At 44.0% G+C, this 288,358-nt stretch overlaps 3 protein-coding genes across 3 annotated transcripts; 1 reads left to right on the top strand and 2 right to left on the bottom strand.

Annotated features, from left to right (window-relative positions):
• Nucleotides 1-22,368: 22,368 nt before the first annotated feature.
• Nucleotides 22,369-126,676, top strand: IL16 (interleukin 16). Its single transcript, XM_059912333.1, has 19 exons — nucleotides 22,369-22,405; nucleotides 55,817-56,229; nucleotides 79,999-80,107; nucleotides 85,432-85,574; nucleotides 87,898-88,008; nucleotides 91,518-91,632; nucleotides 97,008-97,081; nucleotides 98,688-98,904; nucleotides 101,856-101,973; nucleotides 104,136-104,268; nucleotides 108,236-108,323; nucleotides 109,042-109,520; nucleotides 113,085-113,235; nucleotides 115,831-116,929; nucleotides 118,689-118,857; nucleotides 121,040-121,141; nucleotides 123,435-123,693; nucleotides 123,926-124,051; nucleotides 126,205-126,676. Exons 2-19 carry the CDS (start codon nucleotides 55,918-55,920, stop codon nucleotides 126,396-126,398), a joined length of 3,999 nt encoding a protein of 1,332 aa, XP_059768316.1. The 5' UTR covers nucleotides 22,369-22,405; nucleotides 55,817-55,917; the 3' UTR covers nucleotides 126,399-126,676.
• A 2,233-nt stretch (nucleotides 126,677-128,909) lies between these two features.
• On the bottom strand, nucleotides 128,910-141,323 carry STARD5 (StAR related lipid transfer domain containing 5). The gene is made up of 6 exons (XM_059912334.1): nucleotides 141,135-141,323; nucleotides 140,454-140,503; nucleotides 139,972-140,104; nucleotides 136,755-136,872; nucleotides 135,811-135,904; nucleotides 128,910-131,196 (listed from the first exon to the last, which is right to left on the bottom strand). Exons 1-6 carry the CDS (start codon nucleotides 141,231-141,233, stop codon nucleotides 131,049-131,051), a joined length of 642 nt encoding a protein of 213 aa, XP_059768317.1. The 5' UTR covers nucleotides 141,234-141,323; the 3' UTR covers nucleotides 128,910-131,048.
• Nucleotides 141,324-149,685: 8,362 nt separating this feature from the next.
• Nucleotides 149,686-195,235, bottom strand: TMC3 (transmembrane channel like 3). The gene is made up of 22 exons (XM_059915352.1): nucleotides 195,147-195,235; nucleotides 193,753-193,899; nucleotides 189,824-189,899; nucleotides 183,257-183,338; nucleotides 180,451-180,557; nucleotides 179,563-179,661; nucleotides 179,324-179,466; nucleotides 176,614-176,761; nucleotides 175,864-175,907; nucleotides 171,899-172,046; nucleotides 170,416-170,525; nucleotides 167,593-167,671; nucleotides 164,970-165,215; nucleotides 163,998-164,126; nucleotides 163,632-163,699; nucleotides 161,702-161,830; nucleotides 159,630-159,740; nucleotides 158,756-158,881; nucleotides 158,051-158,129; nucleotides 155,884-155,926; nucleotides 153,961-154,210; nucleotides 149,686-150,505 (listed from the first exon to the last, which is right to left on the bottom strand). The coding sequence occupies exons 1-22, from the start codon at nucleotides 195,233-195,235 to the stop codon at nucleotides 149,686-149,688; spliced, it is 3,273 nt and encodes a 1,090-aa protein (XP_059771335.1).
• Between the last annotated feature and the right edge of the window lie 93,123 nt (nucleotides 195,236-288,358).

The following is a 288,358-nucleotide window of genomic DNA, read 5'->3' on the forward strand; positions in this document are numbered from 1 at the left end:
GGCAGGAGGTTTCCCTGGGTAGGTCTTCTCCCCCATCTTACCCACTGCACTTTCTGACCCTTTTGGGGTTGGAGCTTGGGGGAAGAAAAAGAGATCAGGACATCAGGAAAGTTCTTTGCTGACAGGCAGCGCTGGGAGACCCAGCTTCTGCCTTCTCCCAACTTGGCTGATGGCCATGGTGAGTGTCTGTCTTTTTTTTTTCTTTTTTTGACCGCACTGCACAACATGTGGGATCTTAGTTCCCCGACCAGGGATCGAACCCGCGTCCTCTGTGGTGGAAGCGTGGAGTCTTAAGCACTGGACCGCCAGGGAAGTCCCAGTGAGTGTCTATCTTGAGGGTGCTGCTGAGTCCTCTGGGCGTATCTCCCACTCCTGGGATCTTATCTAGAGTTTCCTGTGGAAGACAAATGCTCTTCTTCCTTGTTGCTTGCTCTCAGCCCCTGGGCATCCCCCATGTTTCTGGGTTCTTCCTCCTGAGGTCTGTTTACTCTTCCAGGACACCTTCTGGACAGAACCTAAGATGCCCACATTCAGTCTCTCTTATGTGATTCACATCTAGCTTACAGGAACAGTCATGGATTCTTGGAGTCCCAGCAAATTCTAGGTGTGCAGATCCATCCCAGGGCAACCACCTGTTTAGTCACTGGAATAGCATCCCTTGATCTCCCGGGCAGAGGTGGTCCCTTTGCCCTCCCCCCTCCACAACAGACCAGCTCCCTGGGAAGCCTCACTCTCCCTGTCTGTGGCCCCTGCAGGGATCTGGTGAGGACGCACCGCCGGACTGCTCACCTCCGTGCCCCTAACCGGCAGTGCAGAGCCTGGCATTCAGCTAGTGTGGAGTCGGTGTTAAGTGGTTGAGCGAGTCCTTTGGCTTTGGGCCGGGCGGGGGGCTTTGGGTGTGCTGGCTGGGCAGGCCCCTGGCACAAGCGCCTTAGAGGAGTCTCTTATTGAGGCTGGTGTTCAAGGTCAGATCCAGCTCCCATCTGCTCTGTGACATTAGATGCTGTCTTTAGCAGAGAGGGGGAGCGTTAAGGGCTGGACCAGGAGACCCGAGTCTGGAACAACGGGAATGCCCGTGACAGCTTTGCCTCCTTTAGGTTTGCTTTGTACCCAATGAGCCATTGAGAGAGCTGGAAGAGCTGAAGGAGAGAATGAAGGCTCAGTCTTTTGCTTTGGTGATTTGTACGGCACACTCAGGAGCTCGGACGGCTGGCTTCTCTCGGTACTGCTGTTCATCTTTCACTTGACACAGGGTTGGTATGACACCCTTGTGCAAATTCTGCTTCTCAGAAAGCTGAGGTTTCCTCCTGTCATGGCCTCCTTGCCCCCTCACTGTTGCCAAGTCTTCCTCAGTCCCCTGAGCCTTCTCGCACCTGTTTCTATAGTTTTCCAAGAAAGTTGATTTTCAAGGAAAAACCTTTGGCTAGAGGGTTGTTGGTTCAATAGAGTCCATCACTGTGACTTCTATTGCTTCCCCCTTTGCAGCGAGCAGGGTGGTCCAAGAGAAGATTCTTAAAATGAAGTATGGTATGAACCTGACTGATACCAATATGTTTAAAAAACATCGGGGCAATTTCCACAAAGGGAGATTATATACTGGGTTGAACCTATTTTTTATAGGCAACCATGGCTCAAAATTGGTAATTTTATATAGCTCAATCTAATATTTTGGTGCAAAGTATGAGCTGGGCATCATGGACTCTTGTCATACTTCAGTGACTCTTGTCATACTTCAGTGACGAAGGTGTTGTTAAACTTGATCGAGCCATGTAACTTTTCTGGCTCTCAGTTTCTTTGTCTCTTTGATGTTGATACTGAAATAAACTATTGATTCCAAAAAAAAAAAAAAAAAAGATAGGGGCAAAACAGCTGTTTCAATCAAATTCTTCATTATGAGGTGTGTTCATTTTACTCATTCATTCATTCATCAAGCCCCTGGTTGTGGCCCAGGTGTTGGGGTTAGATATTCCTTGGCTGACACAGTCCTAAAAAAAGATTTCATATAGTCATCACCACGGGCCTGCACGCCATGCATGAAAAGAGAGCTCTTGGCCCCGCATCATCTCTGGCGGACTCCTTCATTCCACGCCCCTGCTCGCACCTTGCTTCACACCCTCAGGCCATTGCCTGCGTCGCTGGCCCTGCTGCTCTTCTTGTCTCTTCTCCATGCCTGCCTTTACTCTTGGTTCCTATCCACAAAGAACCTTCTCAACCTTCCTGTCTTCTTGCCCCTCCCCGGGGTCTCCCAGGACTCATCACTTCTGGTACTTGAGGCTGAAGAGTTCACAGTTTTGCGAAACAAAGAAGTAAATGTGACAGGGTTGGGACATCTACTCACAGTGCAATTTGAATGTGCAAAACAAAGGACTCTTTATTTTTTAACAAATAAAATTTTCCTTTAAAAATATTTCATTACTTAATAAAATGCAGCAGAGGTAGTAGTGGTATATGAGTAACAATATAACCTACAAAGTGCAAAAAAGATTTTTGGTGCCGTACTTTTATATAATACAATAGATAATCATGCTTTCTCAATGTGATATCTTGATTAAGCATGATTTTGTGTCTTTCTTTTATGCAAATTCATTTAAAAAGTCATTAAAATGTATACCTTTAGCAATTTTGTTTTATTTTATTTTATTTAACTTTGTATTTTATATTGGAGTATAGTTGATTAACAATGTTGTGATGGAACAAAGGACGCTTATACTCTGCAGCTACCATGATTTTCTTCACAAAGCCCTGCCTTTGGGTAAGGAGATGATGGGGAGGGGGCTCATTAGATCTAATGCAACCCTGGGATCTTATTCCAGTGCGATAACTCAAACAGACCCTTTAGGTAAAATTTTTGACCTCTTAAGGTCGTCGTCATTGTCTTTCTCTACCCCTACGTGGCATGTGGGGTATGCAGAGGGCTTACCAGGTGTACATGGCAGCAAGAGAGAAGGCAGGGCCTCCAGTCCAAGGTCTGTCCTGTCGGATCCTTGCTGAGCTCTGCCCTGGGACACCTGGCCTGGTAACTGCTGAGGGGTGACCAGCTCCCTCCCCTGGTATTTGTGGACCCTGATGATAGGAGTCTGTGGTTGGAACGATTAGTGATCGGGCCTCTCCTTTGGCCTGGTCAGGACTTCTTGGTCTTTCCTGGTTGGCCTAGCATCACCTCAGTTCTCAGTGCACTGTGGCTGTCTTTTTTTTTTTTTTTTTAAACACTTTTTATTTTATATTGGGAGTATAGCCGATTAACAATGTTGCGATAGTTTCAGGTGCACAGCAAAGCGACTCAGCCATACATATACATGTGTCCGTTCTCCCCCAGGCTCCCCTCCCATCCAGGCTGCCACATCACATTGAGCAGAGTTCTCTGTGCTATATAGGAGGCCCTTGTTGGTCATCTATGTTAAATATAGCAGTGTGTACATGTCAATCCCAAACTCCCTGACTATCTCTTTTCCCACCCTTCCCCTCCGGTAACCATAAGTTCATTCTCTAAGCATCACCTCGGCATCACCTGAGTTCTCAGTGTGCTGTGGCTGTCTTGATGCCTTCAGGTATGGGCTGCTTTGTCCCTGCAGCAGGGACCTGTCTGGTAAGCTCTCCAGCAAAACCCTCAGCTAACTTCTATGTATCCTTTTTGACAAATTGGAACTTCTCGGTCATGTGTACAGCACAAGGGAATGGGAAGCACCTCGTTAGTGCTAAACTTAAGGGTCTCCCTCCCTAGTCCCACCGTATCTCAAGTTCACTTTGATGTGATTTCCCTCCGGGTCGTTTGGGTTGTAATTACCTGAGAGGTGAGTCCAGCTTGAATTGGGCAAAAGTATATTCCTCAGCTTCCCTAAGACATCAGGATCAAGGTATCAAGAGGGGATGTATCCCCTGTCCCTTCTTTTGCCAATCTCTCCTCCTGTCCGTTATCCTTCGGGGTCAGAGGTGAGGCTCCAGTTTCTCTACTTCTTCTGCATCGTACCTGCTCCCTCTTGGTCAGCATCTTAGGCCACAGTCTCCCTCGTAGGCCAGAGGAATTTTCTCTCTATTATGGAAAAAACTAAGAAATTTGGTAACCAGACCTGCTTCCTGATAATCCGGGGGGAATGGGGATGAAAAACTTATTGGGGAATCCTTTTCTTGCAACAAATCTAGCTTATAGAACCACTGTGTAACTGGAGATCCAAAAATCCCATGTGATGCATCAGAACCTGAATCAGTAGCTTTGCCTTCCTGCTTTACTGGTCCCTATCTGTTTGCCTTTCCTTCCATCTCCAAGCACGGGTGTGTGCCTTAGGCTGTCTAGGAAAAGCACGGAAACAAATATGAGAGAGAAAAGCACATTAGTACATTTAAAATATTACTACCATATCTACATCTTACCATTAAATACATTAAATACATGGGAGAACAGAAGAGGGAAGGACTCTAGGATGCTTTATGGGATTAGAAAGACTTCTCAAAGGAAAGGCTAACTCAGGAGAAGGAAGGGCCTGTACACTAGTGCATCATCTTGAAAGAGATTCTTGAAAGACCTATACAGAGAATGCAGATTTCAAATGATCAAGTCAGGTGAACTGTTAAGAACTGTTATCTCCCAAGCAACTGAATTGCCTATTGATTTAAGTATTTGTAGTTTTCTTCTGATTACAAAGTAATAGGTACTCATTGTGGAAAACTGAGGAAAATAAAATAAGTATCCCTAATTTTTAGGGTGTTCCCTTAACATACATTTTGTATGCCATAGATATGCTGCCAGACTCATCTCAGTCTTTATGTGAGCAAGCAAGTGATGTGTTAAACCACTGAATTTGGGGGTTAATTTATGACCATAAAATACCCTAGCTTATTCTGACTTATTTAGAAATTGATAGTACAAGTAAGGTGCTGCAGTAAAAAAAACGCTACAATACCTGGCATCGATATATTGGTTAGGTAACCAACAGTGAGGAAACAGGAGTGGAGGAAACCACCAGCCCCTCTCATGCAGTGGTGAAATATTTGACTAGTCTCCTGTTATTCCTTGGAAGGCACATTTGGTTCCTACTGAACTTGTAGCTCCAGGAAAAGTGATTGGAACATAGAATGTTGGTAGTCGTGTTGGTTGTTACTGGCTCTGTTTAACAAGGTATTACAAGGCAGAGATGCACACAGAAAAGAATCGACTCATTTCCAAGAGTAATAAGAGGGAAAGGAGCAAGGCCAGAAAAGAAGGTTGGAAAAGTTAACTGCCTCTAGATGATACAGTCAGAAATGGGATTGAGAAAGACTTCTGAGTGGCCAAAGGCAAATTTAGATTAAGGGTGTGGTACCCAGTGTGGTGTCCAGTTGGAATCAGGGCAGAAATCAAATTAAAGGTGTGGGTCTGACACCTATTATTAAAATTTCGCTCTGGTTGTTATGTCTCAGAGTAAATAGAAGAAGGATGTAAACTTCACACTTGCTGCTGTAGGTTGCCTTAAGGCAGCCACTGTTGTATTGAGTGAAAGAGGCTTGGGGATGTGAAATAAAGAAATAAAGCAGATCTAGGAACCAAGTCTTGAAAAAACAACGGGTGTGGTTCCTGGAAGATGAAACTGGAAACTGACTACTGAGTCTGAGAGTCATACTGCCAAAAAGAGAACCTTGGCCTTAAAAATCCTGTGATTGTTTGAGACCTTTAACCCTGAAGCTCCAGCCATCTACAGGCAGCAAACAGGCTGAGAAAGCTATGCAGCCCCCAAGGAGGACATACTTTCCAAAGTCTACTTCAGATGTGGCCAAGGAGGCAATGGAAAATGAAGAACTTTCCAAAAGGGGTCCTTCAAGAGCAGTAAATAATTGCAGTGCCCTCCTGAGCGCAGAATAGAGGGCTAGTCAGGAAACACCCCCCATCCTCAGGCTGGAAGTCTTCACAATGGCTGTCCAGTAGGATTTCAGAATTTCTATGGACCAATGAGTACTGGGTTCCTCCCATTTTTCTCCTCTTTGAATGGGAATGTTATGGCTATTGAATACTAGGTGTGTAGAGGGCAGCTAAATTGACTTTTTAAACCAGCATTTGGCAAACGCCACTGGTCAGATCCAACCTGCTGCTTGATTTTGTAAATAAAATCTGATTGGAACACAGCCATGTCCATTCATTTACAGATTGTCAGTGACTGCTTTTGGGCTACAACGGCAGAGTTGAATACTTGCAACAGAGACCTTATGGCCCACAAGCCTAACATATTTACTCTCTGGCCCTTAAGAAAAAGTTTGCTGACCCTGCTCTAGAAGGGTGCTTCTCTGGGCCGAGGGCAGCCACATCTGGCTCGATACAAGGACCACTGTGCATCTGCTGGAGATTCTGATCTTTTGAGCTGGGGGCTGTGACTCTATGGGACTGTGGGTCATCGTCCATGGATTGGGAGTGTTTTCTTGTTGGGGAAGGAGGGAGAAAAAGGATATTGGTGACCAGACTGTAGCTGAGACATTGAATGCTCACTGAATATCCTTGTGTTCTTTCTAGCTGCCCGCCAGTTGGGCATGGTCAGAGGGTAAGTTCTAGGCAATAGATCATGAATGAAAATGACATGTGTCACGTCTGGCCTGAGGCATTGAAAAGCCCATGTGAAACAGGAGGGAAGGGGACAGGGCACAACCTTTAAAAAAATGACATAGCCATAGTACATGACGAAACTAGTGAGAACCAACTAGGTCCGAGAAGGTGGAAGATTTGACTTCCAGTGGACCTTGAGCCTCATTATACCCTCATTGTAATATATTAGCATAAGCTAAGTGACACACCCACCAGTGCCATGACAGCTCTGAGGCCAACCATAAAAGGCCAAAAAGTGGGTGGTGGCCCAATTCCTGGGAATCCCTGCCCCTTCCCCCAAATAATTGGAATAATCCTCCCACTCATTAGCCTACGAAATTACCCAGCCCATAAAAATTAACCACGCTGTATTTTGAAGCCTCTTGCCTTTTGCCTCTTGCCTTCCAAAATGGCCCACCCTCTGTCTGTGGAGTGTTTCTCTCTAAATAAATCTGATTCTCATCTATCACTTCGTCTCTGAATTCCTTCGCAATGAGGAAAGAACCTTGAATTCACTGGGAACCCATGTATAAATCTCTATGCCCTCTTTTTTTTTTTTAATTTTTTTTAACATCTTTATTGGAGTATAATTGCTTTACAATGTTGTGTTATTTTCTGCTGTATAACAAGGTGAATCAGCTATATGTATACATATATCCCCATATCCCTTCCCTCTTGCGTCTCCCTCCCACCCTCCCTATCCCACCCCCTAGGTGGTCACAAAGCACCAAGCTGATCTCCCTGTGCTATGCGGCTGCTTCCCACTATCTGTTGTACATTTGGTAGTGTATATGTGTCAATGCTACTCTCTCACTTCGTCCCAGCTTCCCCTTATCCCCCACTGCCCTTAGATTCATCAGAACCATTTTTTTTTAGATTCCATATATATGTGTCAGCATACGGTATTTGTTTTTCTCTTTCTGACTTACTTCATTCTGTATATAACTCAGCAGTCCCACTCCTGGGCATATACCTTGAGAAAACCATAATTCAAAAAGAGTCGTGTACCACAATGTTCATTGCAGCTCTATTTACAATAGCCAGGACATGGAAGCAACCTGAGCGTCCATTGACGGATGAATGGATAAAGATGTGGCACACCTGTGCCCTCTGGTCCTCTGTTCTGGAACTCTGCACACATCATGTTGAGATGGTGGAGACGAAGCAGACAGCCAGGGTCCCCCCCGGAGTCACCACTTGGAAAGTACTGCCTGGAGAGGGGCCTGAGTTGCATCAGATTTTGTGTTGATGAGAAATAAACTTCCACTGCGGTTAAGATACTGAGAGTTGAGGATTGATTTTGCTATTGCAGCTGAAACTGCTATTCTTTTAAAAAATTTCTTTTTATTAAGGTACCGTTGATGTACAACATTAGTTTCAGGTGCACAACATAAGGATTAAATATTTGCATATATTGTGAAATGATCACCACAAGTGAAATGATCACCACAATAAGTCTAGTTAACATCCAACATCAGACATAGTGACAGAATTGTTTTTCTTGTGTTGAGAACTTTTGAAATCTAGTCTTCGTAACTTTCAAATGTGCAATGCAGTGTTATTAACCTTAACCACCACGCCGTACATTACATCCCCATGACTTATTTATAACTAGAATTTATACCTTTTGACTCCCTTCACTCATTTTGCTCCTCCTCCCTGTGCCGCCCTGGCTGCCCACCTCTAGCAACCACTAATCTGTTCTCTGTAACTACGAGCTTGGGGGTTCTTTTGCGTTGTTGCTGTTTTTTCAGGCTCCACATATAAGTGAAATCATACACTATTTGTCTTTCTCTGTCTGACTTATTTCACTTAGCATAATGCCCTCAAGGACCATCCATGTTGTCACAGATGGCAAGATTTCATTCTTTTTCATGGCTGAATAATATTCCATTGTGTGTATATATCTATCTATATATATATCTATATATATCTCTCAATGAAATGAAATACATATGTGTGTAATATAATATATATAAAAACATAGCATTTTCTTTTCTTTATCCATTCATCCATTGATGGGCACTTAGGTTGTTTCCATATCTTGGCTATTGTGAATAATGCTGCAATGAACATAAGGGTGCACATATCTATTCAAATTAGTGTTTCTGTTTTCTTTGGGTAAATACCCAGGAGTGGAATTGCTGGATCATATGGTAGTTCTACTTTTGATTTTTTGAGGAATCTCCATACTGTTTTCCACAGTGGCTGTACCAATTTACATTCTCACACACAGTGCACAAGTGTTCCCTTTTCTCCATATTCTCACCAACACTTGTCACTTCTTGCCGTTTTGATACTAGCCGTGCTAACAGGTGTGAGGTGATATCCTGTTGTGGTTTTGATTTGCATTTCCCTGATGATTAGTGATGTTGAGCACCTTTTCATATACTGAAACTGCTATTCTGTCTGATATAATATACATCACACCTACGTAATATTGATAATTTAAATAAAATTGAGTTTATGCTTGTATTTAATTATCATTCAATTATACAATTTTATATTTATATAATTAATAGCTTTCCATACTATGTAAAATAATCTTTGAAACATGGCTTTTAATAACTTCCTAATATTTCATTGTATTATTTCATTGCTAATGCACAACGCTTAGGAAAGTATGGTGAGAAAGACAAGTTTCTGCATTGCGTGTAAAGGGGTAACTTCGTGCAATCTTTCTGAAATGCAATTTAACAACATGTTTATCTCCTGTGATCCATTAATTCTGTATCTGGAAACTTATCATCAGGAAATAATAAGAGAGGTGGACAAAAACGGATAAACAAAGATTTTTGTTTTAGCTTTATAATATCAAATTTGGAAATAATCTAAACATTCAACAGTAACCAAAGAGTTACATAAATGACAGTGCCTCTCCAGGCGTTGCCTGTTTGTTGATGTGGCTTGTTTAGCATCAGATGCTTCCAGCTTGAGGCACAGAACATAGATCTGATCTAATAACTGGCAGGTTGGATGCTGCTGCCTTTCACATTGTACCTATTCATTCTCTGCTGACTGCCTTGGATCAGGCATGGGGCTGGCCAAGGCTTGTCTCCTTTTCATTTCTTTGGCAACTGATGACTTCTGGCTGCAAAGATTCTTCAGATGGTCTCTTGGACATCAAACAACGACAGCCCAACATTTGGTTACATAAAGTGCAAATGAATCATGAACACGTGGATTATATTTCCGTTCAAATACACAGGGATTTCAATTTATGGGAAATGGGCTGTGGGCTGCACAGATTAGCACTAGGTTTGGGAAATTGGTCAAATCCCTGACCAGATCCTCAGTTTAGTTATGTCCATCTGTTCCTCCCACCAACTCCCCTCCTTAGCACCCTAGAAAGGACAGCTGTTTGGTTCCAGGGGATGCTAAAAGCTAGTCTTTCCTCCAAGAAAGATGAGAGGCCAATTTAATTTGCCAAAGGTTCCTGAAGTTTATTTCTTTTGTCCCAAAGCCAGCGAAGACTAAACAAAATACAATATGGACCCTCCTTTCCCCTTGGCTTCTGTGTTGGAACTTTCTTAATTTTTATTTCTCTCTTTAGTTTCTTCTCGGCCTTGATGTTGCATATCTCTTCCATTGCTGATCCCTTAAATGTTGGAATTTCCCAAGGCTTCCTCCTGAGCCCATTGTTCTTATTGTATTTTCTAGGTTATTTTAAACCTGAATCCTTGGCTTTGACTACTTTCTCTACACCTATGATGCTCGGATTTCTATCCCCAGCCCAGATCTCACTCCTGACCCTTGATTCCTGCATCCGTAATGCCCACCAGGCATCTCTACTCTCTGTAGCCAACAGATGTCCAAATTGCACTCATCCTTTTCCCCCTCATTCCAGCCATTCTCTCTGTCTTCACTCTTTTAGTAACCGGAAGTGCCATTCAATCACCAATGCCGTGATTTGATTAGTGCAGAAAACTTTTGAGTCCTCACTGTTTGTCAGCCACTGAGTTAGATAAGGGGACGCAAAGATGATTAAGACCTAGTTCTTGCCCTCAACCTACTCATAACCTCGTGGGGTAGATGGACATATAAACAAATAATTATAGGACACTGGAAAGCACAGCATTAGAAATATGCAGAGGCTCTTCCACAGCATGGGAAAGAGGCACCATCACATTGATGCCTGAGCTGAGAATCAAAGGGTGAGCTAGGTGAAGTCGGAGAAGGGGAGAAACAGCAGGGTGGGAGCAGACAACGAGCGCAGTTTCAGTACCGTTGGAGTTTGGAGTCTGATGCAGGTAAGGGCTTGGCTGAGGCTGCAGAGGTGCACAGGGGCCAGATAATGGAGGTCTTACATCTCTTGTTCATAGGTTTGGATTTTATCAGCTAGTTTATGTGGAATCTCAGAGGAGTGTTTTTTTTTTTTAATTTTTTTTTACATTGGAGTATAGTTGATTAACAATCTTTCAGGTGTACAACAAAGTGATTCAGTTATATATATACATGTATCTATTCTTTTCCAAATTCTTTTCCCAATTAGGTTGTTAACAGAATATTGAGCAGAGTTCCCTGTGCTATACAGTAGGTCCTTGTTGGTTATCTATTTTATATATAGCAGTGTGTGCATGTCAATTCCAAACTCCCTATCTGTCCCACCCCCGCACCCTTGCCCCCTGGTAACCATAAGTTCGTTCTCAGAGGAGCATTAAGTAGAGAGTATAACAGTTTGATTTCTGCGGCTGTAGGAGAGTATGACAGAGGAAGGTGGAGAAGTTGAGATGCCAGAAGTATCCTGGCTACATGTATGAGAGTCCAATCCAGGGAGCATTTGAGAGATGTTTGGAATGTACACTGGCAGGACTTGAATTGAGAGTAGAGATAAGGAAAAGGAGTCAGGGACGGCTTGTAGATCTGGCTTGGGTGATGGGGAATCTGCTAATGGTGCCAGGAGAGAAAACACAGACGGTTTCACAAACATTCTCCATATGCTGGATCATAATGCCTGAACCTCTCCTGTTTCATGTCTCCGTACCACGGTGCGTGCCGGTTCCGCTGGTGCAGACGGGCTCAGCGTCCTGACTCACCTGAACTCACCTGATGAGAGTGAGCTCATCGGTCCAGAGCCTCTCCAACCTGGCTCTGCGTGGTCTGTGCCCTAATCTGTGCCCCCACGTCTCCCAGGACTAGGCTTTATCCCCGAACCCACCCCACGGCAGTGTACCTGTCTCGGTCCCCGCCATCACTCTCCATCAGACAGCCCCTGGGGACGGCAGCTCGGCACCCATCCAGTGGCTGCTTGCCGGATGCTGACTGCATCTTGGGAAGATATGAAAGCTGCTCTTTCTGGTTATCAGATTAAAACTCAACGCATCGGCAAGATGAAAACAGCATGGAGGGCATCTGAGCTTTGATTTTATGACTGTTGTTCTGGCGTGGGCTCAGGGAGGTTTGCAGCATGGTGGTGACCATCTGATGGTGTGACCTGGGGCTGTAGCGACTTCTTTGGGCCCTATCTGCCTATTCGGTGAATAGGAAGTTTCATCTGTGCAAGTGGTTGGCCGACCCTTTGGAGGCAGAGTCCATTGACCATGGGGTGTGGGCTCAGGCCGTTCAGAGACCCACGTGGGAGGAGAAGGGCTGGTGGAAACGAGGAGCAGCTGTATGGACAGCACGATGGCAACAAGAGGCCACAGAGAGGGGAGCCCAGATACGGGCCCTTCCCTTGGTTCCTTAGCTGCACATGGAATCCTCGCAGAGGACGAGGACAGCAAATGATTATGGTGTTGAGGACACAGGGTGGGGTGGTCAGGCTAGAGCAGTGGAAGGAAGAGGACAGGGGACAAGTGGCCCTAGCGGAGCAGTGTGCTGTGCCCACCGCAGACAGCGCAGGCCTGGAGACAGCCACCAAGAGGCAGGGGGACCGATGGCCTCCCTGGTAGTTCTCCTGACTGTGTGGCCCGTGTAGGGGGAAGGCGGTGTGAAGTGGCCTGAGAGGAGTTGGGAGGGCACCTTGGAGGGACTGAGACTGCCTTTGAGGTGACGCTTAATGCCACCTCCTCCATGAAGTCTAGTCTAGTATGTTGCTATCACTGGGGCTCCTGTCCCCCCTTGAGCTCACTGCAGACCCTTAAGCCAGTCCAGTCTGCCCCCGCACTGTGTCCTCAGCTCCCGATGTCCTCCCACTCTGCCTTTTGGACATTGGCCTGGGGTCTGGTCTTGGCAACTTGGCTCTTGGGCTTCGCTTGAAAATAAGCTCTGGCCTTTGGTGCCAACTCTCTGTACTTCAGACTGCCTTGGAGGGGACACCTGGCATTGGGTAGAGGCTGGGGCTCTTTTGGGTTGGCGTCCATCCAAGCACATCCAGTTCCCCCTGGAGAGGTGGGATTCGGACAGTGGTCCTTTGTCTCCCTGGCTTAGCGCTCTGTCAGCCTCCGTCTCAGTATCCCCACTGAGCCACGGCCTCCCCCAGGTCTCCCCAGCTGGACCACTGAGTAATTTCTCCACTGCAAGTCTAAACTCTCTCGACCTTCCAAACAGTGGGCTTATTACCTATCCACCCCCTCAAGGGAGAGCAAAGACATGACACCCCTGGGCTTACCATGGGGCTTTCATGTTGGTTCTGGTTCCCAAGTCATTCCCATGTCCCCCTCCTCCCCACTCACTGGGTCCCCTGTTGCTTCCTGCATCCCTGCCTGGGCTGGTACTGGAGTGACTGTCCTTCTTGCTCCCTGTGCTACAGCAGACCGCCTGGCTGAAGCTCACTGGTCAGTCAGCCAGCCAGAGAGTGGCCGCTAGTATCTGCGGATAACTTGTTAGTTTCTTCCCTACCTTCTCGTCTAGGTTGGAGGAGATAATCAAGCTTTGATGAAGCATTCTGCAATGTGATGCTGACCAGGCCTGCCTGAAGGACCTACTGTACAGCACAGGGAACTCTGCTCAATACTCTGTAACAACCTCAATGGGAAAAGAATTTGAAAAAGAATAGATACATGTATACGAATAACTGAATCCCTTTGTTGTACACCTGAAACGATCACAACATTGTTAATCAACTATACTCCAATATAAAATAAAAAGTTAAAAAGAGAAAAAGAGCTTTAACAAACAGAAAAGGGAAAAAAAGACAGGTCACAAATGTAACTTGACCAGTACAGTGCCTGACACAGAGTGAAGACTCAGGAAGTGGTCACTGTCATCGTCACCACCATCACCATCCTCACCATCATCATCTCTGTCATCACCACCATCCTCCTCCTCCTCCTCGTTGTTCATTACAATTACTTGCATATAATCTCTCCATTTCCCACTGTCCAGGCCCAGTCTAGGTGATCATACCATCATATGGAACTCAATCAGGGCAGCTGGCAGCCAGTGTCTTGAAGTGAAGGGTCTGCTCCCAGAGCAGAGTAAGCATGCTTTATACCCAGAGAGAGAGAGAAGACAATCTGTAGACCAGGGAGTGAAGCCAGGGGCCCTGAAGCTTGGGGGTCACTGAGTTCAGTCCATCCATGGTCAGTCTTGAGTTGGGGAGGGATTACAAAGAAAGAGCAGGACGGGAGCCACAGGGGGCAGAGCTTGTGGGGAGGGAGACAGGAGCAGGAGCAGGCGGAGGGTGGCCTCGTGAATGCTGGTGCCCCCTGAGATGATGATCATGTCCCACCAAGAGGTGGCTTGGGTCAGACCGGTGAGGACGGAAGAGGATGTTGCTGGAGAGCAGGCATATGAGTCACCTGTGCTGGTGCCCCCGCAGCCTGGTGTCTGGATCAGCACAGGTGCCTTGGAAATCCTGGCTGCCTTGAACTGACTACCTGATGCCAGGTATCATTGTGAGCTTCTTCCCTGTGGCCTGTGCTTATTTCTCAGTTGCTCTTGGGGACTCATATAGAGTCAACTTAATATTTGTGGAATTTTGTGTATCGGCTGTGGGTAAACATTGATACATATGTATGCGTGCGTGTGTATACATAACACACACACACACACACACACACACACACACACACACTGCAAGACCTTTGCAATAAGATAGGAAAAGTCTTCCAGAATAAAGCCTTTATACCTCTGGGTCTGCAGAAAATATTTTATGATAAATTAAAAATATAAGACGAGATAAGATATTTACAGATGTGCTTTCACAAGGACCAAGTGTGTGAAAGATTGCCAAAGCAAGTTCTATCCATCTCTGTGATTGCTGGGATGTCTCCCTGCTTGGGGAGCTCCCGTGGACAAAGGAAACTGACCAGGGCATCAATGGGCTTCTCTAGATCATCTTAGTGTGCAGTAGACTGGTCACTAGGGGGTGGTTGAATGGGATTCTGGGGGCAGAGGAGTGGTGGGCATGGGTGGCCTGAGGACTCTCAAATTTCTGTGATCCTCTGTCCTTGAGCCAGTCCTTTCTGCTCTAGGTCTCAGTATCTCCACGTGTGTGATGAGGGGGTTTCTTTAGGACTGCTGTTTTCCAGATGTGATCATCAGAGCTCTAGCAGGCTGCTGAAGAGCAGTAAAGGGGGAGGCTGGGGGCCAGGATCACCCTGCTTTCAACCAGAACAACTGGTGTTGCTCTGGTCTGAAAACAAATATCGTTTTATCTACTGATGTTCCATGTAAGATGTTTGAAAAAAAGGATCTGGTCCTCCTAAAATGTGGATTAGCTCATCCCCAAGCCCTTCCACCTCCGACTTTCATGGTTCCATGACTATCCCACCCAAGGCTTGGAGTGGGTACTAAAGATCACTGCCTTCCCATCTGGGGACATGAGGGATTGGTCCTATTTGCTGATGCAGTTATCTATTTAGTTCTTGATTGAGAAACTGTAATAGGTGTATTTCTTTTTAAAAATATTTTATTGAAGTATAGGTGATTTGCAATGTTGTGTTAATTTCTGCTGTACAGCAAAGCAATTCAGTTATACATATATATGTGTGTGTATATATATATTCTTTTCCATTATGGTTTATCACAGGATATTGAATATAGTTCCCTGTGCTATACAGTAGGACCTTGTTTTTTATCCATCCTATATATACTAGTTTGCATCTGCTAATCTCAAACTCCCAATCCTCCCCTCTCCCACCTCTTCTCCCCCTTGGTAACCACAGGTCTGTTCTCTATGTCTGTGAGTCTGTTTGTTTCTCGTAGATATGTTCATTTGTGTCATGTTTTAGATTCCACATATAAGTGATATCATATGGTATTTGTCTTTCTCTTTCTGACTTACTTCACTTAGTACGATAAACTCTAGGTCCATCCATGTTGCTGCAAATGGCATGATTTCATTCTTCTTTATGGCTGAGTAATACTCCATTGTATATGTATATACCACATCTTCTTTATCCATGTAGTAGGCACATTTCTGGCCTTTACATGAGAATACCAGACACCTCACCTCCATTGTTTCTTAGTTTTGTGACCCCAGACAAGCCTCTCAACTTCTCTGAGCATCCATTTCCACCTCTGTAAAAGGTGGGGGAACAATGAGGATTAAAGGAACGATAGGGTAGTTCTTTCCAATCTGAGAATGAGTGTGGACTGTCATTGTTAGGGGCTTAATAGTTAAGCAGGCTCTGTGGTTTCCAGCTCTGTCACAGGTGACCTGACGGAATTTCAGCACTTTTTTCCTGAAATTTTTGATCACCCAATCTCCCAGTTTAGTCTGTATGTTTGCTCTTCTTTGAATGTTGTAGGAGGTTCAGTTTACCCTTAAAATGAATGTTTAAAAATTATAAAGCATTGTAAATATCAGAAATTGTCACAATAAGCCATCTCTATAATTTTCTGAGTGCAAAAGTAAAATTTAAAGGCAGTAAGCGTTTTAAAGTGAATGGGTTGGTTGAACAAGAAAATTGATTTTTAGGTGCATTTACCATCCACAGGGATAAAGGCATTTGGGTTAATGATTACACATGAGATTGAAAAATAGTTTACTGGCTTTCACTGAGCCACCCCAAGCTCCCTTGGGGTCACTGTCATGCAGGCTGTCACACGTCCCTCCATGCAGTGTGGCAGTCCCATCTGTGGGCACGTGTGGAGACAGTGCTGACCTCATCTGAGGATAGAACAGGCCACTTGCTGCTCTGGCCCTGGTGGAGAATGAAGAGGCAAAGCCTCAGAGGTTTGTGACCTTGGGGTGATGCCGGCAGACAATGGCTCAGCTCGTCCTTCGGTGTTAAATGTGACTTGACAATATCAGCAGGGAGCCCAGATGCCCAGGCAAAGGGGAACGGGAGGATGAGGGCTGTGGAAGTTGGTCCCTGGGCTGCTGCAGGCCACCAATCCATTATGTAATAGGGCTTGGGGGAGCTGGACTTGGTTTGGGCTGTTCCCCTTTGGGAAGGGGCCCATGCTGGAACCTGGTGGCGGCAGTAGCGTGTGGCTTGGAAGAATGGAGCAGGGACAGGCCACAGGCCAGTCTTCAAGCTAGAGGCCCCTAAATTTGATGGAACATACAGTCAAGGGTAGGCTCCAGGTCCAGCAGGGAGTGGACAGGCCAGCCAACAGAAGCAAGAGGAAGGCTTGACAGACCCGGCCAATACATGGGGTCTGGGAAGACCCAGGGCTCATCCAGGCATAGCAGATCCTGCGTCCACAGCAGTGCGCGTCCTCGTGGGCTCGCCTGCCCAGCTCTCTGAGCCTCCGACAGCCTGGCTGCTTGGTCAGAATTGGCTCAGGACGGGGTAGGGCTCACTCTGTAACTGGAGGTGTCTTTGTCTATAACCCTGAGGGGCTGGGGGACACAGGGGCCAGCCAGGGAAGGCGACCCTATCCTCTGAAGTAAGCGTGATCCAGAGGGCTTATTAAAAGTGTGTGTGTGTTGGGCTTCCCTGGTGGCGCAGTGGTTGAGAATCTGCCTGCCATTGCAGGGGACACGGGTCCGAGCCCTGGTCTGGGAAGATCCCACATGCCGCGGAGCAACTAGGCCCGTGAGCCACAATTGCTGAGCCTGCGCGTCTGGAGCCCGTGCTCCGCAACAAGAGAGGCCGCGATGGTGAGAGGCCCGCGCACGGCGATGAAGAGTGGCCCCCGCTTGCTGCAACTAGAGAAAGCCCTCGCACAGAAACGAAGACCCAATGCAGCCAAAAATAAATAAATAAATTAATAAATAAAATTTAAAAAAAAAAAGTGTGTGTGTGTGTGTGTGTGTGTGTGTGGCGGAGGTGGAGGGCAAAGGGCAAAGGGCAAAGGCCTAGGGTCCTAGTACGGGGTCACTGCAAGTAGAGGCAGAGGCAGAGACCAAGAGGAGGACAGAGAGCTGGAACGTGGGGGTGCGGTGCCATCTCTCCCCAGATGATTTGACCAGTAGGAGATAGGACCACCCCATTCTTTGTTGCAGACCCTGGGCAACAAAAAGATATCCTCTCAGTCACCTTATGCAGGGGAAGGATACCAAGAACAAGGCTTTATTTATGGGAAGAGGCCCCCACGAATGTGAGACCCCTCCATTATATTCCCTTATACTTTGCAGTTATATCTGCGATTGTGCCATTCGACCCCCTCTTCATTCACTTGGGCTGGGGGTATCTTCTGAGAGTAAGGAGCTGTAAATATATATATGTGTGTGTATATATATATATATGTTCACAAACCTGTTCCTTTTGGAAAAATAAATTAGAAAAGAAATGAAAAGCACTCATAATTGTTCTCACTAGTCAGAGATAACCTCTATTTACATCTTGGCATCTACTAATAGACTATTTTCAGACAAAAGTCATGTATAAACATGCAGTCTTCCTTATTTCTCTGTTGTTGAACTTAACTCTTAACCCCCCATGTCTGTGGATGATAGAAGATTGATTTTGCCAATCCAAAGTAAATTTAGTCATTCCTGGTTTACTCCTGATTTTACTCAGGTCTCCTCTGGGTACCTACTCAGCCAGTTGAGGGTCTCCCTGACTGATTTCTACGTGATATGGTGGCGCTGGGGAAGGTGCACACGGTCCTTGGTCCCCTCGCTGAGACATTCACGGTAGAGGGAACTGGCCAGCCTCTCCTTTGTGCGATAGGTTCCATCCCCACCATGTTGGCTGCCGAGGTATCTGGTTCTCTCATCACAAAGGTCACTCTGCTTCCTCCACGCCCAACTGTCCAGAGCTCCTGGGTCAGCTGGGGCATTCAGCCATTCTGGGTACCTCTTCAAGGCACAGGGAACTTTCAGCTACACTCTCTCCTACCCAACCCTCCACCCTCCCATGGGAGACTCAGGGGACTGTCCCAGGATTTTGGTCTAACTCTCCCAGGTGGACATTTCCACTCCGAGTTGGCTCAGGACAGTCGAAGGAGGCTCTTTCCTCCCAGTATTTCAGGTAGAAAGTGGGACACAGGTCTCTGTGCTAGGTCTTGGCCCCAGTTTGTACTACCTGTGTGTCTCAGTGCCAGCCAGGAAGGGGCAGAAATGAGGGGCTCCTTCTCAGGCCCCAACCTGCAGTCTTTGAAACTCATCCTCTCTTCAGTTGGGCAGACTTTCATCATCTTTTAAATAAGAAAATAGCTTCTCTTATGTCTTCATACGTTTTCCCCAAATCTGTGGGTTTATGGTATAAACTGTGTGCTTTGTACCCTCCAGGCTTTGCTCTTTGTAACCAAAGCCAAGCTTCTGGCATTGAAGAAACAAACAAAATAAAAACAAATCCAAATGTGTTAGGTCCTATTGCTGCTGTAACCAATCACCACAAAATTAGGAACTTAAAACAATACAAAGTATCTTATGTAGTTCTGGAGGTCAAAAGTCCAAAATGGGTCTCCCTGAGCTAAAATCAAAAGTGTTGGCAGAGGGCTTCCCTGGTGGCGCAGTGGTTAAGAGTCTGCCTGCCAGTGCAGGGAACCGGGGTTCGAGCCCTGGTCTGGGAGGATCCCACATGCTGCGGAGCAACTAGGCCCGTGAGCCACAACTACTGAGAACGTGTGCTGCAACTACTGAAGCCTGCATGCCTGTGCTCCGCAACAAGAGAAGCCACAGTAATGAGAAGCCCGCGCACTGCAACGAAGAGTAGCCCCTGCTCTCCACAGCTAGAGAAAGCCTGCGCGCAGCAACGAAGACCCAACCCAGCCAAAAATAAATAAATTAAAAAAAAAAAAGTGTTGGCAGAGTTAACATTCCTTTCTGGAGACTGGAGGGAAGAATCCTTTCCCTTGCCTTTTCTAGCTTCTGGAGGCCTCCTACATCCTTGGCTTGTAGCCCCCTTCTCCATCATCAAAGACAGCAGTGTAGCTTCTTCAAGACTGTCTCTAACTCTGACCTCCTCCTCTGCCTCCCTCTCCCACTTTTAAGGACCCTTGTGATTTTATTGGGCCCACCTGGACAATCCGGGATAATCCCTTTATTTTAAACTCATCTGATTAGTAACCTTAATTCCATCGGCAACCTTAATTCCCCCTTGCATGTAACATAACAAGTTCACAGGTCCGTGAGAACAGCATGTGGACACCTTTGGAGGGACAATTATTCTGCTTACCAGTCAAATAATAACTCCTTTGTCAAAGGCTTAATTCATATGATCAAAAGCTATGACTTTCAAAAGTATAGTTTTTGTTATTGATTTAACAAAGTTTACTTAGGAGTTCCAAAGCCAATGACTTGACTTAAAGAAACAATTTTTTTTAAATTTAAAAATGTTTCTGTCGGGCTTCCCTGGTGGCGCAGTGGTTGAGAGTCTGCCTGCCAATGCAGGGGACACGGGTTCGAGCCCTGGTCTGGGAGGATCCCACATGCCGCGGAGCGACTGGGCCCGTGAGCCACAACTGCTGAGCCTGCACATCTGGAGCCTGTGCTCCGCAACGGGAGGGGCCGCGATGGTGAGGGGCCCGCGCACCGCGATGAGGAGCAGCCCCCGCTTGCCGCAGCTGGAGAAGGCCCTCGCACAGAGACGAAGACCCAGCACAGCCAAAAATAAATAAATAAATTAATTTAAAAGAAAATCATCATTAAAAAAAAAAATGTTTCTATCATCCTATAGGTGATACAGATTGGAAGCTATTACAGTTCATTGACCTGTGGGGATAACATAATGGATATTGGAAAGCTCGACGGATGTTGGGAAGGTCATGAAGAAAAAAGAAATCCCTCAATTTTAGGTCTCCAAATTTAATCTTGTTTCATATATATGGATCATACTACACTATCTGTGTTTGTAACCTGATTTAATTCACTTGAAAATGTAAAGCAGATATCTTTCTATGTCAATAAATCTTACTTTATTACATCATTTTAATTTCTGCAAAGTATTCCCCTATTTATCTAGCCGGCTTCCCATTGTTGCTGCTACTGGGTACCACTAGAATGCAAGGCCCGTTTCTGGCCCTCATAGTTCTGCATGCATAGTATAGCTGCAGCATCCTGCAGGTTCATGACCTGGGCAGTTAGGTGGTTATTCAAAGCAAAGTAGAGCAGGCAGCAGAGAAGTGCCAGCTCTGGATCCCAACCCTCATCCTGGGGTAAGGATGACTCTCAGGGAGCTGTTCTGACTCCAGGTGCTGACAGCAGAGGTTTTTCTGGCACCTGCAGCACTGCCCTGAGAAATGATTATTTAAGGGATGTGAGGGTTGAGGAGGTGGGGGAGGGGTAGAGTGGTCACAGTGACCTGGAGGTGCTTTGATCAAGTGATGGTGATTCGAGACTATGAATGGTGAGAGTGACATTGGTCAGGGGGCCAGAGGCAGCCATGGCAGGGGCCCATCCCTGGAAGACCTGGGCCACTTGGCAGGGGACAGGTAGCCCAGGCACTGGACCAGGCTCTGTCACGCTTGCTTCCCTGGTGACTTTTTCCCTCTCTATCAAACAGAGCAGCCTTTCCCCTCAGTCTGCTCTCACATTGCTGCGTCCCGAAAACCATCACATTCTTCTGCAGCTTTCAGCTCTGAGTCTTTGCCCACTTATTGTATATTCTTTTGGTCTTTTTGGTGGGGGAATCCAAGGATTTATTTAACCCAGCAATCAAACTGGTCATTTAAAATAATAGTACATCTTGTCCAAGTCTAAAAATAAATCCCCCTGCTATGGGAAGGCTAGCAAGGGGAAGTTGGGTAGAGCAGGCTGCAAACGTTTTATAGCCCAGTTACCCAGGGCTTGAGCCCACTTTTCTTTCATCCCTCCTTGTCCTGACGTGGGCAGGAGTCAGAGCACCTTCTGTTTGTCTTGATTATAGACTCAGCCTCCACCTTCCCCCAAGCCCAACTGCCCTTCTCAGGACACAGGCTGCATTCACCATGCCTCGCCCTGCCCCAGCGCTTTGCAGATTTTATGAAAGGCGTTTTCACTTGGATTAAACAGGCACTGTGTTTGTGTGCGGCGTGTGTAAAGGAGAAAATGAATCACTTCGACTTCGGGCAAAAGGACTGGAGGTGTTGTGTTTGTCCTTCGCAATTACATAAACACACCAGAACCCATTAAAAAGAAAAAGAGATGTAGGGTGGGGAGGGGGAAAGCCGCACTGAGGGCTTGGGATGATCTAACAAGTTTAGCACATTTCCCATACATTCGATCTCAGAAAGCGTTGTGTTCTGTCCGCTCACGACAGACTCCGAGGCCAAGGGAAAGTTTGAGGTTTTACATTTCTGTTTGTGGTACCGGAAAAGGCTTATGATCTGAGGGCTTGATTCAGTGAAATAACATCGCCTTCTACACATTTGCTTCGCAAGGAGGGCAGGAGTTGGAAGCGACCGTTTGGAGATGTTAGAGATTTGCTGGCAGAGGGAAAGGGATTTTTTTCCCTCCCTCCCTGCCGAGGAAAAACAGTTCTAACGAGGAGTTACTTTGTAATTTTAACTCCCATTCAAATACTCCCAGCCCTAGAAGCTGCCGTTGATCCCCGGCGACTTCTTGATCCAGACTCAGGAGGGACCGGTCACGGCTCTCCCTCATCCCTGGAGCCCCCGTCATGAGTTTGCAGAAGAGATTCTTCCCTCGAAGGGAGAATGGTGAGTGAGGCTGCTTCTCAGGGGCTTCACGGGGAGGTGGGGATGGAGGGTTTGACTTTTTTTTTTGACACCCTCTCCAAGGGGTGGAAACCTAGGGAAGCATAATTTTGGTTATGCCGTGTGGTGTTGTGTGTGTGTGTGTGTGTCTGTGTGTGTGCACGTGTGTGGTGCAGCGGGACACAGTCCCTCCCAGTCTGTCTATGTTGTCCTCACAGAGGCTGGCTGAACGCTCACTAGGCTGCTTGGTGGAGGGGTGAGAGGTGGGTGTATCACAGGACCCCCCAAGGGGGATGAGGGTGAGCCCTGGCCAGGGCAGCTGCTTTCTACCTGCCCATTCTTCCTCTGTGAGTGGTCCTGGCAACGCCCAGGGGTGGGGAATATCAATATCTAAATGCCCAAAGCTGTCAGGGTCCCCATGGCAGGGCTCCGCTTCTAGCAGGATGCAGAACAGAAGGGAGAGCTGCTGAGCACCTGGGGGAGACCGGGAAGCAGGTCTCTGGAGCAGGGGGCCCCCTGAGCCTCATGGATCTGAGCCCTGGGAGGGGCGCCACGTACCCTGGCCAGACTCCCTGCCTTGCTGCAGGTACAGCCCCGTGGATCAGATCGTTTCTTATGACAACCTCCTTCTTTTGCTCCATAAACAAACAGGCATCAGGGAAAAGGATTTTAACCCCTCAGCCCAGCTTTTAAAGTCAACACTTGGCAAAACTTCAGCTCTGTCGTAACTTTGGCATAAGAGAATAAACACGTGGTTTTCTTTAAAAAGGAGAGTAAGGCAAGTCAAAGGCACATTCTGACTTTTTCTGCTCCAGGAAGAGATGGCAGAGATGGCTAGAACCCTGGGATCCATTTGGTTAGGTTCTGTTAAAGAATTCTCTGAATTCTGAAGAAAGGCAGTGGAGCACAGGGGCCAAGAACCTGGGCTGTGGGGTCTGGCTACCGGGGACGGAATCTTGGCTCTGAGATGAACAGGCTAGTTGGTGTGGGGAAAGGTATTTAACCTCGCTATGGCTCAGTTTCCTGCTCTGCAAAACAGGGGTCATGAATTCCTACCACACAGGACTATAGAAGCAGTAAATGAGATGAAGCTGGTGAAATGGCCCGAGCAGCATCTGTGCGATACAGAGAACGTTTCAACCCTGAAAGCAGCTGCTCCCCTGTTCCCCTGTCGTGACACAGGAACCCTCACAGAGCACCCAGCCCTTGGGGATGAAAGAAGGAGTTCTCGAGGGTCCCAAGTGGCCATGGCCTCCCTCTCTTGCAGAAGGTAGGCCAAGCTTCAGAGATAAAGTACAGGATGCATTTTCTTACACTGGGGAATCTTTGAGGACTGGACTTGACCTGGTATTTAGTAGGTGCTTGATGTTTGCCGAAACCATTTTATTCATTTTTATTTCCGTGGGGTCCTGCCACTTCCTTTCCCTGGCTGCATCACCATCTTTGGTTGGGTTTCCCTGGTATGTGTAGGAAGTTCACTGGAGAGTGTCCCTGGGCACCTGGGAGGGGTGAGGGAAGCAGAACCGGACCGAGGGAGGAGCTGGGCTGTGACGCTGCTCCAACACAAGCCTCAGCCAATGCAGCCGATCCCATGGGGCTTTGTACCCTTGCAGTGACCCATCACTGCATGTGGGCTGCCCTGGGGAGAGGCCGCTGCCTTCAGCTGAGGGTAAGTCCTGGAGAGAGGCTCCACTCTGAGCTGTCCCAGGCAGCCTGTGTGCCAGCTGTGGGAATGAGTACTCAGTCCTGGGGCAACAACCCACAGCATCACTCCTCGACGGTGATCAAGTCCCTTCTTTCCTCTGAGTTCAGCAGCTGGAAGGTTGGGGGTTCAATGCACGGACACCTGTTCAGTTACATTCTTACACACCATTGCGACCTTGGATAAGCCCCTTCCCGTATCCAGGACTCACTGTCGCTGTCTGTAAGGTGGATGGAAGGTGTTAAGGAGAGACGGTCTCTAAGAAACCTTCCAGCACTGCCTTTCCCCATGTGCAGATTCTGAGCATGTGACAAGGTGGTTGGTTGTACCCTCAGCAATAGTTGGGTCACGTGGTCTCCTCCACAGGTGCCTCCGTTCCTTCTGGCAGAAAATGGAATCAAGATACCTGGGGGCCCTTGTACTCTCAAGGGAGTCAGCAGGGAGGGGCTGGGCCTGTGAGATGCAGAGGGAGGGTCTGTGTAGGGCTGGAGGGCAGGGGGTGGGGTTTGAGGAGAATTCTGCTGTATGCTTCTCCCGCCTCACCCCTGCTCTTCTCCCCCAAACAAAGTAAAACCACATTGGACGCTGCCATCCATCTTTAATGGTAAAGAGCTATATAATGTTGCCTGGGACAGGCATGGATGTAGCTGGCTTTATTTTATTGCCTTTCCCACCCCACCACCAATTTTCTATTTATTTTTCAATCTACAAAGAGTGAAGTCACTATCTCAAACACTTGGAATTCATTCTCAACAGATTATTTATTTAGAGCAGCAGTCTGTGCTTCAGGCATCGTGCTGGGCTCTGATGATCTGATGGGAGACTTGAGATAAACAATCATACAGGCATCAATATAATGACAAGAGGGTTAGTTTTTTTTTTTGGAGTATGGTTGCTTTACAATGTTGTGTTAGTTTCTGCTGTACAGCAAAATGAATCAGCCACACATATACATATATTCCCTCTTTTGTGGATTTCCTTCCCATTTAGGTCACGACAGAGCACTGAGTAGAGTTCCCTGTGCTATACAGTCGGTTCTCATTAGTTATCTATTTTATACATAGCAGTGTATATATGTCTGTCCCAATCTCCCAATCCATCCCACCCCCACTTTCCCCCCTTGGTGTCCATACGTTTGTTCTCTACATCTGTGTCTCTATTTCTGCTTTGCAAATAAGTTCATCTGTACCATTTTTCTAGATTCCACACACATATGCGTTAATTTACAATATTTGTTTTTCTCTTTCTGACTGACTTCACTCTGTATGACAGACCAAAGAGAGTTAGTTGCTATGAGAGGCTCTAAGCAGGGAACCGGCCTAGTCTAGTGGTCAGGGCGGGCCTCTCTGAGGAGGTGCCCTTTGAGCTGTGTGCAGGTGTGTGGGAGTGAGGTCAGGTGCAGAGGTAGGGAGGCAAGCTCTAGGTAAAGAAGGCAGCATGCAGAAGAATAAGGATGAGAAAAGAGAACTGTCTCAAGTCTTACGAGCTTAACTTTGTCACTGTGAGCTTTGTAAGCCTCCTTCCGTCCAGTCTGTTTTCCCTGCAGAATCTTTTAAAAAATCATCCTGGTGACTTGTTAGCTCAGGGGAAAAGAGATTTTGCTGGTGAGGCCAGGTCTCAACAGCCCTCTCTCCGTGTGTCAGCCGGTTCTCTCTGTTCCCCACATCTGGTGGCCAACCCCCGAGGGTGCCTCCTGGAAATCTCTCTGCAAATACTAGCACCTCCCTCCACCTGGGCGCTTCCAGCGCCAGGCGCTGATTTAGGACCCTGATGGGCACTGACTCACTGCATCTTCCCCCCACAACCCTATGAGGCCAATGCCTTGTCTTTATCGTACAGGTGAGCAGAAATGAGGCCTGGGGAGCTTATGCAAATGGTGAGTGGCAGGACTGAGATTTGAACCCAGGGCAGGTCTGTTTCATTCTAAAGCTTGAGTTCTTAGCATGTGGCTGAAAAATAACAATAGTGATCCTGAGGTACATACAGACTGATTCCCGTGCTGTCGTCTCCACTTGGGGTTAGGGTTCTCAGTTCCTGCAAAGTTTTCAGAACCATCACCATTATGGCCCCCACATTATCAACTCTTTGGCTTGCTTTCAGTTGTATTTTTTCCAAAATCTTATTAAAAACGTTCAAACATACAGGAAGGTGGAAAGAACTGTAGTCAACCAGCACATACCCACTATCTAGCTTCTACAAGTAACACTTCATTTGCCTTCTCACATGACCATCCACCCCTCTCTCCATCCACCCATCCATCCATCTTATTTTTTGAATCCATTTCCAAATAAGTTTCAGGCACCACTGCACTTCACTTCTAAACAGTTCAGCAAGTATATAATTAAATCAAGTTCAGGATTTGACTACTCTTCTTCTTTTATTTTTATTTTTTATTTATTTATTTATTTATTTATTTATTTATTTTTGGCTGTGTTGGGTCTTCGTTTCTGTGCGAGGGCTTTCTCTAGTTGCGGCAAGCGGGGGCCACTCCTCATCGCGGTGCGCGGGCCTCTCACCATCGCGGCCTCTCTTGTTGCGGAGCGCAGGCTCAGCAATTGTGGCTCATGGGCCCAGTCGCTCCACGGCATGTGGGCTCCTCCCAGACCAGGGCTCGAACCCGCGTCCCCTGCATTGGCAGGCAGACTCTCAACCACTGCGCCACCAGGGAAGCCCCTACTCTTCTTCTTTTAGGTAAAATTTACACACAGTGAAATGTACATATCTTATGTGTACCATTCGATTAATTGTGACAAACAGATACACCTGCGTAAGACCAACTCTTAGCATGGTGGGAACATTATTCTCACCCCAGAAAGCCCTTCCATGCCCCTTCTCAGTTGCTTTCAGTTTTTCCTGGTAATATATAACATGTCACTAGATTTAAGGGCCTGGTTTAATAAAGTACAGAAGCTGCTTTGTCCTGCCTTGGCCGTGCGGGCAGAACCCTTGGTGGCAAAGACCCCCAACTCTGCTGGGGAGGCCTCACAATGGGTTCAAGTGCAGATTTTGGCTGGGGTTTTGGGAGAAGGGACCAGCACCAAGCAGGTTTTGGGGGGCTGAGGGGAAGCAGATATAGTTAGTGGTGCAGACTGGGCATGGGCTGAGGTTGGGGCTCCGGGGTCTGTCAGTGGGTTTAGGCACAGGCCAGGATGGAGGGGATGGAGGAGATGGAGCAGGTGCCCTTTCATGGGAACTGGACCCTTGGGTGGCGGGGAGAAACATGCCAAGGCTCTGTATATACTCGTGTGTCCTAGGGCCTCACGGGGGGTCCCCATGGGGTCAGGGTGATAGGGACCAAGCTGTTTTCACTGGGGCTGCCGTATATTTCCTGATGCAGCCCAAATGGGTCCAGGAATTGGAGCCAGTACGTGCATCTGTCACTGGGAAAATGGACACAGAAGCAACCAAAATGGGTACCGTGCAGTGTAGGGCGGATACGTTTCGAGTGTCTGAACAGCTGTGATGGAATGAGATGGAAATGGAGAGGGTCCAGGCGCAGGGACTTCTGGCTCCTGCACCCTGCATTCTGTCCTTCCCACTGTGGATGGCGTCTGGGGCATCGCGGGCGGAGTGCTGCTGAAGGAAGGCAGCGCTGATACTTGTGGAAACACCACCGCACCTCAGGCAGTGACAGCATTCTTATTTAAGTCTTATAATCACACATGTTACAAAGGAGACATCTGCAGCTCAGAAGGGGGCGTGGCTTACCCCAGGTCACACAGCCAGTCAGCGGCAGCCTCGTGGTAAGAGCTCAGGCCTCTGGACTCCTGGACCAGTGCTCTTCCCGCACATACCCTGCGGTGGTGCGCATATGCATACCTGGACATGCAGTCAGTTATATCTGTCTGTCTCTACGTCTATACTATATCTGCGGCTATGCATCTGACCACAAAGATCCCTCTCTCCCTCCTTCCTCCTGCCTTTTTGCCCTGTTTCTTTTCTTCTTCTCATCTCTTCTTCTAACAGGTATTTAACATCCACTTTGTGCCAGGGACTGTGTAGGGCGAGAGAGAGAGAGAGAGAGAGAGAGAGAGAGAGAGAGAGAGAGAGGAGACACAGTCCCTGGCATCAAGGATCTCACAGTTACCGGGTAAGACCCAGATGAGAGAGCTTTGAGTGTACAGAAGGGCAGCTCCTTTTTCCATTCATCTGTTGATGGACATTTAGGTTGCTTCCATGTCCTGGCTATATTTGGTACATATATACAATGGAACATTACTCAGCCATAAAAAGGAACGAAATTGGGTCATTTGTAGAGATGTAAATGGACCTAGAGAGTGTCATACAGAGTGAAGTAAGTCAGAAAGAGAAAAACAAATATCGTATATTAATGCATATATGTGGAATCTAGAAAAATGGTACAGATGATCTTATTTGCAAAGCAGAAATAGAGACGTAGAGAACAAACACATGGATACCAAGGGGGAACGTCGGGTGTGGGAGGAATTGGGAGATTGGGATCGACACATATACACTCTTGATACCATGTATAAAATAGATAACTAATGAAGACCTACTGCATAGCACCGGGAACTCTACTCGATGCACCGTGGTGACCTAAATGGGAAGGAAATCAAAAAAGAGGGGATATATGTATACATATAGCTGATTCACTTTGCTGTACAGCAGAAACTAACACAACATTGTAAAGCAACTCTACCCCAATAAAAATTAATTAAAAAAAAAAAGAAATTGCATTCTCCTCTCCACTGCCCCCGCCCCCCAAAAAAGAAGGGCAGCTCCTGATTCCATCAGTGAGTTGGGAGGGAGGTGTCAGGGAAGACTTCCTGGAGGAGATGACTCTGAGCCAAACCTTGAAAAACACAGGAGAGCTGGCCGGGAAGCAGGGGCTCTGGGGGTTAGAAAGCACAGTGTGTGCCGAGGCGCGGAGGTGGGAGAAGGCACGAAGAGTCTGGAGGAACTTCAAGCCCAGGGAGACAGACGAGTCTGCGACCTCGGGCAGGGACTGAACATTTTTACTTATTGAGTCAGTCATGTCACGACAATAACAAATGAAGAAAAGAAAGCAGGGATTTCTTCAAATTTAGAAATGTTGCTTTCTGATGCAAGGCAGGAAGTGGCGTTCCTCAGATAACTGTGTGGGCAGAAGGAGTGCAGGAGGGGTACTGGCAGCGCCCCGGCTGGCCAGGCTTGTTCCACCTCGGCTCGCCCCTTGTCCTGTGTGAACACGCTCTGGAGGGGGCCGGGCCCCCCGGCTGGGGGAGCTCCCGCATCCTGTAAGAGCCAGAAAAGACGGGGCGCTTGACTGTCTCTACACCCTTGGACCGAACACACGGTTCCTGCCAAAATCTTACTGAGTGGAAACATCCCCAGCGCCCTCTCCTCCCCCTGGGTGTGTCATTCATTAATACCTGGCCTTTTCTTGTGGCCTGGTGGAGGGGAAGCATTCTGTGCAAACCATCCTGATCCTGGCCTTGAAAAAGCACCGCCCAGACACCAATCCTTCCCTCCTGGTTTGGTGTTTAACCCTTTCTCAACCTCCCACCCATGTGGCTCCACTGCCAGGGATGGGTAGGGATTTCCAGATTGCCCAACTTGGCATGGTTTATTCATTCAACGTTTATTCCAAGGGCCAGGATTGCCTGGACTTTGTTGTCAGATAACCTTGGGTTCAAAGGCTGGCTCCGTGCCTTGGGAAAGCCGTTTTACGGGCCCGTGCTTCCTCTTTCTCCCTTCCTCGTCCGGAAAATAGGGATAAGGAATGGCACCAACCCTACGATTAGAGCCGGGAGATAGATGCTGTGTTGTCAGTACTTAGTGCAGAGTCTGGCTCACAGCAAGTGCTGCACAAATGACAGTTGGTACTATTATTATTATTATTATTATTACTCTTTTTGTCCGCACCACACAGCATGAGGGATTTTAGTTCCCCAACCAGAGATCGAACCTGTGTCCCCTGCAGTGGAAGTTCAGAGTCTCACCAGTGGACTGCCAGGGAAGTCCCAGTTGTTACTATTATTCATCAGTCAAGGTTCTGTATCTCCAAGTGTTTTTCTTCATCCCACAGCTATGAATTAAACCACGTGACTCCGCTTGTCCAATCCAAAGGGTTATTGGTGCTCTCAGAAATAAACTCTTTTCCCTTGCAGAGAACATTCTCACTCTGTCCCCATCAGTGATGTTGAGGAACTAGGAGAGAGGGTGTGAATATGTTTTTTAAGTTCCATCTAAATCTGAGCCTAATCACATAAATTAGATGAAGAAAATGTCTGCCAGAGCTCTCTGTAAATGCTAAAATACAAACGAGTGTAGAAGCTCATTACATGGCATTAGTCATTTATTTATTCATTCGGTTTGGGGTTGATTCATTCAGTAAGTGTTTACTGAGCCCTTCTGGAACATGCATGTCCTAGAGCTGGAGACCCTGCAGTGAGCAAAGCTGGTGAATTCCTGTTTGGCGTGCTTGACTGTAGATGGGGCACAGAGGTACAGACTAGAGACCGAAGAGACTACAAGACACCTTCAGATGGTGACGAGTTCTATGAAGAAAAGGAAACGTGATGGGGAGTAGCTGAGGCCTAGTGTAGACTGGGAGGAGAGGAAAGGGCACATTTAGGATATCGAGGCAGGAAGGAGACAGCCATAGGAAGATCTGGAAGTGGGAAATTCCTGGAAGAGGAAACAGCTTGGACAAAAGCCTTAGAGGGACATGGGCTTGGCTTGTTCAGGAAAGGGAAGACTAAGAGGGGCAAAATCATGTAAGTCTTTCCAGACACGGTAAAGAATTTGGACTTTATTTTGAAAAAGCAATGCAAAGCCTTGGGGAGGAGTAGTGGGCGGGGTCCAGGGCTTTTAAGGGCAGTGACACACTGCTCTGCATGCCACCATAATGGTAGATACATGATGTGATGCATTTGTCAAAGCCCATAGAATATGCAACCCAGAGAGCGAACCCTGATGTAACCTGTGGAATTTAATCACAATGTCGCAGTATTGATTTATCAATTGTAAGAATGTGCCACATTAATGCAGGATGTTAATAATAGGATAGACCGTGAGTGGAGCCTACAGGAACACTCTGTACTTTCTGGGCAATTTTTCTGTAAACTTAACACTGCTCTAAAAAAAATAAATCCTTTTTTTTAAAATAAAAAAAAAATTGTTTCATAAAGCAGTGCAAAGTCCTAGGAGGGTTTTATGTAGGTGAGGGCCATGATCCATTTTATATTTTCAAAAAACCTACCTGGTTATTGTGTGGAAGTGGATTATGGAGGCCCAGTGAGAAAGGTGAGTGTGGTAACCGGGCAACAGGGAATGGTGGTCATGTTAGGACGGTGGCAGTGAAGATGGAGAGAAGAGGATGGATTTGGGATATCTTCTGGTAGGGCCAATGGGAATTGCTGATAAATCGGATGTGATGTGAGAAGAGAGAAGGAGGAGAGAGAAGGGGCAAATCGCGAGAGAATCAGAGAGAAGGAGGAATCCAGATCGGAGGGCTTATCCTGGCAGGCACTTTCCTGAAAGCTTTACAGTTGTTACCACACTTAATCTTAACAGCAACCCTGTGAGGTAGGTCCTAGCGCAATAACCATCCAATGGATGGGTAAGCCAGTCCACAGAGAGGCGCCCCTTCTTGCCCATAATTATGCACCTGGCCAGGGACAGACGTGAGACATGAATCCAGGAATTCTGGCTTCAGAGCCCATGTTCCTAACTCCTTGATACGGTTTTGTTTTGTTCTGTTTGTTTGTTTGTTTTTTTCGCTTGTGCAAATGAGTGGGTGATGATGGCGACTACCAAAGTATTTTAGATTTTATTGGGGGAAATCAAGAGTACTGTTTGATGGCATAAATTCTGAAATACCTGTTAAACTGTCAGAGGACATGTTAAGCAGATGGTAGGGAAAAAAAAGAGTTTAGAACCCAGAGGAAAGTCCAGGGCTGGGATGGGAATTTGGGAGTTGTTGGCACATGGGCTGCTCATACAGGCCCATGGGACTGGTTGCCGTGGCTTGTTAGAATCGTATAGTGTATTAGTGATGAAATATTACTTTGAAAGGATACAAGCCCAGAATGGACACAGTGAGAGACAGGAAGCCCAGAGGAAGAGCAACATGGCCTGTAAGGAAGTCAGCTAGACTTGTCATATAAAGCAGAACCTTTGGTTTGAATCTGCATGTCATGTAGGGTGGCGGGAAGAAAGGAAGGGCTCTGGAGGAGCAGTCAGGAGACCAGCAATTCCTGACTGCCTGACCTTGGCCGTGGCCATGCAACTTCCCTGGGCCTCAGTGTCTGCATCCATAAACGAGGGTGGATGATGAAACGGTAAAGTCCTGCCCTCAGCCTCGTGTGATGTAAGTTGAAAGTGCTAAATAGGTCGAGGATATATTATCATTACAGTATGGTGTTCCATTTCTAGTTGGAACTGTTCAATTATATTCTGCATCATGACAGTACAGTTCTCCTGACCTAAAGTTCACAGCATAAGGAATCCCTGAGGATTTTCAAAGAATACTAGATGCCCCTGCTCAGAACTCTGAGCAGGCCGGTCAGTTTGTTGGATTCTTGTTCCCATTTTACGCAGGAAGAAAATGAGGCTCAGGAAGGTAACGGGACCTGCCTCAGCTGGCAGAGCTGGCTTGTGCAGAAGCTGGGGTCTCAACCCTGCTCTGACTCCAATCCCTGCCCTCTTTACCTTGCTGCTAGTTGATCAGAATAGATGACCCCCTTGTGGTGTTTTAAAAAGAAAGCACTTTTCCTTTTGCCTTCTGACTATTCTGACTTGCTACAGCAAACGTGTATTACTTTTGTACTTGGAAAAAAAAAAGGGGGGAAAAAGTATCAGAAGAAAATATGAACATACTTAAAAAAAAATGAAAACATCACCGTATAAATAGAACTCTTGTTATAATCCCAGAATATGTTGGCTCTCCAGGGGAACACGATGCAGGAAAGGTCTCCTGATCACATGGCACTAATCCAATCCTGATGGGACATGCAGAAGTGTCTTGGCACTTTATGCCATGATTTCCAACACGCTCTATGTATTCTAGTTTAGGTCATTGGCTATGAAACTTTAGCAAGCCTCAGAATCCCTTGTTAAAAAGATTTCTGGACTCCATGAGCTGGAAGGACCAACACAGTGAGTGGCCTTTCCCCTGGAATGTCCACTTCCTCCCAGACCTCGCAGGCAGCTTGGCCTGTGGCTACGTCCAGGGGCTGTGAGGCTGCTCTCCCACCAGCTGCTGTGCGCCCCAGAAAGGCAAGCCGCTTGCCCTAGTCGCTCCACCTCTAAAATGGGTATAAAAATAGCACCTACTTCATGGAGTTGGTGAGAGGATAAAACCAAATAAAGCACTCATCAGAGTGTCTAGTACACAAAAAGTTATCTGCATATGATAGCCCTTCTTTATATAATTGAGAATGGAGACGCGTGCGCGTGTGTGTGTGCACGCATGTGTGCAGGTACGTGGGGAGATCACATGGAGGTGAAGTTTGATTGATTTTCATGCAAAGGCAAAACAGATAATGCTGCAAAGAACACATGGCTATTTCTTTTTTATGTTTTTACTGTTTGATAATTTATGAAACATTTTTAGATACTTTATTACATTTTTGCAATATGTTGCTATGTTACTACATTTTTACAATATCTGTGTTGAAAACAACATTAATGAAGAAATCCATGGATAATCGAAATTATTTTGATAGAAACTTGAACCATTTCCCTAAAGAAGTAGATATAAGAATAATTATCAGGGAGTGATGTTTTAATTCATTTAAAGCACACATTGAGCTGTGACAGATGCATGAAGGTGCCAAGGTGAGGGAGACATCTGCCCAAACCCTCAGTCTCCTTGGTGTCTCGTATTCCAAAAAAACAAAACAAAAACATGTGGTTACTTCTAGCAGCAAGAATTTGCAGAGCTGTTCCCAGGGGCTCCCTCTCCTGTTGTCTCCTTCCCTCTAACACTCTGCGGTGGGAGTTTTTTTATTTTTTTTTATTTTTTACTTTTTATTTTTTTGGCTGCATTGGGTCTTCGTTGCTGCGCGTGGGCTTCCTCTAGTTGTGGTTAGTTGGGACTACTCTTTGTTGCAGTGCACGGGCTTCTCATTGCGGTGTTTTCTCTTGTTGTGGAGCACGGGCTCTAGGTGCTTGGGCTCAGTAGCTGCGGCATGCGGGCTCTAGAGTGCAGGCTCAGTAGTTGTGTCTCACAGGCTTAGTTGCTCCGTGGCATGTGGGATCTTCCCGGACCAGGGATCGAACCCATGTCCCCTGCATTGGCAGGAGGATCCTTAACCACTATGCCACCAGGAAAGTCCTGTGGTGGGAGTTTTTAATTCCATTTGGCAGATGAGTAAACCAAAGCTGAGACGTGACAAGATCCCATAGGAAGACCTTGGCCGAGCTTGGCATGTAGCTTGGGCGGGCCCCATTTCTCATCCAGGTGGGGCTCTCCCAGCTGCATCTTCCCCCCTTTCTTCAGGCACGAAATGAGCTCGCTTATGGAGACTGTCAGGGCGCAGAGGGAAGACTCCTTTTTCTGGAAGAGGTCCGGAGGGCACTGATATGATACAGTCTCCACCACGAGGGAAACCACCCTGCGTCCGTAAAGGTCTGGGCAGGAATGAATTCACCTTCTGAGAGTGAGCAAGCATGTATCATCTGAAAATGGAGAGGCAGGGGGCTTCCCTGGTGGTCCAGTGGTTAAGACTTTGCCTTCCAATGCAGGGGGTGTGGGTTCGATCCCTAGTCAGGGAACTGGGATCCCACATGCCTCAGGGACAAAAAAACAAAACATAAAACAGAAGCAATATTGTAACAAATTCAATAAAGACTTTAAAAAAATGGAGAGTAATATTCCATTGTATATGTGGCACATATATACACTGGAATATTACTCAGCCATAAAAAGAAACAAAATTGAGTTATTTGTAGTGAGGTGGATGGACCTAGAGTCTGTCATACAGAGTGAAGTAAGACAGAAAGAGAAAAACAAATACCGTATGCTAACACGTATATATGGAATCTAAAAAACAAAAAAAAAGTCATGAAGAACCTAGGGGCAAGACGAGAATAAAGACTCAGACCTACTAGAGAATGGACTTGAGGACACAGGGAGGGGGAAGGGTAAGCTGGGACAAAGTGAGAGAGTGGCATGGACATATATACACTACCAAATGTAAAATAAATAGCTAGTGGGAAGCAGCCGCATAGCACAGGGAGATCAGCTCGGTGCTTTGTGACCACCTAGAGGGGTGGGATAGGGAGGGTGGGAGGGAGACACAAGAGGGAGGAGATGTGGGGACATATGTATAGGTATAACTGATTCACTTTGTTATAAAGCAGAAACTAACACACCACTGTAAAACAATTATACTCCAATAAAGATGTTAAAAAAAAATGGAGATGCAGGAACTGGATTCAGGTATAGGTGACAAGGTATAGAAGGGAGGCTGTGGGATCTGGGAAGGGCAAGGCTGGCCTCCTCACACCTGGGCTACCAGATCGCCCCTCAGCCTTTCTGTCAGTGAAACAGCCTGGGCAGTTGATCCCCAGGCCCCAGCCTTGACTACACTGCGGGTGTGAGCAGAGCAGGCAACACTGACATAGGCCCAGGCTTCCTGCACTTTAGAAGTTACTCCACTGCGCCCCAGAACCAGCCCTGCCGTGTGGAACTGCCCCCCACACCCACTGACAAAGGCAGCTTTATCCCCAAAGTGCCTCCCTTGTGACCGTGGGCCTTGTTCCCACAGAGTGGCTGGATCTCCAAAGCCTTGCATGGAATTCCCGGGGCTTCCTACGAGTTGCACCTACACCCTCATTAAAGCCCCCAGTCAGCCCTGAAACATTTGGTGGTGAGCAGAGGAAAGCATTCCATTTGTTAGAAGAGAGGGCCACACAGAAGTCCCAGCCCGGCACGTACAAACAGCTCACAGAGACCGTGCTTAGGAGAGATGTGTGGGATGGTCATTAAGGGGCAGATGGGTTAAATGTCACCCTTAGATCAGGCTCTCCAAGGGGACATGCGGGGGAAAAGCACTCTGGTCATGCAATGAGAATCCGGATAGGACACACAGAGTGCCTTGTCCCTTTGTGCTGTGGTTCTCCACACGCTCTACGTAAGTGAAGTCCTCGGTTCTCAAACTTGAGCAGGCACCAGATGATTCTGGAGGGCTTGCAAAAGCAGAGTGCCAGGCCCCACCCCCAGAGTTTCTGATTCCGCAGGACTAGGTGCCGCCTGAGAATTTGCGTTTCTAGCAGAAGTTTCTATGGGCTCAAACTTGTTACATAACTTATTTTTTCCAGTGTTTTCCTGGAGGCGTCCCTTTTGATGCCCACGACTGGCTTGGGGACCAGACAGGCTCCTGAGAGCCAGTTTCTTATTTTAAGGACAGCCTGGCATAGAGAGGCAGCGTGATGCCATGAAAAGAGCCTGGGCTTTGGAGTTGGGTGGATCTTGATTAGACTCCCGACGTGATACCTTGCTAGCTAGGTGACCTCTGGGAAGGCGCTGCATTTTGCTGAACCAGTAGTAGGCTATGACCCAGGGTCACTAGGTCTGGCACATAGTAGGTGCTCAGTGAATCTCTGTGCAGTGACCTTTTCACCTGTAAAATGAGTATGGTAATATTTACAAGATCGACGGCGAGATAGTGTGAGCTGACGTCATGCCAGGCCCTTTGGAGGCGCTGAGTAGTGTTTGTTACCTTCCTGCCCTCCCAGCCACTTCCAGGTTATCCAAGGACGGCAGGGGTCAGCTGGGACCCCAACGAGGAGCCTCGCTGGGCTCTGGGGCTCTGGGCAGCGCTGGCCTCCTGGGTGTCCTCTGCCAGCCCAGCAGATGGTGGACTTTGTTCTGAGCCGAGCTTCCCAGCGCTGGCAGCCCGGCCTTTTTGCACCAAGCGTCTTCACACAGAGAAGTCAGATGGCTCAGGTCGGGAGTCTCCAAGTGAGCCGGTGCCAGGTTGGACACATTTGCCCTGAGTCACCTGTCCAGAGCAGGTTGTGAGCGCGTTGTCCGACTCACAGCATCCCAGCCGTCAGCGCCTGAGATCTGATTTGAGACCAGCCTCTGAGTGAGAAAGGAGCATCCATTTCTCATTCTTTGCCGGCTCTGACCCAGGCCCGGGCCCTGGCTTTCCCGGGATAAATGGTTCCGTGGTCCCGGCTGGGCAGTTGGAGAGCAAAGCCAAGGAGGGGGCAGCCCCAGGGACTGTGAGCAGAGAGGTAGGTGGGCCTGGGTGAGAGAAGGTCCCTCAGGCAGCGGTTCTGACCAGGTGGCAGTTAACGGACGCAGGAGGCTGGCTTCTCTGACCTGCATGGGGACCGGGCTCCGTTGCTGGAACTTGGGTTCCTGTCTGGAGGCTGGGCTGGGCTGGGCAAGAGGGGAAGCGGTCACTGGGGTGGGAATCGGGTGCCACCTTTGGTTGCAGAAGGAGGGGGGGAAGGAAGCCGTTCGGGAGGTTGGCGTGGGGAGAGGGCTGTCACTTGTCCTCGCTTTGTAGCCCTGGGAGCTTCTGGTTCTAGGATTTCCGCCTGAACAGCCAAGGCCTCGTCCTTGGGACTGGGGATATGGAAGGCGGCGGAAGGAAGGATGGAGAGGAGGGGGCGGAGGCGCCAGAGGAGGCCTCCCCCGCTGCTCGCCAGGCTTCCCCTCTCCCAGGCGGGCACGGAGCGTGGGCAGCTCTGCCACTGGCCTTGGGAAGACTGTCAGTCACTCCACTTGCTTTAGGTGAGGGTCCACTTGCTTTAGGTGAGGGTCCACGTGCTTTAGGTGAGGGTCTACTTGCTTTAGGTGAGGGTCCACTTGCTTTAGGCGAGGGTCCACTTGCTTTAGATGAGGGTTCACGTGCTTTAGATGAGGGTCCACTTGCTTTAGGTGAGGGTCCACTTGCTTTAGATGAGGGTCCACGTGCTTTAGGGGGTCCACTTGCTTTAGGTGAGGGTCCACTTGCTTTAGATGAGGGTCCGCGTGCTTTAGATGAGGGTCCACGTGCTTTAGGTGAGGGTCCATGTGCTTTAGGTGAGGGTCCACTTGCTTTAGGTGAGGGTCCACGTGCTTTAGATGAGGGTCCATGTGCTTTAGGTGAGGGTCCACGTGCTTTAGGTGAGGGTCCAGTTGCTTTAGATGAGGGTCCACGTGCTTTAGGTGAGGGTCCACGTGCTTTAGGTGAGGGTCCACGTGCTTTAGGTGAGGGTCCACGTGCTTTAGATGAGGGTCCATGTGCTTTAGGTGAGGGTCCACGTGCTTTAGGTGAGGGTCCACTTGCTTTAGGTGAGGGTCCACTTGCTTTAGGTGAGGGTCCACGTGCTTTAGGTGAGGGTCCACGTGCTTTAGATGAGGGTCCATGTGCTTTAGGTGAGGGTCCACGTGCTTTAGGTGAGGGTCCAGTTGCTTTAGATGAGGGTCCACGTGCTTTAGGTGAGGGTCCACGTGCTTTGGGTGAGGGTCCACGTGCTTTAGGCTAATTCCACGTGGTTTCAGTCGCACGGCTGGCGCTCTTTTGGCTGATAAACCGCTTGCTTCCTGTTGTCGGAGGACCCAGCAGATTCCTTGCTCCGTGAGGACACAGGGCAGCATCCACTTCCTTCTCTTTTTTAAAATTTGAATTAATTAATTAGGCCACGCAGCTCGGCATGCGGGATCTTCCCTGACCAGGGATGGAACCCGCTCCCCCTGCAGTGGAAGTGCGGAGTCTTAACCGCTGGACCACCAAGGAAGTCCCATCCACTTCCTTCTCTTGCCAAGTGAAATCCTCCCGTCTGTGGCAGGACCCGTCAAAGGAGCCGAGCGCCAAGCCTTCCTTACTTCCCCAAGCAGCCCGGGGTGCTGCCCTGTGGCTTCTTTCCCTTTCTCCAGGCTGCTGGGAAGGACAGCTATGGCTCCATTCCTTTCCTTTCCTCTGTTCTCTTTTTCGTCCTGCAGTTAAGTGGCGGTCAACATTTATGACCACAGTTGAGGGTACCTCCTGTATTCCACGCATGACGAGGGCATGAGCTATCAGGGTGCGCCAGCCCCCTCCCCTCATTTATTCACCTCCACTGATGCTTATTAATCATACTTAATACCCAATCATTTCCTGTGCACTCTTCCTGCCCCAGGCTCTGTGCTAAAATCTTTTCCTGCGTCATCTCATTTAAGCCTTACAGCAACCCTGAGTGAGGTAGTGTATCCCCGCAAACTGCGAGACGAGGTGACTCGCCCAGGGTCACTCAGCTAGAAAGTGGCACCGAACCCCAGCCTGTCTGACTCCAAAATCTACAATCTTAACTGCTCTGCTAGATGCCTCAACAAATATTTCTATTTCCTAAACACAAAGATGGTCATATATCCACAGGGTAAAAACCAAAATCTGAGTTGGATTATAATTACCTACAGCAGATGTTTTCTAGTTCTTTTTATCCATGGAAACCTTTTTAGAATTGAAATCTTTCATAAAAATTCATGTGTAAACAGTTTGGAGCAGAATTATTCAGACTGAAGGCAGGCTAGGAGTTTGAGACCTGTCCTCTTGCCAAACTCCCCACTCCCCTTTCTGGGCCCCAGCTGTGGTACCCTCGGGGTTTGGAGGTGAAGTGGGGAGGGTGCACTTTGAAATGAAAGCCACTCACTAGCAGGATAGTGTCTTCATTCCTTAAGCACGACTGCTCAGCTACCTGAATTGGTGATTTGACCCTTTCCCCCGTGCTCACACCCAGACTCCAGTGTTGCCAAGAGATCTGCTCTGATCTGAATACAGGGGGGTCTTTTAGAGCTTTGTGCCTTTGCTTGTTGTTCTGTCTGCTGGAAATGCTCACTCTTCTGTCTTTCCTTCCCACGTGGAAAACCCTCATTCAGCTTTCAAGCCTTAGCTCAGGGGCCGATTCCTTGGTGACACCATCCATAAAGTCACTTCAGATGGTGGCACTTGATTCAGACCATTATTATGAAACTTCCCACACTAGGAATACTATCCATGTACACATCTGTCTTCTCTCACTGGCCATAAAGGACCATGTCTTCATCCTTTACATCATCATTGCCTGGCACACGACGAATCTCAGAATATAGTTGTTGCAAAAATGAATGAACAATATCAACATAACAACAACGCTAACTCTGACAATAGCACCTTATATTTGCGTTGTCCATTTGGGCTGGCAGCCCATTTTAATATATAAGATGTTTTTGATACTAAGACACAAATCAGCGTGAATAGCAACATACTGTTACATGCAGGGAGAAAAATACCCCCCAAGGCAAAATAAACAAACTAAGAGCTTGGACTTTGGCTAGGAAGGCATCCTGAAATTAGGAATTTACTTCAAGTTCTTCTCTTGGATCCCAGTTTATATAAGGACAAATCTATGTTGGTCCTGTAAGCTAGGCAAGTTATGGCAGAAGGATTAAGGGGGTCTGCATGAAAGAAGGCAGAGCAGGGTGCTGAGGAAGGCTTGTGGAGGAGCAGGAGGCCTGGGTGGAAGGGCAGAGCCCATTGAGAGCTGCTATGCTTGCACACTTGGAGAAGCTGGAAGAGAGTGTGTGCCTTGCGTGGGAGCAGCTCATAAGTCTGGCAGTGACTCTGTGCAGTGCCCCAGATGCTGGGGACCACCCAGAGTGGGGATCTCCACTGGTCTTGCTTCTGGCTGAGACTTGGCATGCACATCTGGGCCAGAAATGTTTCTCAGGCAGACAGCTCCAGCAGCTAGGACAGGGCTGCCCTACCTGGTCGACGGGAGGTGCCCCCCACCACCTCCCGCAAATGTGCTCTCCAAATGATCCAGAAGCTCTCCTCACTCCTGGGATGGCTGGCACTAGGGCTTCCTCCCTGCTGCTCACCGCAGCTCTCATCTGGCAAGGGAAAGCTCCAGTCAACCTGAGCCCTTCCTCAGTCTTCCATCTGCATATGAAAGATTTGAGCAGAAAATTTCAGGGTCGATCCCACCTCTCAAATCTGGAAAAGCACAGGTCTCTGTAAGGACGAGCAAATGCACCCAAATCAACGTACACGTGAAAAGATTCAGAGGCTCAGAAGGGACCTAAATGAGGAACCAAAGCAAATACCCTCAAATGAAAGTACTGTGGGAAATCAGAGAAAACTTGAGAGTAGTGGTTTTCAAACATGACCCATTAGTGGACTGAAAATCAGTTTAGTGGGTTGAGACCAGCTTTTTTTTTTTTTTTTTTAAACAGAGAAAGAAGAATAGAGTTTATCAAAATGCATCAGGTTCTTAGCAAAATCATTTTAAAATAATTTTTATTGAAGATTAGTTGATTTACAATGTTGTGTTAATTTCTGCTGTACAGCAGTGTGACTCAGTTATTATTCTTTTTCATATTCTTTTCCATTATGGTTTATCACAGGATGTAGTTCCCTGTGCTATATAGTAGGACCTTGTTGTTTACCCATCCTATATATAATAGTTTACATCTGCTAATCCCAAACTCCCAATCCATCCCTCCCCCACTCCCTCCTCCTTGGCAACCACAAGTCTGTTCTCTATGTCTGTGAGTCTGTTTCTGTTTCATAGATATGTTCATTTGTGTTGTATTTTAGATTCCACATATAAGTGATATCATATTTGTCTTTTTCCTTCTGACCTACTTTGCTTAGTATGATAATCTTCAGCCCATTCATGTCACTGCAAATGGCACTATTTCATTCTTTTTTATGGCTGAGTAATATACCATTGTATATATGTACCACCTCTTCTTTATCCATTCATCTGTCGATGGACATTTAGGTTGTTTCCATGTCTTGGCTATAGTAAATAGTGCTGCAATGAACATTGGGGTGCATGTATCTTTTCGAATTATACTTTTGTCTGGGTATATGTCCAGGAGTGGGATTGCTGGACCATATGCCAACTCTATTTTTAGTTTTTTGAGGAACCTCCATACTGTTCTCCATAATGGCTGCACCAATTTAAGAAAAATCATTTTTATATTATCTTTGCCATGTTTTCACCTTATTATACCATAGTAAGTGTGTTGTTTCATAAACCCTTTGTTTTGACTATTTGTATTTATTTATATATTTATAACTATTTATATACATAGACATCTTATGTGTTTATGTGGTACATACTATGATGTAAAATGTAAATTCTTACTGTAAGTCAAGATTTACAAAGTTTCAAGAACAGTACTGTAGAAAGAACATTGGGTGGGATTTGGAACGGCAGAGATGTGTTAGGAGAGCATTTTCAGCCCCAAGTATTCCTGATCTTCTCTTTCAACAAGATGGTCTTGTCCCCGTCATCCAAGGCAGGGATTCCAGACCTAAGTCAGCAATGAGGTGATCTTTCCCTTTTCCTATCCTCACCTGTCCTTAAATTGATTAGAGGGGTTTAAGCAAGGGAAAGAATTGGAAAAAGTAGGAGGCACTCTGGGCTCATGTGCCTTCCCTCTTCTCCTTGCTTCTTCTCATCCTCCAAGGGTGTTCAGAGTCAATTCCAGCCACACTGCAGTGGTCCGAGCACCTGGGCCAGCTGCTGACAGAGGGAGGAGACCCATGGCCTTGACTAAGCAATGTCTGGGCACACACTTCCCCTGCACTGAGCTCTTTGTCAAAAGCAAACAGTAAAAGTGTGTGTGTGTGCGTGTGTGTGTGTTGTGTGTTGAGAGAAATAGAAAATAATATTGAAAGAGATGATATATAATCTCTTACCAAAACCCAAACCCCAAACAGTCATACACACACACTCACATACACACACACACACACACACATAATGGCAGCAGTTGGACCACAAAGTCCAACAGTTCTTTTAGGCCAAAGACTCTATGATGATTTGTAGCTGTTATTTTGTTTTTCTTTGAATCTCCTCTCAGTTCGAGTTAAAGATCATTGGGTATCAGTTTAATGCCCCTGCAATTCCTTCCCCAGGAAGGGATCTTTGTTGTTTATCCAGGGGTATGTCTTGAGCATCTTTCTCAATCCAGGTCTTTTAGCAAGTAGGTCATATTTTCAGTTTGTTTGTTTTAAATTTGCTTTTTTTGTTTTGATCTTTTTTCTTTTCTAGATTGTAATTAAGTGATATATACAAATTTATCACCAATTTATGATATTGCCACTTTGCACACAGAAGAGCACCTGGGACAGCCCTAGGTCTGGATAAGGGTGTGGTTTTAATTCAAAGAAGTGTTATCTAAAAATGGGATCTGAAGAGTGATGAAAATTTAGTGTCACCTAGGGTTATAGAGAGCGGGTGAGGCATTGGGAAGTGCCTGCGCCTTGGCCGGCGGGTTAGAGAAAGCCAGGGCTGCTCAGGAGGCGAAAGAGCTTAGTTGTGCAGTGGACGGAGTTCAGGAGAGGAGCAGAGCGAGAGCTGAAGAGGGTGGGTGGGGCGGACCCTGCTGACGGAAGAGCAGACATTTGGGCCATAAAAGGAGGCTATAAGTTAAATCTCAATCGTTGGCGGTTCTCAACAGGATTTTGAAGTAAATGATAAAAATAATTTTGAAAGAGATAATATATAATGTCCCGCAAACAACCATTTGCTCTGAAGTGAGAGGTTGGAATCAGGAGGAAGTGAGAGAATTCTCAGCACCTGCAGGGAGAAGCATCAAGTACAGTGTCTTTCTTGGAATGGATGAAGAGGAAACATCTACGCTCAAACATCACTTTCAAAAATTCTTTATGGAGCCATCCATAATATGAAAATAGAACGTGAAACCTCTAATTCATTAAGGACAAGAAGGAGTGAATGGCTTGCCTGGAGAGCAAGAAAAGGAGGCAGTAAGAAGCTACATAAAGAGAACAAAACAAAGCATATCAGAAGGAAGACGTCTCAATTAAGATATGATATAAGGTTGTATATTAAATGTGTATAAGATATACAAAATATAGTATAAGATATAAGGTTATATATTAAAATAAGAAGTCTCCCAGATTCAGTTTAAGAAAGGGAAATTAAAAAACCCAAAGAAGCAAACTCTCCCTCCCACTCCTATTATATCCCACTTGTAAGAGACACGTTTAAAACTAAATCACGTGAAGTTAAAAATAAAGTGATGGGCAAAAACCATGCAAATGCAGATTAAAAGAAAGTGGGGTAGCAATGTTAATTCTGTCAGACAAAATAAAAACGGAGGCAACTGTTAAATAGATCAAGAAGTACTTTTTACAAAATGATAAAAACACACAATGGAGATATGAAAATCAGAGAACTTTATGCACCTAAGAAAGGCATTGAAATATGTAAAATAAAGTTTTTTTGAAATATATTACAAATATGGTACCAGATTTCAATGCACACGACTCTAAGCTTTTTCAGATTAATTAGACAAAAATATAAATAGTTGATGACTTATAAGATTGAATATATACACATATTTTAATATCACATTTGAGTATATACATATTTGAAACTCCAAACAGAGGAGAATCATTCTTTTCAAATGTGCACTGAACATTTAAAACATTTAGTTACATCACATACTGGCTTACAAAATAAACGTCAATAAATTCCAACAAATAAAAAGTGTCCAGGGCACATCCTGTGGCCATGATGCAATTAAATTGGAATTTTCTAGTAAAAAAATTACAAGAAAAACAAGGCTAAATCTTGGAAATTTAACCACAAGAAATTAACAATAGCAACAGCAGTCTTCTAAAAAACTGAGTTTAAATTGGAAATCAAAGCTGCAATTACAGGCCATTTCTAAAATAACAACAATTAGAGCATCATGTTTCAAAATGCATGGGTTGTGGCCAAAGGGATATTCAGAGGAAAATTTCTAGCTTTTTATAATAATGGTGATTATGACAATGGTGGCTATAATAACTAGCCAACAAACTGTGCTAAGGGATTTACATCCAGTATTTCAATTTATTATCTATCGCAAAGTTGCTGTGAGGCGGCTCCTACAATCATCCCCATTTTGCGGACAACAAAACTTGAGTCACAGAAAAGTTAAGTAGATTTTCAAGGTCAGACCCTTATTGGACTGGGATTTAAACTAAGACCTAGTTGGGCTCTCTGCCAGACCAGGTAATCACTGCGTGATATGCTGTTATTTCTAAAATAGAAAGAATGGATTTGGGGGAACTAAATATTAAACTCTAGAAGATGGAGAAAAGAATAAAACAAATATCAGAAAAACAGGAAGGAAAAAGGAATAAAACTTAAGCCGAAATAAATACGTTGGAAAGCAAACTGAAAAGAGTAGATGTTTTTACTAACTCTAAGAATGAGTCCTTTGAGAGGACCAATAGAATAGCTCTCTTCAATCAGGTAAATCAAAGCAGAGAGGACGGAGGACCAGAGGACCAACTGAAATGTACAACACTGGCCATGAGAGACAGAGCATATGTATATAATAGTTTCAGAGAAAAAAATTTAAATTGTGAATATGTAATGGACAACTCTATACTAATAAATTTGAAAATCTTGATGAAAGGGTCATTTTATGAACAAGGTAAGTGATCAAAATTGACAAAGGAAAAGATTTTTGAAAAATTGAATAGACCAATAACCAAGGAAACAATGGAAAGTTTCAAAAGTGATGCCAGGACCAAAAGATTTTATGGAAAACTATTTCAAACTTTTACTGGATATATTTTAAATTAGTAAACTATTTCAGACCCGGGCCCTCGGCAGTGAAAATGCAGAGTCCTAACCACTGGACCTCCAGGGAATTCCCCCAATTCCTTTTATAATAACCTAAGACAGCCGAAAGTGGGATGATAGACCATTTATTTTTGTGAGCGTAGATACAAAGATCCTAAACAAAATGTTAGCAAACTAAATTCTGTTCTCTATGTAAAGAATTGCACACTGAGATCCAATAGGATCAAAATATTGGGGGCTAAGTCTTAAGAATGCCAGTAATATGTTTCTTCACACTGAGAACTCAAAAGAACGATACACAACATGGCCAAGGAGCTGAAAAAGCATTTAATAAGCAACACCATTCTTGGAGAAAATACTTCCCAAATTAAAACTAGTAGAATATTTCCTTAATATAATAAAAAATAATTTTATCTCAATATAGCCATCAATATGCTACTTAACTAGAGAATTTCCATTAATATCTAGAAAAAGACATGGAACTCCTCTACTGTAGCCATTATTTACTAAAATTCTGAAAACTTTAGTCAGTAGACTTAGAAAATAAAATGAAATAAGTGGTATAAATATTTTAAAATGAAGCGAGCTTATTAATATTCAGAGATCACATGATTGGAAATGCAAGAGAAACTATTGAATAGTTTCTAGATAAGAGAGATCTGTAAGGTTGCTGGTTATGAAATAAATGTGCGAAAGCCATAACTTACATATAAGCAATAACCAATTAGAAAAAATACTTTACAAATGGCCCATTCAAGATAAAAACAAAAGTGCTGACGAATAAATGTTATTAGAGATATTTAAAGCGTATATGAAGAAGAATATAAAAGTGGATTGAAGGTCTGAAAAGAAAAGCTGAACAAATATAAAAACAAAACAAGAGTTAAAAAAATGGTCCTGGATGGGAAGACTTTCTCCCCAAATTCATCTGTAAATATGAGGCAGTCCCAATAAAAATTTCAACCAGATATTTTCAAATCTGAGAAAATTATTATAAAGTTAATCAGAACTACTAGTTAACAAAAATTAGCCATAAATTTCAATTTTATTCTTCAGAACAGAAACCTTTATTTTTCTGGTTATAATTGTGATACATGATTGTTGTCCAAAGAAATCAGGAATAGGAAATTATTAAGTAGAAAGGAAAAGCTCCTTGTAAATTCCATCTCCCAACATCTTACTTCACCTTCTAGAAAAAATTATTAACAGTTGGGTTTTTATTCATACAAGTACACTTTTATAACCCAAACTAGTCGATACGTCTACTTTATGGTGTTTCTTACAATATACTGTGGACCTCTTTCCATAGCCATATATTTTATTCTTGATATTGGTCACATAATGTTCCACTGTGTGAATGTTCCATAATATATTTAATAAAATCTCTCATTGATGTACATTTAGATTGTTCCTACTATTTTACTTTTTTCTTTCTCTTTTTTAGTCCATCTATGTGTCAGGCACTCAGCTGAGTCCTTTTCAGAACTATCTGCTTTCGTTCCCACAGTGGGTAGCGTTGTCACTGCCAATTTATGGGTGATCAGCAAGACATAAGAGAGTTCAACACTTGGCTTGAAGTTGCACAGGTAAGGGGCAGACCTGGCATACAAACTAAGGCCACCTCCAGAGTCTAAGCCCTTGGCCAGGACATTTGTGTACCTGCTTGTCACTCCTCCCAATTACAAGCATCCTTGGGGTAGCTCTGGGCAGCTGACTGCTTATTTCATGGCAACAACATTTTTTTAACCTTTTTTTGCAAACATTTTATTTATAGGTAGATAACATATGGTGGTTTTTTTCATTGAAGTATAGTTGATTTCCAATGCTGTGCCAATCTCTGCTGTACAGCAAAGTGACTCAGTTATACACATACAGACACTCTTTTTTTATATTCTTTTCCATTATGGTCTATCACAGGATATTGAATATAGTTCCCTGTGCTATACATTAGGACCTTGTTGTTTATTCATTCTAAATGTAATAGTTTACATCTACCAACCCCAAACTCCCAGTACATCCCTTTCCCTCCCCATCCCGTGCTTGACAACCACAAGTCTGTTCTCTATGTCTGTGAGTCTGTTTCTGTTTTGTAGATAGGTTAATTTGTGCCATATTTTAGATTCCACATATAAGTGATATCATATGATATTTGTCTTTCTCTTTCTGACTTACTTCACTTAGTATGATAATCTCTAGTTGCATCCATGTTGCTGCAAATGGCATTATTTCATTCTTTTTTATGGCTGAGTAGTATTCCATTGTATATATGTACCACATCTTCTTTATCCATTCATCTGTTGATGGACATTTAGGTTGTTTCCATGTTTTGGCTATTGTGAACAGTGCTGCTATGAACATAGTGGTGCATGTATCTTTTTGAATTATAGTTTTGTCCTGGTATATTCCCAGGAGTGGGATTGCTGGATCATACGGTAATTCTATTTTTAGTTTTCTAACGTACCTCCGTAGTGTTTTCCATAGTGGCTGCACCAACTCACATTCCCACCAACAGTGTAGGAGGGTTCCCTTTTCTCTACACCCTCTTCAGCATTTGTTATTTGTAGACTTTTTAATGATGGCCATTCTCACCAGTGTGAGGTGGTACCTCATTGTAGTTTTGATTTGCATTTCTCTAATAATTAGTGATGTTGAGCATCTTTTCATGTGCCTGTTGGCCATCCGTAGGCAACAACATTTATTGAGTGTCTCCTATATGTGAAGCCCTCTTCCGAGCACTGGGATTTAATGAAGGATCTGCCTTAGCCAGTCCCTCCAGAACAGTGGTGGGTGGATGTGCCTTTCTTGAATTTGTCTAGGTGCTTTTTGAGGTTAATTATATTTTCGGCCTTTTCCATCTTGGAGGGAATGCATACTGAGGGGGAATAGTCCTGTCCGTCTTCATCCTTTGTCTCAGAGGCCTGGGTTTTTGGGGGGCATCCTGGTGATCTCACTTGTGCCTGCACGTTGATGGATTTGATCACCTTCCAGGATGCTGAATGTGCAGAGGCCCCTGTGAGGGCCTCCTCTTAGGATCTTCCACACGCCTTTAGGATTTTCCCGAGGAGCAGATTCCAGAATGTCTTTCCAATGGCTCTGACTTGTCATCTGCTCTCAGGTGCAACCCACTACGACTCCTTATCACTCTGATGTCAGTCGGTTACCTGGAATCCTTCCTTCTGTGATACTAGAGGGGATGTTTTCCCTGGTGTTTAGTCACAGTTCTGCAGAGAAGCAGACCAATAGGAGGTAGATAGATACATGGATGGATAGGTAGATAACAGATAGATATAAGGAAGGAGATTCATTATGAGGGATTGGCTTATGTGCATATGCAGGCTGAGAAGTCCAAAGATCTGCTGTCTGCAAGTTGGGGGCCCAGGAAAGTGGGTGGTGTAGTCCAGTCCAAACCCAAAGGCCTGAGAACAAGGGGAGCCAGTGGTGTAAGTCCTGGTCCGAGTCCAAAGGCCCAAGAACTTGGACCACAGATATCCAAGAGCAGGAGAAGACGGCTGTCCCAGTTCCAGCAGAGAGAGTGGCTTTGCTCTTCCTGCACCTTCTTCTTCTAGTCAGACCCTCAAAGGATTGGATGATGCCCACCCACTTCGGTGTGGGCAGATCTTCTTCACTCAGTCTACCGGTTCAAATGCTAATCTCTCCTGGAAAACCCTGACAGACACAGCCAGAAATACTGAAAACCCTTAGCCCAGTGGAGTTGACACATAAAATTAACCATCACACCTGGGATCATATCATCTTACATTGGTGTGGGAAAGGTCAACTGAAGGCAAAGGAACTTTTTTTTTTTAATTTATTTTATTTATTTATTTTTGGCTGCATTGGGTCTTCGTTGCTGTGAGCGGGCTTTCTCTAGTTGCGGTGAGCAGGGGCTACTCTTCATTGTGGCGCGCGGGCTTCTCATTGCGGTGGCTTCTCTTGTTGCGTGTAGAGCACGGGCTCTAGGCACGCAGGCTTCAGTAGTTGTGGCACACGGGCTCAGTAGTTGTTGCTCGCGGGCTCTAGAGTGCAGGCTCAGTAGTTGTGGCACATGGGCTTAGTTGCTCCGTGGCATGTGGGATCTTCCTGGACCAGGGCTCGAACCCGTGTCCCCTGCATTGGCAGGCGGACTCTTAACCACTGCACCACCAGGGAAGGCCCGGCAAAGGAACTTTTGAGATGTTCATCCACCATTCCTTCCTTCCTTCCTTCCTTCCTTCCTTCCTTCCTTCCTTCCTTCACTGGACATGCAAATGCCCCTACTCTGTGCTAAGCCCTGTCAAAGGTCTGCAGGCATAAAGATAGTGAGATATGGTCAGAGCAGAGGAAGAAAGACCAAGGTATAAAACTAACATCAACACCACCTGCTCACTTTACCAGTTGGGAAAGAGGCTATGAGGTGCTGTGCCGTTTGTCTTGTCCTGTGACCAATGTATACAGACATACACATCACCAGTCCCAGCCGCATGTCCCATGGAATCCTATTAAAGATACTCTTTTAGAAAGAAAAGGAGCCATAAATTTCCTCCCTTCATTTCTTATCTCTGAGTCACTCTTTAGCTGAAGACAAAAAATACCCCCTGGGCAAGACTGACCAAACTTTAAAAATTGCCTTTGATATAGAACACTGTTGGAGAATTCAGAAATTTGAAACACATTTTGTCAACTAGTTCCCCTTTCTCCATATGGTTATTTACCGTCTCAGAGTTCTCCGGTGAAGTGAGTGTATTCTAACCAGATGGAGGTACCTTTCCTCCAGTGGGTTAGCTTTGCCCAACAGATAACAGGCACAGAACAGTTTTGCTCAACGAGTGCTTTCCGAGTGAACAAATGAAAAGGAAGGAAGGAAAGAAGCAAAGAAAGAGGGAGAGAAGGAAGGACTTAACTGATCCTGCCCCTCCCCTGCCTCCAGTCTGGAAGTTTTTCAAGCCCCTTGAAAGGAAGAACCATCCATTTCTTTGCACTTCAGCTTTATGCTTCTGGCTCTGCATTTTCTATACAGATGACAGCTAAGCCAAGGTGGGTGTAAACATACATTGGGAAGTGTGATGGTGAGTTGGTTCGTATCCCTTCTGGCCACACAATCTCCTCATACGTGTGATGGGGAGACCCCTTCTGGCCCGAGCATCTGTGGAAGATCTAACTAAAGAGAATGCTATCATGGTTTTGCGGGGAAAGGCCCCTCCCAAGGAGCTGGTTCCTGGGGTGAAGTGGATCCTTTGGATTTTTCTGCTGGGAAGGGGAAGCAGCTGGTCCTTTTAGCTTAGCCATGTTGCAAACCTCAGCTGTGTGTCCCTGGGAAGCCTCTGGAAGAGACCCACAAGACAGTCTCATGGAGGACCCACGGGGGGCAGAGCACATCTGACAAGAGTTTGGCAAATGCTCCTGAGGCCCAGGGTAAAATCAGAGAAAGCTCATTAGTTCCGACCTTTTGAAGATGGCTGGAATCAGGGAACGGCACGGGCTTGCCCCCCAGCTCTCCTGACATTTGGTTCCATTAGGGGGCAAGAGCTGGTTCCAATGTCCTGAGAGCAATTACCAAAGCTAAGCTGAACACGGTGCTGTGTTTTCAATTATTGTCTCTCTCTCCCTCTCCTCTCTCTTTCTCTCTCTCTATGCCAGGCCTAGAGGAAACACAGTCTCCCACAGAAGTCCAATCCTGGCTTCTCCTCTACAATCCTTTTGCAATCGTTCCCTTTCTTTTTTACATTTTCCATAATAACAAGGCTCATTTTGAAAACCCTCTTTGCTCTGGACCGAAGGGTTAACCCCTCGTCCCCTGTGCATTGCCCATCCCGCGGCTTCTGCCATCCCACACGACAGCCAAGGCCGCAGAAGTTGCGGTTCTCTCTGGAAAAGCTTATTTTAAAAAACTGACAGTCCTCATCAGACACTCCTGCAATGGTCCCCTGGGATTAGCCCAGTTTCCACCAAGGAATATTATCCCTCTGCTCTCCTAAATCCTACATGCAGCCAACTTTTCCACCACTGAGTGAAGCGCACAGCCTTGTACCTGGTCCCGAAGGCCCCCAAGTGTTTGTGCCCTGGAAAATGCCCAGTGAGTGAGCTCGCCTTTGCTGGGACAGCTATTGTGGGTTAGGAGAGGACATGGTGGAGAAAGGGAATTGGGCTTGCAGTCTAAGAATCCATGCAGACGGTAGCAATGCTTGGTGAAAAAAGAAGGCAACAGGCCTTTATACCAGAGCCAGGAACTGAAGGGGAGAAGAATTTGGGCCTTGACTGGGGGTGACTGGCTTCTCTCCTAGGCTTGGGATGGGATAAAAGACAGTTTCAAAAAGCCCCTTGGCCCTTGAATGTCACTGTTTTCCGTAACTTATGCCAGTGGCATCAGAGAGAAGAACAACTGTGCCAGCAGGATTTTTTTAAGCAAAAAAGAAGTTTTATTCGTTTGTCTAAGTGAACAGATAGTGTGGCTTCAGGCATGGCTGAATCTAGGTGTTCATATTGCATTACCTAGGCTCGTCCTTCTCACTCTTTCTCTCTGTCCTCCTTCCTTTCTCTCTTTTTCTTCCCCTGTGGGTTCTGTACCTTCTGTGTTGGCTTCGCTCTCGGGCAGCCCCATCCATGTGGTGGCATCGGCAACTCTGGATTTATATCCCCTCCGTATAGCACCAGCAAAAGTCCAGAAGGATTTTAAATTTTGATTGTCTTTCAATATTTCAAATACCTAATGGACCAGTGCTGGCTGTGACCAACACACACACACACACACACACACACACACACACACACACTTCCTTCTCCCTGAGTCCCAAGTGAACTATGGGGAATCCTCATGAAGCTGAACAAAATGCAAAGAAGTTTGGATATATTAATCCCTACAGAGGTGCTGGTGTTGAGAGCTACAAGTTCTGGGATGTTGAATTGGCAGAATGCAAAGGCACGCCGGTGCTGGGGAATGGTGGCAGGAAGGAGAACATTTACAATTTGGATTTGAAAGATGACATCTGGAAGTAAAGGCTAGTGATGAGAAGAAGGAAAAAAATTTAAAAAAGAACTACTCTAAAGGCTTGAATTCTCTGTATTCTTCAGCCAATAGATCTGAGCATTGATATTCAGGTTAACGAATCCTCTAGAAATGAAGCAGGTTTCGAGCAAGCAGACCATGCCCTCTGGACTTGGGTTCATGAATTTGGTAAAATGCAGAACTGATTAAAAAAAAAAAGAGTTTCAGTGGTTTTCGGGGAAGGAAGCAGACTCTGTGAGCTGTGGCTCAAAGAGGAGGTGAGCCTGAGAACAGAAAGTACAGAGTGTAAAACGTTTGTTCAAGAAGATAGGAAGGACAGAAGAATGGTCCATTGTCAACACTGTGTCTGTTGATAACAGCATTGGGCTGTACACTTAACAATCTGTTAAGATGGTAGATCTCATGTTAAGTGTTCTTATCATAATAAAAAGGAAAAAAAAAGATATGAAGGGGATAAAAGAGAGGCAGGTAACAGGAGGATGGGGATTCAACATATAGTTTTTAAAAGACAGACAATTTGAGTATGTTTACACGCTGATGATAAAACCCAGAACAGAGGGAGAGAATGAGGTGAAAGAAAGATGCTAATCAATGGCGGTGTGGAGCCGTGGTAAAGATACAGGCTCCAGAGTCAGACCGCCTGTTTGAATTCCTGCTTTCACTGCGTTCTAGCTGTGTGATCTTGGGGAAGTGGCCTAACCTCTCTGTGCCTCAGTTATCTTTTTTTGTAAAATGAGGATATTGATGGAACCTACAGTAGATTTTGTGAGAACTAAATGGTAAAGCAATTAGAACAGTACATCATAAGCACTAGATAAGTGTTAGCAATTATCATTTTTATTGTTGTTAAGTCTGAAGAATCTGAGTGGGATCCCGAGAACGGATGGGTGGGTTGACCTCAATAGGAGGGCAAACGTTTCACTACGAAGGGTATGGACAGGTATGGATGGATGGCAAATGGATTTGTATATTCGATGGTGGAAATTTGGGAGGGATTGCTATCTGAAAACTTCTGTGTTTCTATGAAGCAGAAGGTGACATTACCTGTTTATGATGAGGAGAGAGGTAAATCTAGTTTTGAAGACAGTGAAGTCTTGAAATAGTCATTATTGAGAATGGATGATCAAGCTAACCATGGAAACACAGTACAGTTGTTGGCCAGAATGTTCCATGGCACCAATCTTCTCAGGAGTGGGAGTGTCCCCTGCAGGTCTCAGAAACCTGCAAGCAGCCATGGAACTTAGTGGGGGATTGGATTCATCTGTGCTTGGGGTTGTGCTATTACAGTAGGTCCCCTACAAACAAATGAGTTCCGTTCCGAGAACGCGGTCGTAAGTCCAATTTGTTCTTTAAGTCCAACAAAGTTTGCCTAGGTACCCAACTAAGACAATCGCCTATATAGTACTGTACTGTAATAGGTTTATCACACTTTTCCCACAAATAATACATAAAAAACAAACAAAAACAAAAAATAAAGAAAACAGTTTTAATCTTATAGTACAGTATCTTGAAAAGTACAGTAGTACCAGCTACATCACCACTGCTTTTACGCTTGTTTCCGGACATCCTGGGCTTGAGATAAAAATACTGTACTCTATACAGTACTGTACAGTAAAGTACACAAAAGCACAAGCACTTGTAGAGGATGCACGCACGTGACAGTGTACACCAGACACGTGAACTCACTTATGTGATTGGACAGGCGAACACATGTTTGCATCTTTGAAAGTTCGCAACTTGAAGGTTTGTATGTAGGGGACTTAGTGTGTTCGAGATGGAAGGACACAGAGTACAGGACTTTGGGATATTGGCCAGAGGGTGCTTGATGAAATGGACCAACATTGAGTTAATTTATACTAAAGCATCAAGAAGAGTGCCTGATGTATAGAGCAGGCTCTCAAATAGTTATCTATTCATTCATTTTAATTCATTGCTATTGGCTGCTATAGATGATTGGTGGATAGATTGATAAAATTCAAAGGCTAATACAGAAAACAATAAAATGGTGCAACTAGGTATTGAAAAACACTGTCTTCTTTTAAAAAGAAGTTCTCTTTGGGGGGATTATATAATGTGAAAGGGCTCCTACTTGATGAAATGCTGGAAGGCCTCTGCTTTTTCTTATTCAATACTAGCTGTGCACAAACAGCAGTACCCATGGGCCAAGAGCATCCCACAATTTGTTATTCTGGCAACAGGCTTGTTTTGTGGCTTGGGCCTGAGTCGGAACTTCTTTGGATGCAGCATCAGGGCCCCTTTCACCACCTGCCTCACGGAGACTGAATCCGTGGCAGGCCCCTCAAGGTGAAGCGGAGCTGAGCTGGGCTGGGCTGAAAGTGATGTCGTTGACCTGATGGGTGAAGCCAGTCTTTGATCCATCAGCCTGTGAGAGTTTGATCCCATGGCAATAGGTGGCAGAGCCAGAGACCCTCGGCCTGGCTGCGATACCGGCCAGGTGTGACCTTGGTCCCAGGGAAGGGCACACAGGTTTGCCAGGCATCTGTTGTGTGCTAAGCCCTTTGGCACGAACTGTCCCTGATTCACCTTGTTTTACACTCAGAACAACCCTGGCGGGTCAGTGTTTGGTGAGACTCCCAGCCTTCCTGGTTTGTAGGCTCTTCATCTGAGAACTGAGCGCATAGACATCAGTGGTCTTCAGCCTGGGCTCTGTGAATTCTCAGGTTTCTGTGGAGAAGATACAGACGCTACCAGGGGTGGCAAAAAGGGACTGACAGGGGCAGCTTAGTCTTCCTCTTTGCCCTGACCTGCTCTAGAGTCTGGAGTTCCCTGTACACTTCTGTCTGAAGAATGGCTTTTACATTTAAAAATCTCACAGAGCACAGGTCTCTGTGATCTCTAAAATTCTTCCTGGGATCTGATCACCGCCTCTCCTGCAAATGCTCTTTGTGGCTTTGCATTTGAGCCTCCTTCTCTGTGCCTTGGTGTCCCTGCGTGCAGAAAGAAGGTTTGGATAAAAGAAGCTCTGGCCTCCGTGATCCTGGGAGTGCAGGGCGTGGTAAACACTTGGGCTCACTGAACCCCGTGTGGCCGGCACCCTGGAAGGGCCAGTGATACTGAAGGATGATCTCTCCATCTGTCCTGTCTCACGGGCACCGCACCCGGCACTTGCGGCTCAGTTCCAGGACTCAGGTCTCTCTCCACTTGTCCACATCAAGTCACATTGCCTCTTCCCATTTTCTCTTTCCTCCAGGGACCCATGAAGTGGTGGCGAAACCCAGTCTGGTCGCCACCCGTCCACCGAGGGCCAGAGATCAGGAAAGGAAGAAGGGCAGCTTTACTTCCTCCCTCAGGATGGAGCCTCACAGCCATTCTGGAAAGAGCAGAAAATCCACAAAATTCCGGTCCATCTCCCGGTCCCTGATCCTGTGTAATGCCAAGACCAGTGACGATGGCTCAAGCCCCGATGAGAGATATCCTGATCCTTTTGAGATTTCCCTGGGCCAGGGCAAGGAGGGACTTTTCCTCTCATCTGTGCAGCTGGCAGACACGTCAGAGGCCGGGCCCGGCAGCGTTCCTGATCTCACGCTGTCCTCCGAGGCCGCTCAACTGCAGGCAGCTGGGAGTGATGGAGGCCAGAACTGTAGGAGGGTGTTCTTCATGAAGGTACGCCCAGGATTTGTGGGGCTGGAGGAGCCTGCGGCTGCCTTCCGGTGCTGTGAATGCAAGTCTTCGCGTCTTTTTATTCCAAAGTCAGGAAGGCACAGAGTTCTCATTCTGAACAAGAGCAGGGAAGAAGTTGAGGCAGGGCCCTCTGGAATGATGACAAGGAGCATGGCAGTGAATCAGGCTCAGTTAACCTTCCTGCTTGAGACATTCTTTGAGATACTGTGTCAGCCCCAGGTAAACTGAGCCTGGGTCCCTGCTGGAAAATGCCAGGTGCAATACACTGGGAAGGGCTCATCTCCAGACAGACAGTATCCAGCACACCACAGGCAGCTCAAATCAAATCCAGTCGAGAACCTGATAGAAGCTGACTTATAGGGCCCGGACTGAGAAGGAGCCGGAAGGTCGAGCAGGGCAAGGAGTACAGCCTGAGTGAGTTTGCACTTGAATGCTGACCGAGAACGTTCCCCAGGTGCCCCTTGCCAGTTCCAACACAGGTGTGAGTGAGGGCTGGCAGGCAGAGCCGTAAGGGAAGGGGGAGAGGGAAAACGAGGTAGGGTTTGGAGACTTGCCAAATTTCAGAATGTTTTCTCTTCTGTTAGACCGTATTTCAATTTTTGTTATTATAGCAAGGTGGAAATTGCAGGGTACTGTGAGATAGAGGCTGATTAAAGAATTTCACTCTCAAATTAGTCTCTGTAAGTCCTATGCCCTCAGCCTTCCATCAAAGGCAGGATTTCTCAGGGGTCCAAACAGCCCTGAACCTTGGAGCCAGTGCGGCTCACTCAGGGATGGGCCAGCCCCGAGGGGCTTCTCCCACACCTTACTGCCAAGATCCACTGGGCACAGTCACGTGACTGTCAACAGCAAATAGGGAAGGTGTTCCGGTACCTTTGGAGGAGATGCAGTGCTTTTGCATCCTTCCTTGAGGAAGAAAATCATTGCTTAACACATGAATAGTAAACACCATCATGTAACATTATATAACAGGTTAGCAGGTCAGGCCCAATAATCTCCAGACACAAGCAGCTACCTCAAGGGACCCACCCAGCCTAGGTGGCTCCATTACCCACAAGGTGGCTTCTGTTGATATGACCTGAGCTCACCCGATAGGGTAGAAGGAGCGAACAGCAGCTCAGTGGGCTTGGGGGAGCCTGGCCAGGCTCCTGGTTTGCCACCAATGGTGTGACCAGTATACAATCCACCAACTGAGAGTCAAGTTCATGAATGACAATACCAATTTATCCAGGTTAGAGTTCGCGTAAATGAAATTTAAAAATCATTTGGAGATTCCAGCGGACTCCAGAACGAACTTTTCACTTGCTTCTATTTAACTGAACAAGCATTTCCTGAGCACCTGTTACGTGCCAGGCACAGTAGGGATCCAGCCCCTGCCTTCAAGGAACTTGTCTCAAGTGGAGGAAAAAAAATACACTCCAAGAGGGCTGTGCGAGGCTCAAAAGGAGGCGGCACATCTCTAGGGGTGGGTATCCGTACATTTAGTCAATGTTTACAGAGTACCGACCCGTGTCAGACACTGTTCTAGGGAGTAAGCCAGACTCAGTCCCTGCCCTTGGGCAGCTTTTATTCTTGTGGGGGGATACAGATGTTAACGACTTAGCATCTGCTATAATATTAGAGAGTGAAGGGCTCTGAAGAAATATGAAGCAGGATAAAGGGATAGAGAGTGAGGAGGAGGGGCCGCTGCCCTTTTTGAAAAGGTGATCATGAAGGCTTCTCTAAAGAAGTGACATTTGAGCCATGATCTGAACGAATGAAGCAGAGAAGGGAGTCATATGAACATCGGGGGGAAGAGTGTTCCGGGCGGAGGGAACAGCATGTGCGAAGACAGGAAGAGGAGAGTGTGCTTGTGGAATGCTGGAGGAGAATAGGGTGCACGGGCCGTTCAGGGAAGGGGAGAGCGGGGGGGGGAATGGAGGCAGGGTGGTAACCAGGCACCATATGTGGAGTTTTAGTCTCAGAAGGATGGGGAAGCCTTGGAAGACGGAGCAGGGGAGCGACCCGATCCTTTCAAGGAGCACTCTGGCTGCTGAGCAGAGAATGGAGTGTAGGGAGGCCAGTTAGCAGAGCTACGACAATAACCGAGGCCGGAAGTGACGTGGCTGGACTGAAAGGGTCGTGGGAAAGGCACTGAGGATGCGCAGGGTAGGCATTTACTTTCAAGGCAAAGCCAACGGGATTTGTCGATGGAAGGATGGAGGGGGGCGAGAGGCAGCAAGTTTAACTGCAAGTTCTGACCTGACCTAACCCGGGGAAAGGAGGTGGCCTGTTCTAATATGGGAAGTACTCAGGGCTGCAAAAATGATCAGGAAAAGGTGCGATGTTGCCAGAAGGACGCAGGATCTGACAAAGCAGGGGTGGGTGGAAGAGAATCCTAGGTGGAGGGAGCTGTGTGAGCAAAGATGTGGAGGGGAGGAGGCACCGAGGGCTTAAGCGTGGGCCACCGTGCACAGGAGAGGGTGTCTGGAGCTGCGTTTTGGGCTCCTGTCCAGTGACAGGAGGCTGGAGACCCGGGGAAGCTAGATGAACAGGCATAGGACAGGAAACTGGCAAGGGGTCAAGGATAAGCTCCACCTTTTCGTCTCACTGTGATTCACATGTGCACCATAATTTGGTTTAGAAAATGTTTTCACAGCTCTATCTCATTGTCTCCTTCCTGGGAGGAAGGAAGTCACAGCAGCATTTGTATTTCCGGGGGCGAGGTTGGGCAGTATGGCACAGGGGCTGGCGGTGCGGGCTCATTAGTCTGACTGCTTGGGCTTGAGTCCAGCTTTCCCAGTTGTGTGATCCTGGACAATTCACTTTAACTTTTTATTTTATATTGGAGTATAGTTGATTAACAGTGTTGTGATATTGATAGTTGCAGGTGTACAGCAAAGTGATTCAGTTATACGTATACATGTGTCTATTCTTTTTCAAATTCTTTTCCCATTTAAGTTGTTACCTAATATGGAGCAGAGTTCCCTGTGCTCTACAGTAGGTCCTTGTTGGTCACTTTACCTTTTTGTGTGCCCATTTTCTCATCTACGAAATGGAGAATGTTAATAATGATATATGAGTTTTCTTAGGATAAAGTTATAAGTATTTACATAAGAAAATCCACAGTGCAGTGCGCATAGTAATTGCTTAATAAATACTATTATTATTATTTCTGCTTTAGGATGGGGATACTGACTGGCACTGAGTAATTAAGTAATTAATGAATTCAGTAGCATATATTAAATGTGCCAGGCTGTGGGCAAGACTTGTAGCTTTGCAATGCTCATGGGCTAACGAGGAAGACAGGGATGAAACAGATGATTCCTGTTCCGGGGCGTGGCTACAGATCTGGAAGGGAAATCGTGGGGCTGCTGAGGAGGAATGTGCAGCTCTATTTGGGGAAGGGCATCCCGGAGCGGGTGAAAGCAGGATCTCCAAGTAGACAATCCAGATCACAGCAGTGTGAACAGGCAGAGGGATGGGAAGGAGGAGGCTGGAAAGAGGTTTGTTTGCTGAGGTGGGGGGAGGAGTGATGGGCATTTGAGTCAAGTTCGAGGCAGGGATGAACTGGGAAGGCAGAGCGGGGTATTGGCCAGCTCAGAACCCAAGATTGTTTTTTCTTCTTTTTAAGGAGCACAGGTGATCTTTAACTATCCATTAATGAGTTCTAAGCAAGTAAGTGTTTCAGTTGTCTGAGCAGGTCCTGTATCAAAAGTGCCAGGGCAGAAAGGTCAAAGGTGACAGCTTGTCCCAATATCCTTTTCTGGAGGAGCCTCTGTGTACTCAATAACACCCCCCTCCCTCTCCCTTCTCACAGGGACACTCTAGCCCCCGCCCGGCTCCTGCCCTGCACCCAGGCATGACTCAGTTGGCCCAGATGGACTCCTCAGCTTCCAGCAATGCCATGGTTACACTGATTTCAAAACAACATCTGGAAAGAGGCCCTGTGACATCAGCCTCTTCTCTAGAAACGCCTAATATGAAAATTAAAAAAGAGGAAGTTAGATAAACAGCCAACTGAAAAAAAAAAAAAAAAAAGCCTTATTGGATGTGTTGTGTTTGGCACAATTAGGACTAAGTAAATCATCACCCAGGGATGTGACAAAGCCGGGCAGGGATGTGCAGAATCTGGCGTAAGCATTTGGATCTGTGCTGTGCGTTAAGGGACTGGCACGGTCCTTTTTCAGGAGGAGCTTCCAGACCCCTGGGGAAGAATGTTCAAAGCCAGATTCCCCAACCTAATAAACAAAAACGCAATGTATCAGACCTAGACTTTTCAAAGGAGGGAATGCACGGACTCCTTGGCTACTCCAGACCCACTGTCTTTTTCCAAATGGCAAGAGTATTTTTAAACGCCCTTTAAGTAGGATGTTGAGGCCAAAGGGGAGGGAGCCCACTCAGGTGGGACTGAAGCTTACCTAAACCACCCTGTTTCCTCTCTCTTCTCCTTTCTCCTTCATCCCTTTCCTTCTGTTTCTCAAACATTGGCAAAGCACCGGCTATGAGCTCTCCTCTGGGGATAGAGAAACACATTTGATACTATTCCCTCCCTCAGATTGCTTGCAGGTGTGAACATAATTAATCCTGTTCCTTGTCCCCTCCCCTGAGCTATGGCTCTGCTGGTTCAGTTTTCTTATGGAAAGGGTCCCATGTAGGGGATGAGTAGTCGGGGAATTACATCCTCGAAGGAGCCTTCAAGGTTACCTTTCATTTTCCCAGAGCGTTCTACAGTCATAGGATTTATGTCCTTCATTATGGAACCTCCCTAGAGGCGAATGGGCCCAGGTCAATCACTGTGACATCTAAGCAATCTCAAAACAAGAGAATGGCTTAGGTCAAGCTGACCTAAGGGACCTGCTTGTCCCTCCAGGAGGCTCAGCACTTGTGGACGAATGCTGTAGGTAGTGCTTCCTTGGAGGGAGACAGAGTGGTGGGGTATGCGGGTAGGATTGGGGCAAAAAATGCAGAGGGGGACAGTGGAGGGAGGGGGGAGAGAGGAGGTGGTGGGAATGGGAGAGAGATACCACTTCTGCATCCCACAAGTCGAGCTTGACTCCAGATTTACTAGGGGTCCTTTTAAAGAAATTTTTGTCTATTGCAAAGTCATAAAGATATTCCCCCGTGATGCTTCTAGAGGCTTTGTTGTTTTATCTTTCACATTTAGATCTTTAATTCATATGAAGCCGATTTTTGTATACCTTGTGTACACATTAAAAAATTTTTTTCCTATATAGATATCCAATTGATCCAGCACTACTTTTTGAAAAGCCCGTCCTTGCCCCACTGTACAACAATGTCATCTTTTTTATAAGTCAAGAACTGTATCTGTCTATCTATTTCTGGCCTCTCCATTCTAAGTATTTTTTCTTTCTCTTTTCACTGATATCACACAATTTTAATGATGATAGTTTTAGCACAAGTTTTTTGATATCTGGTAATACAAGTCCTCTAGCTTTGTTCTACAAACTAGAGTTGATAATTCTGGTGGGCTTTTTACTAGAATTGCATGGACTCTATAGATTTATTTGAAAAGAACTGACATCTTTACAATATTGAATTTTCCAGTCTGCTGACATGATGTGTTTCTTCAAAGTTTGTCTGCAGTTTTTTTGGTTTTCAGCATACACAATTCTTTTTTTTTTTTTTTTTTTTGCCATTTTTGAATAATCATAGCTCTATTTCTTCCTTCTAATTTTTATACATTTCCCCCCTTTATTTCACTGGGCTAGGGCCTACAGTATAATGTAAAATAGAAGTGGTGATAGCAGTCATCCTTATCTCATTCCTGAGCTTAAGGTGGAAGTTTCATTATTTTGCAAATAAATATGTTTGCTGTAGGGTTTTTTGTGTGTTTTTGGTTTTTTTTTTTTTTGTAGATACTCTTTATTGGGTTGAGGAAGTTTCCTTCTATTTGCAGCTGGAAAAAAAGTTTTATTTTTCCCCTCATGAATTGTTGAGTTTTATCAAATGCCTTTTTTTCTGCATTAATTGAAATAATCATATGGATTTTTCTATTTTATTCTTGTTAATGTGGTGAATTACATTGATTTACTTTTTTAAATGTTAAAACAACGTTGCATTCCTGGAATAAACTCAATTTAGTTCTGGTATATTATCCTTTTAATATAACTGTGGATTTGATATGTTAATGTTTTGTTTGTGATTTTTGCCATTTGTGTTGTGAGAGAGATTAACCTAAAATCTTCCTTTCTTGTAATGTCCTTGTCTGATTTTCATATTATGAGTATGTGGGCCTCATGAAATGAGTTAGGAAATATTTTGTCTTTTCCGTCCTCTGGAATAGTTTGACTAATACTGGTGCTATACTTTTTTATTTTTAAATTTTATTTTACTTCTTATTTATTATTTGTTTATTTATTTTCAGCTGCGTTGGGTCTTGGCGGCACGCAGGGTCTTTCGTTGCGGCACACAGGCTTCTCTCTAGTTGTGGCGTGCGGGTTTTCTCTTCTCTAGTTGTGGCGCGTGGGCTCCAGAGCGCGTGGGCTCTGTCGTTTGCGGCACGTGGACTCTCTAGTTGAGGCGCATGGGCTTAGTTGCCCTGTGGCATGTGGGATCTTAGTTCCTGACCAGGGATCGAAACCATGTCCACTGCATTGTAAGGCAAATTCTTTACCACTGGACTACCAGGGAAGTCCTGGTGCTATACTTTTTTAAATGCTTGGAAGATTCACCCATGAGCCGTCTGGGCCTGGAGATTTCTTTGTGGAAAGGCTTTAAACTACCATTGAATCTATTTAATAGATACAGGAATGTTTTGATTTTTAATTTCTTCCTGTATCAGTTTTGATAAGATGCATTTTGTTCTAGGATTTTTTTATCTGAGTTTCCGAGTTTATTCGCATAAAGTTGTTCATAAACTATTCGTACATTTTAATTGAAAAATTTATTGAGATAATTGTAGATTTACACGATGTTGTAGAGAATAATACAGAGAGATGCTGTGTATCCTCTCCCAGTTTCCCTCATAGGTAATATTTGTAAACTGTAGTACAATATCACAGTCAGCATTTTGACATTGATAAACCTACTCATCTCATTCAGATTTCCCCAGCTTTATTTATACTTGTGTGTGTGTGTGTGTGTGTGTGTGTGTGTGGACATGGATGTGTGTTTGTACTGTAGTGATGTCCATTTTTCATTCCTGATATTAATACTTTACCTTCTCTCTCTCTTTTTAAAAATTCATCTGTCATTCCAGTGATATATCTATTTTATGTCTTCAAAGCTTTTGATTTTGTTGAATTTCTCTGTCCTATGTTTTCTATTTAATTAATCTCTACTCTCATCCTTATTATTCCTTTCTTTTACATTCTTTAGGTCTAATTTTTTGTTTTTATTTTTCTAGCTTTTTGGAGGAAGCTTGGATAATCGATTTTCAGCTTTTTTCCTTATCCAATGCTATAAATTTCCCTCTAAGTTTAGTAGTTTCATCCATAAAGTTTGATATTCTATATTTTCATTATTTTAGAGAAGTAGGTAAATAGATAAAAATGTGTATATTTTTCTCTTGTGATTTCTTGTGTGACTCATGGTTTATTTAGAATTGTATTGTTTCATTTCCAGGCAGTTGAGGACTTTCTAATTTTTCTTTTTCTCTCTCTATTCCTAGATTGATTATTCTGTAGTCAGAGAAGAGAACATATTGTGGATAACTTTACTCAGTTTATCTCAGGAATCTGCTGAGACAGAATATATATATTGTTATTGTTGGATGCAGTGTTCCATATATGTCAATTAGGTCAAGTCTGATAATCACATTTTCCAGATCAGTTTTATCTTTATTGATTCCATTCCTTTATTAGCTACTGAGAGAAGTGTGTTAAAGTCTCCAGTTATGATTGTAGATTTACTTCTCCTTTTAGTTTTGTCAATTTTTGCTTTATATATTTTGAAGTTATATTTTTACTGTGCATACACATTTAGCATTTAAAAATATTTTCCTGGTGGATTAACACCTTTATAATTTTGGCATAGTCCCCTTTAGTCTATCAATTACTTTTGCAGAAAAATGATCTGATATTAGTATAGCTTAGCCTACTGTCTTTTGGTTAGTGTTTGCATTGCATATCTTTTTTCCTCTTTTTATCTACAACCTGTGTTCACCTGTATAAGGAATATTTCATGTAAACAGCATGTAATTAGGTTATTTTTCTTCCACCTTACAATCTTTATCTTATAATAGTGAGTATTGATACCATTTACGTTTAATGTCATTGCAGATGAGTTTGGGTCTATATCTACTCTCTTAATTTTTGGTTTCTAGTTGTCCCCGAAGTTTTACATTTGTTTTTTTAATTCATCTCTTCTTGCCCTCTTTTAGATTAATACATTTTTTTTTTTACTACTCCATTTGGCCTTCTATTAGCTTCTTAGTTATACATTTTTTTACTATTTTTTAACCATTAAAATATACAACCTATGTTCTTAATGATTTAGTCTCCTATAAATTTGTACTCTTAACAGTTCTCAGACAACACTTAGACCTTAGACACACAGCTCCATTTACATGTCCCACTTCTTTTTTGGATATTATCGTCATGCATCTCAAGTCTACAAACATTTAAAACTCAAGACTAGATAATTATTATTGTTCTGTAGAGTCAGTATTCATTTCCATTAATTCACATGTTTACCGGTTCCATCATTCTTCATTCATTCCTGCATTTCTGTGCCTCTCATTGCGATCACTTTCCTTCTGCCTGAAGCAGGCCTGCCTCTAACACGGGCAGGATCTGGGACAAGAGAACCAATGGAGATCTACATGCCAAATATCTCCATGTTTAAAAGTTATAAATCAAGGTAAAACTATGTTTAAAAATATATGTTCTGTCCTCCTCCCTTGACAAACATACCTTCATAAGTGCTTGGACAGCCAAGTTCAAGTAAGTTCTTGGATTTCTCAGCATTTTGCACTGGAATGTGGTGGCACAGGGAGAGACTTTTCTTGGCTCTTGGCCACCGGCCATGCTCCCCTTCTTCTACTACCCATAGCACAGTCCAGTACCACAAGAGGTCTTACCTGCAAGAATGTGGACACCTGCAATTCTCTAATCATCACCCCCCAACTCCAGCAAACAGCCACCCTGGCACCCCTCCAGCCTAGGGCTGTACACATGAGTGGTGTGATTTGCTCTTGACCGGATAGACCCAGGGGAGAGAGACAGGTTGCGGGCGCAAGGTCCTTTGATGCAATCTGATGCCTCCCACCTCATTTGTTTCTCAGTTTCTCTCTAGCTAAATATTAGCAGATCACCAAAGAGGCCTGAAGCCAGTATTTATCTACCCTGGAGTTGGCACTCTTTTTATGGCACTGATTGAGATTGGGTACTGGCACATAGTAGTGGCTCTATAAATATTTGTGGGAAGAACGGTTGTTGCATAAATGAGTATAATGAGGCCACCCTTAAGGCCTAGAGTCTATTGACATAGCCTGAGCTGGCATTGGTTTTTTTGAGCCAACACATGGGTTTACATTGGACATTGCTTTGGGCATTCCCACTGGTTGGGGTCTGGAGTCACTGGACACTCAATCTGGGAATAAGAGAGCAGCAGATGAGGCCAGACGTGTGGGAGGCCCTCCCTCTGGGGCTGCCTTCCTAAAAGGATGCAGAATGCTTTGATGCACATGGGAATGGCCTCTGTAGTGTGGAAAACCCTGCTTTTCTTTACAAATTCAAATTATCGGTTAGGCAAAGTCACCACTCATGCAGAGTGACTCAGGATATGATGAGGTCAGATCAACCGTCTGAATCTCTGGCATGTGCTGTTGCGGGAAGAGAGGGTGGTCAAGGCCCTCTGTGAGCAGGCAAGTTTCTTCGTCTTGCTGCCTGCAAGCAGCTCAGCCTGTGGCTTTGAGGCCCAGCCTTCCTTGGCAAGTGGGAAACCCAATCCTTTGGCCGCTTGCCTCTTCCTGCCACAGAAGAGCAGCTTGTGGAGGCTGAGAGCAGCCCCTGGGAGGGAAGCTTGGGACTCCAGGACTCCCACGGAGTAGCCACATCCCCTGTGTGTGGGGAGGGAGCCTAGGGTGGTCCACGTGCAGGAAACGGGAGGGCCGGCCCACAGGTATGTTTAAGGAGCCCTTGCTGTCTTCCAGACATCACTACACGTGATTTCTAGTTGCTCTTTCCATAGTCAAAGACATTTGGAGCTATTTGCTTGGAAGCTGGTCTTCTGAACCTCATTGGTTCTGACAGGACACCATTTGGTTAGGGAAAGGGCGTTTGGTGGAAAGAAGCAGGAGGAGAAGGTGAATTGGGAAGAAGTAGTAAACCATCTACCTTTCCTGCTCTTGTTTCTCAGTATGGCCCTTCATATGTACATTACAGGCCACCTAAGGCTTCTCCCTATTCTTTGCATCTGTCCCACTAGTTACTCTCTCCAGGCTTCTGCCCTTGATGCCCCCGCTGCTTGGAATACCTTCTGCTTGGAATACCTTCTTGACTCTTGTCTTCATGAATCCATGTCTTAGTCATCCTTTAAGGCTCAGCGTCAATAGAATATCGGCCACGAAGCTTTTCCCGATCCTTCCTTTATTCTTTAGTTTCCACTATCCCTACTTGAAACAACCTTCTCCCTCTGGATTTCTAGGCCATGCTGTGCCTCCTTATTTTACTACAGTAACTTATGACAGAAACACAAATGTATGTGTTCCCATTGAAGAATGAATTCTGGGTACTAGTCACAGGAGAATGTCTGAAAAAATGTTAAAATCTGTGTGAGTTTCCATCACACGGATGTATCATAATTTATTGTTTTAGGATCTTAAAAATATTTTGTCAAATACTGAGAATATAAAAATGAATTTATAAAATGTATATGCACTCTAAAAAATAAAGTTGCCCTAAATACCTCTCTATCAATCATCAAGTTGAAGGAACAAATCTTACCATGAACTTTGTGGTCCCTTGAGTGCCCCTGTTGCCATCCCATTCCCACTCCTCAAAGAGGTAACCACTATCCTTAATTGTGGGTCTCTCATTCCCCAGCTTTTCTTTAGAGTGTACCATATCTGTTTATATTCCTGAATGATGTATTCACTAGTTCTAGCTACTTTTGATTCATCTTTTCATATCTTTTTAAAATCCTTTTACTTTTGACCTTCCTATGTCATTTCTTTCAAGTGGACAGCGTATAGTTGGGTCATTTTAAATTTTTATCTACTCTGTCAATCTCTCTATTTTGGATGTATTTAGATTGTTTACATTTAAAGAAAAATCAGTGTGTTTAAATCATTTACATTTCAAGTAATGATTAATATGTTGGGGCTTAAGTCTGCCACCTTATTATTTGTTTTCTGTTTGTTTCCTCTATTTCTTGTTCCTTCGTTGCTTTTCTCTTGCCTTTCTGTGGATTACTGGAACATTTTTCAGAGTTCTGTTTTGATTTATTTACAATATTCTTGAGTATATCACTATTTATAATTTTCATAGTGGCTGCTATGTTATCATATTGTTATATTGCTATGTATTGCCATATTGGTACAACCGTTTTGCTATTTTGAGTGAAAACTGACTTCATTTAGGCCCCTTTACTCTCTTCATGTCTTAAATATTTCCTCTATATCCATTGAGTACCATGTCGGATGACGTTACAACTTTTCCTTCAACCACAGATATGATTAAAGAAACTCATGAAGGGAAAAATGATCTTTTATGTTTACTCCTGTTTTTACCAATTCTGCTGTTCTTTCCTTCCTGAAGTTTCCAGTTGTTTTATCATTTTCTTTTCATTTGGAGAGCTCCTTTGAGACATTCTTTCTTTAAGGGTAGATCTTCTAGCAACACATTCTTTTAGTTTTTCCTACATCTGAGAATATCTTTATTTCCTCTTTGTTTCTGAAGGGTATTTTTGATGAATATGGGATTTATAGTTGGCATGAATTTTTCTTCACTTGAAAAATATTGTCTTCCTTCCTCCTGCCTTCCATGTTTTCTGATGTGAAATCTGTCTTTTGACTTGGTGTTTTTTTGGGGAGGTAATGTATCATTTCTCTCTGGTTGTTTTTAAGAATTTTTTTCTCTGTCTATAGGTTTTCAGAAGTTTAATTATGAGGTATCTTGGTGTTAATTTCTTTGGGTTTCTTGAATTCAGTTCTCTAATCTCCATTTGCTTCTTTTAAAAAAGCTTCTGTTTCTTGGTTGATGTCTTTTAATTTTTCATTTGTATCACGAGAATTTGTCAATGATTGTTGAAGCATTTGTACTATGACTGCTTTCTAATCCTTGTCAGATAATTCTGACATCTGATTCATCTTTGTAGTGGCATCAGTGGTTGTCTTTTCTTATTCAAATCATGTATTCCTGGTTCTTGATGTTAGAAGTGACTTTTAATTGTATCTTGGACATTTGCATTATTACGTTGGAGTCTCTTGATCTGGTTTAAATCTGCCATTTTAGCAGGCAGCCACCTGCTTGCGTTTAACATATAGTTCTGGACTACTTTTCTGGGCTCTTGTTGTAATGACATTTTAGTTTTAAGAGCCCTTGCTATGCTATTCTGGTCTGCTTCATTTTTCTGGCATGGCTAGAGCTCTTGCTTAATCCCTGCAGATCTGCCTGCTGAGATGGAGAGAGCTTCTCTGGCCTGCCGGTATCACTGGTGACCATCTGCTGCTCAGTGTGAGGATGGGCAGAAGCTTCTGGCCCTGGGTCTCCTTTGCCACTAGCTGGAGGGCAGGAATACTGATCCTGCCCACACAGGTGGATCGACCTCCTGCTTGTGCCCCAGTTATAGACTGGGGGCTGGGTCAGCCTGGGGCTTTGCTGCTGCCACTGCTGCAGGTAGATTGGACCACCTGCCGGTGCTCTAGTTGTGGAACAGGGGCTGGGACACCTGCCAGGGTTTGCTGCTGCCAAGACAGACGTGTCACACCTCCTGTTGGTACCCTGGTTGTGGGGCAGGGGCTGGGGATCCCACTAGGTCTTTGTTGGTGTTTCCCGTTTCCTGGTCTTTTGGCCAGACCAGAGAGAGCATTGTTGTTTGTTTGCTTGTTTCTTGTCATTGCCTATTGGCAGTTCTGGGTTGCAGGCCTTTCTAGTGCTTGATTTGGGTGTATAGTGCTTTATAAGAAAACACAAAGAATTCACCAGGCTGTCATTCCTCAAGTTCTGTGGTCACTCGCCAGTTAACCTTCTCCTTGCTGGCATTCAGAATCTTTTTATTGTTATCTGTTGAATAATGTCCAGGGTATTTAGTTGTATTTAGCAGAGAGGAGGAAAGTGAGTCGACACCGTCTTGTCCTAGAACCGGAAGTCTCAGTTCTAGTTATTTTTGAAGATGATATGATCGCAATTGCATAGACTTACTTCTGTTACTCCGTGTTATGTTCCAGAAATTTATTCATGTTATTCCATTTTGCTGTGGTTCATTGATCTTCACTGCTTCATGGTATTCTATTTTGTGAACACACAATTGATTTATCCATCCTACTATGGACGGGCTTTGGGGATATTTCCCTTTACTCCTCTTCAGAGACTGTACTGCAACGGTCACTCTTATACATTTCTCCATGTGCATGTCTGCAAGTTTCACTAGGGCATAAAAATAGATGAGGAATCAGTGAGTCTTAGGGTATGAATATCTTCATTTGTACCAGATACGCCAAATTATTTTCTAAAGTGATTGTGGCGTCTACCCTTCCATCAACAGGTGTAAGTTTCTTGATTGCTCTGCACCTTCATCAGTTTTCTTTTTAAAGATTTTTTTTGATGTGGACCATTTTTTAAAGTCTTTATTGAATTTGTTTCAATATTGCTTCTGTTTTATGTTTTGGTTTTTTGGCCGTGAGCCTTGTGGGATCTTAGCTCCCTGACCAGGGATCAAACCCGCACTCCCTGCCTTGGGAGGTGCAATCTTAACCACTGGACCACCAGGGAAGTCCCCATCAATTCTTGATATCATCAGGCTTTTAAACTTTCCAGTCTGGGGCCTATTAAATTGCCTTTCGTATTGATTGTAATTTGCATTTCCCTAATTACTAGAAAGATTGCACATACTTTCACGTGTTTATGGAACTTTTGAATTTCCTCTTATGTGATAGGTCCTCCCAAGCTTTTTCTGTTTTTGTTTTGAGTTGTTGGTCTTTTTCTTTTCCTAATTTTTAGCGTGTCCTTTTACCCCTTTAGGTGAAGAGCAGAAGTTCTTCATTTTAATGTGGGAGTTGTCAATCATGTCCTTTGTACTTTGTGCTTTTTGTATCTTATTGGAAAATTTCACCCTTTTCTAAAGTAAACACATTCTCTTATAATGTCTGTTCTCTTCTACTGTCTTCTGAGCATCTTATAATTTTGTCTTTTGTCTTTACATCTTTAATCCACCTGGAATTGGTATTTGTGAAGTGTAGGGGTACATTATCATTTTTTCCACATGGTTAATCTGTTTTCCCAGCAGGCCTATTGAAGTGACCCTCTTTCCCCACAGATATAAGTATAGTATTAGTTCTCTCACAGATCAAGTTTCCTCATATGAACATGAAGCTGTTTCTAGGCTCTCTGTCCTGTTCTATTGGTCAGTTTGCTTCTGTTATGCCAAAACTACTGTCTTGATCATTATGTTTTAAAAATAAGTATTGTTCTCTTGTATTGAAATTTCTCTCTCTTCGTGCTTATTAAGGTCTGTGTCTTTCTTTGAGGCCCTTGGCTTCTTGATAAAAATTTAAGGATCAGTTTGTGCTGTTCTAAAAAACACTTGAAATTTTGGTTAGTACTGCATTAAATCTGTAAATGAATTTGGGGGAGAACTTACATTTATAGAATAGTAAGCCTCCCATTTTCATGCACATAATGTACCTCTCCGTTATTCAGGCCTTAGTTAATGATTTTCAGTAAGTTTTGTAATTTTTTTCAGAAAGGGCTTACATATCTTTCATTGGATTAGTTCTTAGGCATTCTTTATTTTCTGGTGCAATTGTAAATGTCATCTTTTTTAATAATCCTATTTTCTAACTGTTATTTTCTGGAATATAGAAATGCATCTTAAAATAGTTTCTGAAATTAAATTGTTTCCAGATTATTGGAGATGCATATGAAGATATGAAAAAATAATACAAAGAGATCCATATATCTTAGTTTCCCCCAATGGTAACGTCTTGTAAAATTATAGTATACTGTCACAGTCAGATTATTGGTATTGAAGTAGTCAGTATACAGAACAATTTCTGTTACTGCAAGGATTCCTTATGTTGCTTTCTTATAGCCACACTCAGTTGTCTCCCACCTATACCTCCGCCCTCACCTATGGCAGCCATTTCTATACTTTTGTCATTTCAAGAGCTTTGTGCAAATGGTACCACACAGTATGTAACCTTTGGGGACTGGCTTTTTTTCATTCGGCATAATTCTCTGGAGGTTCATCCAGGTTTTTGCATGTATCAGTAGTTAGTTCCTTTTTACTACTGAGTAGTAAGCATTGCATGACAGGGGTGTGCAGTCATCCCTCGGTATCTGCAGGTTCTGCCTCCACAATCCCCAACTGGTTGCACCAGCGAATGCGGAACCCACAGATAGGGAGGGCAGACTGGACATAAGGGACTCGAGCATCTGCAGATTTGGTATCCTTGGGAATCCTTGAACCAATCCTTCCCTAGAACAAATGTAACACAGTTTGTTTAACCATTCACCATCGAAGGACATCTTTGGTGTTTTCGCTTTTGGGCAATTATGAATAGCGATGATGTTAACATTCCTGTATAGGTTTGGTGTGAACATAAATTTTCTGTTCGCTGGGATAAATGCCCAGGAGTGCAATTTTTGGGTTGTGCCATAGTTTTGTGTTTTAGTTTTAAAGAAACTGCTGAACAGTTTTCCAGAGTGGCTGTACCATTCTACATTCATGTAAACAAAGTATAAGTGATCCAGTTTCTCTGTATCCTCCTTAGTATTTGATGTCACTATTTTAAATTTTAGCCATTCTGAGAGGTGTGTAGTGATATCTCATTGTGGTTTTAATTTGTGTTTCACTAATGGCTGATAATGTTAAATGTATTTTCATGTGCTTATTTACCATCTGTATATCCTCTTCAGTGAAATGCCTGCTCCTATCTTTTCCTCATTTTCATTTTTTGAATTTTATTTTATTTTTTTATAGAGCAGGTTCTTATTAGTTATCTATTTTACACATATTAGTGTATATATGTCAATCCCAATCTCCCAATTCATCCTACCACCAACACCCCCGCCCCCCACTTTCCCCCCTTGGTGCCCATACTTTTGTTCTCTACATCTGTCTCTATTCCTGCCTTGCAAACCAGTTCATCTGTACCATTTTTCTAGATTCCACATATATGCGTTAATATACGATATTTGTTTTTCTCTTTCCGACTTAACTTCACTCTGTGTGACAGTCTCTAGGTCTATCCATGTCTCCACAAATGACCCAGTTTCATTCCTTTTTATGGCTGAGTAATATTCCATTGTATATATGTACCACATCTTCTTTATCCATTCATCTGTCAATGAGCATTTAGATTGCTTCCATGACCTGGCTATTGTAAATAGTGCTGCAATGAACATTGGGGTGCATGTGTCTTTTTGAATTATGGTTTTCTCTGGGTATGCCCAGTAGTGGGATTTCTGGGTCATATGGTAATTCTATTTTTAGTTTTTTAAGGAAACTCCATACTGTTCTCCATAGTGGCTGTATCAGTTTACATTCCCACCAGCAGTGGAGGAGTGTTCCCTTTTCTCCACACCCTCTCCAGCATTTGTTGTTTGTAGACTTTCTGATGATGCCCATTCTAACTGGTGTGAGATGATACCTCATTGTAGTTTTGATTTGCATTTCTCTAATAATTAGTGATGCTGAGCAGCTTTGCATGTGCCTCTTGGCCATCTGTATGTCCTCGTTGAGAGAAATGTCTATTTAGATCTTCCACCCATTTTTTGATTGGGTTATTTTATTTATTTAATTTTTTGGTAGTGTTAGAGAAGGAAGGACCTTCAGTGACATGCCAGGGAGTTTGGATTTGATCTTGAATACGTCATAGATTTAATTAGGAAGTCTCATGCATACCATCTGCATTTTTGTAAAATCATGCTGTCAGCAGAGTGTAGAGGGATTGAAGTGAGAAAAGACTGGGGGCAGGGAAACTGTGAATCAATGAATGAATGGATGAATATTCCATTTTAAGTGGTTTTATTAAGATATAACTCACACACCATACAATTCACTAATTTAAAGTATACTATTGAGTGATTTTTAGTGTATTTACAGAGTGGTGCAACCTTCACCGCTATCTGATTTTAGAACGTTTAGAACGTTTTCATTACAAAAGCAATCTAATACCCATTAGCAGTCATTCCTCATTACCCCCTCCCCACCACACTATTGCTCCATCCTTAATCATCTACTAATCTACTTTCTGTCTCTATAGGTTTGCCTATTCTGGACATTTACTATAAATGGAATCATACAGTATATGGTCTTTTGTCACTGGTTTTTTCATCTGAGTAATGTTTTCAAGGGTCATTATGTTATAGCATATATTAGTACTTCATTGCTTTTTATTGCCAAATCATATTCCATTGTCTAGATATACCATATTTTATTCACCTGTCCATCAGCAGATGGACACTTGGGTTGTTTCTGCTTTGGGGCTATAATGTATAATGCTGCTTTGAACATTTGTGCACAAGTTTTTGTGTGGATGTATATTTTCATTTCTCTTGAGTATATACCTAAGAAAGGGATTGCTGGGTCATCTGGTAACTGTATATTTAACTTTTAGAAGAACTGCCAAGCTGTTTCCAAAGTATCTGCATCATTTTTTATTTCTACCAGCAATGTATGAGGGTTCTATTTTTTCCAAATCCTCCATATATTAGTGGATGTTAAGTGGGTGTGATGATAGCCATCCTAGTTGGTGTAAAGTGGTATCTCATTGTGGTTTTGATTTGCATGTCCTTGATGGCTAATGATGTTGAATCTGTTTTCATGTGCCTCTTGGCTTCTTGTATTTCTTCCTTGGGAAGATATCTAATCAGATCCTTTGTCCATTTTAAAAATTGGATTATTTGTCTTTCTATAATTGAATTGTAAAAGTTCTTTATATATTCTTTTTAAAAAAATATTTAATTAATTTATTTATTTGGTTACATTTTATTTATTTATTTGGTTGCGCCGGCTCCTTAGTTGTGGCATGTGAACTCTTAGTTGCAGCATGCATGTGGGATCTAGTTCCCTGACCAGGGATCGAAGCTGTGCCCCCTGAATTGGGAGCATGGAGTCTTAACCACGGAGCCACCAGGGAAGTCCCTCTTTATGTATTCTTGATACAAGTCCCTTATCAGATATATGAGTTGCAAATATTTTCTTCAATTCTGTGGGTTGTCTTTTCACTCTCTTGATGGTGTCCTTTAGAACACAAAAGGTTTTAATTTTGAAGAAGTCCATTTATCTGTATTTTCTTTTGTCACTCGTGCTTCTGATGTCATATCTACCAAGTCTTTCTCTAACCCAAGGTCATGAATATTTAGTCCTATATTTTTTTTCTAAGAGTTTTATAGTTGTAGCTCTTACTTGTAGGTCTATGATTTATTTTGAATTAATTTTTGTGTATGGTGTGAGGAAGGGGTCCAACTTCATTCTTTTACAGGTGGATATCCAGTTGTCCCAGACCATTTGTTAAAAATATTCTTAAAAATACTTTTCTTAGATCCCATAGGCCATTGTAATAGCCTAATCTAAAAGATATACTATGAACTAGAACATAGCCAGCAAGAATGGATGTGTTGGGGAATTTTGAGAAGGTAGAATTACAAGGACTTTGTGGCTGTGGTCATGGGGACCACGGGAGGAGAAGCAGGACTTTTGGAGGACTCCTAGGTTTCTGGTTTCCACCCTTCCTCTCCATATCAGGAGGTATGTGGCCTCAGCATCCCACATGACCATGTGACCATCCCAGAACCAATCTGCTGGGGCCAGTTATTTATCCTTATGACTTAAAGATCAAGTCTGCTGCTGCATGATCAACCCAACCACAGGAAACAAGCCTTGATCAGGAGGGCAGTTGGATTCCATTTTGTGGCTCCCTTAGACTGGAGCAACTATAACGTCTCAGTTCAAAGAGAAAATGGAAAGTCTTGTATGTAAGAGGAATGCAGTCACCAAGCTCCAGAAGCATCAAGCTGTGTCAGCAATGTTAAGGGTCTGTATACAAAATGAACCCTTCTAACAGAGTAATAGAGCCTTGTAACCTTTGGGGAACAGTTTAGACTCCAGAATAATGTTGCTTGTAGAAAAATATGCCCCAGAATTCTGCATCTTCATTCCAGGTTTACTCCTTGGTTACATGCGGATCATGGGTTTTTTCCATTTCTTGGGGTTGGCTGTTAAGTCCTAGCAGTTACGTGACTGGTCCTTACTTTGGGAGGGCTCTCTGGACAGTCTACCTCATCCCCCACTCAGGCACCAGTGGGACTGATACATGTAGAGACTGCCACCCAGGTAATGATGGGGCACACCACCCACAGAACTGCTGCTCTGGGTTGCAGTCTCTGAGGAGAACAAGGGGAAATGTGTCTGGAAATGACTTTGCCAGCCTCTGACCTCAGTGACAAATCCTTGGCCTCAAGAGCAGCCCCACCTTGGGAGCAAGAATAGAAGAGTTCTGTTCTGTGCAAATGTTCGTAGGGGCTCCTACAGAGACTCCTTTGATGAGAAACCACTCCACCCAGGACATCCTTGCCAGACGGAGAGGGGCCAGGGAACCAAGGGAGGATGTTTTGTCCTTGTGAATGATCTTCTGACATGTGATCATTTCAGAGAGGACAGTAGCCCTTTTGCTCTTTAAACATAATCATCAGTTACATTCAGAAGTATAGAGCCGAAAGTGGTTATACAAGTTGTTTAGACCAACCCTTCACCTTACAAAAGAGGATGCCAAGACCAATCAACTGACCAGTCCAGGGTCATAAGAGGCTTAATGCTGCTGGCCTCATGACCCTTTATCTGCTCTATCCCACTGTGCATATCTCGTGGAGAAACATTATGCTCAGGGTTTTATGATTAAAAAGAATGAATAATACCTTGAGATGATCTCAGAGTCTAGATGAGCACTGGATACTTGTTGATGTCCAGGAAATAGAAGGTCCATAGAACTTGTGCATTGCCTCTATTTTTGGAGCTTTTAGGGGCCATATAGTTTTTTACATACATGTCTGATAGAAAATTGCTACTTAGATCTCATCTTCTGTTTATGGTAGTACATTTCCATTCTTCCCTGTAGCAGCTATCCAGTGAGCAGATTCATACCACAGCCACGTCAAAGTGAAGCACCTCCATTTTTCACAACTATCCGAGAGCTTGACAGTAGCCTGGTTAGATGCAACTCATTGAAAGCTTCAGCTAGTTCAGAGACTGGCTACGTGGCAGAGGTTACGTGTCTCATGTCTGAGACAGCTTTGGCTGGAGGACATAGGGTTGTGAAGTAGAAGGACTCGTCCATGAACTTTGCGCAGGCAGCAGAGGATCTATGGTCGGCATGTCCACAGTGAGATTACTGTTCCTGGAGCCATGGCCAGAAAAGGCTGAGCCTCTGAACTGTAGAGAACAGGGTGGCCGAGTGGTTGATCCGGCTGGTTCAATTTCTTTTGGATAAGGTCTAAAGTCTTTTAAGATTCCCTGTTCTGAATGTGGCGTTAACCATTTCCAGGTAATCTGGACCAAAAAAAAAAAAAAAATAGACTCCACTTCTATGATTCTTCTGCCATCAATTGGCTTTATATGTCAAGCAATTTCTGAATCATGTTTTGAACAGGGAGCTTTATAAAGAGGATTAAAAGAAAGAAATTTAACAATAAATATACTTTGTCTTAAGTCTTCTAATGTGACAATGGAAATAAATGTAAAATTAATCACTTGTTTCTGGTCTGAAGTAATACATGCTCATTATAGAATATATGAAAAATACAGAAAGTTGTAAAAGAGAAAATAAATAGCTATAATCCCATCACCCAAACACAATCCTGCCAATTCATGAGAGCAAGAACTTGTCTTTCTCGGGTACTGCCATATCCTCATCCTTGGAATAGTGCCTCATACGTAGTAAATGCTTAGTAAAATATAGTGAATGAAAGAGTGTTACTATTTTGGTGTATTTATTTACAGTCCTTTTTCTAGGCCTATTTTACATGATTGTAGTCAGACTCTATTCAGATCATAATATCTTTTTTTTCTAACTTACCATGATAATACAAGTATATCTATATCCCAAAAGCTCTTTATAAACATTATTTTAAAAGATACTTAGTATTCTATGTTTTGTGTTTACCTCATTTACTTATTTATATTCATCTTACTAGATATTTGGGGGGAAATACATTTCAATTGTACTTTGCAAATAAGGCTTCACTTCAAACAAGTAGACATACTGGCTGTTTTATCAGTGAATCCAAAAGAGCTACTGAAATAACATGTTATTATTTACTTTCATAGTCTCACTGGAGAACATGAAGAGGTGGGAATAATGCCAGAGGGCAGTCTTGATATTAGAATTAGGACATGACCTCGAGAAACTATTGGAGCTAAGAAATATCTTTTGACTACCATATCGTATGAAACAGCTAATTCAAAGAACCAGTCATTTTGCTAAATCCTAGAAATATGGAGTCTCAAGAATTCAACTGAACTAAACCACCTTCCATATAATCCCTGTTCTCTCCTTCAAAACATTTCCTGGGCTACCCTGGTTAGAGAAGATAATTTTGTTCAGGTTAATATAGCACCATCTGCTGGTGAAAAGGAAAATGAATGTCTAGGAAGATGAGTTCTCTGATTTTAACATTGATGTGTACAAGAAATAAAAGGGAATTGATATGTGGTTTCTTGCAGGATCCCCTTGTGTCAGAACTGGATACAGTTTTAAAAAGAAAAAAAGGCTGTGAGTGGACTTCTGGCTCCAGATGGTTACAGAGTACACTTTATTAACTCCCCCATCTCTTAGAAATTTCTATCAAAAAAAAAAAACAAAAAACAAACAACTACCAATAGGGAGAAAAGCATGTCAGAACAGGAAGCCACGGAAAGGGGCCAACCACATTCTGGAACCCATGAGAACTTTCTGCATGACATAGTGCAGGTGAGACTGGATTGAGGGAAGGGCTTGTTAGCCTGCCGTTGACCACATGGGAGGGAAAGGCCTGGGGAATGAGTGGGACAGGGGCCAGCAGACCCCTCATCTCCAATACCTCCCAGCTCACAATGCCGGGGGCTGGAGGGGAGGATGGGTTACTTGGTGCATAGTGAGAGGCAGCGGTAGATCCTCCCTCCTTCCACTCTGGGAAATGTACCAGGTGCTGGAAGTCGGCAGGCACTTGGCACACGAAATTAACCAGCACTGCCAAGCCTGGCTTTGAACAAGACAGACCTGTCAGAAAAGGGTGGCAGGTACCCCTAGCAAACCTCTATGCTAAAACACTAAATCCCAGGTAGCATTTGAGCCAACTAGAGTTTCTAGATAGGATAAACAATACCCCTAAATTCTATACTCAGCAAATCATTCAAGTGTGACGACCACAGGAAGACATTCTCAGACATGCAAATATTCAGAGAGCTTTCCATCTGCACAGCTTTCCTGAGAACACACACACACATACCCACACTCTCTCTTTCTCTCCTAAGGTTTATGGTCGTGAGGGATAAAACCAACATAACTCAAGAATTAAGTCAAGATCATTGTGGCTAATAAAGTTATGCAATAAAAAAAGATACAAAAAGTAGTTCTGGGAAGAGAAGTAAAATAATTAATACCATTATCCTCATTGTTAACCTCTAGCCTTCTGTCCATCTGTCCTCTGTTTCTAAAATACCAGGGTGAGGAGAGGGAAGTGCGTGGAAATTGTTTCAGATTCTCATCTTACCTGAGGAAGGGTCATATGTTTTCTATTTCATCACTGACCCTGATAGAGAGATGAGTTCAAGTATGTGGTTTAATACATACTGCTTATAGACTCAGTACAATGAGTTCCCAAATTATTAGTATAAAAAAGAAGCAGGGAAAATTGGATCAATATGGCAAGGTAGAAAAAGAATAACAGAATGATAACCAAATTTAACTTAAGACTATTGATTTTTCAAGTCCTAAATGAAATCTTTACGGAGAGAAATCAGCAGTATAAGAAAATTGTAATACACTCAACAGTGCATGGATGGTTCAATATTAAGAAATCTCTTTATATAATATTCTTTCAGTGACTGTTTCTAAGTGCCTATTATGTGCCAGAATGATGGAACTTACTTGATCATCTTCTCTAACACATTCCTCCCAGCCTCCCATTCACGTCAGTCTCTAGTTCTTTTCTTGGTAGCACTTATTATTCTCTGTCATTATCTTTCACCTTTATCTGTTTGCTTGTTTGCCGTCGGTCTTCCGTCATGAAAATGCCTTTTCCCAGTGCCCTTCCCTGTCTTGTTCACAGCTAAATCCCTAATGCCTAACAAAGAACCTGACATGTAATAGCTGACATAATCATTCAACATTTATGGCATTAGTTCAACATTTATGCAATCTCTATTCATTCTTTATTATAATTTGTATTCTTTGTCACATAAAGATATTATATTTTCATATTCTTTATTAACTGAATTAATATATCTATGAGTTAATGGATGACAGTAATTCTAAATCGCTGCCCTCACAGAGCCTGTAATTTAGTGGAGGAGACAGACAATCTGACAAGTACTTCCATGGTCAGTGTCGAAAGCTCAGTTTTTCTGTTCTAAGTTGCTGAATAAAAGATGGAAATTGTTTTGCAGGAAGCTTCTACACCTTCCTCTCGAGAAAAGTCCGGAAAACTGGATGCACAAAGTAGTAACTTCCTGTTTCCCAAAGCCTGTCACCAAAGGACACGCAGCAACTCAACCAGTAAGTGTGTCATTGAACCATCTTCAGGAGCAGGGCTTAGATGTTGCTGAATATCGAGAATATCAGTGATGTGGGAGATTTGGGGGAGGGTGGGTCTCTGCTTGTCCAGCTGGACTAGCCCAAGATGGTGGTCTGCTTGCCCCTCTGAGAGCACCCTTCATTGCGTGTGCATGTCCTGGCCAGCTAGAGCACCTCTGCCCTTGCTGACAGAGCTCTCTGTGGTTTAGTCAACTTCTCTTCTAGATGGACTTCAAGTGCCAAGTTGGGAAGACCTGACATAGAAGATAAAAGACGAGGGCTTTACACCTGCTCTGTCATCTAAGATGCTTCTTGGTCTTAGGAAGGCCACTGTCTCTCTCAGGGCCTCTGTCACCTCATCTGGTATGGGGCTGGGGAGCTGGGGCTGGAAGATGTCGTGATTCTTGGTTGTTGCAAAGAGAACGGTGCTAATGCAAAGTCAGGAAAATGTGAAGAATGCAGAAAAGCATGAAGAAATTAAAACAATGCCAAATCCTAATTAGAGACAATCTATGTTAACATTGTCAATTATTTCCCTCCTATGCCTATAGAAAACACACACACACACACACACACACACACCCTTGACCTCATGTCATTGGGAATTCTTCTGTAAACACTATTTTTAATGGATATATAGTGTTTCATTATGTACATAATCTAGTTAGCCTGCTCCCTATTATTAGTTAGTTAAATTATTCTCAGTTTTTTGCTAACATAATCAACATTGCTGAGGTTGTCCATGAAATTTTGTTCGAGTTTACGGTGATTTTCTTAGGTGAAATATCCAAGGCAGTGGACTGATGTGTGGTTAGGAGCTCACATTTGGGAGCCAAGGCACTTGGATTTAGATCCTGCTTCCAGAAATAATTATCTCTGTGACCCTGGGCACATCCCTTAAACTCTCTAAGCCTCGTGTTATTCTGTTGTAAGATGGACCATCATTATATTCATCATTTCCTATTTTTGGACTGCTAGTTGCCCTTTTTCATCACTTTTTTTCCTTTAGCATAATATCCTAGAAATGGAGTTTCAAAAGGTAAATATACCTTAGATTTTTATCTGTGCTTCCAAATTTCCAGAGCTAATACTCTAATAATGTATACAAATACCAATTTCTTCAATCATAGCCCACACTGGATGATAATTTTAAAAATATTTGCCATGCAGGTTTTTCTCTATTTCCCTCTTCCCCTTCCCCATTGTCTGCTTTTTTGGTGGGGGGGGGGCTTGTTTTGCACCCAGGAACAGCTTCACAATTTGTGGGGATCATGGTAAGATGAAAATGTGGGACCCCTGTTCAAATATTATGAAGAATTTCAAAATGGCGACATCAGAGCATTAAACCAAGGTGAATACGTTCTAAGTCTGGGGCTCTGTGTGAATTCACAGGTCGCATGCCCGTGAAGCAGCCCTGCTTGCATCTCAGGCACTGACTCTTTCAGGTGGCGTCATCCAGGCGCCCTGGCCCTCTGGTTTCTAGTTGACTTCGGTCAATGAGAGGATCAACGGGAGACTGCAGGGTGGAAGAGAGAACCGCTGGGGTGTTTCTCCCCCTGTTCCCTCTGCCTTGGTGGCTCTGGCAGTGCCCTGGTCCCAGCACTCCCTGGCCTGGTGATGCTGTCTCCTCTCTGTGCCCCTTCAGGTCTGGGATGGTAACAGCTTCCAGCTCTTGGCAATTCCTAGGTACCTCAATAGGCCTTGTTATTTTCTTAAGCCCCATCTACTCTTTGTAAATGGCCCCTTTATTCACTTTCTCAAAGTCCTACCTGAGTGTGCCTTTTGCTTCTGTCAAACCCTGACTGGTTCACGTGCCTATGAAATCAGTGGAAAGAACACCTCTCTACACAGGTGCAGTTCAACGTTCCTTCATTTGTTTATTTCCCTTCTTTTGAGTGCGCCTATTTTTCTATTGGGATGATCATAATTTTATCACTAATCTATGAAAAGTCTCTTGGTAAAATTAATATTGGGCTGCTGTATTTGCTGAACATACTTTCCTCAGTTGGTTATTTTTCTTTTAACTTAATTTTTTAGCATGAAGATGTTCTCATCTTTATCTAATCAAATTCATCAAATTTTTCCTGTCTAATGTTAAAAGTTTCTTCCACATCCAGAGAACTGTTAAATATTTGGCTGTGTTTTCTTCTAGTTTTTTCTCATGTATACTTATTTAATTATTACACTATGACACCTTTAATTTGCTTCCAGTTTATCAACATTTACAAAATAATTATAGATACATGCTTGTACACATTTCTTTTATCATATTTGGTTACATATTTAGGAGAGAATCATTGAGGTTATGTAATATGAAGATTATTAAGTATACAACCACATCGATTAAATTATTTCTACATAGTGTTGTTTTTTCTAGTTTTTTAAATGATTTGCCTTTTTTTTCAAACTTACTCTATCTGTAATTTATTTTTGGTATTTGCTATGAAGCAAGAATCTAGATAGATTTTTTTTCTAAGTGGCTGACTGCAGCATTACTCACTAGTAGTTTCTGCCCATCCTTTTATTTTACACTTTTTGTTTATTTTGTTTATCTCTTGCAAATGATATGCACTTAGATCTCAAAAGCAAATCTGGCAATCTTTTTAAAGAGAGAAGCTTAAGCCATTGACATTAGTATTATAATTAATATTTGCTTTTGCTCATGTTCTTTTTATACTTTCTGTTTTCATGGTTACTTGTCATTTGTTTTCTGCCTCTTGCTCTGTGTATGTGTGTGTGTTTAGTTTTTGCAGTGATTTGGAAGGTTTATTTAATTTTTATCACCACTTCCAGTTTCCTTTAAGCTTAATAAATTAGGTTTAATCAATTAATAATACTTGAGACTATATTAACTTAATTTTTTTTCCAAATTGTCCCCCTAATGGAAGATGGTGTTATTTACCTCTAGTCCCATTCCCATTTATTTTTCCATTTCATAATTCAATGTAAACTTAAATTAGAAACTCACGTTATTATTATATAATCTTCAAAATATATAGTTTCCCCGTCAAAAATTATTTTGGTTTTTGCATTAGATTTTATAACCACATTTTCAGTGAACTCACTCAGTGCTACATGTTAACTGATTTCAACTTCCCCCACTCAAGGTGATAATTTTGATGTATTTCCTTGCTGTTGGAGCACATCCAGTAATTTTCTGAAAGAGTAGGAGAGGGCTCAGACCAGTTAGTGCTTTCGAGAGACTGCTCGTCCTGACTCTGGGCCTGTGTCCTTGCTGATTGGAACTCATAGTGGGAGCAGGAACCACAGAAAGCCCGAGGTTTTTTTTTGTCTGGATCAGTGAGGGTAGAAGCGGAGTTAGCCTGGCCTGTTCCCCCTGTGCTTGCCCGTGGCTCTAGGTGCTTCTGTCCTGTGGACAGATCCAAGTTGGCCACGTGTTTGCTTGTCCTTATTCCCTCTGAACCCAAACCGTACACCGCTACCCTTCTTCAGATGTCAGTCACCTTGCACTGCTGTGAGCAGAGACAATGGGAGACTCGTTTCGGTTTCCTCACGACGGAGTAAGGAGCTGAACTCCCTCAAGTTTCCTCAAAAGCTGGACGCATCGCCTGGGGAGCCTGATAAACACACTGACCCCCCCCGCCCCCAGACCCCATCCATGCAGACATGGATTCAATAGGTCTGGGTGGGGCACTGAAATTTGCCCCACTTATGATACACACCCAGATAAACATGATGCACAGACAGATTTAGGACCATCTGTAGACCCTCCTCCCAACCGCGCTCCAGGATTCTTCGTCCCCTCTTTCTGGGGCGTGGTTTTCTGAACCTCCTGGCTTCCTCTCTCTCCTGGCCCGTCTGGGGTCAGAGGGTCTCTGTGAGTCAGGGAGAACCACCTCCTTGTGTGGAGACGGCTGCTGGGAGCAGCTGTCCTGGCAGGGAAACATTGCCCCAGCCACTTGGAGTGCCAATGGACCGGGACATCTCCTTTCTCCCCCAGGCCTTTGTCCCTTCCTCCTCTTCCCTTAGGGATCTCACATCTCCAGGAATGCCCATTCTGTCCCGTATTCTCAGCCCACCCTGGGCAGTGGCTTCCTTTCTTCAGCCTAAGTCTTTCCCATCCTAAGAATGAAAGCAAACCAAAAGCTCTGCTCCGACTTTCCTTCTTCCCTGTGAACCACCACCCATCTCGTGTCTTTCTCTTGGGGAATTTCCCACCAAAGCCTTCTCCACTCACTTGAGTGGAGGGACACTAGGAAAATCCGGCCCCTCTCTGGGTGCTTGCTGCCCAGTACCGTGGCCACTGTTCACATCTCGAGCACTTGGAGTGTGGCTCGTCCAAATGCTCAGAGTGTAAAAGATGCGCCCAACTCAAAGACTAAGCACAAAACCAAAAAAAGGATGCAAAATACCACATTAATAACTTTATGTATTATATGTTAAAATGACAGGGTTTAGGTATATTGGACTAAATACAATACATTATTAATATTAACGTCACTTTTTCTTTTGACTTTTTTTTAATGTGGCTACTGGAAAATTTCGAATTACATATGTGACTTGTATTATATTTCAATTGAGAAGCACTGATCTAGACAATGAGGGGCCATAGCAGAGAATCTCTGCAGATTTTTCCATTTGGAAGAGGTAGAGTTCCCGGTTGGGTGAAAGGAAGTCTGGGGTTCCCCCAAAAGAAAAAGAAGATGATGGCTTTGCATTTTCTTAGATCCCCAAAGAATCAAGAGTTGACTCTGCCTGCCTGTGTTAGGGGTGTGTATGTGCCTGTGTGTGAATGTGCATTTGCGTGTGCATGTGTGTAAGAAGCAGTCAGGTGCTGTCAGGAGGTTGGATGTTGCCATGACAGATCCCCCAGGCTCCTGCCCGGTCCCTCCTCTGGCTCTACCTGTCTGGGGGCATTCCTCCTCTCCCTCCTCTCCCTCCTCTCCCTCCTCTCCCTCCTCTCCCTCCTGGGTCGAGATTGAAAACCCCTTGGTAGCAGGGACTGGAGTTGACAGAGCATTGTGGTTTCCTGAGAGCCCAGCATCCTGCTTGATGTGTAGGAGATGCCTTGCCAACTCTCTCGAGTTGAGCTGAGGCGAAATGGAATGACAGTCCCACCTGCACCCTGCGGTGCAGACAGCATGCATGGAGCTAGTGCCGCCTACGTCTTCGTTGGCCCCCACTCTGCATCCTGCACCCAGCACTGGGCGCTCCATGGTTCAAGTTCACTATGGCCGCTGGCTCATGAGGGCTGCCCGTTGGCCGAGGCTGATGTTGTTCTCCCTTGAGCTTTGCTTTCTGACAGCACAAATGATTTCTTCTTTTTTTTCCCTCTCCTGGGTTAGGTGTTAATCCCTACTGCACAGGAGAGATTGATTTTCCAATGACCAAGAAATCGGCGGCTTCCACAGACAGGCAGCCTTATTCCCTCTGTAGCAACAGGAAGTCTCTCTCTCAACAACTGGACTGTGCAGCGGGAAAGGCTGTGGTAAGAACGAAGGCAGGGGACCCCGGAGAGCAGGGAGAGAGGGGAGGGGTCCAGACTCAGCGGTGGCTGAAGAGACCTTCCTAGTGGTCTGATGTCCACAGAATTACAGAGGGGAGGGGCTGGCTTCGGGAGTGTGGGCACCTCCAGGCAAAGAACCACATTAGGAATGGTCACCTATGAGCGCCCACGGGTGCCAGGCACGTGTGACCGCGGCTGCTTTGATGCTGTGAGGAGCTAATATGCAGAGAGCATTCCACCCTTGCAGACCCTGAACTGGCACGTTATGTGGGTCCCTTTGTTTCACCCGCACAGCAACCCTAGGAGGTGGGCGAGGGAAGTGAGGACAAGTTAAGGAAGGCATGTGAATTCGCATTGCTAATAAGAGTCCGCGCAGGGACTCGAAGTCAGAGCTTCAGGAGTCCAAAACCTGTGCTTTTAGCCCCTGTGATATAGTGACTCGCTTTACACATTTTGCCTCTACAGTAAGTCCCCTACACACGAACGAGTTCTGTTCCGAGAGTGTGTTCGTAAATCCAATTTGTTCGTAAGTCCAACAGAGTTAGCCTAGGTCCCCAACTAACACAATCGGCTCTATACTACTGCACTGGAATAGGTTTATAATACTTTTCACACAAACAATACATAAAAAAAAACAAACACAAAAAACAAAGGAAACATTTTTAATCTTACTGTACTGTATCTTGAAAAGTACAGTAGTACAGTACAACAGCTGGCATCCAGGGGCTGGCATCGAGTGAACAGGCAAGAAGAGTTACTGACTGGAGGAGGAAGAGGAGGTGGGAGATGGTAGAGCTGAAGGATCGTCAGCAACAGAAGATGGAGGGCGAGCTGCGATGTCACTCACGCCTGACATGGATGGAACACACATTTGAATCTTGGAAAGTTTGCAACTTGCAAGTTCGTATGTAGGGGACTTACTGTAATTCCTGAGCCTAGAAAGGAGGGTAACGTTAGCCCCATTGTACAGCAAGGAAGCAGAGGCTTGGCAAGGGGAGTAGCGGTCTGAGTTCACACATCTTGAAAACCTAAGGGTCCAGAATTGAAACCAAGCCCTGTGTGGCTCACCAGTCTGTGCCCTTCCCACTATGGGGCACCAGGTTGCAGTCTGGGAGCCAAGCAGGTTTGAAGCACAGGGTCCCCTCACTTGTCACCCCAGCCAGCCTGTTGTGTCCCTGAGCCCCGGCCAAGGCACAAGGCACCCGCAGTGCCTCCTGCTGCCACCTGTGAGTATACAGCGCCCTCCGTCTGCAGCACCCTGCCCCCTTCCCTCACCTCTAGCCTGCAAACCCTACCCCATCCTTCAAAAGCCTTCCCAGCACTACTTCCGCTGGGAGCTCTCCTGACTCCTCCAAGTGCTTGACCCTTATATGTTTCCTGACGCCCATCGTAACGTGTCCGGGCTCTCTTACAGACTCACCCAACGTGCCTTGTTGGTGTCATTACTTATGTTAGGCTCTTAGCTCCCCTGTAGGGTCCATAGTCAAGCAATGTTTGATTCTCCCCACACGGTACACGTCAGATGCTTGAAGATTTCATTTCTCTCTTCCATTCCCTTCCTTGAGCTATTATGCTTTTCGCTCGCCAGCAGGAAGCATCGATGTTCCAGTGTTAGAAAAAGACAGCTTCCGAAGTGACAGGTGACTTTACAGATAAAGAAGCCGAGGCACAGAAGGGTTAAGTCAGTTCCCCAAGGTCACCAGCTGATAGTTGGAGAGCCAGGCAGCCGGGCTCCCAAGTCTGAGACCTAACCACCATGCTCCATTGCTCCTCCCCGTGGCACTTCCTGTGGGGCGCAGGGCGTGTGTCTATTTGGCACCCCTGCTCCTATGCAAGTGGGTAATCCCCTGTCTGCCTCCCCCTGGAATTTACATTCTGAGTTTACATTACATTTACATTACGGAGAATTTACATTCTCCGTAAATGTGGCTTGGATTCTGTTGAGGATGTCCTTGGCTGTTGGCCTCCCAACCTGGGCTGGGGACTCCAGTTATGGGACTCGTCCTGGGGCAGCGTGGTCTGTGCCGTGACCCGGGACCCACTCCCGTGACAAGCCTCAGTGAGCCTCTGGCTGCTGGTCCACAGGGAGATCAGGCTCCTGGGGCCACCAAAACAGCCCCCCTCCACCAGACGCCCACCCACACCCCCCCCATTCACCATGCTCTGGCCGCTATGCTGTGGACCCTCAGGAGAGAGGGGATCGGGGTCCTCTCCTCGGCTGGGCCTTCCCTGTCCCCGTTCCCAGCAAGGTGTGTGCTGCCGTCCTGTTGACTCATCCTCTCCCCACCCTGGTCCCTCGTTCCAGGGCCCGTCGAGGCCAATGCGGTCGCTCAGCACAGCTCAGCTCATGCAGCCCTTGGGGGGCCTCCAGGCGTCCGTCATCTCCAACATCGTGCTGATGAAGGGCCAGGCCAAGGTGAGCAAGGACTGCGGCCAACAGAAGTTACTGGGTCGACACGGGTTCCTGAGGAGCTGTCATGTCACGGGAAGGGTGGAGAGAGGGACTGGTGATTCTGGCTCGGAACGTGAGTGTTCGGATGCTCTCACGCCGGCACGGGGAGGGGCAGTCAGGGTTGCTCTGCACTGTGCAGGTCACAGGAAGACAAATGTTCCCCAGTTTTTCCCTGGCATAGTATTTTCCAGAAGTTAGTTTTACCTGATGATTGAATTCAAAACATCGTCATAGTCAGTTCAGGCTGCTATAACAAAAATACCATAGACTGGGCGGCTTAAACAGCAGGCATTTATTTCTCACGGTTCTGGAGGCTGGGGGTCCAAGTTGAAGGTGCCGGCAGATGCCGCGTATGTTGAGGACTCCTCTTCTGGTTCACGGATGCCTCGTTCTCTCTGTGTCCACACATGGTGGAAGGGGCAAGGGAGTTCTCTGGGGTCTCTTTTATAAGAGCACTGATCCCATTCATGAGGGCTCCACCTTTTTTCTTTTTTTTTTTTTTTTGGACCAAGGCAGTGTTTTTCTTTAGAATAAATATATTTTGTAAACAAAGCAAGTACATATATAAACAAATTAGCCTTTCTTTTCTTTTGTTTTTGCCTTTATTTTATTTTACTTATTTTTTTATTGAAGTATAGTTGATGTACAATATTATATAAGTTTCAGGTGTACAACATAGTGATTCACAATTTTGAAAGGTTATACTCCATTTATAGTTATTGTAAAATATTGGCTATGTTCCCTGTGCTGTACAATATTTCCTTGTAGCTTATTTATTTTATGCATAGTAGTTTGTACCTCTTCATCTTCTACCCCTACCTGCCCCTGCCCCCTTCAGGACTGCTCCCCCTTTATGGCCTGGTTACTTCCCAAAGGCTCCCTCTAACGTATTAATTTGGGATGGGGGCATAAACTTTCAGTCCGTGTGTCTTCCCCAAATTCAGATATTCAGACTGATTTTTGCCCCACAATTGAGAAATATCGAAAGCGGGGGACAAAAGCAGTGGTAATGGTGGGACATCCCTCCTTGGCATTGCTTCCAGGACATGCCATCCCATACATGGAGTTGACATGGGCACTGAAGAACTTCTGAAATAGACATGGCAGCTGCTGCAAAGTTCTCAGGCCAGCCCAGGGAACGGAGATGCTTAAATGATGGAAGGGTAGGTTTCTACCCACCTCATATGATTTTGGTGTGTGGTGTGAGGGAAGACCTGTTCACTGATATGGTCTTCCTGGAGGAGGACCCCATATGTCTGGAGTCCTCCCCTCCACCCCCATCCCTCCTGTCTCCTGGGAGCTCAGCAGAGATAAATGAGGAGACACAAGTGGGAAGTACTGAGATGATTGTTCCTCTAATCACAAGGGGGTCACTCTCGCCAGTGTTGATTTTCTCCAAACAGCCCCTCTTTCTGATTCGTAAATCACAATGCTTGTCCCCCCTTGAATTTAGGTAGAAGCATTTTTAACATGGTTGACTTTTAGACGGTTTGCAATGCTCAAAAGGAGGCAGAATGGAAAAGAGCACCAACACTCACACAAAGATGATCAACAATGGTGTCAGTCATCTTGGTGTGCATAGATTGTATAGTCAGTAAATAGATTTCGTGGGCAGATGTGTCACTGAGTGCATTGAACTGTCCTTGATGGAGAGCCGTAAGGTGTTTTGTGTCGGAAGCCTGGAGTACAGAGCAGGGGCGATGGGTTAGAAATGCGGTGGGTCTCCCACCGTCCTCCTGATACACCTCCACACCGAAGACCTCATCATTAAGAGGGATAAGTAGGAGGAGGAAGAAGCAGAGCTAGAAGGATCCACCAGTGCTTGAGGTAGAGTCAAAAACAATAAAACCAGCGACCAAAACCCAGGCATTGCGCTAAGGGCTTTGCAAGGATCATTCCTTTAATTCTCACAAAACCCTATTATTATCTCCTGTTAATAGGTGAGGAGACTGAGGCTCTGGGACTTACAGGACTAGCCCAAGGTCACTTGGTTAGTGAGCAGATGAACCAAGACAATGACCCAAGACTTTCTGACCCCTGGATCTTGTTCTTAACCACTGCACCATCCGGCCTCACCAGGGTGGGTGAAAGTTTGGGTCTAGAGCAATTATTTCAGCCAGGAAGAAGTTGGGAGCCCATACAGGGAGCCCGGAAGCCGCCCTACCTCTCATTTTCCTACCCCTCGTGCTACTCCTGGACACCGTTGCTCTTTCCCATTCTGGAACACCCACACCTTCACCAGAAGCTCACACCAGCACTTTGTCCACACAGCTTTTCCTGTCTGGCCCCTGCTGGCCAGGTTCCCTGAGGGTCTTGAAGGTGGCTGCCGGGCCTGCCACCTCTGTGATGCTGGGGTGATGCACGCCCTCGGCTCCGAGCAGCTGCTGGCCTCGGGGAAACTGCCCAGGAGCAGTCATGCTGTAACTTGGCAGCCATCACTTGGAGGGGGTCTTCCTGGGAGGCAAGTTGCTTACTGCTTCCTGGCACGCTTGCGAGCTGGATCCAAAGGCCCGGCCTCCAGCTGGCTTTCGTGCCTTCAGTCAATAACATATGTTTCCCGAGCACCTGCATCCAGAGGGCAGACACTGACAAATAAGATGCGTTCACCACCTCCGGGGAGCTCACAGTCTCCAGAGGAATTCACTGCGACCCGAGCTAAGCCTTCTTGGGAAGAAGGGTGCTCTCAGTCGTCAACCAAATAAAGCAGGCTGTGCGTGCACCCCCTTCGCTGCTCTCTGGGTCTGCCTAGGTGCTTGTCCTAAGTCACTGCAGGTCTACAGGCAAAGCTGGACCCGCCCGCCTTTCTCTTCCTGCTGTCTGTCGACCTCACTCACATCTTCCTCCTGCTTCCCCGGCCTCTGGCCTCCTGTCTGCTGCCACTTGGCAGCTCCTGAACTCCTGGTACTGCAGGGGCAGGAGGGAGAGCACAGGATTGTAGTAAATTCCTTGAGAAGGGGAGGGGGTGGGATGCAGAACAGAAGGGGAGTGAAGAGCTTTTGGTAGGAGAAGGGATGCTTCTTCCATTGTCAGCTGCTACTCTTATGATTATTGGTGTTGGTGTGTTAGTTGTGGTTGCTGGATGTCTTAGTTAATATTCAAACACAACCCTATGAGTTTGGCGATGTCAGCATCATTTTCCAAGGGAGTAAATTGAAGCTCAGAGACAGGAAGTGACCTGCCCAGAATTGCTAGTCAGAGGGGCAGAGCCAGCGTGTTTGCCGGTCTCCATTCAGACTCCCTCTGCGTGGGGAACATCAGACTCGTGAGAGAGCCCCAGCCACGACACAGCCCAGCGTGGCCTTGAAGTCACCACTTTTCCCATTCCTCTGTTAGGTCCCGAGACCTCTAAGACCAAGGGCACCCCTCTCCTCCCTGAGTCCTTTGTGCAGGGCTGGGGCAGGGCCTCAGGACATGGCAGCCCGGTGAATGGCATGGAACACTCCGAAATCTGACCTTCTCCTCTTCTCTCCCAGGGCCTGGGCTTCAGCATCGTTGGAGGAAAGGACAGCATTTATGGCCCCATTGGAATTTACGTTAAAACCATCTTTGCGGGGGGAGCAGCTGCAGCCGATGGAAGGCTACAAGAAGGTAGATTTCCCAGCCTTTACTAGGTGATGTTGGTGGAGCCAAAAGCAGAATCACTAGGCTACCGGTAGAAGCTACTGGGAAAGTGAAAGGTGTCTTGAGCCTTCAGAATCCAGCTTGCATGGAATCGGGGGTCTGCGGGCCCCGATGGCTCCGTCAGGTCTGGCACGTTGGCTGGGTGTGTTTGCACACTCAGTCTCGGTCCTGTTACTGGCCTGGGGCAGAAGACCCCTTCCATCCCTCTTGCGCCTTTGCTTGTCAAGGCCCCCTCTGCGTTGCTGGCAGCCATCGACATCCCCTTTGTTTCGTTTTCTCTGCCCTCCCCAGCCCACAGACACGGGGAACCAGGCCCAGGGCTTCCAGTGAGTCCTCTGTGAGCCTGCCCCGTTCTGGGCTCTAGGAATACAGAGGATTATCAGACAGGTTCCCTCTATTGAGGAGCTCAGGATCCGCCCAGCTGCCACCCCTCCCCTTGTGCCCACCCTACTCCCATCCACTACCTCCCTCCAGCTTTTTCATCTCTTCCAGGGAGGGAAGCCCCCGGCCATCCTGAGAGGAAGGGGCCCAGGGCACTGAGGTGTCCCCTGAGTGCCCCTCCCTGTCTCCTTGTCCTGGAGGGGAAGGTTTTCTCCCCACCCCCAATCCTACCCCACAGTCACGTGTAGGCTTGGCCCCAGGAGATCTCCAGGTTCTAACTGGGAGGCAAAATTCCGGGGCAGGTAGTCAGGGAGAGGAGGGAAGATGCTGTAGGCCTGACACTGGGCTACACGTGGATCTTTAAAGAGAAGTGATTTCACAACCTTCTTACCTTCTCTGTCAGGCCAGTTTCTGTAAACTCTGCTGCGAGCCGAACCACCTTTAATAACCTAACTTGTTCAGGACAGGGTTGACCAGCTACAGCCCGCAGGCCACATCTGGCCCACTGCCTATTTTTATAAGGCTCACGAACGAAGAAGAGTTTTCACGTCTCTTAAACGGCTGAAAAAAAGTCAAAAGAAGTTTGGATTCTTTTGTGAAAATGAAATTCAAATTTCAGCCTCCTTAGAAAAGCTTTATTGGCACACAGCCACGCTCCCTCATTGACCTCTCGTCTATGGCTGCTTTTGTGCAGTGTTGAGTAGTTTCGACAGAGAGCATGTGGCCTGCAAAGCTTAAAATATTTAGTATCTGGCTCTTTATAGAGAAAGTTTGCCAACTCTAACATTATGCTAGATTATGCGTATGGATTTTATTGTACGGGCAGTGGAGAGCATTTGAAGCTTTTTATAATTTGGGAGGGACCAGCTAGGACCAGGGTTTTTAGTTGATTCAGGAAGCTGAGTGTAAGATGAAGTGGGCTGGCTAGACACCAGAAGCAGTAAAACCAGTTCAGAGGCTATTGTAAGAGCCAGGCTCCAGCTCTTAAGGGTCTGCCCTGAGGCTGTAACCCTGGGAGGAGAAAGATGCTGATGGGGGAAAAAACGGCTTCTGTGGAGGTGGCAAATGAGGTCAGAGAACATGTGAAGATGTCTGATCTTAGTAAACTAGAGAACGATGATGAATTATATATAACAGGAGGTGGAGGAAGAGGAGCAAAAGAAGGCAAATGAGGCTATTTAGGTTTGAACAGCAGAGCGGAGTGAGGTCTCCAGGTGAGCACTAGGTGGCGCTGTCCAGCAGGCGAATGAAAATTTGGGTTCCAGTTCAGGAAGGGAATAAGGGTTGAATGTAGATTTTTAGGGTCATTTGGAAAATAGCTGAAGATATAGAGTGGATGCAGGAAACAGGGAAGAGAGGAGAGAGAAGAGGGCCGAGGCAAGGCTTGAGGGGAATAGCTAAATCAAGAGGCACGCAGAGGAGTCATTGAGAGAAAGGAAGGAAAGTGGGATCAGAATCTTGAGGTGGGCCCGTCTGTTTCATTATCTTCTGTACTTTTCTGTGTTTGACTAAAAGGTGGAGGAGGAATTGAAGTGGCCAGAAGAGAGAAGCCTGCCCAAGACAAGCTTCATTCTTTTTCTTTCTGGGTATTTGTCTCGCTTAGTTAATAGTGATCGTAAGAATTCGGTGAAAAAGACACTCAGCTAGTCTGCAGTCCTTGATTCTAGCCTCAAATAATTGACCAAATTGCCTTTTGTAACTTCTTTCAAAAGTGAAGTTTTAGAATACGCCCTTGAATTCCCGGGGGATATGTCAGTTGCAACATAAGTTTGGTGTCCAGATCAAGGCTAAGAATGTTTTATTTGTATTCCCTTTGCAAAAAAATGATTGTGTTAAGATTTATAAGGCAAAACCGAGGCTATTCACCTTCCACCAGATATGGCCAAATAAGGCTAAGGGCTCTCTGGAGGGCCCAGAGTATGTGGCCCCCTTGGGATGGACATTCTAATAATCTGAAGACAAGTTGAGCCTCTTGTGTCATAAAGAATGGATGTTTCTGAAGTGTGTTCTTTGTAGATCCTGCCTACAGCACGTACTTAGTTATATTCTGATTATCTTTAATTTGTCAGTTGTCACACCTCAACTTGGAATCTTATAAGGACAAGGACTGAGCCTTTTATTTTTCTTGTCTAGTTTTAGCAACTTAACAGATTAAGCTGATTTGAATATGCTTCCCATCCTTTTATTGTCATAGACACAAGTTGGCTAAAAGAGCACATCCGAACTCTAAAGAAAGAAATGGAAACACCCAGCTTCTAAGAAACAAAGAAACCACTTTAAATCTAAGCGTGACATTCCCAGGAGTTGATGACGTGATAGCACAGGGAGCTGCTTACGGGGCCTAAGGCCCAGGGGCTGGGATTCGATGCCCACACAGGGGCAGGAGAGGTGGTCTTGGGCCCTGGGAACCTCTGAGAACCTGCAGAAAGCCTTCATACTAAAGAGCTGCCCTCATGAAAGGCCAGCAAGCCCAGGGAAGCAACGAGGAAACGTAATTTTGTCCTTGGCCCTTGGGTGGGGAAAAGACATCTCGCTCGAGAAAATGAAGAGCCAAACCTGTGTCAGGGTGAGTGTGCGACCTCAGCCGTCAGCCCTTGCAGCTCAGGACTCCCAAGCTGAGGACCTAATGTTACTACTGGTCCTGAACCAGGCCTGAGAGCCTGGGGTGCCTGCTGGAAATAAGGGGAAAAAACCAAAGTAGCCACCTGAGGGGTGCGGGACTTCCACAGAAAAACAAGCTCCCCTTAAACATGAGTTGAAAATAAAGATTACAATGTTCAGCCACAAAAAGGAATGAAATCCTGCCATTTGGGACAACATGGATGGACCTTGGAGGCATTATACTGAGTGAAATAAGTCAGAAGAGAAAGACAAACACCATACAATCACACTTATATATGGAATCTAAAAAAACAGAACAAAACAAAAAACCTAACTCATAGCTATAGAGAACAGATTGGTGGTTGCCAGAATTGGGGGGGGGGGGAGGGTGAATTGGGTGAAGGCAGTCAAAAGGTATAAATGTCCAGTTATAAAATAAATAAATTTTGGGTGACTCTAGTTAGTAATACTGTATTGTATGTTTGAAAGTTGCTAAGAGGGTAGAGCTTTTCTTTCTTTTTAAATTTTGTTGAAGTGTAGTTGATTTACAGTGTTGTGCTAATTTCTGCTGTACAGAAAAGTGACTCAGTTCTACACTTATATATTCTTTTCCATATTCTTTTCCATATCACAGGATATTGGATATAGTTCCCTGTGCTATACAGGAGGACCTTGCTGTTTATCCATCCTATATATACTAGTTTGCATCGGTTAATCCAAAGTTCCCAATCCGCTTGGGCAACCACAAGTCTGTTAAAAGAGTAGCTCTTGAAAGTTCTCACCACAAGGAAAAAAAACTTGTAACCAGGTGTGGTGACTAATATAAACTAGACTTATTGTGGTGATCATTTCTCAACATATAAGATCTTTAAAAAGATAAGAGAAGGAATAGAAAAACAATAAGGAAAGAACAGAACACAATGAAAAAATAGATGGATGTGAAGAAAATAACTTTTAGAAATTAAAAAAAAGCAAAGTCATTGAAATAAAAAAAAAAACCACAAACTCAATGGATGGGTTAAACAGTAGACAAATGCAGCTGTAAGGAGAATTTGTGATCTGGAAATTATCCAGTAGGCCACACAGAACAATAGAGAAGAAAAAGATGAGCACTAGAGAAACATGCAGAATAGGTTGAGATGGCCCAAAATAATCTAATGGGAATTCTAGAAAGAAAGAATAGAGTGAAAGAGGGAAAGCGAGAGGCGATGAGATCGTGGTTAAGAATTTTCCAGAATTATCCAGAATTTTCCAGAATTATGCAAACTTCAGTATGAGGTAGCACCCTAATACATCCTAGTGAAACTTCAGACTATCAAAGACAAAAAATATATATATATTAAAAACAACCAGAGAAAAAAGATGGATTCTCTACAATGGGACCATAACTAAGTGACAGCAGATTCACCCAATAGCACGCAGGCCAGAAACCCGTGTAAAAAATAATGTTTGCATCTGAATTTCCCAGCACAGTGTTGAATACAGAGACAGTGCTCTTTGTTTATGTATTGAATAGATGGAATGAATGGGAGAAAGTGGTTTTCCATTCCCATAAAAATGGATCTCTGGATACAGAAAAAATTCTTCTCTTAGGTGTATAGGAGGAAAAAGCTCTGAGTCCTAACTCTTTTTACCATATGAACTTTGGACTTCTCTGAGCTCACTTTCCTCTTCTGTGACATGGGACCTACATTGCATTCTGGAAACATCACATCCAACCCACATTTACTGGGCACTGTGGAGGCCTCACCCAGAATTGGCCCTGGGGTTACAGCCTCTGATGTAACAAAGCCCCATCCCCAGGGAGAGACTTTCACAGTTCATCGATGACCACTGGGGTGACAAGGGCTCTGAGAGTGGTAGGTTCTGGGAGCCACGAGAGGGCAGAGTCAGCAGAGACCAAGAGATTAAGAAGTGGTAGGTGAAGAAGGTAGGAGATGTACATTTTAGTTAAGAAGCTGGCACGGAAACAAGCATGGAACTGCACAGACCACTGTGGGAAAGGCAGGTGTGTGGCATCAGGAAATGGTCCAGGGGAGTGAATGGCATGAGGGGCTGAGAGGCAGGAGGGAAAGAGGTGAAGCCCAGAGGTGGGCAGGGAACCGACTGGGCCAGGCCTTGTGTGCTTGGCTAAGGACCCTGGATCTCACCCTGGAAAGCAAGCGGTGCCAGAGAAGGCCCAGCACTGCTGCCTCGCCCACCTCCCAGCGGGAGAGCCCCCTGAATGAGAAGATGTTCTTTGTGATGCTTTGTACATCTCACAGAAACCTGGACGGGGGTGGGGGCACTAGAGTTTAAGGGATAATGCCTCCTGATGGGGCAAAACTCTCCTCAGCTACAATTTCTCCCTCTCCCAACAGGTGATGAAATTCTGGAACTCAACGGGGAATCGATGGCTGGACTCACACATCAGGATGCTTTGCAGAAGTTCAAGGTGACCATTTATTATCACTATGTGGCCAAGCTCTGGGGCCTTCAGACAAAGGAAGCAAGCTCCCAGCATCACCCTCCGTCCTTCAAACCTACAAATTCCAGACGTGGGCTGCTTTACGTGGGGCACCTTGCTGACACTGATCTAGGCACATTGTTCAAAAAAGGCCTTACTCTGAAAATAATAGTGTAATCAGGACTGGTGTTGGGAGCTGCATCCACTATTTGTGGTTTATAGAACGGTTTTATTTTATTTTATTTTATTTTTTTATTGGAGTATAATTGCTTCACCATGTTGTGTTAGTTTCTGCTGTACAATGAAGTGAATCAGCTATATGTATACATCTATCCCCTCCCTCTTGGACCTCCCTCCCACAGCCGCCCCCATCCCACCCATCTAGGTTGTCACAGAGCACCAAGCTGAGCTCCCTGTGTTTTATAGCATGTTCCCACTAGCTATCTGTTTTATGCATGGTAGTGTATATATGTCAATCCTAATCTTTCAGTTTGTCCCACCTTCCCCTTCCCCACCTGTGTCCACATGTTTGTTCTCTACTTCTCTATTCCTGCCCTGCACATAGGTTCATCTGTACCATTTTTCTAGCTTCCACATATATGTGTTAATGTACGATATTTGTTTTTCTCTTTCTGGCTTACTTCACTCTGTATGACAGACTCTAGGTCCATCCACATCTCTACAAATGACCCAGTTTTGTTCCTTTTTATGGCTGAGTAATATTCCATTGTATATATGTACCATATCTTCTTTATCCATTCCTCTGTCGTTGGACATTTAGGTTGTTTCCATGTTCTGGCTATTCTAAATAGTGCTGCAATGAACACTGGGGTACACATGTCCTTTTGAATTATGGTTTTCTCAGGGTATAACGTTCTATGTATTTATATCACAATCTTTAAAGTTTTGAAGACAGTCACTGAAAGATATTTTTTGAGTCTCCATCTAGTTAGTTCAATTCAAGACTCTATCTCTTTGGCATATATATGTATATATTTCGTATATAAGATGTCATATCCATATCCAGGCATACAAATATATGTCATGTATATGTATACACACATTTCTGTATCTCACACACACACACCCCCACATGTGGCCACATATCTTTTTTTTTTCTTTGATTTGGTAAGTTCACATTTTTTTTTTTTAACATCTTTATTGGAGTATAATTGCTTTACAATGGTGTGTTAGTTTCTGCTTTATAACAAAGTGAATCAGTTATACATATACATATGTCCCCATATCTCCTCCCTCTTGCATCTCCCTCTCTCCCACCCTCCCTATCCCACCCCTCTAGGTGGTCACAAAGCACAGAGCTGATCTCCCTGTGCTATGCGGTTGCTTCCCACTAGCTATCTATTTTACGTTTGTTAGTGTATATATGTCCATGCCACTCTCTCACTTTGTCACATCTTACCCTTCCCCCTCCCCATATCCTCAAGTCCATTCTCTAGTAGGTCTGTGTCTTTATTCCCGTCTGTGGCCACATTTCTTTAAAAAGTATTCTACTATCGTTATCCACAAAGGCCCGGGTTCTTCACCTTGCCCTGAGCTGCTGCTGGAAGCCATGGCCCTCTCTCTTTCCTTTCAGCAAGCCAAAAAGGGGCTCCTCACCCTCACGGTGAGGACCCGCCTGACGGCCCCCCACTCCCTGAGCAGCCACCTGTCCCCCACACTGTGCCGCTCCCTGAGCTCCAGCACCTGTGTCAGCAAGGACTGCAACTCCTTCATCCTGGAAAGCCCTGAAGCGCCCACCAGCAGCGCCAAGCCCAACTACAGGATCCTGGTGGAGGTGTCCCTGAAGAAAGGTAGGCTGGCCTCCCGGGGGCCCTGCTGTCCTCCTCTGCCCTCTGCCTGGGCCTCCCTCCACTGAGCTATCTCCCAGACTTTCTTTGGGTAGAAACAGGCCCGGGCATTGTCCTTTCGCAGATTTTACAGCTGCTGTTTAGCCCCAAGGTCTAGGGCTCTGTTTGTTAACAGAAGCCCGGGACACACCATCCAAATTCAGTCAACATGTCCCAGTGCAGTGGAAAAAATAAAAAAGGAAGCAAACACAAATCTCACACACACACACACACACACACACACACACACACACACACACTAGACCAGGAGTTGTAGCTCTACAGCTAATCTGCTAAGAGACCTTGGGCAGGTCACTTGCCCTCTCTGGGACTCTTTTTTTCTCACTTGCGCCAGAAAATTGAGATCCTCTCAAGCTCAGACATTTGGGGATCGGCATCCAGTCCCTTCACCACCCACCCCCCCCAAGTGTGGATGCTGACTGCAGGGGGCTCAGCAGGCCCCCCCCGCCAGATTGCAGCTAGGCTGAGACCCGGAGAATGAAGAGGAGGCGGCTCCCGCAGAGGGACCAGCTCAGATCGTAGGGACAGAGGGAAAGCCAGTGTGGCTGCAGCGAGGTGGGCAGCGTGAGAAGTGGTGTTGGAGCACCTGGCGGAGGCACAGAGACAGACCCTGTGGGACTTGGCCGCTAGATTCTCTTCTAATTGCAGTTGGGAGTCCTTGAGGGATTTGTAAGCACAGACATAATCAGCGTATGCTTTAAAAGAAACATCTCTTAGTCGTCTCTGTAGAGAATGGCCTATAATGTGACAAAAACGGAGGCTTGGGAACCAGTTGCAGCCATTGGATCAGAGAGGATGGAGAATGGTAGGTGGAGAGGGGTGGGTGGCTTTGAGATCTGCTGTAGAAGGAGAATGAGGAATGAAGAGGGTAGACGGCAGGCTGCCTGAGGACTCAGACATCCCTGAGCCCCCAAGCCTGGCAGGAACACTAGGCACAGGTCAGTACGTGCTGGCACACGCCAGCAGCTGTGTCCAGGACTCCCGGCGTGAGGTCACTGGGCAGGCGCAGGACATGGGGAAGACACGACTCTCGTCCTTCCCCTGTTGGGCTCTGTGGTCCCTGGCCTTGGGGTGGTGTTTCCTCTGATCACTGGCATCAGAAATACCATAGGCAGGGTTTTTGTTTGATTGTCGTATGTATATGACACAGCTTCTTAATCTCTACCCCCAGAGATTTCGCTTCCACAGTATTAGAAGAGAGGCCCAGGGATCTATAACTTTTATTTAAGTACCCCAGGCAATTCTGATGCCCACAAGGCTTAAGAACTCTCACTCTGGTCAGGAAACCTGATCTCGGCAAAGGGCTCTGCCCTTTGTGTGTGGGCCATATCACAGCCAAAATTCTTTATCCATCAAACAGGGTTGCTAACAGTTGCCCATGGCAACCCTCATGGGACGTTGGGAGGACCAGCATCAGAGGTGAAAATACTCACAGCCGTGCTTTGTAAATCACAGGTGCCAGGAGCAAACCATAAGAAGGTCTTTCTCCTACTCCTTGGCCACGCCATCTGGTCCTTCTTACCGGCTACCCCTCATTCTCCAGTCCTTTTGATGCTGGCCAGCCCCAGGCCCTCCTCTCCCACACACTCTGGGGGACCCATCCAGCCCCATGGTCCTAACACCACCACCTCCACGTTGATACTTTCAAACTTCAAACTTCCACCCTGCCTTCTCTGCTGGGTTCCAGATTCATCTACCCAACTATCTACTCCCCATGTCTACTTGGCTACTTCATAGGCATCTCAAGAGTGTCGGGGGCAAAACTGCACACCTGGTCGCCATCCTCATGACTCTGGTCACCCACAGGCATCCTGTTTTGGTAAATCAAATCATCATCCACCCAGTTACTCAAGCCAAAAAGTCTCAGAGTTCTTCAAGCTAAAAAAATCTCTACGAGTTATCTTCATTTTAATTTATGAAATCCCCATATTGAATCCATCAGCAAGTCTGTCTTCAAGATGCGTTCTGTGTATATCCATCTCTCTCCAATTTCACTAGCGGTAAAGTCCAAGTCACCACTGCTGGGTGAAGAGTAGCCTCTTGACTGCTCTCCTTGTTCCCATTCTTGCTTGACCCTTCATAGCTCTTTCTTTTCCCAGCAGCCAGTCATATTTGGGAACATAGAAATTAGACCATGTCACTTCCTGCTCATAAGTCTCCTATGGCATTCCTTCTCAGTGGAGAATAGTGTCCTTTCACTGACACATCCTTGTTGACAAGGTTCCATTTAAGCTGGCCCTTGCCTCCCTGTCCTGAATCCTGTCATACCGCTCTCCCCGTGATGGGCTACGTTCCGGCCACACTGGCCTCCTTTTTGGTCCTGCAGCATGGCCTGCTTCCTTTCACCTTGGGCCTTTGCATTAGCTGTTACCTCTTTTGGGAATGATCTGCCCTCATCACCACATCCCTGGTTCCTTCTTGTCATTCTTACTTTAGCCTAAATGTTGCCCTCTCTGAGCCCTAAAGTGGTCATCCTTTTGTGTTCTAGTGCATTCCCTATTAATTCTCTGCATAATATTTATCACTCCTTGACATCTTCCTCCCTCCTTCCTTCTCTCCCTCCCTCCCTCCCGCCCCCTCCCTCCCTCCTTCCTTCCCTTTCTGCCTCCCTTTTCCTTTTTTCCCTTCCTTCCTTCCTCCCTCCCTCCCTCCCTCCCTTCTTTCCTTCCCTTTCCTTACTTGGCCTTAGCATCCTCATCTGCCTTGGTCACTAGTCGCTGACCCTAGAGCAGTGCCTACTCACGGTGCTCCTCCATAAGCATGGGTGGAATGAATGCATTAATGAACAGGAGACACCAACTAACCCAGGACAGGTTTGGCACCTAATAGACTAGTGCAACCCTGGGACAGCTCAGTCACCAGTCCCCCCACCCCCATCCCGTTCTGCCTTCCAGAGGCTGGCGTTGGGCTGGGAATCGGCCTGTGCAGCGTCCCCTATTTCCAGTGCATCTCAGGCATTTTCATTCACACGCTCTCTCCGGGATCCGTGGCGCATCTGGACGGACGACTCCGGTATGTCCTGATTTCTGTTTTTGAAAAGACCCCTGATTTACAACAGAGGGAAGGAATTCCTTAGTGCATCAGGAGACTGACTGGGAGATAAGATATTTAGAATGATCCGGGGAGAGCTCAGAGCCTTTGTCCTCAAAGTGTGGTCCCTGGACCAGCGGCATTGAAATCACTTGGGAGTTCCTTAGAAATGCAGAATCCCAGGGCCCTCCCCAACCCACTGAATCAGAACCTGCATTTTAACTAGATCCCCGGGAATTTGTATGCACGTTGCAGTGTAAGAGGCATTGTCTCAGAGAATATCAGTCCGAAACAGAAAACATGAAGTTAAACATACTTTAATTCAGATGTAAACAATACAGACTGTAGAGTGACATAAATAGGAGCTTCAAGGAGGTTTACCTGTGGAGTCAGTCTGTATGGAAAAAGAAGCTTACTAAGCAAATCAGTAGTATTAACTCCATTTCTTGGTAGCATAAACAGAATATTTTCGGGCATTCCACATATATCTTTTTACGAATAACTTCTAAGAGAAGTAAAAATCTAAATTTTATTTTCAACAAGGGATCTGAGTTTGGTAATTACATTTTATTCCAGTTTAACTTGTTACAGTACTTTATACTCAGTCCAACACTCATGTGCGATATAGCTTCTCTCCTGTAGCATAAGAAGATATATTTTTATGTATCCCAGATCGTATATCTTCATGTATATCTTTTCTACTGGGCTTAGGTTTTGCTGAATCAGGAGAGTTTTGCCATATGTTAAAACGTTTTCCTATCATTGTAGTATTGGGGTTGGCTAAAAAGTTCGTTGGGGTTTTTCCATAAGATGTTATGGAAAAACCCGAACGAACTTTTTGGCCAAGCCAATATATGCAAGCCCTGCTTAGGGTGGTATCTTGATGGAGCTTCCGAATTAGAGGTGGGCTTGCTGCTGTCATGGGCGGGAGGGTGACAGCTGATTTGCTGAGCTGCTGTGCTGTTACCTGGGACCGAGTGGCTCAGTCAGAGTGATGGCCTTAGTCCTAATATCTTTAGACAGAGTCTTCCCTCCTGGACCTGCAGCTGGGTAGGGACTGTTTTGGAAGCTTCCACTTTCCTTGGCATCAGGTGCTGTATGGTCTTCAGTTACCTCAGTGAAAATGTGTACTTTCTTAGCAAGAAGGAGAAGGGGAACCAACTCAGTGACAGAAATGTAGAAGGAAGGGACAGCCAACCACAGCAGGAGGAAGTGTGAAATCAGCCACAGGAGACCTGATTTCCAATCCTGGCCCTGCTGATAACCAGCTAGGGCAGAGGAGGGCAAATGGGGGCCCACCATCTGTTGTTTTTGTTAAATAAAGTTTTATTGAAACAAAGCCATGCTCATTCATTTACATGTTGTCTAAGGCTGCTATTTTTAGGCTATGACATCAGAGTTGCACAGTTGCCACAGAGATGGTACGGCCTGCAAAGCCTAAAATGTTTACTACTTGGCACTTTCCAGAAAAAGTTTTTTAATCCCTAAGTGACGTCTTATTGAGGAGATAATGTCACCCTCTCTGCCTCATTTTCCCCATGTATGAAGCAAGAGGATTGGATTGTACAAAATCCTCTGTGTATCGATGCAACCTTATTTTTTCTGCCTCATTTTTTCCCCCATTTCCCACCTTACAAGAATGAATTCCATTGCCTTCCCTCTTTATTTCTTTTTGCAAGAACCTTGGCTGCTCCCCCATGCAGTTATTTCTTCTTTACCTTTTAGCACGTCCCATCTGCTCTTCCTGTTAACCATTCTGCATACGGGAACATTGAAGCCCCAAGAGAGGATGTGAGCAGTTAAATTGTGGTTAATTGGTTAATCCATTACATTGGTTAAACGACGCCCTCCATCTCGATCGAGCTTAAGTTAAATGGAAAGGGCAGAAAAAAGTTACAAACTTCCGTGAATGTTGCCCCCCACTCGGTATGCATTGTCTCCCACTTTGTGGTCATGCGTGAAGGGGGTGTGCGATGTGTCGCTTTGGTCGGCCCTGTACTGAGTTTCAGTCGGGGGGCGAAGGAGGTCTCCTTATTGCTGTGAATTTGAGGTCTCATCACACAGCCCAGGCAGGACTGGGACCTCGGGAAAGCACAGGTCCTGCTGATGAGCTTGCTGATGGCTTCCTGTTGATGCCTCTGCAGGTGTGGCGATGAACTTGTGGAAATCAACGACTGCCCCGTGCACTGCATGACGCTCAATGAGGTCTACGCCATCCTGAGTCACTGTAACCCGGGCCCCGTCCCCGTCATGGTTAGCCGACATCCGGACCCACAGGTGACACCCTGCTGGGCATCTTCTTCTTCCCAGGCCCACTCTCTCAGGACTCAAATGAACCAAGTGTCTGTCGTAACAAGTGTCTGCAGAGACGTCCTCTGACAAACTCCTAGACACAGAGGCGATCGGCGTTAGCTCAGGGAAGCTCTTGCAGCTGGGTAACAGGCTCTAGGGCAGGAAAATATAGACCCAGGGTTCCTGCTAGTAGATAGAAGAGATTCACTCATGCATGCATCCAGTGGGTCCCCACTATGTGACTGTCTGGACCCGGGCGCTGAGCACACAGGAAGAAGTGAGCTCGTAGCGCGCAGCCCTGCCCTCCAGAAGCTTACGTTCTCGCTAGAGAGACTGACAGAGAAATCATTGCAATACAGAGTGGTAAGTACTATGAGAATACAGGGATACAGAAGGGAAGGTGAGAGAAAGCAAGAAATATCAGAAGTTAGTTTTCTCCAGGCAAAGAATTTGCGGAAGGCCATTCCAGGCAGTGGGAACACAAAGTTAAGCTGCAGAGTCGTGAAGGGACCTGTCGTGGAAGGAGAGGGGTAGGTTCTCTGGGCTGGGATGTAGGGACTGGAGGAGAGCATCGAGAATGGAGTTTGGCGAGGCATTGGCGTTAACGTGGCAAAGGGCTTTCCACAGGACGCTAAGGTGTTTGCATTTTATTCCGTGAGTGGTGAGGAGCTAGGGGACGCCTCTAGCTCTATATGTAACATGTTCAGATTTTTTTTTTACCCTTTGATTGCATGCAGAGGACGGGATGGAGTAGGTGGAACTCAGAGCTTTTCAGAGGAAGGAAACGGATGGTGAGGGCCTGAGCTAAACAGCAGATGTGGGAAGAGAATAGAGAAGAAGGGGCAACAAGAGGCAGCCTGGGAAGAATCAACAAGATCTGTTGGCTGATTAGCTCTGGGGCAAGAGAGGGGGGAGCCTAGGAGGACTGGAGTATTAGATTAGAAGACCGAGTGATGGCAACACCACCACCGAAGTAGAGAATCAGAGAAGGGAGGTGGGCTTGGAAGGGAAGAGAAAGATCTCAGTGTGGGATACAGAGAGATGGAGGTGCCTGGGGGAAGTTTAGTTAGAGATGCCCGTAGGCAATTAGATTTAGGACTGACAGTGATGGGTAAGTGAGATCCAGGTGTGAGCAAGACTCGAGAAGTGCGGCCGTGGGCGTGGGCGCGATGACTTTGGGGACCCTGGTGATGATCACCATCACTATTTATTTCATCCTTAGTGTGTACCAGCTGGGTTTGCCATAGACCTGACATATACAATTGCATTTAGTTGCTATACATCCCTCTGAAGTCGGTATGATTTTCCCCTCCAATTCCTAGATGAGGAAACTGAGGCTTAGAAAGGCAAAGGAACTTGCCCAGTGGTGGAGCTACGAAGTGGAGAAACGACGATTTAAATCCACAATAGCCTGTGTTCTTAACTAGCGGGCTCCCAAACTCCCAGCAGAGATAAGACAGAGAATGGAATGATGGGCAAGACCCACATGTGCCTGTGTGGTGGGGTTCAAACCCAGCCCTGCTCAGTTATTAAGCACTGACAATAAGCACACTGGAGGAAAGCGAACTTCTCACTTAAGGTAAACAAGTAACTTGTCTAAACCTCTGGGCAGTAGAAGAGAAGAGAAAAAGAAAGGGGTCTCAATTTGTTGATCCGTGCCTCTTGCTGCCCTGGAGTACCATGGCGAGAGAGCAGCAGAGGAGGACGCAGGGTAGCGGGGCGAAGCTGTGGCCCCTGGACTTGAGGGGCTTGCATTCTGGCTGGAGGGGTGAGGCGTCCACACAGAGCGTCCACAGGAGATGAGGGCCCTGGGCGTGCGGGGGTCAGGGCCCCAGCTGCTCAGCCAAGGGAACCAGGTCGTGAAGGGCAGGCAGAGCTTGGAGCAGCAGAAAGGCTAAGGCACTGGAGGCAGGGGAGACCCAGGGACACACACAGGCAGCAGGATGCCGCGCTCATGCCCAGCTTTGCTACTTACTTTGAGTGACCTTGGACCTTCATCTAACCTCTTAGAGGCTCTGACTCCTCAACTCTGAAATGGGGGTGTGGTCTTTACCTTACAGGACTGCTGTTGAGGGTATATCTCTTCTACTGAGAGTTTACCATTTGGCAGGAATTGTGCCCAGCACTTTTAATGATTTATTTAGTATTATTTTTTTGCGGGGGGGGTAAAATTATCTAACATGAAGTTTACCATCTTAGCCTTTTTTTTTTTTTGGCCGCAGCACGCGGCATGTGGGATCTCCATTCCCCAACCAGAGATTGAACCCGCGCCCCCTGCAGTGAAGCGCGGAGTTTTAACCACTGGACTGCCAGGGAAGTCCCCCATCTTAGCCATTTTGAAGCGTGGAGTCCAACATGAAGCGTGGCACGAAGGACATTCACATTGTTTTGCAGCCATGACCACCAGCCATCTCCAGGACTCTTCATCTTGCCAAACTGACACTCTCTACCCCTTAAACAACTCTCATCCCCTCACCTCCCAGCCCCTGGAGATGACCATTTTACTTTCTGTCTCCATGATTTTACTACTCTGCATACTTCATACAAGTGATGTCATACAGTATTTGTCCTTTTGTGACTGGCTTATTTCACACAACATAATGTCCTTTAGGCTCATCCACGTTGTGGCGTGTGTCAGCATTTCCTTCCTTTCTAAGGCTGAATAAGATTCCATTGTATGTATAGACCATATTTTGTATATCCATTCATTTGTTGATGGACACTTGGGTTGCTTCCACCTTTTGGCTATGGTGAATAATGCTGCTATGAACGTAGGTGTACAAATATCTGAGTCCCTGTTTTCCATTCTTTCTGGGTATATATCCAGAAGTAGAATTGCTGGATCATATGGTAATTCTATTTTTAATTTTTTTGAGGAACTGCCATACTGTTTTCCATAGTGGCTGCACCATTTTACATTTTCACCAGCAATGTACAAGCGTTTCAATTTCTCCATATCCTAGTCAACACTTCTCATTTTCTATTTTTCTGATAGTAGCCATCCTCATGGGTGTGAAGTGACATCTCATGGTGGTTTTGATTTGCATTACCTTAATGATTAGTGATGTTGAACATCTTTTCACATGCCTATTGGCCATTTGTATATCTTCTTTGGAAAATGGCTATTCAAATCCTTTGCCCATGTTTTACTTGGATTGTTGATTGTTTCTGTTTTTGAGTTGCAGGAGTCTGATTTGCAAATGTCTACTCCCATTTCCTGAGTTGCCTTTTCACTCTGTTGATTGTGCCCTTTGTTGATTGATACACAGAATATTTTCATTTTGACATTGTCCAATTTATCTGTTTGTTTCTTTTGTTGTCTGTGCTTTTGGTGTCAAACAATGTATTTCTTAAAACCCTCCGTTCTTACTGTGAAGTAGGTTCTATTGTTGTCATCATTTTACAGAAAAAAAATTGAGGTTTAGAAGGTTAAGTACCCTGTGCAAGTGTGTGCAGTTCGAAAATGGGGGCGCTGGGACTTGAACACAAGTCTGTTTGGCTCCAGGACTCATACTTTTAACTATTACTCTAAGGTGATTAATTACCTGTGACAATAAGATGGTTAGGGTGATGGTTATGACGTCTTCGTTGTTGGTAATGATGACGATGATGATGTCATGACAGCCTTAAGAATGGAATAGCTCCCAGAGGTAAACTCTGAAATGGTAACTTTGCCTAGTTTTGCAGCAAGTAGTGGAGAGAAGGTTGGAGAGTTGAGAGGGGCCATCTTGGGAACCCTATTATTGACAGAGTTTGGACTTTACCTAGAAGATACTAGGGAACCATTGATGCCCAGGGTGTTTTTGGAAATGGAATTTGTTGGCTCTTTGTAGAGTGGGTGTGAAGGAAAGAAACTAGAATCCAGGGGCTCAGCTTGGGAGCTGGTACAGGACTCAGATCCTGATGCAAGAGTTTCCACTGTTTGCTTGAGGAGGTGATGGATATTTTCTAGGTCTCTGAACAGCAACTCAAAGAAGCTGTGGCCCAGGCTGTGGAGAATGTCAAGTTTGGAAAGGAGAGGCATCAGTGGAGTCTGGAAGGTAAGGAAACAGTGAACTTGCATTTGCAGTATCTTTGTCTTCTTAGAAAGCTTTGAGTTTAGCCATTAACTCACCCTCTCCAATGGATCTCCATTTTACAGATGAGGAAATGGAGTGTGGGAGCCTGGGTTCCCCCGGAAGCCGACTCTGAGATGGTGTTTGGCCTGCAGGATGTTTATTCAGAAGCATCCTGGGCTCCACACCTGTGGAAGGGGAGGGGAGTCACAGGGCTGGGCAGAGGGACGAGCTGAGCTGAGATGACACCAGACAGCTTCCGCCAACCCCTGGAGCTCAAATGGCCCATCAGACTTGTCCTGTTGGCAGAAATGGCTGGGCCTTTCTAGCCCCATCTCCATCAGGCTTTGGAGATGGGCTGCCCCTCGGGCGAGGTGGCTCTCTGTAGCCGAGGCGGTCCCTGGAGGGGCTGACAGCTACAGGCCATCTGCTATCAGCACTCGGCACAGCTAGGACATCAAGCCCTTCCTTGAAGGGCCATCTAGGGGGTGCATCTCAGTCTCCATCACATGGAGACTCAGAGAGTTTGAATGATTTTCCCAACCTAAAGTCACTGGTGCTGGGCACCGGACCCAAGACTGCCGAGCTCCAAACCGAAGTGACCTTGGAGGAGACTCGGACAGCCTGGGCAGGCAGCGTGCCACACGCGGCTCACCTTGTGAGCAAGGCCAAGTGTGGAGGTTCCCTTGTGCTTCCAATGCAGGTGTCAAAAGGCTGGAGAGCAGCTGGCACGGGCGGCCGACCTTGGAGAGGGACCGGGAGAAGAACTCAGCTCCCCCGCATCGCAGGGCTCAGAAGGTCATGATCCGCTCCAGCAGTGACAGCAGCTACATGTCGGGGTCCCCTGGGGGCAGTCCCAGCAGTGGCGGAGAGCAGCCGCCCTCCGACTTGGAAGTCAGCACGCACAGCCCCAGCCTGCCCCTGGGGCCGGAGCCAGGGGTGCCTCCTGGGGCATCATCCAGGCCACCCCAGGAGAGCCCGCCCCTCCCTGAGAGCCAGGGCGGCCACCCGCCACTGAGATTGAAGAAATCCTTCGAGATTTTGGTGAGAAAGCCTACGTCCTCCAAGCCCAAGCCTCCACCCAGAAAATACTTTAAAAGTGACAGTGACCCTCAGAAGAGTCTAGAAGAGAGAGAGGACTCCCTGCGCCCTTCTGGACACACCTTGCCCACCTGTGGCCAGGTAAGAGTGGTGTCCGATGGGTTGAGCGTTCTCCCGCGCCAAGCAGGGTTGATCTTGAGCATTCGCAGAGCGTTAGCCATGGGCGAAGGAGGATTCTCCTCCATCAGAGAGAAGAGGCTGGGCTCAAGCTTAGGGCCGACTGCGGAAGGAGAGGTTTGAAGCTCGGCAGATCTCACCTGAAGCCCCAGTCTTGTTGATTGGCTTCTGTGTTCCCATCCATTACACGCTGGAATTCAGGGTTGTTTTCACAGCTCTCTAAGCCTCAGTTTTCTTATCTGTTAATTGGGGCCAAGTTTAGGGGCTCCCTCCACGGGCTAACATGTGGATTAAATGGAACCAACCAAGTGGATGCCTAACAGACTCTCGGGCATGATGGTGTTCATTGCTGTATTGGCTCTTCCATCACACCCCTAAACACCTCCATGTCCTGCCATCCCACTCCCCTGCGGGAAGGCAGGCTGACGGCCAGGCAGCTTCTACATCTTGGGCCGTTTTTATGCCCAGGCGCTGTGCTTTGTCTCAGTTAAGCCTGACAACCACCTGGGGATGAGGGTACCCTTCATGCAAAGAGGAAACCGAGGGACTTGCTCAAGGCCACGTTGCCAGTGGGTCACTTTATCACTAGGCTACGCTGTCTTTCACTTCTTCCCCGACAGCTGCCTTCTCTGGGCAGGTGGAACTGGGGCCTCTGGGAATCCCCTCTAACAATCTGTAAAGGAGGGTTGGTAAAGTTCAGCAGGAGTAAGAAACCCCAGGGAGGAAGCTATTGAGTAGGAGGGGTGAGAGTGAAGAAGAGAGAGGAAGCCAGGTTACTGAAGAGGAAGCACAGTTTTGCAGAGCCGGCAGGATGTGGCTGGTTAGCAATTCATGATGGAGTTGCTGAAGTGGATCTGTTCCCCTGCTCCTCCTTTCTAAGCAAACATTTCATTTTCCTTCGAGCCTGAGACCCTATAAGTCCAGGAGGGCAAATTAGGAACAGAGAGGCTGAGAAGCCAGGCTTTTTACTTTGTTCCTGGAGACCCAGAAAAGGAGCGGATTTGCCAGAGCAGGTCTGCCCCAGTGATGCCCTTGGGCCACCTGGCCGGGTTGGACCAGATATGGGGCAGGGGAGTCTCCCCAAGTGAGGCTGCTGGAGGAGGAATCGGGGTTCCTGCTTCAAACCTCCTTCTTCTTCTTCCGCAGAAGAAGGAGATCTGCTGCAAGCAGAAGTCCCTTGTCTTTGCCACGCTGTGCTGCCTCTTCAGCATCCGTGGCTCCTGCCTGCATCCTCCCACCTTCTGCTTTGTCCCACGTGGCCCACAGACCCTTCTACAGCCTTTTACAAAAGCACAACCAACACCACATTATTTTCTTGGGCGTTGGGGGTACAGAGAAAGGATTATAGCACAGCAAAAACAGGGGGCTGTTTGCTGCACGTCATTCTTAAAAATCTCCACCACCATGCCTGGGGATTTCTCACTGGGTGTTTCTCTCCCTGGCCCCAGTGTATAACATCTCCCCATCCTTCCCTCCCTCCCTCCACCTCCTCCTCCTCCTCCTCCTTTTTCTCTCTCTGTCTCTGTGTGTCTCTCTCTCTCTGTCCCCCCACCTCCCCCTCCCCCAGTCTTTTCTCTCCAGGGTCTCAAGACCCTTCTCAAGCTTTTATTACAACCCCCAAATCTTTTTCATCTACTGTAACTCAAGGGGACTTAACTTTCACTACCAAAATGACCTTCAGGGTATTCCCTTCAACAGAAGACCAGTCCTCTCCCTTCTAGAAAATCAGCTTGAACTATCACTTGTGGTTAAAAATCACTTTCTCCCCTAAGTCCACATCTCTGTCTTCTTTCCTTCTTTCCCTTCTGTCTCCTTCTTTCACCAAGCACTGTGCCAGGAAATACTATTTAGAGCAAAATTCAAGTAAAATCAAATTTATTTCAGGAGCTAATTAAAAAATAACAACTCCCATGGAGAGGGTGCAACATCAGGTGTGTTGATGAAAAGACAAAACACATCTGTGTCTGTTCCAAGATGCAAAGTTGCTTTGATGACTGTGGTTGGTACCCAGAGCATCGGCCTATGAAAGTGTCAACCAATCATGGATATAGACAAGCGTCACCTCACCTTTCAGAGTTCCAACTGGGTGAAATTAAATTTCAGCCACATATCATTTTTTCCTGCTGATGAGTGTCTTAGATACCGTCAGTCTAATATTTTAAGCTTCTAATGCCATGGCCAAGCCTTGCTTTTACGAAGGACTCGTTCAAGAAACGCAATGATTCCTTTGAGTTCGTTAGTCTCCCAGTGTTTCCAAAATGCCTCCCTAGACTCAGTTCTACACTAGGGACCTTGGGCTGGGGCAATGCTTTGTGAACATATTTCTAACTTCTGTAGAATTTTCATTCCTAAAGAATGTTTATTGACAAAGTAGGTATTAAATCTCAGGCCACAGACATTTTCAATGTCTTTTTTAGTCCCAAATGGTGCATTTGTTCTTCCTTCCTTTCTTCTTTTTGGGAGGAAGCCTGCAGCCTTGTCAAATAGCCAGGCCGTCATTCCACCTGACCCTGGAATGAGCAGAACACAGATGCCATCCACGGCAGCATGGCAGAGTATTTCCCTTGCAGAAAAATTTAGGCAGCATCATTTTGATGATGTCTGCCTTTTTTTTTTTTTTTTCTGGGTTGGTATTTTGCTTATTCCTTCTACTGTGTATGTCTATGTGTCTGGAATACTCTTCCTCAGCTTCTCTGCCTAGAAAATTCTTACCCTTTGCTCAAGAACCAGACAAAAAGCACTTCTCTTGGGAAGCCGTCAGCACCTCTCTGGGACAGAACTGGTGCTGGCTGCTTCCTCTGGGCCCTGACAGCATCTCTTTCATGCTGTATGAAAACCCAAACTCCAGTCAAGCACTGGATGGTTACTTGGTGCTTGATCCATCTCATCCCTAGGCTGGTTTGTGAAGGAGCCTGAGTCCACATTCAGGCTCAGTGGGGAAAACGATTCTGCCCTAGAATGATAATATCACTCTGGGGGCTGCAAAGGGAAGTGATGGCACAGGTCCTGAGTCTCTGTCATCCTTTGCAGCATGCTTTCTAAATAACTGGATAATGAATCACAATGTAGAAAGCGATAGACACGTTTTCCTCCAAGTGTTCTAACCTTAACTTAGTGAAGACTAGAGGGCAGTTCTTTGCCTGGTTCTCTTCCCCCCTGGGACGGGGGGTAGTTTGGCAGAATGCAGTGGTAAATGAAGCAGTGACAGTCCCCCGTCCCCACTCCCAAGCCTCTTCTCCCTGTCACAGAGAGCCCAGGATCTTCACATATGTCAATAGGTTGAGCCCGTGTTCTGGACACCGGCTCGTGGGAAGCAGAGGGATGTTCTGGGCCTCCAGGAGGTGCCGGCTCTCTGGGTCAGCCATGCAGGCACCACAGTGGAGGAAAGGCCCTTGACTGACAGGGCCGCTGAACTTCTCATTAAAGCATCTCAACGTCAGCTCTCCAGTCCCAATCAAAGTGCGCCTTGCCTTCTCACAGCTGGAGGCTACCGTTTTGACACGGTCTTGCTTCCTGTTTACACCACAGGAAGCCAGCGAAGTACTGCCACCACTGCCTGTGCGGGAAGGCGCAGCAGGGAGAACCCCCCGCGCCACTGCCTGCAGCCCAGGACCTGCCGTCGGCCCGCAGACGACGTCCTCCTCAGAGGGCCAGCCGGGGAGGAGAGGAGCCAGCCCAGGTAGGTTTGCAATTAGATCTGCCAGGAGGAAGGAACTTCCGGATCAAGGTCCAGTGCTAAGGGAAGAACGTGAGTTTGCCCAGAGCATTGGAGGGTTCTGCACAACTCGACAGCTGGACTTGGGCCGATGAACGGTCAGGAGTCCCCTGAGGCGGTGGCACTGCAGGACCGTGGGGTTGCTGTGCAGGGTGGGAACCTCCTGGCTGGATCTGTGATGCTGTGATGGGGGCGGGGGATGCAGGGGGAACTCGGGCCAATCCAGACAGTCAGCTGGAGAAAGGGGCCCTCGGGAAAATGTCCAGGACACGCCCACCCAACTACAGTGAGCAGCTGCTCCCTCTAGGGTGACAGCATTCTAGTAAGCTGCATTCAGCATTTCCAAGTCTGGGAACGCGGGGTCAGAGAGGGAGGAATAAACAGCATGTTGCTGGTGGTCACTGCCTCCTGCGGGGGGTGGGGGGGCATGGATGGAAGGGGTGTGCCCACATGGTGCCCCTGGAAGTGCTGAGACATGAGTTGAATATGCAGAGCTTTGCTAGAAAGAGCATCGGACTTGGGGTCAGGGAGACCAGGGTAGGAAACCTGGCTCTGTCCTTCACGAATGTGATTCTGGGCAACTTTCTGTACTTTTCTGAGCCTCAATTCACTCATCAGCAAGCGGGAAATCACACAGCAGCCCAACATGTGATTCAATTCAGCAAGCGCGTACTGAGTGCTGGCTTCGTGAGGCCCTGTGCTAGCTTCTCGGGAGGGAGGGAGGGAGGGAGAGGAAGAGATAGAGATAGAGGTAGAGACAGGGGGAGAGAGAGAGAGAGAGAAGATATGAGAATGAAAGAGAAAGAGAATGAGAGAAAGAAGAAAGACCAGCTCCTGCCATCAAGGAGCTCCCAGCAGTGGCAAGGTAATAACCATGTAGGTTACAAACCTACATGTTTATTACTCGACCTGTTCGAGAAACACTACGTGAAAAGCACACGGAAGGCTCTCAGAGGTTAAGGGACATTATGAATGGAAATAGCTGGCACGTCTCACCCAGAGCAGGGGCCCTACCACTGGAGGCTCCTCCTCCTCCCCGTCCCTCCCCTGAGTCATCCCAATTGAGGAACTTGCCAGGGAATGCCTTGGTGTTCTACTGGCAAGAGCTCCTCACCCCAGTTTGCAGAGGGCTCTCCTGTAGCACGTCTGACTACTGAGTCTTACGACAGGCCCTGCAGCAGAGCAATATGTAAATGCAGAACCAGGCTGAGGGGGCTGGACTCACTTGGTAAAGCCCCCGGAGTCAGTACTAACCACCCTGGCCTCTGGGGTGATGCAGAAGGTCTCTTTGGCATCTTCAAGGCTTAGTGCTCTGCATGGTTTGCATACCTTGAGGGCTGGCGTTGAGACCAGGGGCAGGAGGAATCAGCCCTCCTTAAACTGGGTTGCATTCTGATACCAAGCATCCCCCAGAGCGTGGACCCAGAGCAGCATATTCCTAACCAGGGAGAGATCAGACCTGGGGTGACCCAAGGGCCACACATCTATTTGGCTTCTTGGCTGTGCAGGACTTGGGGGCCGGCCTCCCTCTGTTCCTGGGAAAGAGTCCGGGCAGACTCCCCTGTTCTGGCTTGTTCAAGACTGGCTTCCAAGAAAGACTTCCATGTGCTCCCCTCCCCACCAGTGGTGAGGGGCTGAACTTGACTGGGCGTGCCTGATAGAGCAGGTTGGAATGACCTGGGGGGCTGCTCCAACACCAATGCCCAGGCCGCATCCCAGGTGTATTAAATCAGAACCCAGGGCTGGACATCAGTATTCTTTAGGTCCTCCAGATTCCGATGTGCCAGCCAAGTTTGGGAATCGTTGTCACAGAGCTTCTTTCTACCTGGGACCCTCTCACCAGCTCTTTAGGTAGGAGGAATGCTCCTTTGCTGAGCAAGCTGGTTAATTCTTTGAGTAGGGAGAGTAGCAAACTCACATGACTTCAGGGACCAGATGGATGCTTTCATGTGTGAAATGCTGACCTGGTGAGGGTGAGGGCTGTAACTGCGTAGAGCTGGGGTGTGCCCCGTCTGAAGGTGTGCAGGCCCACTTTTGCTTTCTAATGACATGGTGGTCCAAACCAAATACGGCTGCCAATTTGTGACCCTTGGCTTAAAAGTTTAAAAGGTAAGAGAATTGCTTTTGCCTTTAAAGTTTTACTGAGTTATCTAAGAGGCTATTTAGTACAGTGGAAAGAAAACGAAAGTGGGGAATCAGGAGACAGGGGGGTCTCACCCTGGCTCTGCCAACAGAAGACCCCTTACCCTTATGAATGTTGGGTTCCTCAATCATACAACGTCCGCGATCAGACTAGGTATTCTATGCGAACCCTTCTAGCTCTAAAATGCTGGGATGCTGTGTAGTTAACTCACACCTCTGGTCCTCTGGTTCTGTGTCCCTGCCTGTTCACACTTAGCCAGGTAATAGCACCTGGGGTAGCAGCTCAAACAAGGGATCCACCACTTCCGCTTATCGTCTCCTCTAGAATCCTTGCTATTCATCTTTGAAACTAGAACTTAGGAAGAAAACTCACGATCAGGTGTAACGCACAGCGTTGGCCTTCTTTCTGCTCCCCAGTGACGCCAACGTCTCCGATAAAACACCCACTGCTTAAGAGGCAGGCTCGGATGGACTATACCCTTGATATCACCGCCGAAGACCCTTGGGTTAGAATTTCTGACTGCATCAAAAATCTCTTTAGCCCCGTCATGAGTGAGAATCATAGCCACACGCCACTGCAGCCCGTCGTCACGCTGGGTGAGGAAGATGGGATTCAGGGCCACCCAGATGGGACTGTGCCCAAGCTGGACACCACCAGTGGCGGTCCCACAGTTTACAAGTCGGCAGACGGCAGCACCGTGAAGAAGGGTCCTCCAGTGGCCCCCAAGCCCGCCTGGTTTCGCCAAAGCTTGAAAGATTTGAGGAATCGTGCCCCAGGGCAGCCCCCAGAGACAGCCTCCCCCAGCCAGCCGACACCCACCTCCAGGGAGCGCCCCGGGCCACCCCTACGGGCCTCCTCTTCCATCAAGCAAAGGATCAGCTCCTTTGAAACCTTTGGTTCCTCTCACCGGCCTGACAAAGGAGCCCAGAGACTGAGCCTCCAGCCCTCCAGCTCCTCCGGGGAGGCAGCAAAACCTCCTGGAAAGCAAGAGGGAGGACAGGCTGCTCGGGCTCCTGGTGTCTCAGGGCGAGGGGCTCCCCCCACCGTGAAGCAGCAGCGGCCAGAGCCAGAGCAGCTGCCCCCAGCCTCCCTCTTAGCCCTGGAGGCCAGCGACCCCGGTGTGCCGGCGACCCCTCCCCCAGGACAGCAGCCCGGTCAGAAAACCCTCTCCTCGGACCCCGACCCTCTCTCAAGGCTGCTGGCGACGCAGATGGAGGGCTCTCGAGGCCCAGGGGTCAAGATGCCAAGCCAGCGGGCACGGAGCTTCCCCCTGAGCAGGACCCAGTCCTGTGAGATGAAGCCACTGGATGAAAAGACCAGTAAACTCTACTCCATCAGCAGCCAGGTGTCATCGGCTGTCATGAAGTCCCTGCTGTGCCTCCCGTCTTCCGTCTCCTGGGGCCAGACCTCCTGCAGCCCCAAGGAAGGGGCGTCGCCCCCCACGGCGTCCAGTGAAGATCCTGCCGCAAATAGTTCTGCTGAAGCTCCTGCCTCGGACACGGGCTTCTCGCTCAAGTGAGTGTCTCTGCCCAGTGTTGACCTTTCTTGTCTTTCTTCCTCTTATAATCCTCTATGTCTTGTAAAAAATCGCTCAGGTTTGCTAAAGGATTGTTCCACCTGTTCTTTTATGCACGCATGTGTGTGTGTGTGTGTGTGTGTGTGTGTGTGTGTGTGTGTCACACCTCTGCCTTCTGTATTAAGGAGTTTTCACAACACTCAGCCTTGGGAGGGGTGGGAGGTGGGGGACAGAACTGGCCCCCTGGTGAATTACAGGTGCATATTTGGAACTACTGCACCTTGGACATATCCGGCCATTGCCCAGGAAGACCAGAACGAGGCCAGGAGATGATCCCTTGGGGGTTCTTGCTACCTCCCTCTCTCCAAAGAAATCCACCTGTACTCTGCACAAGGGTTCAGCCCCCTGGAGTGGGAGTTCGGACATCTGAGGCCCAGTCCCGTCTCCCACACTGACGCCCTGACCACGAGCTGGTTCCTTCCACACTCCCCCTCGGTTTCCTCTTCAGTTGAAATTAGGAGCTGGGCAAGACCTGCTCCACAGAACCGGGGGTGTGGGGGGCTCCCAGCAATGCCCCAGAGCTCCTGCTGCAGGGCTGGGGTTCAGTCTTCCCTCTTGAATCAGAACAACTGTGCATTGATCAGTATTATGTATTGTTCTTATATTGCTGAGAAATGTTTGAGACTCACTGACCCAGATGTTCCATCAGGTTCCAGCTACTGTGATGTTCTATCAGGTGCCAGCTACTGTGAGGGAACAGGAACGATCCTTCAAAACAGCGGTCCCCAACCATTTTGGCACCAGCGACCGGTTCCGTGCAAGACAATTTTTCCACGGACCCGGGGGGAGGGGGAGGTTCAGGCGGTAATGCCAGCAATGGGGAGCAATGGGGGGCGGCAGATGAAGCTTCGCTTGCTCATCCGCTGCTCACCTCCTGCTGTGCGGCCCGGGGGTTGGGGACCCCTGCACCAAGACACACCCGGGTCAGGGGCCTGAAGAGCCAGACCAACTCAAGCATTAGAGCTGGTCAGTGGTAGAATCGTAGCCTTTAATATTTAGGCTTCCCAGGAGCTTGCTCTTTCTGGCTGAGAGTCTGTTCTTCTTCTGGAACTGCAAGGCTCACCGTTAGAATTTACTGCTGCGAGACCCCCTCCACCTTTTAGCAGTAAAGATCTGTCAATCAGAGGAAGGAATGATCCCTATCACCCAAACCACAGTTTCATGCAAAATATGAAGTGTCATTGCAAAAAATAGCTACAGGTACCAAAATGAGTTCAAAAGAAAAAGGAAGGCCAGCTGCTAGCTAAGTGGGCACCATTTGTAGTGATTAGGTGCTAAGGTAGGATAGGCAGGTGCTGACAACATCTGTGAAGGAGGCCAAGGTGAGTGTGTGTGTGAAAGGACATCAGTCTTGGTGGCCATCTAGGTGCAGATTTGTCCAAAGCATCAGTTATACTCTGGGGTGACGTATTGAGGTTTTGAACACAGACTTTGGAGTCAGACACACCATGATCTGTGATTTCGAGTCCCAGATCGCGGCCTCTCATAACCACGTGACCATAGACAAGTTATTCCCCCTCCCTAAGCCCCAATTTCCTCATCTCTGTAGTGGAGGGATGCTGGTATCTATTTGTGGATTTGTTGCACCAAATAATAGAATGAACATTAGCACCATCTTGGAATAGAGTAATTATGCTAAGGATGTTAGCTCTTATTAATATCACGATTCATACCGTGTGCGGGTCCTCCCTATGAAAGCCTTTCAGAGCTGAGAGAATACACAGAGGGTCTCGGTGAGCCCACGGAAGCCGACGACTCAGACCACTGCACTCCTCAGTCTGGTCAATCAGTTATCTCCCTGCTGAGCTCCGAGGAATTAAAGAAGCTCATAGAGGAAGTGAAGGTTCTGGATGAAGCAACATTAAAGGTAGGTTTCTTTTATAATCACTTGAAGAGATGAAGGCCTTGCTATAAGCAGCGTGGTCACCTCAGGTGGGCCGGAGGGGAAGCAGCGCACGTTGCCCTGGGCTCCTTGAGGTCGAGAAGGCAGTTCCCAGGGGCTGACACCAGACTCGGGTTGTATCCTGCCCGGGGCAGAAGGGCGCTGTATCACTGGACCACAGTAAGACCTTCCGGTGTAGGGAGCTTTGTAGCTCATGAAGTGCTTTCAATCATAGACTTATTGTATCTTTTTGACCCTTTAATAAATGAGAAAGGCGAGGTTCAAGGTCGCAGAGCCTAGGTTTTCTATCTCCACGTTCCGTGCTCTTTCCACGTCCCGCGGGCTGCCTGCCCATCTCCAGGGAGATGCTGCGTGGAAGTAAGCCGTCCATTGCAAGTTCTGATCTCTTGCCTGAAGACTTGCCCTGCACACCGAGAAGTGACTGATCCCAGGGCTCGTAAGGGTTCCCACACTTCAGTCAAGTCATTCTGAAAGTCCCGCTTCCCCTATGCCTTCTGAGCACGACCCAAAGGTGCGTGGAGAGGAAGTGGTCAGGCAGAGCTGAGGCCCATTCAGCTCAGATGAGCACGGGCTCACGGGCCTTGCATCCGCCCGGGCTGCCCTAGTCCATGCAGGCTTTTTATGCTGGAATCATCCAGACTGGGATGAGAGGATAAGGAGGCACCATAGCTGGTGTTCCCTAGATCCAGGGTATGCGTGAGTCTGACAAGATGCCCCGGGCCGGGATTCATCCTCTGGGGCTCTCACTCATCACATGTGCACTGGGACCATCATCCCCAGGGCCTAATTCAAATGAAATAACAGAGGCAAAATTGTTGTGTAAAATACAAAGAGCGGTCCTGCCTGGGGTGTTCCTGGGACAGTATTTGCTTTCCAATTTGACAAAGGGCTCTTATAGGGCAAGTAAGCTGACACTTGGGTAAAATTTGGGAGATTTGGGCCGGTGCTGGCGTAGAGGCGGGACAGTGAGGTCCATTCATCCCTTCATCTTTCCTGGGTCTTGGGGACTCCAGGTCAAATGATCATAGAGCCAGCTGCGCAGCAGATGCTCTGGTGGTGCCAGAGAAAGCGAATTCTTTGACATAAGGTTATTCCCTTGCGCTAAGGCACAAACTGGTGGCCCGAGAGCCTGCAGGTATATTTTATGTGGTCTGCATGGTGCTTTTTAAAAAAGTATTATATTCTAAATATTATCAAACCTGAATCAAAACCTGGATTTCTGGCTGCTCTCTTTTTATAAAAGGAACGAATGATCTTGTAGCACTGGGTCTGCATTCCTATGTAGCCGTGGGTCCTCTTAAGCAGATGTGCTCTCAGTTCTCTGCAGTTCCTGTCGCTCACATCTGCCCATTTTGCTCTTTTAAGTGATCTGCCTGGGTCCTGTATGCATTTGCATTTGAGACCCCTCCACCATCGAGACCGGAATGAGGGTCTCTGACTTTAGACACTGCAGAGCGATTGTTCTGGCTCCAGCTGAGCCCAGGTGCAGGCCGGGAAGTACTGTGTGTGCCTGGGTGGGCTCATGTGTGTGTGTGTGTGTGTGTGTGTGTCTGTGTGTGTGTCTGTGTGTGTGTCTCTGTGTGTCTGTGTGTCTGTGTGTGTGTGTCTGTGTGTGTGTGTGTGTCTCTGTGTGTGTGTGTGTGCACGCATGTGTGTTCTAGGGCAAGGAGTCAGCTGGGCTCCTTCATGCAGCTGCTGTGCCACACAGAGCAGCAGGTGTAAAGATAGAGCAGCCAACTTCTGCAAAACAGTGCTACCCACAGCTCTGCTGACCCAGAGTCCTACAGGCTGACCTCATCTTGTCCCACGCCCAAGTGCCAGAGCTGTGTTATCTCACACGCGGGGATTTCCAGCTGACTTAGTAGCACCCAGCCCTGTCTCCATACAAATGTGGATGTGGATTGCGTGAATAGGAGAGAAAAAGAACTCTATTGGTTGCCTTATGCACATTTTTTTTTTCTTCTGAGCTTCCCATGACTCCAGAAAATATAGTCTTCTCTTTACAAATGATGAAATGGGTCTGACATACCTGGGAGCGTGGCCAAGCTGGGGTTTGAGAACGAATCAGCCTGATGCTGGAACACTTGTTAAACTGCTCACGCTGTTGCAGTAAAATGCTTTTTAATATATATATTTCGTTCTGCAGCAATTGGACAACATCCATGTTACCATCTTGCACAAGGAGGAAGGGGCTGGCCTTGGGTTCAGCTTGGCAGGAGGAGCAGATCTAGAAAACAAGGTGATCACGGTGAGTGGCCCAGCCATGGGGGCGCGTCAGAGCCAGAGGTGATGGTCCTGGGAGGGGGGCACACTTACTAGGAGAGATCAGAGGAATGCATGACCCCAGGCCACTGGGTGTGAGGTTAGGGCAGGAGCTTAAGATCCTTTTCAAGAAGCTTTACAGCCAGGATTGAAGACCTGGCTGTGATATGTAGCATAGCACACCTAGACGGAAAGAGGCCTCACCTGGACAGAAAGAGCCCTTGGGAAGGCAGGTCCTGTACGGGAGGCTGTCTTCCTGGGTTTGCCCACTGGGAGATTGGGGATGTTAACATGGACGATTGCGAAGCAGATCTGATGGTTGATTGAGGGCAATGGGGCCCAGCGGGAAAGATCTGGAACTGCACAGCGCAACCCAGGATGCACATGAGGCTTCAGATCTCACGGTCGAGCCCCTTGTTCTCTCAGGACCAACTAGAGCCTGGGGTAAGACTGGGGAGGGCAGAGGTCCTGGATCACCTGCATCTTTCCCTGTCGACCCTGTTTTCTTGGTCCACACAGTCTGATCAGCATTGGCCGCTGCCCTCTGCCCATGATTTAGGCTACCTGCACCTGACCCAGATGGTTTCTGGTCATCCCATCTTCACGGACCCAGCTGCGACATGGCCGCTCCATCCCTCCAAAGCGGAGTGCACTGGTGTCACCCCCAGGGCTCTGTTGTCTCAGTATATCCTTCATGCGCACTCATCTGAACTCCCTTGCTCAGCTGAAAACAAACCCTCCAGCTCACAGGAGCAGCCAGCGTTAAACACACCACACCCCTCGGCAGTGGTAACTTGGCCCATTCCTATTGGTCACTTCAGAGTCAGTTGTGTGTGAGCAGCAACTTCCTTCTTTGTAAGCAAGCTCTCTACTGCATAAAAGCACATAAAACCAATGAGGACCTGCTTCTGACACTAAGCACGTAGCAGAGCATCATAAAGACGTTCCTGATGGTGCAGTTTGCTTTCTATTTGAAGAGAAGAAAAGAGAGCTTGCCTGTGGGAAGAGTACGTTGGACCTGTGGGTCTTTCCTTGAGTCGGGACTTCTCTGCACCCCATTTGCTCGCCACCCCTGAGACACTGCCTCAAAACCCAGGAGCAATACACACCAGCTGATCATATGCACCAGACTTCCCCTTTCTCCTTCCGTGTTTGAGCGCTTCCCTTCCTTTCCAGATTCATTAAAAGAGAACTAACATTGAGCACCGTCCATGACCAAGAGCAAGCTGGGCTCTCACTGGCATGTTCAAGTCATCTTCCCCACACCTCAGGATGGGGGATTGGTGGCGTGTCCGCTTCATTTATAGAGGACAGACTGAGATGCAGAGCAGAGACTCTGCTTCCTACTTGGGTCTTACAACCAAGGGGTTTTGACCACATCTGACCCCACAAAAGACTTTTTCTAACACTGAAACAGTTTAGAGAAACAAAGAACCTTGTTCAGATGATAACAGCAAAACAACACATAACACAGTTTAGTGATTGCCCATCCATGCTGTCATTCAATCCTCTTAATTAAGCACATTAGAATTTACGTCATTAAAAAGGCAGAGGCAAAGACATTAGATTTTTTTAATCCCACATATTTTTCAGAAAGGGAATGGGGGTGGGCGATGGTCCCTTTTAACTATAGTTAAAGGATCAGAATTTCTAGGGTAGGAGTTTTAAAAATGTCTAGACTTCCTAGGATAGGAATTCTGCATTCTGCAGAAGATGGGGCCTGAGAATTTCTCTATGGAAAAAAGGATGCTTTGCTGAAACTTCTGGGGATCACTGTATTATATGGCCTGTTCTTAGAGAATTATCATGCCAAATAGCACTGTAGAGTCTCTAGTATTTTTTTTAAACTGTAGGCATTTTCAGAGCTTGTGTTTTATCCAATGTTCTTAATTTTCTTAGACTTCAGAAACTTTTCTTACACAATACCTATTAATATGGCACAGAGTCAGTGCTTGAAGAAAATTACCCTGGGAAATGCTGATGTAGAGCACATAAGGCAAAAGATTTTAACTGAATGTTAACTAAGATTGTAGTGATATAGTCTCGGACATTGTGTTGGGAAGGATTCTGAGGGCCAATCTGGCCATTTTTGCTAATGATCTCTGGTCTGGGTGGAGGAGGGAATGCTGGCTAGCAGCCCTAATCTAGGACACATTTCGTCTTATTTTCTTTGGCCTAAGGATCTGCTGGGTTTGACTAACTGGTTCAGGTCCCCCTGCAGCAAGAATCCAGATCCGATATGGTGATTCCTGGCTCCTGACTTCCTTTGGTTTGCTCAGGTTCACAGGGTGTTCCCCAACGGGTTGGCCTCCCAGGAAGGGACTATTCAGAAGGGCAACGAGGTTCTCTCCATCAACGGCAAGTCTCTCAAAGGGGCCACACACAATGATGCTCTGGCCATCCTTCGCCAAGCTCGGGACCCCAGGCAAGCCGTGATTGTCACAAGGAAGCCAACCCCGGAGACCACGCCCGACCTCAACTCTTCCACAGATTCTGCAGCCTCAGCCTCTGTGGCCAGTGACGTTTCCATAGATTCCTGTAAGTTCTCCCCACGTGGTGGAAGCCCCGTGGGCCACATCACCTTTGGAGAGGTGAGGCCCATGCCGGCAGGGCTGCGCAGTCGTTTGTGGCCCCCAGAACACGTGGCCTGCCTTGTATGCCCCCCGGGCACGCGTGGCTGGGTTTATCCGCACACATGCACAAGCTTGCTGGGAGCATCAGCCAGGCTCACTTGAAAGCATCCCTAACAGCCCCCCCCGTGTCTTCTCAGCAGCAGAGGCCACAGTCTGCACAGTGACCCTGGAGAAGACCTCTGCAGGCCTGGGCTTCAGTCTGGAAGGAGGGAAGGGCTCCTTGCAAGGGGACAAGCCTCTGACAGTTAACAGGATCTTCAAAGGTGCGGTGTGCGTCTGCCTCTCAGCCTTCGCTCCAATTGCGGGTGTCCGGCCAGGCCCCCCAAAGGCTTCTGAGCACCTTCTAGGCCATGTCGGTTTCCCACAACCCCAGGCCCTTTTGGGAGGCAGGCAAGCCTGTTAAGGACTCCACTTTGCTTTTTCTCCCTGTTCTCCTTGGCTCAGACATCCCCTTAATCCCCCTATTTTACTGGGTCCTTGTACGTGACCCAGCCCTGGGCTTGGTTCAGCTTGGCAGGGCCAGGGCTAGGGTGAGGCAAGTGAGGCATTTGCAAAATTGAAGGCGGGTGCAAAATTGAAGGCGGCACCGAAATATTCAGTAATCAAGATACATACTATTTCAGGGCAGTATTTTTAAAACTCGAAATTAATTCAAAAAGTCCACAATGAACAAAATATCAGGTTGTAAAACAAAGAGAGAGTCCGACTTTCCAGGTGCACAACTCAGCCTTACTCACGTCACCTTAATCCTGGACCTGTCAGCTCCTACCTTTATTCAGAATTTTGAGATTTTGTTCATCGTGGATTGGGAAGCAAGCCAGCCTCTGGTGGGGGGGTCACTTGGGTTTTCCTGTGAAAACCATGAATGGCCTGCAGCTGTCACATGCAATCACCCCAATTCTTCACTGCCTCTCATGCTGGACCCCCTGAGTCACAGAGCAAGGAGCTGTGGACAGGGGGTCACGTGGCCTGGGCTCTGGTCTAGCTCTGCTTCTAACTTGCTGAGTGACTGTTGCCTTGTGGGCCTGAGGCTCCTTATCTATAAGAGGTGTGGGTGTGCGTCTGAGGGCTCTTGGTACTGGGACCCAGAGGCCCTCTCAGTTCTGCTCCCTGTCCCCCAGGAGCCCTCACTGCGGACTGGTTTTATCAGCGGGAAATCTGTTACAGCTGCTGAAAGCCAGGGGGCGGACCAAGGCTCACGTGGAGCTTCCCCAGAAATCCATGTTGACTCCAATTCTGCGAAAGATTTTTTTAACTTTGAAGGTCAACTTGGAATGAGCGTAGGGCTCAAAGTCGAGAGACCTGGATTCCAGTGTTAGTTCTGCCACTAATGGCAGCATGACCCTGGGCAAGTCCCTTCACCATCTTGGTCCCATTTGCTTACATGGGGATGTAAGGGACCAAGGGAGGTGGATTCTACAGCTGCAGCACTCAGCAGCTTTGGAGCTTGTGTGAGCTACTTGAGTCCTTGGTTTCCTCCCACATGAAAAGGGAATACTAACAGAGCATACATACCTCATAGGACTGTTGCCATAAACGCCAAGTGTTAACACAACGCCTGTTATATATAATTGCCCAATATATTTTAGCTAATTTTTTTTTTTTTTGAGAAATGTCTGTTTAGGTACTTGGCCCATTTTATTTAGTTAGCTATTTATTTCTCAGCATGCGGGATCTTAGTTCCCCGACCAGGGATCAAACCCACGCTCCCCGCAATGGAAGCATGGAGCCCTAACCACTGGACCGCCAGGGAAGTCCCTAGCTATTTTTTTATTATGATCATCATTACTATTATCTTTTACTCTTATTAAATATTTGCAGATATCATTGTGTCAAACAGATGGGAAATTTTCTTTCAACATCAGCAGTAAAAGAGCACTCTTTCCCTACGTCACTCTGAAAGAGTGGGAGCCGTATGTGATTATGTCCTCTTTATGTGGACCCAGGGGTCTTCTCCAGGCCATTCAGAGCCAAAAGTACTGTGAAGATTGTTCCGTGAACGTCCCACCAGCTCCATTCCAACACCACCCAATGCCCGGCCATCCCATTAGGAGTACAGAGACCACATGTGCGGGGGAGGGGTATTGGGGTGCTATCCAAGGAGGCTTAGAGGAGGACCCAGTTCCCCGGGGAAGTCTACCCAGCCAGGCTCTGGCTTGGAGCTGCCCGAAATCTCCCTTCTCTGGGGACAGCATGGGCCTCACCTCTCCCAAGGGCCACGCAGAGCTGGAGCCTGGTGTGCCAGCCTTGAAGTCACCGTTTTATGAGATGTCTCATGTCAGAACAACCACCGAGTTCCGGAGGGATGGGCGCCAGTTCCCTCTGAGCTGTCCCGGCTCCTCAGAGACCAAGGGTAGAAAGTAACTGCTTGTTCCACTGTCACTTGTGAGACCCATCCTCTTCTCTCTCATCCCAGGGGCGGCCTCAGAACAAAGTGAGACGGTCCAGCCAGGAGATGAAATCTTACACTTGGCCAGCACTGCCGTGCAGGGCCTTACACGGTTTGAAGCCTGGAACATCATCAAGGCGCTGCCTGATGGACCTGTCACTATCATCCTCAGGAGGAAGAGCCCCCGGTCCAAGGGGACCACAGCTGCTGGAGACCCCTAGGCCCAGCGCCAGAGCTGACACCAGAGCCAACTGCATGCAGCTCCCCATAACCGCTAATTCTCAGGGTCACTGCTAACCCCACCCCGATGGGGGAAAGCACAGGCGTGCTTCCTGGTGGCTGCTTGCCCATGTCTGGACGGACCTTCTGGAACATCACCCAGCAAGCGGGTTGTCCCAGAAACTTAGGGCAGAGTCACACTGGGGTGGCTGTTACAAACTACAGACTATGTCTAGAGAGAGCTTACTGATAATATTGTGGTGCTGTAAATAAAATGGATATATGACAATTGGATATGAAATCCATGTTTTGCTTTGCAGATTTTCTAAGGACTATCACTGTGTCTTGATCCACCCCAAACAGCACCCTTTGTTTTTCTCATGACTCCACAGTGGTGGCAGATTTGGAAGGAGACAGTTCATCCTGCTCCACTTGACATCAGCTGGCCCAACTCAAAGGCCGGAGGCTGGAACCCCCCGAAGGGTCACTCACTCACTCACACATCGGGCCGCTGATGTTGGCTGCTGGCTGGGAACTCAGCTGGAGCTGCAGGACTACACATTGCAGGAGGCCTCTCCCTGTGGCCTGGGCGTCCTCACAACATGGTAGCTGGGTGTCCCCCGGAGAGTGTGAGAGCCACGTAGGAGCTGCATCCTTTTTAAGACCTTGCCTCTGACATCAAATAGCGTCACTTCTCCTATGCTCTGTCAGTCAGAGCTGGCACAAACCCGCCCCGGTTTAAGGGGAAGGGAAAGATGGCTGGGGCTGTTTTTGGAAAATACAATCTAGCACACAAAACATTTGCAAAAGTGGATTTGGTTGGGTTGGAGAAGTGCTCCTCGCCAGGGTGGTACCCGGTGGCAGAGCGAGTAAGCAAACAACGGAAGCTCCACGTGTGCTCAGCTGTGCCAGCAGAATGGACTAGCGTGAGTCTGAGAGAGTACAACACAATGGCTGCCATTTAACTCCCACGAGCCAAGCACCGTGCTGGGTTAAGCGGACACTGTCTTTAGTAATCACAGCAGTGTCTACAGAGCGTGGTATTGTCCCCCTGTGTAGATGAGGGTACTGAGACCCAGAGATAAGAGGCAACTTGTCCAGCTGGTAAATGATACGGAGAGTGAGTCCTTTCTTCTGTGGTCTGGGAGAGACTAACAGGCCAAGGTGCTTTTAAGTTTGGTCATCGCTTAATGCCTGATTGTCAAGCTCGGGACAAAGAAATGCATTAGCAACACCCAACAGCCCCCGACGAGGCCTGGACAGTGTGTCAGCCCTGCTCCTGCCCCTGTTCCCGTGAATAAGGGTGTGAGGGAGGACCCGGCAAGGACCACAGACACGACACAAAAAGTCCTTACTCCCAGGCCAGTATCAGAGGGGCCATCTTAATGTCATCCAATAGCTTCTCCAGGGTCCATAGGAAGCTAAGAATCTGTTTCCTGGCTGTGAACTCTTAGGAAACTCTCCTGGGGAATCATAATCTTCATGCAAGCCCCTTTAGTGACTTCACCACAGTGGGTGCCAGCTCAGTGCCCTATTCTTCCTGAGAAATAATGTGCTCAGAGTCATCTGTGTCAAGCTCTAGAGCAGACAAGAACTTGGAGATAACCATTTGTGTCAGCTCCTTAGATTTAAGAGAAAGGCTGAATTTGAACATGGTCTGACAATGAAAGGTATGACCCCATTCAACACCCACCCTACCGGATCTTACTGTGTGCCTGTCCAGGGCCGGGCACCCAGGCCATGGGATTCAGCGGGCACACCCCTCGCCCCCGCAATCTCACGTCTGCACACAATGATGTTTCCTATAATCGGGTTACTGTTTTGAGTCTTATCAAGCAGCCAGGTGATGAAGGTGGCCCAGCCAGGTGATGAAGGTGGACCAGCCAGGTGATGAATGCGGACCAGCCTGGGGAAGGAGAAAGAGTCTTTCCATCAGGACTGGGAGGTGGTGACACGGAGGAGCACAGTGCCAGCCATGGGCCTGGGACACGGAGAAAGCCTCCTTGGGAGCTCAGATGAATCAAGTGAGTGAGTGGGGTTGTATGAGGACTCACATGCAGCCAGGGCGCGCCCAGGCCCTCCCAGGAACCCCTTCTGTCTCTGAAGACCCCCTTCTCCCCCAGCTCAAATAGAACCACTGAGGACGCTGCCACTGCCAGCTTTCCAGTTTCAAATCAAGAATCAGCAAGAAAGGGACTTCCCTGGTGGCGCAGTGGTTTAAGAATCCGCCTGCCAATGCAGAGGACACGGGTTTGAGCTCTGGTCCGGGAAGATCCCACACGCCGCGGAGCAACTAAGCCCGTGCGCCACAACTACTGAAGGCTGCGCTCTAGAGCCCGTGCGCCACAACTACTGAAGCCCGCACGCCTAGAGCCCGTACTCCGCAACGAGAAGCCACCGCAATGAGAAGCCCGCACACTGCAACGCTCGCTGCAACTAGAGAAAGCCTGCGCGCAGCAACGAAGACCCAACACAGCCAAAAAATACATAAATAAATTTATTTTAAAAAAAAAGAATCAGCAAGAAGGTCTTAAAACGTAAGCTCATCCATTTGAGCGTCATGATGCTGCAGTTTACAGGTGAGGTTTAGTGCGCCTTGGTCACCTTCTTCAGATCTGACAACAGGCAGAGAAAACAGTGTCTTTGCAAACAATGATTCCAGTCATCCCCAACACCGCAAACACACAAACAACAATCCTGGATCTACTTTAACTCCCCAGGGAAATGAGTCCATCCAAGAGTCTCTCCCAGGCAGCCCTCGTTCCTGGCTTTGTACAGCACCTCACTGATTCACCACCATCATCTCATTTGCATGGACTCTTAAGCAGGCTACCCCAGGATTGGTATTCATGCCCCCAGATTTTCTTTAAAGACAGGAAGCCAAAGCACAGGAGTGTTAAGTGACTGTCCGAGAGCATCATTTCTAACTGGCAGGGATGGGACCACTTGCATGTTTTCTGACTCTTGGTCCAGTGCTCAAACCAGTTTAACCCACTGCCAGCAGATGCACGTAGGAGCAGTGCAGGCGCAGTCCATGCAGTGGGCCCAGTGAGACGTGTTCTTGGGAGGCTGACCTCCCCTCCTGGCCAGATGGGGCAGCACAGGTGGCTCCATCTTGGTAAGACCACCACCTTCCTGGGGCTCCTGGGCTGGCGTGCCCACAATCGGCTGGGTTTGGGAGATCAAATTGTGATAAGTTGATACAGAACGACTTCTGGCACAAAGTAAGGACCCATTAAGTACTTGGCGAATGAATGAATGAAATCTAAGTACATATAAGAGTCCTGTGAAGATTTCTTGATGAGAAGAGGGAGTTAGCTGGATGATCTTCATGGCATGATTGTGGGATCTGCAGCTGCATTAGAGCCCAGAAAGGCTTTCTAACCCCCTGACACTGAGCTTTCACATTTTAAAGCTTGCTCAGACCTCGGCACATTCAGAAGACAGGCACCCCAGGACTCAAAGGTGGGGAAGCAAGATACTCTGATACAAGGGGAATGTTTTCCATCTGGAGGTGCAAAGGCTGAGGACCCTGGAAATTTTCTGCTAGTAACCTGAGAAACTGCAATACGAGTGCACTCTGGTCAAACACACGTGGGGCCTCCCTCACCAGCAAGTTGGTGGGCCAATGGAGGAGCTTGTGAGGGAATGTTGGAGAATTCCACACAGGACTGTGTGGCCCTGACCAGAGTGAAGGAAAGGGAGTCGTGTGCCCGCTGAAGCCCCTTCCAGGTGGCAAGGCCGTGCTCCCTGGTTCCGATGATGCACCGGGCTGGGCATAGCCCGTTTGGGGTCATTTCATCTTGCAGCAGAGCCTGGGGGGGATTTTAGCCAGCACTGCTGGGGGTGGGGCATCTGCTCTTCCGTCCTTCCCGCTGACAGCAGTACGGGCTCACCAGGTCCCGGAGGCCAGAGGACTCCTGCTCCATCTTCTATAACAGAACAAGTTCTCCTCCAAGTTCCCCTTGTAGGTGCCCTGAGCCCAGAATCAATTCCAGAGTGCTGCCTGGGCAGATTCAAACTGCCAGGTTTCACTGGGGCGCCTGAAATTTAACTCATGCAGGGGAAAAAGAGAGAAAAATGACTTGAATAGAAGAGACAACAAAAGGAGTACTGGAAGTGTTTTTTCCTGAATGCTTCTCTCATTTTTTAAGCATCATTTTGCCAAGCTGACGTCTTTTAAGGGGGAAAGTCTGGCACGGTATCAGAAACACACATCCGGGGATTTGTTGCACAGGACTGAGAGCTCGAATGCCACCAAGGGGCTGAGCCAGGTTTTCGGGATTGATGGTGATTCTTCTCGACAAACGGGGAAACATGGTCTCTGAGAGAGATCGGCACAGAAAGGCTTTGGACCCGAGAGCATCGCACGGTGCCCGGGCAGAGTCCCTGTCCGGCGACCGGGGGGGCTTGGGGGGCACCCTGCTGGAGGAGGGGTGCTTGGGTAACGGCAGCCCCGCCCAAGTGGAAGGAGGAGCAGGAGGGGCGGGGGCTGCCTCTGGCTGATGTCCCTGGAGATGAACTGGTCATTGGTGGGTTCCAAAAGTAGAGCGGTTCCAAAGGAGCCCGTGTTCTCCCAGGCTCTCCAGCTGCGTCCCAACAATGGCAGCTCCGCACGAGTCATGGCAGTTCTCGGCCCACCAGCCAGGATGTCAGCCGTAGAATTTCTTCACTGCTTTCTGGAGGTTGGCGTAAAACCCGGCCATGCTGCGGGGAAAGAAGGAGTCCACCACGCCCTGCGGAAGGTAACCGCTGAGGTCGGTCTGGAAGAACGTGACCAGGCTGGTCTTGTCGGGCTCCCTGTGAAAGCAAGGCCAGGGCTGTTATGTGTCTGGAGCAGAGAGCCCGCCCAGGAAATGGTCCAGACCCAGGGATTTCGCTGGGTTCACTGCCCAGGGCGTCCCTCTGGACCTGCTTCTTTTCAGGATGGAAGCGGGTCCTCTCGTGGATGCTTCCATGGCCCCACCAGGCCATTGAGCGAGGACGACCCCCCACTTCCAGCCCAGGAGGGTCATTCGTTCCCTGTGCCCGATTCACTCGGCAAAGGCTTTCAGAGAACTCACTCCTGTACCGGGTCCTGGGAGGAACAGACACGATGCTGCCCTCTGTCCATTTAGGGCAGTGGTTCTCCAAATGGCCTGGCAGCTCCTGGGGGCTCCTGACACCCTTTCAAGGGGTCTGCAAGGTCAGAGCTATTTTCATCACAGCACTAAGATGTGATTTGCCTTTTCCACTCCCATTCTCTCAGCATGTACTTCATTCTCACAAGTTTTCTCTTGGCCAGGACCATGAAGGCATGGGCTTCGTGGAGACCACTGAGCATTTTATTTGAATGGAGCTGTCAGCAGCTTCCGGGGGAGGTTTCCAGAGGCTACATGAGGTGTGATATCACAACAGACTGAATGCAGAGGCAGATACGAGCTTCTGTTAAACCTGACATTAAAGAGATTTCCCAAAATGTCAAACAGGGCCACTCTTCACTATTTTTCCTCTTTTGAAAAATATGGTTACTTTTCACAAAAATATTTATGTGAACATATAATACACGTATTATCATTATTTTAAAATAAATGTTTTTTAAATGTCCCGGTTTTAATTTCAAATATAGTAAATACTGATGGATATAATCCACATGAACAAAAGCGCTTTGATGCCCTGAATAATATTTAAGAGTGTAATGGAGCCTCAGACCAAAAATGTGAGAATGGCCGACTTAGAGACCTGACACATAACTTGCACACATGAGAAGGGGCTTCGGCTGGGGGTGGCAGAAGCCCCGAGGGAGGCCACAGCATGGAACATGGCACAGACCCGTGCTGAAGTCGAGAGGCAGCGTCCGGTCACCAACCTTGCAACTCAGCGGACCTCCCTGGGCTGCAGACGTAGTGGCCTCCTGCTCAGGGGCACAAGGGCAGTGAAGCCCACCAGCGAGAGTCAGATTCAGTGAGGGGCACGCACGGGAGGAGACGGGACCCAACTTGGTAGGGACAAAGGGTCTTCAGTGTCACAAACTTCCCAATTGCCAGGACCACAAAGGCACGGGCTTTGCGGGGACCATTTGGCGTTTCATTTGAGTGGAGCTGTCAGCAGCCTCAGAGTCTCATCAGGAACCCCACGGAGCACTGCACCTTCCCATCAAGTGTTTCCTGACATCCTGGAGGTCAAGGGCTGAGAAGTGGAGACCCTTTAGAACCTCGCCCTCCCTCCCAGATGCACAGACAGGGCCGGGGGCCAGCAGATGAACGACAGTGCAGGACGGCGCTGGCTGGGCAGGCTTCTCTCCTCTGCTCATGCCTTCTCTGCACAGAGCCTGAACTCGGGGTTCGGGGGGCACAGACTGCCTTCCATCCCAAAGCCTCAGCATCATCGGACACTGTTCCTTGCTCACCAAGCCCCAGCCCCTCCACCTGTGCTGGGACCTTCTCTCTTCTCCCTGCTCCTCCTGCCATGGGCTCACTCAAGCCCCCATACTTCTCAGTGCTGTCCTCTTTGGCCTGAACAGGTGAGGGAGAAAGTCTGCTCAGGGACCATGCTTTCCTCCGGGTGAGGACGGGGCTTGGTAGGAGGTAAACACGCAACAGGCCGGGTGGAAGAGGCAAACTCGGTACCTTACAGAGTGGTCACGGTGAAGAGCGCTTCTCGCTTGGACGTCATTAACAGAGCGGGCAAAGGGGGGCTCAGAGCGATGTTGGAATCACCTGGTCTCCCCATGGAGAAGGCTGGGCTAGATAACGGCGTCCACCACTGGTCCTTGTTGTAAGGATTCGTGAGATAACACGTGCAGAGCACTCAGTAGACTCGCTGGGCACAGAGCAGGGCTGCATTCACGATGTGATTATGCTGCCCCTGCTACAAACACCAACCCCCCCCCCCCCGCCCCCGCCTGGAGAACAAGCAGAGCCCGACAGCTCTGCCCTGTCCGCTGCAGCCACTCGACTCAGGCACCACCATCCCTCACCTCCAATTAGTCCCCTTGCCCTGGCTCACAACCTCGCCCACTCCAGAGGCATCACAGCACTGGACACTCAGCCCAGAGCACATCCTGCTCCAGACTCCCCACCAGCTCCCCGTTCGATTCCGAGCACAGCGCCCACGACTCCAGGGTGTGGGCCCTGCTACCTCGGTGACCGGATCTCCTTGCCTTTCCCCCTGCTCACTGCCATCTGGCACAACGGCCTCCGTGCCATTCCGTAAATGCCCCTTGCCTGCCCCCACCTCAGGGACTATGGACCTGCTTATCCCTCTGCCAGGCACACACTCCCCCCAGCCCCCTCCCATCCCCAAGGCTCCCTGTGCTGTACTTTGGTCAAACGTCCTATCAGGGGGGCCTTTGGTGACCCCCCAGATGTCTAGCTCCCCCATCCCTCCCCGGCACCTTTATCTGGTTTCAGTTTTCTCCAAATCATTTAAAATCTGATCACTACAAGCGTGTACATCTGATATAATTACGGTGCTTGTGTTTTGTCTGTCTACCCTGCTCCCACTAGAATCTAAGTTCCAAGAAGGCTTATCTGTTTTGAGGGGTCAATATCTAGATTAAGAGCATAGATTTGGGAGTCAGATGCTATAGCTTGACCAGCTCCTTGCTGTGTGATCTTGAGTAAGTTAGATAACCTCTCTGTGCCCAGAGTCCTCATATAAAAAAATGAAGGTAATAACAGTACCTTAGAATTGTTATAAGAATAAAAATGAGTTAAATTATAAAATATAAAGAATAGAAGAGTGCCTTACACACAGGAGTGATGTATAAACATTTGCTGCTGTTCCTGTCACGATTAGTATCATTTCTTGAATCCATAGCACCTAGAACAGGCCTATATTCATAGAGTGATGGGAACCATCATTGTCACAGGTTTCAGATCCACATAAAATGCTTTCAAGCGAGCTGAGTCAAAACCTCCACACTAGGGACTTCCCTGGTGGTCCAGGGGTTAAGACCCCACGCTTCCAGTGCAGTGGAGGCAGGTTCCATCCCTGGTGGGGGAACTAAGATCCTGCATGCTGTGTGGTGCAGCCAAAAGATAAAACAACAAGAAATATATATATATGGAACATCTTGGGAAGAAATATTTGTAACATATATAATAAAAAATGTTTTAAAAATGTCTTAAGAAAAAAACCTCCACACCAGCTGGGTTTTGTGGGATCTTTCTGGCACTAAGTGACCCAGCTACAAAGTCTGTGCAATCAGGTCTTGCTATCTGGAATGAGGCATAATGATACTCATCATATTGTGCATTCTCCCCAAGGAAGATATCCACAGAATTCAGCCCCTAAGGGGAAAGTGCTCTGACTCTTATTCTGAAAATTCCTGTGTGTGTGTGTGTGTGTTTGCGCTCGCATGGTGAGGGGAGCCGTGTTGGATTGCAGCTATGCTATTATTTGCAAACTCATAAAGTTTTGCTACGTTTAACAGAAGTCTGCCACAAGATGTGTGAAAAGCCAGCTTAGTCAAAAGTGTTACGTGAAGGTGTGGGATGTGGGTTTTCGGTACAATGCTATGGCACCAAAACCCTTCTCCTGAGATTGAGTGGTGACAGCATCAATGTTTTCCCTGCTGGTGTCTGTTTGTGGGTTGCAGGGTGACAGGGACAGACCCTCAGGTACAGTTTCTTTCTTTGTCAACTTGAGTGGTTCCCAGGATAAACCAGTGACCTTCGGGTTATTATTAACACGGAAAGCTCCTGGTAAAAACCTGGCCCTGGTGGTCCAGTGGTTAAGACTCCACGCTTCCACTGCAAGGGGCGTGGGTTCGATCCCTGGTCAGGGAACTAAGATCCCACACGCTGCTCGGTGAGGCCAAAAACAAAAACCCAAAAAACCAAAAAGAACCTGGCCATGACCTGCGAGAAAATGGGGCCAGAACCATTTCTGAGCTCAGTTCTGGGGCTGACTGACGGTGTGCTCTGAGAATCGCGCTTTAGCCCCGAGCATCTCCATCCCATTCCTCGGTGAGGGGTGAAGAGCACCGTGTGGGATTCGGGGTGAGGCCAGCTAAGCTCTTGGCTGCTCCAGGCTGGTGGAGAGCACTCAGAACACGGAGGAGAAGACTGGGTGCCCAGGGCCCACACGGCCAGCCTGGGACCCTGCACAGACCACCTAACTTCCCCGAGCCTCAGTTTCCTCATCTGCTAAATGGGACCGTGACATTTGCCCAGCTTGCCTGGGCCGGAGGGAGGGCTCCCCACATCAGAAATAATGACATCTCCCCACAATTCTTTCCCACGTGCCTAGAACTTTGGCGTGTTACGTCACCAATGTGTATGTATAGGGTTCTGTAACGTCAAGGCCTACAGAGTGGTGAGGCATTTTTATTACTGCAAATCATCATTAATGTTGCCATTGAGTAGAATGTCCTCAGTTAAGCCACAGTTAGGTCTGGGCACATCATTCAATCCAAGAGCTTATCCTTACCCTGGCAGAGGTCCACAGAAGCAACCGCAAGGATGGTTAAATCCTCTCACGTAACCTGGCTTCGGGGGACATAACAGATGCTCCACGCTGGTAGCTGGAAGACAGAGAAAGATGGTCAGTGAGCTACAACTTCGGGCAGTTGGGCCACTGCCGCTGAAGGGCCTTACCGGGCACCCACGGTGGGTACAGACCAGTCACCTGGAGCCCAGGCGTCAGAGGACGACCCTGCCCCTTGGCCCTGAGCTCTTCCTACTGCCACCCCGTCCCTCACATTCACACACACGTTCACACATACTCGTGCTCACGCACACACGCACACACGCATGTCCACAGCTTCCCCAAGCCTGCTGGAATATTAGAGAAAAGAACATTTCAGACTATGAGGCTTGAGGGCAGAAGAACGAAGGGACCCCTCTCAAATCGCAGCCGAGAGAGGTGTGGATGGACACACAACCTACCCCCATGTGGAAGATTCAGAGGAGTGGCAGGCGCTGTGGCTTTCAGCGGGAGGCACCATAGAAAGTGCAGAGGCAGGAACTCTGCTCCTCGCGGGAAGGAGGAGAGCGGACAGCCCCACAGCCCTCTCGGGAAGGTGCTCCGTCGGTGCAGGGAATCACCACACCCTGGGGTTCCCTGAAGCCAAACCGTACCCCGCATGTCTAGGGTACAAACTATGCGCCTCAGCAGGGATGAAAATGGGGTGCTGACGAAATCTGTGATTTATAACTAAAATTACTAGTGTGTGGACTCTCCCACCTCAGACCTCCCTGGCACAGAATCTCCCCAAACATGACAAGGGGAGGCTGGCACAGAAAAAGAGACCCAGGCTGTGAGTGCTCCAGGGATTTCCGGCTGGTCGGCTTTCCTTGAGGAGCTGGGCGGGTGTGGAAGAGACAGAAACCAGCATCCCACGAAGGCTTTGCAGCAGCCCTGCCGTCACTCACCATTGGAACTGATGGTCCCATCCTCATACGTCTTGACCAGCACCAGGTCCACAAAGTCTCTGGGAGAGATGAGCTTCATGACGGCTGAGGGGGTGGTGGTTCTGCTGACGCACTGTGTCTGTCAGAGCAAAGGGGGATCCAGCTGCGTCTGATGGCCGCGCATCTGCTCCCCAACCCAACTCGACTCGGAGCTCATCCAACCTGTTCCAATACCCCAGGGTCTAGAAAATGGGAATAGAACTGACAGCAGGGTGGCGCTGTGACCTGGAGGGTCTAGAATGAACTTTCCTGGACGGGCCAAGGGTCATGGCAACACACCCAGCTCGTAGAATCTAGGGTTGTGACACGGGCTGCCCATGGCTGATCAGGACCACTCTGAGCTTATGTCTCAAAAGAGCATGAGAGTTGCCATTAATTGAGCACGTAGTTAAGAGCCTGGCTGGACAAAGCTCTCAGTGGTCCTTTGCAACTGAGAAATAGGTTTCATGAACCCATTTGACAGGTGAGGAAACTGAGGCTTGGAGAGATGAAGGAATTCACCACAAAGCTCAGGGTGGAGATGAGGCTTGAACAGGGCCAGAAGTAGGGTGAGGCAAGAGAGGCCATTCCTTCCTAAGGCCGACCCGGTACTTGCTTAACCCTGAGAGCAGTGCCTCCTTAAATGTGTGTCCTGGGCAGCTTTCTGGTTTCTCCCAGCCCCAGCCCTGGGAGCGAGCACCCCTTGAACTGCACACCATCTCAGAATATCCCACCAAGTCCATTCTCCCACTTTACAAGCCAAGGGCCCTTCAAACCCACCCCATGCTTTATCCCATGATTCCCCTCCTCCAGCAGGACCCCGGTCCTTTCAAGGTCACAAGGTACAGGTCAGGCCCGAGGATGGGACAATCCTGGGGAGACCTCTGGGGAGCAGGCGAGAAGGCCTCTTGCCTCTTTGGCTATTAAGACTCGGGGCGCCGTGTGTGGCTGAGAAAAGTCTGACCCTGGGTATGAGTCTTCCAGGTGGGCGTGCAATCCCTGGGGGCACTTGAGAACTTTCCAGTGGGCTCTGGGAGCACTGGGAATCAGTTTCCAGATGGCTCATCTTCCACGTGTCCTTCCTAGAATGACCTGCCTGAGAACAGCCTGCACCTTCATGCAGGTTTCCCTTTCCCACTTGAAAAAGGTGCCACATACCCCACCCATCTGGAATCTTCCAATCATACACTGTCCTAGGGTGTAAAATCCCCCAGGGGGCCAAAGGGACACTGAGGGATGCTGATTTCAATATTTAACCAAGGCACTGCACACTGGAGTTAGAATTTCCATGTTTTCCCCTTCTTAAAGCATATATTCTTTTTAAAGGCCAAAGCTTGTTGCTAGAAACAAGGTAATTTTGCCTTTTCTGAATTCTAGTAGTTTGTAGTAGGAATGGCAGAAGTGATGAGATTAAAAAAAAAAATAACTATACAGATTCCACTCCTGATTATTGCTACAAAACGCATCAATTCTGAAGGAGAGCGTCTGGAGAACAAGATGAAGAGGACATATCGGTAAGAAAGCGGCAGCACGTGTTATAACTGCCACAAACTTGTGGCATGGCTCTTTATCTCATCCATCCATCCATCTACCCATCCATCTACTATCTATCAATCTTAGAATTAGGATATTTGAGATTTGTCAAAATCACGCTGTCATTCTGTTATTACATTTCCATTATGTTTCAAAGGGCATTAACCCGTGTTTCCTCAACTTCAAGCATTTGTGTATAATTATTTGTACACTATCTTCACAATTTTTTCCTACCTCTGGTAGCACCTATCCTGTTATTCACTTAATATTTTTATCTAAATGTGCTCACGTTTTAAAACTTAAACTTATTTTAAAAAGGAAGCTATTTAACTACTGGAAATGAAAAAAAGGTACCACTTGGCATAAATAAAAGACAACTGCAAATATATATATATATATATATATATATATATATATATATATATATATATAGTTCTAATTCTGAGCCTGAGGCCAGCTGTCTGTTTGTTATAATGGAGATTCACAAGTGTTAAACAGGTGTCAAAAGCACATTAGCACCTATCCCAGACTTTTCCCTTCAAGTTATCAGAGAGATTGAAGAACATTTGAAATGGGGTGACCTCGCTATGTGTGATTCAATTTCAGCTTTCACTGTTAGAGACCTAATACACTGTATCACCTAGTGCCCCAACATTATGTGCCCCACCCTTCAGGAAACACTGACATAATTTGTGATAATGAACTGAAATGTGAATTCTTGGTCAAGCTTAAGAACACTTGGGTCCTACGGACTGACCAGTAAAGAACTATGGCTTGAGGTTTCACAGCACCATCTACAGAAACACCCAAGAGGGTATACCATGTCCACAGATGTCAAAATCAAGGCACCATTCAAATCAAAAAAAGCTGGCAACATTTCCCCAGGGCAACTTTTTAATTTGTTTTGGCTATGTTTTGTTTTTTTCTCCTTAACTTCTATAATCAAGAGGAGGTGCATACTTAATACTACAGAGGATCCCAGGGCAGGACAAACTACATCTTTACTGCCCAATATGGTAGCCACTAGTTCCATATGGCTATTTAAATTTACATCGAGTCATGAAAATTAAATAAAATTAACAATTTATTTCTTCAAACTAGACACCTTTCAAATGCTCTGTGGCCACGTGGGGCTAGTGGCTACCGTACTGAACAGCGCTGTTGTAGAATATTTCCATCAGAGCAGAAAGTTCTCCTGGGCAGCGCTAGAGTAGATACCACACATTTTACCAATGGAGTAACTGTCATCCAGCATCTGCCACCTGGCACAGCGTCACAGCTGGCAGAGAATCCTGACTCTTTGGCCAGGACTCAATTCATTACCATGGTCCCAGAAACGGGCAATACTTCAAACTAGAGCTGATGTGTCCAATCCAGGCACTGCTTCAGCATCCTCAGAGCTCATGTTCACTCTGCACTCCTGCTTTCATCATCCGCTGCTATGTTCTCTCAGCTCTGTTTAGGGCAGCTCTACCTCTCTGGGTCTCATTGTTGCCTACCTGTACCTGGGCCGAGGCTGGGTTTGAGTGTCAAGCAGTGGGCAACCTGTTTGCTGGGCATCAGGGGCTCACAGTGTACTCCTCTTGCCTAAAGGTGTCATTGACCCCCCGCAGAGGGAACAGAGTCAGCTTACTGTCTAGCGATAACAGTGCTTGGAAAGACTTACATCAGTGATGCTTTCGATAATTTCAAAACTGTTCACATTCTCATCCCACTTATCTCGTAGGGTCCCAGCAAGTGGTTTCACACAGTCCCACACCTGCTCTGGTGTCCCATTCACAATGCCTTCTCCTCGGTACCTGGAGCACAAAGAGGAATGTGACCCCAAGGCATCAAACTGGTTTATCCTGGGATTACATATAGGGACTAGAAGTCATGTCTGTCACTGTTAAGACAGCCTTGCAGAGAAGGGGCTGACATTTACCAGCCCACCTCCCCTCAGGCCTGCAGAAATGGACGGACGGCAAGCTTTCATAAGAATATAGTTTGAGGAAATGATGTAGTTAAACATGGAAACTTTTCTAGAAGATAACTGGCAAGTTGATTCCAGGTGCTAGGGTTGACTGGAGTCTCTTAGGAAACAAACCCGCAGAAACAGCAGGAAAGGTGTGGCACCTTTGACAAGCTTTGAACAAGGGGTGCACTTACAGGTTCCCTGGAAACTCCACAGATGGCCTCCAGGAAACTGAAACTCCGTTCTGTCAAAAGGCACAGAATCGCAAAATTTTAGAGCTAGAAAGGCCCTTGGGAGATCACCAGGCCCAATCCCCTGTTTTACAGAAGAAAAGTCGAGAGCCCCAAGAGATGCAAATCTCCAAGGTACCCAACTGACATGTAGCAGAGTGGGGACTGGTCCAGGACAAAGCTGCCCCCAGGAGGATGTGATGGACAAAGGGATCTTATGTGGCTGACTTGAAGAGCGCTGGGGAGTTTTCAAACCACCTTAAAAACCACCGTGCATCTTGTCTCCTCGGGCAATTTTGGTCTCTTTGTTAAAAATCCTAAGTGTCCAGTGAGCAGCACCATCCCTTTGCCACCCTCCTGGGAACGCAGAGAGGGGCTCCTGCTCCGAGGAACGGAGTAAAGGCTTTGGAGCCTGGTGCTTCCGGTTCCATTCTAATCATTGACCAGCCAGGTGACCTTGGCCGAGTCTTTCAAAGAAAGGGGCGGATACTTATCTCTCGGGGGGGGGGGTGTCATTGTGTGCAAAACAGGCCGGAGGATGGAACGCAGAAAACCTCCAGGAGAGGGGCAGCCTGGGGGCTTCTGGAACCCCGGCCCCACGGAGCAAAGGCCCTTCGACCCCTTCCTGCCCAGCTCCTCACTCACGCCTTCCCGGCAAATCTTCCATCCTGACTCGTCTCGCCGGTACTGGAGCATCTTCTCCGCCACCGCCTCGCTTATCTGCGCGGCCAACGCCGGGTCCATTGCGCCGAGAGCTGCGCGAGGTTGCTGGGGAGCAGGTGCGGGGTGCGATGTGCGGTGGCGGCCGGGCACTTAGGTATGGGAAGCCGGAAAGCCCGGGCCAGCAGAAGAGCCCGGAGTCCCGCCCCAGCCCCGCCCCCGCTCTAGGATTGGCCTAGACCGTCAGACAGACCCCGCCCCGCTCTGAGATTGGCAGGGCCGGAGATCAACCGGTCGGTCACTGCAGGACGCCCTCCGCCCCGAAGGGTCCAAGGCGCTCCCCGTAGGTCCTGCAGGACCTGCTTTTCGCCTGTCCCAGCTCAAGGAGGGGCTTGAGACGCCGGAACTTGAGAAAGCCACTGGTGGAGAGCCAAGTGGGCCGGGCCAGGTCGTGGGCAACGTCGTTGACTTGTATAAGGAGCGTGGAGCTCTGTCTTGAATGCACAGAGGCTTTCAGCCAGGCTGGACGACGGAGAAATTTCCATCCGAAATACCTTTTTAGGGCGGCTGTTGCAGGTGTGCAAGAGGGAATGAGCGTAGAGACTGGGAGGCCCGTTAGGAAGCTGCAGCGATAGTGGGAGAGATGGAGGTGGTCTGGAGCAGCGGCTGGGTGGTGGGGGTGGAGAGAAGAGGACCCCTCGTAAAGTGCTTAGAAGGTAGAACGTAGAGATCTCTGTGACAGATGGTGGAGGCCGGAGGAGCAAGAAGCATCGTGACTCCCACCTTCTGGCTTGAGCTACGGGTGGCTTAGCTGAGCTGGGGACAAGACAGGCTGGAGGGGGAACATGGTGCGTTCAGTTCTGGGCATGTTCAGTTGGAGGTGCCTGAAAGACCCCTATGTGATGTCCGGGAGACAGTGGGATACGCTGGCATCTGGGAGAGAGCTGGGCTCCAGATAAGAGGTCGCAGGGTTCTGTGCCTCTGGGTGACATCTACCTTGGAGGGTGAGTGGGGGGGGGGGTCACATCCCTCCAGCCTCCTATCCTATCCTCCTCTTCAGCGCTATAACCAACTAAATATTTGAAAAGGTCAACACTGAGATCAGTTTGTATTTTCTGTTGTGTGTGCTTATTATTTCATTTAAAGGTTTGAAAAAAAATGGTGTAAAGAAAATGACTACTTGAAACCCCTTTTTGGAAGATGTGATGGGCTGCCAGGTGTTAAGAAGCCGGATGGGGAATTAGGGAGTCCAAGTTCTAGACCTGGTTTCACCCACACTTTGCCGTGTGCTTTTGAGCAAGTCACTTAGCCTGTTTGCTTGTAGGTGAAATGGGACCATAATGAATGTCTCCCCATGCCACTGTGATAGGCAAGTGAAGAAATGCATGTGAATGTACCTTGGAGCCATTAAAAAAAAAAAAAAAGGACCAATAAGTTAACCATGGTTAAAAAATTAAGCACATCCAAATCTCATAAAAAGTCAGATCATAGTCTGAGGGAAAAATTAGAGCATATTTTAACTAAAAGGAAGTTTTCTTAATGTACCAAGTGCTCTTACAAATCACTAAGTCATTTTCAAATAACCCAACAGACAAAAAGAACCCATCAGATATGAACAGACACTTTGCAGAAAAATAAATTAGCATGGCTAACAAGGATATGAGAAGATGCAGAACCACCCTCATAGTTAGGGAATTACAAATTAAAACAAGGGGACACTTTTTACACCTATCTGAGGGACAGATCTGAAGAGGTTTGTCTCTCAGAGGACAAACAAAGGACAAACAAGAGGCTGACAAATCTGACAGTGGTTAATTCCATGTTGGTGAGTGTATGGGGAAACAGTTGTTTTTATACAACTTTATACAGTTGTTTTTACACTGTGGGTGAGAGTGTAAATTTATGTAACCTTCTGGGAGCAAAATAATATGTATTAAAATTTTAATTTACTTGTTTTTTGACCCAGCAACTCCTGCACAGAGATGTATAAGATTGATCTTGCAACTGGAAACAACCTAGTGTTTGTCAATAGATTAAACAAAGTTACAGGATATCCATTTATTAGATTATTATGTAGCCATTAATATAGTGTGGCCCAGATGAAAAAAGGTGGGGCTGGAACAGACAGGAAATGCTCAATAGAGCCTAGGGAACTAGAAGTATGAACGGATATGAGTGGACGATTTTAATCAAGAGCAATTCAGTGTCTATGAAGGAAACAAATGGTATTTTCAAACTTAACTTTAAAATAACTTAAAATTATTTAAATTCTTACCCCACCAAATAAAATGTTTATATGTCTACTAACAGGGAAAATATACACTATATATATTAAAAAAATGTAAATTGAAGGACAGCAGTACTGTAGATAAGAATAAGAGTCATGGCTCAAGTCAGAGTGCCCTGGTTCAAATCCCAGTGTCACCATTTACTAGCTGTGACCTTGGTGAATAACTGACCATCCCAGACCTTTGCATCCTCATTTGGAAAATGAGAAAAATAGTAGTACTAACTCATAGGGTTGACATGTGGGTTAAAGGATTTAATGAATGAATAGCAATGAGAATGGTGCTTGGTATACAGTAAATAAATATTTATATATAATATCATAGTATGATATATATCATATATCATAAATATATATCTTGAGTGAGAAAGAGAAATAACTAGAGATGTGCTTATATATGATTATATTTTTATGTTTACATATATGTTATGTATGTTTATATATGTACTATAGGTTTGGAATATTCACTTCTAGAAAGGTATAGAATAAACTGTTAACAGGAGGGGGTAATGCCACAGGACACTTCTTTTTCATTTTATATCATCATATACTGCTTAATATATTAATTACTAACATGTAGGTTTTCTTAAATTTAAAAAGCGTTATTGGGACTTCCCTGGTGGCACGGTGGTTAAGAATCTGTCTGCCAATGCAGGAGACACGGGTTCGAGCTCTGGTCCAGGCAGCTCCCACATGCCACACAGCAACTAAGCCCGTGCGCTGCAACTACTGAGCCTGCGCTCTAGAGCCCACGAGCCACAACTGCTGAGCCCGTGTGCCACGACTACTGAAGCCCGTGCGCCTAGGGCTGGTGCTCCGCAACAAGAGAAGCCACCACAATGAGAAGCCCACGCACCTCAAGGAAGAGTGGTCCCCACTTGCTGCAGCTAGAGATAGCCCACATGCAGCAACGAAGACCCAACGTGCCCAAAAGTTAAAAATATAAATAAATAAATAAATTTTTAAAAAAATTATTAAAAAAATAAAAAGCGTCATTAAAAAATTCAATGTAGAATATTTCTAGAAAGCTGCAGCTCCGGACCCTCTCAGTCTGGAGCCTATTAGAATTTTGTTTGGGGATAAAACACTATGAAAACAAAGCTGCGGGAAAGTAAGTCTTGCTGTAGAAAGCGACTTTTGTTAGACATCGAACATTTAAGAGATTTTTATACTTACCAAATGGAGCACGGGTTTTAAAATTTTTCTAGCATTATAAGAGACTTTAATCTTTGCTGCCAGGAAATGCCAGTCCTGAGTATATATGACATATTTGGAGAAGCAAACTGTTTATCCCTGAGGCCGGTACACACTGGCAGCAGGAGACGGGTGAAATTGGGACAGCTGTAGGCAGGCCTCTGGTCTGTTTTGCCTCTGGAGGCCAGGACAGGGCAGGGAGAGCATCTGGCTAGAGCCGGGGAGGGTGGGAGCTGCCCACAGAGCTGCTCAGCCTAGCTTGGGGTCGCTCTTTATTTAGCGATCTCCTTGAGGCTGCAGTTCAGAGCTGACAGGGTAGAAGGAATAACTGACGTCTGTAGATTCCATTGATCAGACCCCACCCATGAGGTCCTCGGGCCTCCAAGTCAGCCAGCTGTCCAAAGCAGACCTCACTGAAGTCCTAGATGAATTTTAAATAGGTGTATATGTGGCAGGGGGCCCAGAGACTTCTAACCCAAACCACCGCCAGACCATCAAGGGGATGGGCCCAAGTGTCCAAGTGCTCCAATCCTGAAAGCTCCTGAATGGAGTATTTGCTTTCTACCTAGTCACTGATGAAGAACTGTATGTGTGTTTACTTAGTTAGCTCAGGCAGCTGCTAGGTGAATCGAGTCTGTAAGCATACATGTATTTATGTATTCACTGGCAAGCCACTGTCCTAAGCACTTTACCTGTACTGTGCCATTTAACCCTCACAGGTAGAGACATCTATTCCCACTTTATAGGTTAAGAAACTGAGGATCACATGGGGTGTCCAAGGCCACACAGCTAGTAAGTGGCAGAACTATGGCAAACACCACGCCCAGTTTCTATTTCTGAAGGTCACATGTATACTCATGCTTTACCGATTCCTACTTCCTGTAAGGATATGAAGTGGTTACCGTGAAATGGGTAAAGATTAAAACACATACACAATAACCTACGAACTCTAAAAAGGAGGAAAACACAAAAACACACACATACAGAGTGGCAGGAAAACAGGACTACTACCTCAGACTAGGGGAGTTAGTCTTCTAGAGGCGTGTAGAAACCTTTTTTCTGAGTTTCCTGGCATTCACGAATTCAGAAACAGGAGTGACAGAGAGAATCATCCTTAAGTTGCTAAGATATTTACCAGACTGGTTTTTTTTGAGAAGTTTTTTTTTTTTTTTTTGATTGTAGTATAGTTAATTTACAATGTTGTGTTAGTTTCAGGTGTACAGCACAGTGATTCAGAATATTTTCCATTATAGGTTATTACAAGCTATTGAGTAGAGTTCCCCGTGCTATACAGTAGGTCCTTGTTGTTTATCTATTTTATGTATAGTAGTGTGTATCTATTAATCCCAAATTCCTAATTTATCCCTCCCCCCTTACCCCTGGTAACCATAAGTTTATTTTCTACATCTGTAACTCTATTTCTGTCTTGTAGATAAGTTCATCTGTAGACAGAGGCAGACAGAGAGGCAGACAGAGAAAGAAAAACATCATATGATATCGCTTATATGTGGAATCTAAAAAATTCATACAAACGAACTTATTTACAAAACAGAAATAGACTCACAGATGTAGGAAAGAAACTTATGGTTACCATAAAGGGAAGAGGGTAGAGGGATAAATTAGGAGTTTGGGATTAAAATATACACACTACTACATATAAAATAGATAATCAAAAAGAACCTACTGTATAGCACAGGACACTATACTCAATAGCTTGTAATAACCTATAATGGAAAAGAATCTAAAAAAGAATATATATGTATGTGTGTGTGTGTATAACTGAATCACATAGCTGTACACCTGAAACTAACACAACATTGTAAATAACTATATTTCAATAAAAATTTTAAAAAAAAGAAAAAAATAAAAGTACCAGTATCCACTTCTAAGTCAACACAAGCACATGTGCCATAGAGCTGTATAAAAGATGTTTAGTGCAACATTACTTTTAGCTGCAAAGAAGTGGAAATGACTTCAACGTGCATCAGTAAGAAATGGATAAATATCGTGTAGTTTATTCAAATGGTGAAATTCTACATAGCAGATGTAACAAGTGAGCTTGATCTGCATATTTCTTCAACAGACCTCCGAAACATAAATATGTACAATATGTGCAGTATAATAGCATTTACTTAAGTAAGACATACTTACATATTGTTTATGGATGCGTATACATACATATTTACACACATGCACACACACAACACGTATGGCTATAAACAGTTGGCTGAATGGACACACGCCGTGTCGCGTGGCACGTGCCTTGGCAGCCTGAGGGAAATGAAACTAAGTGTGGGGATTAGAGTAGCTTCTGATGACATCTGTCATATTTTCTTTAATAATAATAACAAAATGACTAGATGGAAATAAAATTTCAATAGCTGTTGACACGGGGGAGCATGGGTGCTTGTTACTCTGGCCTCTGTGCTCTTCTGCATCTTTTAAATTTCTCTAAATTAAAGACATAGCCCATCACTTTGTTGTGCAGCAGAAACTAACACAACATTGTAAAGCAACTATACTCCAATAAAAATTTTTTAAAAATAATAAAATATATTTTCAACCCTACAGAAAAGTTTCAAGAACAGTACAATCCCATACCGTTATGATCTGTATACTTTTCTGTAATACTTCAGTAAAAGAAAATTCAGACAAAGAAAAAAAAAAGACGTGGCCGAATATTAAGTGCTGGAGTGCATGTGAGCTATGTTGCTCGCTGAAAGGTGATGAACATGTCTGCAGCTCTGGAGAAGTATTGGCAAAACTCGTGTTTCCTTAGGAATGCTGCGGCGCCTGCTGTCCCCTAATCCTAATGGGATCCTCTCTGCTCTCACACAGACACAAGTACTCCTGCGGGTGCCTGGAGGCAGGGCCAGGCTTTTCCAAAATATGTTTCAATGTCCCAGGGAGCTCTTGGCTACAGCCCCAGACTAAGCATGTAGAAGAGGGTACCCTCATCGTGGAACTCCTGTGGGCACCTGTATCACAAAAGGATGTTCCCATGGCAAGTAGAGCATTTCATCTTGAACAAGCCACAACCTCCTGGATCTGTCATGGTCAGGAGGTCATGACATGAAGTAATTAAGCACTGTCAAGCAATTGGAAAATACTGCACACTTTTTTATGAATTTGGGGAGGAGTGTTCATCTGCGTCTACTTTTAAACGGCATTACTTATACTTGGATTTTTCTTTGGGGTTAGAATTAGCAGTAGATCTTGGAAGATAATCCCGTTACCATGTCATTCATGATTCACTCATTAGTACAGTCCATTTATTTATTCATCCATCCATTCACATTCAACAAATGTTTATTAGTACCTAGGATAGGCAGCATTCTGAGATGGCCCCCAGGATTCCTGCTCCTGGTGTACATTTCCTATAAAATCTCCTGTTGAGTGTGTTTGAACTTGTGAATCTGGTAAGATTTCACTCCCATGATTAGGTTCTGTTATACGGTAAAGCTGAAGTTATTTAGAAGATGTAATTAAGGTCTCTGACCAATTAACTCTGAATTAATCAAAAGGAGATTATTCTGGGTGGGCCTGACCTAATCAGGTGAGTCCTTTAAAACAAAGTCCACATCTTGCCGGGAGAAAGAGATTCAAAGCTCAGGAGCCCCTCTCTTGCTGGCCTTGAAGATGCAAGGAGCCACGTTATGGAGAGGGCCATGTGGGAGGGAAATGTGGGCAGCCTCTGGGAGCAGAGGGCCTCAGTCTTACAACCTCAAGGAAATGAATTCTGCCAATAGGCACATGAGCTTGGAAGGTGACCCCCTAGCCTCAGATGAGATGTCAGCTCTGGCCGACACCTTGATTGAGACGCTGAGCAGAGTACCCAGCTAAGCCATGGAAACTGAGATGATAAATGAGTGTTGTTTTAAGCCACTAAGTTTGATATACAGCAAGAGAAAGCAAGTACAGTATCTGTTATATGTCAGGTACCGGGGCTGCAGAAATGAATAAACACCATTCCTCTCCCAAAGGCACTCACCGTCTGTTGGAGGAGACAGAAAACTTAAAAGACACAATTTAAAGCGAAAAGTTACCATGGAAATAGGAATAGGGGTGCACGTCTGGTTAACCACGGAAGGCTGGACACTCATGGCTGCCCAACCCCCGCATATGCCAGTGAAAGAGGCATTGACCATAAAGGTGAAGATAACGTCAAGTGGGGAGGGGCAGCTCTGTTCTTTCCCCGGGGCTCACTGGCTGGGTGCCATCAACCTGGAATTTTCTGTGGCTGTGCATTCCTCCTCCAGCTACCACATGGAGGAAGCCTGTCAGCAGTAGAAGAAAACAAGGTCAACAAACAGACAGAGTTGAGAGGTGAAAGAGAGAATCCTGAAGATGTTTGACACCCAGATCCAACTGAGCCTGAAGCCAGCTTGATGCTCAACCCTCCCAGTTAAAGGAACCAGTAAACCCTGGGGATTTTGTTACCTCCAACCCAAGTATCCTGACTAATTAATACAGATAGATAGTTGGGTAAACAGTATGGTAAGCTCTCAGTAAATTTTAGTTACTCTGGTCATGACTAAACTGATTATTGATGTGAAGTAATTAAGCACTGTGAAATCTTTAAGGGCAGCCACCTCATTTTGGGGTGCTTAGCAGGGAGGACTGAGTTTTGTATGCTGAAGGAGAACATTACAATACGATCAGGCCACTCCTAAGATTCAGGACAAGGGCAGACACGTGGGGTGAGTCTTCTGTAATTGGATCAGCTGTCTGGCTTGCCTATGATTTGGGGTCACCCTGCATGGAGGTCAAGGACTGAGGTTTTTTGAAATGATGGCCTAAAGTGGCTGGACCCAAAGAGACCCCCCGGAAACAGACCCCCCCCACTTGTGTATGGTTGCTGTAGATTAGGGAGTCATAGCCCTGTGGCTCTCAGGGCCGCAGCCAGCGGGCCACGTGCCTGGATATGCCCCACGGATCTCACCTACTGGGTGTGTTTGTCTCTCTTCCCAGAAGGGGAGGGACCATACACTTGTCACGCTGCACCGCATTCCAATAGGCCTCTGATCTCTATGAATGGGACGCCAGAAGAAGGCCCTAGACATTTGAACAAATCAGGTCATTCAGATCTGTGGTCAGCTCCTGCCTAGATATGGCCTTCCTCCTGCCAAACTGGCCCGCAGACCTCGGAAACTTGGGCTGGCTGCGGGCGACCTGGAGACACTGGTCGGTGCTGCTGTTCTGCTGGTCACTGCTGGATGCTGCCGACATGGAATCGGATTCTGTGACGGATGGCTCGAACTTGGCCTTAACTCTGGGCTTCAGAGGGTGCTGGGGGTGTTGGAAATTCCGGTAGCGTGGCTTTTTATGCACATACATTGGCCGGTCAAGCTGACCCTCAACGCCATCATTCCAAGATTTGTAATGCGTCCGTCTCTGGAGCTCAGGAGTCAGGCCCTGACTTTCTAAACTTTTGCCAACATAAAAATGAGGAGCCCCGTGGAGGTCGGTCAGGGAGCGTGGGTAGAAAGCCCGTCTGCTCACTTTTCTCCTCTGCATCTCCTCCTCTTCTTCACTGAGCTGTGGAGAGGCCCAGGGCATACAATGTTGCATGTTCCTGGGGTACATCTCCACAGGGTCCCCAAAGATGTCTATCTTGAAACGTCTTTCTGGCCAGAAAGTTGAATGGTTTTTTTGGTGAGGGTCACGTTCATTAACCATATAGTATCTGGGGGCACGGGACCTACGACCCCGTGGCACCAAGGCTGAGACCCTTGATCCATGGTCGATTTGCTGAAGGTCTTTTGGGAAAAGAGGCTCTGAGTGAACGTCTTCGATGTGCTTTGTAAACATTCCAGGTGTGCAGGATCTCTTCCTGTAAAGATCACCTGTGCTTGCACACAGGCCGCGTGGATACCTGAAAGACAGAGGTGGTTAAACACCTGCAGCCTTGGTGCTCACAGACCCCTATGCTGTCCCAGCACTGTGAGCCAGAACAGCAGTTCTCTGCATTTCCACTGAAACTTGTTCTGAAATGTTAATGGGTGTCCAGTGGGGAATTTCCCAGTGGTCCAGTGGTTAGGACTCTGTGCTTCCACTGCAGGGGGCACGGGTTTGATCCCTGCTCGGGGAACTAAGATCCCACATGCCGTGCTGTGAGGACAAAAAAAAAAAAAAATTTCCTAATAGGTGTCCAGTGGATTGCATGCACAGGAGGCTTCGGGGAGCTGGGCTAAATAGATTTCTTTACTGCTGGAATTCTCAGAACCCTTAACGTAATGATGTGCACCGTGAATCTCCATGGAGGGCAAAGAGTGTTGTGCCGGTGTATTTCATCACGGAGACCTCCTTTTGTCCAGGAGCACATAGTGGGCCTAAGAACTGTGGAGCACATGCTGGGAACACTGCCCCTCACTATCTCTGCCATGCAGCTGTCCAGGTTCTTGGACACTTCCTCCCCATAGCCTATGTGGACAAAGAATGTCACCTGCCATTTCAGAAAACAGAGGATGTAAAGCCATCGGTCACTGCGGCTGCCCTGACGGTGTACCCTAAGGGGAATTCGGGATGGAGAAAAACAAGACACTGGCCCTAGATAGTTAAGATGTGTATCAAAGGAATAACTTCAATGAGCTCAGACTCTTGCATATTTCCCTAGAAGATAGAAAAGCACTAAAATCATTAACTTGAAATGTCTGTCTGTTTTGTGATTAGCAGTAAGGCTTTGATGTTCAACCACGTGGGTTTTTTTCAGCAAAGACTGCTGTGTCTCCTGGCTCCTTCTTTGGAACGGTCCTTCAGAGCCATCTGAGAGGCCATGTCCCAGACCATAGTCCTCAGTAAGTCCGCCAAATAAAACATAATTCTCAAATTTTAGGTTGTGCATTTTTTTTCAGTCGACACCTAGCCAGGACTATTGGAATCTCTCCTCTGTACCAAAGCCCAATAGATACATGAAGACATCTCTTAATATAGCAAGATTTTGAATTCTTTGTTCACTTAGTCATTGTCTTTAAAAACAAAACAAACTTACCCCTTACCCCTGCCAAACAACTCTCCTATATATTATCTATATTGCTTTCACTGTGTTACATTCAGATCAGATATAATTCTCCATGTAAGTTAGGGTCAGTGCATCCTTCTAGATGTCCTACCTCCCTGAAAAGAGCGCAGGGTTCTACTGCTTTCTTATGTGTAGGTACAACTGAAATAATTGACCCATGCAAATGCAGAAATGATCTTGCCCATAACTTGGCCAGCCTGGAACTAAAATATAAAAGATCTTGCCGATAATATAGTCAGTCTGGAGTGAAAAAATGAAAAGATAAAAAAAAAATTTAAACAACAATGTCCTACTGTATAGTACAGGGAACTATTGATATATTCAGTATCTTGTAATAACCTATAATGGAAAAGAATATGCAAAAGAATATATATGTATATACATGTTTATATAACTGAAATGTGTTTGAAACAAACACTTGAAACTAACACTGCTGTGTAAATCAACTATACCTCAATTAAAAAAAAGAGAGATAAAGTCCCAACTCCAAAGAGACTCAAAGGCCTTAGTGGTCTGTATTACACTTCTTTCCAGCGTCATCTCTGGCTTCCCTCCAGGCTCCCTTTGCTGCAGTCATTTCCCAAAGATGCCTCACTTCTTCATAACGTCATACCTTTGTTCATGCTTATTCTCCACTATGCTACATTCTTTTTTTTCTTTTTGGTTTTTATTTTTTTATTTTTAAATTTTTTGTGTTTTCTTTATAACATTCTTTCTATATCCCCCCCAAAAAATATTAAACGGAGATTGGTTAAAGAAGTTATAGCGTATCTAGACAGTGGAATAGTAATTGAGCTTTTCCTCCCCATCTTTATTGAAGTATAACTGACAAATAAAAATTGCATATGTTTAATGTGTACAGCTTGATTTAATGTATGTATTCACTGTGAAATGATTACCACAGTCAAGCTAATTAACACACATCACCTCACAGAGTAACCACTTTTTTTTTTTTTTTTTTTACGACAAATGTCATTGTCTCCTTTTCATAGAGGGAATTAATTGACTAAGAACTGCAAACTTTTTTTAAAAAAACTGGTATATGGCTTAGGCAATACTGTCTGTAACCAACCAAGAATGCTCCAGAATATATTCTAGTTTCTTTCTTAATAAATAAAAAGAATCGTACACTGTGACCAAGTGTCGTTTATCCTAGAAATACAAGAATTTTTTTTTAAGTCTTAATTTTAAAAAATGACTTTTCATTAATACCAGTTTATTACTCAACACTATGGTACATTCTTGATTCTTCTCCATTTGGTGAGCTCTTACTTAGTTTTTAAGGTCCAAGTCCAATATGATTTCTCCTATGAAATATTTAGGCACTCTCCACATAGACTTTATCTCAACACCCCTTGTCCTCTGAAAACATACTGTTTATCACAGAAGCATAGCATTGATCACATTATCTAATATTTAACTACATCCCTCTCTCACTATACTTTCAAATCTTGAAGGCAGAGATGTTTCTGATTAATCTGTAGTATCCATCACAGAGAGTACGATAGAGTTGATTCTCAATAAAAGTTTGTTGAATTAGATACTAGAGAATTCTTTACAATACAAACGTGTTTGGATTATGCTAATTTGGAATTTTTTGAGTTAGAGTGTTGTTGCCATTGACAAGCAAACAACTAATAGTCTAATTAAAATTAATCCCTCTCTTCATTAAACCAGGTCCCCAATGGAAAAAAAAAATTTTTTTTAAGGCATTTTCTTTTCTTAGGCTATAGAAATAAATACCCTAGGTTGGCAGGAAGGTTTGCTTATAGGTTATATGGCAGAAGGCCAAGGAGGAAGAATTTGTCCTGTTTGACAAACTTTGTCCCCTCATTTCTTCTCAATACCAGCTGTCAACAGGCAGAAATGGCCTTGTGGCCTTCAGGCAGAAACGGAATTTAATGGCTCTTACTTCCTGAACCTGTTAGGGGCTTTGAAGCCCTAACGGTTTTTTTGTTTTTGTTTTTGTTTTTGTTTTTTGATGCACAAAAACTGAATTATAGCTTTATATTATATTTGGAAAGAAACACAACAAAAATAAGAACTAATTTTTATCCTTCTAAAATGCTCCATCAGGTTTGGATGACTGGGACAGTCTCCTCTGCTCTGAAAGATCTGTGTTCTTCTCAATGGGAAAATAATGCTTTGGTCTCCTGCTCTTTTTCATCACCTAATCCTTCCTTATCCGTTGCTGTCCCTAACATTTCAGCGTCCCTAATGGCTTTTTATCCTGCTCTTAATGGCTCTGGGCCATCACTGGTAAGTATTACCCAGGAGGCAGATTTCCTGCCAAGCTGCAGTTAACTCACCTGGTAGAGTTGCGCCCGGATCTGGAGATGCCAGGAAGAGGCAAGCTGGGACTGCCTGGTCCTGGCTGGGGACTCGGGGGCGTGGGCTGGGTGATGGTCTCCACCCTGCTACTCTTGCTACTCAATGAGTCGAAATTGACCACATTGCCATTGTTTTGAGGTGTCGCCGAGTGAGCCGAGGACAGCTGGCTGCCGAAATCGCTGTCCTTTGGAAACCTCTTGGTGCTTTCGTCTTGGGTTTGGATGCGGGCTGCAGGAAGAGAGAGGGTGAGGGGAAGACAAGCTGAGGGGGGACACGCTCAGGTTGGTTTCGCTGCAAGTGTCCTGACTTCCAACAGGTGGGTCTACAAACAGTTGTGTGCACTTGCAGATACTCCTGACCCCATGGGTGACAAACATTTCATAATTCAAATCATTTCTTCACTGAGAGTTGGAGCTGGAAGGGAGTGTAGGAGGAATCAAATGAACCCCGAGGCTTTACACATGCACCATCTGATGCCCCCATTAGCAAAGTGGGTTATTCACCAGCTTTGGGGCTCTGGTTCTTTATCTATACAATGGATACGATGAAGCTTAGATGATAATTAGGATTTTTTGGAAACAGTTCACAGAGCATTCTGAAAAACAGTGTGGTCTTGGGCTTGAAAAACATTAGATGACAATATTGTTATCCTGAGAAAGTTTATAGAAATCCTAGTTTTTGAAGGCAACCTGAACTAAATTATGCTTCATTGGCAAATAATACTTGATAATTACAGTGGAATTTTATAACATGAGCTGCAGTCTCTTTCCATAGCAGTTTTTAAAAAATTTTTTATTTGTTATTGGAGTATAGTTGATTAACAGTGCTGTGTTAGTTTCAGGTGTACAGCACAGTGATTCAGTTACGCATGTACATGTATCTATTCTTTTTCAAATTCTTTTCCCATTTAGGTCGTTACAGAACATTGAGCAGAGTTCCCTGTGCTATAGAGTAGGTCTTTGTTGGTTATCTATTTTAAATATAGCAGCGTGCACATGTCACTTTCCATAGCAGTTTTTATCTGTAGGCTTGCTCTCTGAAGAAGTGGATGGAGCGAACACAACCCTTAGGCCTCATGACTGTTACTCAGGCATTTTCTAGGAAGGAAACACATCCCTCCCAATTAGCTCTGCATTAAAGCAGACAAAGGAGTTGGCCAACAAAGCCTTTTTGGGTCTCGTTTTTGTTTATCTTCTGAGGAAGAATATGGACTATGTACGCCATTTTGCCGTTGCCCACTGATCTTATTAGTGGCTCCAAGTGGCAGACATGTTTCCTTTGAGCTGCACCTGCCCACTTTCCCCTCCCTTCAGCCCACACCAGACTTGTGCTCCTTGTATTATCATTCTTTCTACAGGGAGGTTCTTTCCTTTTCCCTCGATGAGCCCATATGGGAACAAGCGTGTCCAGGTGCTGCTGGGGAAGATGGGAAGAAGTGTGCCCATTGGGTTTGGATTTCATACTAGGGAATCTCTTTTCATGGCTGGACCTGCCCACCTGGCATTGTTCTGCAGGCAGGGCCAGAGAGGACATGACCTTAAGGGGCAGAGAACTGGGGAGGGGGGCTTGCAAGGAAAAAACGGGCCATTGAGAGGAAGTACACAAAAGTGAATAAGGCCAAGATGTTCTTACGGGTTTTCTTCAGATTTTTGTGCTTCTTTTTCTCTCCTACTTCAATATTTCCTTGTGATTTCAGACGTGTTTTGGGGTTATTCACAGGCCTGGGTCTGATGTAAAAATTGTAGATATAAACCAACATTTATATCCCTAGATTTTTATTGTGTCTAGTTAATTGTGAAAAACGCAGTTGAGTAGGAATTTTTATTCGTGATGAACCTTTAACTGCTGTTTTTTTAAAATGCTCACCACCTGAGGCGTCGGGAATTTTTGTTTGTACTTACCTTCTACCATTTGGGCAACCTTTTTCTTATCTTCAGATCTTGCCTAAAATATAAATGATAACCATATGTTTGTTTTGGATTTAGCAGGAAGGAGTAACAAATACAGTTAAATCCCCTACATATGAACGGGTTCCATTCCGAGAGCGCGTTCATAGGTCCAATTTGTTCGTAAATGCAACAAAGTTAGCCTAGGTTCCCAACTAACACAATGGGCTATATAGTACTGTATTGGGATAGGTTTATAATACTATTATAAAATAATACACAAAAACAAACACACACAAATAATACATAAAAAACAAACACAAAAAATAAAGAAAACATTTCTAATCTTACAGTACAGTACCTTGAAAAGTACAGTAATACAGTACAACAGCTGGCATACAGGGGCACGTTCGCATCTTTGAAAGATCTCAACTTGAAGGTTCGTGTGTAGGGGACTTACTGTACTATTCTTGGGGGTGGGGGTGGGGAATGATGTAGGTATCACTGCTAATCCTTTGGGCCATGGCTGAGCTACTGCCATTACCTGGGGACGGTGTGCTCTGGGCCTAAGCCCGTTACTTGAATGAATAAATGCTGACACCTGAGAGCTGAAGTTTTATCCCTGGCAAGTTTCATTTTTAGGGGCAGCTCTTTGATAGACCATGTTGAGATTCTGCTAAGCATGGTTTGGCTGAGACACAAAAGAGAAAATGTGGATCAACCACACGGGAGATGTGTGTTTCCATAAAAATGCCCTTTGCAACTCCAGATGCATTTCTTTCTTTTTTTTTTTTTTCTGTGGTCATGCCATGTGGCACGTGGGATCTTAGTTCCCCGACCAGGGATCAAACCTGCGCCCCCTGCAGTGGGAGCACGGAGTCTTAACCACTGGACCGCCAGGGAAGTTCCTAGATGCATTTCTTATTTGACTATATATGAAATGAGTTGGTGTTTCTTTAATGAACTGATATTTGTGAGAGTTTTTTTTTTTTTTTTAATGGAGAAAGGTGGAAGTTTTTTGCATGGGGTTCTGGGGCTGAGTGAAGCAAGTGAGGTATCCAGGGGTCAAATTTAAGGAGGTGCTCACTCTTGGGGCTGTGGGAGTGCAGGGTCGGTGTGACCCTGAGAGTCTGTGCCTCTAAGTTTGGCAGCCTGGTGCCTCGCTTGCCTCGCCCCAGTCCTGGCCCTGGGGGAGCACCTGGGGTGTGCAGAGGAGGAGAAACTGTGGAAGAATTGGGGAGTGTTGGTTTCCCTCTGACTGTTCTGAGATCTATGGTTCGAGCCCCAGATGGGAGAGAAGGTATAGTAAGTTCCCCACATATGAACCTTCAACTTACGAACTTTCAAAGATGTGAAAGTGAGTTCAACGTCAGGTGTGAGTGACATCGCAGCTTGCCCTCCGTCTCCTATTGCTGACGATCTTTCAGCTCTACCATCTCCCACCTCCTCTTCCTCCTCCAGTCAGTAACTCTTCTTGCCTGTTCACTCGATGTCAGCCCCTGGATGCCAGCTGGTGTACTGTACTACTGTACTTTTCAAGGTACTGTGCTGTAAGAGTCAAAATGTTTTCTTTATTTTTTGTGCTTGCTTTTTACATATTATTTGTGTGAAAAGTATTATAAACCTGTTACAGTACAGTACTATGTAGCTGATTGTGTTAGTTGGGTACCTAGGCGAACTTTGTTGGACTTAGGAACAAATTGGACTTACGATTGCGCTCTCGGAGCGGAACTTGTTCGTATGTAGGGGAGTTACTGTAATGACAACCAGAATTTAAAAGATATGAAAAAGGTGGGTCTTTGGGTCCAAACAGTGTCTTTGGGCTCAGATGTCCAACTTGACATGGGATTAGGGAGGGACCCTTTCTCCCCGCCCAGTCAGTGCAGCCAGCAGAAGAGCCCAGTACATTGCAAGCTTGGTGTGGCCACAGGAGGGGGAGCTGAAGCACTGAGGGCATGAGCAAGGCCTCTAGGAGAGGAGGCTCATTCTGGCAGTTGATGGCCTGGGTATTCTTAGAAACAGCCCTGGGAGATCCTGGCAGGGGAGGGGTGGTCTTGCACTCTAGCAGGTGGCCAAGAGTCCTAGTAATTTGAAAATGTGACCTCACTGGTATTCCCTGGCCAGGGAAATCAGTCAGATGGTTGATGCACATTCGCGATAGCACAGGTTACGTAATACTTGCATTTTGGATCTGCATTCTGAGCTGGTGGTTGCTGAGCTTTAAGGATCTTGCGATGCTCTGAAGGTAATAGATGAGCATGCTAGGGCAGAACAGCACAGGGCGGTAAGTGCACTTCATCCCCCTTGTCGGGCTTCTGTGTTCCCTGCCGGATGTGGGCTACCCACTGACCGCCCCAACCACCCCCTGAGGACAAAATGTATCAGTGAGTTTTCAAGCTGGCAAGTGCTGGGAAGGAGCTGCTTTGCTTTTCTCTCTCCTGATTTTCAAAGCAACCTCCACTGACCTGGAATTCTGCACGGATGACAGCAATAAGGAAGGAGTGAAGATGGGAGAGGCATTTTACAGTGTATCATGGTAGGAGTATTGGATCAACTACTTGATGTTATTTCCCCTTTAAGTTAAAACAGACGCAAGTTAGCTGCACTGTAAAATTCCATGTTGAGATTAAACTTCTGGAAAATAAGATAATGATAATCACATTCAACCCCATGATCATGGCCACAGCGATCGCCAAAATGCCGTTGATGAATCAGTCATGCTCTACCTCCCTGGCCCCTGTGTGATTCAGCGTCCCTGCTCAGATCATCAGGCTCCGTAAGTGACTTTTGAATGAACTCATTGAATTTATACAATTATTGGAAAGCAGTGCTTTCTTCTTGGCCAAACACGCAGAAGTCCCCCCACAGCAGGCAGGAAAGTACTCACAAAAGAAGCAGCACAGCTGGCAGGATAAACACAGGGCTACTGACGTACCCAACCACAGAGCCAAACCACGCGGGAAAATCCTTCTCAATCGTTTCTGACACGATGTCATAAATCTTCTCTTGTCCGCTGTGAGAAAGAAAACCATAATTCCAGATTATATTGCTTTTGGCAGAAGGATCCTGCAAGCCATTAAAAAAAAAAGAAAAAAGGCTAGCTAGCTAGAGTCCAATCCTCAAAGTCAGTTTCAAAGCTAAAGTAAGTATCTGATGAATGTGAAAGATACATAACATTCCTGAAATGATTTCGTCTGAAGTAGTCATTTAATTAACATGTAGCTTTGAAGATGGGGTCAGTAACCACATGGGGTGTGTGTGTGTGTGTGTGTGTGTGTGTGTGTGTGTGTGTGTGTAATGTAGACAAAGATAGACTCTAAATGTTACATATACGTTGTATCAAAACTGACTTAAAGCAAATGCTAGGTGAAGATAACTCCAGGGACTTCTGTCTTGATGCAGCTAGATACTGTAGAATCAAAAGTGACATGGACTATCTTTTAATAAAAGCTTTCTGAGTTCTGGAAGGGAAAGATTGACCAGGTACAATTTCCTTCTAGCCTTGGAGCAGTGCCGTTTCCCGTTTTGATTTGAAGTGGGCTGTGTCTTTTAAAGATGAGCACAGAGATGATCATACTTGAGGGCAGCCTGCTTAGCAAGGAAAGGGCAATGGTCTTGGATTCAAAAGACATGAGTTTGAAGTTTTTCTCTGCTGTTGACCTGTTTGGTGAGCCCGAAGGAGAATTCAGTTCAATGCAGGGGTCCTTCCTCTATAGCTGTCACTAGCTCCAGGCAGAGTGGACTGAACTAAGGGAACTTACCTAAATGGCCCGCAATTTAGAGATGGCTTGTACCGGACAATAGCAAAAATGGTTGGCAGCATGCATAAGAAGAGCATAAACAGGAGCATTGCCAGGTAGAAGTTGTTGGATCTGTAAAGAAACCAAGTGCCAGGCGCTGAGTTCACTCTCTGGCCAGCTGCCGATGGTGTATGTGCACCCCACTGCCTCCTCCCCAAAAAAACCGACACAGAAACTGTAGCCCTGACTCTTTGCAAACAGAAAAATCCTCCTCCCATCATTGCCTAGGAAAGGGTCTGTTGTAGGATCACAGGCAATTTAGCAAACTAGAAATGGATGCTCAAAGGGAATTCGTGGATCAACCTGCTCCTCTACTAAACGCTTGCTGAGCACCTGTCCGCCTCAAACCAAGACAGGGGTGACCCCGTGGCCATCACACAATAAACTTAATTCATGGAAAAATCTTAGCACCTTTGCCCCACCCAGCTGAGTCCTTACCTAGTGGTTCCCTGTCCTGTTCCCAGCCTTGAACTTGTCCCCTATGTCTGAGGATGGTTTGACTCTTTTGTTATGGTTCTTGACTCTCTCACTTGGATGTCTCTCTCAACCTCTTATCTGCTCTGCTCCTGGCTGCTCAGGGTGAATGGTCTGCCTGAGTAAGCCCTGGGCCCTGGGGCCTAAGCTGGTCTGAAAGCTCGGCTGCCCAGGCTTCCCCTGAGGGCAGCACAGGTCTGTTTGGTGTGCAAAGCACTGTATACAGTCCTGAAAAGAGAATGAATGGTCTGTTAACCTTGAGACTCTCAGCCAGCATGCTCTCTCTCTCTCTCTAATGAAATAGACTGGACTAGAAGAGAACAGAAAATATCAGGGCACATACAATGTGGTTAAGTAGGTGAGTGTTAATTTGTGAAACCTTTCTCTATTTATATACACACATTCTCTTTATATATAAGTATAGACACACACACACATATATATATACTAAATATATGTGTGTATCCATTTATATGTATGTTTGTGTTATGTATATTTATGTGTGTGTATATATGTATGCATGTATTTATATATATAGGCATACATAGATGTCAATGAATATACACATTCATATATAAATTATATATAAAACGTATATATGAATATATGCATCTACACTGGTCACTAGGTGAAAGATACATACACTGTCATGCTGGTTATTGTCAAAAAGTTTGAAAGACACTGATACACACCCACATTGATACCTATTATGTCAAAATAAAATAAATGAGTTCTAATCAACGTGTTCAAAATGTGATATGAATTCACCAAAATGGCTAAAGTGAAAAATACAGAGAAGAACAAGTGTTGACAAGGTTATGGGACAACTGGAACTCTCACATGATGCTGGTGCGAGTGGAAAGGGCGCCTCTGCTTTGGCAAAATAGTTGGTGCTGTCTACTAGAGGAGAACACGTGCGTGGCCTGTGAGCCAGCAAGCGCAGTCCTAGGTATGTACCCAACCAAGGACATGCGTGAGAATGTTCAAGGCAGTGTTATTCATTATAGCTAACCACAGGAGGATGGATAAAGAAATTGGGGGGTGTGTCCTCAGTGAGGTGATTCTCACAAGCACAATATTGAGAAGAAGACAGGAATAAAAGAGGTCATACTGAGTGTGATTCTATTTATATCAAGTAAAAAACAGTGCGGAGAGGGGAACGAATTACGCTGTTAGAAGCTGGTAGTGACCGGAATCGAGTACAAGGGGGCTCCTGGGCGCTGTTCTTGTTCTATTTCTCCATCTGGGGGCTGGTTACAGAGTTGTGTTCAGTTTATGAATATTCATCAAGCCGGATATTTGTGATGTGTGCCCTTTCTGGATGATTATTAAACTTCAGTAAAAAGTTGTAAAAGATGTGGCATGAGCTTAAGAAGAGTCACGATTCATTTGAAGGATGGGGCATTGTCAACAGCTTCAGGCAGGAAAGGCAACTGGAGGGCGGACAAGATTTTGACAGGCAGGGAGTTGGGGAGACCCCCTTGCTGGAGGTCACTCTGGCTAAGGCGAGTGTGGGTGATGTGAGTTCTCTCTGCAAAGAGGACTTGACGCTCACTGACCTGGAGGCTCGGAAGACTTGCTGGTGGGGCACGTTGCAGGTCAGCACGGCCCAGCTGCGCAGGTACATGAGCCCGATGAGTTTGAGGACGTTGAAGGCAGGGAGACATGGCGAGAAGAAGGCCCCCATCCTGAAACCACAATGGGAGGCCAGTTAACGTCTGTTCTCCTCTGGTCTATCTTGGTTCTAAGAGCTTGAGATTTATACTCTGTGCTTAAAGAACTGAAGAAGCCCCTGGAGATCTGAGACCCCAACCCTTCCACCTGCTGGAGATAAGACAAGTCACTTCTGCAGATGAGCAGGGAGCCTGTTTTAAAATATCCTCTTGGCACAAGGATGCTAAGTGTCTTCTGCCTTTTCACACTTTGCAAAGGAAAGGCCCTCTTCCGGTCAAGAGGCAAATAGATAACTGCGGTTTCGGGCAAGCTCTAGATTTTGCCTGTCTAGAGGGGTTGGTGGGGCTACGTTAATAAATTACTGACTTTCCGATTTGATCAACATTATGTGGAGCAGAGCTACTTTTGTTGGACCTTGTGCTAAACATCTTCATACATTTTGGCCCATTTAACCTTCTGCAACCATAAAAGGAGGGGTAAATATCTAAAGTTTTTAGACATGAAAGGTGGGTCTGGGAAAATTAGGTGATTTGCTCAGAGACTAATAAAAGGGTGACCCTATATCATCCAAACTGAGAGACCTTTGAGAGTGACAGATCTGGGATAACATCCCAGGAAAACAGAGGTATATCTACCCTGCAAATAAGTGCCAAATATGGAATGAAACCCAGATCTTCTGACTTTAAGGCTAAGTCTGCTTATACTGGATGTTCATTCAATACAATACCTGTGAAGTTTGGATTTAGCAGCAGGAAAATAGATACAAAGAGAGGTTTAATAAGTAAAACTCTTTTTTAAAAAAACTTCTGGTTTCTCACATCAGGCAAGACACTTAGCTTCTCTTTTCCTCAGCTTCCTCATATTTAAAATGGAGAAAATACTACTAATTACCTCACAGGGTTTCTATAAGGATTAAACCAGTTATTACAGGTAAAAACGTGCCCGACATTCTGGCAAACGTTAAGTAAATGTTTTGTATTATTTTTAGTACTGTATTTGTGAAAATATTTTTCAAAATAAGTGGACTCTAAGAATACAGAATTTGAGTCAAGCGATATTATTTTATATTCCATTCCTCCTGCATTTTACTGAATGATTATGAAGAGAGATTGTGTCTTCTGAAGGTATGGGACACCCAGGTTCTTCTTCTTTTTCGTCGTTTGCTTGTATTTTAACAAATAGCACTTTCTGTGGTCCAGTAGGGAAAGCCAGAGATGGAGGGATGGTTAGGGAGCTCTCCTCCGTGTCCCCATGGACATATACATCCATGTCAATCAGATGATCCCTTTCAGCCTTTAGTATCTTTAGGAACATGATTGCCTTGGCTGGGAGTTGCCCTGGGCGAGCAGACCTCCCCTAGGATGGGTCTATCTGTCTGGGGGATGGTCGTGCACCTGGGCTCAATGTCCACGTGAGAGTATGGAAGGAGAGTGGGTTGCTGAAGGCAGGCTCCCCAGCTGTGACACAGCCACTGACGGAAGTCCTCCTCGGGAGTCAGCAGCCTCTCCTCCTAGCCTCCCCGCAATCTTCCCCAGCAGCTTATTCTACTGGTTCTTGTGCAGTTTCGTTTGTGTTTCAGTGACCGATAGTGGCCTAAAAATGGACTATTTCCTTCCTCATTCCTTTCTGCAAAATGCTTAGAAAACCATTACTGAAATTACTATCTATGTGAAATAGTTCAATTAGAAACTGTTTATGTCCTTTCTTGAATCTTAGGACTGTGTTTATTATGGTCATGTCCCATCCAGACTCGGTCACTTAAAATCTTAGCCCAGATTAGATGTAAGCACAGCAAGAAGAAACTTTGCTACGTACCAAATCATTCCTTGGTTGTAGACTAAATGTAACACGTTCTCTGCTATTTTGAATTCCCCGTATTCAGGCTACAAGAGAAAACGAACTTCTGCATTAAAAAACGTTCCAAATTTCTTTGCATAAACCACTTCATTATAGTCAAATACACAGAATTCTTTGCTCGCCTAGATACGTAGAGATCATGGTCTGTGAGGCCATCCCAGCAAATGGTACATGTAAGAAAGAAATGGAAACTCAAGCTTTGTACAGCCTTTCCCTCTTCCCTCATGTATTTTCTCTCAGCCATGTCAGTTTCCCAGCCTGGCCATCAGGAAAGGACGGATCTGGCCATACGAACTTCCCCAATGGACACGGCATCTTACTTACAAACTTGCTCTCCAGGTCCCAACACCAGTAGTCACTTAAGTACCGGACAAAAAGTCCTCGGAAGAAGTCTATGAGCAGAATGCTGGCCACAGTGAAGAGCATGTCAATGATGGACAGCTTCAGCATCTCCTGCAACACAAGGTGTCCTTGGATGCCACCACGCCCTGCCCTTCCCATGGTCCACCTCTTCCTTGGGGTCCTCCCTTCTCTCTTCATTCCCACGGCTTGAGCCACTGGGCCCCCTCCAATGGCGACTCCATTTTTGGCACATAATGGCTGCTCAACAAATATTTGTTAATTTGAATTTTGATATCTGAGGCCAGCTTTACACAAAGCCAGGGAAAAAGTCTATGGTTCTGAGCCACAGGAGACTACTTGAGGTGTTATCATGGGATATAGTGAAGGTGAAAGGCAGAGGGGTTCAGAGCACAGAGTTTGGAGCAGATGCCTGGGTTTAGGGCTTCATTCTGCTTTTTTTTTTTTTGATGTGGATCATTTTTAAAGTCTTATTGAATTTGTTACAGTATTGCTTCTGTTTTATATTTTGTTTGTTTGGCGCAAGGCATGTGGGATCTTAGCTCCCTGAACAGGGCTCGAACTCTCATCCCCTGAATTGGAAGGCTAAGTCTTAACAACTGGACCACCAGGGAAGTCCCCTTCATTCTGCTTTTACTATCTGTGTTTTGGGGCAAGTTACTTAAACGCTTGTGCTTCAGTTTCCTCATCTCTGCTTCTAAGGATGATAATAAGATTCTAGACTAAGCACTTAGAACAGGGCCAAGCATATCGTTAATACTGCCTGAGTCTTTACACTGATTATGATAATTCATTTTGAGACCTGGAAAATCCTAATCCCCCACTGAACTTTATTTTCCTTTTCTATAAAATAGAGATAATGACACTTCAGAGAGTTGCTAGAATTAAGTGATGAAATGGACATGGAAGGGCTTTATAAGGGAACGAGGGAGCCACCTGTCCAACGTATGTCTCCCAGCATTGGCCTTGCGGACTCTGGGTGGAAGCAGTGGTCTTGTTGGCCTCTGAGAGAGGCGAGGTGTAAGTCAGAACATTGGCTTGTTCCAGGGCCCAAGTGCTGTTTCTCCTGAGCCCTATCCCAGGCCCAGGCGTGGACCACTTCTCTTCTCCAGGGGCTGCCCTGGTGACAAAGAAGATGGTAGAATCTATCCAATGCCTTGTGCTATTTGGGGGAGCAGTTTCCTGTGGAGAGAGGGAAGGAAGAAGAAAAGGTTGTCCAGTTATGTGTAAATAAGAATCCATCATGAACACCAAGGATATCACTGCATTGCTTGGGAATAATCTCTCTTTCTTTATCTCTGTTTCTCTCTGTCTCCAACTCTCTGTCTCTCTCACTATCTCTAGCTTGGTTGATAGCCACTTGACTAGAGTTGGTCCAGTAATGAACACAGCGTTGTAATGAATAGCATTGATTGGTCCCTGGTAAAGTGTCAGAGCCTGTCCTAGGTTACAGCATGTTATATTTCTCATTCTCACAAGAGTGTCAGGTAAGAATGATTATTCCATGTTACAGATGAAGGGATTGAAGCTCAGCTAGTTGAAGTCAAATGCTCGAGGTCATGTTGCTAGTAAGTGGCAGGTAAGGACCCAGTCTATGCAACATCAAAGCCCTGATGCAGAACCATTTCTCCCTGTGGCCTCTTCTGTCTTATAAGCAGCAGGATTTGATGCTAGGAAGGTATGGCTTGGGCAAACAACCCTAAAGAAACCTCCTACTCCCTGCCTCCTCTTCCCCTACCATTTTGGGATAACCTCACAGGTGGGGCAGGTTTAAAATGACCTCCAAAACTACCCTAGGCTGGGATGGTGGGGCCTGCTCTGAACTGCTCTCCATAAGATATTTACTTTCTCCTGATTTTCTAAGTGAAAATTAGTCCCATGGTCTGCCATTCTCCTGGAATCATTTACAATAGCTGTTGATAAACTTTCCTGATGGAATTCCAGGAAAGAGAGTCAAGAGACCCAGGTTCTCATTCCAGCACTGTCACTGACTAGCCATAAATTCTGGCCTCAGTTTCTTTATCTTGGAAATGAGACCAAATTTCCTATCCTTTGTTGAGAAGACCACAAATGAACTGATTTTTGAACATGATGAACAGAGTGCAAATACTAGCAGTGATATTGACAACACTGATGATGACTCTGTATCTGTGTGTGTATGTGTATATACGTGTGTATGTGTGTATGTGCATATGTGTGTGTATCTGTGTGTGCATGTGTATATATGTGTGTATGTCTATATGTGTGTATTTGTGTATATGTGTGTATGTGTGTATGTGTATGTGTGTTTATATCTGTGTGTGTATGTATTCAACATGTGTGTATATGTATGTATGTGTATGTGTGTATATATGTGTTTGTGCACACGTGTGTGCACATGTCTATATATGTGTGTATGTGTATATGTGTGTATTTGTGTATATGGATGTATGTGTATATATGTGTGTATGTGTGTATGTGTATATATGTGTGTATGTGTGTGTATGTCTATATGTGTGTATGTGCGTGTGTATGTGTGTTTATATGTGTATGTGTGTATGTATTCAATATGTATGTGTATATGTATATATGTGTATGTGTGTGTGCATGTGTATATACGTGTGTATGTCTATATGTGTGTATGTGTGTATATGCGTGTGTATGTGTATGTGTGTTTATATGTGTATGTGTGTATGTATTCAATATGTATGTGTATATGTATATATGTGTGTGCATGTGTATATATGTGTGTATGTGTGTGTATGTCTATATGTGTGTATGTGTGTATATGCATGTGTATGTGTATGTGTGTTTATATGTGTATGTGTGCATGTATTTAATATGTATGTGTATATGTATATATGTGTATGTGTGCGTGCATGTGTATATACGTGTGTATGCGTGTGCATGTCTATATGTGTGTATGTGTGTATATGTGTGTGTATGTGTGTGTTTATATGTGTATGTATTCAATATGTATGTGTATATGTATATATGTGTATGTGTGCGTGCATGTGTATATACGTGTGTATGTGTGTGCATGTCTATATGTGTATATGTGTGTGTATGTGTGTGTTTATATGTGTGTATGTGTGTATGTATTCAATATGTATGTGTATATGTATATATGTGTATGTGTGTGTGCATGTGTATATATGTGTGTATGTGTATGTGTGTGTATGTCTATATGTGTGTATGTGTGTATATGCGTGTGTATGTGTGTTTGTATGTGTGTATGTATTCAATATGTATGTGTATATATGTGTGTATGTGTTTGTGTGTATGTGTGTGCATGTGTATATATATGTGTATGTGTGTATATATATGTGTGTATGTGTGTGTGTTTGTGTATGTGTGTATGTGTGTATGTATATATGTGTGTGTATGTGTATATATGTATATACGTGTGTATGTGTATATAAGTGTGTATGTGTGTATGCCTATATATGTGTGTATGTGCATGTGTTTGTGTATATGTGTGTATGTGTATATGTGTGTGTATGTGCATGTGTGTATGTGTGTGTGTGGTGTGTGTGGGGGCAGTGGTTGGCTGGGCACGTCCCCAGGATGGAGCACTCACCTCAGTGCTCATGCTGTTAACTTTGTCCAGGAGGGCGATGATCAGACTGTAGAGGTTTCCCAGGTACAGCACAAGGACCCTGAAAGCCACAAGCCCACCTTGAATGACCAGACCACCACTCCATGCTTCTAGACTGACCACGATTTGGGAGTGACCACCATGTTTTGGCTAAGACAGTTGTTGGTTGCCACACTTGGTTTCCTTCAGAATCAGACTGTGGGCATTAAAAAAAAAAAATACAGAATTCCAGAATCTACTCTGTTTCTAGAGGTCTGGATGGGGTCCGGGAATCCTTTCATCGCCTTACCAGGTGATTCCACTATAGCCGATCTCTGGATCAGTATTTCAGAACCACTGGTATAGCAGACAGTGTGTGAGCTTAGGAAGCGGGGCTCTGAAGTGTAGTGTGAATTATACGTGTCCTTGTGTCATGCCTTCTGGTTTATAAAGTGATTTTCCAGGCATTATCTCATTTGAGTCTCACAGCTCTGTGAGGTCCATATTATTATAACCCCCACTTAAGGGACAAGGGTATTGAACATGCGGAGGGCTTAAGTCACCTCCTCGGTTCACACAGGTAAAAAGAGGCAGGGTGAGATTTCAGGATCTCAGTGGTCTGGTTCCTAAATACAGGCTGAACCTGTCAGACGGGCTGAAGCAGTGAGGGGCTGTGGGCACATCTACACCTGCTCACAGGTGGGCAACCTTGAGCAGATGGCACCTGCCCGCAGCAGCCTCTATCAGCCAGTGATCCAGGACTTGATGCCCGTTTCCCCGGAGTTGGAAGGTTTTGGGAAACACATCGTGGAGTTTCCCAGGCTGCAGCCTTGGGTCTTAACAGAAACATGTCTGGGAAAATGAGATGAGAAAGGAAAATGGCAGGTTTACAAATCTCTCATAGGACAGTGGTTGGCACTTGGGGAATCATGAAGCCAGTACCAGTTGGTGAAAAAGAGAAAGCAGATTTAACATGAGGAAAAGACTCCAGATTGGAACTTTGAGTCGCCCCTCCCCGCAGGCCTTCATCTCCTCAGGTGTAGAGTTTACCACCTGTGGCCACCAGTGTGGAGGAGTGAGCAGGGAAACAGGGGCTACGACACCTCCGGGGGCATCATTCTGACTCATCTTGGCTTTCCCTGTGCACTGTACAGGGATTCCCTTCAGCTTCCCTTTCTATCTCTGTCTTCACCTAACACAGGGCAGGACCCTCAGAGTCAACTTGGCACTTGTTGGCTGAAGGAAGGACCGAGAGAATTTAACCTTCTGCCGTCTTCGTATCGCATGGCTCTGGTTCTCACTGTGCCCTGAATAAAAGGTAACTTCGTCTGCTGGTGAGTTAGTGGAACTAAAGTAATATATCCTACTCTTATTTCTAGAATTAGCCTGAATTCATCAGGGGCAAGTCTCCTGAAGCCTCTGTTTCTCTAGTTTTGAACGAGAATAACGAGGCCAATCTGTATAATAGGACTGCTGTTAGACCAAATGCAATCATAGAAACGATCCTCCCCAATGCTTGCCGTGAGGGAGTTGCTGAGGACGGCACTTCTCTCTCCTAGGTCAGCAGAGGAGGTGCCCAGCAGAGCACAGAGACCAAGGTTCAAGCCTGGGGGTGCTGGGAGTCTCTTCCAGAGCTACCCTGGGTGAGGGGCTTCCACACACCCCTTGATCTTTCGAGTGACGTTTTTCTATCTCTGAAATGACAGTTGGACTTCAAGATCGTGGCAAACTACAGCCTTTTAGCCAAACCCTACCCTCTTCTATTTTTGTAATAAAGTTGCAAGGAACTTGGCCACACCCTTTGGATGATGTATTGTCTGTGGCTGCTTTCGTGCTACAACCTCAGAGTTGAGCCACAGAGACCGTGTGACCCGCACAACCAAAAATATTTACTATTTGGTCCTTTACGGAAAACATTTGCCGACTCCTGAATGACAACCATTCTTCCCAAAGTGATCTGTGGGCAATTTGTTCTGTGGCATGTGATCAAGCATTACAAGAGAAAGCACAATCCAAACACTGTAGACCCGGGAGGGATGGGAGGTGAATCAGCGGGGCTCGGGCAGTGCCACCCTCTGTGACAGTCACCCTAACAGAGACGGGGATTTTTCGGGAAGACAGTGATGATGCCAGCGCTAGAGAAGAAGTGTGGTTTCAGGGGGCTGGCCCCTCTGACCTCCCCCTCCCCGTCCCCCGCCCCTACTCCCCGCCTGCTGTGCTCACATCTGCATTGACCACCTGTATTCACACCCACTGACCATCCCAGCACAGTCCCGATGCGCTCGATGCTCCCTGACTTACTCACAAGAACCGCTTTGAATCTACGTTTTGGGGGATTATTAGCAAAGCATGATGTTCATCTCACGGCTGGAAAGATAGCATGGGTCTCTCACCTCTCACGGCCAGTCCACTGAGGGACCCAACGTGAGCAATACAGGGCACACTTTCCATCATCTTCTTGGTCCTCTTTCTCTTGTATCTGCTTTTCCTGCCTGTTCTCCCCTCTTCTCCTCGTCCTCCCCCTCCCTCTCTCCCACCTCCTCTTCCTCCTCTTGTTCTCATCACCACCTTTTCACCCGTTTCTTCTGTCCTGTCCTCTTGGTCCATCCTCTCCAGCCCCCTCCTCTCTCCCTGCTTCCTCTTCCCCTTTCTTCCCACCATTCTCTCCTGTGGTATCCTGCTTTTCTTGAGATGCAGCCATAGTGGAAGTCCTGTGCTAAGTTTTGGGGGGAATGAAGCAAGCCCTGGCTCCCGAGGGACGGAGTTCCCACAGTGGGTGGCCGGACGGGTAACCCACAACAAGCCATTTCCCAGCGGGTGGCATACCTTGCCAGCTGGAAGCGCAGTGTGGTCCGTGGGTGGTACATCTCCAAGGCGGCGATGAGGTCAAAGGCTGATGGTGCCAACATGGTGACGAGGGAGACCACCACGCTCACCTACCAAGAGAGGGTGTGCCCCACTGAGCTCCTCAGGGCCCCGCATCCCAGCCTCCCTCACCTCATAGTTGGTCTGTAGCCTAATGTTTGGTCGGGGAGGGGGGTATTCAGAGGGTCATGCAGTTCTTACATGGAAAACCTCCCCCAAATCTTGGCTAATTAGCTGTTTTCAAAAGGCCACTTTGCCATGGGTTTATTCCTTCTAGGAACACTCCTTAATCTGAAGACACTTGTACATGCCTTTTGGGATTTACTGGTGTTTCTGCCACCTTCTCCAATTACCATCTCATTCTATATCTACTTCCCTTACCTTGGATAGAAGAAGGAAATAACTGTAACTGTTAAGAATAGAAAAGGGAAGGCTGAGAGGTAATTTAATATTCTTTCTGCACATGGAAGATTAATTATCTAGAGAATTATGCCTGGCTCTTGTTTCTCTGTACTTATGTACTTTCTCTGCAAATGAAAAAGGAGGCTTAGCTGGTACACAAGAGGTGTGAGCTAAAGGAAGAAATAATTTCTGAATTTATCTTTAAAATATCTATCTACACACAAGCCCATATTTATCAATATATAACCCACTTAATTGACGTAAAACACAAAGAGGTATGGGAAGAGATTACCTAATGCAGTCTCAGATTTTGAAAAATTATTGTACATTCAGGATAAATTGATAAGTATCATCTTGCCTGCACACTTTGTTTTTTAAATCCCAAGGATGATAATCATTTTCATACAAGTGGTCTGAGAGGTAGCATTTGTGCTATTTCTACCACTCAAATCTTTACAGGTAAATTGAGCCAAGTGTTCAGGACAAGAGTCTTGCAATAAATATTAAGAATTATAAAATTGTTTATAACCTTCCTCTTGGTAATTTTCTATTCATGGGAATATTCCCATAAATGGAGGGGAAAGAGCTTTTTAAAAAATAAGCCATTGGTGTGGGACTGTTTGGGAAGCATTATTTGTGATTTAGAAATATGGAAACCACTTAAATGTTCAATAACCCCCACATGGTCAACTTTGACACATGCAATGTAAGACAGTGCAGTTGCTAATGCAAGTCTAGGTGAGGTCAGTTTCTGGAAACGTGTATATAAAGAAACACGAAGCCAGAAAAGCAAAGCAGAGTCAGCAGCAAAACTCAAAGGTAAAGACTGTGCAAATGCCTGAAGGTGTTTTTGAATCAAAATCTTCCTCATTAAGACCAGTGAAATCATTTAGCCAAGCCTGGGTGTTGCCACTCTGGCTCCAAGCTCTTGCAGTCCGTGCTCTAGAAGAAGAGGACTACAATTTTTCCGTGGAGATGTTTCCAGGGAACCCACTTAAGAAACACCCAGGAAACAGAGGGGCAGCTCCTGTTGTGTGGGTACCTCGTTCTTTTCCCAGAGCGTCAGCTCCTTCTTGGACTGTGCCAGCTTCTGGGACCGATCCACCACGAAGTAGATGAGATAGATGCTCCCAGCCAGCGAGAGAAGCACCAAGATGTTGGCGACGACCCTCAGGCAGATGGTCACTGCCCTGCGGGGAGAGGCAGGTATGAGGACGATACACCGGGCTCTGCACAGGGCACCCTGATGCACAGAAAAGGCCAGTGAAGGATGGGAAGACATTTACTGCCAAGTGGATTCTCTGCCCTGAAGAATCAGTGTTCTTCCCCCACCCCCAGAATTCCTCATTTCCTAAGAGATCAACAGTGAGTTATAAATCTAAGCCACCAGCATCAGTGGGGTTTTAAACACACACACACACACACACACACACACACACACACACGTTCTGGAGTCTGAGTATTTGGGCTTCAGTCTTTGCTTTGCCACTTAAAATTGGAGTCCTGTGGCATATGCACATTTCAGTTATAGGAGCTCAAGTACGGGTGTTCAGGAGAGGGAGAGGAAGAAAGGAGGGGAGGTACGATCCTGCCTCTCATTTCACACCATGATTTCGATATTACACCACGTATTTACTTGGAATTCGTTATCTGTCTGTTCCCTCTAGAAAGCAAGTGCTCAATTGTTAAAGTCTTCTTCACGGCTGTATTCTCAGCTCTTAGAACAGGTCCAGTACATAGAAGCACTTCATAAATATTTGCTGGAGGAAGAAGTAAAGAAAGGGGCTGGGACACGGGCTTCTCCTTCCTCGCCAGGTCTCACTTCCCGAAGGTCTCTTACAATCAACCGTGATGCTACTACAGTAAGTCCCCTACATATGAACCTTCAAGTTGAAAACTTTCAAATATGCGAACATGCATCTGGTTCCAGCAAGGAACCTATACCAGCAACGTCAGGCGTGAGTGACACTGCAGCTCGCCCTCCGTCTCCTATTGCTGACGGTCCTTCAGCTCTACCATCTCCCACCTCCTCTCCCTCCTCCAGTCAGTAACTCTTCTTGCCTGTTCACTCGATGCCAGCCCCTGGATGCCAGCTGTTGTACTGTACTACTGTACTTTTCAAGGTACTGTACTGTAAGAATCAAAAAGTTTCATTTTTTGTGTTTTTTATGTATTATCTGTGTGAAAAGTATTATAAACCTATTCCAGTACAGTACTATAGAGCTGATTGTGTTAGTTGGGTACCTAGGCTAACTTTGTTGGACTTTCGAACAAATTGGACTTACGAACGTGCTCTCGGGACGGAACTCGTTCGTAGGTAGGGGACTTACTGCATTTACAGTAAGTTTCCAGTTTTAACTGAAAAAACCCCACTCTTCCTGGAGGAAAACTCACTGACTCCAATTGGCTTATCTTTAAGGCATCTGCTTCCGACTTTGGGGTCAGTCTCAGTCCGTTTTCCCTGAAAGCAGAACCGCAGGCAAAGGTGTGTTTGCGAGGAGTTTTTCTGGGAAGTGATGCCAGGAAGTGTGCGTGGAGTTCTGGGGAGTGAGACCGGAGAGACGGGCAGGCGGTACGAGGTGTGAGTGGAGCCGGCCACAGCTGGAGGCAACTGCAGGGCCTTCTGAGGGGCCTGTGAAATGGCATCTCAGAAATGCCCGGCCGGGGTGAAAATGAGAAGCGTTTACCATCAACCTCTGTTCCCTGGCGCTCAAGAGCCACTCCAGAGCACTGACTCCCAGTGTTGCACCCAGTCTTTTGGTTGCATGCACGCATGTGGATGGGACCTTGTGGGTGCCCCACACTGCAGCCTCAGAGGAGCCCTGGGCAGTGAGCAATGGGTACCAGTGGAGGCTCTGAGGGGCATGTGTGCAGCCGGTGGCAGCCTGCACAGCCTGACTGGCGTCAAGGGCTGGAGAAAGAGGTGTGGCCAGGAGGATTTGGAGGGGCACGCGAGGGGTATACCACCCCCTCCCCACCCTCTGGGTGACCTTGGGCAGGTCACAACATCTCCTTCTGCATGCATCTTAGCCTTTCCTCTGCGCAATGAGGAAACTCACTCCCAAATGGAATGGTAAGTGTCACCTTGTCTTCTGGCAGAGGAGAGCTTTAGATAAGGCGTCATAGAGCACCAGAGATGGAAGACTTGAGAGTGAGGTCCATTAACACCACCTTAGTGCTTCTTCACTTCCTCCTGTCCCCAGATCACGCTGTCATCATTTGTAGGGTCATGCTACCCACGTGGTTCCTGAGGCAGGTCCTGCATTTCTGGTCCCCCCTCCCTGCCTCCAGCACTGTTGGTCCTTGTGGCAATTACACCAGAAAATGCCCGTGATGGGCTTGCGGGGGAAGTAGGCTGTCACATGCTAGTTTTCCCCTGTCTCCACCCTCTTCCTTCCACCTCCTGTTATAATATCCTGGATATCCCAGAATACCTCTTACACATCTATTTTCCTCAAGTTTTGACAGAATCAGGAGGACTCAGGATTTGTGTGTGGAAGAGAGATGAGAATTCATTCGGTTTCTTGTTGATTTGTTTGCTTGTAATAATGAATCATTGAATGAAACGTTTTTTAACTGGAATGCATTTAGCATGGCAGGAGCTTCCAAATTTGAGGGAACATAAAAACCACCTGTGAGTTTTGCTTTGCAAGACCTGCTAAGAATGTAGAGCCTTGTCTCTCACTCCCAGAGACGTGAATTCAGTCAATCAGGGTGGGCGCCAAAGAGGTCTGCGTCTGCAGTGCCCGCGGGTGATTCTGATGTGGGTGGGTTCTCTCTTTCCTCTGAGAAGCACGGATGGAGTCCCATCCTTTCACTTCATAAGTGAGGAAGTGGAGGCCCGGAAAAGTCAAGGGAGTTTTGGGGTCATAGAAGTTAATGACAAAGAGAGGGCTAGAATCCATCTTCTGACACCCTATGGAGAGTCCTTCCCACCACGACACCCTGCTTCCTCTCAGGGGCCGGGTGTTTCCTCCACCCCCCAGGTCTCCAGCACTCCCCAGGACAGGCTTTCTGCATTGTAGGAACTAATCGTGGAGCTTAAAGAACCAGTGAGGATGGACCTAGAGACTGTCATACAGAGTGAAGTAAGTCAGAAAGAGAAAAACAAATACCATATAATATCGCTTATATGTAGAATCTAGAAAAATGGGCGAGATGAACTTACTTGCAAAGCAGAAATAGAGTCACAGATGTAGAGAACAAACATGGTTACCAAGGGGGCAGGGAGGGTAGGATGAATTGGGAGATTGGGATTGACTTATATATACTACTGTATATAAAATAGATAGCTAATGAGAACCTGCTATATAGCACATGGAACTCTACTTAATGCTCTGTGGTGATCTAAATGGGAAGGAAATCTAAAAAAGAGGGGATATATGTATACATATAACTGATTCACTTTGCTCTACAGCAGAAACTAATGCAACATTGTAAAGCAACTATACTCCAATAAAAATTAATTAAAAAAAGGAACCAGTGAGGATATTGCATGAGCAGGCATGTCTGGCCCAGGAGGACAGGGTCATTGCCTTTCTGTGTCGTCCATTCTGTGGCCGAAGGGCCTCACCCTCACCAAGGAAGCCCTCACAACCTTGAGAAGAACTCCAAACCCGAGAAGTCACCTTAGAAGTTTTGTCAACAAGCACTGGATACTATTTGTGTCCTAGGACTTCAGAGATCTGTTGCTAAATAAAATTAGTCTTTGCTTAGTTTAACAAACTAGAAAGTGGGGCTAAAAATATCTTTTATTATCTAAGTAAAAGAATAGGAAGCTGGTCAGCCTCAGACCTCTCACCCTACTGCCAGATCCATGGAAGGAGGAACAACTCCAAAATACTGCTATTGAAAAATTATGGGGTTCCCACATTCCACATTGCCAGAAGGACAGATTTTAAGGAGAACTGCCTGAAAAGGTATGAAAATGAGATATAGTCTGGTGATTTTTCTACTAAATTAAAACAGCTTATCAATGAATTCAGGATGGGGAGTGTTCATACATACAGGTTTTTGTTCTTCTTCTTCTCCTGTTCTTCCAGTATAGCCTCCTTTAAAGAAAGACACATGTGGTATCAAAAGTTTAGCATCATCGTTAATCATAAATATTTAGAAATAGCTTATGAAAGAAATGACTTATCCAGTATTTTTAATCATAACTTCAATGTCTAGACGTCATCCAATAAGATTCTATTGATATCAGTGCTTTATATGATAATAAATAGATAAAAAAGCAAATTGGGGAATGGGAAGAAGAGGGGTAGGAGTAAATTATTTAGGTCCCTGAAATGATCTAAATAATTTTTTTCTCAAAAGGGGGCACCCTTTAACTGTCCGTGTTGTTCAGTAGATCCAGGTCTCCGAATGCCTTTGACTGCATTATCTTCTAAGGTAACACTAAAAGCTTATATCCCTCACATATATGTATTTATTCATTTACAAGTTATGTACACGCAACACGGTAGTAATCCATTATGCAAATGAACAAAGATACACACACTGAAATTTTAGAAGGATGAAATTTAAAAAAAAAGAGAAGTTCCCATATTTTTCTCCAGTACACCATCAGATTGTTTGGTGCGTGTTGGAGGCACATTACGTCACGTCTCGGTGGAGACTGTGGCTGCTCTGGTCTGTGAGCGCCGTGGGAAGGAGACCACGCTGACTCTCCCAGCAGAGGGCCAGCGGCTCACGCTGTGAAGGCTGTGATCTGCAGAGCCCTGACTCCTGGCAGGCTGAACAGGCTCGCTTACTCACCCTGATGCTGTTCACGATGGCAGCGGTTTTGCTCTCTGCCGCCTCTGGGTTTCCAATGAGGTAATCCCAGGCGCAGAACACCCGCCAGCAGAACGTGTAGTTTTCATTGGACGCGCTGGCGAGGCTCATGCGGGAATTCTTAGCCATCCTGCAAAAAAGGACCAGAGAAAACCATAATTTGAAAAGTTACATGCACCTCAATGTTCCTTGCGGCACTACAATAGCCAGGACATGGAAGCAACCTAAATGTCCATCAACAGATGAATGGATAAAGATGATGTGGCACATATATACAATGGAATATTACTCAGCCATAAAAAAGAACGAAATAATGCCATTTGCAGCAACATGGATGGACCTAGAGTTTATCATACTAAGTGAAGACAGTCAGACAGAGAAAGACAAATATCATGATATCACTTGTATGTGGAATCTAAAAAAAGGCTACAAATGAACTTATCTACAAAACTGAAATAGAGTTACAGATGTAGAAAATAGATTTATGGTTATGGGGGGGGTAAGGGGGGGAGGGATAAATTGGGGGATTGGGATTGACATATACACACTACTATGTATAAAATAGATAACTAATAAGGACCTACTGTATAGCACAGGGAACTCTACTCAGTACCCTATAATGACCTATATGGGAAAAGAATCTAAAAAAGAGTGGATATATGTATATGTATAACTGATTCACTTTGCTGTACACCTGAAACTAACACAACATTGTAAATCAATTATACCCCAATAAAAATTTTAAAAAAAAAGGACCAGAAAGGGTCACGTAAGAACAGTGTCAGGAGCAGGCTCAGCCACTAGGGGGCTGCCGCGAGTCCACGCAGAGCAAGAGCCCCACCTGGACGTGGGCAAGCAGAGCGCCGGCTGAGTTCAGCCCCTCTCGTGGCTTGCATCCTCAGCCAACCCTTTGAACAGTGTGAAAACAGCAAATTCTTGGGTGAGTCCGGTGCACAAGCTCTCCCATCACTGGTGGTCAGGAGGTCCCTGAAGGTGTGTGCATCCACTGCATCTCTGTGCAACTATGATGGTGAAACCAAATTCTTTACTCTGAGCTGAATCCATCTCCTTGGAGCCCCTGCCCATTGAAGTAACTACCCCACCTCACCAAGCAGGAGCACCTCGGATCCCTCCCTAACACGACTTTCCCTCAGATGTATGGGAAGGCAGGGGTCACGATCCCTCCTTGGGTGCAAGTTCCCTGTCTTTTAGACCATCTCTCCTGTTAGAAGCTTTTACCACTCTGTCCATCCATACTTCCTGCTCCCGAGTTGACATCAATTTGTCTCTTAAATTGTAACATCTAGCCAAGAGCCCGTGTTCTAGGTGGGCTCATGGGGTCTTGAGGCCATCCAGAGGCTAAGCTGGAAAGCTTCATGTGAACTGAAGGTCTTCAAGTCACTGTGCATCTCCCTAGGTTTTTGTTTGATGATGATGATAATGGTGATGATGATTGTTTTATCTTTTTTTAATCCCAATCCCTTCTACCTGCACTTTGCAAAGATGCCACAAGGGGCAGTGTGATGAAGACGTACTGGTACACACGCATCAGAGGGAAGTAGCAGGTGAGCCAAGAGGGTGGGGGCCAGCTTCTCCTTGGGCTCAGAGCCTCTCTGTCACTCTGCATTTATCTAGCTCCTACACAGAAGCACAGAATGTAACAGCCGTGAGGGAACCTGCTGATATTCTGAGCCAACCTGCCCATTTTACAGATGAGGCCCCAGCCAGTCTGCTTTCTCTGCACTGTGCCCTCCTTTCAATAACGAACTACATGTTTGAACTGCATCACAACACAGACGAGACTGGCCTTTGCGTAATTTGTAATTAGGTCACAGGCAAACATATAGTCAAAGGAGGATGCTTTGCTTTCTGCAACCTCTGGTCACCTAACCCATCTCGTTCACCTCTCTTCTAGTGCAGTTCCTATGAGACAGGCTGGGACCTGGGACCCTTTGCTGCAGTGCTGCAATGCTTGCACATGGACACGCCTCCCCATGAGCAACAAAATACAAAGAAACTGTATGGAACTAAAAATAACTGCGTGCATGTGCAGTTGGGGCAAATTCTGGACCCAAAAGATACAAAGAAACCAACAAAACCCAACTGCCACTTTTGAAGAGCCAGGAGCAAAAACAGGGTGTCCGGAGCAAAAGCAGGGGGCTGCGCATGCCCCCTGCACACGACACCACCTAAGGGGTGGGCAAAACACCTAAGCCACCCCTCCGGCCTGACCCGTGGACACACCCCTACCCTCACCCCATATAAGGAACAAGCTTGCCCCCCCGCCCCGGTCGGGAAGCGAGCAAGCAAGGGAACCTGTTGTTTGTTCTCACTCCCCCTGCTGCAGCAGGGGCCCCAATAAAGCCTTGCCTGAATTTCTTGTCTGGCCTCTAGTCAATTTCTATTGGTTGGGGAAGGCCAAGAACCCTGGTCGGTAACACCTACATTGTCTAAAATGACATTAACTGGTAAGTCTATTTGATTCTTGTCTCTCCAGACCCAACACAGAACCTGGCACAAAGCTTTAAGTGTTCAATCAGTGTTGGTTAAAAGCATATATCTCTTTTATCTGTGGTCTCCTCATCTGTAAAATGGGTAGATTTATGCCTTGACTTTACAGGCTGAGTGACAAGATGAAATGAGATCATATGTATCATTTTGGCATGTATTTTGAGAAACTGAACAGACATACTTTTTTAAGAGAATGATGAAGCTGTAAGCAAACACTGCCATCCCCACCAGGAAATAGGCCAAGGGCAGCCGGTAGCCAGCCCTCCCGATCCTTCTCTCACTGCCATAGTAGCCATAGAAGAGGACTGAGTATTGGAGGTAACCCTGCAAAGAGAGCACTCGGTGTCATTTCTGACTCCCAGGTCCCAGAACATTCACCACCCCCCTCGAAACAAAAGTGTGACCAAGCCTGAACCTCACCCCCAGGGACCAGACGGTGTCCAGATCTTGGGCAGATGCAATGTGCTCCTTGGGGATGGTCTTGCTGGCTGTGCTTCCAAAGGGTTGGCCTGCAATGAGCTGGTGAGAGAGGAAAGGATGTCACACGGTCCTCTGGGTGGGAAGGGACCAGAAGAAAAGGGGCCACTGATCTCCATGCACCTCTGAAGATGCTGCACATATGAGATCCCTAGGGCGTGGATTCTGCTTGATACTCATTGATGAGAAATTAATCATGAGTGACCAGATTTTCTTTCTGCCTGATCGGGGCCTGTCTGGGTGTACTCTCTCTAGGCTGGACACGGCTTCTATGGGTGGATGACTGAAGCCACTGGGTTTCTATAATGGCATGGGACATGGCCCCATTTACTTTACAAGGATAAATTTTAGTGAGAAGTGGTTTTTATTTTAACACAATGTCTGCAAACTGTCCCATAAGCCAAATCTAGCCTGTCGCCAATTTTTGTGTGGCCCGAGAGCTAAGGTTGGTTTGTGCATTTTTAAATGTTTGGGAAAAGAAATCCAAAGAAGAGTAGTATTTTGTGACATATAAGAACGATAGGAAATTCAAATTTCTGTATCTATAAATAAAATTTTATTAGAATACAGCCACACTTATTAGTTACCTAATGTCTATGGCTGCTTTTGTACTACACAGTAGGTTTGAGAAGTTGTGACAGACCATACAGCTCACAAAGCCTAAAATATTTACTCTCTGGCCCTTTGCTGAAAAAGTTTGCCAGGCCCTATTTTAACACACAGATTATCCTTCCCATGAGGATAATGAGTGCGGTTGTCTAATGCTATGGCTCTAAACGTCTCTACTTTTTAACAAATGGCACTTTTAAACTCACCTGAAATAGTTCTTACCTCTGGAATGACAATAAAAGCACCTGTCATAATCGTGAGCACAATATTAATTCCAAATAACCATCTCAAGAATATGAAATAAGAGGCAACACCAGATCCAAAATGACCTAAAGAAAGACAAGATAATGACAACAGTTTATAGAAAATCCTCCCAGTGTAAGAAGTTCTCTGTAAAGCAACACTGTAATTTTTCTTATAGCAGCAGGACATAGACGAAGAATGCCATAATTGTACCTATCAGGGTGTTGTCCCACGCTGATCATTTAGAAGGATTAAGATGTTCATTAATGTCTACCAGTCATATACACAATTCCCTAATGGATTACTTTCCCTAATGTCATATTGATCGAAAATGCTGTAATCAAATTTACATTTCACCTATGTTCAGAAGTATCAGCATCTTTTGAGAATTTAATATATTTCTTTTCCATTTTGCATAGTTCTGAAAATTCCAAGGATATTCTAAGGTTTCTTTTGTCTTAATTTCAAAAGAAATAACAGTATGTTAGATGTTAACATTAACATCTAACATAGTGTTAGATGGGCGAAGGGGTTATGAGAATTCTCTTTGTCACTTTTCCGTACATCTAAACTTATTCTAAAATAAAAAGTGTAGTTAAAAACAAATTTCTATTGAGAAAACAAGGGGGCATAGAAGAAGTTGGATTGGGATATGGGTGATACTTGTGATGACTTTCTGGAGCGAGTGGACTTGTATCATACTTTGGAAGAGTAACATCTTGAAATTTTATTTCAAATCTAGCTTATGTTTCATAATAGGTAGGAAAACACAAAACATCACAAAGAAAACCAAAAAATTACCTATTGCAAGGTTACTAAATTAAAATCACTACCAGAATTACTTTCTAGTAAATTTTTAGGGGAACCCTCCATTTTCATTCTATATGTGTATTTTTTTTGTATAAAATTGGCATATCTCTATAATATGCATCTTGAGCTATCAATATATTATGAGCATTTTCTCATACAAAATATCTCCCTATAAAATGAATTTTATTGTTCCAGCAAACCAATTTTACATCATAGATTTAACTTATCCCCCACTACCTGACACTTAGGAAGTTTCTAACTTTTCACTAGGGTAAATCTGCAAGAATCAATTTCTGTCTAAGGTCAGATTTCCTGGAAGCAGAGCCTGAGAAAAGGGTTCAGCTAACATGATATATTGAGGAAGTGCTCTCAGGATAAAGGGGGTGAGGGGGTCAAGGGAGGTCAGGGGAAAGAGCTAAGCAAAGATGTCATTTCAGCTGGAGCCCAGCTTAGCCTTATCCCATGGGGAGCTCTAGAGGGCAAGTTGCATCATAGAGTTGGTTCCACTTTGAACAAAAAGCTGGACTTGAATACCACTTAGTCATTGCCTCTAGGCTACCCAGTGGGGCTGGGGGAGCAGGTGATGAGTGCCCAACATCTGGAACAATGTGGGCCAAGGCTCATCGTCTAGAGAAGGAGACAGCTATGAGTCATAGCAGCCAACACTCAGAGCAACTGAGAAAAGGTGGACCAGCCAAGTAAAGTGATCTGGGCTGGGCACCAAGTGTGTCCACACAGCCCAGTGCATTGATTTTGTTGTGGCTGTTGTTTTCTCTGGTTGTTAAGGAGTGGAAGAGTTCTATCAAAGAGTATAAACATTTTGAAGACGTTTGGTCCAAATTATAACTTTCCCCTAGAACTATCATCCCAATTGACATTTCCACCAGCTGGTATTTAATTCCACTTAAATGTTGAAATCTTTTTCCCCCTCAATTTGTCATCTTTTAGATCTGTTTATTTTTTATGTATGTAAAATTTCTTTTATGTATAGTTAAATACAACAGTACTTTCCTTGATGATTCCTTCTTTACTTTTATAATTTGACAGGCTTCCATTCTGAGATCACATTACTTATATTTCTTTTAATTCTCTCATGGCTTCCTATTTTCTATTTAAATATTTAATAGAACTTTAAAATGAAAGATCTAATGTTATTCTTTAAAACAGTTGAATTGTTCCAGCATCATTTATGGTGCTATGCTACACTGTTTCAATTCTCGTAGCTTTTATAATGTACTTTAACATTTTGGTTATACAAGTTCATTTGAGTTTTTCCTTTTAAAAAAGTTTTCAATTAGTTTTTTTTTTTCATATGAGTTCATTGTGTTGAATACAAAAAACATTGCATTGAGAATTTTATTGGAATTGCATTAAAACATAAACTGATATTGAGAAAATCAACACCTTCCAAATATTAAATCATTCTATGTCTCTTCACAAGACTTTAAAAAAATCCCATGGTCCAATTTTACAGTTTCTTTATTTCAGACTTCTGGTTATATTTATTCCTGGTCTTGTGTGTTGCATTTGTGTGTTTGTACTGTGTGTGTGTTTTTAAATGTGACTGTGATTGATTTATTTTTTAGGATATTTTTCTAAATGATTACAATCACTTCTCTCAAAATGCAAATTTCTGCATTTTTGTTTTGCAGTTCCCCATGTTATCCTTGTATTCATCTACACAGTTTTCCCCTCTATCCTTCTGAGTTTGTGTTGTGTCTAAGGCATGAACTGACAGAGAACTGCAGAGCCACAGTGGAATGTGGGACCGTTTCTATCCTGGGAGGTGGTGGGGACAGGCACCGTGTCTTCCATCTCCACGGACCCATGTCCAGCCTAGGTCGGCACTACGTGTGCAAGGGCCTCCGGCTGCTCAGGGTAAGGTCTGGGACGTACCAGACCCGTCTCAGGCCTCACCGTTGTCTGGCTACTGGCCCCGCATCCCCGCCCCACTCCTCCAAGTGCCAACACTTACTCTCGATTTTCTTTATCCTCATTTCCCAGGGGATGAAGATGACCACAAAGTTACAGGCCAGACGAGCAAACTTCCGCCACAGCTAGACAGGAGGGAGGTGGGTTAGAGGACTTGACATTCATGAAGACGGCAATGCCTTGGTGGAACCAGGGTCCTGAACGGAGGCGAGGCCCGCGGACACACCAGTTGATACCTTTCATTAGGATTTCACAGGCCTTTAGGGAGCCCTAGGACCAAAGCAGCCACTTGCCTTCTCTGGGCCCCTGCCCAGGTGAAGGCTCCTGTTTAGGGCTCTGAGCTGCGGTGTCTGTGCTGAGGTGCATATTCTCTAGGGTTTCAGCCTGCCTTATCCACACCATTCCTGCTGTGAGGACTAAGAACAGGTAAAACTACTTGAGGAATCATGTCCAAATACACCGCCTTGGTCCCCTTCGCGAGTGGGGCTCAGGAATCCACGTGGCTCACAAACTCCCCAGTAATTACAGTTCCCGACCCTATTTAAGGACCAAGAGTCTAGAACATACCGTGAAAATAAGCCCCATTGTGTGCCTCCCATCCTGCAGCTGGAGCTCATCTCCCAGCCTCTCTCCTGGCCAAAGTTGCCAAAATAAGGTCTGGAAATTTGTCTTGGATGTTTAAGACACAATCGCCAAAAGTTCAAAAATCTTTTTTTTTTTTTTTTCTCAAAGGAGAATAAAGCAAAATGTGAAAATGTGCCCTGACACTGGGCTTTCTCTCCCACAACATTAGCAGGTTTTTCATTTTAACACACAAACAATGTGGGTTTGTGTTGGAAGCAAATGATATCATTGCAGAAAGAAGGGTTACAAATATAATTACAACCTTCTGAACTATAAGACAGCATGTGGTCCTGATGCAGACATGCATGATTATGTTATCCTGAATATGTCTGCTAAGGCCAAAACGGCTGCTTGTAAATGAAAATCTATTATTTGGATGTTATCAGAAGTTGGAATTGTTCACTTTCTGCTCATGATTTAAGACCCAACTCAAATACAGCTACTCCCACAGAGACCTCACACAGATTCTCTGTAGCCAGAAATACATTCTTCCATCTGCAAACTTCCCCAGCTATCATTCTGGTCTCTGATAATGCTTATCACATCCTAGCTTATATTGCCTTTATATTGTTCACCTGGCTTTTTCTCCTCCAGCATTGAGAGGAAGACCATGGCTTTCTGATTTTTCATCTCCTACAGCATACAGAGGCAGAATGCCCAATATCCTTTGGGGAGGGTTTGGTGTTGAAAGCATTTGAGTTTCTGGTCCATTGTAAAGTCGTTAAGAGGAAGAAGCACCGGGTGGAAGGCCAGAGACCTGAGTTCTAGCTCGACCTCTATCTTACTGTGTGCCCTGGCAAAGTTATTTTCTTTCTTTGAGATTCAATTTCCTCATCTGTACAAAAAGAAGTAGGATTCAATCAGTGGGTTTCAGGGTGCTCTTTGAATTTAAATTTCAATTGAAGTTCAGTGGGAACTTCAATACACAGAACCCACTAAAGCAGAGTAACTCTCGTAGGTAAGAGATGCAAAGCCTCCTTCCCCAGCCTCTGGTGCTCATTTGAGAAGCCAGGGACCCCAAACTCAGTTTAAAGGGCACTGGACTGAATGACGCCCACCCCAACACTCATTCTGATGAGGAGAATCTACACTAGAAAGGAGCTTCCTAGAGGCAAATGTCAGTGAAAAACACAATTTATTGATGACCAAGATTCGGTAAGGCATGGGGAAAAACACCACACTTCTCTGACGATTTGCACTGACTCTCTACGGCAAAAGCCTTGAAACTTTGGAATGAATGAGTGGCAAAGTGCTCAGCCATAAAAAGGAACAAAATTGGGTCATTTGCAGAGACGTGGATGGACCTAGAGAGTGTCATGCAGAGTGGAGTAAGTCAGAAAGAGAAAAACAAATACCGTATATTAACGCATATATGTGGAATCTAGAAAAGTAGTATAGATGAACTTTTTTGCAAAGCAGAAATAGAGACACAGACGTAGAGAACAAACGTGTATGGATACCAAGAGGGAAGGGGAGGGTGGGACGAACTGGGAGATTGGGATTGACATATATACACTATTGATACTATGTATAAAATAGATAACTAATGAGAACCTACTGTATAACGCAGGGAACTCTACTCAATGCTCTGTGGTGACCTGAATGGGAAGGAAATCTAAAAAAGAGGGGATATGTGTATAACTGATTCAATTTGCTTACAGTAGAAACTAACACAACATTGTAAAGCAACTATACTCCAATAGAAACTAATTAAAAAAAAGAAAAAAAAATAAGAGCAAAGTGAACACAAAATAAGGCAAAACCAAAAACCAAACTTGGAAGAGAACAGGTCCTAATGGTTATGGCCTGGGTTATTGAGTTTTGGTAAGGGCTTCTAAGAGCACCGGGAGCAGATGTGTTCTAACAACATGTGCGACCGTTTATGAAAAGTGTGTTCATCCAGAGTGTGTACTGAGCACCTACGCTGTGTTTCCGGTACCGTGGATGCAAATCGTGAACAAGACGTGTGAGACGTCAGCTGGTGCGGAGTTTGCATTCATGTTGAGGGGAGGCAGCCACAAAGAGTTCAATGCCACATGGGACACAGTCCACTAGGACTGGGGGGATGGCTCTTTGGAACAAAGGGTCAAGGAAGGTCTATCTGGGGAGGTCATACTTGAGCTGAGACTTGAATGAAAATGAGTCAATATTTCAAAAAAATAATAAATTGGAAGAGGAGCTGTCTAGGAGGGGAGAATGGCCAGTAGGAGCCTGGGGATTAGCATGAGCTGGGCATTTTACAGAAGAGAATAAAGGAGAGAGGAGGGAGATGAGGTCCAACAGTTAGGTCATGGCCAGATCAGGTGGGTCAGAGGAAGGAGTTTGGATTTGATTCTCAGTGTAATGAAACTCTATCTATCTACCTATCTATCTATCTATCTATCTATCTATCCATCTGCCATTCATTATTATCATTATTTTTAAAAATAAGTTTATTTATTTTATTTATTTATTTTTGGCTGCTTTGGGTCTTTGTTGCTGTGCGCGTGTTTTCTCTAGTTGCCGCAGCAGGGGCTACTCTTTGTTGCGGTGCGCGGGCTTCTCATTGCGGTGGCTTCTCTTGTTGCGGAGCATGGGCTCTAGGCGCGCGGGCTTCAGTAGTTGTGTCTTACGGGCTCTAGAGCGCAGGCTCAGTAGCTGTGGCACACGGGCTTAGTTGCTCCGTGGCATGTGGGATCTTCCCGGACCAGGGATTGAACCCGTGTCCCCTGCATTGGCAGGTGGATTCTTAACCACTGCACCACCAGGGAAGTCCCTATCATTCATTATTTTAATTAAAGGATGGCATGAGTAGTTTACTGTTTCAAAGATTTCCCTGGCTCCTGTGTGGAAGAGAATGGAAGATGGCGGGACATGAGTGGAAACAAGAAGATCTGTTATGAGGCCAGTCAGTCTATATACCATCCTGGGCAGGTACCTTTAGCGTCTGCACAGAGGAAGCGTTCTTGCCAAATCACACCATGAAGGCTCTCAGGAAGGATGACGTCCCTTGCTGGTATCATGTGAGAAACCAAGGACATAGACTATTAGAACTAGAAGACATCTTAAGAATCAAACATGAAAACCTCATCAGGTTCCAAGTCATTACCCAGAGCAGGGAAACAATGGCAGAAGGACCTAGGTGTCCTGACTCTTGGTGTTTGGTGTTCCATGTGCCCAGGGTAGCATTTCTGCCTATGTGGCTCCTTGGTTCCTGGTGGTCTCACATGCTCAGACCTTGCTTTCTTATGAAACATAGAAATAAACTGGTGCTAAAGGCAGATTGTCTGTAACAAGGTGTTTTCCTGCTGGAATCAAGGAGAAACCCATGTGCACAGAGGATGCAGGTGGGAAACAGTGGGAGGGGCTCCAGAGGATGACTTGTGTTCTGGAACAGTGCTTCCCAAGAGAGGATAGAGTGGCAGCCCTGGGGAGTGGAGATCAGGATCTCAGTCATGGGAATCATGGGAGAAAGTGTACGGTAGTTATATAATACAAAATTTACTATTTGGAAAACGAAGTTATCATTTTTCTAAGAGAAACCAGAGACTGTAAATAGAGACAAAACTCACTGGGCTGCAGGCAATAGCTAGATAGCTTCTGTTTTCTCTACTTTGGAGTGGTTGCTGATCCTCAGGGGTCCGTATTAAAATTTCCAGTGTAAAAAAATTCTAAATATAAAAAGGTAGAGGAATGATGTTCAGAATGAGGAGGGGGAAAACCAAGTGTTAGGAAGACAAGGTGGGAGGATGATTTGCTTTGACATTTTGTTGTGTCTCCAGAGGGCAGAAGACACTGTGTCTCAGCCATCTCTTTACCCTGAGTGCCCAGCACAAAGCTTGGCACATGGATTAAGCTGAACTGGGTTGAACTGCTTTCTGCAGGGCCATTGGTAAAATGGAAAGGACTGGGGCAGCTGCGTCTGTTAAGTGCAGGCTGAAAACTTTGGGACAATCTGTAGGTAAGACTGAACATTTGGATCACCTTTCTCATTTTAAAAACTCTGACTCTAAGAATTCAGCCCATTATTAACTTACACCTTTAATCCACTTTGAGCCCACTGTCACTAAATGCCCCAGGACCTTTTCATTGTTATATATATTACAGGTTGTCTGAACCCAAGTGAGAGACCTTACATTATTTCAGATATTTTTCCATAGCATTTCATACAGTTTATTTAGAGAAAATGAGAGAGCTTGGTAGCACATATGCTTATAAAAAGATAATTTTGTTTTATATATTTATTCCATAAGCTCCATCATAGTGTGACAGGCATAAAGAGTTATGGATAATTTTGATCATAGGAGTGGATTAGCATCTTCAGGCAGATTCTGTGAAAAGTAAGAAGAAAGAAAGCCAAGGCAGAACCTTGGGGATTTTTGATATTTTGTAACTATTCAGTTATGCAAAATCTATGACCAGCTTTAATTTAAACTTTACTAAGAATATTTTTTGTTTCAGAGAATCTAAAAAGAGTGTGTCTGTCAGTTTTTGTCTGTAAACTTGAAAAAACTACAATATTCAGCATTAGTGGAGATACTATGAAGACAGCAAATTCTTTCATTGTGGATGGCAAAGCTTTTGGAAAATAATTGATTAGTATTTATCAAGAGCCAAAAAACATGGATCATACTCTTTTCTACAGAGGTCATAGTTTTGACATTTATCCTAGAAAAAGAATTTTAAAAGGTAGGAAAAGCCATCTGTGCAAAGACAGTCTGTGCAGGGCTGTTAATACTAACGAAAAATTAGAAGCTATTTAAGGATCACCAGCAGGCACGTAACTAATTAAATTAATAGACATTTTTCTGATGGAATATTACACAGTCATAGAAAACAATAGGTATAAAAACTACATAGCAACATGGAGAAAAATCCTTGTTATGGTGTTAAGTGAAAAAAAAAGCAAGACAAAAATATTTGTATACTATAATTACTCCGATGTGAAAATGATATATACAATGGCTGAAATGTGAAATTTTAAAAAAGATTCTATCTTGGGAAGTAGGGGATTATAGTAGGAGAAATGATTTTTTTCTTTGTCTTGGAAACATTTATGAAAATTATTGGAATGTCTATAAACAGATAATTTCAATGTATACTAAAATTTAACTGCAAGTAACTGAATGGGAAAAATAAACAAAAATCTTAGCATTGTATTCTAAAATGAGCATAGGAATATGCCTGTAACTTTCTCATTATAAGACATACAGTAAGTCCCCTACATACAAACAAGTTCAGTCCCGAGAGCACGTTCCTAAGTCCAATTTTTTCGTAAGTCCAACAAAGTTAGCCTAGGTACCCAACTAACACAATCGGCTATATAGTACTGTATCATAATAGGTTTATAATACTTTTCACACAAATAATACATAAAAAACAAACAAATACAAAAAATAAAGAAAATGTTTAATCTTACAGTACAGTACCTTGAAAAGTACAGTAGTACAGTACAACAGCTGGCATACAGGGGCTGGCATTGAGTGAACAGGCAAGAAATAAAGATACTGTACTACTTTACTCTACACAGCACTGTATAGTAAAGTACACAAAAGCACAACCACTTGTAGAGGATGCACGCACATGACGGTATATGCCAGATATGTAAACTAACTTATGTGGCTGGACATGTGAACGCCCATTCGCATCTTTGAAAGTTCTCAACTTGAAGGTTCGTATGTAGGGGACTTACTGTACAGTGAATGAAACCTACACACATGGGTGGGCTTAACTCAGGAAAGAGGCTAGATGATTCTCCCAAGGGCAGATATAACCTTTTTCTGATGAGCTGGGCTTACCCAGGGTCACACAATTTGGTAAGTGACAGCATCGGGAACTAAAATCCAAGTTTGGGGACATGCAGACCTTCAAGCTCACCATACTGTTCTACAGCTATTAATGATGGATGTTCCCAACCTATGTAGTACAGCAACTGCAAGGACAAGTACAACTTGCCGGGCTCGGAGACCACAGGAAGGGTGGGCATGTCCACGTGTGGGCTCTTTACCTCTGCACCTGCCGCTTGGTAGCCTCGGGTCCTGGTCAGCCTCCCCTCAAACTTCAGCACAATGTCCTTCGCTCGCCTGAGAGAAGAAAAACTTGGTGGTGAGCGCAATTTTATCACCTTGATAATCTTGGCAAAACATGTGGAAGTGCAGCAGGAATAGACAGTCAAACAGTGGTAACCAGAAAACTCCCTTAAAATATTTTCTATAACACTTAAATGCATGAATTCATAGGAAATGATGAGTGAACACTAAAATCAGTTGCAACTGAATTTCTTAACGCCCTGCCCTGATTCTGGCTGTTGGCTGGATATTATGGGCTTTGGAAATCCTGGTATCAGGTACCAGCATCTCAGCTCCTCCACTTAAATCTCAGCAGCCTTCCTCCTGCAATTAATTCTTTGGAAGTGAAAGTTAGACCTAGCTCAGAGAATCTGCTTTGAGAAAAGGGTAGTGTCTGGTTAATGTGAGCAAGAAAGTTGTGTCTATGTAGCCATGAACAACCTGATTTAGCCCAGACTAACTACTGGCACACTAGCTGACCACTTTGGTGAGTTGAACTGATGGGTCACCTAAATGGCTAATCCTTGAAAATAGACTGAATTCATTAGGATAGATGGTTAAATTCACACTTAAAGAACCACAGGATTAGAAAAAAAATGTTAATTCCATGGAACGGACTGAAGTCAAAAACTCTTAGCGAAGAATGTCACCTTCAAGGTGACCTCATCTGTGACTACACTGATGAGATCTTCATTAATCCATGGTTGACCACTTAATTATGCTCAGTGTTGAAGAACTGCTGAATCATTCAGTTTGTTAGTTGGAACAGTGTACTGGGTAGGGAGTTCATGCATGTATATCACAAGTAACACCCATAGGTTCCTAGTCTTTCGTTGATTGACACAAGGAACTAGCTGACCCTCCCTGCCCTCACTGCAAATACTCCACCTTCATAGCCCCGCCAATGTGCTGGCTTCATTCTGGTCAGAACCAGAAATGCAGGCAAGGGTGAGGGTTGATGTTACACCTTATATAGCATCTAAAAGATAGGGACCTATATAGGTGAAATAATAATTCATTTAATTTCATTCATTATAATTTTTTTCCCTGCAAACATCTTCTGCACACTTGTTTGGGTCAAGTATAGTGGAATACAGGGGTGCATAAAATAGAGTTGTTGCCCTGGAAAAGCCCACTAGCTAATAGGGATGATAGAGACCTGAAACAACAATAGGAGTGGGTGGGTGTGTAAGTGTTGGGATGGGGAGCTGAGTAGGGGGCTGAGGCAGCAGTGAGACAGGCTGGGACCTGGGACCTGGGACCCTTTGCTGCAGTGCTTGCACCTGGACAAACATCTCCTTGAGCAACAAAATACAAAGAAACTATAAGGGACTAAAAACAACTGCATGCAAGTGCAGTTGGGGCAAATTATGGACAGCAAGATACAAAAAAACCAAAAAGCCCAACTGCCACTTCTGAACGGTCAGGAGCAAAAGCAGGGTACTGCGCATGCCCCCTGCACACAACACCACCTAAGGGGTGGGCAAATCCCCTAAGCCAACCCTCCAGCCCAATCCCTGCACACACCCCTACCCTCACCCCATATAAGGAGCAAGCTTGCTCCCCCTCAGCAAGTGAGTGAGCCAGGAAACTTGTTGTTTGTTCTCACTTCCCCCTGCTGCAGTCGGGGCTCCAATGAAGCCTTGCCTGAATTCCTTGTCTGACCTCTGATTAATTTCTATTGATTAAGGAGGCCAAGAACCCTGGTCAGTAACAGCAGTGGGGACAGTACCTAACCCAGGCCCCATCATAGACCAATGCTGACTCCACGACACTGACCACTTGCCTCCCTACAGGGGAAATAAATATATGCTCTGTCCCCCCATAGACGGAGCTCGCTGCTGTATCTGTGTCAGCAATGCTCCCTTGAGCCCCAAGCACTCAGGGTCCCGTGCTCTGCGCCTTCCACAGACCTGATGAGTGTCGCAGGCCCAATTAGTGAAGCACTGCTCCAGAAGCTTCTCAAGGTGACGGGGAGGAGAAGTGCGACGCGGGGATGACAAATGCAGGTCTCAGAGGGCGAGCTGTTCCCTGAGAGCTGGACCACTGGCCTGTGCCTCGCTGGTGTTGGTGTCTTGGAGCCCTGGCTGAGATCCCTGGCTTATGCTTGTGGAGGAAGGCCTGGTTTGTTCTTTTGATTCTAACAGAAAAGTTATCATTTGCTTTGCTCTGCCCGCAGGTTAAAAAGACTCACTCTCTTACAGTTCAGAGAGTCATTAATCATCAGCATTTCTGTATGATTTTTAAAATTCTGATAGAATACATGACTTTTTTATTGCTGCAGAGTTGATTTACCATGTTGTGTTAATTTCTGCTGTACAGCAAAGTGATTCAGTTATACATATATGTACATTCTTTTTTATATTCTTTTCCAGTATGGTTTATCACAGGATATTAAAGATAGTTCCTTGTGCTATATAGTTACATGGCTTTTTTTTTTTTTTTTTTTTCTTTTAGGATATATTGGTAGAGTTCCTCTGTTTCAGTAGAATAGAATACTGGAGGTGAGGTCAGGAAGCCCAGCTTTAAAGCTCAATTCCAGCACTCAGAAGCTGTGTGTCCTGGGGGAAGCCACTTAATATCTCTGAGTATCAGTCTTCTCATTTGAAAAATGTCATCCTTACTCAAAGAAATGGAAGTGACGAGAACTGATATCGGACATGGAGAATTAACTGGAAACTTCTGGGAGTGGAAACTATGGATGACCTTAGCTATCTGCCGCGGCCACCTGGGGGGCAGGCTGGATCTTTGGCCAGACTGGAGGAACAATGCCTGGAGTGGAAATCTAATGAAGGCATGATTTGATGGGAAAGAAATGCAAACCTAATGGTGGATTGGAGAGACAGGGCAATGTGCTTGGCATCTGGAAAGGGGCACTAAAACGTAAGATACGACAGTGGTTCTAATCCTGTCCACACAGTAGGTGTCCGATGATTACGTGTAATGTCTGTTTCTCTAGGAAGGTCCACTTCACGGGTCAGAGTAGCTCAGTAGCACTGGTCATTAAGAGCCATTCTACTCACTCTCCTCGCTGGGATCCCAGGGATCCACATCTTCAGTTACTACCCACTCATAGGGAGTGACTACTATAGCCCAGATACAAGGCTTAATATCATATGGTTTACCTCATTTAATCCTTGAGCTGCTATCAAGGGATTTCAAACCCTAGTTTGCAAAAGAACCATCCTGAATGCATGCTAAAAATGCTGGAGCCCTCTGCCGTAGTTTCTGATTAAGTCCGAGGGCAACCAGGAATTTTTGTCTTTAGCAGCACCCTGATTGCTTAACAGCTTAACAGTGCCGCAGGAGGTAGGTGCTATCCTTCACCTTCACTTCAACTTTACAGAGAAAGGAACTGGTCTTTAGAGAAATTATGAAAAGAACCTAATATCACATAGCAAGGCAATGTCTTCCAACCTTCAGCTCTTCATTATTATCTAAACAGACTCTCCAATATGACTCTAAGTGTCCCAGTAATCTAGTTTCCCACAGAGATCCCCCCCGCCAAGAGGGAGGTAATAGCCAAGCAGGTAAAACTAATATTTATTTTCATTCTAGATTGCATACCTAGTGAGTTTATTTTGTTCATCTCTAGGCATAGTGCTAAAATCTAGTATTTGAAAAGGAGGTAGAAACCCAAAAACTCTCTACCAAGACACACACCCAACTCAGACACACGTACACAGACACACACACTGAGGCCCTGTCTGGACCAGATGGATCCCTCAGACGTGTCTGTGACTTCTCTAAGTCAGATCAAGAGCATCTGACCCACCACTCCAATGTGGATTTTTATGCTCGTTTCCCAGGGCAGGGCAGGGTGGGTGGTTTAGTGGGAAGCATACTTGCAATAACCCATAACCCTTACCTCAGTGCCCTCAGCTTCTGTCCCATGGTCCAGGGTCGGCAGCGAATGTTTGCCATGAGATCTTTCTGGAACTGTATATTCTGGAAGATTTGTTCTGGATCATGGCTGTCCCCTGTTTCATCAGCAGTAAAGCTGTCATCCAAGTTGCTGAAATGATCAGGGCATTAAGGAGGAAATCTGATTAGTAGAATTGCTTCCATCCCAGTACTTGCCCTGGGTAAGTTTAGCATCTTGCTGCCTTGGGGTCATCTGTATGAAGTTAGCGTGTGTAGAAGGAGAGGGGAGGGATCCAGGGAGTCAGAGAGAGAATTCCGCAGTTGTTAGCAGCCACTGGAACACATTCACTGGGTTCTGTTACTTTGATGGGTCAGTGAAAGAGAAAGGCTTCAAAGGATAAAAGATACTATCAGAAGACATCATAAAAGGAACCAAGAGAGTGCTTATGTAGGATTGCTGAATAGCAGCATCTTTGGTGGCAAAACCATTTCTTTTTCAGGCTCATTGAAATAATCAGCTAATTCCAAACAAAGGACGCCTCCTGTCCCCTAACTCTGGATGTAAAATAAATAAAAACCAAACTCTCTCATCCAGAGATTCCCCCCCCCCCTCCCTGAACTCCCGCTTTGATTCATTTGAAATCAGAGATAACAGAGGCAAACAGGCAGCAGTTTCTATGAACAAGAAATTAGCTAAGCAAATTTACATGCACAAATGTTTCAGGGAAATAGTTACTCTCTAGGAGAACAACTTTTCAACACATAGCAACACTTATTCCCAGTGAAAATGAATACACTAATCCTAATGCAAATTTTCAGGAGGAGTTAAGGGTATTTTGCTGTGGCTATTTCATCAATGATGCACTTAAAAGTAAGGGAAAATAATTCCTTTGCTTGTCTCTAATTCAGCTTGTTTTTACTTACTCAAAGGAGAATTTTCTCCAGTTTCTCCAAATTAATGGAGATTTTTAATATACCTTTGTAAATATTTAACAAATTTGAATAATACTCCCCACTTCTAACCAGCCTGTAGCCTTTTCCAACAGAAACCTCATTTATTACGACAGATGTATTGTCTGCTCTCTCTTGACACTGCTGATTGAGTAAACAGAGAGAAAACAGATAAAGCATGTCTGTGGGTTTGGCCAGCACTAAAGCCAGGTTGGGGTACAGGCTTTTGAATTCTGATCAGAAGCAGGTAGAGCCATCAACGTCTGTGTACATCGCTGAGGTTGCCACCCTTGTTGTACGGTGACCTGGAAAAAGGAGTTTCGGAGTTCATTCTGAAGGAGAACCGAGCAGGATGGGGACTTGGTCCTCTGGTCAGATGCAAGCAAGGGTGACCCAGGCTTTCCCTCCTCGCAAACCTGCCCCAGTGGATGGATGGGACTGGCTCACCTGAGCAGCAGGGACTCCTGGTAGAAGTAGTGCTGGCTGGCATTTCTCCGGATGCTCCTATAACGCTGGGATGCCTTTGATGGTTTCATGGCAGCAGACTGGCTGCCAGTGATTAGTGCTGGTGGGCAGGGTGCTGGGAAGCCGGCAGGCAGGAGTCTGCTCCAACGGAGGTTTCTGAACTGGATCTGCGAGGTGCTCTGCCCTCCAGTTCTCAGGAGCTGGACTGCACGTCTGTAGCCGATGCTCGGAGCTGGGGAGAAGCCAGGAAGCCAATCATGCATATGTATGTTAAGGTGGCTGTGGCAGCAGAGATTGGCTGGAGTCAAGACAGACAAAGGCAAGAGGCTTGGCCAGGTGATCTAAGAGCACTTGGTGCTGCCCAAATAATCACATTGGTGACCCTTGTGCCCAGAAAGGGCTCTGTGGTTTGCAAAGCACTTTGCATCTATTACCATGACTGGTGCTCACAAAATACTTAGGGAGAATGCAAGGCATAGGTTTTTGTTTTTTGTTTTTAACTATCAAGAAAGAAGCTTAGAAAGAGTAAGTATCTTGTGCGTGTTCATGTAACCGGGAAGAATAAATTTAACTCCATATTAGATCTGTTTCTTTTACTTTAACCTTTGTATTCTATTGCTTTGGGTTAAGAATGTTGCCTATAGCCTGAAATATACAGGAGAGCCCATTCTCAAGGCTCTGACCTTTAAGGGTATAACACTTTTCCATTCTATAGAGATAAAAAGTTGCAGAACAGAGAAGAACAGTTGTCTTGTTGGAGGTTTACAGGAACATCGTGACCTGACCTAGGTGGACAGCTTCAGGAACAGAGGATTCCTACACCAAGAAGTTTGCAATAACCAACCACGCCCCTTCCTTACCTTGGCTTTAAAAATGCTTTGCTGAAACCCTTTGGGGAGCTCTGGGTTTTGGGGGGCACAAGCCGTCTGTCTCCTTGCATGGCCCTGCAATAAACCTTTCTCTGCTCCAGACTCTGACATTTCGGTATTGTTTGGTCTCACCGTGCATCAGGCACACAAACTTGCATTCGGTAACAACCACACAGCAGAGCCCCAGGAGAGGCACCGTCATAACAACTTATTTGTTTTTATTTTTCTATTCTCAGCTTCTTTTTTTCTATTTTGAAAAAGTCAAACCTATAGAAATGATAGAACAATACAACAAATATTGTATACCCCTAACATAGATCCACCAATTGCTAACATTTTGCCACATTAGCTTTATTTCTATCTATACACTTTTCCCCCTACACCATTTAAAAGTAACTATCAAGAAAAAATCTTAGAGAGGGTAAGAATCCTGTCCATGTTCATGTAATAGGGAAAAATAAATCTGACTCCATATTAGATGTGTTTCTTTTACTTCAACCTTTGAATTCATCCCCAAGTCCAGGACTTTCCCATAGCTTCACCATATAAACCTCCATTTTTTAATTAACACAAGAAACAATTTGCTTGCAGCAAGGTTGATTGTACATTAACTGAATGGGCAGGTGCAGGACTGAAATAGAAATGGTCTTTGCTACTGAAGAGGCCTCCTAGTCAGTACACTAGAGATGCCACAGAGGGGTGAGTCAGTGAATGGGGCAGGCACCAGACAACAGGACAGAAAGGAAATCTATTAGCAACTCCAGGTGTGGGGCTTAGGAGGGGGACTTCATTCATGCACTCATTCATTCCTCTATTAATTCATTAGCAAATCATTAGATCCCTCTTACTGTCTGCCATGCACTAGACTGACAAAGGAAGCCAGAGCCCTAGCCTGGGGCATTGAGGTTCAGGGACTACCAGACAGGTATTCAGACTTAGGGCTCTGGGCATGAGAACAAAGCAGAGGCCGGGGCGTCAGAGCTGGCCTTTGCTCAGAGATGAACTGGGGCCTGTGACGTCAGGTCACCTGTCTGCCAATTTGCTTGAGGCTATTTGACCTGATAGTCTGTCTTAATACTAGATAAAATTTGTGTTTATCAAATGAACAAAATGGCATAGTAGCAGAATTATTTCTAGCCTCCTGAGGTTAGTTTTTTTTTTTTTTGGTAGCATTCTTTTAGAGATCTTTACTTACATGAACTATATCTGCGCATTTCAAAGATTTTTTTCATCCTACTTTTTCTGAAGACCCCATTGCCTTATTTTGAAATATTTATTCATAAACTGAAATATTTTGTTAATTTTATGCAATCAACTATTTTGAGCATTTTTGTCTCCTTTGCTTATATATATTATACACACGTACATGTATATATACACATGTATACATATATATATATATGCTTGTGTTTTTCAAGGGGTAGGAAAAGATAATAGCAATTTTTGAAGTATACTACAGGGATTTATTAAAACAAATTATGATATGATGTATTTTTATTAACATTGGTAAAATGAGTTTTAATGTGCTCAAATTTGTCTGTGTTTTTTTTTTTTTTTTAATGGCTTCCTTGGTCTGATTTTTAAAAATTCTTTTTGAAGTCCACCTGGCATTCATTGTGGTGATGAGTGCAAGGTGAGGGGGTCATTGCTACTCCTTGTTCCCAGCATGAGGGACTCAGATTCATTTCCCCAATTCCCCTCTGGGCCCCCTGCTCCTCTGGGCTCCCAAGGGCCAGGCAGAAAGAGGAAGTGCAGGCAGGGGATGTCGCTTTCTAAATGCAAGGGATAAATTACTGAGCGTGCATCTGACTTCCTCTGACAATTTGATTAGAGGTTTTAGGTGTGCTGGGTGGTTTTAACTTAAGCCAGCATGTGTATATAGATAAAAGACTAAAAATCCCTTAAATGCGAACAATTTAAACACTTTAAAAAATCAGAAAGGATCCAATGTCAAAATGGACTAAACTATTATTTCCTAGATGAACTGCTTACAGGTTCTGGGTGGTGGGAGAAGGAAGAAGATAAAGGTTGAAAAGGAGAGAAGTAGCAAGGGAAGCTCTATTTGTATAACACACAAATCCCTTTCACTTGGAAAAAAAAAAGAATAAAATTTTGTTATAAACCCCAGGAGGTTTTAACAGAAATCATCAAATGGCTTAGCTTACAGGAACAATAACATTCATTCCCTTCGTCATCAATTAAAGACATTTCCCCCTGCTGCTAAGTGAATAGAATTCTGAGACACGAATATCCCCGAGAGGGTACTCAGTCCCATCAGCAGCGCCAAGCTCCCTTTTCTAAATTATCAAGTGTTTAGCTCTGGATTTTACAAGAGAGACTTTTCCATTTCTGGGATATATTTACATGCCTGTTATATTGTTTGAGTGACTCTAAAAGCTTTTGTTTGAAGTTTAGAAATACACTTTGGGTCCAGAAAATGTTATTGAGGGAAGACATTCAAGAATTGTTTCCAATTTTCTAAATGACAACGGAATTTGTTGAGACATGAGAGCAAATTGTTATTGTTGAGTTCCTCCTGAAATCACCAGCTGCAAATAAGTTTGAAACTGAGCAGACACTCTGAGATTTCCATGAGGAAAATCGTGATACTCTGTTACTCATTTTAAGAGCTGTGAGAGGTTGACCACAGGGCTGGAGGGTGGGGTGGTCCTTTGCCACACTTGCTCCCTGCAGTGAGTGAAGACAGATTGTCACCACCCCAACAGAATCCTGTGGAAGGAGGAAGTGATCATCATCAGATGGGTGGCAACTGGGATATGAATTATACAGCTTTCCTGTACTGCTCTGCAGTTATGCTTCCTCAAAAAAAGAAATTCTTTTTCCTAGGTGATTACATCTAAACACATAAACTGTCCTAGGAAACAGGGAAAAATCGAGCCTTCTCAAAAACTGGGGTAAAGGAAAGCAGTTGAATTCCTTGTCAAGCAACCATTTAGTAGCTGGCTGCGGTTTTTCTTTAACGATTTTTAGATTGTATTTTCCGTAGTTTCGGGGGACTTTTAGACAGTACAGCAGTGTTGTCTCTTGGGAGTGGTGGCCTCATCTCGGCATTTCCTTCACATCCTTCACAGAAACGTTATGTCTCCAAAAGCTGATGGAAGCCAAAACATTTACGGATCGGCTGAGTGAACAGAACAAAGCAGATTCCGCACGAGACATCTTTATAATATGTTGACCTACCACCTAACCATGAAGTTTACCACGTTCTTGCTTTAGTCTGAGTGTGATATTTTAAAATCCTCTCTTTTAAAAAAATTATATTCGTTTTTCCTTCAATTTTTACTGACATCTCTTTTCATCTTGTTTTTTTTGACGTATCATTTTCACTTCTTGCTTTATTGTGATCTTTCAAAATCCTTTTTCTCAAAGTGCAAAGCAGTTTTTCCCTTAAAATTTACTTTACTCTCCTCAGGCAAGACTTTTAAACAATTAAATGCCCTTCTCTCTTTATTTTCCTTTAGAACCATATCTTCTTTTAGGTTAAAGCATATTTTCGTAGGTCCGTTCATATTTGTTGATTTTCAAATGAGGAGAAGTCTATTCTGACCCATTTATGCTCAAAACTAGTTCATGTACAAATTCAATTCTCATCTTAAGTATTGTACCCACCAGGTGGGTTCCGGTCATTCGGCGGGGGTGAGGAAGGGAGGAATCTCTCTTGTCCTCACTCTCCTCCATTTCATACTCAGCTCTCCTTCCTCACGCCCAGGCCAGGCGACCTAGAGCAACTTCAGCCCAAGAGCAGAGGCAAAAGCAGCACCTTTGCATCGACTTCATCAGCTGCCATGACTGAAGACCTTCTAACCCCTATTCCAAATCCCAGATATTGACTCTGCTTCTCTGGTTGAACCCTGACGGAAAAAGGAAAAAGCTCTCATGGCTGCTCTTGCCTCTGGAGTTTTTCTCTTAAATTAGGAGATGGTTGCATTGCTCTGCCAGAATTATTCGACTTTCTCCCCAATCCCTGCCTCCCCCAACTCCTTTCTCAGAAAGGGCAAAGAGCCAAGTGGGAATTGTGATTAGCTTCTTTTTATTTATTTATTTATTATTTATTTATTTATGGCTGCGTTGGGTCTTCGTTGCTGCACGCTAGGGCTTTTCTCTAGTTGCAGCAAGCGGGAGTTACTCTTTGTTGCGGTGCGTGGGCTTCTCATTATGGTGGCTTCCCTTGTTGCAGAGCACGGGCTCTAGGCACGCGGGCCTCAGTAGTTGTGGTTCACGGGCTCTAAAGCACAGGCTCAGTAGTTGTGGCGCACGGGCTTAGTTGCTCCACAGCATGTGGAATCTTCCCGGACCAGGGCTCGAACACGTATCCCCTGAATTAGCAGGTGTATTCTTAACCACTGTGCCACCAGGGAAGCCCTTGTGATTAGATTCTTAATGACCTACTTTGAGTTAGTAGTTTGATCTGTCTATGATGTATCTTTAAAAAGCTCATTGAAATATGTATTATATGACTGATATCCTTGCTTTTACCATTTTTAAAGTTTTCCCTTATTTTTATAATCCTTGACCTTAACCTTTCATTCAAGGCTATTGAGGGGCTCAGATTACCCTTATCCTATTTTTTGGGATTCTGCTAATCCTGTTTTCATTTTGCCATGTCAATTTCCACTCACATTTTCTTAACTCTTCCGGTTTCCTTTATAACTCACTATCTTTTCTTGTTACCTCAATTTGCCTCTCGTTTCAGAAAGAATCATTTGATTTTATTTCATTGGGAGAAGTAAATATGGTCTAAGATTTACGTTTTGTTTTCTGCAGGAAATCTTTTTTCTGAAATATGCTTTCTCCCTGCCTCTTGCATGCTTCATGTTCATTTCCTTTTTTATGTTGCAGAATTTTTAGTTAATTCTTTTTTCTATTCATGCTCCTTGAATAAGCAGTGTTCTGAACGTTTGGTATTTGCTCCCCCATAATGTTCTTTGGCTTTCCTCGCCGTTTCAGGGATGCCATTGGATTCCTTCTCTCAGCTTGTCACTGGGGGAGACTGCTGGGTGATGACTTTGTGGGGTGAGGCAGTGGAGGGGGAGGCGAGGTGGGGAGCATCCTGAAAAGAAGAATTGGGTGTTCGTTCGGTTAACTCCTCCCTTCTTTCACCAGAAGGCAGTTCTCTCCTTGTGTTCTTTTGTTCATCGTGGCCTCTTCCTCAGATCCTTATGTGTCTCAGTCTGCTTCCCTTCCTGCTCTGTTAGGAACTTTTCCACAGCAGGAAGATCTCACCACATTGGAGAGAGTCAGAATCTGTGGAAAATACCCATGCTGGAGACTTCCTGTTTGGAATGGCCACTCTTGTTTTGATCACCTCCGTCCCTACAATCTAATTCTGAATATTCATAATATTTGTCATTGTAAAACCATTTTAAGTGTGCAATTCAGTGGTATTTACATTCACACTGTTGTGCAACCATCACCACCATGCATCTCTCTTCATGGTGCAAAACGGAAGCTCCGTACCCATTAAACAATAACTCCCATCCCCCTCTTCCCCTTGATACTGACCAGGGTTCTTGGCCTTCCCCAATCAATAGAAATTGACTAGAGGCCAGACCAGAAATTCAGGCAAGGCTTTTTTGGGGCCCCTGCTGCAGCAGGGAGCAAGAAAAACAACTGGTTCCCTTGCTTGCTCGCTCCCAGGGCGGGCAAACTTGTTCCTAATATGGGGTGAGGGTAGGGGTGCGTCCAGGGGTTGGGCCGGAGGGGTGGCTTAGGTGATGATGTGTGCAGGAAGCATTCGAAGTACCCTGCTTTTGCTCCCGACCCCCTGCTTTGCTCGCGGCTCTTCAGAAGTGGCAGTTCAGTTTTTTGGTCTTTTGTATCTTTTTGTCCAGAATTTGCCCCAACTGCGCATGCACGCAGTTATTTTTAGTCCCATATAGTTTCTTTGTATTTTGTTGCTGGAGGAGAGGTTTGCCCGGGGGCAAGCACTGCAGCAAAGGGTCCCAGGTCCTCAGCCTCTGGCAACCATCGTTCTGCCTTCTGTCTCAATGACCACTCCAGGGACCTCAAAGAATTGGAATCATACAGTATTTGTCTTTTTGTGACTGGCTCATTTCACTTAGCAAAAGGACCCCAAGGTTTATGCAGGTTGTAGCCTGTGTCAGAATTTCCTTCCTTTTTAAAGCTGACTCATACTCCATTGTATGTATTTACTGCATATTGTTTATCATTCTGAATGTTTTTAAGCAGGGAAAGGGGCAAAATAAAAAATGCTCCCATCTCTTGCACTATCCGTCTTCATATCTAGCCCCTGCTCTTTAATAATAGTGGTGTTTGTGGGGCTCTAGCAACTTCCTGTGAATGCACCTCAACTTGTAACAGGGAAGAGCCAAATTGGCCTACATGTTGGATCTGTTTCTTTTACTTTAACCTTTGCTTCACGTTGCTTTTGTTCACTAAAAGGATACATAATGGCCTGCCTCGGGGAACCCTGCCCCTCTGCCTGAATGTTAAACCACAGCGCCTTTGTTCAGGGAAACAACTGGACCCTGTTCTACCTGTGGGTGGCTGCAAGAAAGAAGAAATTAACACATCCCCTCCCCGAGGCTGGCCATTCCAGGGGATATTTGCAAAACTTATGGCCTTTTTATTTTACTTCCTCATCTCCTCCCCCTCTCTGTGCTATAAAAGAAACTGGCATCCAAACCCCAATAAAGTCATATTCCTTTGCCTCAACAGCTGTGTCTGAATTTGACCTGTTGTGTGGCGAGCAGAGAGAGCTTGGACTCGGTAACAAACTTTCCTATGGACAGGAGTTCTAAAGTGGTCATCAGAGCTTTCCTTAATCTTCTTCCACTTTACCTTATCTTCTAGAAACTTCTTGAAGCACTTAATATGTGGAAGCGTCTCTTTCCTAGTTCCTAGTGCTAGTGCAGATTTCCCCCTAATTAAAAAAAAAAAAAAGAAGAAACCTAATATTCTCCGCTTCTACTGGGTGGAATTCCTGCTACCTTTTCTCCTTCAAATCTTTTGTCAAAGGTTAGAGGCTTAGGAGAGAGTTCTCAATATTAATGGTTACTGACTATCCTGGAGGCTTTCTTTTCTTACCTGCAGAGTGGCAATCACCTTGCAAAGTTGTTGTGTGAATTAGTGATAGTAAGCATGTTGAGCTTAGCACAGTGCCTGGGGCATGGTGGAAACCTAACAACTGGCAACTACGTTTTACTGTTGTGTCCCCAATGGTAGTATTATTTAAACCTCACCATGAAAGCAGGGCTAGAATGGTTTGAGTTTAGCAATTATATACGAACTATTGTTATGACCACTATCATCACCATTACTAACATTATTTCAACTTCAGCCTGAAAGCTTAATTAGAATGGTTTTGAAATTATTTCTCGAGACCTGACCTGATTCATGTAGAGAATTTGCAGAGAAAGTATATTGCAAATCTGCTTACTAACTACATGACAGACACACACTGTGCGCTCTTTAAACTTTTTAAAAAAATGTTTAAATTTTTGGCTGCGTTGGGTCTTTGTTACCGTGCGCGGGCTTTCTCCAGTTGCGGCGAGTGGGGGCTACTCTTCATTGTGGTGCACGGGCTTCTCATTGCGGTGGCTTCTCTTGTTGCAGGGCACGGGCTCTAGGCGCACAGGCTTCAGTAGTTGCGGCGCGTGGGCTCGGTAGTTGTGGTTCACGGGCTCTAGAGCCCAGGCTCAGTAGTTGTGGCACACGGGCTTAGTTGCTCCGCGGCATGTGGGATCTTCCCGGACCAGGGCTCGAACCCGTGTCCCCTGCATTGGCAGGTGGATTCTTAACCACTGTGCCACCAGGGAAGCCCACACTGTGTGCTCCTTTATCTGGCTACAAATACAAATACAATTTTGAAAATACCTTCCCCTTTCTAAAAAGCGTACGAATCTAATAAACAAGCCCAAACGGTAGCCAATTACCAGTGTAGAATTTAACTCTGGGTGTTTGCATTTACTGCAGTCGGCCATGGAAGAGGGAAGCAGCCTGCCAAGGTGGAGAAACACAGGGATTCAGTCTCAGAGCTCCCAGGGAAGCAGGCTGATTGCTGAGAGAGACCTCACTGTGTCCTTGAACACGTGGTCCCAGCCAATCACAGGAAGGAGGAAATCTGTTAAGTGACATCTTTTCGTGAGATTTAAAAAGGAAGACGAACTAGGCCTAATTATGATTGGGTCTTATTAAATTTCTACCCTGCAAATTTGGAAACTGTGATAATGCAGACTTGGCATATGTTAAAGAGAATAAAGATGTACGTACGATTCAATGCTGTCACGTGGAAATTTTATATTAACAGCACACCGCTAGACAATGCAGGCCAATCATTTATGGGAGTTTATTGTATCTCAATTTTGTGTACTTATTTTTGACCCCTAGGTGCCATCTGCTTGAATGTTATTGAGGTTCACTTCCAGTGTAATGCTTGGGCTGCAGGAATAATACCCAAGTGCCAGGAAAGCATCTGAGTGGTTGCAAGATGGAGAGAAAAGATTCATGAAGGCACAGGCAAGGAAGCATCAGGAGTGGGTTGCAGGAGAGGTGTCAGTCCGTGCTGTACACATCAATCCTAGGAAGAGGACCAAAATCCCAGAGCAGAGAGCTGAGCCTAGTGTAACAGAGCAGCACCGTGGTGAGACTGATATGGGAGCCACTCTCAAAAGAATGGCTCTAGGGTGTGTCTGGATGGCCACGGTTCAAAACAGAGAGCCCGTGTTGAGCTCGCTGGGACCCTGGAAGCATCGCCTGCCTGTGACCTCACTGGGCAGTGGCTTAGCGCAGCTGAGAAAGAGAGCCGTCTGTTCCTCCTTGTTGGTTTAACCATATGATACACAATCCTGTAAACAAATTAATTTCCCCCGGGACTTTTGAAAGCATCCTAACTGTATTATCATTTTTTCTGCATAAAGGAAGCTTAGCAAGAAAACAATTACAGAATGGACTTCAAATGATCTCCAAATGGCCATCAAGTAGAGATGGCAGTCAACAGACATGCCGGGGTTGGGGGGGGGGTAGTGGGGTGAGGGGCGGGAATAAAGTGTCGCTTGCTAAATCCAGACTTGTTTATTCTGAAAGCTGGGTTGACCCTTTCCTGTCCTTTCTCCCTTCGGGGAGAAATTCTTTGGCACCCTCATTGAAGAAAATTCTGTTCCTCTCCTACTGTCCATAGCCTTTCGGCTCTGTCCCGAAGTAGAATTCTCAAACTTGGCCTGTTCTGGGATGAGCTGACATGGCCGAGGCCAGGAGGACGAGCTGATGCGTCAGGATGTAAGATGTAAACAAGCACGTTTATTCCTGTGTTTGCTCACCAGGCATTTACCAACTGTCTGCTTTGTGCCTGGTTCTGCGCACTTCCTTAGGGATGAAACGGAAAACAATACATGATCCTCTCCTTAAAGCAACTTGATGCTTCGTGGCATGACAGACAAACAAAGCAAGAATCACCAGGCAGTGAGGGAACTGCTGTGTTAGGCGGGGGAGGAAAAACTCTCCTCTACCCAATTTGCGTCTCTGGCTGGGCTTCAGAATTACATGGATATGAAACAGATTAACAGGAGTAAAGCATTCCAATTTTACTGAATTTTCACATGTACACTGAAGCCTTCTCAAGAGAATGAAGAGCCAGAGAAGTGACCAGAGAAGGAAGCTTTTGTATTTTGTAGACAAGGAAACAATAAATTTGTGAACAATTGACAAGACAAAGGAATTTGGGCCAAAGGTAGTAAATGGGGAATAAGTAACAAGGTTTGTTAATACAGCCTTCTCAGCCCTAAATTCCCTGTCTCTGCTGAAAAGGATGCCTTCTATCATCCTGGTACAGGGAGGGTACCTTTCACATGGGAGACTTGTCTCCTGTTTTAAGAGGGACAAAGGAGGGCCAGAGTGTCTTTCTTGTACTGGCTGTTTCTTAAGTGCCTTTAATCCAAAATAATCAATATGCCAAAGTGACATACTTTGGGGTGACATGTTCTAGTCAAAAGAAATGATGACTAAATGTAATGTGGGATCCTGGGTGGGATTCCTGAACAGAAAAAGGTGACTAGGTAATAGCTAAGAAAATCTGAATAAAGTATGGTCTTTAATGAATGATAATGTATCTGCACTGGTTCATTAATTGTGACCAATGTACCATACGAATGTAAGATATTAATAATGGGGGAAACTGGGTGTGGGGTATTATCTTTACAATTTTTCTTTAAATATAAAAGTATTATAAAATTAATTTTAAAAAACGTGGTACTGTCAAGCACTGGGGGGGAAAAAAAGCTCTAAGCTGCCTTTCCAAATGTCATTTCCTCCTTTTATTTTTATGCTATTTCTTTTGTGCAAACCACATATTTACTGTAATGAGTAATGACATGGAATAATAAATGATGACAAAATCTAGCTTTCGCTGAGTACCTCCTGTGTGCTATTTACATCTATTAAATATAATAGTATACCTCTAATATAACCCTGAGAATAAGGACAGTTATGAGGCAAAAAGGAAGGGACAACCAGGTCTCACCCATATCTGATTTTGCTGTCCTTCATGGACACACGGGGGAGACTATATTTCCCAACAGCTTTGTGATGAGTCCAGGTCCTGTGCCTGGTTCTAATGACATGTGAACCAAAGTAAAATGTGTTCTATATATAGACCATTTAAGAGCTGTTATAACCCATCTACATGTCTTATCTCCTTTGGCAGTGACCATGGAGGTTATGGGCTGAGATGGCAGAGCCACAGATGGGAGTAAGCTGCATCTCTGAGTCACTACACGGAGAAGAGCTTCCCTGGAACATCACCGGAACCACGTAAGTCTCGGATATGAGCCAGATACTAATTTTTATTGTGTTGAACACAGCTTCTTTAATGATGATAATCACAGACCCGAGACTTAATGTATAATATCTACTATGTAATCACAATGTAATTATGTAGTAGTCTTTATTGATAGGATTGATGATCTATTTTGTAATAAAAATCTCCTGAAGAATATTGGCTGAAGGAATGACAATCCCTGAGAGAATTACAGCCTTGTTTCAGACCTTTTTGTAAGTCCTTGAAGCAGACCTTTCTGGTTTTTCTAATTCCAATGGCCAGCCTAAAACTTTCAGTGTCATTCTCACATATTCTGACCTCCGTTCTTTCCTGTTGCTCGATGATCTTCCTATAAATTGTATAGGAAATGAAGCAAATGCAATTACAGTGTCCGCCAGCCCTGATGCAGATAAATAGGTGGAAGTCTAGCCAAGTGTCTTCCCGACGCAGCCCTCGGTGTCTGTTACTCAGAACAGAAAGAAGTAGGCTATCTATCGCAGCACTACCTTGTTCCAAAGGTATCATTAGCTCCTGGAGAACAGGGATGATGAGAAAGCCATTTCAAATGAAAAACACAAGTCAACACAAACAAAGCTTCTTTGGGAATAGAGCTATAAATTTGCATTAGAATTCTGACTTCCCAGTGAATAATCTATTGACTCTTTAGGCCACAACCAACCTTTCATTATAACATTCCTCATCTCTGTGTCACAGGATACCTCATCTCCAGGCTGGGGCTGGGTCCCTTCATATGGTAGAGGCATGACCAGGCATTTTGGGAGGGCTGGTTGCATGGACCAGTCCGAGATTTATCTACATGAGAAACTGAATGATTAGATGGTTTGGAACAGACTGCTGGTCTTTCAGAATGACATCTCCAAGCTACTCTTTAAGTTTACAGGTTGTAGAAATGAACTCTTCTCAAGGGAGGAGTTGAAATAAAGAGTAAGCGAACTAACTCCTTTGTTCTTATGTTTTTTGTCTAATAATATGAGAATAAAAGTAAGGCCTTTCTTTGACCTAGCCCATGAAAAAATGCAGGTGGAGAAAGGATTCTCCCCAATGTCTTCACTTTTAAGGCAATAGGAATGAAAAACAAAGAACTTTCCCATCTAGGCTGGGTAGGTACAAAGAAGAGTTTTAATGTGTGTTTGGACAGCAGGTCAGTACTTGAAGACTGAGGTACTCCAGGAAAAATTGGGAGCCACTATAGAGATGTCAGTGCCAGAAGGTCACACAGGAACATTGGAAGATGATGGCTTTTGAAAGAGTCCAAGGATTCCAATCCTTTAAGCCAGAAGGCAGGATTCTCCCCATCCTTCTTTCACACTTTGAGGCTTTGTTATGCGTTAGCCCCCTATTTCCTAGCCCCACCTCCTGGGCCCTTTGATTCTCACACACTCTGACTTTACCAACCATCACTCTCCTTGTAACTATGATCTGGCATCGAAAATGGGCACCTCCTACAACCAATTCTTGTCATGATCCTTATTATTTTAGCTGGTGTGTAATAAACAGTACGGCTGACCCTTGCCCCTATAGCTCTAAACGTTTGGAATTTCTTGCGTAATAGGAGTGTCTTTGTTATTAAGGTAGGTAGACTCTAAACCTTTGGAATTTCTTGCATGATAGAAGTATCTTTGGGGACTTCCCCGGTGGCACAGTGGTTAAGACTCCGTGCTCCCAATGCAGGGGGTCTAGGTTCGATCCCTGGTCAGGGAACTAGATCCCATATGCATGTGGCAACTAAGAGTTCACATGCCACAACTAAGGAGCCCTCAAGCCACAACTAAGGAGCACGCCTGCCGCAACTAAGACCTGGCACAGCCAAATAAATAAATGAGTGACTGACTGAAAGAATGAATAAATAAATAAATAAATAAGTATCTTTGTTATTCATGGGGCCACATTTGATAGTTTATGCTAAGCAGATGACTCAGGAAGGGGGCTGGTCCTGTAAGAAAGACCAGCTGTGTGATTAAGTGGGGTGAAGCTTTGAGGCAGGTAATATCAGCCCAATCTCTCAGGAGGGCCGCGGGGCTGGAGGTTCAGTTCAACCGTATGGCCAATGATTCAATCAATCATGCCTACATAATGAAACCCCAATAAACACTCTGGGCACCAAAGCTGGGGTAAGCTCTCCTTGTTGATAATATCCTGCATAATGTCACACATTGATGTGCTAAGAGGGTAACTCATTTAGACCCCACCATTCTGTAGGCATCCAGGACCCCATCCTGTGTATGTGGCACAGCTGAAATGTGTTCTGTACCATAGGAAGGGGGATATCCACATGACATGGTTTGGATGGAGGCTAGGGCGAATTCTCACAACATAGACAGATGTTCTTCTCCTTGGATAACTGAAAGCAGTGATGGCTGTTCTCCATTTCTGGTCTTCCCTTGATGATAAAATGAAAGACAAACGGGCTCTAAGATTATGCTGACTTGCGAGACCTGCTCACTGTGCTGCTGGAGATCTTTGGATCTTATTTTCTCTTGTCTACCTTGTCCCTTCCTTCTCTGGCTCTCCCCCAGCCCCTGGTATCTAAAGGCAGGAAATAGCAACCCTTCCTATCATTTACTTAGACAAATTGCCCATCTCAATGCCATTGAGCTTTTGAATTTCACAGTCAAGTATATGCAACATTTGTCTTCTGGTTCTGTAGTGAAGGACTGATGTCTCATTGTCTGGCCTTGTCGGGGGCAGGGGGTATGCAGGAAGGTACAATACAGTCCAGGATACAAGTGATGGAAACTAGGTGATCCCAGTGTGTGTGTGTGTGTGTGTGTGTGTGTGTGTGTGTAGGATGTACACAGACTCATTCATTTTCCTTTCCAGATGCTGAAGCCCAGTGATGACAAGGCCACACTGAGAAGACAACTCCTGCCACCTTGGACTTGGAGAGACTTACGTCAGAATACTGAAGCTAGGACTTCCCTGGTGGCACAGTGGTTAAGAATCCGCCTGCCAATGCAGGGGATACGGGTTTGATCCCTGGTCTGGGAAGATCCCACATGCCACGGAGCAGCTAAGCCTGTGCACCACAACTACTGAGCCTACGCTCTAGAGCCTATGAGCCACAACTACTGAAGCCCGCGTGCCTAGAGTCCGTGCTCCGCAACAAGAGGAGCCACCGCAATGAGAAGCCTGCGCATCGCAACAAAGAGTAGCCCCCGCTCGCCGCAACTAGAGAAAGCTCGCGCACAGCAACGAAGACCCAACGCACCCAAAAATCGTCCAAAAAAAAAGAATACTGAAACTAGACTTTCCCTCTTCACATTCACAATCCCCGATTGGGAAGATCTTTCCCTGTGGTTATCAACTGATACCAGACCTTGTCCTACTCAGCGGGTGTGGGTAGGTAGGAGGGATACCTGAAACTTTTAGGGGCTCCCATCCTGAAGACATGACCTTTAAGGCCAGAAAGAAAGCGATGTTCCCCACCCTTTTGCTGCACGCTGGCCCTACTGCTCAGCCCATTACCCCATCCCATTCAGTGGGATGTCCAGGACATGTTGAGTTACCTTGTTAAGGAGACTAAATGGTGCTGTCACCTTCATCCCATAAGAAACTACTCAATTGGAATTCTTCCACATCCAGTCTAAACTCCTGAATAAGTCTGGCCCTACGTGGTCCCCTGCTCTGCGGCCCTCTTCATAGGCAGTTCACATCACAGCTGTTTATTTCTTCAAGATCAGCAGGAGAATCTCTCCTTCCTGTCTGCTGAAAACAGGCTCTGTGACCTCTATGTGACCCCTCCATTTAATAGATGGGGCCAGAGGCGGGACTAGAAGTGAATTAAGGTATTGATCCTAAAATTGTTGAGTACAGAAATTCCAGGAGCTGGGATGCTTTCCAGGACTAGGATGAAGTCACCATCTTGTGGCTAAATTCAGCTCTGCAATCACTCTTAGTACTGTGAACAACAAGCATCCTAAAAGTCAACTTAGGGGAGCAGCTTAGCTGTCAATGTCTTACACGAGAAACAAACACAGCTTGTTAGCTTCAACTGAGCAGGGCAGGTTTCATTCACCCATTTGGAAGGGGATTTCAACTTGTGCAGTGAACTATGCAGAGATATCAATTCATTCTTTTACTCAGGGGAGAGCCTACTATGTGCTGGGAAGTGAAGATACACTGGTACACGACACAGTCCCTGCCCCCAGTGAGTTCACAGTCTAGTGGGGCAGTTGTGCAGACAGGGACATACAGGGTGTTAGATGCTATGCAAGTAGGGTGTGCTCTGGAACACCTGGGATACCTGGGGACTCCAGTGGGTATTGTAGAACAGGAGGCAACTGAGCTGATACCTCAAGGAGGTGTAGGTGTTAGCCAGGGGAAGTGCACTGGGATGGAGGAGAGAGTGGCTGATCATTACATACGAGGTAAGAGTGGGTAGAATTTTAAAAAGGAACAAAATCTTAGACCACAATGTAAATTACTACCGGGAGCTTCGATTTTTGTCCTGAGCATCAACATTTAAGTCATATGCGTTTAGAAAGAGCACCCTGGTGTCCTAGGAAATGGATTGGGAGGGCAGAGGTGGGTTCAAAGCTAACATGGGCCAACTAAGATAGTGACAGGCGGGATGGAGAGAAGGATACAGAGGTGGATTAGATCTAGGCCATGACAAGGTCCTAGGTGCTATTACGATAGTGGTAGCTAAAGTGGAATAAAGAGTTTAAAAATTTATGGAAATTGAGATGGTCTGAGAATCTAAAAGGTCAGGACAATGGCTGGGCGGTTCTTGTGCAGGTTGGCATCCGAGCTGCTAAACTGCATGTCAAAGTTGCATTCGTTTCCTATTCCATGTATTCCATGTAGTTTTTCCTCTTCCACCACAAATCTAGTGGATTAAAACAACACCCATTTTTTATCTCATACTTTCTGTAGGTCAGAAGTCAACTGGGCATTCTGAGCTCAACTGAGTTTCTTGCTCAGGGCGTCACAAGACTGAAATCAAGTGTCATTTGGGGCTGTGGTCTCATCTGCACCTTGGGGTGCTTTGCAAAGCTCATGTGGTTGTTGGCAGCATATAATTCCTTGCCGTTGTAGGAAAGAGGCCCTCCACTCCTCCAGTTCCCCTGTTGTGCGGTCCTCTCTGTAGCCTGTTCACATCACAGGTGCTTATTTCTTCAGGGTCAGCAGGGGTGTCCCTCCCTCCTGTCTGCTAAGATGGAGTTTTACATAATGTAATGCCATCATGGCAGGGCCATCCCATCACCCTTGCCGTAGAACATGACATATCATCAGGAGAGTGTAATCCCATCCTAGCCACAAGTTCTGCCCACACTCAGGGGAAGGGTTACCCAGGGTGTGTGCACCAGGAGGTGGGATTCTTAGGAGCCATCTCAAGAATTCTGCCCACTACAGATGTCTTTGAGGGAGAGGGTAGTGAGCAGGGCAAGTCCTGAGGTAACAGCTGGGAAGAAGAGAGGAAGCTCCAGGGCTTTCTGGTCTACCTGGGAGAAACAGCAGGTCCACTGGTGTGAAGGGCCCAAGCTCTTTCACAATGGTATAACTGTATGACAATTACCACTGTACCTCTGGGAGATGGGAGCTCAGTGGTTGAAAGCTGTAGCTCTTTTAAAGACTCTCAAATATCATGGTATCAGAATTGCAGGAAAAGTTAGAAGGCTCTGCACACCTGCCCATCTTCCCTGGCTGTTCACGCCAAGATCTCTCCACTATTAGGGGTGACCTTTGTCCTCAAGTCAGGTTATTCTCTGTTTCTTTCCATATCTCTCTTTCCAAAGGGAAAGTAATCTCCTATGTAACCATCTGTGTCTTTGACTTGGATGTTTTCTACATCCAAATGTGAAATGAAGCTTTAAACCACATTAAGGAAATTTCTAGCATTAAAAGCTAGGTATGACGTTTTAGGATTTGGGAGCCTCTGAAATGAAAGATTCACAGTCTTTCTTCCTTTCCCTCTCTGTTGCCCAATTCCCTTTCTGTTTATAGCCAGGACTCATTATCACCTGCAGCAACAGTGACTGGAGACAGGAAATATGAGGACCTGGGACACTTAGCTAGCTCATGAAATCAGCCAGATTACTCTTTGACTCTGCACTCAGATTCCAAGGACTGAGCTCCTGCTTTGTTCCTTGTGAAACGGCCCTTGCTTCCCATGTGCAATATCACATCTCCATCAAGGTCTCCTGTGCCTGCTGCCCTCCTGGGCTCTCTTTACCCCAGCACAGGACTCTTTCAAGTGTCCAAGCAAAATAAAATCACTTACAGGTGGAAAAAAATTCAGACTGGCTTCAGATTTGTCCATCGCAACCTTCAAAGCCAGAAGACAGCATAACGAGACTTGTAGATGCTCAACAAAAGAAAGGAAAATCCAAGGATTTTATTTCCAAGTGAATTGTAATGCAAGTGTAAGGGCTACAGACATGCTTTTGGGTAATTAAGAACTCAGACTCTTTTGAGGAAACCACCAAAGGATGCATCTCAATGAAAAAAGAAATGGCCGAGGATACTATGACAGAAGGACCAGTGATGAGCAAGAAATATATTTAATTGTAGAACTAAGAGTAAAATAATGCAGAAGTAAGGGTTTAGAGAAGAATAGAAATATTATATTTGCTGATATATAATATTTGATATAAGCAACAGAATTGGATGAGAGAAATCGATTCAAGGTGGGGAGATAAAACAAGAATACTCAGCACCTAGTCTGTGAGAGTTGGGATCCAAAGCAATTAAGTTAAAGCTTAATTTAAATCAAGTAATTACATTATTTAGTAGTTCAAAAGCAACAGAGAGAGATATAATATTATAAACTAAAATGGGGTTGTAGGAAAGGGAGTGGGGGAAAGGAAGAAGAAACTTGCTAATTTATCACTTTTTGTTCTCATTGAATCTAAAGAAATCAAGACATGATGGTATTCGATGATGTCATATAGGTAACCACTAGAACTCACATACAAACCTTTAGAAATACAGGTTTCCCCTGTTACCTGAAAGCACCAAGTAGAGCCTTTCTATGAAACCTTTCTCAAGCTGAAGTGGTGTAAAGTGAAGAGCGTCCCCTGCTTTCCAAAAGTTCAAGTTAGGTCACTTACTTTTAGGAAAGACCTACATTATTATGGCAATGGATTTTTCTGTAAAAGTAAAAATCCTCTTCGAATTTCTCTCCAGCTACTAACACAAGGTCTTTCGTAAAAGCCAAGTGTCGTAAAGCAAACTTTCAGAAAGAGGGATATACCTGTATTAGAAAGCCAAACACACACTCACACTCCACATAGCAAAAGACTTTTCAAATGATGAAACAGGAACTATAACAGAAAAGAATATGACAGAACTGAGACAAAACATGTTATATAAATAACTACTAATGGGATTAAGTAATCTGTAAGGAGAAAAATACTTTGTTGGATCAAAAGCAAAATGCAGCTCTTTTCTGTTTATAAGAGACATACCCAAAACGACGCAATGGAGAAAGTTGAAAGGAAAAGATGGGCAAATGTATACAAGGCAAATTTAAACAAAACCAAACAGGAGTTGCAGTCACAAGACCAGAAAAGGTGGTATTTAGTCCATAAAACATTCCATGGGAGGGAGAAGTGCATATTACAACTCTGAAGTTGAGCAGGGTTAATGCAGGAAACCATTCTCATACCTCACGAGTGAGGCCAGCAGAATCCTGTTTCAGGACGGCTGTTTACCTTGAGCTGTGAGGAGTGTAGATCTCTTGAAGTGATAAAACACCTTCTTTGTGATATACAGTTTTGGAAAGAAAGCACATCATTAAAGTTGGTGATGGAAGACAAGAAAATGAGTCTCAAGAAAGTGCTAAAATGTGGCGGACCCAGGGGTAGGGGTGAAGCAGGTGGTTTTTACCTTTCTTAGGAGATAAAAGTTTTGAATTTTATTAAATTGTGGCTAGATTTTTGGCTAGAAGATGAAAGTTGGAGAACTAAGATATTAAGACTAATATAAAACAGACCTATGCAAAGGACAGACAGGTAAATGATGCTATCTTGCCATTTGGCAAAAAGGACTTAAATAATATACTGTATGGATGGAGCATAAATTATTTCACCCATATATTATTTCTACAATTTAATTTTTTTTTTTGCTGTTATAAAAATTCTACTGAGGACATTTTTGTGGCTAAAGTTGAATGTTACCCGTGTTCATGATTATTTCCTAAGGATAAATTCCTAAAGGTAGGATAGCTGATTCAACAGAACGCATATTTTAAAGAGATTTGATATTGAATCACAAGTTGCACTCCAAAAAGTCTGCACCAGGACTTCCCTGTGGTCCAGTGGTTAAGACTTTGCCTTCCAATGCAGGGGGTGTGGGTTTGATCCCTGGTTGGGGAGCTAAGATCCCACATGCCTCACTGACAATAAAACCAAAACATAAAACAGAAGCAATACTGTAACACATTCAAGAAAGACTTTAAAAATGGTCCACATCAAAAAAAAAATCTTAAAAAAAGTCTGCACCAATTTACTTCTCAGTAAGCAATTTATGAGAGTGAACATTTATTTCCGAAATATCAGGCAACAATTTTAATCTCGGACGGACAATTTGTTAGGTGAAAATGCAATCATGGTGTGGTTTAAATTTGCAGTTGTTTGATTATTAGTAGGTAAACTAACCATATAATGTCTTATATATTCATTAGCCAATTATGTTTCTTCGTTGTGTATTTCCTTTTATTATTGGGGCAATTGTTTTTTTAATTTATTCTTACTTGGTTGACCATCTTTGGCAGGACCTAACTATTAATGCTTAGCTGTCCACAGTCTCTCCACGCCTGTGACTCACCTCAGTCTACAAAGAGAATCCTCAGTGGCAAAGCCAATTTTCTCCCTTCCTACACTCAGCCTCTTCTAGCTCTTAGAGCCTCTCTCTCTTTGACCAGTTCCTAGATTTCTGTGTGTGTGCTGCAGAATAAAATACTACATGGAGACAGATGTCCTGGAGCATAGAGGAGCAGGGAGAAGTACTGAGGGATGGGCTTGGGCAATCTACATGATGAAGATAGTGGGTAGGATAGGAAGTTGCAGCAGAGATTTGAGTGTGTTTTGGTTAAAAAAATCAGGGAATTGGGGAGTGTATTAGTTTCCTATGGCTGCTGTAACAAATTACCACACACTTGATGGCTTAAAAAAAACACGTTTATTCTCTTACAGTTCTGGAGATCAGAAGTCCAAAATCAGTTTCACTGAACCTAAATCAAGGTGTTGGCATGTCCACCCTCCCTCCAGAACATCTGGGGGAGAATTTTCTCCTTATCTTTTCCAGCTTCTAGAGCTGTGTTCCTTTATTCCTTGGCTTATGTCCACTTCTTTCACATTCAAAGCCAGCGGGGTAGCATCTAGCTTCAGTCCTTACCTTGCCTTATTCTTCTGTGTCTAATCCCCCTCTGCCTCACTCCTATAAGGATACCTGTTGTTACGTCGGACTCACCTGAACAATCCAGAATAATCTCCCCATCTCAACGTCCTTTAGGAAATCACATCTGCAAAATCCCTTTTGCCATATAAAGTCCAGGGATTTGCCATCCACATATTCCAGTGACTAGGACCTGGATATCTTTGGGGATTATGATTCAGTCTACTACTGGGGGGGGGGGGGAAGAAGAGGGCTTGGGAGAAGTGTCACCAAGAGTATAGTGGACACTGTTACTGCTTTGTCCAGCATCGCTGCCACCACTGGAGAGCAGCCATGAGGTGCCATTCAGAGGGACCTTTGTCCAGTTCCAGGAGCGGGTGCTGACTGGCATAAGCCGCTCACTATGACAATCTCCCTGATTTTAGTGATGTATTCAGGAAAGGTCACTTGAACAAATTCAGACCAACTCAGGGCCCTCCCAGCCCTCTTCCATGGTGGTGGAAGGAGAATTTTTTTTCCTACTTGGATTTTGTGTCAGCTATCCTGGAGGTTAGGAAAAGAAACCCAAGTGATTGCAGTCTTTATTTTATTTTATTTTTTACTATAAACCTCGCAGTGATATTTGACTTATCAAATTATGCGATTGAATTATATGAAGATTTTTTTTTTAAACATCTTTATTGAAGTATAATTGCCTTACAATGGTGTGTTAGCTTCTGCTTTATAACAAAGTTAATCAGTTATACATATACAATATGTTCCCATATCTCTTCCCTCTTGCATCTCCCTCCCTCCCACCCTCCCCATCCCACCCCTCTAGGTGGTCACAAAGCACCGAGCTGATCTCCCTGTGCTATGCGGCTGCTTCCCACTAGCTATCTATTTTACATTTGATAGTGTATATATGTCCATGACACTCTCTCACCCTGTCACATCTCACCCCACCCCCTCCCCATATCCTCAAGTCCATTCTCTAGTAGGTCTGTGTCTTTATTTCCGTCTTGCCACTAGGTTCTTCATGGACTTTTTTTTTTCTTTTCCTTAGATTCCGTATATATGTGTTAGCATACTGTATTTGTTTTTCTCTTTCTGACTTACTTCACTCTGTATGACAGACTCTAACTCCATCCACCTCATTACAAATACCTCCATTTCATTTCTTTTTATGGCTGAGTAATATTCCATTGTATACATGTGCCACATCTTCTTTATCCATTCATCTGTCGATGGACATTTAGGTTGCTTCCATGTCCTGGCTATTGTAAATAGAGCTGCAATGAACATTTTGGTACATGACTCTTTTTGAACTATGGTTTTCTCAGGGTATATGCCCAGTAGTGGGATTGCTGGATCGTATGGTAGTTCTATTTGTAGTTTTTTAAGGAACCTCCATACTGTTCTCCATAGTGGCTGTATCAATTTACATTCCCACCAACAGTGCAAGAGAGTTCCCTTTCCTCCACACCCTCTCCAGCATTTATTGTTTCTAGATTTTTTGATGATGGCCATTCTGACCGGTGTGAGATGATATCTCATTGTAGTTTTGATTTGCATTTCTCTAATGATTAATGATGTTGAGCATTCTTTCATGTGTCTGTAGGCCATCTGTATATCTTCTTTGGAGAAATGTCTATTTAGGTCTTCTGCCCATTTTTGGATTGGGTTGTTCGTTTTTTTGTTATTGAGCTGCATGAGCTGCTTGTAAATTTTGGAGATTAATCCTTTGTCAGTTGCTTCATTTGCAAATATTTTCTCCCATTCTGAGGGTTGTCTTTTGGTCTTGTTTACGGTTTCCTTTGCTGTGCAAAAGCTTTTAAGTGTCATTAGGTCCCATTTGTTTATTTGTGTTCTTATTTCCATTTCTCTGGGAGCTGGGTCAAAAAGAATCTTGCTGTGATGTATGTCATAGAGTGTTCTGCCTATGTTTTCCTCTAAGAGTTTGATAGTGTCTGGTCTTACAATTAGGTCTTTAATCCATTTTGAGTTTATTTTTGTGCATGGTGTCAGGGAGTGTTCTAATTTCATACTTTTACATGTATCTGTCCAATTTTCCCAGCACCACTTATTGAAGAGGCTGTCTTTTCTCCACTGTATATGCTTGCCTCCTTTATCAAAGATAAGGTGACCATATGTGCGTGGGTTTATCTCTGGGCTTTCTATCCTGTTCCATTGATCTATATTTCTGTTTTTGTGCCAGTACCAAACTGTCTTGATTACTGTAGCTTTGTAATATAGTCTGAAGTCAGGGAGCCTGATTCCCCCAGCTCCATTTTTCGTTCTCAAGATTGCTTTGGCTATTCGGGGTCTTTTGTGTTTCCATACAAATTGTGAAATTTTTTGTTCTAGTTCTGTGAAAAATGCCAGTGGTAGTTTGATAGGGATTGCATTGAATCTGTAGATTGCTTTGGGTAGTAGAGTCATTTTCACAATGTTGATTCTTCCACTCCAGGAACATGGTATATCTTTCCATCTATTTGTATCATCTTTAATTTCTTTCATCAGTGTCTTATAATTTTCTGCATACAGGTCTTTTGTCTCCTTAGGTAGGTTTATTCCTAGATATTTTATTCTTTTTGTTGCAATGGTAAACGGGAGTGTTTTCTTAATTTCACTTTCAGATTTTTCGTCATTAGTGTATAGAAATGCAAGAGATTTCTGTGCATTAATTTTGTATCCTGCTACTTTACCAAATTCATTGATTAGCTCTAGGAGTTTTCTGGTAGCATCTTTAGGATTCTCTATGTATAGTATCATGTCATCTGCAAACAGTGACAGCTTTACTTCTTCTTTTCCGATTTGGATTCCTTTTATTTCTTTGTCTTCTCTGATTGCTGTGGCTAACACTTCCAAAACTATGTTGAATAATAGTGGTGAGAGTGGGCAACCTTGTCTTGTTCCTGATCTTAGTGGAAATGGTTTCAGTTTTTCACCATTGAGGACAATGTTGGCTGTGGGTTTGTCATATATGGCCTTTATTATGTTGAGGAAAGTTCCCTCTATGCCTACTTTCTGCAGGGCTTTTATCATAAATGGGTGTTGAATTTTGTCGAAAGCTTTCTCTGCATCTATTGAGATGATCATATGGTTTTTCTCCTTCAATTTGTTAATATGGTGTATCACATTGACTGATTTGCGTATATTGAAGAATCCTTGCATTCCTGGGATAAACCCCACTTGATCATGGTGTATGATCCTTTTAATGTGCTGTTGGATTCTGTTTGTGAGTATTTTGTTGAGGATTTTTGCATCTATGTTCATCAGTGATATTGGCCTGTAGTTTTCTTTCTTTGTGACATCTTTGTCTGGTTTTGGTATCAGGGTGATGGTGGCCTCGTAGAATGAGTTTGGGAGTGTTCCTCCCTCTGCAATATTTTGGAAGAGTTTGAGAAGGATAGGTGTTAGCTCTTCTCTAAATGTTTGATAGAATTCACCTGTGAAGCCATCTGGTCCTGGGCTTTTGTTTGTTGGAAGGTTTTTAATCACAGTTTCAATTTCAGTGCTTGTGATTGGTCTGTTCATATTTTCTATTTCTTCCTGGTTCAGTCTCGGCAGTTTGTGCATTTCTAAGAATCTGTCCATTTCTTCCAGGTTGTCCATTTTATTGGCGTAGAGTTGCTTGTAGTAATCTCTCATGATCTTTTGTATTTCTGCAGTGTCAGTGGTTACTTCTCCTTTTTCATTTCTAATTCTATTGATTTGAGTCTTCTCCCTTTTTCTCTTGATGAGTCTGGCTAATGGTTTATCAATTTTGTTTATCTTCTCAAAGAACCAGCTTTTAGTTTTATTGATTTTTTCTATTGTTTCCTTCATTTCTTTTTCATTTATTTCTGACCTGATCTTTATGATTTCTTTCCTTCTGCTAGCTTTGGGGTTTTTTTGTTCTTCTTTCTCTAATTGCTTTAGGTGCAAGGTTAGGTTGTTTATTCGAGATGTTTCCTGTTTCTTGAGGTAGGCTTGTATTGCTATAAACTTCCCTCTTAGCACTGCTTTTGCTGCGTCCCATAGGTTTTGGGTCGTCGTATCTCCATTGTCATTTGTTTCTAGGTATTTTTTGATTTCCCCTTTGATTTCTTCAGTGATCACTTCGTTATTAAGTAGTGTATTGTGTAGCCTCCATGTGTTTGTATTTTTTACAGATCTTTTCCTGTAATTGATATCTAGTCTCATAGCGTTGTGGTCGGAAAAGATACTTGATATGATTTCAATTTTCTTAAATTTACCAAGGCTTGATTTGTGACCCAAGATATGATCTATCCTGGAGAATGTTCCATGAGCACTTGAGAAAAATGTGTATTCTGTTGTTTTTGGGTGGAATGTCCTATAAATATCAATTAAGTCCATCTTGTTTAATGTATCATTTAAAGCTTGTGTTTCCTTATTTATTTTCATTTTGGATGATCTGTCCATTGGTGAAAGTGGGGTGTTAAAGTCCCCTACTATGATTGTGTTGCTGTCGATTTCCCCTTTTATGGCTGTTAGTATTTGCCTTATGTATTGAGGTGCTCCTATGTTGGGTGCATAAATATTTACAATTGTTATACCTTCCTCTTGGATCGATCCCTTGATCATTATATAGTGTCCTTCTTTGTCTCTTATAATATTCTTTATTTTAAAGTCTATTTTGTCTGATATGAGAATTGCTACTCCAGCTTTCTTTTGATTTCCATTTGCATGGAATATCTTCTTCCAGCCCCTCACTTTCAGTCTGTATGTGTCTCTAGGTCTGAAGTGGGTCTCTTGTAGACAGCATATATATGGGTCTTGTTTTTGTATCCATTCAGCCAGTCTGTGTCTTTTGGTGGGAGCATTTAATCCATTTACATTCAAGGTAATTATCGATATGTATGTTCCTATTCCCATTTTCTTAAATGTTTTGGGTTTGTTATTGTAGGTGTTTTCCTTCTCTTGTGTTTCTTGCCTAGAGAAGTTCCTTTAGCATTTGTTGTAAAGCTGGTTTGGTGGTGCTGAACTCTCTCAGCTTTTGCTTGTCTGTAAAGGTTTTAATTTCTCCATCACATCTGAATGAGATCCTTGCTGGGTAGAGTAATCTTGGTTGTAGGTTTTTCTCCTTCATCACTTTAAGTATATCCTGCCACTCCCTTCTGGCTTGCAGAGTTTCTGCTGAAAGATCAGATGTTAACCTTATGGGGATTCCCTTGTGTGTTATTTGTTGTTTTTCCCTTGCTGCTTTTAATATGTTTTCTTTATATTTAATTTTTGACAGTTTGATTAATATGTGTCTTGGCGTGTTTCTCCTTGGGTTTATCCTGTATGGGACTCTCTGTGCTTCCTGGACTTGATTAACTATTTCCTTTCCCATATTAGGGAAGTTTTCAACTATAATCTCTTCAAATATTTTCTCAGTCCCTTTCTTTTTCTCTTCTTCTTCTGGGACCCCTATAATTCGAATGTTGGTGCGTTTAATGTTGTCCCAGAGGTCTCTGAGACTGTCCTCAGTTCTTTTCATTCTTTTTTCTTTATCCTGCTCTGCAGTAGTTATTTCCACCATTTTATCTTCCAGGTCACTTATCCTTTCTTCTGCCTCAGTTATTCTGCTATTGATCCCATCTAGAGTATTTTTAATTTCATTTATTGTGTTTTTCATCGTTGCTTGGTTCCTCTTTAGTTCTTCTACGTCCTTGTTAAATGTTTCTTGCATTTTGTCTATTCTATTTCCAAGATTTTGGATCATCCTTACTATCATTATTCTGAATTCTTTTTCAGGTAGACTACCTATTTCCTCTTCATTTGTTAGGTCTGGTGTGTTTTGACCCTGCTCCTTCATCTGCTGTGTGTTTTTCTGTCGTCTCATTTTGCTTATCTTACTGTGTTTGGGGTCTCCTTTTCACAGGCTGCAGGTTCGTAGTTCCCGTTGTTTTTGGTATCTGTCCCCAGTGGGTAAGGTTGGTTCAGTGGGTTGTGTAGGCTTCCTGGTGGAGGGGACTATTGCCTGTCTTCTGGTGGATGAGGTTGAATCTTGTTTTTCTGGTGGGCACGTCCACGTCTGGTGGTGTGTTTTGGGGTGTCTGTGGCCTTATGATTTTAGGCAGCCTCCCTGCTAATGGATGGGGCTGTGTTCCTGTCTTGCTAGTTGTTTGGCATAGGGTGTCCAGCACTGTAGCTTGCTGGTCGTTGAGTGAAGCTGGGTCTTGATGTTGAGATGGAGATCTCTGAGAGATTTTTGCCATTTGGTATTACGTGGAGCTGGTAGGTCTCTTGTGGACCAGTGTCCTGAAGTTGGCTCTCCCACCTCAGAGGCACAGCCCTGATGCCTGGCTGGAGCACCAAGAGCCTTTCATCCACACAGCTTTTGAATTTGGGATGATTCGTTGTCTATTCAGGTATTCAACAGATGCAGGCACATCAAGTTGTTTGTGGAGCTTTAATCCGCTGCTTCTGAGGCTGCTGGGAGAGATTTCCCTTTCTCTTCTTTGTTCGTACAGCTCCCAGCGTTCAGCTTTCGATTTGGACCCACCTCTGCATGTACGTTGCCTGAGGGCGTCCGTTCCCCACCCAGACAGAAGGGGGTTAAAGGAGCAGCTGCTTCGGGGGCTCTGGCTCACTCAGGCCGGGGGAGGGAGCGGTACGGAGGAGGCGGGGCGAGCCTGCGGCGTCAGAGGCGTCGTGACATTGCAGCAGCCTGAGGCGCGCCGTGTGTTCTCCCGGGGAAGTTGTCCCCAGATCACGGGAGCCTGGCAGTGGCGAGCTGCACCGGCTCCCGGGAGGGGCAGTGTGGAGAGTGACCTGTGCTCGCACACAGGATTCTTGGTGGCGGCAGCAGCAGCCTTAGCGTTTCCTACCAGTCTCTGGGGTCCGCGCTGATGGCCGCGGCTCGCGCCCGTCTCTGGGGTCTGCGCTGTTAGCCGCGGCTCGCGCCCGCCTCTGGAGTTCGTCTAGGCGGTGCTCTGAATCCCCTCTCCTTGCGCACCGTGAAACAAAGAGGCAAGAAAAAGTCTCTTGCCTCTTCGGCGGCGGCAGACCTCCTCTCCTGCTCCCTCCTGGCTCGCCGCGGCACGCCAACCCCTTCAGGCTGTGTTCACACCGCCAACCCCAGTCCTCTCCCTGCGATCCGACCGAAGCCCGCGCCTCAGCTCCCAGCCCTGCCCGCCCCGGCGGGTGAACAGACAAGCCTCTCGGGCTGGTGAGCGCTGCTCGGCGCTGAGCCTCTGTGCGGGAATCTCTCCGTTTTTCCCTCTGCGCCCCTGTTGCTGTGGGATCCGCGCTGATAGCCGCGGCTCACACCCGTCTCTGGATTTCGTTTAGGCAGCGCTCTGAATCCCCTCTCCTTGCGCGCCGCGAGACAAAGAGGCAAGAAAAAGTCTCTTGCCTCTTCAGCAGCTGCAGACTTTTTCCCGGACTCCCTCCCGGCTAACACCAAAGCCCGAGCCTCAGCTCCCAGCCCCCGCCCGCCCCGGCGGGTGAGCAGACAAGCCTCTCGGGCTGGTGAGTGCTGGTTGGCGCCGAGCCTCTGTGCGGGAGTCTCTCCGCTTTGCCCTCCGCACCCCTGTGGCTGCGCTCTCCTCCGCGGCTCCGAAGCTTCCCCCCTCTGCCACCCGCAGTCTCTGCCCGCAAAGGGGCTTCCTAGTGCCTGGAAACCTTTCCTCCTTCACGGCTCCCTCCCATTGGCGCAGGTCCCGTCCCTATTCTTTTGTCTCTGTTATTTCTTTTTTTTTTTACCCTACCCAAGTACGTGGGGATTTTCTTGCCTTTTGGGAGGTCTGACGTCTTCTGCCAGCATTCAGTGGGTGTTCTGTAGGAGCAGTTCCACGTGTAGATGTATTTCTACTGTATCTGTGGGAAGGAAGGCGATCTCCGCGTCTTACTCTTCCGCCATCTTGCCCCTCTCCTGAAGATTTTTTTGAATTGAAGTGGGAAAAATAATTTGATTTAAAAGAGAGAGAGCTAACAAATATAATGTAATTTCAGAGTATTGCTTATTATTCTCCAGAAAATCATTTGTTTTATTATTATCACTATTTATTTAACTTCAATGTTCATTGTCCAAGAAGTGCGTTGACTCCAAGAAATATTTTTTAAATGGAATATTCTGAGGACGTCATTGTGGGAAAATGTTGAGTATCCTTGGTCTTTTCTGCTCATTGTGGATGTTTTCTAGAAGATGGTTCATCTTAGATACACTTCAGGCTTCTTATAAATTAGCAGTCAATCCTTTACAATACTGTATTTCTTAACTCTCTTGGTTTTTCTTGGGTAACTCTTGTTGGAGAGAGAGCTCCTGTAATTACCTGTGACATGAAATTCTTTATTGGCCATTTCCCAGCACTAAGAGTACGGTGTGAGTGGCTTCTGTTCAGTCCAGCCTCCAGGTAAGAGCATGGGGATGTCTTCTCTGAACAGGTGTTTTGGGGAAGCTGCCATAACTTCCAGGGATCAAATCCAGAATCTCTTGCAGGACGTGCTTCATGCAGTAGTGGTCAGATCATCGCCTGCTGTGCTTCATTGAACTTGGTGCTGAGTATGTCTGAGGGAGACTTCTCTGCCTCTATTGTCATCCTGGACCACAAGCCTTCTCCTAGTTCTTGCCCTCTTGTCCCTTTGTTCTGACCCTGTGGAGTGACAGATTCTCCTGGGGAGGACAGTGGTGTCTCCATGTGTCAGCTCCTTTCTTTCCAGGGACACTAGTGGTCCCAGGTAAAGAATGTTCATGAGCTGTGCACAATGAATGGACACATTTTAAAAATGGGACAGGATTTTAAAGATTGATGAGTTCAATGTCTCATCAAGCACGGAAACAACTGCCAGAAAATCCCTGACATGCTGTCATCTTGTATCACACAAAGTCCTTCCAGTGACAGGACAGTCATATGAAATTCGTGGAATCAGATTTTAGGATTCAGAGAGGTCTTAAACATGATCTAAGGTAGTATTTCTCAAGGTCAGGTCCACGGATCACTTGTATCAGTCATTTGGGATGTTTGTTGAAGATTCAGGTCCTTGGACCCTACTACCTACTGAATCATACGCTATGGGGGTAAAGTCCATGCACCTGGCTAGAAGAGATGATTCTCTCTCTCTCTCTTTTTTTACATTTATTCAACAAATAGAAGAGCTGATTCTTAACTACACTGACATCAGAGATGAACTATACTAGACTAACTCCCCTATCCAATTCTCAAACAACCTTGACGTTTATGCATGTTACAGATTTTCCCCAGAAAGAGATATATATGCCCTACTCCCCCACCCCATATATCCTATTATATTATTCTTCTTGGGCTGCTATAACAAAATACCATAAGCTGGGTGGCTTAAACAACAGATATTTATTTCTCACAGTTCTGAGAAGTCCGAGATCAATGTGCCAGCGGATTCGATGTCTGATTAAGTTTCCTGTCTTGGGTTGTAGACAGCGATCTTCTTGCTGTAGCCTCATGTGGCAGACAGAGAGTGAGCTCTGTTCTCTTCCTCTTCTTATAAGAGAGCTAACGTTATCATGAGAGCTCTACCCTCATGACCTCAGCTCAACTGAATTACCTCCTAAAGGTCCCACTTCCAAATACCATCACACTGGGGATTAAGGCTTCAGCATGAATTTGGGAGAAACACAAACATTCAGTTGATAACATTGTGCTCCTGTTACCCCTGCCCAACCACCACCAAATTCCTGTCCTTCCTACCTCAAAGCACATTCATTCTATCTTCCCATGAAAGTCATGTCCCCAAGGCTCTGAGTGGCCCTGCCCCCTGGCTTTGGGAGATCCCACCCCCATGGCTCTGGGCAGAGACTGGCTGGCTTATTGAAGCTGAGGCGATGGCCTTGATGACCATCAAAGACCCAACGAAGACCCATGAAGACCCATGAATTACTTTCATGGTCAATCTCCCCTTTGTGTTGAAGAATAGTGCATGTTTGAAGCCTACCTTCATCCTGTCCTATTGTCTCTGTTTCCTTTAGTCCCAGCTGGCCATGTGTCTGCTGGTATAATCCCATTGCTACTCCAGGATTCCACTGAGATGACCAATTAGGTCTTTGGTTCACATCCACACTAATTTTTTTTAGCAAATGATTGATCAGCCACATTAAAGGCTTCTTCGCCAAAGACCATCATAGTGGGAATTAGAATTTCAGCATATGAATTTGAGGAGGTATAAACATTCAGTTCATACAACTATCATTTATCTAATTGGAGGAGTCAATGTCATGGACTTTCTAAAGCCAAGAGCCTCCTTGAGTTAGGCTTCTCACATTGTGACCTACACATTGCTCTTGGTGTAACAAGGGGTCCTCGTGTAGTTTGGCAGTTTTAGAGAAAAAATGATGAAACAATTCTACTTACATATGTTTTATAAATTCAAAGTGTAATATTATTCATAAATTTAAAATTTCATTGCACTCCTAGTTATTCTATTTTAAAGGTTGCTTAAGCGATCCAAGAAATGCTTGGGTGAGTTTGTCTCAGTTCCCATTCAGCTAACAGCCCCGTGTTTCCCCATGTTGTTTGTATTTGACAGGTGGTTAGCCCATTTGTATTTTTACATTACTACATTGAAACTAATGTCTAGTGGTGGAAATCAGAGGTTAGGAGTGCTGAATGCAAAGGGCCTGCCCAGGAACTGCCAAGAGGTGGAAGAACTGGCCTAGGTACCCCCTGTCTACCACATCCTTCAGTGTAGGTGAGAATAGGACTGAGGAAGGGAGGGGGCCCTACAGAGTCATAGCCAAAGCCTGGGGCTTTGCACACTTCTCCCCCAGGCAAAATGAGAAGTGCTCTAAGAATCACTTATAGAGATTTGGACATTCAGTAATGTCTGTGTGACTTCCCTGGTGACACAGTGGTTAAGAATCCGCCTGCCAATGCAGAGGACACGGGTTTGATCCCTGGCCTGGAAAGATCCCACATGCCATGGAGCAACTAAGCCCATGTGCCACAACTACTGAGCCTGTGTTCTAGAGCCTGCAAGTCACAACTACTGAACCTGTGAGCCACAACTACTGAGCCTGTGTGCCTAGAGCCCGTGCTCTGCAACAAGAGAAGCCGCAGCAGTGAGAAGCCCGTGCACCTCAATGAAGAGTAACCCCGCTTGCCGCAACTAGAGAAAGCCTGTGCGCAGCAATGAAGACCCAATGCAGTGAAAAATAAAATAACTAAATAAATAAATTTTAAAAAAATTAAAAAAAAGTCACATCTATATGCTGCAACACGCTATGAAGAAATTCTGTTTAGATCCAAGTGTAACTGGAGACCATTTTCCTCTAAAGATAACAACAACGACGGCAACAATAATAATAAATTTAGCACTGCCTGTGTGCCAAGTTCTGTCTAAGGTGCTTTGTGTTTATCAACTCAGTATATATAAAATACATATACTTTTATAAAGATAAAAGTTTCTGATGTTACTATTTTTGAGAATTCTTTACAAACTACAAAGGCTGCATGATTATCAGAGGGTATTACTGATATTGCAAGAATAACAACCACTAATATAATAAGAATGTTTCCTTGTTTCAGAAGTTGACTTGTGCATTATGTTAATGTGAATTTAAGAAAAAAGAAAAAAACGTTGTGTGCAGCATGTTTTTAAATCACAGCCTACCTTGTTGCTTCTTCATCGGGCAGCCCGTTGGAGACCATGGCACTCTCTTCCATCCCATCCGTATCTGGGGATTCTGGGTTCCTTCTGTGTGTGTCCAGACATTTTTTCTTGCGCACCTATGATGGAATTCTCCATACTAAACCTGAATCCTGCCTGTGTTGGTATAATGTCCTCAACTCTATTGTGAAACATGAAAATACTTCTCCTTGGGAGGGATCAGATCTTGTTCACCCTCCAGCTCCATCCGACACATTAAGTCCCATGGGCTGACTTCTCTAGAATTGCATTGGGTGTCATTTCCAATTGCAAATAAGAACTCCAACGATTTGTTTTCAGAAGCACAGCCATCTGCCTATGTCCAGCCTGACCTCATGCCTTGATGATACCCCTCCACACGTGGCCAGTGTTGTCAGCTGAACACTTAACCCTTTCGGGAAGTACTCACTACCCAGGGCTCGCTGTCTTCACTGGCATAGAACCTGCTCCCACCAGCTAGACTAGAAACCTTCATTATTCAGAAGCCTTTGGGTAGAGGGCTCAGAAGGTTCTGGTGCCACCTAATACATCTTAGTGTTTGTTGAGCACTGCACTCCAGGCTCTGTGGTAAGCACTTTACACACATTATATCATTTAATTCTCACAATGACCCTTTAAGGTACAGACTATTAAACTCATTTTGGAGAGAAAAAAATAATGTGTATAACTCATTTAAGATCACCCAGTTTGTAAGTGGTGGCGGTGGTATTTGAACTAGTGCAAACTGTCTTCAGAATTCACACTGTTAAATAAAAATGCTTTACATATTTTCCTATTGTCCTCCTTACACTTGAACTTGGGCTAATGCAGTTTAAACCCGAGTCTATTCAAGCCCTAAACGGTTGCCTACGAGTCCTTTCAGCGCAGGCAGTGCATCTGTATAGCTCATTCTTTCTCACACTTTGAACAAACGATAAACCATGCTATTTGATTTTACATCAGGAAGGATGTGTGGTCAAAAGTATCTAAATAATGTCCTCAGCCCAGTGCTTCGCTTCACCTTTAAGGACACAACGAAGAGTCTGAACTGATGAATTACGTACTCATCCCTCTTCGCCACACTTTTGGACCTGTTTCGTAGAAAGAAATAATTGGATGTGAATTTAGCATCAGACCTCCAGATGGCACCAGAGAACCAGAAAAACTAGGATTCCATTTCCAAAGATCCTTTGTGTTGTTTACAGGAGTCAGGCAGGCCGATGGAAACCGCCCTGTTTGTCACTAGTCACCATCTGTGACACCCTCCCAGGAAGGGAGGTGATGAGGCTCTTTGCTAATGCCCGTTGCTGTTATAGATTCGTGACTGTGGAAATCTGATGCAAAAAAAACGCAAGCTTTGTCTTCTTGCAGGACCCCTAGAGATGCATTCTCTGGGCTCTCTTTGGAACAAATTTGCGGAGTGCTCAAAGATGTGTCACTACAGAGCTGACTTATGAAAGTTCTTGTTGCAAAGTCATCAGATATACAAAAATATCTGCTAGAAAAGCAGGAACATAAAAGGTCTACCCAACCTTAGACTTTGTGGTTTATTCTCTTTTAAGATAGCAAGTCGTGCTATGGTTTTCATCAAGCGGCAGAAAAAGACCAGATTGAAAACTGTAGCAAAGAGTCTGGGGGATGATTCACTAACTACAGGGTGAATTTGCATCAACCTGCAATCAGAGACCTGCACACACTTTGTCTTCAAACCAATGAAGGAGAAGGCCTGGCTCAGCTGACAGGGGAACTGGCAGTTCTAACAGACAGTTGCTACCCACCTTACCTTCCTCCATCTGTTATTGGCTGATCTTGCAGACACAGGTTCTACCCAAGAAACCAAAGAGGCACCCCGACCTGCACCCTGCCCCTGCTATACAGTAAGTCTCCTATATACGAACAAGTTCTGTCCCGAGAGCACGTTCATAAGTCCAATTTGTTTGTAAGTCCAACAAAGTTAGCCTAGGTCCCCAACTGACACAATCGGCTCTATAGTACTGTACTGTAATAGGTTTATAATACTTTTCACACAAATAATGCATAAAAAACAAACACAAAATAAAGAAAACATTTTGACTCTTACAGTACAGTACCCTGAGAAGTACAGTAGTACAGTACAACAGCTGGCATCCAGGGGCTGGCATCGAGTGAACAGGCAAGAAGAGTTATTGACTGGAGGAGGGAGAGGAGGTGGGAGATGGTAGAGCTGAAAGATCGTCATCAATAGGAGACGGAGGGCAAGCTGCAATGTCACTCACGCCTGACGTTGATGGAACGCACGTTCGCATCTTTGAAAGTTTGCAACTTGAAGGTTCGTATGTAGGGGACTTACTGTACTGCACGTCTAGCCTTCCACAAGGAAGCCACACACTAGGGAAGCATGGGTCATAGTCAACCTCCTCACCCCCCAGCAGCATCAGCACCTTTGATCCTACATTCATGGTTGAATTCTGCAACACCAAGACACTCGCCATAGCCAGACTCCGGTGTGCAAGGGGAGACCTGGAAGGCTCTTTCCCTGCCTCACCACCTGGCTCTGTCTCATCTCTCAGTGCATACGTCACCTCGCTGGAGAGATCTCTCCTCACTGTTCTCTCTACAGTGATTCCCAGTCACGCTCTCCATCTCCCTTCTTACTTTCATCTAGCCCTTTCCAAAGTAAGAATCATCTCATTTTCCTGTCCCTGCCCCTGCCAGAGTTAATGGTTGAAGCAGGCAGGAACCTTTTCAGTCTGGCTCCTTCTGTATATCCAGCCTTGGCATGTTGGAGAAAGCTCAGGATGGATTGAATGAAGGATTGAATGATGACTGATAAGCTGGTTCATTTCTTTATTTTCTTCTGGTTATGAAATTGGTTTAAAATATGGTTTGGGATCAAAGCCATTGCCAGAGAATATTTTATCAACATAAATAACTGAATTATGCAGTAGCAAAAGGCAGTGTATAACAAGAGGAGATTGTAGATAACCTAAAAGAATATATTCACTCCAGTGATGGAGCCATGAGACATGTTTTGAATAGTGATGAAAAAGAGAATCCAAAGGCATAAGGGTCCTGCTGATGAATAGTTGCACAAAAGGATGTACATTTCTATGAAAATAAGTATATCTGGACTCAAAAAAGAGCAGAGTAACATTGTCACTATCTCAGGTTTATTTTGCTATTTTATCTAGAGTTGAACAATCACATGAAACCTCCACTAACTCCCCAATCCAGAAGGGGGTGAGGAACACCTTGGATTCTGCCTGTATTTACAGTCTTGTACATAGCAGATTGCATTCTAACAGCCTTCCAGATGAGCTGGAAAAGATCATCTGTCAGTACCTCCAGAACGTTTTCTTAGACTCTTAGCTCTGGTTCCTAGGCCATCTCACTCTGTATTTCTCTTTCATTGCACTGATCACAATTGTAAGAAGGGAGTTGTGGAATTTGTGATCTAACCTCTTTCACCTCCCTTGGAATGTAAGCCCCTTGAAGGCAGCGACTGTGTCTGTTCCTGTTCAGTGTTACCTTCCCAACCCTGAGCCCAATGCCTGGGAAATCAAAAGCCATCAATTAAATATTGGTTGAATGAATGAATAGATACATTGAGCACTTTTTATGCTCCAAGTACTTTACTACATTCTTACCCACTTTTTTCGCCATTTCATCTCATACAATACTGTCTAGCAGATGTCAGTTTTACCCTCTTTCGACAGATGAGAAACTGAGGCTTAAAAAGATGAAGCAATATAATTAAACAACAGCTGAACAATAACATTTACAACAAGTCATCCTTTTTAAATGCTACTTCACTGAGTTGTGTGGATTATTTTGGAAAAAGGAGGTCTTGGCAAAGAAATGCCTGGAAGCGCATCCCATCTCGAGAGAGCAACGATCTGTGACACCCTTCAAGATGTTGAGGATTTGAGGATTAGATAGGATAGAGCACATAAAACACATAGCACAATGCCTTGCATATTGTAAATTCTCTACAAATATTATGAATTAGTAAATGGAAGGGGAGGAAACATCTCTCAATAGGGGATAAAAATGCATTTGATCAAATTTAATATTCAACCTGATGAAAAGTGCTTTTTATACTTCTGCATCCATCAGTATGGCGGTCTAGGGATTCTGAAAACTTCTGCCACTGAAAAATAAATAGTTGCTGGATAAATTAGAACAAGCATATCGTATAAGCGTTGCTGAACTTTCCAGAAAGTAAAGTGCTAAACTACCCTAGTGGGGACTGAATCCAGGATGTAAAAATGCACAGACCTGGGAGTGTCACTGAGGACAGCAAATGGGAGAACAAGAGATTAGGGCTTTGCCTGAGGAGGAGGGGGGATGAACTTGAGACACCCCATCACATCAGGACACTTAAAAGGGATCCTCCCTCAAAAAGGGAGTTAAAACATTTACACCTGCTGTTGCAGAGCATCAGCAAGGAAATCTGCTCATCTCCACAAGGCTCTGGACTGGGGAGAACAGACAGACAGACAAGAAACCAAAAAAAGTAAAACGAAACAAAACAAAATTTTTCACTCAGAAAAACTGTAACCCAAAGTGAGACCTCATTTGAGCTTAGAGTGTGACTAGTTGCTGCCTACAGGGCCATGACAATCCCCAGCTAAGGAAATGAAATTAAAATGGTATTGGGTTGGTAGTGCCCTTGACACTAAACAGAAGCAAATGCAGATCCTCTGTGGAGAAAACGATCCTCTACCCAGAGTCCTCGGGGTTCCCAGAGAATAAATTTAGCCAAGTACAAACTCACAAACAAAAAATTTCCAAACCAACTGCTATGAATTTGAGGATTGGCAGAATTCTTAAAAGAATAAAAATAGTGGGTATATTTTCCAATAGTAGACAAAAGATGGTAGAATAAGAGTGCATATGTGGGCAATTAATCAAAAGTAAGCAAAAAGAGAAAGAAAAGAATATAAAAATATTAAAATAATATAAAATAATTTCAGATAAATACAACTAAATAATTGAGAACACAAAAAGATGAAGGATCTAAACACATCTGTTAAGAGGCACAAATTATGTTATTAAAAAGACACCAAATTTAGCTATCTGCTGATAATAAGAGACTAAAATACCATATAAGGACATTGAAATGACAGAAATATCAAAAGCAAAAGGTGAAAAGGGATACACCAGGAAAATGTTAACCAAAAGGAAGCTGATGTCTATTAATATCAAACAAAATGGTTTTTGAGACAAAACATCGATGAGTGTAGAACATTACTAACTAATAATGAAAGTGTCACTTCATCAGAGAGAGAGATAATTCTAAACACAGTTACCTAAAATTGCATCAAAATATATAAAACTAATTACAAGGAAACAGTGACAAATTCATCAGTATATTAAGAAATTTCACTGCCCATATCGGTGGTAATTGTAGGCCGAACACACACACAGACACACAATTGGAAACTTTGATAACATGGTTAATAAGGTAGATTTTAATGGACATATATAGCATCTAACAGGGAATACAATTTTTCTCGAATACACATGGAACAGTTATAAAATTTAGATAAGTCTTAAGCCATAAAGCAAGCCTCAACATGTTTAAAATAATTATTTTCATACACGACACATTGTCTCACCATAGTGCAATGAAACTTGAAAGCAATAACACAATGATAATGAAAAATGCACCATGTGCTTAGGCATTTAAAAACTCATGAATCAATTACCCCAAAATGGAACTCTATAAACACATTAGCATTGAATGCTAATAAAAGCACTACAGTCATATTACAATATGATGTTTTGATTATTTAGCCTATGAGATTATGAAGAATAAAAACAGATTTGGGGCAATTTAGGCAACTCTTATGGACACATTCTTAAAATCTTGAGTGCTTCCAGATGAGTCTATTTTATCATGAACTGATGCCCATCTTGGCATGATTTTTATTTCAGTATAGCAGCTCTAGTATCACCATTTCTAACTTCCCCTCCAAGTTCTTATGTTGAAGTCCTAACCCCCAATACCTCAAAATGTGGCTGGATTTGGAGATAAGCCAAGTTAATTAATTTAAAGAGGCAATTAAAGTAAAATGAGAATGAAGCCATTGTGTGGACCCTAACCTAACCTGACTGATGTTCTCATGAAAAAAAAACACACACCCACAAACCATGTGAGGACATAGCAAGAAGGCGGCCGTCTGCAAACCAAGGAGAGAGACCTTGGAAGAAATTGAACCTGCCAACACCTTGATCTGGTTCACAGCCTCCAGAATTGTGAGAAAATAAATCTCTGCTTTTTAAGCCACCCAGTCTGTGGAATTTTGTTGTGGCTGCCCCAGCTGACTCATACACTTACTAAGTATGTGCGAGTCCTAGCTCTCCAGGTGGTTTCCATATGTTACTTCATTGAAAAATTAAATATTTTCATGTCCACGTTCTAAGAAAGAAAGGGCATCAACAAGTGCTTCAATGGATCCTATTTAATCCTTATTTCCTTGGATGTACCCTCCTGGCTGGGCAGAGTCTGAGAGACATAAGAAAAAGACTTTGCTCTGCTAATCTGCCCTTTTCTGCTCAGCTTTTGGCTTCAAACTGTAACCTGAGACTCTGAAATTGCTGAGTGCCTTGACCTCTCCTTACTCTTCTGAGTCTGAGAATGATCTCAGCAAGACTGTTCCTGGCGTTTGCTGTCATGTTTCTGAAAATGACCAAGACCAAGAAGAGAAAACATTGGTTCCTGTTGCCGTGCAGCTCAGAGTTCAGACAGTTCACCCTGGTCACGGAAAACTGAGGGCGTGGGCTTCCCTGGTGGTGCAGTGGTTGAGAATCTGCCTGCCAATGCAGGGGACATGGGTTCGAGCCCTGGTCTGGGAAGATCCCACATGCCGTGGAGCATTAGGCCCGTGAGCCACAATTACTTGAGCCTGCGCCTCTGGAGCCTGTGCTCCGCAACAAGAGAGACCGCGATAGTGAGAGGCCCGCGCACCGCGATGAAGAGTGGCCCCCGTTTGCCGCAACCAGAGAAAGCCCTTGCACAGAAACGAAGACCCAACACAGCCAAAAAGAAATAAATAAATTAATTAATTAAAAAAAAAATAACTGAGGGCATGTCTGTTTTCTTGCAACTGCCCCATCATCCATAACATTAATTCCTCAACCGTGGATCTGACACATTGGAAGTAACAAATGTTGGGACGATTTTGATTGAGGAGATGATTATGGATATTTTAATTAGGTAATTTAAATAATAAAAGTGAAAACTGAGGTGTCAGACAGGTGAGAGGCTAGAGAGGAAATACAAGATACTGTAATGTTTCAGCCTTGTAAAAAATACTTAAGGTTTGATCTAGAATTTGGTAATGAAAAGGACTGAAAAATGGTGCAAAGCATTTCAAAAGAAATTGGCAGGATTTGAAAACCTTTTGTGATATAACTGGTGCATTTTGGGAGAAGGAGTAAGCTTGTGGATCTGGAAGAATTGACAGAGTTGGCCCTTTTACCCTATTGCTCTTATTTGATAATTCTAGCTATATTTTCCATTATCATTTTTTTTTTTTTTTGCAAAGGGGCTATGGTCAATTTATCAATTTTACATTAAATCTCTTCTTTAACATGCGATAAAAGTAAGTTCCCTTTGATGCCTGTATCTTTGGATGACAGTAGGAGTTCAATTTCCAGGAAAGGAAGCCAAGTTTAGAAGTTTAAAAAGCTGAAATAACATCATACAACCATGTCCTCCTTGTAGAATCACAAGTGTGTTGAGTTTAAGCAAATGTAATTAGACCTGGAAATCAAATTAAAATATGGAGGACATGCTTTCTGTCCTGAGACTTTTTCCTCTCTGCAAATCAGATAGAAAACATGTGTAATTTATGAGAATGCTGATTAAATTACCCTTCAGCAACCACCTTTTCATGGCATAGCTTCTCCAAAACCCACAAGAGCTGTAATGATCATGGAAGAAAAGTTTTTCATATAAGACTTTAAGAAAATAAAATTAAATAAAATTTGATAATTGATACAATGAACACTGGAGCCACTGGATGGTATAATCTTGGGGAAACTTGCTGATTTACATTCACAAAACTTTAAGTCAGACTATGCATCCAAAATAGGTTGAAAATTTGGTTTCTCTTGTGTCTTTAGACACCAATTAATCAATTGTATATATGCTTCTATCGCTGGCTAAATATGGCCTTTGTGGCAAAAGATGTTTGCTAGTGTATCTTTGGTTTCATTGGTTTCTCAGTTTTACACATATTAGAAAAAAAAGGGACCCTGGTTTGGTGAGATAGCAGTAGAGAGAGTGGCAAAAACAAGTGTACGTGATCCCCCTAAAATGATAATCTGCTGTTTCTCCCCTGTTCTCTTCCTTCTGGTATGTGAGGGAACTTGGCAGATAGGAGATGTGGAGAGGCCCTGCTACTAGGGTACCGTGTGCAAATGTGATCTGGGCTCAGCAAATTGATTCCACCTCTCCTGCATTCCCACTTAAATCATGAAAAGAACCTAAGAGGGAAGTATTTTACCAGCACAAGTCTCAAGGAAGCATGCTTCCAACTTCAAGACATTTCAGCACAATTTCTGCAGCCAAGGTCAGATGAAGGGAAAAGCCAATCAGTATATGTAAGTCACATGAGAAAGAGAATCCAGTACAAGAGTGGTTGTGAGAGTCTCCCAGGAGAACCCTGCAAACATCCCCAAGCTTAGAGAGATAGACTCAGGGGTCCATGAAAGTTGCCAGGCTTGGTTTGAAAGCAACTGTCATTATACTGCAGCCCAGAAATTTCCCTGGATTTCTTGGGGATTGTACAATTTGTAACGATAAAATTTCCAACATTTCACAATGTGTACGTATATCAAAACATCACATGGTACACCTTAAATATATATAATTATTATTTGTCAGTCATACCTCAATAAAGCTGGGGAAAAAAAGTAATACATATTCATTGTGGATATTTTGAAAATAATCATCTATCATCGGACCTCTCTGAGAAAACCATTATTAACCTTTTAGCTTTCTACTTCCTGTTATTTGCATGCATAGGCATGTTTATGCATGTAAAGTTGTTTTATCATGCTTTTCGAACTCATTATTTATATCACAATCATTTTATAATCACAAAAATTATTACCAAATATGGTTTTAAGGACACCATAAATGTTTGTTCCATAATATTTTTAACCCTTTTGCTATCATTGGATATTGTTTCTAATTTTCCTTTATTATTACTGCAATTAATGATTTTTGAATGTAAATCTAGTTCATAGTTGATTATTTTCTTAGAATATTTTCCAAGAGGTAGAATTGCTGGAGAAAGTGTATAGTATGAAGGTGATTGAAAATAAATTTTCAAATCGCCCTTTCGAGTGTTTGGATTCTTTTGCAGTTTACTATTGGGATGTGAGGGTGGTTCTTTAACCATCCTTGATAATCCTGATATATATCATTTAAAAGTCTTTGATAATTGGACAAACCAAAATGACAGTTTTTGTTTGTAACTTTTCACTTATTTTATTATTTTTGGAGTTAAACATATTTTGCACTGTGTTGGGACACTTGTTTGGCTGCTAGAGTGAATTTTTGATATTGTGTATCAATTTTTCCATTATAGGAAAGGAGATAAGGAGAGCAGGGGTTCTATTTTGTCCCAGTATTCATCTCTGATTCCTCCCTGACCTCACACCCTATATTTCATCCATCATCAAATCCTAATCACTCCACCACAAAAATGTAAACAGAATCTTCCATTTCCTGCCTTGCACACTGATAAACCCAGTCATAACCACTGTCATCTTGCATCTGCACCAACTCAACAAATTCCCCATCTCCCTGCTTCCACTCTTACTCCTTTACCATGCATTCCCCAAAGGGAGCTTTGAAAAATGAATCAGAAACATGATTCTCCTACTTAAACCCTCATATGGGCTTTTCATCTCTCCTCATTTTCATCTTCATCCAATATGACCACTGGACTTCTTTCTGAGTCTCTCAAATGTGCCAGATTCCATTCAATTCTATTCAGCAAGTTCAAAGCCTTTGCACTTGCTGTTTTCTTTGCCCAGAAAGCTCTTCCCCAAGTCATCTCATGGGACCTCCTCAGAGAGGCCTTTGACCATCTGGCCAAAATAGTCCTCCTTTGACCCACTCCAGTTACCTCTGTATTTGATTAGCCTATTTTCTTTAAGGTATGTTTCAGGTTATAAAATTATATACATACATATGTGTGTTGACAAGGGTGAACCAGTAATCAATGGTACCAAGAATACACAATGGAGAAAGGAGAGCCTCTTCAATAAATGGTGTTGGGAAAACTAAATATTTCACTTGCAGAAGAATGAAATTGGACCCCTATCTTACACCATGCACAAAAGTTAAGTCAAAATGGATTAGGGACTTAAACATAAGATCTGAAACCATAAAACTTCTGGAAGAAAATATAGGGGGAAATTTTTTTGACACTGGTCTTGACGATGATTTCTTGGATGTGACACCAAAAGCATATACAACAAAAGCAAAAATGGACAAGTGGGACTATAACAAACTAAAAACCTCCTGCACAGCAAAGGGAACAACTAACGAAATGAAAAGACAAATTTTGGGATAGGAGAAAATATTTGTAAACCATATCTGACAAAGGGTTAATATTGAAATATATAGGGAACTACTACAACTCAATAGCAAAAAACAAATAACACGATTAAAAATGAGCAAAGAAATGGAGTAGACATTTCTCCAAAGAAGACATGGAAATAGCCAACAGGTATATGGTAAGATGATTAAAATCACTAATCACCAGAAAAATGCAAGTCAAAACCACAATTAGGTATTACCTCACATTTTTTAGGATGACTATTAACAAAAAAAACAAAAGATAATTGTGTTGGTGAGAATGTGGAGAAAAGGGAATGCCTGTACACTGTTGGTGGAAAAGTAAATTGGTGCAACCACTATGGAAAATAGTATGGAGGTTCCTCAAAAAAATAGACATACTACATGACCCAGCAATTCCACTTCTGGCTATATATATCTAAAGGAATTGAAATCAGGATCTCAAAGAGTTATCTGCACTCCCATGTTCATTGCAGCATTTTTCACAATAGCCAACACATAGAAACAACCTAAATGTTCATCAGTGGACAAATGGATAAAGAAAATATGGTATACAGGCAATGGAATATTATTCGGCCTTTAAAAAGAGGAAATCTCGCCATTTGCATCAACATGTATGGACCTTGAGAGTATTATGCTAAGTGAAATAAGCTAGATACAGAAGGACAAATACAGCGTGAGTTCTCAGTTATACGAGGACTCTAAAATAGTCAAACCCACAGAAGCAGAGAATAGAAAGCTGGGCTGGGGGAGAGGGGAAATTGGGAGGTATTAGTCAAAAGGTACAAACCTGCAGTTATGTAAGATAAATAAATCCTAGAGATTTAAATATATATATATATATTTATTTATTTATTTGGCCGCGTTGGGTCTTAGTTGCAGCATGTGGGATCTTCGTTAAGGCATGCGGGATCTTTCATTGTGGTGCGCGGGCTTCTCTCTAGTTGTGGTGCATGGGCTTCTCTCTAGTTGTTGTGCATGGGCTTTCTCTTCTCTAGCTGTAGCACGTGGGCTCCAGTGCATGGGCTCTGTAGTTTGTGGTACGCAGGCTGTCTCGTTGAGGCGCGGGAGCTCAGTAGTTGTGGCTTGTAGGCTCTAGAGCGCAGGCTCAGTAGTTGTGGAGCATGGGCTTTGTTGTCCCGCGACACGTGGGATCTTAGTTCCCCGACCAGAGATCGAACCCACGCCCCCTGAATTGGAAGGTGGATTCTTTACCACTGTGCCACCAGGGAATTCCCAATCCTAGGGATCTGATGTGCAGCATAGTGCCTGTGGTTAACAATACTGTAGTATATACTTAAAAATTTGTTAAGAAGATAGATCTTATGTTAAGTGTTCTTATCACAAATAATAATAATAATAATGGCAGGAGGAAACTTGAAGGTGATGGATATGTTTTTAGGCATTGATTGTGGTGATGGTTTCATGGGTGTATGCTTATCTCCAACTTCATCGAATTGTATACATTGAATAGGTACAGTATTTTTTTAAAATAAATATATATATATATATATATATATATTTATTTATTTATTTAGGCTGCGTTGGGTCTTCGTTGCTGCGTGCGGGCTTTCTCTAGTTGTGGCAAGCGGGGACTACTCTTCGTTGAGGTGCGCAGGCTTCAGTAGTTGCAGCACGCAGGCTCAGTAGTTGTGGCGCATGGGCTTAGTTGCTCTGCGGCATGTGGGATCCTCCCTGTCCAGGGATCGGACCCGTGTGCCCTGCGTTGGCAGGCGGATTCTTAACCACTGAGCCACCAGGGAAGTCCTGAATAGGTACAGTATTTTGTATGTCAGTCATACCTCAATAAAGTGTGTGTGTATATGTGTATTTGTATTTCTTCCTGTGTTTATGGTCTCTCCTCTCTTTAGCATTATTAACCATGATGAGGGCAGAAACTTTGTATTTTATAGGCTAGGGCACATAGACAGGGCTTGACTCATAACAAGCATTTAATAAATAGTTGTTAAATAAATGAACGACTAAATATCTGTCAGGCATAGAGCACAATGATTGCCACATATTAATTGTTCAGTAAATGACACCTGCTATTATTATTGTTACACCAGGAAATGTTATTTATCCATCATTGGAGAGAGATTGAAATCTTGCTTTGTGTTGCTTTTATCTTTCCTATCAACTTTTTGGCCCCTGTAATGTTAATCCTCCTATTCAAATAAGAAAAAAATAGTAAAAATGGTGTCTCAGATTGTATTTAAATATAAAGCTTATTATAGGCACAATTCATTCAGTAACCAGGAACCCTAGTCTCTAATTAAAATAAAATTTGTGAGTTGAAAGAAGGCTTTAATGGCTTTGCTCGAGACATTTGTTAGGGATTGACCAAAAGACAACACAGGCTGATGGATTGTTCCTGCCTTGAGAAGGATTTTGGACTTTTATTTCATAGCTTACATAGGAAATCTAACCTTACCATCAATTACTCTTGGTATCTTGGAATAGCTTTACGTTAAATATATATTCACATAATGCAAATGATAGGTTAGAGTGTGTTCGAATTCTTAGCAAAGCTAGGCTGCAAATAAAATTTAGAACAGAAGGAATTACAATAAGAAATGAGCAGCGCTTCATTAACAGCAGGGCTTTTTGTGTTGTTTGTTTGTTTGCAAAATATAACAGCCAAGAATACGGCACCTTTGTGTTTCTTTACCTTTTTTGCAGTGTTACTCTGCGCATGTCTGGGTTGGTGTTGTGGAGCATTATGGGTACCTTTTTTCCCCATAGGAAGGAGAGAGCTGCTCACAGGCTGGTGGATAGGAGGGATGCGACTAAAACCAGGGTTTATAACCAGTGATTCTAAAGAAGGCAGTAGGACACGCATAACGAAAAGGCACCCTGCAAAATGGTGGCTAATTTCATGGAAATATTAGTTGCTGAAGCCCCACTTGGCAGTGTTTCTTAACCCTCTGTGGTGATGGAAATTTGTTTCCTTTTTTAAGCAAAATGCACATGTGTGCCTACACCAATAATCTGAACGCAATTTTAGGAGACTGGTGGGCATATGCTCTCTCCATGGACACTTGAAGATGGGCGATTTCTTACATCTTGCAAAGCATCAATGGCTTCAACAAAAGAGAACTGACCTTTTGTGAGCTTTCAGATAATGCAAAGTAGAACTGAGTTGTCCTTAGGAAGAAAAAAACATTTTTCTATGTAGTGACTTAGATTTTACAATGCAATCTACCTAAGTCTTTCAGCATTTTTGAAATAGCAAAAGACAGATCCAGTAAGTTTTTTCAGGGCCACAGAAAAGTGTGGTTAGAAGAATATCCAACACTTGGAAATAAAGCCAAAGGATGACTCCATGTCCTTTAAAATGTCATACTGGGGCACTATTTCACAATCCTTCCCCTAAAGGTTATTTATCGTCTAGCCGAATACACCTACACTTGACTTTGTTCCCCCTTGATTAGAACCCACACACTGTGAAGTTACATGGTCATCTGTGTATTTCTGTGTTTGGTAAAAAAATAATTCCAAATATTACTTTTGTTTAATCACCCTGTACGACTCTACAAAGTTTTATATCTATTAGCAAATTCATTTCAGCCTTTCTTGGACCGACTGACTCCATCAATCGTTACTCCTTGAATTGTTCTCTAAACAGTTTTACCACCTTACTGGTCTCTCATTAACTGAGTTGAAAAAAATATTTGGCACACACTCATTCTATATTTGTATGAGTCATGTACGCTGTAATTTGACAGTGGGGATGGCACTGCATTGTGGTTTTAAGAGTACTTTGCAGAGTGGAGGTTGCCTGAAAGCCACAGGCTACAAATCTCAGATGCAGAAGCTCCTTCATTATCAGGAGTGCTGTGGATATGGTCCTGAACATTGATGCATGTAACTAGGAGGGAGCAGAACCAAGCTCACTGCATAACCTGGGCTTGTAATGAGAGATCGTGAGCCTGCTTGAGAGGAAGCTGGAAATGCCTTGGAGGGAGAGGGGGTAGCTCACATATCCAAGGACAGAATCAGAATTCAGAAAGGCCTTGGAAAACTGGAACACTGGATTGAAATAAACCACATGTAACGTAAAAAAGGAAAACTACATTTGAGGGCTCATAGTATCAGTTGCAAAATATTTGAATCCTCTGACTCTGTAGTCCCACATATGTAAATCTATCCCAAGTTAATATTAAAAAATATGGGAGGAGATTTTTGCACAAAAATGTTAATTGCAGTGTTGTTAAGAATAATGAAAAATTGGAAGCAATTGAAATGTCAACAATATGGGAATGATTAAGTAAATTGTAGAGCATCTAATTCATGGGGTTTTTTTTCCTAACAAATCAAAAAGAACATGTATTATGAAATATAGCACATAATAGAAAAGTGTATACTACATAAATGTGCAATTTACTGAATTATCATAAAAGGAACAGCCAGATAACCACCACCCACACCAAAAAATGAAGCACCACCAGCACCCCGTTAGTTCTCTTCATGTGTTCCCTCCAAACCAAAAACCTCCTAAAATAATCATTAGTCTGAATTTTATAATCATCACTTAAATTTTTTTTTGTTATAGTTTTACCACGTAAGTATGTATTCCTCAACACTATAGTTTAGCTTTGCCTTTTGAAATTTATTTAAATGGGATTTTTTTTTTGGTTTGGATACTTTTGCTTAACACGATTTCTTTCCTTTCTTAAAAAATTGAGAAATAATAAAGATGCCATACAATTCATCCATTTAAAGTGTACAGTTCAGTGTTTTTTAGTATCATCACAAAGTTGTGCAGCCATCATCACTAATTCCAGAACATTTTTATTATCCCCCCCAAAACCCTCTACCCATTAGTGGTCATTCCCTACTTCTCCTTTCCTCCAGCTCCTGGCAATTACTAATCTACCTTCTATCCTTGTGGATTTGCCTCTTCTGGATATTTCTGGATATAAAAGAAATTATACAGTATGTGGCTTTTGTATCTGGCTTCTTTCACTTCACATACTGTTTTCAAGGTCATCCACTTTACAGTGTATTTTGGGACTTCATTTATTTTTATGACTGAGTAACATGCCAATGTAAGGATATACCACATTTTACTTATCCATTCAGGAGGTGATGGACATTTGGGTTGCTTCCATTTTGGGGGTTATCAGAAATAATGCTGCTATAAACGTTTGCGTGCAAGTTTTTGTATGCATATATGTTTACATTTCTCTTAGGTATATACCAAAGTGTGTAACAGCTGGATCCCATGGAACTCTGTATTTAACCATTTGAAGAACTGCCTAAACTGGTTTTCAAAGCAACTGCACCGTATTACATTCCCACCAGCAATGTGTGGTGGTTCCAGTTTTTCCACATCCTCGCCAACCCCTGTTATCGTCCATCTTTTTGATTATAACCATCCTGGTGATTGTGAAGTGGTATCTCATTGGGGCGTTGGATTTGCCTTTCTGTAACTTTGAGCATCTTTTCATGGACTCTTTGGCCATTTGTATATCTTCCTTGGAGAAATGTCTATTCAAATCTTTTGTCCATTTTTTTTCACTCCAAACTCCTGGCAACTAGTGATCTTTTTACTGTCTCCACAGTTTTGTCTTTTCCAGATTGCCACGTAGTCAGAATGCTACAGTATGTAGCCTTTCTATATTGTCTTCTTTCACTTAGTGGTGTGCATTTAAGGGTCCTCCATGTCTTTTAATGACTGTATAGCTCATTTCTTTTTTTTAATATTCTTTATTTCTTTTATTTATTTTTGGCTGCGTCAGATCTTAGTTGTGGCACACGGGATCCTCGTTGAGGCGTGGGGCCTCTTTGTTGTGGTGTGCAGGCTTCTCTCTAGTTGTGGCTCGCGGGCTCCAGAGTGCGTGGGCTCTGTAGTTTGCGGCACACAGGCTCTCCAGTTGAGGCATGAGAGCTCAGTAGTTGTGGCGCTCGTGCTTAGTTGTCCCGCAGCATGTAGGATCTTAGTTCCCTGACCAGGGATCAAACCTGCATCCCCTGCATTGTAAGGCATATTCTTTACCACGGGACCACCAGGGAAGTCTCTCTCATTTCTTTTTATTATTGAATAGTATGCCATCGTATGGGTATACCACAGTCTGTTTATTTAAGTTAATTGCTTCCAAGTTTTGACCATTATAAGTAAAGCTTCTCTAAAAATTAGTGTGCAGCGTTTTGTGTGGACATACAGTTTCAGCTTGAGTAAATACCAAAGAACATTTTTGCTGGATCATATGGTAAGACTATGTTTAGTTTTGTAAGAAACTGCCAAACTGTCTTCCAAAATGACTGTACCATTTTGTATTCCCATCAGCAATGAGTGAGAGTTCCTGTTGCTCTACGTTCTTGCCAGTTTTTGGTATCGAAAATACTCTCAGTGTTTTGGATTTTTGCTGTTCTGATAGATGTGTAATGGTATCTCTTGTCTGAATTTGCATTTCCCTGATGATGTGATGTTTGAGCACCTTTTTATATGCTTATTTGCCATCTAGGTATTTTCTTTGGTGACGTGTCTGGTCAGATCTTTTGCCCACATTTTAATTGGGTTGTTTTCTTGTTGTTGAGCTTTAATAATTGTTTTATATTTTGGATACCAGTCCTTTCAAAGATATGTATTTTGAAAATATTTTCCCCCATCTGTGACTTTTCATTCTCTCCATGGTATATTTCATGCAGGAGAAGTTTTTAAATTTAATGAAGTTCAACTTATCATTATTTTCTTTCATGGATCATGTTTTGGTGTCCTCTAGTTTTTCAAACATATTTAGATAATGGATTTAAAGTCTTTGTTTAACAAGTCCAACATATGGACTTCCTCAGGGGCAATATCTGCTGACTGGTTCTTTTCCTACGTATATATGTCATACTTTCTGGTTTCTCCACACATCTCGTAAACATTTTTGTTGAAAACTGAACATTTTGAATAATATAATGTGGCAACTCTTGAAATCAGATTCTCTCCATCTGTAGGATTTATTATTATTGCTGTTTGTTGTTATTGTTGCTACTGCTTTTTTAAAAATCTCTTTCTTCAACTAATTCTCTAAATTCTGTATATTTTTCTTGTGTGACCTCTGACGTCTTTGCATGGTTAGTTTAGTGGTCAGGTAATGACTGGACACCGATGTACTTAAATTCATGGAATCATTAAGTATCCCTGTCTTTACTGAGAGCTCTGTATATGTTGGAGGCATGCTTTCAACATTCAGCCACCTAACTTACTACTCTGCCTGAGCCTTCTCTCTTTACTGGCACGGAACCTCAAGGTCGGTCAGATGTGAGAGCTTTAGAGCCTTCTTAGGTTTTTCCTGAGCCTGTGCACAACCCCACATATATGTGTGTTCTTCTAGATTCCTAGGAAAGTGTTCAAGCTTTTCAAAGCACCCCCTGGAAGTTTCACTCCCTAGCTTTTCCTTTCAAGTTTTTGGTCTACTTGTTATTTGCTTCAATTGTTATTGTCATTTCAGGTAGCCGTGATGTTGAACAATTGCTGCTAATTTTTTTTTAACAAATGCCACTGGGCAAAAATCTATTGGCATTGTGTGACCTCTGAGTCAAGTCAAATAAAGACAATCCTTGTGTGTGTTGTTTTCCATGGAACTGCCAGACAGGTCAAATAGTGGTAATTCTCTGACAGTGGGGCTTTGAAAGAGCTTCAACCCTCTCTGGCCCCTTGAGTGACTGACAGGCTGCCACGGTAATAGGGCAAGTTAAAATATCCCAAGGCTCATTATTTTTATCAAGATTCCACCCCCTCCCCCCTTTTTGAATAAACATTCACTTTGTTGCAAGTCTTTGGTTAATTTCTAGAATTTTGAAAAAGTTAATGTTGTCAATTTTTGGTGTGTTTTTATTGCTTTTATGGAGAGGCTTTTCAGAGGTCTTTAGTGCATCATTCTCACTCATATCTTAATATTATAATTTTAAGATTCATCCATGTTTTTGATTGGTTTCAGTCTTAATATTCTGGTCCAGGGAACCATCCTCCCCTAAGTGGGAAGCACCCCTTTATCCTGCAACTAAGCACTTGATTATGCAGAAAAATTCCACCTGTCTGGCCAATCCGGTGGATGTCCTATCTAGATAATTTCTGTACCCACAGTCAAAACTAATATTCTTTATAGCTACTAAAAATAGCCCAAACAGTATCAGATACCTATTGCTTCATCATAAGATGTAATGGTACACATTACTAAGACCCTATCTGACCACAGGATGATTTGAGGACATCTCAGTTTTCTCCAAATTATGAATTTGTTAAGGAAAAACCTACTCAGTTTTTCTACCTGTGTTTCTCTGCTGGGTATCTCCTCTACTTTTACATAGATACTTCATTTCTGGCACTTCTGGTCACCAAAGGTGTGGAAGTTTTCCCCCACATCAAGCCACTCAGCAACACCATCTGGGTGTGCTACAGTTTAGCTCAGTTTTGACACTACTTGCCTGGAGAGGGCATCAGATCCCACAGGTTAAGGGCTCAGTCCCGCAAGACTGCCCAGCCTGGCCACCCACACACACGTCGGATGCCAGTTGCAAGCCCTGGTTTTCGTCTGTGTTTCTGACCAACTGGCTGTAAATTGGAGGTTTCCACAAACCCCTCCTTGGGTTTGATTAATTTGCTTCGTTCGGCAGATTTGCTGAGGACTTAGGCTCAGAAGACAGCCTCTCAGATCACTCTGAGGGAACCTCTGAAGAGGTCAGGGAGGAGCCAGGATACATAGGAGTTTTGTAACAAGAACCAGGTAGTCGGAGCATCAAAAGATTGCTGTTAATTAAAGAAAACCAGACATCTCAAGTAAATGAATTTAGTGCTTTTCTAGGTATGGCAGGGTGCAAGAAGCTGGGCTCATTGAAAGCATTCCTTTGATAGGCACCTCAGCTATCTGGGGCCAGTATCCTGCTTTTCTCCATCCTGAATCCCCTCAGGGAGCACCGTTTGGGGAGGCTGGATGGCCGCAACTTCTTTTGTTTACTGATACGGCAGGAGACATTTTTCATCCACAAGTGGCTCACAGAACTCAGGGAAATACTTACTTATATTTGCCAGTTTGTAAAAGGATATGATAAAGGATACAGATGAACAGCCAGATGGAAGAGATGCATAGGGCAAGGTATGGTGGAAGGGGTGTGGAGTGTCCAGGCCCTCTCTGGGCACCTCCACGTGTTCACCAACATGGAAGCTCTCCAACCCCCATACTTTGGGATTTTTATGGAGGCCTCATCACGTAGTCATGATGGATCATAAACTCCATTTTCAGGCCTCCTCCCTTCTCAAGAGGATGGGGGGCAGGGCTGAAAATTCTAAGCGTCTAATCATGGATTGGTCTTCCCAGCGACCAGCCCTCAGCCAGGAGCCCACCCAGAGTCACCTCATTAGAACAAAAGACACTCCTATCACCCAGGAATTTATAAGGGTTTCAGGAGCCCTGTGTCAGGAACCAGGGGCAGAGACCAACATAAATTTTCTATTAACTCTCAGGATTGTATGAGTCCATGAAGAATTCTAATCATACTAATAATTCATTACTCACTCCAAACCACAAGACTCTCATCAGAAGAGGAATGATATGGAAACCAAGGGAGCCTTCACCCGGGCTCCTCAAGGTTTGATAATATGGACCCAGCTGTTCTCTTCTGTAGGAATTTTGTAATGAGAGTTAAGTCACTGGGGGTAGTTCAGGAAGATCCAGTTTTTCCTTAGATTTAGGTCACTGGGTTACACACTTGGGTCTGATGCTTACAAGTTCGTCTGAACTTTAATCTCCTCATTTGTAAAACTGGGAGAGTATGACCCACCACACAGCTTGTGGTAAGGATTAAATGAGATGATATTTATGAGAGAAGTGAAAGCTATTCTAACACAAGGGCTTATCAGGATGACCTAGAAAATACCCCTGAATCTGGGTCCCAAGACAATGTTGCTGCCAGGGGGCATCGACTTCTGCCATGCCTTGTGCACACCTCACAAGGTTCAGATTTAATTGGCCTCGAATGTGTCCCGAGTATCTGGGGTTTTTGAAAAGCTCCCCAGGTGATCTATCATGCCGTCAGGGTAGCTTCATCCTGCTACGAATAGTTAAAAGAGAAGAAGACTTCAAAATGATGGCTTACAGATCTCTGTTTATCTCCATGGCTGCAACTGACAGCTTGGGTTTTGCTTCCAGAAAGCTTAAAAAAAGAAACAAAATGAGGGAATGTGTGAAAACAGTTCTTGAAATAACTCTCAGGGATGCTTGAATCAATGCAGGGGAATAAAGATGAAAAGACCAGCAGGCTTCTTTCACTGTTCTGGATTTTTTGTGCTGAAAATGAAATGATCACCTAACCTAGATATGGCTTTTTAAATTCTCTTTTCAAGGTTTTATTTCCTGTAGCAGTTTCTCCTACTGTTGTAAAATACTTCAGCGATAACGAACGTCTGAACACGTTTCAATAATGCAAAACAGGACTATGTTTGTGGCTATTCCTAAAGGCAATGCGTGTCTTCTACACAGAGGAGCCACCTGCCTGCACCACACACCTCCCCCTCCCCCGCCACTGTATCCAACATGATTCTTTGTTTCTTTCTTCCCTTGACTCCTTCTGACTCATTTCAGAACTGTTGGTGTTCTGACCTAACAGTGTCACCTCATTGCTGGTGAAGTGAATTGCAGACCCAACAATTCTTCCTCATCATCTCCTTTCTTCCTATTCAGAAAAATAATATAGAAGACATGAAGCCCGTGTTTACTGTATTCAACGATTGATTAATTGAGTCCACCTAGGACAGACTCATTCCAAAAAAAAAAAAAAAAACTTATATACTTTGACACCTGTTGTTAGTATCTGGAGGAGGAAATAAGGGTCCTCTCCAACACTTGGATATAAATTGGTAAGAGCCACACACACACACACTGGTTATAATTAGTCATCTAAGGGATCAAATTAAAAGATTACCTGTGATCCCGTGATTGCAATTTGAGAGACATCCACAACTCCAAACAAGATGACTGGAGAGTCATCTTAAGGAGGATGAACGTGAAAGTGATTTTATTTAATTCAAAGATACATAAATATCACATCTTCATTTCCAAGTTTATCTTAGAAAATTAAAATCACCTTCTTTGTCCCACTCAGTGCCTTTTCTCTTGAAATCTTTTTTTATCTAGTTTTATATTGCTGGCCTTATCCTTTATTTTATTTTATATTTTTTATTTATATTTGCTTATGAAAGCTTTCTCAATTCCTTTAATTTAAAATTTCTGTACTCTTTTTGTTGCATTGTTAAAATGTCATAATTCTTTTGCTTTTTAAAAAACTTTTGTATCCAGCCTTCCAACAATTCTCTCCTCCATCCCTATCCCCTCCCCCCGCCCCCAAAAATAATACCTGGGAATATGACTGGAGTTGCACTAAACTAAGAGATTATTTTTTAAGAAAGAACAGGAATTGATTAAGGATATTGACTTTCCCCACATAGGAATACGGTATGTCTTTCCACATCTGTATCAAAATCTTTCCTTTTTTTCCCGCAGATCGTTCATGTCCTCCAGTCTTAAAAATTTCCACTCTAAATCCTGTATGATTTTTAAATTCTGTGAAGTGTTGCCTTTTACTTTGATCCATTTACATTTGTTGTTATGAGCTGGCTCTGAGGACTCTGGCTGCAAGACTATCACAGAACTAGCCAAAGCCACAGCGATGATTCTAGACAAGGGTTTTCAAGGAAACTCTTTTTTTGTTGTAAAATTTGACAGCTTGCGAAACAGGTCCAAGATAAAGTGGGACTATTCCTGTACCAGGAAGGATGCCCTGCTATATCAGGCATAGCATGAAGCACTTGCCCAAAGTGAGGGAAAACTGACCAAAGGAAGGACTGTTACAGGGGTCTCCATGGGCTCCAGGTCCATCACCTCCCTTGGGGCTGGTCAAATGGCATGGGGTCTGGGTACCTGTAGGGAGATCCCCAACTGTGCTTAAGTGATCCAGCGAGAATCCATTCACTTCTGGAGAAAACAGAGGGGCAGGATCTAAGGCTAAACACATTTAAGGACCGAAGGTGGAAATAACAAAAACATTCCAGGGTATAAAAATATAAATAGCATGCAAGTGTCAGGAAAAAAACATACTTTGGGAATTTTTTTTCATTCAGGAAGAAAAGTAAAATCAAGACATCAAATTTTGCTGTGAGGTTTTTATAAAATTAAAAAAAAATTTGCTTTATTTATTTTGAGGATATATCATCCACTGCATAAAAGTTTATGACAATAGTTCCTCATTTCAATTGATCTCTTTCCAATACGTGACTTCGTTTATATCATTGTGATATATATAAATGTGATCAAATATATATAAATGTGATATATATATAAATGTGATATATATCAAATGTGAATGTTTTTCACATTTATTTTCAAATGTAATACACATCTGTCTAACACAAATTTGTTTTCCTTGATTTTAAATATTCTTTTTTAAACAGCATAAACTTAGGCTTATATTTTTGACCCAGTCTATGAGGTTTTGTCATTTACATAAATGTTTTAATCTATTTATGTTTGTGATTTTGATATTTTTTGAAAAGGTTGGCTAGGTAGGTATATATGTGTTATTAGGTCTCTAAATTACTCAATTATATTCAGATTTGCAGTGAAAAAATTTAACTTCTTTAGTTTTTAATCTAGTTTTTCTGGTTCCTGCACTTTCACTGAATAGCTGGGGGCAAGTAAGGAATTTAATAAAATTTCATGCATTTTCCCATTTCTTTTGGCTAAATGTTTACTCTTTCAGATTTCCTACCTACCCATTTACATGAATGTGGGGGAGGAAATATCCTTCTTAGATGGTCTTTGATACTTTTCAAAACGCATAAAAGTAATTTGGAAGTAAGTTTCTCAAATAAAGCAATATTTCTGAAACAAAAGCAAAGGGAAGAGCAAAGATGCATTCAAAATAAATATAGAACGATTTAAAAACCTTAAACTAAATGTTCATATTTTAAATAATTATTTCACTTGAAGATGTAAGCACTGCTTTTAAACTCTGATAATATGATATTAGATACAGTTAAGAATGCATGCTCTTCATTTTTCTTTCTGTTTCTATTCCACAAATATAGGCACTGTTAACAATTTGGATTGCAGTGGATTTTCTGCTTATACATATGAAAATACACCATATATAATATTATTTAAATGTGTTCATGTGCTGATATCTGTTGTATTTCCTTTTATATGACTTCATGTGACTTACGTGTTTCATGGTTTCCTTTCGTTTGTCTTTTAGTTCGTGGTATTTATTTTTGTCTTCTCCAGTGATTACTCACTTTAAATTCTTTAAATGTTTTAAATTACTTGCTTTATATTCTGCAAGTGATGGGAATGGAGTCACATCATTTGAGTATCCAATTTGGGCAAATTCAACTCTGAGACTGGAGAGAAAGAGGCTGAGAGAATCCTTTCATCTTCTCATTTGCCTTCCCAAGGACTTTTCCTCAAATGCCTGAAGGAAAAGAAAGGCATCACTTTAAATGTACAGAACAATGAAGGGAAAAAAAGATCACATCTTTTGAACTTCAAGGGCCTGATTCCTAGTAATCTAAAGGAGACAATGATTTTTTTTTCCCCAGGGTAGATTTGGCTACACGCTTTTTCTTTTAACCGTTTGCACTGATTTTAGATTCGAACTCCAGCATCAGAGGCAATACATTGTAGTCTCGAATTCCTCAGAAGCCTTTTAAAAACCTGTTTCTCTGATTTTTGGAGCCAAGACTGAAATGTAACCTTTACTACCCCACCTAATTGAGGCGCACATTTACAAAGGAAAGAGATGCCAGGGGCTGGGATCAGAGGGCCAGGCCAGGGCCATACCGTGTCTGCCTTCCTCTGCCTGGAGAAACAGCCTCCCTCTTCGAGGACAGGTGGCATGCACTGTCTTCACTAGTGCTTTCCAATCTCCCCAGAAAAATAGGAATTGTGCTAATCTCTCTGCTCCTATAATATTTCCTGTTCCTCTGATCTAACAGGAAAATACGGTGTTGTAATTAGTTTTATAGATTGATACCTCAGCTTTTCTGAAGGCAGAGAATCCATTCTTATATCTTTACATTCCAGTTCTAAACAGTACCCCTACTATGAGGAGCTTGGAAAATATTTCTGAATGTGGGAATTACATACTGAATAAATGGGTAATTAAATAAATTAATGAGAAGAAGTGAACACTATACTCTCTTTCGTTAAGTCTAAGATACAAAAATTTCCACATTTTGATGTTGGAAAGCAGGATGCATTTCATAGTCCATGACGTGTCATGGTTTCTTGGGAAGCTTTTCTTATTTCTTAGTGTTCCAGGGCTGGTATGGCCCAAAGGTTACTGCAGGACAAGGTTGGCCTTGAAAATAGTTGGCCCCTGACTTCCCGTGTCTGAAGTCCCCTCTAGAATGAAGGTTGTTCTCTGATAATGTTCTGCACCAGATTAAACAACAATTAGGTGTAAAAATGCTTTAATCCAGTTTTTAAAGTCTATAGTACCTACTACTGAAAGAGGAGTAGGAAGATGAGCACACTTGTCACAAAAGCAATATGACAATAAATGTGCAGAGTCTTACAACTTTTGTATCTTTTATTTCAGGATATCTGGAATATTTCCTAAGAGAATGATAGCTTGAAAAAAGATCAACATACAAAGAAGTTCAATGCAGCATTATTTATAACAGCAACGTAGTAGAAATAATACAAATGACTGAAAGATAGAAATTGTAAATACAGTAAGAAATAATTACATATATATATCTATATATATCTAATAGGGCCCTTTGAAGTCATTAAAATAATATTGTAGAAGAATATTCAATGATATGCAAAATACTTATGATGTACCATTGAGTACAAATGGCTGAATGAGAACATTATGTATAGAATTGCCTCTTTTAAAAATAAAATTAGATATGAATTATATGTAATTATTATATGTATATATTTATACATGCGCATAGAAAAATACCAGCTAAAAAGTTACAAGTAGTGATTATTTTGGAGCCTGAAATTATAGGTGATTTAATGAAAAAATATCTAATTATGAGAATTCAAACACAATATTACAAAGAATAGAATAATGAACCCCCATGGACTCAACACCTAGTTTCAGTTATTAACTCATGGTCAATCGAATTTCATTTATATTCCCATATTAACCCTTCCACCTACCCCAACTGGTTTATTCTGAAGCAAATCTAGGCATTGCATAATTTCATTTGTGACATTTCAGTGTACATATCTAAAACATAAAGGGTCTTAAAAAACTAGCCACACTACCATTATCAAACTAACATAATTGTTAGTGCTCCTCAATATCAGTATTAAGGGTTCAAATTTTCTCAATTCATTCACTAATATATTAATATACAAAATATTAATATATGTATAATGTAAATATATATAATGAGTATATAAGAATATATATTGTTTGGTTTATTCAAATCAAAATCCAAAGTCTAAAAATGACATTTGGTTGATACATCATCTAAGTGTACTTTAATCTATAGATTCCAACTCCCTGTCTCTATTTTTCCCCTGCCATTTATTTGTTGGAGGAACTGGGTTGTTCATCCTGTAAAATTCCCATACGCTGGATTTTCTCAGTTGCATCCCCGTAGTATGCATAGTATATTTCACTACCTTCTGTATTTCCTGAAACTTGTAGCTGGATCTAGAGGCTTGATTAGATGCAGGTTAAATTTTTTAGCAAGAATACTCCCATTGCTGATCATCACCTACTTCTATTATTCCATTAGGGGCTGCAAACTGCTGATATTCTTTCTTCTTTAGCTGGAATAATTCTATATAGAAAAACTTCCCCTCATCAATCATTTGATTGTGCTGAGGTATAGTTTGTATAGCAAAGGCAGGATAAATGCTTGTGTCTTTTCTTTATACACCTGCTTACGGAACAATGAGTTCATCCCCAGCATCTTCCAAAGATGATCAACAAGTTTTTAAAGTGTTATTATGAACACATGGATTTAAATAATTTAGCATGTCTGATCTATTGCAGTTATTACTCCTATTGTTGCTTAAATGTCCCCATCTCTGTCTGGTAAGAGCCACTTGAAGTTGGCTTGTGAGTTTTTCTGACCTGACCTTGTTTTCTGGGAGTGTTGAGAGAGTGACAGAGAAGATGCTGGTGAGAGGAAGACAATCATGTATGCCGTGGTCTGCCATCTTGATATCATCTTGAGGGGGATGGGAAGCCACAGAAGGGACTTAAGCAAGGAATGACTTGGAAGGGACCCAGAGTGGAACTGCAGATGGATTTTGCAGATGTTCAGATCAAATGATGGCAGTGGGGAGGGAGCGGAGTGGGGCAGATTTGAGAGATGTTCTTCTTGCACTCTAAGAGCACCCATTCTCAGGAAGCTTTTTCCTAAATTCTAGTTTTTTAACGGGGTCTCAAAGAGATTTATTCACACCTTCAGATGGTTATCCAAACATGATTTGGAAGAAAATCCTGAACCCAGGGGCTCTCTGATCTCATTTAGCTCATCAGAAATATAGTCGAGGGCACATTATCAGCTCCCATAAATCTGCGGGGTTTAGACAGAGATGGGGACACTTTTATTAACTTTCTAAGTATCTCCTAACAGAGGAGACCTTGAAAGTGGCACATGTTCCTTTATCAGTCATTATCTGGAGCAGTGCTTCTCAAAATCGGGCTTGTGAACAGGAGTCCCTCCTGGACTATTTGTCACTGGTCTGCAATGAGATAAATATAGGAACTGAGAGTAAGCATTAGAACTTTTACAGCAATTGGACAGTGTGAGTAATTTTATGTCTATTTAATCTAAACATTAAAACAAATCCCTGAGGATTATATTTGGTACCTTTTAAATTTCATCTTTATAACAATTCACTTTCATTATCTTTTCCAAGATGATTGGTCAGTGGTGCGTTGGGGGGATGGGGGGGCGGAAACTTGTTACTTTCCACACAGAATTTGAGAAATGCTGGTGCAGAAAACATTGTAATATCTCCTGACTGCGGCGAAGAGGGAGCTCATAGTTGTAAACGGTGACCTTAAATAACTCATTTGGAAGTCGTTTGGGAAGAAATCCACACATAGAGAAGTTTATGCTAGCAAAAAAGAGACAAAATGTAAAAGCAATTATCTTTGCCATGTAGCACACGTTTATAGTCATTGTTAAGTAGTTCTGTGTTTTCGATTACAAACTTGAAATTGCAGGAGAGGAAAATGCCTCATACGTGATGTCCTGATTGTATCCATTCCACTAACAATTCAACCTGCTAGATTTTTGTACGGAAAATGTATGCCATTAGCATAAATTATGTATGCAGATGAAAACGTGCACTAGCTCTTCTTAATAGCCATTTTAAGCCATTTCTGACACACCCCTGCCTAAGTTTCCAAAAAATACATGTGGTAGGAACGTAATTAATCAGGGTCTGTTTTTGTCAGCCTCCAAGAGTCAGAGCGAAGGCAAGCCATTGATTTTGCTGCTTTTCAAAAGTCTTGTTTGGTAAGTCATCCTTGTTAACAGGATAAATGTTGGCTGGCTTCAGGAAAAGCTAGAAGATTTAACAGTGCTGGAATAGAGCTGTCAGACCGCCTGTGATAGAAAAATTCACTTTGAGGAAAAGCCGTGTAACTTTGCCCCAATTTCTCCTCTTAGATTATGTTCGACCACGCACAGATGGTGAAGGCTCAGGAAAAAGTGTGCCCAGGACACATTCTGATATCCTTACCCACCAGACAGAAAATGCATTGGAGAGATTTTTATTCTCCCCCAGATTAAATTTGATATGGCTACTTGAAGACTCACTATATTGGTGAAATGAAACATGGCAATGTTTCTCAAGTTTACAGGATTGAGTATTCTTCCCAGGAGAGACGCAGCACAGGACAATTTCAGTGGGAAGATGGAGGAGAACACAGAGAGCATCTGTTAAAGGGACACTGGATCCCCTGGTCAGTGCTGTGTACTCTTCCCTTATTGAGTTAGATTATAAGATACCACAAAATTTACGTATTTATTAAATGTCAGGATATAGGATACCACAAAATTTACATATTTATTAAATGTCATGATAAAAAATTAGTGGAATGGCTTCATTTTGCATACTTTGGGAAAGTATAGGTGATTTAATATTCAATAAATTTGGAGCAATTCGCTATTCATCTGAAAAAAAAGAAATGTATCTCTACGTCATATCTATAAAAAATTAATTCCCAACATTGTAAAAACCCTTGAGTGTAAAACAACAGCAGCAACCATTCTATAACCTGGGGATTTGGGAAACCATTAAACTAATACAGGAAATTGCACATCTTTAAAGAAAAATATAGCCCTATTTAAAAATAGTAAAATTTTTTTTGCATCACAAAAGATACGAACAAAATCAAAATTTATTGATAACTGAGAAAATATTTGCAGTGACTGTAATTGAAGTATCCGTTAGGATAATTTCAGCTGCAAATAATACACTATCCCCACCCCCAAAATGGCCTAATGCTATTTTCATCAGTTTTTTGGGGGAGTGGCATATCTCTTTCGGAAGGCCTCCATGCGCATAAACTTTTTCTTATATGCTATTGGACATATTAGGACATGAGGCCACTTTCATACCAGTTTCTGGAAAATGGGAGTGAGATTTTCATCCTGGGTTAGGGATCGATACTACTTCTTTACCTGGGCCTGAACACGTTGTCACCTGATACTTAAGAAATTCAGGGTTTTGTTATCAAGGCAGAGAGGTACGTGCAGGGTAGGGGGGGTATCATTGTCACGTAGTAGTAAATAGTTTTAATATGAAAAAGAGCTCCTTCAAATTGGTAAGTGAAAAAGCCCAGTGGAAATTTGGGTAAAGAAGATGAATTAGGCAATTCCAACCAGAGAGAATTTTAATGGTCCCTAAGGCAGAAGAGACTGTCAACCTTGCCAGTAGGTTGCCACAAAATCAAACTGCAAAAATTAAAAAAAAAAAAAAAAAAAAAGAGAGAGAGAGAGAGAGAGAATACCAAATGAGTGGAAATAGAAAATTGCCAGAGCCTTCCCAGAAAGTGATTTTATTGAAATGTAAAACATTTATTCTTTGAATAATTTAACTTGAGGAATCAACAATATCAATAGACAAGGGTATATGAATGAGAATGTCTATTGAAAAGTTGTTTGTAGTAGCCAAATAAAACATTGAAATAACCTAACTTTTCATCCAAAGGAAGAGAGCTGAATAAATTGTGGTACAACTGTGACATGGGATATTATTAGCTAATAAAAGGAATAAGTCAGATCTGTAGTTGGGAAGGAGTTGGGACATAAGGGGAAAAAAATAAGTAAACAAATTAAGAAAGCCATGGAAAAACTGTACAAAAACATACATCACTGATTCTGTTTATAAGGATAAAAATTTGGAACAGAGTTGCAACGTCCAGGAAGTATTCAGTTAACCTGAAGAAGGAAACACTCTAGGACCTAAAACCCCACATTTAGAGACATGCACCAAAGTGTGCACTATTCTCATGGCAAAAATTGGAAACAGCCTCAAGGCCCAACAGTAGTAGAATAAACAAATTAACTTGTAGCATAATGTATAAATATACTACATTTTGTATGGATATTATAATACAGTAAAAAGTGAATACATTACAATTATATATAAAACATATTAACTGTAAAAGATATTGAACAAATGAAAGCAAGTTGTAGAATATGTACAGTATGATAGTTTATATGAAATTTTAAATCAAGAAACAATTATTTCTAACAAGAGAGAGCTGGACAAAGATGCATACCAACTTCAAGATGGGGTTATTGCTCCTGGGGAAGAAAAGTAGAATGGACAATGAGATTACGGCTTCAACTCTACCAGTAAAGCTTTGCTTCTTAAAAAATATGGAAAATTGTTGGCAGGTGTCAAATCTGGGTATAGGTGCATGAGATGTCACAATACTATTTTCTGTATCTTTTGAATATTTTAAACCTTTTGTAATAAGAATATATTTTAAAGGGGAAGTTTCGATTCACTTGGCTTGTTTATTAATCCATGAGGTTTGTTCCTTTCACCCACGATTTTCCACATTTACTTTAAAAACTCACATCTTTATTAAAGCAGAAAAAACAATATTCAGACAGAAATTGAACTTAGTACCTAATAAATTAATCCATATCTAGGCATCGCTTCATTTTGAAATAAATTCTCTGGATCACCTGAAACATAATTCAGCCTCATGTAGTGAAAAATCCCAATTGTTTCTGAAATAGACCCAGATTTAAACCATGATCCCCAAATTTCCTAACTGTATAATCGAGGAAATTATTTAACAAATTGAGCCTGGCTCACTGAATGTTAACGTGATTTGGCATAATTTCGTGGTTATTGTAAAGACCAAATAAAATGTAGGTTAAATGCCTAGCACAATACTTAGTAGGTATTTGGTATTCAGAGACAATGGTAAGTATAATCACAGATAATATTCACTGAGATCTTAACTATTTCCTACCTCTTTGTGTGCATTTAATCACCTCAACAACCCTGTAGATACATTTATGATGCTCTTTATTTTCTGACGCAATTAAATAACTTGCCAACAGTTAGTAAGTATTTAGAACTTAAACCCAAGTTTGTCTGACACCAAATTCTGTGTGCATAAACACTAAGCTACAGGATGAGAACGCTATATATATTTATGTATATATATTTAGAAGAAGTCTGTAAATTTTGTGATTCTGACCTGGATCTCAGTGAATGTACCTATGCTACACCAGATAGCTCAGAATCCAATCTTAATAAGACCTGACTCCTGACTGATGTTGAGCCAACCCTGGTTCCTGCATCCTATTTCTTAAGGAGTGAGCAGAGTTTTTGAAAGTTCAAAGCCAAACACCAATAATGAGATAGTCCCGGATCCCCCAGACTTCACCTGTGAGGGTGGGTATTCAGGGGCTTTGAGGTAGATACTATTGGTGAATCTTACCAGAGGGACTGTTACTCTAGCTCCACGGGCTGTTTCCTCTCCATCCTACTTTCCAAGATGACCACCGCTTACCTTGGAGAACAGGACAGTATCTTCTGCAGCTGCTATTTCTTCTCCAACTCTCTGCAGTAACTTATCAGTTACTCTCCCTACAGCTGACGTGGTCTGAGAGTGGGGCGATGCTCAAGAAGGCTGCTCTTTGTCCTTGTTTCTGTGCAACCGTCTCTTCTCTTGTCTGGTCACCAACAATCTAATGGTCAGGTTTCCACTGTGTCTTTGCTTCCCCGCATCTTCTTCTGAGGCTGGTTGTATTCTCTTTCCAGTTATTACAGTGCTTTCATTAGGCACTAACAGGAGCTTCCCACAATGAGAAAGCAAAACACATACTGACTATAATGTAAGTACAAGGTTTAACTTTTAATGGAACCACTAGAATTACAGCTCCCTCCTTCTCTTCCTGCTCCTCCCCTTCCTCCTCCTCTTCCTTCTCCTCTTCTTTCTTCTGCTTCCTTTTAACTTTTCAAAATTTCAAAAATACACAAAAGTGTAGAGAAAGAGAAGTAGAACTAGCCCCCATGAAGAACTCATTCCATGGCTTTAAACACCTTGCCAATATTGTTTCATCTATCTCTCCTTTTTTTTTTTTGCTGATTTTAAAGAGCATCTAAAGGATCTTTTCATTTTTGCCTGTGGTGCAGCATGTCATCTGTTTGTGCCTTCAAATGCACTCCCTACCTTTTAGCTCCTTGCTCTGTGTCCAAAGAAACTATCATGGATTCCTTTCCTTCTGGCTTCCCATCAGGTTTGGCAAATGAGGAGCATTACCAAGAGATTGGAAGGTAGGAGAAGAGTGAGGTTGGAAATGTATATCCCTAGCTGCATCTGTTGGGTCCCAATGGCTTGGCCACATCCCTTGACCAAAGATGCAGCTCTTGTCAGGCAATCCTCACCATACAGCTCTCCCTGAATTCAGCAAATTATCCAGTTTGTGTGCCATCTTTTCCTACTGGGATCCTGGATGGTCTACTCCCACCCTCATCCTCTGAGCCTGTTTTTATTCCTGTACATCCACGTCTTTGTTCCTTCAGGCTGCTATAACAAAAATACCATAGACTGAGTAGCTTGTCAACAACAAAAATTCATTTTTCACAGTTCTGGAGGCTGGCAAGTCCAAGAGCAGAGTGTTGGCAGGTTTGGTGTCTGGGGAGAGGTAGATGGCTGCCTTTTCATCGTGCCCTCACATGGCAGAAGGGGCAAGGGAGCTCTCTGGGGTCTCTTTTATAAGGGCACTAATCCCTTTCATGAGGACTTTGCCTTCATGACCTAATCATGTCTCAAAGGCTTCACCTCCAAATACCATCACATTGGGTATTAGGTTTCAAAATATGAATTTTAAGGGGGGGGGAGGTGGGACACAGACTTCAGTTTATTGCACTCCCTGTGCCAAGAGTCACTAACCATATAATATACTAAGACTGAAACTGAATATTAACCCATTCTCTGGCATCCGTCATACCTGATAAGACCTAGTTAAAGCCTCCTCTCAACTACCTATTCTCAGTGACATCGTTCAGAATTCCGTGATCTCATCGACTTCAGCCAGAGTTATATTTTTATTTTTTATTTATTTATTTTTTAAAAGTAATTAATTAATTTATTTATTTTTGGCTGTGTTGGGTCTTCGTTGCTGCGCGCGGGCTTTCTCTAGTTCTGACGAGCGGGAGCTACTCTTTGTTGCGGTGTGTGGGCTTCTCATTGCGGTGGCTTCTCTTGTTGCGGAGCACGGGCTCTAGGCGCAAGGGCTTCCGTAGTTGTGGCTCGCGGGCTCTAGAGCACAGGCTCAGTAGTTGTGGCGCACGGGCTTACTTGCTCTGAGACATGTGGGATCTTCCCAGACCAGGGCTTAAACCCGTGTCCCCTGCATTGGTAGGCGGATTCTTAACCACTGTGCCACCAGGGAAACCCAGAGTTATATTTTTTAAATGTAGTTCTGGCCACTAAAAGCGTTGGTAGATTTTGGTAATTCTCCAAGGTCTGAAGAATTAAGTGAGGTGTTCTGGTCGATACATGTATGTGTACTAAGAAAGCGCTTTTATATCCTCTAAACAAATGACTACTGTGAAACTTGAAAATTTTCTATTTATGTATAGGTTCATTTTTTTAAATTTTATTTTATTTTATTTATTTATTTATTTATGGCTGTGTTGGGTCTTCGTTTCTGTGCGAGGGCTTTCTCTAGTTGTGGCAAGCGGGGACCACTCTTCATTGCGGTGCGCGGGCCTCTCACTATCGCGGCCTCTCCTGCTGCGGAGCACAGGCTCCAGACGCGCAGGCTCAGTAATTGTGGCTCACGGGCCCAGCCGCTCCGCAGCATGTGGGATCTTCCGGGACCAGGGCTCGAACCCGTGTCCCCTGCATTGGCAGGCGGATTCTTAACCACTGCGCCACCAGGGAAGCCCCTATAGGTTCATTTTTATCTTAATATGCTTAGGATCATCAATGCTTATACCAGATAGAAGGAGAGATTAATGAAGCAGAAATAAAGCATGTAATAGAGAGGATGAACAAGGTCAAAAGTTAGTTCTTCAATAGATGAAGCCTTAAATGTAGAAGACAAAGCTATAAAACCTTTAGAAGAAAATACAAAAGAATATGCTTATGACTTTGGCATATGGGAAGAATTCTTAAGTAAGACACATAAAGCACACTCCAGAGAACAAGACTGATAAATTTCACTACATTAATGTAAGAATTTATGTTTAACAAAAGGCCCATAAATAAAGTGACGTGGCAATGTATAATATCCAGAATATATAAATAATTTTAACTGATGAATTAGAAAAAAATATGGCTCATAGAAAAATAGGCAAAATCTTGAACAGGTATCATATAGAAGAAGAAATGAATGACCAAAAAATCTTATGAAAAGACTCCCAATATTATTTGAACTCAGAAAAGGCAAAGCAAAACTACAATGATATTTCATTTCACACCCATCACATTGGCAAAAATATTCAAATGTGTAAAATCTAATGTTGACAAGGACGTGGAGAAACAGGAACTCATAACTGTACCGGAGGAAGTGTGAATTGGTATAGCACGACTTGAATACAATTTGTCATTCTCTAACGCAGTTGAAGATAAACATCCCTCTAGACTTCCTGCTTCCATTTCTAGATACCTAGTTAGACATTTAGAAATAAGTCCTTGCAAATGTGCATCAGGAGACAGAATCAAAATGTTCATAGCTTAGTAATGAACAAAACAAAAAAACCTAACAAAAATCCAAATATACATTATGAATAGACTGGATAAATGTATTGGGTGTATTTGCACAATGGAATATGACACAGCAATAAAAACATAAACCACAGCTATAGACAGCAACAAGGATGCCTCAGCTTGGTGAATTAAAGGTAGTCATCAAATAATGCATACAATATAAATCCACTTACAAAAAGTTGTTTTTAAAGTGCAAAAACCAAATAATGTACTGTTTAAGAATGCACAGGTGTATGGTAGACCATGAAGAAAATGAAAGGAACAATGAACTCCAAATTCCCGGTGGGACTTCCTCTGAAGGAAAAAGGAAGAAGATGGCGGTCTCCACTTTCTGACAGATGGGTTCCCGGCCCCTGACTGGCAGCCGGTCCTCACCAGGCAGCCTTGGAGGTCGTGGGCGGCCAGAATTGGTTCTGATTCGTTGATGCCTTTGCCTGAGTCTATTCTGATAAATAGGCTTAATACTCATCTTGGTATGTGGATATTTGCTGTCTAGTTATTCTTTTCATGTTACAAATATTTTTGTGACTGTTTGTACCAGTAGAGTTCAATGGAATAGGAGAATCTATGGAGGAGAACGTGAAGAGGACTTATTTTTGGTTTTCCAACCTCTCCTAAATCATAGACTTAAAAGCCAGATTTAATGACTGGTAAAAAATGAGTAAATAGAAAGATGAGACAGTATGGTAACTTGGAAAAAGAAAGAAACTAAAAGCTTAAGGAAAACAGAATTTAAGAATTTAGAAGTTAATTTAGAAGTTAAATATAAGGCAATGAAGGGGGGGGCAAAAGAATGATATATCAGGACTTTGACAGGTAATATTAAAAGTTTAAAACATATTAACAATCTATGGAGAAATTAAAACAATCACAAGAGAAGAAACCAGTGGCTCAGAACTTACAGTGATCTAATTATGTCAAACTACCAAAGGGTGATAATGAAAATTAATAGAAGATAAATAATTAAAAAGAAACTTATAAATCAGATTAACAAATGAAAATTAAGAAAGCTGGAAGCTCACTCAGTATTCAAAAAATATGAATTTTTCTATGTGCCAGGAAGAGTGCTCACCCCTGGAAATTAAAGCTCAGACATCAATGGACATAAAAATTATGCTGATGCTAAATTATTAAAGGGTAAATAATAAAAGATATAAAATATTTAAAGGACAAATAGACACAAATTTTAAAGGATTGTAAAAATGAGAGATAAAAGGGATTATGAAATCCTGAAAGCTTAAAAGGTTAAAATGAGATGAAACAAATTAAGGTACTTCAAGAGAAATGTATTAGTCCAACATTAAGAAACCAAAAAGCTTAGTGGTAATAGCACACGTTGGGAGTGATCACTTGCTGGTGGTGTGGCCATAAGCATGTGGCAAGTCTGCCTCCTACTTGCCTGGTTTGTAAAAAGTGGATAATAATGGTTCCTACTTGGGGGGTTTGTGGGGATCAAATGAGGTCACAAGTATAAAGCAATTAACACAGTGCCTGGCTGAGGTCAGCTCTCAACAGCAGTTAATCATTCCTGAAAATAAGCCCCAAATGACTAATTTTGGAACCTATAGGACTGAGGAAAGGAAAGGAAAGATAGGATCCATAGGAAGGCAGTCAAGTCTCGTTTTTCCTGCTCAGCCAGGCCTGTGGCTGAGCTGTCTTAGGACCAGGTTGGGGGGGAGAGTCTTAAGAGCTGACCCCAGTGAGAGGGTCATAACCTCTGACCTCTTGCTATTGCCTTTGACCTTTTCCAAGTTTGGGCCTCTGGTGTCTACCGCCAGATTCTGGAGCACTCAGAGGTGGGAATGAGGCCCTCCCAGAAGGCAGCCGTCTTGCCCTGCTGGTGTCCCTGCCCCTCTCCACACCCCCCCCCCCCCAATGGCAGTCAGTCCTGTTTAGATCCACAATTAATTCCCCAATCCCTCAAACCTGCTAGGAATCTCTTCAGTTTCCTTTGGGGTATGTTCTTGACGGGTGGAGAAAAGAGTACCAATATTAACATCCCAACTCAATGATGACCAGGCCACCCTGGCCTTTTAGTCATTCGCAACAGCACTTAAAAATCTTCCTCTGGATGTCCTGCTTGGTGTCAGCCTGTGAGGAGTTTCACCATGTAGTCAGGGAACACTGCAGAAACCACCGCTTGTGATACTAAGCAAGCAGAGACAAATGAAAACAATCTGTCTGGGCTTGGTTTTTTCTTTTCCTTTTTCCTAAACTTTACTTTCAGCTTTACAATCTCACGGGGAAAGAAAAGGAGCTTTATTTTAGGATATGAATACTTCTGGATGATTTGCACACTGGCATTTGTATATTGCATGGAAATACGTTAAAAGTGAAAAAAAAAGAGAGCAAATTGGCAAAGGTCTGTATCAAATCACAGAGGAGAACAACTTTCAGGGATTGCTAAGTGGGAAAGTAATATCTGAAGTGATCTTACAGTCAGGAATATTGGCAATGTCAAAAGTGTTCCATTTTATCCTCCAGCAGAAGCAGACTTTGCAAGCAAATTTGGCAGAGTGAAAGATCCTAAAGTGCGTTCTTAACTCTGCACATTTTCTTTCATGTAAAGTGCCAATAAAGAAAATGAAAGAATTGAAGGAGGTACAAAGGGGGAATGAATTCTCGTTTGCTGTCCACACAGCACTGGAGAGAATGAAGAAGGCAGTTGTATGCATTGGCATTACACAAGAGAATGTCTTTTCTTTAATAGTTTTATTAGTTCTTGTCGATGTCAAAATTCTCTAGAGATCATCTATAAGCCGTGTCTAAAACAGCCGAAATAATCCCAGAACAGAGATTCTGCCCACTCTGTCAACTTAGAGCTAAATGTAATGTAAAAGAATGTAAAAGAAATCTCTTGAATCTGGTAAAAACATGGCAGTCGGGGGCCACATATTCATAAATGTATTCTTCTCACATATCCTCCTTAAAATGACCACGGATGAGGAAGGGTTTGTACCATCACTCGAATTCCAGAAACTTCAAAAACATTTCACGAACCATGATGAAGTTAAGCTGACATGGGAGAAACTTAATGCACAGTTGAATTTCAAGGGAAGGAATTTAGTCCACCTGCGTAAAGCCTCTCCCTTTCGAAGTTCCATTGACGTGACCAAAGAAATATGGAAATAGGAGACGAAAATCAGTCTCAGTACTTAAAAAGGGAAAATGTCCTCAGTATGCCAGAAGTTTTGGGGAACTTCTACATGATATACACACGTAGGACAAGATTGAGGGGTGCACCAACCACCCTGCAACTTCTGGGAGCCTCAAGTCCACAGCAGCTTAGACGGGGAATGATGGTGACAATGCGCCATTGGAGAGACGAGGTGAGCTTCTTCCAGTACCTCAGCGAAATGCCTGATGCTGACACGAAGAAGAGGGGCGGCAGCCCTTTTACAGAAGGCACAGAGCAGCAGGCTATGAGGAGCCATCTGCGACCTTAAGAAGGAGAGTTCATTCCTACTTCTTGCCCTGGACGGAGTTTGCATAACCCAGCTCTGAGGCTCTCCTTTGCAAAGCATCCCTAGCCTCACTGAACTTGGTGACCAGAGTCATGGGCTTTGGTGGACTTGTAAGTGTCCTGGGATGTTGCCACGGGTTTTAAGGGCTCAAGCGCAAAAGGGCATCCTTCTTGCTCAATTACCTATGGGCAAAGTGTTGCCTGCTGTCAGAGGGACGCTTGCTAGAAAGGCAACAGACATTGCCTCTGGGCTCATACGGTGGACAGGCTCCCTGCTTAAGCGCAGCTCAGGCAGACTGTAAAAGTCCCTGCCCCAGACCCTGTTGGCTTCTCTTTTCCATCACTTCCCTCCTGGTGTTCCCTGAATCCTTCAGGCCCGGAGTGAATGTGTGTGTGTGTGTGTGTGTGTGTGTGTGTGTGTGTGTGTGTGTAGAGGGTGGGGTCAAAGGGGAAAGAGTTGCCTTCCCTCTCCTATTTTTTTTCTAAAGTCTTTGTCTAATCTTTCATTCTTTCGCTTTTCTCTCAAGACCTGTGTTTTTGATATCAAAGCCAGATAGGAGCTACTTTTATCTTTTTCTGCTGTCACATTCTCCTTCAGAAATAATGAGCAGAGAATAATCCAGCTCTTGCATAGAAAGAGTTGGGGGTGAAATACAAAGATGAAATAAATATTGGCAGGGTGGGGATTCTTCTATCAATATTTCAAAAATATCATTCTGCCACATATTTGTTTGAAAAATACCTATTCTGTCCCCTACATTGACTCTTCTTTATGGGTTTGAAAGCCTAAGTTAAAATCCTATCTATATTAGTCTGGGATCACCAGAGAAACAGAACCAATAACCAATTCCTTATACTAAATCTCTTTATTATATAATATATATATAATAACTAGCTGCTCTCCTGGTCCTCCAGATTGCCAACTGCAGATCTCTCTCCCACTCTCTCTCTATGTGTGTGTGTGTGTGTATATATATATATCTATATATATATATACAGTTGCCCCTCTGTATCCATGGGTTCCACATCCATGGATTCAACTAACCATGAATAGAAAATATTTGAAAAAAAATTCCAGAGAGTTCCAAAAAGCAAAACCTGAATTTGCCATGTGCTATTTATATAGAATTTACATTGTTTTCACAGCTATTTACATAGCGTTTATGTTGTGTTAAGTATTATAAATAATTTAGAGATGATTTAAAGTATGCAGGTAAATGTGTGTAGGTTTTATGCAAATACTGCACGATTTTATATAAGGGACTTGAGCATCCTTGAATTTTTTTTTTTAATAAATTTATTTATTTAATTTATTTATTTTTGGCTGTGTTGGGTCCTCATTGCTGTGCACGGGCTTTCTCTAGTTGCGGCGAGCAGGGGCTACTCTTTGTTGCGGTGCGCGGGCTGCTCATTGCGGTGGCTTCTCTTGTTGCGGAGCACGGGTTCTAGGTGTGCGGGCTTTAGTAGTTGTGGCACGCGGGCTCTAGAGAGCAGGCTCAGTAGTTGTGGCGCATGGGCTTTGTTGCTCCGCGGCACGTGGGATCTTCCTGGACCAGGGCTCGAACCCGTGTCCCCTGCATTGGCAGGCGGATTCTTAACAACTGCGCCACCAGGGAAGCCCAACATCCTTGAATTTTTGTATCTGCAGGTGTCCTGGAACGAATCCCCCCATGAATTCTGAGGGACAACTCTGTATGTGAGTGTGTGTGTATGTATGTATATAAAAAAATATATAACATATTAAATATTATAATATACACAAATATGTTATATATTATTATATAAATATGTATTATATTAATACTTAAATATGTATCATATGTTATAGATAATAGATATTTATTTTATATGTATATGTGTGTATATATGTATATATGTACGTATATAGTATAATAAAGAGATCATAGAGGCTAATTATAGAAGCTAAGTCTCAAGATCTGCAGTCAGCAAGCTGGCAGCCCAGAAGAGATGATAGTACAGTTCTAGTCCAAGTCCAAAGACCTGAAAAGCAAGAGAGCTGACACTATAAGTTCCAATCTCAGTCTGAGTCTGAAGGCAGAAGAGACTGATGTCCCAGCTTAAGGACAGTCCGGAAGAGAGTTTTCCCCTACTTGCCAGAGAGTCTTCCTGTTCTTTTCAGGTCTTCAACTGATTGGATGGGGCCCACCCACCTTGGGGAGGGCCAACTTCTTGACTTTGTATACTGATTCAGATGTGAATCTCTCCAGAAACTCCCTCACAGCCACACCCAGAATAATGTCTGGGTACTCGGTGACTCAGTCAAGATGACACATAAACTTTACCATCACACTAACCATGTACCAATTAAATAAAATATTGGTTTCAACCCAAAGAACATTGCCACAGTGAGAAGACCAGCCAGAGAGGGGCCCTCTTCTCTGGCTATGGTTGTACAGTCATGCATTATCTGATGCAAGGTATCTCACAGTGCTACCAAGCAACAGAAATCAAGCTGGCCTTCTGAGGGGGTGGATTAGAGTCTCTGACTCAGGCCACATCAGTAGATTCTTTATGTGGGTCAGTTTTATAGTTTCTGATAAAATGTAAGGGTACCAGCCAAAATTCATTGGCTAGTACAAGCATGTGATTCAATCGTCCCCCAACTGCAGGTAAGTAAAGTGGGGAAAGTCAAGTCAGCCATTGGACATTGAGAAACTATGCAACTAGCTGCTATGATTGCTAACAGTTGGAGTCACAGATTGGCGTGGGTTGATATTATGACATTGAAGTTAAAGAATAGGATAGTCCAGTACAATGCTTCTCAACCAGGCGAGACTCGGTCCACAGGGGATATTTGGAAATATTTGGAGATAATTTTAAGTTGTTGCAACTAGAACGATGCTACCAGAATCTAGTGGGTAGAGGCCAGGAATGTTGCAAAACATCCTAAAGTGCACAGGGACATTCCCCACCGCTAACAAAGAATTATCTGACTCAACATGATAATAGTCCAAGTTTGAGAAACTCTAGTCTACCAGAATAATATTCTGCATTCTTACTTTTTTTTGGCTGCTTTGGCTCTTCGTTGCTGTGTGTGGACTTTCTCTAGTTGCGGCGAGCGGGGGCTATTCTTCGTTGCGGTGCGCAGGCTCCTCATTGCGGTGGCTCCTCTTGCTGCGGAGCACGGGCTCTAGGCGCGTGGGCTTCAGTAGTTGCAGCTCATGGGCTCTAGAACGCAGGCTCAGTAGTTGTGGTGCACGGGCTTAGTTGCTCCACGGCATGTGGAATCTTCCCAGACCAGGGATTGAACCCGTGTCCCCTACATTGGCAGGCGGGTTCTTAACCACTGCACCACCAGAGAAGTCCCTTCTGCATTCTTTATTGCTGCCAAGACAGTCTCTCTCTTAAGGCTCTCCCCTACACTTGTCTTGCCATAAGTTCAGGTGCTTCCCATGCTTCATGCAGTGCTTGAAGCCCATTCATGGCTTGGTACTTTGCCCTTGCTCTTCCTTCTCACTCCTGTCTTTGAATGGCTAGTTTCCTTCCTTTATCCTTCAGATCTTGATGCAATGGCATGTTCTCGGAAAGGCTTTCCTTGACCATTTAATCTAAAATAGAATCCCTTCCCCCAATGCATCCATAAGATGTTAAATTTCTTGGTTATTATCATCTTTTATTGTCAACCATTAGAACATACGCTCCATGAGAACAAGACCTTGGAGTGGTTATCACTCGCCTAAAAGAGTGCCCTGCACAGCAGAACAAATATCCATTGAATTAATGACGTCTCCCAAGTATTTCCTAGTAATGGGAGCTGGAACCATTTCCATGGTTCTATAGCCTCTTATTAGAACAAATGTCAAGCTATATTTTACAGTCTAAAATGTTATAATGATAAACTCTTTAAGATGTTTGAATCTGTGTGTAAGTATTTCCATAATTAAAAAAAACTTATGTGATCAAATATGCCCATTGTTTTCCTTTATTCACTCTGGATTTCTTGTCTGAGTCAGAAAGATCTCTCATAATTTTTGTAATCTTGTTTTTTAAATATTTTAAATCATTTATTTTTCAATATGAACTTTATTTTATTAATCCAAACTGAAGGATTTCTGTTTGGAACTTTATTATAGTCACATATCAATTTCACTCAGTAGGAGAACAGTATGGAGGTTCCTAAAAAACTAAAAATAGAAATACCATATGACCCAGCAATCCCACTCCTGGGCATATACCCGGAGAAAATCATAATTCAAAAAGACACATGCACCCCATGTTCACTGCAGCACTATTTACAATAGCCAGGACATGGAAGCAAAATAAATGTCCATCAATGGAAGAATGGACAAAGAAGATGTGGTACATATATACAATGGAATATTACTCAGCCATAAAAAGCAATGAAACTGTGCAATTTGCAGAGATGTGGATGGACCTTGAGACTGTCATACAGAGTGAAGTAAGTCAGAAAGAGAAAAACAAATATTGTATAATATCGCTTATATGTGGAATCTAGAAAATGATTCAGATGAACTTAATTGCAAAGAAGAAATAAAGACACAGATGTAGAGAACAAATGTATGGTTACCGGTGGGTGGGGGAGGAGGGGGGTGGGATGAATTGGGAGATTGGGATTGACATACATAGACTACTATGTATAAAATAGATAACTAATGAGAACCTACTGTATAGCACAGGGAACTCTACTCAGTGCTGTGTGGTGAACTAAATGGGAAGTAAATCCAAAAAAGAGGGGACATATGTATACGTATAGCTGATTCACTTTGCTGTACAGCAGAAAATAACACAACATTGTAAAGCAACTATACTCCAATAAAAATTAATAAAAAATTTCACCCAATGAGTTAAGAACTTAATGCATTCTCCTCCTCATGGCCTCCAAGACCCTATGTGACCTGTCATTGCCCATCACTCCATTTCACTTCCTGTCCTCCTCCTTTCTCACTGGGCTCAAGCCTCACTGGAATTTGTTGATTTCCTCAATTACTCCATGCTTCTTACTGCTTGGAGCCTTCACATTTTCTACTCCCTTTGCCCAGAACACTCTTCTGCAATCCATCACCTGCAGGCTCCTTCTCATCATTCATGTTTCATTTGAAATATTACAGCAGAGAGAAGTTCCCTCTGGCCCCAAACTGTGAGAGACACTCCATAAATCTCCTCTCTATCAACTGATTCTTGTTAACTTTTCACTGCACTTACTACCATCTGAAATTATTCTATGTGTCATTTGTTTACTTGACTATGGCCTGTCTCCTCTGAACAGAATAAAAGCATCAAGCAAAGAAGAGTTGTTTCTGACTAGTTCACTGTGTGTTTCTAGCATTTAGAGAAAAGACCTGGAATTAGCAGGAACCCATATACTTGTTCATGAGTGAATGAATAAAGGAAGGCATAAATGGAATCTCAGCAAATATACTCAAAAGATACAAAGTGAAACTTTAGAAAATTCTATTTTTAAATTTAAAATGGTATTCTGAAGACATTGTATCTCTGAAAAGGAATCATCTTTTCTCCATCACCTTTCTCTTCCCCTTCCCCACTGTACTGAGATTGTCTAGTTAAAGAATTCTCTAATAGCATACTCTGCAACAAAGGAAATGCCTTAGATCTGCACTGTCCAACAGAGCAGCTACTAGCCTTATGTATTTATTGAGCACTTGTAATGTGGATAGTTTGATTGAGGAATTGAATTTAAAATTTTATTTTATCTAAATTTAAATAACTTTGTGTGGTTATGGCTACTATACTGGATAGTTCAGATCTAGAATTTTCATTCTAAGTTAATACAAATGTGTTTTTATTTCTTTTTCCCTTGCTTTTTTTTTGTAGACAAAAATAAACATTACAATCTGTATGTTTAAACTTTCTCCTTTATCTTTTATAATAACATTTTAGATTTTTTTGAAATGGAAAGGTCTTTATTATCTAACATTTATTTTATTTTATTTTTTTATTTTTAATTAAAAAAAATTTTTTTTGGCTGCACCATGCAGCATGTGGGAACCTAATTCCATGACCAGGGATCAAACCCATGCCCCTTGCATTGGAAGCATGGAGTCTTAACCACTGGACCACCAGGGAAGTCCCTAATGTTGATTTTGAAAGTAAGGAACATAATAAGATCTACAACCTCATATCATTTACGTAAATTAATTAGAAGCAACTTTATGTATAATTAGTCTAACATTTTATAAGAATGTCTTTGATATATATTTGTCTTAGATATGTATAGTGTCTTTGAGATCTATATCTCTATATATCTAGCCTATGGATATAGATATACAACTTTGATACACAACATGACAAACATGTAGATGACAGTATCATCTGCAAAACTGGTAGTTTTTTCATCTCTTAAATATTTTAATCTCATTTATTTTTCTTGTCTGATCACAGGGACTGAAGTTCCAAACCAGTGTTAAATAATAATAGTAACAGGAGATATTTGTAACTTAAAATATATATATATCAGAGAAATTAGTCAAACACATTAGGTTCTGTGTCTGTAGGAGTGAAGAACTGACACAAAAAGTAAGGAAAAAGGAAAATCAGAAATTTGCCTTTCACAGACTGTTGATGACAGCTTGTCATGAACTGAGGAGTCTGGTTAACTCAATTCTTCATGCTTTGGATCCAAATATCACATTACATCATTGCCATGCACTAAATTGTGGTCCCTCAAAATTCATATGTTGAAGCTCCAACCCCTAATGCAACTGTTTCTGGAGATAGTAATTCAGGTTAAATGAGGTCGTAAGGGTAGGGCCTTTACCCAATAGAACTGGGGCCGAATAAGAAGAGAACAAGAGAGAGCTCTTTCTCTAGCTCTCTCTTTCTCCCTTATTCTCTCTCTGCCATGTGAGGACACAGTGAGAAGGCGGCCATCTGCCAGCCAAGAGGAGGGCTCTCACCAGAACCCAACCATGTTGGCACTTCCATCTTGGACTTCCAGTCTCCAGAACTTCACGAAAATAAATCTCTTTTGTTTAAGCCACCTAGCCTATGGTACTCTGTTACGGCAGCCCAAGCTGACTAAGGCAATCACATAATATTTTTTTTCCATGAAAATGTGGTATTTCAAAAGTTTGGATTATTTGATAAGTGGTATTTGTACAGTTGGCTAAACATTTTTGTTAAAAAGCAAAGTTTATTTCTACTTCATATATTACACTAAAGTAAATAAATGTAAACGTAAGTAACAAAGTAATAAAGGAAAATTCTAAACAAAATACAAAACAGAAACAGACTCACAGACTTAGAGAACAAACTTATGGTTACCAGCGGGGAAGGGTGGGGGGAGGGATAGTTAGGGAGTTTGGGACTGACATGTCCGCACTACTATATTTAAAATGGATAACCAACAAGGACCTACTGTATAGCACAGGGAATTCTGCTCAATATTCTGTAACAACCTAATTGGGAAAAGAATTTGAAAAAGAATAGATACACGTGTATGTATAACCAAATCACTTTGTTGTACCTCTGAAACTAACACAACATTGTTAGTCACCTATACTCCAATATAAAATAAAAAGTTAAAAAAATAAATTATCTCTTAAAATTGTATCTTCTAATTGTTTGTAACATGCATAAAAACAATACAGTTGATTTTTAACATTAAAAAATAAAATATATTATCACAGGGTCTTTTTCTACAATATTAACATGGAAGACAAAGTTATAATGAAAATAATAAGTGGAGAGACCTTCAAGATGGCGGAGGAGTAAGACGTGGACATCACCTTCCTCCCCACAAATACATCAGAAATACATCTACATGTGGAACAACACCTACAGAACACCTACTGAACACTGGCAGAAGACTTCAGACTTCCCAAAATATATATATATACTTTTCCTTTTCCTCTTTTAGTGTGTATGTGTATGCTTCTTTGTGTGATTTTGTCTGTATAGCTTTGCTTTTACCATTTGTCCTAGGGTTCTGTCTGTCCATTTTTTGTTTTGTTTTGTTTTGTTTTGTTTTGTTTTTAGTATAGTTTTTAGTGCTTGTTATCATTGGTGGATTTGTTTTTTTGTTTGGTTGCTCTCTTCTTTCTTTCTTTCTTTTTTTTTCCCTTTTTAATAATTATTTTTAATTTTTTATTTTAATAACTTTATTTTCCTTCTTTCTTTCCTTCCTTCTTTCTTTCTCCCTTTTCTTCTGAGCTGTGTGGCTAACAGGTTCTTGGTGCTCTGGCTGGGTGTCAGCCCTGAGCCTCTGAGGTGGGAGAGCCGAGTTCAGGACATTGGTCCACCAGAGACCTCCCAGTTGCACGTAATATCAAATGGCGAAAGCTCTCCCAGAGATCTCCATTTCAAAGCTAAGACCCAGCTCCACTGAACGACCAGCAAGCTACAGTCCAGGACACCCTATGTCAAACAACTAGCAAGACAGGAACACAACCCCACCCACTAGCAAAGACGCTGCCTAAAATCATAAGGACACAGACACCCCAAAACACACCACTGGATGTGGTCCTGCCCACCAGAAAGACAAGATCCAGCCTCATCCACCAGAACACAAGCACCAGTCTCCTCCACCAGGAAGCCTACACAACCCACTGAACCAACCTTAGCCACTGGGGGCAGACACCAAAAACAATGGGAATGACGAACCTGCAGTGTGCAAAAAGGAAACCCCAAACACAGTAAGTTAAGCAAAATGAGAAGACAGAGAAATACACAGCAGATGAAGGAGCGAGGTAAAAACTCACCAGACCAAACAAATGAAGAGGAAATAGGCAGTCTACCTGAAAAAGAATTCAGAGTAATGATAGTAAAGATATCCAAAATCTTGGAAATAGAATGGAGAAAATACAAGACATGTTTAACAAAGACCTAGAAGAACTAAAGAGCAAACAAACAATGATGAACAACACAATAAATGAAATTAAAAATTATCTAGAAGGAATCAATAGCAGAATAACTGAGGCAGAAGAACAGATAAGTGACCTTGAAGATAAAATAGTGGAAATAACTACCGCAGAGCAGAATAAAGAAAAAAGAATGAAAAGACTTGAGGACAGCCTCAGAGACCTCTGGAACAACATTAAATGCACCAACATTCAAGTTACAGGGGTCCCAGAAGAAGAAGAGAAAAAGAAAGGGACTGAGGAAATATTTGAAGAGATTTTAGTTGAAAACTTTCCTAATATGGGAGAGGAAATAGTCAATCAAGTCCAGGAGGCACAGAGAGTCCCATACAGGATAAATCCAAGGAGAAACACGTCAAGAAACATATTAATCAAACTATCAAAAATTAAATACAAAGAAAAAATATTAAAAGCAGCAAGGGAAAAACAACAAATAACATACAAGGGAACCCACATAAGGTTAACAGCTGATCTTTCAGCAGAAACTCTGCAAGCCAGAAGGGATTGGCAGGACATTTTTAAAGTGATGAAAGGGAAAAACCTACAACCAATATTACTCTAACCAGCAAGGATCTCATTCAGATTCAAAGGAGAAATTAAAACCTTTACAGACAATGGAAAGCTAAGAGAATTCAGCACCAGCAAACTAGCTTTACAACAATTGCTAAATGAACTTCTCTAGGCAGGAAACACAAGAGAAAGAAAAGGCCTACAATAACAAACCCAAAACAATTAAGAAAATGGTAATAGGACATACATATCGATAACTACCTTAAATGTAAATGGATTAAACGCTCCAACCAAAAGACATAGACTGGCTGAATGGATACAAAAACAAGACCTGTATATATGTTGTCTACAAGAGACTCACATCAGACCTAGGGGCACATACAGACTGAAAGTGAGGGGATGGAAAAAGATATTCCATGTAAATGGAAATCAAAAGAAAGCTGGAGTAGCGATTCTCATATCAGACAAAATAGACTTTAAAATAAAGACTATTACAAGAGACAAAGAAGGACACTACAAAATGATCAAGGGTTCAATCCAAGAAGAAGATATAACACTTGTAAATATTTATGTACCCAACATAGGAGCACCTCAATACATAAGGCAAATGCTAACAGCCATAAAAGGGGAAATCGACAGTAACACAATCATAGTAGGAGACTTTAACACCTCACTTTCACCAATGGACAGATCATCTAAAATGAAGATAAATAAGGAAACACAAGCTTTAAATGATACATTAAACAAGATGGACTTAATTGATATTTAAAGGACGTTCCATCCAAAAACAACAGAATACACTTTCTTCTCAAGTGCTCATGGAACATCCTTCAAAATAGATCATATCTTGGGTCAAAAATCAAGCCTTGGTAAATTTAAGAAAACTGAAATCGTATTGAGTATCTTTTCTGACCACAACACTATGAGACTAGATATCAATTACAGGAAAAAAACTGTAAAAAATACAAACACATGGAGACTAAACAATACGGTACTTAATAACCAAGAGATCACTGAAGAAATCAAAGAGGAAATCAAAAAATACCTAGAAACAAATGACAATGAAAACATGATGACCCAAACCTATGGGATGCAGCAAAAGCAGTTCTAAGAGGGAAGTTTATAGCAATACAATTCTACTTCAAGAAACAAGAAACATCTCAAATAAACAACCTAACCTTACACCTACGGCAATTAGAGAAAGAAGAACAAAAAAACCCCAAAGTTAGCAGAAGGAAAGTAATCATAATGATCAGATCAGAAATAAATGAAAAAGAAATGAAGGAAACAATAGCAAAGATCAATAAAACTAGAAGTTGGTTCTTTTAGAAGATAAACAAAATTGATAAACCATTAGCCAGACCCATCAAGAAAAAAATGGAGAAGACTCAAATCAATAGAGTTAGAAATGAAAAAGGAGAAGTAACAACTGACACTGCAGAAATACAAAGGATCATGAGAGATTACTACAAGCAACTCTATGCCAATAAAATGGACAACCTGGAAGAAATGGACAAATTATTAGAAGAGCACAACCTTCCAAGACTGAACCAGGAAGAAATAGAAAATATAAATACACCAATCACAAGCACTGAAATTGAAACTGTGATTAAAAATCTTCCAACAAACAAAAGCCCAGGACCAGATGGCTTATGAGGCGAATTCTATCAAACATTTAGAGAAGAGCTAACACCTATCCTTCTCAAACTCTTCCAAAATTTAGCAGAGGGAGGAACACTCCCAAACTCATTCTATGAGGCCACCATCACCCTGATACCAAAACCAGACAAAGACGTCACAAACAAAGATAACTACAGGCTAATATCACTGATGAACATAGATGCAAAAATCCTCAACAAAATACTAGGAAACAGAATCCAACAGCACATTTAAAGGATCATACACCATGATCAAGTGGGGTTTATCCCAGGAATGCAAGGATTCTTCAATATACACAAATCAATCAATGTGATAAACCCGATTAACAAATTGAAGGAGAAAAAGCTATGCTCATCTCAATAGATGCAGAAAAAGCTTTCAACAAAGTTCAGCACCCATTTATGATAAAAACCCTCCAGAAAGTAGGCATAGAGGGAACTTACCTCAAAATAATAAGGGCCATATGTGACAAACCCACAGCCAACATCATTCTCAATGGTGAAAAACTGAAACCGTTTCCTCTAAGATCAAGAACAAGACAAGGTTGTCTACTCTCACCACTATTATTCAGCATAGTTTTGGAAGTTTAGCCACAGCAATCAGAGAAGAACAAGAAATAAAAGGAATCCAAATAGGAAAAGAAGAAGTAAAGCTGTCACTGTTTACAGATGACATGATACTATACATAGAGAATCCTAAAACTGCTACCAGAAAACTACTAGAGCTAATCAATGAATTTGGTAAAGTAGCAGGATACAAAATTAATGCACAGAAATCTCTTGCATTCCTGTACACTAATGATGAAAAATCTGAAAGAGAAATTAAGGAAACACTCCCATTTACCATTGCAACAAAAAGAATAAAATACGTAGGAATAAACCTACCTAAGGAGACAAAAGACCTGTATGCAGACAACTATAAGACGCTAATGAAACAAATTAAAGATGTTACAAATAGATGGAGAGATATACTATGTTCTTGGAGTGGAAGAATCAACTTTGTGAAAATGACTCCCCTACCCAAAGCAATCTACAGATTCAATGCAATCCCTATCAAACCATCAAAGGCATTTTTCACAGAGCTAGAACCAAAAATTTCACAGTTTGTATGGAAACACAAAAAACCCCGAATAGACAAAGCAATCTTGAGAAAGAAAAATGGAGCTGGAGGAATGAGGCTCCCTGACTTCAGACTATACTACACAGCTACAGTAATCAAGATAGTATGGTACTGGCACAAAACAGAAATATAGATCAATGGAACAGGATAGAAAGCCCAGAGATAAACCCAGGCACCTATGGTCACCTTATTTTTGGTAAAGGAGGCAAGAATATACAATGGAGAAAAGACAGCCTCTTCAATAAATGGTGCTGGGAAAACTGGACAGCTACATGTAAAAGAATGAAATTAGAACACTCCCTAACACCATACACAAAAATAAACTCAAAATTGGTTAAAGATCTAAATGTAAGACGAGACACTATAAAACTCTTAGAGGAAAACATAGGCAGAACACTCTATGACATAAATCACAGCAAGATCCTTTTTGACCCACCTCCTAGAGAAATGGAAATAAAAACAAAAATAAACAAATGGGACCCAACGAAACTTAAAAGCTTTTGCACAGCAAAGGAAACCATAAACAAGATGAAAAGACAACCCTCAGGATGGGAGAAAATATTTGCAAATGAAGCAACTGACAAAGGATTAATCTCCAAAATATACAAGCAGCTCATGCAGCTCAATATCAAAAAACCAAACAACCCAATCCAAAAATGGGCAGAAGGCCTAAATAGACATTTCTCCAAAGAAGATATACAGACTGCCCAGAAACACATGAAAGGATGCCCAACATCACTAATCACTAGAGAAATGCAAATCAAACTACAGTGAGGTATCACCTCACACCCGTCAGAATGGCCATCATCAAAAAATCTACAAATAATAAATGCTGGAGAGGGTGTGGAGAAATGGGGACCCCCTTGCACTGTTGGTGGGAATGTAAATTGATACAGCCACTATGGAGAACAGTATGGAGGTTCCTTAAAAAACTAAAAATAGAACTACCATACAACCCAGCAATCCCACTACTGGGTATATACCCTGAGAAAACCATAATTCAAAAAGAGTCCTGTACCACAATGTTCATTGCAGCTTTGTTTACAATAGCCAAGACATGGAAACAACCTAAGTGTCCATTGACAGATGAATGTATAAAGAAGATGTGGCACATATATACAATGGAATATTACTCAGCCATAAAAAGAAACAAAAGTGAGTTCTTTTTAGCGAGGTGGATGGACCTAGAGTCTGTCATACAGAGTGAAGGAAGTCAGAAAGAGAAAAACAAATACTGTATGCTAACACATATGTATGGAATCTAAAAAAAAAAAAAAAAAAAAATTGGTTCTGAAGAACCTAGTGGCAGGACAGGAATAAAGACACAGACTTAGAGAACGGACTTGAGGACACGGGGTGGGGGGGAACGGTAAGCTGGGATGAAGTGAGAGAGTAGCATGGACATATATACACTACCAAATGTAAAACAGATATCTAGTGGGAAGCAGCCGCATAGCACAGGGAGATCAGCTCGGTGCTTTGTGACCACCTAGAGGGGTGGGATAGGGAGAATGGGAGGGAGACGCAAGAGGGAGGAGATATGGGGATATATGTATATGTATAGCTGATTCACTTTGTTATAAAGCAGAAACTAACACAGCATTGTAAAGCAATTACACTCCAATAAAGATGTTATAAAAAAATAAAGAAAGAAAATAATAGGTGAAACTCCACTGAGGACCACAGTCAAAACTCTTCCATCCAGAGATAACCTTGGTCCCAAATTCAACATCGTTTATTATTGCTATTTTTTAGTATCTACACAACACTTACTGATGTGTGGGATTATATTACTTTATTCATTTGTTAATATATATATATATTACCTGCCCCATTCCCTTTTGTTTACTTGTTATGTTTTTTTTTAATTGGAGTATGATTGTTTTACAATGTTGTGTTAGTTTCTGCTGTATGATGAAGTGAATCAGTTATATGCATACATATATCCCCTCCCTCTCTCCACTCCATCCCACCCATCTAGGTCATCACAGAGCACCGAGCTGAGCTCCCTGTGCTATACAGCAGGTTCCCACTAGCTAGCTATTTTCCATCACTTTTAATGTCAGCTCCATAGAGCAAGGACTGTCTATCCTGTTCCTACTGTATTCTCAGCAATAGGGTCCAGCACAAACAGATGCAGAGTCAATATTTTGTTCAGACAAGTACGTTTTCTTACTGATTTGTATGAGTTTTTAAATGTTAGGGGTGCTAAACTTCTATCATCTGTATCAGGGTTTGGCAAACTTTTTCTCTCATGGATCAGATAGTAAATACTTGACAATTTGCAACACAACTACTCAGCTCTGCCATTCTCCTGTGAAAGCAGTGTAGACAAAACATACATGAACGGGTGTAGCTGTGTGCCAATGAAACTTGTTTTAAAAATAAGAGGCAGGCAGAATTTGACTCTCAGAATGCAGCTGTTAACCCCTGTTTTACATTGCAAATATTTTTCCATTTTGTTGCTTGCCATTTAATTTTATACTTTTTATGTACAGATATTTAAAATTTTATGTAGTCTTTGGTGTCAAACTAGGTAAAAAAATTTTTGCTTTATTTAAATTTTTCCTAGAAGGTCTCTCTTCACACCGAATAATAGAATTATTCTTTGAATTATTAATATAGATATTGAATTCTTATTAAATTCTCTTTTAGTTTTTTATTTTACCCTCTACGACACAGATTCCAAATGTAAACTTTTATCCTGTGTAATCTGTGCATAAAGGTCTTCCCACAGGGATGTTCATCACAGGTTTATTATTACAGCCACTTTAAAAAGCAACCTTACTGTCTAATAATTTGGAATTAGATGTATTATCAATATAAAATCATCTTCGTGATTTTTATTCATATTGATCAATATGTGTTAACAATATGAATAAAAAACACGAAAATGATTTTATAGAATATTCAATGACCAGGAAATGTGTCCACAATATATTAAGCAAACAAAATCAAATCACAAAAGAGTACCTACCATATTACTTGTTTAAAACAATATTGGCACCTATTTAGTGTTCAATAAATGTTTGTTGAATGAATGAGTGAGTGAATAAATGAATGAATGGGAAAATAGAGAAAGAAATGTAGAGGTTTTGTTTTTTTTTTCTGACAATATAGCAGCAGACCTAAAATGCTTGATTTAAGACCAAACAAAAAAGTAGGTAAAACACATATTTTCGTATATGTTATTGGCTTTTTGCTCATTTCCATTGCGCCATGACAGTCCCGGCTTGACCATGTAGGGACAAAAAAACTCTCCCCACCTGACATGGAGGAAGAGCTGTGATGGAAACTTGACGTCTACTCAAGAATGAGGAAGAAGGTGGTCTTCTCCCCCTGCCCACTTTCCTTTTTATTTATTTATTTATTTATTTATTTATTTATGGCTGTGTTGGGTCTTCGTTTCCGTGAGAGGGCTTTCTCTAGTTGCGGCAAGCGGGGGCCACTCTTCATTGTGGTGCGCGGGCCTCTCACCATCGCGGCCTCTCTTGTTGCGGAGCACAGGCTCAGTAATTGTGGCTCACGGGCCCAGCTGCTCCGCGGCATGTGGGATCCTCCCAGACCAGGGCTCGAACCCGTGTCCCCCGCATTGGCAGGCAGATTCTCAACCACTGCGCCACCAGGGAAGCCCCCCACTTTCCTTTTGATTAGAAAACTGTAGCCCACTAAGTTCTTAGGGCAGCTCCCTCTTGCCCTCCCACTTGTAAACCTCACAAGCATCCTATTCTAATAAGTCAGTTCTCATCTACCAAAAAAATTAAGTAAAACATTCTTTTCTAAAGCACTGCATGGCTTACAGGAGAGAAAAGGAGTTTTTTTTTTGCTCCAGAAGCCACAGCAAATTGGAGTTGCATCAGAATAAACATATATGGAGCTGGTTGTGCCCTGACTGTATCTGGTAACTTTAGAATTTTCAGAACTGCAGTGAGGACGGGGGAAAGAAAACCTCAATCCAAAAGAGGATTAAGAAAAGGAAAAACAGTAGAGAAGTGGGGCAAAATAAAATGGTTGAAATGCATACAAATATATCAGTAAATGGACTAAATGCACCAGTGAATTAAACAAAGATTGATTTAGTCTTGGTAAAAGAAACTAAATCCAACTCTATGCAGTCTATAAAAAAGATACATAAGCCATAGCAGGTTATGGAAGGTTGGGAAGTCAAGGATGGAAAAATAACACAGGGTAAAACTAAACAAGAGAAAGCTGATGTAACTATATTAATACAAACAAAATAGAATCAGAGCAAATTTCCTATAATTCCAGGTACGGCCCCTGCGTAAAAAGGGAGGGGTATAAATAAGGCTGAAATGGCACATAGGCCCTAGACCCCCCTTTCCTGTTGTGAATGGGGCTGAGCAACTGGCTGTCTTTCCAGCCCCCTTTCCTAGAGGCAGGGAGCTCTGGGTTAGGCCTAAGGAGGCCTGGAGATCAGAGTTCCAGCTGTAGGTAGCTCGTGTGGGATTGAACAAGCATATACACTGGAGTCAGAAGGCCCAAGTTCAAATCCTCAGGCGAAACATTTAGCTTCCCTAAAAATCCGTGTCTTAATCTGTGGAAGGGAAATACTGACATCCTCCCAATGACCACCCTCCCTCGGCCATGTGGGACACACAGAGCTGAGAAAGCAGGGGGAAGCAGAGGCAGATAGGCCTGGCTGGAGTCTCTGGCCTCCCATATGTTTATGACGTGGCTTTGGCCAGTTACCAACATCTGAAGCATCGATTTTGTGCTCTGTAAAATGGGGCTGATGCCACTACCTTATGGGTTGTGGTGAGTATAGAGAAACCCAAGTAGAAGTGATTGTCTCCCAGTAAACAGTAAAAGAGCCATGGCCGGTCATATGTGAAAGTGCTGTAAACCTTAAAATGCTAACCAAACACAGGGAAAACTGTAATTAGTTAGTAATTCTAAAAATTATGATTATTACTACTAACCTTGTAAGTCCTCTACATACGAACCTTCAAGTTGCGAACTTTCAAAGATGTGAACGTGCATTCACATGTCCAATCAAGCAAGTCAGTTCATGTGTCTGGCGTACATTATCCCACGTGTGCACCCTCTACAAGTGGCTGTGCTTTTGTGTCCTTTACAGTACTGTATAGAGTACAGTAGTGCAGTATCTATATTTCAAGCCCAGGATGTCCAGAAGCAAGCATAAAAGCAGTGGTATATAGCCGACTGAGGTAGTTGGGTACCTAGGCTAACTTTGTTGGACTTATGAACAAATTGGACTTATGAACACACTCTTGGAACGGAACTCGTTCCTATGTAGGGGACTTAATGTAGTCAAGTTTCCTCAGGGTGTAGAAGAGCCTTCATGGGTCTGCTCAAGCAAAATTAATTGAGTCTAGGTTTCTCTCTTTCCCACATTTATTTATTTAGTAACTACTTAACACTGAAGGGAAAGCAGGCTGTGGTTTTGTGCTGGGTGGGAAAAGAAAAGAGCAAGGGAGAGAGAACAAGAGGCCACGTGTGCTCACGAGATTAGGGGCGTAAGGTTTAGGGTGAGGATTTATGTCCTTTGCTGTGCAGTTTCAAGTCTGGGATTGAAGTTCCCCGGATGTGTGGAAGGGAGAACAGAATGACGCTGTCATTCCCGCAGGGCTGCTGGCCTGGGCATGGGCTGCACAGAGTCGGGGGAGCAGGACAGACTGAAGGCGATTTAGGGGCCCACCAGCTCTCTCCTTCTCTGTTTCTTTGCTGCTTCCACTTAACACACTGGCCCGAGCACAGGTAAGTTCTCTCTGCTTCCAGAACCACTGACTGCTTGTGCCTGTCATCTCAGACCAGGAGAAAAGATAGATGAAAACATTTTTTTTCTTCTATTTATTTTTCTTAAATGTGATAGGCACTAAAGGAAAAAGGTGAAAGAAAATATACAAGTAAACTTAGACCTGTTTCTTTTTTCTTTTTTTCTTTTTTTGCTTCCAAGGACAGTAACAGGATCCCCACATTTTATTTTATCTTATTTTAAAAATTATTTTTCGCTGCACTGCGTCTTCGTTGCTGTGCACAGGCTTTCTCTAGTTGCGGCGAGCAGGGGCTACTCTTCATTGCGGTGCGAGGGCTTCTCATTATGGTGGCTTCTCTTGTTGTGGAGCACGGGCTCTAGGCATGGGGGCTTCAGTAGTTGTGGCACGCGGGCTCAGTAGCTGTGGCACGTGGGCCCTAGAGCGTGCGGGCTTCAGTAGTTGTGGCTCACAGGCTTAGTTGGTCCGCGGCATGCGGGTTCTTCCCGGACCAGGGCTTGAACCCGTGTCCTCTGCCTTGGCAGGCAGGTTCTTAACCCCTGCGCCACCAGGGAAGTCTCTGCCCACATTTTAGACACTAAAGTATAGTCATTTTCACAAATCAAATAATTTAAGTAATATAGTTATCTTTTTCTTGCTGTGATTTATTTTTTGAAAATTGCTCATGGCTTTTGTAAAAATGATAATCATTGTAAAAAATGTACTATGTGTGTAAAGAACAAAGCAAAAATCACAATGAAATCTACTGATAGAATTTGTACCTAAAGTATTCATACACCAAAACAAAGAAATAAACAAAAATAAACCCAAAACACCTCCCCCCTCCCCCCCAGCAAACCAAAGGACAGTGGCGTTTTCTAGAGTGTTTTTTCTCCCAAGGAACGTGAAATTTTCTCAGAAGAATATTTTCATTCATTTTGACCAGAGATGTTACGTATTACAGGATGGTAATGAAGGTTTCTGGTTTCGTCCTAAATGTGCCACTTAGTGTGTGACCTTGAGACGCTACTTTTTCTTACCTGGGCCTCAGTTTCCTCAATTATGAGTTGAGAGGGTTGGACAGGATTCCCGGATCTCTTCCAAATACACTGGTGGGAGGTTGGAGAGATTTCTCAGTGTTTTATTTTAAATCCCCACTAGGGAGCAGCATTTGCATAGTCAAATGTAAACTCTACCGCAAGCAGAATTGAGCTCAGATCTGCAAAATTGTTAGAACCCAGAATCCATCTCTGCAGAGGATAACAGCATAAGCGGGTAGAGACTGCAGTCCTGCATGAAGTGCCAGGCCTCTGTGCCCGCCCACGGCTCCTCTAGGAGGGCAGCCCGTCGTGCCAGCTCCAAGTGTCCAGATGGAGGGAGGCTCTGACACCAGCTTTCAGCCTGTTGAGTGTTGGGTTTGTCTTGATGACTGAAAGCTTTCTGGCTGCATTTAGTATCTTCGGTGAGGATATAGTATGTTTTGTTTCATTTACTAGTTAGTTTTTTCTTTTCCTGGTCCTTAAATATGGACAGAGACATCAGCACGAACTTCACCTCTGAACTTGAGTAATTATCTTAGTGTGTAGTTTTCACAAAGACGTCTGGAAATCTACTAGGTGCTGGCTCTATGAGATGCTTGGCAAGCCCAGCTAATGGGGAGTCATCCCAGAGCCGAAGCTGTCCAATCCTGAGGTTCTAGAATCCCAGGGCACACCACAAACGAAGTCCACATCTAATCTCCAGGGTGACCCGGGATCCAGAGGCTCTGGAGATTTGGAGAGTTATTTATGCGGTGGAGGCAAATGGGAGAAGGTCAGAACAGGGTTCTGCTACCCAACATTGCCTTTAACTGTGCCCTCCCGACCCCAAACCTCCCATCTCTTCCCACCAAAAACAGCTCTAAGGCTGCTAAGGAGTTGGCCCGGCTGCGCGTGGCTGAGGCATCCATCAGGACGAGCCATTGACTGTATGTTGGTCCCCTAGTCCTGGCAGGAGCTGCTGCAGAGTATACAGAATCATGAGACAGGTTTGACGCCTGGGCAGCTGGACGTCTCTCATCAACATCCAAACTGTATACACCTACGATCTAACCGTCAATCCCGCGTCAAGAAATTCCCCTAAGCAGAGAAGAACACGAACGTGAGAGGCATATGTGAAAAGCTGGTCCTCACAGAATTATTAATAGTTAAAAAATAGAAAACAATTTTCTGTGGACTTCCAAATGGAACTCAAATAAATAACGGTATACAGGAACCATTTAATGAGAAGTAATATGTATCATGGGGAGGGGTGCATGACATGTTGTCCAGTGCAATAGACAAGTTCTAGAACAGCAAAACACAGTGACACCTTCTAAAAGATGTCTACACGTCAGTGTGAATGAGAATATGTGCCCTTAGAGAGTCATCTGAGAGAATGTTGGCCAAAACATTAACAGAGGTATGTGCTGCTTTTCTTTTTATTTCATATATAGGGTTCATTCTTTTTTTTTAAATTGCAGCATAGTTGATTGACAATGTTGTGTTAGTTTCAGGTGTACAGCAAAGTGATTCAATTCTACATACATATATATCTATTTTTTTTTTCCCCCTTTGGGTTATTACAAAATACTGAGTAGAGTTCCCTGTGCTATCCAGTAGGCCCTTGTTGGTTACCTATTTTATATATAGTAGTGTATATGTTAACCCCAATGTGCATGCCATTTTTACAAACGCTCTCGGGCAGTGTATTAGTCAGGGTTCCCCAGAGAAGCAGAAACAACAGGATGTAAGTATGTATATATTTATATATATATATATATAATATACATATATGGAGAGAGAGAGAGAGAGATTTAAATGTTAATCTCATCCAAAGAACATCCTTACAGAAACACGCCAAATAACACTTGGGAAAATACCTGGGCACTGTGGCTTGGCCAAGGTGACACATGACATTAACCATCCCAGGCAGTGCCCAGGATACACTGATGTTGGTGCTGGTTGCGGGGTCCCTGAGAGTTTCCAAAGGAGTCATTCCAGCAGCTTCTCAGGAGATGGGGTACAGGGGACATGGAGGGGTCCTGACTCTGGGCGCATGCTATCTGAGTTTTGCTTTACTTGGCCAGCTAGAGAAAATTGAGATCCCATAGAGAGTTACTGGTTTGAACAAAAATCTATAAAGAAAAATAAGGACTTTGAGCTTCTCCCAAAGCAAGAGGCGCCCTTGGGGAATTTGAGCTCTTTTCCTATATTGGGCAAAATTTGAGTTTTCATGTATAATGGCAGACCTCACACACACACACACACACACACACACACAAACAATTGAAAACAAAAGCTTGCATCCCTTACATGGGTGTGACCTGTTTCAACACCTTCAATATGGTGCCTTTGTCTGCACACCCTTTAAGGTCCTCTTACGTTTCCTTACCTAAGACCAGCACACCTGGCTAGAAGCAATGGTTAGTTATTGGTTTTAGAGGTACAACTTGCAAAAAATGCGGACTTCGTTCAGAAAAAAAAATTGTGTGTATTCTCAATATTTCCTGTTCCCTTTTGGGGCCTGGAGGCAGGAAAATTAGGACATGACAGCTGGTTCAGGTGAAATTTATTCAGGGTAGGTCATTATGGTCCAATTGGTAGCTCTGCTCACCTTCCTAGAGAAAAGCCCACTCTCCTTTACTCTGATGTCCCCAGCATCATTCCGCAGCCACATTCTAAAGGGGGGCAAGACATTCTGCGCCATAGCATTCCTGGTCCTGTCATGCCTCCTGAGGATGCTGCAGCCTGGAGGCTTTTGATGCAGGGGGGCTAGCTAGGTCATCGTGGCTCCCCAGGGGCTGGGGGCTCCTCTTGCTTTGGGAACCATAGTGTCAAGCCTTCCCAGAGCAATGTCAGAGGGAGCCCTTTCCTCCTCTCCACCCCTCCATCAGGCTTGGGTATATGTGCTGATGGGAGCAGAGGTCCAGGAAAGAGAGCTAGACACCCGGCTCAGCCTAAGCCAGCCCGCCCTTCAAGTCTTTCCATCTGAAGTCAGGCTCCTTTCCCACAAGCAATTAGTCTTAATGACAAATGACAGAGGTTCTAAAACTGGGATCTGAGTGAGATTTGTAGAAGAAATGATAAATAAACCCAGAAGATAACAAATCATAGCAGCAGGGTTGATTCCTATTAGTATGGGAAGCAGAAAGCACAATGTTGGGGGCTGTGTCCCTTTTGGCATGAGTCTTCTTGTGTAATTATTCACTCTTTCTGAACACCCTGGGATTTCCATATGGAGAGTTCAGAAGGAGAAGTAGTCTGCAACCCCTGCTTAAGGCTCTCTTTTTATTTCCTTGTGAATTGTTCAGCCAACTGTCGTCTGGGCAGGGAACTTTCAGTCGCTGAAGCTTCTAACTAAGATCTCTTTTCAAAATGGAATTCGGCAAACATAGATGTGGACCATTCGGTTTGCTTACCCTGGCCCGG

This window comes from Balaenoptera ricei, chromosome 2, assembly GCF_028023285.1.
Source record: "Balaenoptera ricei isolate mBalRic1 chromosome 2, mBalRic1.hap2, whole genome shotgun sequence".
NCBI classification, from domain to species: domain Eukaryota; kingdom Metazoa; phylum Chordata; class Mammalia; order Artiodactyla; family Balaenopteridae; genus Balaenoptera; species Balaenoptera ricei.

Excerpts from the sequence above, each read along its gene's own strand:
- TMC3 (XM_059915352.1), bottom strand. The coding sequence starts at position 195,235 with ATGAAACCATCAAAGGCATCCCAGCGTTATAGGAGCATCCGGAGAAAT. Across the intron at positions 189,900-193,752 it reads CAGAAGCTGAGGGCACTGAG|GCGAGCGAAGGACATTGTGC; the intron begins GTAAGGGTTATG and ends TTCTTCTCTCAG. Across the intron at positions 159,741-161,701 it reads CAAGTCTTCCGAGCCTCCAG|ATCCAACAACTTCTACCTGG; the intron begins GTCAGTGAGCGT and ends GTTTCTTTACAG.
- IL16 (XM_059912333.1), top strand. The coding sequence starts at position 55,918 with ATGGAGCCTCACAGCCATTCTGGAAAGAGCAGAAAATCCACAAAATTC. Across the intron at positions 97,082-98,687 it reads ATGCTTTGCAGAAGTTCAAG|CAAGCCAAAAAGGGGCTCCT; the intron begins GTGACCATTTAT and ends CTTTCCTTTCAG. Across the intron at positions 121,142-123,434 it reads TAGAAAACAAGGTGATCACG|GTTCACAGGGTGTTCCCCAA; the intron begins GTGAGTGGCCCA and ends TGGTTTGCTCAG.
- STARD5 (XM_059912334.1), bottom strand. The coding sequence starts at position 141,233 with ATGGACCCGGCGTTGGCCGCGCAGATAAGCGAGGCGGTGGCGGAGAAG. Across the intron at positions 140,504-141,134 it reads GGAAGATTTGCCGGGAAGGC|AACGGAGTTTCAGTTTCCTG; the intron begins GTGAGTGAGGAG and ends GCCTTTTGACAG. Across the intron at positions 140,105-140,453 it reads GTGGAGTTTCCAGGGAACCT|GTACCGAGGAGAAGGCATTG; the intron begins GTAAGTGCACCC and ends TTTGTGCTCCAG.